This window comes from Arvicola amphibius, chromosome 5 (genome assembly GCF_903992535.2).
Source record: "Arvicola amphibius chromosome 5, mArvAmp1.2, whole genome shotgun sequence".
NCBI lineage: Eukaryota > Metazoa > Chordata > Mammalia > Rodentia > Cricetidae > Arvicola > Arvicola amphibius.
Window position 1 is genome coordinate 96450819 of NC_052051.1, and position 257818 is coordinate 96708636.

Genomic DNA, 257818 nt, shown 5'->3' on the forward strand with positions numbered 1-257818 from the left:
TCCAACACATTTTTTTTTCTGGCCTCAGCAGACACACTGTATGTATATGGTACACAGACATACATACAGGAAAAAACACAGATCTACATAAAAGAAAATATTTAAAAAGAAGTAGCTGTCCCACTGTGAGTCTACACACTGCCTACAAGTGCACAGCATTACTGAGTCATAACCCTGCAGAGCCAGTCTGTGTAACTGAGAACTGAGGTCAGATGTCATACATGTGACTACCTGCTGATGGCTGGAAGCATGAAGGAACTTCCAGCACATGCCAAGGCCACTGCTGAGGATTTCTTCATCTGAAAACCCATGTAGTTTGAAGCATCTGCCTTGCAATCAAGCAATTCAGCCCGAGAGCCAACAGGGCACCCTTAAAGATGGAGAGCCAGCAGGACACCCCTAAAGATCACCACTAGGCTCCCGGTAAGCACCTGCTGTAGTGAGAAACTGGCTGCCTCTGCAGAACACTCCAGAGTGTTCAGCTGAGGTTGGTGGAAAGCACACTCATAGGACTGAGTTGCAAAGAACACAAAGGAACAAGTAAGTCACTGTCAGAAGTAGAGAACACGTAGCCCTAAGGGTGCCGTTATAGGAGTGTTATACCCAAGTTTCCTTATTATAGCCAATGTGGTGGCTTGAAAGAAGATGGCCCCCAAAGGAAGTTTACTATTAGGAGGTATGAGCTTGATGGAGTGGGTGTGATCTTATTGGAGGAAGAGTGTCACTGTGGGAGCAGGCTTTGAGATGTTTTTCTCAAGCTTCAGTCAGTGTGACAATTCAGTTGACTCCTTGTTGCCTGCAAGATGTAGGACTCTCAGATACCCCAGCACCACATCTTCCTACATGACGCCATGCTCCCTGTCATGATGATAATTGACTGAACCTCTGAAACTGTAAGTGAGCCCCCTCAGTGAAATATTTTCCTTATACGAGTTGCTGTGATCATGGTGTCTCTTCACAGCAACAGAAACCCTAACTAAGACAGTCAATGTTTCTTTTTTTCCTAACAAAGAGTAAAAGATTAAGAAATATTCATAGTCTTCGTTAACACAAGAGGGTAATATGCTGGTCTGTTGTATCATGCATTATTTCTCCTTCTTGTTGGCCCTGTTGTTATCAAGTGGGCTAGACAGCTTGGTGGATATGCATGAGGATCTGAGTTCAGATCCCCAGCACCTGTTACAGCTAGGTGCGTGTCTGTAACCCTAGCACTGTGGGGGAGATGGGAGGATCCCGGGGAGGTTTGCTGGGCGTTCAAGCCCAGTCAAAATGTTGAGCTCTGGTTTCAGTGAGGAACCTCCATATCTGCACACAAAGATACACAACACTTCAACTGTAGCATGTTCATCTTAGCACCTCTACTAGATGGTTTGTGTTCTCAATAAATTAATAACCATAATTTAGACTTGCTTGGTAGAAGATTAGGGAAGGCAAGGATTGGGAAGTAGTGAGTTTCATTAATCAGTGGTTTCAGTAGTTCAGTGTGTTAGCTCCTGTGTTATGAATGACATATGTCTCTTCACTGAAGTACCCTTACTAACTTCACTGTAGTTCACACACTGAGCACACAGATAACCTCTTAGCATGTGCTCAATAATTTTCTGTAGAAAATCCTGTTGCAGACTACACCGTGAGCAGTGATCAAAGCCCTTGGTTTTCCTTGCTTGTAAAACATAATTTGAAGATTGCATTGCGTTTATTTAATCCCATGAACTGTATCGATTTAGCATATTTTAAAGTTTTGTATTCATAAAGTGCTCTAAACAAGATTTTCTTCTTACCAATTGGGAAAAAGTGTTTCTCTAAAATGCATTTAATTCTTAGTGGAAAAAATAATATTAACAAAAGCATTGTGTGCATTTTAACAATGTGTTCATTTTCTTCAAGAAATGGGATTTTTATATAAAGTACATGTGTAGCAATGAATAGCAAAATGATGTGTCTGTATGCTTGGAATTAAAAATGAGATTGGTTTTTGAATGTGTGCTGATGGTGTCCTGATTTTGAATGGAGAAGGGAGATACGCTGGGTTCTCTGTGCTTTCAAAGGTTCATTCTCTTGCTATGCAAGGTTAGTAGTCAGGGCAACCATTCAGGCTGACGGATCCCTGAACTTTTGTGGCTTCAGTGATGGGGACAGGGATGTGGTTGACTTGAATATTCTTCAAACAGCCAAAAAATGAGTTCCACACAGGGAGCGTAAGCATTTTCAATTTGTCTGAAAGAGCAAAGGGAGAGACAGTCAATGGAGAGCTCAAGAATATTATTAGAGTCAAAGAGACACCACGGCTCTGCCCACCTGCCTGCTCCCTGACTCCGCCCACATAGCTGCTCCCTGACTCCGCCCACCTGGGTGTTCCCTGACTCCGGACTCTGCCCACCTGGCTGTTCCCTGTGGTACACACCACAAAGCTGTCTTTTGCCTCTAGGGAAGGAACTTCACAGCCTGAATCAATAGATAATAACTCTCAACCTTGCTCCCTTTCATGGGTTATAAAAGGACTATAAAATTAACAAGCAGACTACCTGAAGGGTCATAAAACAGGAAAGAATGCAAAGGCCCCTTCCGGCAATGTTTTGGTCTTTGAAGTGATCCCATTTCAACCTGCCCCATTCCCCCTTTGGTCTCCACAGTCAGCTCACTGTCTGGGTAAGAAAGGCCATTATTTTTTGTCAACTTTCTTGATTTTTTGTTGACATAGGCTTCTGAGTTAATGGAGCCTCTTAATGGAGGAGTGTAAATTACAGGCTTGGGACCAGAGAAAGCAGTAGTCACATGACTGCACTACCCTGAGATGTGCCCAGATCCCGTTCTTCTCTCTCTCTCTCTCTCTCTTTTTTTTTTTTTAGTTTTTTGAGACAGGGTTTCTCTTCAGATTTTTTTAGAGCCTGTCCTGGAACTAGCTCTTGTAGACCAGGCTGGCCTCGAACTCACAGAGATCCGCCTGCCTCTGCCTCCCGAGTGCTGGGATTAAAGGCGTGCGCCACCACCGCCCGGCCCGTTCTTCTCTTTAATGTATGTATTGGGGCGCCTTAGTTGTTGGGTTAAGAAGAAAATGAAGAAGAAGAAACAGAAGCAGAAGAAGCAGAAGAAGCAGAAGCAGAAGCAGCAGCAGCAGAAGCAGAAGAAGCAGAAGAAGAAGCAGAAGAAGAAGCAGAAGAAGCAGAAGAAGAAGCAGAAGCAGAAGCAGAAGCAGAAGCAGAAGCAGAAGAAGAAGAAGAAGAAGAAGAAGAAGAAGAAGAAGAAGAAGAAGAAGAAGAAGAAGAAGAAGAAAAGGAAGAAAGTCAAGAGTTGCTGGGGTGTAACATGGGTGTTACTGACCTGGGACACCCCCGATGTGCAGTGCCCCTTGGGTGCTGTTGGGTGGGAAGGAAAGCTGTCCAACTGTGTAGCTGCTGTCTGTGTCCAGTTTCAGGTGCAGGACGTGCTGTTTAATGGAGACTGGAAGAGAGGAAGCTGGTTAGGTCTGTCACCTGAGGAGGGGCCTCCCACCGTCTAATGTCCCCACCCTTGTGTCACCGTTGTCTTTGAACTCGCTCCCACTGAACCCTGGACCTGTCTGAAGGCACTTGGTCAGCCTTGGGTAGAGTGGTATATTATTTGTGTTTTAATAAGTAAAGCTTGCCTGAAGATCAGAGTGCAAAGCAGCCACACTAGTCAGCCATACAGGCCATGCCTTTAATCCCAGCACTAAAGAGGAATATGAAATGGGAGAAGACAGTGTCAATCTGAGGATTCCTGGAGGCAGGGTCACCCATTTTGGTCTGAGATAGAGGTAAGACCCAGTGGCTGGCTGCTTTGCTTTTCTGATCTTCAGCTTGAACACCAATATCTGCCTCTGGGCTTTTATTATTTATACCACACTTGGGTAGAAATTCAACACATCACTCAATCACAGCCAGGGTTTGGTGTTCTATAAACATTGCTAAATTGAAGCCCTAAACTGAAACTGTGAGATTGAAGAGCCAGCGAAGTTGGTAAACTGCCTGGCTTGCAAGCACCAGGGCCCGGGTTCAAGTGCTCAGCCTCTACCTAGAAACAAAAGGGCTGAGTGTAGTTCTACTTTCGCAGCCCCAGTGTCAGAGAGGCAGAGCCAGGCAGATCCTGGGGCTCGCTCACCAGTCAGCTGAGACTACCTAGCAAACTCCACACCAGTGGGGCCTGGTCTCAAAGACCAAAGTGGTTAGCGCCTGAGGAATGAAAGCCACTCTTGGCATCTGGCCTCCACAGGCGTATGCATGCATGTAACCTGCACACACAAGAACACAAATGTACACACACACACATCATTACACTACTCATCAAGACACTCACTGAGGGCTGAGCAGGGATGAAACCCAAGCTCTGGTCTTCTCTTGTCTCCAGAAGCCATACGTGATATGGCGTCAGCTACTGTCTCAGAAGCCAGGGTTAGTCTATACAAATGCTGACCTGTAGGGCCGGGGTCTGCCCTTGTCCCTGGGGCTCATTTTGAGGACAGTTTCTGGACAGATGACTAAGCATCCTGTTTGTTCTTGTGCTCCCTCTGCCCCGCCTGGTGATTTGTTTGTAGGGCATTGTTGACTCTGTTGTTGGTATGGTAATTTCCCACCTGCCTACGTGGAAGTCCTTGTGCAGCAGTTAGATAAGGTAATTTCCCACCTGCCTGGGTGGAATTCCTTGGGCAGGAGTGGGGTATATAAGATTTTCCCCAAGGCTAAATAAACGGCATTCGGCTGATCTCCCAGGTCTCTTTGTGTGTTCTTTCAATCTCCAGGCCCCTGTCCGACTCGCGTAAGGTACAGTGGCGCGCGAACTGTACCGAGGGGGTAACACAGAATCGGGTGTTACACTGACCCTCAACACTTAAGTTCTCTAACTGAAAGACAGCTTTCAATTTAGTCAAGAAAGGACTGCTTTTTACAAAAAGGTGTTTTAGCCAGTCCAGGCTCAGATATTTCTATTCTTGATTTTAGCCAAAAGGGCAAGAAGAGATAAAAATTTGTTTATTATTTACTTACTTGTTTATGGAGTCTCATACTGGCCTCAAACGTACTATGCATCTCAAGATGACCTTGAACTCTGACCCCTAACTCTCTTCCTTTCCAATGCTGTGTCACAGGTGTTCACTGCCATGGCTTATGGGGATGAACCCAGGGCTTTATGCATGCTAGGCAAGCATTCTACCAGCGCCAGGCACATACACTTCTACGATAATACCCACAAGTTATTACTAAATAACAGATTCTGAGAGGATGTGTTCACTTTCCATCATTGTTTAGTTCAAATACTTTGGATTAATATTGAATAATTGTTAAAATATAACAATGATCCTTAAAATACCAACAGCAAAATTGGATGCTCATTGCATGTTCACTACAGATCAGGGGCAAAGATGCTGACTGCATGTTCACTACAGATGAGGTACAAAGATGCTCACTGCATGCTCACTACAGATCAAGTGCAAACCATGACTTTATACACACTCCTTCATTTACCCTCACAAGCCTGATGCTCACTGACTGCTCACTATAGGTCAGATGTAAACCATGCACTTTATACACACTCCTTCATTTACCTTCAGAAGCCTACATCATTTGTATCTTCATTTTATAAATGAGAAAACAGCATTAAGGAGTATATAACTAACTTGCCCATAGTAAGGGATGGAATTTAAAGCTAGTTTCTCTTTTTTAAATTTGTGGGTGGTGGTGGAGGTGGTGGTGTGGTGGAGGTGGTGGTGGTGGTGGTAGTGGTGGTGGTGGTGGTGGTGGTGGTGGTGGTGTGTGTGTGTGAATATGTGTTTGTAAGTACAGTGCCAGAGAAGGCAGAAGAGGACATAAATCACTAGGATCTAGAAATGCAGGTTGTTGTAGCCCACTCATGTGTGTTCTGGGGAATCACACTCAGGTCCTCTAGAAGAGCACGAAGTGCTCTCACCCACTAAGTCATATTGCTATCCCAAGAAACTTGACTTTTTGTTGTTATTATTCCCAAGGAATTCAGAGCCAAAACCTAAACCACAAAGCTGTTACCACCCTAAACACTAAACTCTAAAGCAGCTTATCAGTTTTCTGGGCAGGGCTGGGCTGACCAGAATCCTCCACAAGCTTCCATACCCCAAACACAGCACACGGGGAACCAGAGGAAACAGCCATAAAAATAATCTAAGCACAGCTGGGGTTGGAAACAGATACGGAAACTGGGGGTGAAGACTTGCTATAGTACCCGGTCCAGCACAACCCTTGCAGCAGATGGACTGCAGCAAAGGCTACCAGTGCCATACCTGTCACTGAGTGCCACTGTCCGTCACACAGAGACTGCTTTGGTGTGATTGATGTCGAGGTCCCGCCTGCCTCACTGTTCATAGAGGCTGTGACCTGAAACACAGATGCATTTGGCTAGTTCCTTCAGAAGGGCCCGTGGGGCCAGCTTTCCCTGTCCTCTTCCCCAGGAGCATGTTGGATGTTGGCTCCCAACTCCTGTACTGGGTGACCACACAATGCCCAGAGCTTCCAAAAAATTCCTTGCTCACACTCATTCCAGGCAAACAAACCAAACTACAATCCCAGGTCCTGCTTAGACAGCTGGCAACAGCCATGCTTGCCTGGCCCCTCCCCAAGTCCTCAGAGGTTCCCGAAGACATACATCTCTCCTCAGCGTTCGTGTGCAACAGTGACTCTGTTGACAAAAACACCTCAGCTTTGGAAGGCGGAAATGTGGCAGAGGTCCACACCTTGCTGCAAGGACCAGCCAACCACAGTAATCCCCCAAGAGCACGGCGCATCACAGGGCTCTCATCCAGGACATTAAGCTACAGACTGTACTGGACAGGACGTGTGTCAGGTGCCAGTTGCTTGGCACATTGTAGGCAGAATCCCACCTTCCCACTCTGCAGGCTGGAGACTCCTCCAGGAATTCCAAGGGTTGAGTCAAGGTGAATAAAATGAGAAGGCTAAAATAAGCGTATTTATAAATAATTTACCTCTGATTTGCCTATAGCCGCATGGGGCAGGCCACTCACAAGCAGGTTTTGAGCTAACCAATGTCCCTGCAGTTATGAAGGTCACCAAGTCTTGATTTTGTCTTCTTGGTGTCACTTCCTTTCTGGAGGCGGTCACTGAAGACCCTCCCTAAAATGCCCTCCTATGAAAAGCCAGCCACCACATGCCCACCACCCATGCAGGCATTGCTTCTTCCTCTGCACAGCTGGAGACTCACGCTGACTTAACATCTATAGATTCAGCGTGAGTAAGATCTACGGGCAGCTGTTGGTTGCTGGGGAAGGAGTGTCATTTTCTTCAGAGGGCTATACACTGGCAGATTGCCTATGCCCTGGCAAATGCCCCTTACCCATGTGCCTGTGAACAAAACCAGCTCAACTCCCTGGGTCCCACAAACCAAAAAGATAAGAAAGTAGAAGAGGGAAGTAGGAGGGACCCAGAGAGAATCATGGGTAAATATGATCTGAATTCATTATGCTCACTTATAGTAACGTCATTAGGAAACCCATTATTGTGTATAATTATCATATGCTGAATAAAAATTTCAAAAACACGACATAGTGGGTGGGGTCAGGGTATGGTTCTGAAATAGACTCCTTGCATAGAGTGTCAGAGATTCTGCATTTGATCCCTAGAAATAGAAAAAAAAGTATTCTAGGAGTTTGAGCCATTTTATTGTCATCGGGGACATTCTCCCCATTTTTAATAAACTGTAGAAAGCTAAATGAAAGAAAATGGTACAATATTCATCTTTAACTCAAGGCCTTAGCTACAGAGATTTCTGAAAGAATTTCCTTTCAAAGATATAAAATGTGGTTCTTGAAAATAGGATATTGACTTGGGCCTGTGAGGGATAGGAACGCAAGGTGGCAAAGAATTGCTGGAGGAAAAATCCATGAAAAGCCACGGGAGAGATGGTGTGGTAGTCAGTGAGCGGCTTAGCCACAGAGACCAGAGCACAAAAATGCAGAGAGGGAGAGAGAGAGAGAGAGAGAGAGAGAGAGAGAGAGAGAGAGAGAGAGAGAGAGAGAGAGAGAGAGCGCGAAAAGGGTCCAGAGCAGATTCCATGGGCTCAGGGCCCTAGTAGAGGATGTGACCTGATGTAGCTTTGGAGGTGCAGAAAAGGAGGGACACAGACATGGGTGGAGGACACAGCATTTCCTCTGTCCTTGACAAAAGCCCAAGGATCGAGAGTTCGCCACAGTTGTCTGCAGCCACACCAACGTACCCACTCTTGTCTGTCTGACCTCAGAAGCGAAGCAATGTCTGACTTGATTAGTACCCAGATGGTAGAGTTATATCTATATTTTATAGACACTGGAACTGGGTTTGAAGGAATTTGAGCAGTTTCCCCAGGAACCTATAACTAAGGGTTGTCTCCAGAATTCATCTCAATTTGTTTGATGTTTCTCAATTTTAAAGATGAAGCAGAGGAATTATGATGATATGACTCACTAATAAAAAAATAGTCTCCAAAGCAGGTATACTATTGGATTCCAGGTATTGGTATAATAGAATTCCAGGTTTCTTAGGTATAATATTGGATTCCACCTGTACTCTAACTTCAGACTTGCTGAGTCTGTTAGTGAGATCTGGCTCCCTCTCCCTTCACAGGTAAGCATACCTTTCCCGCGTCCATGTAAACACTTAAGCGCTGTCCAGACTGACTTCCAATGTGTATTAAGGTCCCAGTGAGACTTCTCGGGCGAATGCTGACGATGAGCTGAAACTCTGGGCCCAAGGACACAGAATTGTCTTCCAAAAGAAAGAACAAGAAACAGTTAACACCCCATAATTAAAGAAAGAAGACAGAGTTCTTCAGACTTACAGATGTGAACTCTGCCAACTGTTCCTTACCCAGGACCACATGACCTCCTCCTTGGGAGAAATAAATGCCTTTCTCCAAAGAGCCACCTGAGCAGGGAGATACTCCAAACCTCGCAGCGGGGGAGCCCAGGGGTTTTGAGTTCAACTGGAAGTTCTTAAGGCACCCAACAAAGCTGTGCTGGGGGAGGCTCTGTAACGAAGCAGAGGATAAAAATTTCATGGCATGTGCCTTCCAGAAAAGTCGAGGGGAAGGAGTCAACCAGAGACTTGTGGGTGTTGAAGTTTGAAGTGTCATTCAACCTGCTGGGGGGATGGGGGTGGAAGTTGCTAGTCTGTGCTCACATAGAAGAAGGAGGGTCAACATGACTGATTCACACAGACGGAGCTTCAATGCAGGGAAATTCCACCTCACAGTTTAAATATCTCACTACTCTCTGTAGGCATGAACCATTTCTTACGGCGTTGTGAGCCAGCGGGATAGCTTAATGCCAGGCAGCTGACTGAAAAGTGGGGCCAAAGTGTTCCTAAAATAATCAAGTGCAAGATGGCTCTCCATGTTGTTAGGCATGGTGTACTACCAAGGATGCCGTGGAGTGCAAAGGAGATACTGTGCATTACCAATAAACCACAGATGCTTTGGAGTCCAGAGGAGACACTGTGTGCTACCAATAAACCACGGATGCTGTGGGGTCCAAAAAAGATACTGTGCACCTCATCAATGCCTTTGTGGAGCACCCCCAACTGTCTGAAGAGGGCCTGGAGCAAGAGTTTCCAATCTGGATCCAGGTTTCCGAGGTTCACAAACCTTGTTGTATATAGCCGATGATCACTGCGTGCACACCCACCGTCCAGGGAAAGAACATAGTATATTTGCCAAATCCACAAAACATTTCCAAAATCCCCAATTTTTTCACAGGTTACTTCAAGGAGCATGGCGCCCTTAGAGATGCACATGGTGCTGGTGGCAAGTGGCTGGAAAGCCCTCTTCATCAATTTTTTTGACAGCTAATGTTGTCACCGTGACAAGGTCTGGAATCATCTAATAGATAAGCCATTGGGCATACCTGTGAGGGAGCTTCTAGATGGTTAACTGAGGTTGGATATCCGCCCCAAGTGTAGGTTACACAATCCTATGGGCTGAAGTCTTCACCCACAGAAACGCAGACGTTTCACCGTTTCACTCGCCGCTAGCTGTGACTGCCATGGACCAGTTAGCTCACACACAGTGACTGCACCTCAGAACTGTGAACCCAAACAAACCCTCCCTTCCCTCAGCGGCTCTTGTCATATCGTCAGGCACTTCCACAGCAACGGGCAGTGGCTAGCACCTTTCCTCACTGTATCATGCTAGACAGCCGAATCCTTACCTGAAACCAAGTGCAGACACTGCAGGCCAGGTGGTCACCCGACCGCGAAACGCAAGGCTGGCTGCGATTCTGCTGGTCAGCACATCTACTGATTTTATATTCTTACAGAGAATCTTAAAGGTCCCAAAGGCCATGCTAAAAGCCTGCCTATGGAATTACTAGACGGTTGTTCACCCTTTAGGAGGCAATGGGGTCACTGCTGGCATGCTCATCCAAGACATCTTGGTCCTCACCTCACTTTTTTTGCCTCCTGGTTACCAGAAGACAAGTAGCTTTGCCGGGTTAGATATTCCCTGCTGTGATGTCCTGCCTTGCCACAGGCCCAAAGCAACAGGGCCAAGCAATCATGTCATAGTAAAATTAACCACTTTGTATGTCAACTAAACCTTCTTTTTTTTTTTTTTTTTTTTTTTGGTTTTTCGAGACAGGGTTTCTCTGCAGCTTTAGAGCCTGTCCTGGAGCTAGCTCTTGTAGACCAGGCTGGTCTCGAACTCACAGAGATCTGCCTGCCTCTGCCTCCCGAGTGCTGGGATTAAAGGCGTGCGCCACCACTGCCCGGCCTAAACGTTCTTTAAATAGAATATTGTCAATAGGTGCTGCCTGTCTGTCCCGCTTAGGAAGCTAGGTGTTATTAGTGAGGTTTATAGGACCTACCAAGGTCAAAAGAATACTCTCATCACCCCTGAAAACCTGTGATTTTTCCTGAGAGGAAAGCGGGTTTAGACGTTGGAGAAAAGTCAGTGTTAACAGTAAGGACCTCTTATCATATCCCATAGATACCATATTACATAGTATATAAATATGGCATTCAGCATTTATATGTTTATGATAAACATATAAAAGTTATTACATATAAATGTAGTATAAAGTGTCATTTTATTCTATGCTGTGACTTTGGCACAAAGAATGGGCCAGGTTGTACCCCATGGAACTACCCCAGCTCTGGCTGGGTCACCCTGAAGCACTAAAATCTAAGCTGGTGGACAAAGCCTGCTTGACTTACATCTTTCCAGGCCCTTCTCTAGCTCATTGCAAGCAAACATCACACCAGAACACATACCCAACTCTTGAGGAAGGAGATAAAACTGCATTTGCGTAAAGGATAACCCCTAGACCTGAGCTGCTCACAGACCCGGTGACCGTAAGTGGCATGGACAAGGTCAGGTACATAGGACACCCCAGAGGCAGTCAGCACTATGGCAGGGTGAGAGAGACAGAGGGAGAGAGCAAGCAGGAGGGCTATGGCCCTTTTGAACTCGACAAGGACAGTGACTGTAACTCGTCTTTGGTGTCAGGGCATTCTCAGCTGTCCATAGCTTAGTTCGAGTCTTGGGCTAACACTGTCATTTCAGGGAAGAACAGTACGATGCATGTGGTCTGCAGATGTCCTTGTGTTTTCCATCTGGGGCTAGAGATCGAGCACAGACCCCTGCCCCACCAGGCACAGTGTCTGCTGCAATCACGCCTCCCACTTCTTCAAGTCTCTTTGGGGCTCTTTGGTTAGAAAGGGAACACGCTTGGCTCTGCACCAATGATAGTATGTCTTCACGCCAATGCTAGTATGTTTTCTTAAATCTGTCTTGACTTCCTTGCATGCTCCTCTCTCACAGGAGCAAGGATGGGCCATGTTGTCTAGCTGACTTCAATGATGCTGCTTCCTCTCCATGAACTCATGTTTGTGGCTATTTACTATTTACGATCACGGACATTGGGCTTCCATTTATGAGAGAAAATAAAAGGCTCTTTAAAGTACATTTTGATTCAACAGTGAGTTGGTAGGCAGCGAAGGAGGAAGTGTATGCTGTTGGTACAATTTTGCAAAGGCAGCAGAGACTGCCAAAGCTTGGGACACATCATCTTCCCCCAAACCTCTGCCTCAGGCTGGAGACATGGCTCAGTGATTAAGAGCACTATCTGATCTTCCAGAGGACTAGATTTAATTCCCAGCATCCACATGGCAGCTCATAGTCTTCTATAGCTCCAGTTGCTGGAGAACCAGATATACTCTTCAGGCCTCTACAGGTACCAGGTGCACATGTGATACATAGACATACATACAAATATAACATCCACACATGAAATAATAAATCAATAAGCACACACCCTGTCTCCTTTCCCCGGAAGAGAAACTGAGAATCATGTTTCTAATGCCATAGAGAACCCCACAGTCACTTCTTAAAAGCCTGTGTCTCAGCCTGGACCTTATACATAAGCCTGGGAGTGTAGAGCGGGCACATTATGGCCTTCAGAACACTGGCTATGTCAAACAGTTATTCAAAGAATTTTGAAGTCTTCAGTGCCTCACGGAATAACAACGATAATGAGAATTACTTTTTTTCTAGCTTTACCTTCAACTTCCTTGATGGTGACAACCCCAGGTAAACCTGTGCTCTGGGGATGATGGTAGAATTTCCAGGCCAACTGCCTTCCTGGGCCCTTAGCCCATCCACAACCAGGTGCACCCTTCCTCCACTTTGTCCAAACACCACCTTTAGAATGAAGAAAAGAGTCAAAGGTTTACCCGTGTTAACTAGCACCACATTGTTTTTGTTTTTATTTTTTCAAGACAGGGTTTCTCTGTAGCTTTGGAGCCTGGCCTGGCCTGGCCTCGCTCTATAGACCAGGCTGGCCTCAAACTCACAGAGATTCACCTGCCTCTGTCTCCCGAGTGCTGGGATTAAAGACATGTGCCACCACTGCCTGACTTAGTACCATATTTTAAAAGTGGTCATTGGAAATGTAAAAACCCATTTCTCTATCCTTCAGTAGCTTTACAAAGAGGAAAAAGTTTTTTTTGTTTATCATGTGACCGTTGTTTTGTGAGAACATGTCAGATATTTAACAGCTGCCATGAAAGCTGAGTTAAAGTCAGATCCAAGGGGTCTAGAGAGTAAACAGAGGTGGAAAGAACCAAGGTACAAGCTGACTGAGGTCAGAGCAGTCTGCATGGAGCTGAAGGCAGGGCAAGCCAGGGCAAGGCTCCGGAGCAAGCAGAAACTGGACATTCCTCCTGCGTCACCAGGGGCAAGCATTCTCTTGGCTACGACTTTGAATCCTTGTCTGATCTCTCAGTGGTAGTGGGACTCGCAGTTCCAATGCCATCCGTAGAGGTCTAAATTATCCCCAAACAATTCTCTGTATCTCTGTCTCTGTCTCTCTCTCCCCGTCCCTGCCTTGCTATTAGCCCAGCTACCGTCCAAATCACAGAAAGCAGCATTGACTTCCTCCCTTGGGGTCACTTCACATGCAGCCGTTCAGCTGTCCGTCTTGCTCTTCTTTCTGCATACGTCCTGGACCCCACTGCTCCCCACTCCCACCGTGGCCCCCAGATAAGGGCAACAATATCTCCCTGCCTTCCCTACTTCTCTTCTTCCCCAGTCTAGTCAAAGGGTGTTTGTAAAAGTCACTACGTTCCTGTCTGTGCTTTACCAGTTCAAGATGATTCAAAAGCTTTAGAGACCCTCCTTGTAATAGAATCCCAACGCCCAGTCGGGCATAGTGAAACATGCCTGCTATTCCTAGCCACTTGAGCGGATGCAGGAAGATCTCAAGTTCTAGGTCAGTCTGGAATACCTAGTAAGTTCCAGGACAGCCTGGGCTGTACAGCAAGATCCCATCTCATAAATAAATGAATTAGCTATGCCTGAAGGCACAGCTTAGTGATCCCAGCTATCTGGAGGCTGGTAGGAGGGTTACAGAGTCAAGGTCAGCATAAGCAGCTGATGATATAGCTTAATGATAGAGTGCTTACCTAGATTCAAGTTTTAGCACCGCTAAATAATACATTTATAAATGCATACATACATACAGCCAACAATATCCTAAGTCCTTAGTTTGGCCTTTGAAGCTTAAGTTATCAGAGCCCTGCCCACCCCAGGCCCCCAGTCCTGTCCCTTATAATGCTGTGGTCTGCTCACTGAGTTAACCCCAGCTCCAATCCCATGAATCCACATGGTGGCTGCCTCCTCCAAGAGCCTTTTCCTGACTACTTTAACTAAAATAGTACCCCCACTCTGACTTCCTGTGGTCCAGCCAGACTAACATTTCCCCAAAAGACTAGTATTTAACATTACAGTCAAGATGTTTATGTGATCCAAGAGAGCAGCCCACCCAATATTTGTTGAATATTAATGAGTAGAACTCATCGGGTCACTTGGGTTTTCTAATTAATTGTTCCATCATCAGAAAAGCATGGCTTCCTTTTCTAGTGTATGCTTTTAACTCAGCCTAGAGCTGGAATACTAGGGATGTAGTGAGAGAAGGCTTTCTGCTTGTCTATGAAAGAATACCAGGTTCCAGAGAAAGGCCCAAGAAGAGGAGTGGTCCAGTGTGCGGGGAAGGGAAATAAGCTGGGGGCACCGTGAAGTCCAGGTAGTCGGGGAAGGGATCACAGAAGTAATGGTCTGAGTCTGTCTTGACATTCAGGCTGCCATCCAACATGGTTCATGTGTGTATGGCATCCAGTGTCCCTACCTACATAGACTCTCCCTCTACATATGCCAGGGTTCCTGGGAATAATTCTAGACTCTTCATTTTGGCTACTGAGACAGTAGATTCTGCACCAGCTGGAAGTACAGACTGGGGATCCCTTATCTGAAACGTTTGGGACCATAAGTGTTATAATCTGTTTTCTGCTTTTGGAATGTTCGTATATACATAATGAGACATCTTAGGATGGAACTCAAGTCTAAACACAAAATTCACTCATGTTCAATATAGTTACACACAGAGAGGGAAAGAGAGGATATATATATATTCTATATATTTAGTATTTTGATATAATCTGTCAAAGAGGCTAGGAATGACATTTTCTGTTTAAGGTACTACGTTTTTTCTCAGAATGTTTGGGACATTGGGCCATTTTGGATTTTGGATTATTTCAAGATGCTCAACCCATTTTCACACAGTCCCAGCTCTCACCATGTGCCACTTCCCATCATGGTATTTCTCCTTGCTTCTGAGCCTCAGTTTCTTTCCTTCTGCCCCCAAAGCAAAGATGACATGTCCTTCTGAGAGATAAAGAGCCACGAAGGAGTTCTTGGTGCCTGTGTAAAACACCAGCCCTTTGGAAGATGTTGTCTTTATGTCCATAGAAAATTGTGACCTGTGGATAAAGAGAGAGATGGAGAGAACTGGGCATGCTGGCCTATAACCCCAGGTCCCAGGAGCCAGGAGCAGGAGGATTACAAGTTTGAGGCCAACCTGGGCTGCCAAGATGTTTTCAGCTATACAGCAGTAAGATGTTTTCTTTTGTAAATAAATAAACAGAAAAAAAAACAAAAAAGGATGATGGAGGACTCTCATTGGTTAATAAAGAAACTGCCTTGGCTTTTTGATAGGGCAGGATTTAGATTGGTAAAGTAGACAGGACAGAATGCTGGGAAGAACGGAAGTTAGCCAGATGCCAGGCCTCTCCTCTCAGAGACGGACGCCATGGAGCCAGCCACCAGGTCAGACATGCTGAATCTTTCCCGGTAAGCCACCACCTTGTGGTGCTACAGATATTACTAAATATGGGTTAAAGAAAGATGTGAGAATTAGCTAATAAGAGGCTGAAACTAATGGGCCAGGCAGTGTTTAAATGAATACAGTTTGTGTGTTGTTATTTCAGGGCATAAGCTAGCCAGGCGCCCAAGAGCCGGGCGGCGGATACACAGCCCACTGCTCATCACTACAAAAGGAAAGAAATGGACAATGGAGGGAAATAGGTGCCTTCAGTTTCCTACACCTCAGAAGATGAGTAGAGATGAGCCTACTTCCCCAATGATGCAGGGATTTCCACAAGTCAGAGCACACTGGCTGTTAATACAATTAGTATAGTTTTCTGATCACCTCTGGAGGATTCACACAGATTTCCTATGGCAAGTTTAGCTAGTGGGGTAAGTCCTAGCACATGGCAAGAAGGAACATGCTGGAACTTTAAAAATCAACATTAAAATTATGGTAAAATTCACATGTTCTAAAATTTATCATCTTCATCACTTCTGAGTGTCCAGTTCATTAGGGTTGAGCTAATCCATAATGATGCACAAATCATTTATATAGCTCCTCTTGGTGTGAAACAGAAACTTTACCCTGTAACCAATTCTTCATTTGCTTAGAGGCTGACTACCACCCTGTCTCAACCGACCTGACTGCTCTTGGTACTTCATGCAAGCGGAGCCACACCCTCACTAATACAAACTGTTTATACCCAATGAATGTGCTTTCTATTTGTGTATCTTCATGGGAAGGGAGGTGGTAGCAGGAACGGGGGCAGCTCAAATAATGAGAATGTGATTTGGGCATCAGATGAGTATATTCTCTGGGACATATTTAACTCAAAAGCACAGGAGTGGTCTCCCCATTTCTCTGCCTTCCCCCCACCCCAAGACCTCAACTGTCCTGGAAGAGGAATTACAACATATTATGTAGCCAGTAATTGAAAGCTAGTATTAATTTACTTGATGGTTTCATATCATTTCCATATCAAGCCAAGCAAACTTCCTATTCATCCATTCATCAAACCAGCTAACCGTTTACTGGGAGTTCAGTATGTAGAAGGCACTGTGCTGGGCCCTGGGAATACAGCCATAGAATTATCTATGGTGCATGGGACCACCAACAGGTTCATTTAGGATAATATGAAAAGACAGTTGAGACGCAGGTATCAACAGACGTCTGTGCCAGCTTTATATCTAATACCCAGTAGAGGATCTACTGCATAGTACACATTCAACAAACAGTGACTAAATTAAGGGGAAAATGAATAATTCAGAAGTAGAATCTGATGACAACATTATGCTGTTAGTTCTTTGCTTTTCAACATTGTGAGTCTAAGATTCACATTTGTTCATCAGATGAGCAGGTTTCCTAAAGGGCAATGTTCTTCAAGATGAGGAAGAACCCATATTTGTTAAATGAAATTGCCCAGATGGTCCACAGCTCCATGTTTTCCTGACATGTCTGATCGCCTGTGCCAACTTAAAAGAACACACAGCACATCACATACGTGGGCTCAGTGATCAGGGTTGACTTTTGCCTTGCAGAACTATTTCTTAAGGCAGTCTCCTTGCAGAAAAGACTAACATTTCAAAAAGGCAGCAGTAGATTCACCTCCTGGAATCCGGCAGAGCAGGGCAGAGCAGCTATGAGTCCCCGCTGCCAGAGGAAAGAGGAGGGAGGGCAAGAGCACACGCTCACATATTCACTGCAGGGTCCAAGTGACGGCACCAGCTTTGTGGGACAGTGGGAACACAGCTAGGACACAAACTGGATGAGGGCAACAGCTCACGCCAGAGCTGGCAACTTCTGAAGGCGTGATTGTTAAAACATTTGGGTCTGGGATAGTTTATGAGTGCATATGCCAGTGTGATTTAGAGACACACCCTTGGCATGTCAGCAAGGGTGTCTTCCAGAGAGGTTTAACTGGCTGAACGTTGGCAGCACGATTCCATGGGCTGGGATCCCTGACTAAATGAGAAGAAGAAGGTGAGCTGCCCATCAGCCACCCATCTCTCTGCTTCCCGACTGTGGGTGTAATGTGACCTCATGTTTCTGCTGCTTTCTCTGTCACATGGACTGTGCCTTCAAACCATGAGTCAAATGACTTTTCGTTCTTGCTTTTATCATAGAGATGAGAAAAATAACTAATACTGTAATGACCAGCTTTCTCCCCCTTACCCCACCCCTATCCCACTTCACCTTTCAAAATGTTACCTGCATGAGAAGGTATCAGGGTTGACTGTGAGCAGGTCACCATGCTAAATGATGAAGGGAGAAAATGCTGGGAGCTGCAGTGGGGGAGCTGGGGGAGCTGCAGGGGAGGAGCTCCAGTGGGGAAGCTGCAGTGGGAGAGCTGGGGGTGGGAGGTGGTAGGGGAGCTGGGGTGGGAGATGGTGGGAGGAGGGCATGGGAGGAGCTGCAGTGGGGGGAGTTGGGTGGGAGGCAGTGGGGAACCTGGGGTGGGAAGCGGTGGGGGACCTAGGGGTGGGAGGTGGTGGGGGAGCTGTAGTGGGAGAGCTGCAGTGGGGGGAACTGCAGTGGGGGAGCTGGGGGTGGGAGGCAGTTGGGAGCTGGGGGTGGGAGGTGGTGGGGGAGCTGTAGTGGGGGAACTGCAGTGGGCGAGCTAGGGGTGGGAGGCAGTTGGGGAGCTGGGTTGTGGGGGAAGCTGGGGTGGGAAGCAGTTGGGGAGCTGGGTTGTAGGGGGAGCTGGGGACAGGGAGCTGCTGAGGAGGCTGGGATAGTCAGGGCAGCATCTGCAGATGCCACTTCTTTAAGATGAGGGATTGTTGTCATTAAGGTCAGTTTGGCCAAGAGAGCAGGGCTAAACAATGGAGCCTCCCTTCCCAGAAGTAATGACATCATCAGGAGAAGGACCAACTAAAGGACATCCAGTCTCTTCCTGCTCTCTTCTTCTATAAGCCGAATTTCGGCAAATGAGAAGTTCTGAGACTTTCCGTGGGGTCACCGCTTGCTCAGGCTTTTCCTTGGGATTATTCTGACTCTCATGTCTATGAGTCATTCTATGGCTGAGTGGACTTCCAAGGGCCAGTCTCCTTTTGAAGTATTAACCTGCCACCATTGTCAGCAAATCAATATTAACCCCTTTTAACCAATGAGCAGACGGAGGCTAGAGAGTGATGAAGCATTCACTGAAATGTCAGGCAGACCCAGAAGGGAGCAGAGACTTAGAAAAGACACACTGTGTATGAAGGTCACAAAGGTACACAGAAGGCTTGCTACAGAGGCACAGGACAGTCTTCAGTTGTCAGTGTTTGGATCTGCTGAACATGGCAAGCATGATAAAAATAGACACTGTGCCCAGCGCTGACCCTTCTGAGATGCTCTCCCCTTCAGGGGACCCTGCAGGACTAGATGGCTTTCTCAGGGCGGTGCTGTAGTGCAGCATGAAGCCCACTCCATTCTCCACAGTGATAGGGTCACTATGGCCCTAGGGGGCCGGTCTCAGACTCTCCCAGCCTGTGCCTGCTTGCCCCCTCCCCATACAAACGCCTGCCTCTCCAGACCCACCTTGACATGTGTACCACAGAGAAGCCAAACTGGCATATGACACAGCCAGTGTGTAGCTATTAAGCACAAGCCAAGAACCAAGAGTTCAAGCCGGGTCTTTGGCTTCCTTTCCTTCCTGGTTCCTGCAAGACACCTGGAGAGGGCAAACCTTGTCTTCCTCCTTCCAACATCCTTAGCATTTTCATTTGGTCCCTCCTCCCCGACAGGAATGCATCTGGTTAGCATAAGAAAGTCTGAAAGCATTCTCTGCGAATGTTCTCTCCTAGGAGAATGATTTCCCTTTCAATACAGAGCACAAGAGAAGAAAGGTGCTTTATCACGTAAATAATAACTAGCTTGGGGGTGGGACTGCAGCCTTATTTTTAGAATGCCATCAATTCTCAGCCAGAGCTAAGCTGATTATTTGGGCCCTGAGCAGCAGAGGCGGTGGCAGGCAGCAGTCACATTTCCATTCCAGATGTAGTGGGGGGCAGAGCACATGAAGGCCCCAACACCCCCTGTCTTATGCAGGCTATTGTCTTATGACACCTCCTTCATGAGCATGGTGTCATCGGGATTAGATGTCTCTTGGGGAGACTGGAAAGTGGGCTCTGACTTGGCACCGAATAGAACCAGAATCTATCTATCTATCTATCTATCTATCTATCTATCTATCTATCTATCTATCTCTGTCTGTCTGTCTGTCTGTCTATCTATCTATCTATCTATCTATCTATCTATCTATCTATCTCTAGATATAGATATAGATGATATAGATATAGATATAGATATATTAAAGGGAAAGAAAAAGAGAAATACCTGGATTTCAGTAGCTCCTGAGGAAGCTTGAATAGCAAGTGGCTGGTGGGACTGTCCCCAAACTGGAAGGCTCTGTGAGTGGCCTGGGTATTGAGAGGTGGCAGGCAGGACTTCCCATCTTGCCATGCCTCCATGCTCCCCGGAGAGGCCTGAGGTGCATCCTGCAACAGCTGTAAGGGAGAGGAAAGAAAATGAGAACCCAATGGGGAGCGGCAACTGGATGGCAGCATTGCTCGCCTGGCCCAAGCGCTCAGTTTTCACTCCACACTCTAAGTGGTAAGACCAGAAGAGAAACAGAAAACTTAGCACAAAACCCCAATGGGTCTCCCTACCGAAAGTCCTTCCAATGTGCCACTTATGTGGAGACAGAGGGAAGGTGGAAACTTCTCAACTTCTTTACTCTCCTGTACACCCATCCAGTGTCTCAGTGTGGCTGTGGCTTGGGGGACTTTTACCTTCAAGAAGTTATGAATAGGGCTGGAAGACATGACTTTGGAGAATCCAAATATTCCTTTTTTCTTATTTCATTTTTGGGAAGAATACACGCTACTCATGTCTCATTTAAGTCTAGCCTCTTTAGGGGAAACTGCCACATCTGGGACCACCAGGGATCCAGCCCTCCATCCCATCATGGACCACCAGGGATCCAGCCCTCCATCCCATCATGGACCACCAGGGATCCAGCATTCCATCCCATCATGGACCACCAGGGATCCAGCCCTCCATCCCATCATGGACCACCAGGGATCCAGCCCTCCATCCCATCATGGACCACCAGGGATCCAGCCCTCCATCCCATCATGGACCACCAGGGATCCAGCCCTCCATCCTATCATGGACCACCAGAAGAACCAGTGTTCTCAGCAGACACCCAGCATGAGGCATCTACAGGCAGAGTAGGACATAGAGCCAAAAACCTGCCATCTCCCATTCTAGGCAATTCTCTTGGGCTTTTGTAAGAAGGAAAGTGAAAGACTGAGAGAGGGACAGAAGGACAAGGGCACTGAATCTGTCCTCAGTACTAACAGCATTGACTAGGGCATAAAAAAAATCTGCCCTGCATTGGGCCACGCTTTCAACATTTGAGTATTAGTTGTGTCCAGAGAAGCTGATGAAAGAAACTGAGTCTCCAGATGGCCCTCTTTCTTAACATCAGGGTCCAGATTCTGATGTTTAGGTCTGGACCACCGGGATCAGAGCTCAATGGGGATTTCCACAGTTCAAGTGAAGGCTGAGGATTTGCCTTGCTAGGTCTTGGGTCAGGACTGAACATGTGACTCTTGATCCTGGGCAATGACTCTTGAGAGGAAGCTGTTGGGAAGAGCTGCTGAGTAAAGATTTGTCCTAGCAGAGAGAAACCAAGGTAGGATCTGTTGTTTTCCTGCTGGACATTGTTCAGCGATCAAGCTTTTCCTCAGAACCAGTCAAGATGAAGCAGAGAGAACTGGGGGTCAAGCTTCATGTCCCACCTGGTACAGTACTGCGCCATAGGTGGAACCCTAGCTTCACTTCAGTCACTCTGAGAAAATACGCTGACAAAAGCAACTTAGAAGAGAAAGGGGACATCAAGACAGGCACCCAAAACAGCTAATCATATCACAGCCATTGTCGGGAACAGAGAGAATTGTATGCACACATGCTGACTGCTCAGCTAGCTTCCTCCACTCTCACCATGCATGCATGCTGACTGCTCATCTAGCTTCCACATGCACGCATGCTGACTGCTCAGCTTCCTCCACTCTCACCATGCGTGCATGCTGACTGCTCAGCTAGCTTCCTCCACTCTAATAGTCCAGGCTCCTGACCAGGCAATGGTGCCCCTATTTTCAGGCTGGTTCTCCCCACACCAGTTGAGGCAATCAAGACAACGCCCACAGACACATCCCCACACACATGACAAGTCAACCTGACCTGAGACTTTCTTCTCAGGTGGTTCTAAGTTGTGTTAAGTTGACAAACAAGCCATCACAGGTAAAATTGTTGTCCTGGTGAAAGCCATTTTGCAAGGAATCTTCTGAAACCTCCTTCATAATTGGGTGTTCCTCTCTAACCCAATCAAAGACAGATATGGTGCCCAGGGTGAACACTTGATAGCAGCTGTCTGTACAACCAAAGCCAGGCCTGGTTGTATAGGCCTGCAAGTCCTCACTTACTCAAGAGGCTGAGACAGGAGAATAGCAAGTTCAAAGCCAGCCTAGGCAACTAAGTTAGACATGGTCTCTAAATGAAAGTAAAGAGGGGATAGGATGTTTGTCTAACAGTACACATACACACACACACATACACACACACATACACACACACACATACACACACACAGACACACACACACACACACACACACACACACACCCCCCACACCACACACACAGACACACCCCCCACACCCATCAGACACACCCACACACCACAGACACACCCACACAGACACACACACCGACACACAGCACAAGACACACAGCCCCCACCCACACCACACCGACACACACCACACACCACCACACGACACCACAACACAAAGACACCACACACACAGAGACACACCCACAGTACACACAGCCCACACCACACACACACAGACACACCACCCCAACACCACACAGACACAGACCACACAGACACACACCCCCACCACCACACAGACACACAACTACACCATACACCACCACACATACACACAGCCCACACCACACACACACAGACCACCCACCCCACACCACCAAAACACAGACACACAGACCATCACCACACACATAACACATGCCCCCACCACACACACATACACACATCCCCACACCACACATACACACACACACACACACACACACACATACACACACATACACACACACAGACACACACAGACACACACATACACACACATACACACATCCCACACCACACACACACATACACACACCCCACACCACACATACACACACACATACACACACACATACACACACACACATACACACATCCCCCACCACACACACATACACACACCCCACACCACATCCCCCCACACCACACACACACACACATCCCCTACACAACACACACACACCACAACATCCCTGCACACCACACACACATTCCCGCACATCACACACACACCCCCCCACACCACACACATACACACACACATATCCCCTACATAACACACACACCCCACACCACACACACACATCCCTTACACCACACACACACATACACACATTTCCCCACCACACACACACACATCACCTGCACCCCCCCACCCCACATCAGCCACCACACACACATATACACACATTCCCCCCACCACACACACACATCACCTGCAACCCCCACCCCACATCACCCACCACATACACACACACACACACACACACACACAGAGTCAGGGCCACAGAGAGGGACAGGCTACTAAACAGAAACAACCCAAGTGTGCACACTGTGGAATGGAGATGTTCACTCATACCCATCAGAAATCTATGTGAGCTGCTTGTCAGGGCTATGCTGGGTCCTCTTGAGAACAGGATCACTCCAGCAGGCCCACTCCCTTTTAGAAAACTTTCCTTGTCTGTCAGCAATAAGGGCAACATCAAAATGCGACAGTTTAAACCAACACCCTCTGACACGGGTAACACCTTCTCTTGACGACATCATTGTCCTTGAAGGAACCGTGGCTCAGATGTGTGACCCCCTCCTCCTTCAGGGCATCACCTTTGTATCCTACGATGCTCTCTAGGATGGACTTTGTTTCTTTCATCACATCTGGTACCTCGGCTCTGAGAGTCAGCTGTGCTTTTGCCCAGATGACTGGTAATCATCCAAGTTACATACGCCACCAGTCTGACCTGGCTTCAGTGTGTGAATCATGCCCCTCCCCTCAGCACCCTTTCTCTACCAAATTTCCCAATGTTTATCAAGTTTTTCAAGCCAGCAGAGGCCTGAAGAGCACATCTATTGGGTTGATACTATGCTTACTGTGAATTCTGGGTCCATCATTTACTGACCAGGTATTCTTGGAAAAGCTTTTTAAAAAACGAAACAAAAAAAAACCAAACAAACAAAAAAAAAAACACTAATCTGAAACTTAGCATCTGGACCTGCCCAGTTTTCCCTTTCTCCTGCTTTCCAAGGAGTGTGGTGAGAGCAGATCACCAAAGCCGAGCATTCTCTCCATTGTCAAGCTTCACGGCAGAAATAAGATAACCGATCCAATCTGGAGCGTGCTCAGAAGAGGGAAATGTTAGATGACACATTTGCCAATATCTCTCAGAACAATGGCCGCCATTACTCCCTTCCTGCCTAGGCCCCCTAGGAGATACCAACAATTTCCCACCAATTCTCTCCTCCTGCATCACCCGTCACTCAAAATGCCACAAACTCCTCTGTTCCTTCTCTTTCTCTCCAAATGCTTGTCCCCTATCTCCGTGAAATTCTCTAGAGCATCACCATGTAGTCCACAATCCACACTGGACACCCCAGGATTCTGCTGCCTCTCCCCGCTCTCCCGAATCTAATTACTGTCTGAGTTAAGTGCTTGGTACCTTCTGGGAGTTCATTCCTCCTCACCAGCTCTGTGGCCATCCTATTGACTTAGTCCCCATCCTTACCAGCTCCACCTACAGCAGCTATCAGCTTAGAACAAACAAAAGGCAGGGCAGGACTTTATCTTGACTGTGAGGTGATGTGACTAGCTGTTTCAAGCTCCCGCTTCAACTTTCCAGCAACGATGGGACTGAAATCGTAACTGAAATGCATCCCTTTCTCCCTTGAGCGGCTTCTTATCAGGGTGTTTTATCACAGCGACAGAAGCAAACTAGGTCATCCTTGCAAAGCAAACTGTAAGGAGCTGGCTTGATACAGTCAAGACTACACTGCCTCTCTTCTAAGTGACCCACCGTCCATGTTGCTCAGGATAATCTCATTATAATGCAAATTCCTTGCAGAGGGAATTTCTGTTCTACCACTTTTGGACAAAGGATATATGAAGAAGTAGCATGATGCCCAACTGAGCATGCTCAAGATTGTACCTCCCCTAATGTGATGGGAATATTTTCTATATGAATGTTCATCAATTTCCCCAGTGATGGCCCCATAATTTCTTTAGAAGAAGCACTCTTGAGTTTGGGTATTCTTATTAGACACAAGTAACAATGCTTCCTTTCCTCTTCTTTTCCCCTAGTTGGGCTTACTGGTGTCACACTTACAGAGTGAACTCATTGCATTTAGCTTTAGCCCCATGTTTTTGGAGACTCTAAAAATTGACAAATTTTTATCAAGATAAAAAATAAATGTTGAAGAGAAGTCACTTTGTCATATTTTCAGTGTGTGTGTGTGTGTGTGTGTGTGTGTGTGTGTGTGTGTGTGCATTTGTGTGTACGTGAGCCTGTGTGAGCATGCGGAAGTTGGATGCCATCAGATGCCTTCCTCCATCACCTTCCACCTCAGCCTTTGAGACAGGTTTTCTCACTGAACCTGAACTGATCCAGATGGACTGACTGGCCAGTGAATTCCAAGGATCTTTGCTTCCTCTGTGCTGGTCACAGACGCAAGCTACCACACACTGCTTTTTTACATGGGTGCTGGCAGTCCGAATTTGGGTCCTCATGCTTCTGTGTGACTGTACAACACCGCTGACTGAGCCATCTCCCCAGCCTTGGCTTTGTCAACCTTTTGGTGCCTGTCAACTGCTGGCGATCTTTTGGTGCACTTCATAGAGACACTAACCATCAGAGACACGCTATCCTTTCCCATCATCCCCACGCCCCCCTCCCCTCCCCCCCCCCCGCCCTAGGCAGGGTCAGGAGAAGTAAGACCCAAGGTAAGGCTTTGACACTTGCCTGATTGACATCCAAAGTCCTGGCCTTGTGAAGTCTCTTGGGACCTTTAAACAGCATAAGGAAAGGAGGCTTGTTTAGACTGCAGCCTCCCAGGGATGCTTTTCTCTTGGTGGATTTACTGGCCAAATCCAGGACTTCGGGTCTCTGTGACAACCTGAAATGAGGGCAAAATGAAAGCTACAACCAAACTCTTGCCTAGGGAGGGAGACCCACCGTAGGCAGGGAGAGTGTGTGGCAAAGGACCTTCTTACTGCCACGATTCCTATAGGAACTTTCACACACTGTGCAGAAAGGTGGGCTCTTACTGGTAACCACAGAGAAAAGCTCACTGTGCAGAAAGGTGGGCTCTTACTGGTAACCACAGAGCAAAGCTCACTGTGCAGAAAGGTGGGCTCTTACTGGTAACCACAGAGAAAAGCTCACCCACCTTTGCACAAAAACATTAGTGATACAACCCTCGAAATAACCACCTCCCAGGCTGAGGGACTGCTGGGAACTCGAGAAGCCAGGGAGCCTTTGGTTCCTTCTCATGACCTGGTCATCAATGAGGAATCGGAGGCTGAAAAAGGAGAGAAGCAAGACAAGGGTGAGACCCCTCACAAACCAAATGAAACAACCCAAACACTGTGGGAACTGTCTGCTGTCTGACCCAGACTCAAATCTGTCACCCAAGAGGACTGGTCAATTCAGAAATATTTTTTAAAGTGCAAAGTATTTTCACAATAACACTTCAGTTAAATAATATATATGTACTGAAAGTATGCATCATAGACATCTGCTCAAGCAAGTTTTTTTTTAAAGAAAGGTTTATTTGTTTTTATTTTATGTGTATGTGTGCATTGCTTGAATGCATGTCTTTGTACCACATATGTGCCTAGTGTCTGAGGAGCCAGAAGCGGGAATCAGATTCCCTGGAATTGAAGTTAACCGTGGTTGGGGGCTTCCATGTAGGTGCTAGGAACTGAACTTGGGTCCTCGGAAAGAAAAGTCAATGCTCTTAACTACTGAGCCATCTCTCTAGCCCCTTGGATTTTTGCAACATAAATAATCAATATGGTTTGCATCCATTAAAGGTATCAACTGGCCCGGTACCTCAGAAACCCCTCTTTGTGTTAATTTTAATTCCCAGTTTCCTCCCCTCTCCAGGAATAACTACTACCCCAAATTCTGATACAATTGATTTGCCCTACTTTTAAACTCCTGGACACAAAGTCCCAGGAGAGCACTCTTAGGTATACCTTCTCTTACCCACACTTTTGGAGGCTCATCCACATCCTGTATGAAGGCTTCTGATAGTGCCTCCCACATTCAGAGTGGGTAGTCCATTTTAAATTTCTATCTATCCACACGCATCCAACCATCGACTTTATGTTTCAGTCAGGACGGGGGACAAAACTAGAAAGGGGCTAACACACAGCCAGCTAGCACCAGCACCAGGAAGATACCCTCTGAAAAGCTATGCTGGACTCTGGCAACAGAAAGAACCCACTCACCCTGAGGTGTCACTTATTACAGACACGTGATGTAGGAGGCCGTCCATGTAGGTCTGAGGAGACTTGAAAATCGGGCTACTGCTGTCCCTGGTGCTCAGCTCAATGTGACCATCTTCCAGGGTGACCTGCAGGCTACTTGTCTGAAACCATCAAAGAACATACCATGAACAATTAATGTGCATTTAGAAATGACAAATGAATGATCAAAACTAGGCATAAAGCAGTCAGGACGTTTTGACCCAAATATGTGGACTTTACCACCTGATCAAAAGATAATTTTTAAATAGTTTGTCTCCTTGTTGATGAAGATAAAGATGTCATGCCGATTACTTTCAACACTGATGAATTTGTCAGTCTTTTTCTAGATCTACTTTTATTAGGCCCATTTAATTCTCTACTCAGCTGTATAGAACATTTAACTCATATCTAATTTCCCCCTATCTTTACTCTTATTTTGATGAAGTTATTTCTATCAGAATCCATTCTCTTCTGCATGAATTTTATAGCAAGGAGTTGATTCATCACCATTCAGGATTCTTTTCCCATGTAAGATTACAACAATGACTCCTTCTCTATGATTTTCATAAACGTTTTATGTTCTGGTCATTAATTCTAGGAAGCCCAATTTTCTGTGTCAAGCTGTGCTCTTCCAGACATTGGCAAGATGACTGGCTCTTCCTGTGGATGAGTAACTTCAAGGCTATTTTAGAGCAGCTGCCGGTTGCATCCAGTTTTTACCATCAAATCTAATTTCTAAAGTTTTCTTTAAGATGTGCTCTCTGTGAGTTTTTCTGCTGCAGCAATTTGGCAGTGCACACTTGCAGCCAGTGAAGGCTTTAGTTGCTGTTGCAGTACTTGCTGCCAATGGGGTCAATTGTATTTCTTAAATAATTTCCTTTGAACTTGAAAGCAATGTCCCTAAGACATTTCTAGAATTCCTGTGCTGCATAGGATTGTTCTAACTTGTTGCTAATCTAATCCTTCCATCTACTTTCAACCATTTTGTAGAATGTGTACTAACTGCACTTACATGTGGCAGAGAAACAAGGCTTAGGAATAAAGTGTTAGATCAGGGCTGGGGACATGGCTCAGTCAGGAAAATGCTTGCCACAGGATGAAAATCTGAGTTTGGTTCCCAGAACCCACATAGGAAAAACTGGGTGCAGTGGTGTGTGCTCATAATCCCAAGGCTGGGGGGATGGAGAAAGGATGATCTCCAGACTTGCTGGCTAGGGAGCTTAGCCTACTTGGGGAGCCCTAGGCTAGTGAAAGACCTGTCTCAAACAAGGTGATGGCTCCTGAGAAATGATATAAGAAGTTATCCTTTATCATACACATATATGTTACATACACAAATCACATGACCACATATACAAGCACACACACACACACACACACACACACACACACAGAGAGAGAGAGAGAGAGAGAGAGAGAGAGAGAGAGAGAGAGAGAGAGAGAGAGAGAGACAGAAGAAATGGTGTGGGAAGTCTTTCTGTATATGTATTGCTTTTATTGGTTAATGAATAAAACTATTTCAACCAGTGGCTTAGCAGAATAGAGCTAGGCAGGAAAACTAAACTGAATGCTGTGAGAAAGAAGGCAGATTCATTGATAAGCCATGTAGCTATCATAGGAGACAGATGCTTCTACTGGAGTCTGCTGAAACTTTGCCAGTAGACCATGACCTTGTGATGATGCACAGATTAATGGAGATGGATTAGTTTAGGATATAAGAGCTATCTAGAAAATATGCTTAAGCTATTGGCCAAACAGTATTGCAAATAATATAGTTTCTGCATGATTATTTTGGGTCTGAGTGCCAGGAATGAAAGAACAGCCTCTGCCAACAAAATGGCGCCCAAAGTGGGACTAATGGGTGTATTGTGGGACTGGGTAGGACAGAAATTTCTGCCAACAGAGAGAGACAGAGAGAGACAGAGAGGAGAGTGCGCATTAGGTCAAACTGTTGTGCTGTCAAGCTTGGATAGCTGGCCTCCTCTAATATCTAATGGCATGTCTCTTTAGGGATCATTTTAAAAGGCTACAAAGAGTGGTAAACAAGATACCAAAAGGTGAGTGACCTTCCTAATGGACATAGCCACAGAGGCAGCCACTGCCATCTTTTAGATCCGATACAAAATATCCACTGTGACTGGCAACACTAAAGAAACAAGTCAAAAAGCATTATTTGAAAATCTCATTCTTCCTCTGAGTGGATTTCTAAGCTGACTTTTCTCTCTGGAGCTGTAGAGGGCATCTTCTGTGGACCAGAGTCTCATTCTCTCCACCCTCGCTCTCTCGCTCTCTATGTGTTCTTTTCTCATGTATGGTGCACATGTATGGTGTGCATGTGTGTGGAGACACAAAGTTGACTTTAGGTGTCTTTCTTGATTGCTGTTTACCTTACATATTCAGACAGGGTGTCTTACTGAACCTGGAGCTCACCATTTCGGCTGGTCTAGCTCAGGAGATCAAGCCCTAGACTGCTAAGGGGATGCCTTATCTGCTTCCCTCAAGCTGAGATTAGAGATGGCCTGCTGTGCCCAGCTGGCCTTCACATGGGTGCTGGGGAGTTGTGGGTCCAAACGCCAACCCTCAGATTTGCATAGTAAGCACTTTACCTGCCAAACCACTTCCCCAGTCCCCAAAGAGAATTTCTGTGGCTCACTAAACCCGACTTCATCTAATTCTTCAGGGGTAAATATTTTCTGAGGAGTAACTAGTGTAATAAGGGAATGTGAAGTGCATCTTTTGAAGTTGTGATCAAGAAAAAATAGTAAGTATAAATGTTAATGTTTTCCTAAACCACATTATTGCTTATACTAGCTATAATTCATTTTAACCCACATCTGTAAAGAATGGAACGATTACTCAATGCACACAAATCCAGCTCTACAGATTATGCGGCACCATTTAGCTGGATTTCCTTCAGGATCTGCCCAGGAGGAGACTTGCTTATGCCAGAACTGTGATGGCAGATAAAAGGCCTAAACCCTCTACCTTCAGAATCTTTCTGTTGCTTTGGAGAGAAAATGTGCGCCAGGCTTGCATCTTAATTTGAACATGCTACCTCTTACCCGTGTCTGATGATTTAGTAGTGTACCACTGGGCTGAAAGGTCTGAAATCCAAAAGACAGCTGGAAGCGGTCAGGCAAGGGCACATCCAAGTTTGTGAAACTCATCTGTCCTCCTCTGGAGAACGAGGCAGTTCGCACAAGCTGAAATGCAAACATGGAAATGAATGGCATTATGATCGCCTCCTGGGTGCTCAGATATGGGCTCTCACACTGTACCACTTCCCTAGAAACGGCAGGCACCATTAGTGCAGTTCAGACAGCTTTGCTCTGCCACACCATCAGGTTCTGTGTGTATAGCTGGGATCACAGGCAGGGCATGAAGCCGGCTAGCTGCAGCGCCACGGGCCTCCTGGGATACAATGTGTCACGTGGTTCTGAATCCCGCACTTACCTTCCAGTCTTCGGAGCACTTTTTGGTGACGCCCACAGTATCATTCAACCTAACAACACCACTGGTTTTCTTCAGATTCTTCATGCAGCCTTGGAAAGCGGGAGTGGAGATGTTAAACCTGGGGAAGGAATGTAGAACAAGAGACCGTTAAGCCTGGGCTCCCCAGAATGCTGGCTGCCTGGTGCTTCTCGAGGGATGGAAAGTCTAGATGTGCTGTAAACTGCAGGTATTATAGAAACACGTACTTGGAAGTTCAAGAGCCAGAAATGTGTTTAAGAAAAAAAACTTTAGGCTATATTTTTCCCACTTGCTCTGTGAACTCTGATGAAACTGTTACTTTTTAGTTCTATGAAATTACGGAAAGCACAGCTGATCTAATCAATGCCAAGCTGGGTTTGAGTCTATCTGCTACCTCTGACGCACGCTCCATGAGCAAGCGGCTGTTATGAAGATTAAACACACGGACGTTCAGAGCCTGGAATGATGGTGAATGCAACACCTTGTATGAGAGGCTCGGGAGCAGGGGAGGGCTGTGGGCTAAGGAGCTGGGCTGTCATTCAAGGTCGGTGCCTGCTTGACCAGACAACTTTACTCCTCCAACCTTCCAATCCAAAATGAAAAATCTGCTATTCTGCTTTATAGGTCTGTCATATGCTTAATTTAATATGTGCAATACACTCGCATAGCACTGGAAACTGAGGACTCGTTGAAAACAGAGCTATCTATATACCACCTGGCTAAGTCACTATTTACCCGACATATGACACCCTACATCACCCTCTCATAATTATGGCATCACTTCTTCCGGCTGTGCGGTGTATGTGTTGTATGCGCGGGTGTGGATTTGTGTGTATGCGCACACTGAAGCCGAGGTTAACAAGATGCCTTTCTCTATTGTGCTTCACCTTATTTGTTGAGACAAGGTCTCTCACTGAAGCTGGAGCTCAACAACTCAGCTAGACTGGCAGGCCAGGATGTCGGAGGGATCCCCAGCCTCTGCTGCCTAGCACTAGAATTAAAGGCACACACTACCATGCCTGGCTTTTTTTTATATGGGTACTAGAGAGCTGAACTCAGGTCTCATGCTTGTTCAGGGAGCCCTTTATGGAATGTTACATCTTTCCAGGCCTACACAAGCAATTTCTGCAGCAGACTTTCCTATGTTGCACTCTGACATTCCCCTTTGATTGGACTTTCTGACCTGCATGGAGCTGAATTCATGGACAATATTAACACACACGAACTGACTGAGGTCCAGACAAATATTAATGTTTCTTAACCAAATGATGCACTAAGAAAACCCAGCGCTGATTTCATTGTAAATCCCTAAGGCAGCTCTGCTAATCCAAGTGGAAAGGCATCCTGCCTTCAGTATAGTCTGAATCATTATAAAGAGCAGAGCTATGAAGAGCATACATAAAATCAAATTTCATAAAAAGAAAAGTGCATCCTTGTTGGCACTGTGGCTTAGTTATTTAATAAAGACAGCCTTCACCTTGGAGAAGAGGGATGTCTGTTTCAATTTCTGGGGCTGGCGTCTCTACAAATTTGTTTATTTCCATTCTCTTGGGCCAGCTGAGAGCCCAGCCTTCCATAGTCCCTCCAGGATGCAAGGTCTGAATATACTTGCTAGAGGAACTGATTGTGTCGGGGCACGTGCTGTTCGGACAGTGACTTCCTATATCAGAGTGAGTGTGTGTACTCTGGGCCCTCTGCCCACCGAAGCTCACCCAGCTCACTGGTTGGAGTCGGCAGATGTGAGTGAACAAGAGAAGCCCAAAGTAAAGCTGCACCCGGTATGGGTCGGACCCCTGGGGGACGGTCACTCTCCAGTGACCTTTGTTTCTGTGTTTATGATTATCTCAAACCCAAGGGAAAATGGCCTGGTTGGTGCCAGGTCTTCTGACCTTATTGGGAAGGACTTGTCGACTGGATCGACAGACACGTGATTACCGATTATAATCTCAAGTCATCCAAAGATCTGGGTGCTCATTCCCAGAAGACTGAGAGGGAGGAGAGCCACGGACTCTGCAGAGCGAAGCTTCAGGACACAGCCTGGCTCCTGTCAGGAGTGCGCTCTCAGACTCTCCTCAGTGGCTGCCCCTGCAGGGTCCTGCTGGGGCTCTCTAGGCCACCGCTCTACAGTGACCCTGCAGGGACAGTTGCAGAGGCTTATCAAGATGGATAAGACAGGCCAGAAACAGATTAATACTGCTCAGCATTTTATTTCTGAATAAAAAAAAGGCCAGGTAAATATTTTCGTGGACCTCCATACACTTCATTTATTTCTCTGTTCTTGTGATTTTAATTAAAACAAGAAAGTAAAATGTAAGCTTACTTAGGAAAGAGGGGAGAGCCTCTTGTTTGGAAGCATAAATCAACCTGTCAGGAAAAGTGTCTCTCTCCTTCCCACCTCCTCTCCCTCTCAACTTCCCCATGTGTGTATTAGTCTACATTTGCCCACTAATGTCTTTAGTGGGTAAATCAGTAGACTCCTCCAGTTGTCCTCAGAGTTAGCATCCCACTGGCTTCTTTGTGTTTCTGTCCTCCCAAGAGTGACAACAAGGGACAATGGGGGTGACACACAATTCACTCAAATCCTCCCATTTTGGATGACCAGTCCCATTTTTCAATTTTTACAATCTGGTTTTCTTTCTGGACTACTTCATCAGTATTGCAAAGTTAGCTGTTTGTGGCTGAAATTCAACTAGAGAGGCTAGAATTATTGGTAGCAATCGCTGCCTGGATGAGAAATGATCTGCTCTAATAAAACACATCACATTGGGGTGGCGAGAAGGCTCAGTGGGTAAGGGCACTTGCTGTCAAACCTGATACCCAGGACACACAGGGTAGGACAGAACCAACTCCCACAAGTGGTCCTCTGTCCTTCACATGTATGCAGTGGTTCCCCTCCCCCCAAAACCCCACAGCATCATCTTACCTCTCTCTGATTGCAATTGGAATTCCTCCCAGATAATATGTGCCAAAATCAAATATTTCCCCTTCAATTTTTATATTATGGTCATGCATATATATCCACATGAGTTTTCTTGATTTTCCAATTGCAATTGAAATCTGAAATGAATAGTAAGCAATGAGACACAAACCTGTCTGTAGTGGCTCAAAGTAACTGCGGCTTTGTTTTCCTTTGGATTTGTTTACATGCATGGTAGAAGACTGCCCAGTGGAAGTATGAGGTAAAAATTTGATACTAAGGCATTTGTTTGTATGCATGCCTGTGTGTGTTGTTCAAGTGCATGTGTGTGTCTGTGTACATGTTCACGTTTCTACATGTTCATCCTCGCATGTGCAGAGGTGCCGCTCCTCAGGCATTGGTCACCTTTGCTTTGAGACCGTGTCTCACTGGCTGGTACTCAACTCACTCTAGCCTGCTGGCTCACAAGCACAGGGACCTGCCTGCCTTTACATCTCCAGGGCTGGGATGACCAGCCCACCACACACAGCTTTTTCTACTTAGCTTTGAGAAGCTCAGCTTGGTTCCTCGTACAGTCTGAGTCATCTCCCCAGGTCCCTAAATCAGTGGTTCTCAGCCTGTGGGTTGTGACCCCTTTAGGAAGGTTGAAATTCACTGTCCTAAAACATTTTAGTAGAAACGCTCTCACTTAAAATTTATCTAGGTTTACATAATTTACATATGCTATATATATATTATAGTCCATGCCTAAATGCCCAAATTTTAAAGGGCATCCGCAGTTAATAAGTTCACCTTTTAACAGGTTTGTATGTTGTTTTGCCTATCTTTTTTTGGCGGTGGACACTAATTTCATTTTAAAGGTTCACTGACTTCTAGAAATTCAAATCACCAGGCTCCAAGGACATACCGTATGATCTCGCCCGTTGTTGACAGTGTCTTGAATTCCTTTCTCTTTGGGTGGCTCTGAATTCAGTTTGTATCTCACCATGAGATTGCCGTCTTCTATGTCCAGGGATATGAAGTTATCCTGGAGTACAGAAACAAGGCAGATTACCAGAGGGCCTGGTTGAGGAGTCAGAAGTTCCAATTGGCCCGTTCAGACCTTGGGATATGCCCCTTAGATCTCATGTCTCCAGCCTGGTCTCAGCCACAGCATCCTACTCCCATGGTCCTCCCCGTCCCCAGATCACCTTCCGCAGCACAGCCAGAACAGCCTTCTGCAATGGCAAGCGAGCATGCTAACTTTCTTTGATCCCAGCACACAGCTCAGACTCTGTGGCAGAGACTGCGAGGCACTGTCGGCCTCTGCACATTCTCACTGTGTCCTGCTGGCAGGTCACCTTTTGTCCCTGCAGGTTCTCATTGCCAGGCCTTTTCTGTGCCCCCGTCCCTGTGGGATCCCCTTCCAATGTCGCTTTCTGCTTGTCCATCAGGCTCCAAAGGAGGCATCTTTTCTAAAGACTGATTTCATACTTCATCACTTTCCGCTCCACGATTTAAAATCGTGATGAAGCAGCAACTCACTGACCAGGACTGCACCTTTGTGCAATACCAGCCTTCCCCTCTAGAGGGGAGGATATGGTTCATACTGCTGAGCTTTGCCTCTTGGCCATGGACCTTACCCTGGAGAACCATCAGCTTGAGCCAGGTGTCAGCGACTCCATGACAGTAATAACCACTTTCTTAGCAGAGGCCCTAAGGATTCTTACCAATGGCATTATGTAAGTTTCCAGACTAAACACTACTTCTGGTTCTTAGTCTCCAAGAACTTCAAAATGTAAAACAAGTTGAGCAACCCCAATCCCTAAATTCATAATGGGAAATGCCTCAAAATGGAAGCATTCTGTTTGATTATGAACAGAACACCACAGTTCTGATAAACTTTGCTCTATGCACATTAAAAATATATTACCTTCAGTCTATGCACATACAATGGGTGTTTATGAAGCTCACATGCAGTTCATGTCACATTTAGATCCTGTAATGTTTAGTTATAATTCAACTTAACACAGCCCAGAATCTCCTCGGAAAAGCACCTCAAGGAGGAACTGACTGTCTGCATCAGGTTGGTCTTTGGATGTGTCTGTGAAGTTGTCTTAATTGCCTTAATTAGTGTGCAAAGAACCAGCCCTGCACCTGGGCAGCACCATTTCCTGGTGTGGGACCCTGGAGCATGTAAGAGCAGAGAGAGCTAATGGAGCACTAGCCGTCCTCAAGATTTCTCATCATGCATATGCAAATAGTCTAAAATTAAAAACAATCCAAAATGGGGAACCCTACTCGTCCTAAGCATTCTGGATAAAAAGAGATCCTCCACTAGAAGAACAAAGAAGAGCTTGTTTTGGAATGCAAGTGCCTGGAGATGCAAGAACCGCCTAGCTCTCTCCAGCCTTTAGAGTGATTGGGACCCTCTCAAACCTCAGAGCTAAGGAGCTAGACAAACCTCAGAAGGAAGAGTGGAGACAGGTCTTTGTTCCTACCTGGCAGGCAGCATAGTTTGGGAAAATCTCAAGCTGTATATCGGTGATATAAATTCTCAGACTGGTACCCTAACACACATTCTTCTGAGAGCAGCCATACAAGATTTGTTCTGGAGGTCAACCCAATAGAAGAGCCAGTACAGCAGAGCCAGAGCAAAGGCCATGCCCACTCTTCTAGAACCAGGAGAGGACTACTGCCTTGTATGCATCTAGCCTAAGAAGTGCAAGGGTGGCCCTCTGGTTTAGCTGGGTTGTAGGACAGTTCAATGTTTAGTTTAATTTTTTTTGTATGTGAAACCTCCACAGCGGTTTTCAAAACTGGCTGCACTAGCTGACACTCCCACACACAGTACATAAGGGTTCCCTATTGCCACATCCACGGCAGCATCTGTTGTCATCTGGAGTCCCAGTGACGGCCATTCTGACTGGAAGGAGTTGGAAAGTTGTAGTAATAATATGTATTTCCCTGATGACTAATAATAATCCTGATCAACAGTCCACGGCTTAGGAGGTCAACTTTCTTACCTATTTTTTCTTAGAGTTTTATTATCTAATTTTCAACAGAATATATTATTTTGCTAGATGGTGATACAGTCAAACTGCCTCCTAAATATCTATGTTTTTACCCATAGACCCAAGTCTCAGTCCTGGTCAGAGATAGTTCTTTTTGCCAATGCTGAGACATATAACTGGCCAAAGTATTAAGAAGAAGAGGTAAGTGATGTGGGAGTCACCTCTGTGTGCTGTGATTACTGTTAATGAATAAAGAAACTGCTTTGGACCTATAGCAGGGCTGAACTTAGCTAGGCAGAGAAAACTAAACCTAATGCTGGGAGAAAGGAGGCGGAGTCAGAGAGAAGCCATGGAGCCACCAGAGTCAGACATGCCGAAACTTTGCCGGTAAGCCACTGCCATGTGGCAATACAGATTCATAGAAATGGTTTAAATTAATATGTAAGAGTTAGTCAATAAGAAGCTAGAGCTAATGGGCCAAGCAGTGATTTAATTAATACAGTTTCTGTGTGATTATTTTGGGGCTAAGTGGCCTGGAACAAACTAGCGGCCCCTCCTCCAATAGATAAGTGCTCGGCTCTGAGTGGACTATCACCTCTGCCCACTACTGTGGAGGCTTAGGGACCATCTACGCCAAATTTACAGCATGGATGGGGGATGCACTCTCCAACCTCATTCCTTAATGAGTAGATATTGGCAGCTGATGGCTGCTAGGGGAAGAAAAAATCATTCTTTTTTTTAATGTGACCACTGGTAGATTTTCCACAATACACAAGACCCCACACATATAGACAGCACTAGTTGGACTTAGTGAGATATCAAGAAAAAAAAAAACATGAAGTTGGGAGGGGACCATGTTGGGGGATTTGAGAAAGTTGGAGAGGGAAATGGGGGCATAAACAAGATTTTATTTTATTATACACAGTATAAAGTCCTCAATAACAAAGAAAAAATATTTTTTAAAAAAAGACTGGGCTTCTTCCCCAGGCTGCTTCAAAGGACAGAAACTTCCAGACCTTGGGAAGTCAAGCTGCAGGCTCATAAAGACAATCCCCAGACTCCATGAGCCAGACCAAGGTCATAGCTTCAGGAAGTCCAGCCACCAAGACTGGGGGGACTCCAGGAGGTCTTTGTTTTAAAGCAGAGTGAGACATTAGTAGGCAAACCACCATGTAAAAATCTGAAACTGACATGAAAATAGGCTAGGAGGAAAATCATGCCTCATTTTGGTGGAAATTGCTCAATTCCTGATCCTTTGTCCTTGTTAAAATTTACCCCAACAGAAAAAAGACATGACTGGCCAAGGTCATATTGCCAAGCTGGGTGGGCTATTTACTATCGCCCAGTTTCCTGATTGCTAGACACAGTGGATATTCAAGTCCTGTCTGGATGCTTGGTGTGAATTACCTGGTGTTCTGCAAAGAACAGCAGACCTCGGTCCACGGTCGTCTGGATGGTCTGTATGAAGCTTGGGAAGGGAGCATTTGCTTGAGTGGGAATGCGGGCGTAGCCTGTTCCTTCAAAGTAGTTTCTGTCAGACTCTTCCTTGCGCCTGTCAACACCGACTGGAAGTTAGATGTCAGCCATAAAAGACCATCTTAAGATGAGATGCTGCTAGTTAAACAATGGACTGAGGAATGCACAGGCTGGGGGGGTCTCAATTGTGTATGTAGGAAAAGGGGAAATGTTGTTAGCATGTCAGCCAGCTTTCTTTCCTAACATGCTCTTAATCCCTGCACTGAAGAGGCAGCTCTGTAGGTAAAGTGCTTACGCTGTAACCACAAAGACCCCAGTTTTGATGCTCAGAACCCATACGAAAGCTGAGAATGGCAGTACATATCTGTAACCCTAGTATGTGTGTGTGTGTCAGGGGCAGAGGCAGTGGACATAGGGGCTTTCTGCTAGTCAGAAGGTGAGCTCTAGGTTCAGAGAGAGAGCCTGTCCCAAAAATAAGGTGGGGAGTTAGGAAAAGACTGATGTCCACCTCTGCTCTCCAACCTGTGCACACACGGAAGAATAAAGCAGACACACATACACATATCATGTAAACTCAGGGGGAGGAAGGGGGGAGAAAAGGAGGGGGAATGGAGAAAGGGAAAAAAGGAGGGAGGGAGGGAGAGAACATCTTCTAGAGATGTCTATTTAGGAGAAAGTGGCCAACTAGCTGAAAATACTTAAATGTAAGAAATTATTAATTTTCAGTGTTAGTTTATAAATAATAAATGTTTGCTCTTCTCAGATAGGAATATCTCAAATCCTTTAAGTTGTAGGGATGGATAGGAACTCAAAAGAGCAGATGCTGGTTTGAATAAGAATGGCTTCTATAGGCTCAAATGTTTGACTACTTAGTCATTAGGGAGTGGCACTGTTAGAAGGTGTGGCCTTGTTGAAGGAAGTGTGTCGCTGTGGGTGGACTTTGGGGTTTTGAAAACCCAAGCCAGGCCTAGTGTCTGTCTGTCTCTGTCTGTCTGTCTGTCTGTCTGTCTGTCTGTCTGTCTGTCTGTCTCTTTTTCTGCTGCCTGCAGATCTGGATGTAGAACTTTCAGCTACCTCTCCAGCGAGCCACCATGTCTGCCCGTGTGCCACCATACTCCCCATCATGACAATAATAGCTAACCCTCTGAGTGTAAGCCAACAGCCCCTGTTAAATGTTCCTTTTATAAGTGTTGCCGTGGTCATGGTGCTTCTACACAGCAATAGAACACTGACTGAGACAGAATAACTTTCAAATAGGTTCAGAAGGCAAAGTACACAGAAAATCACTCAGTTTGTAGACTATTGTTTAAAATTTAATTACATAATTATGTATCTAAATAATCTAAAATTGAGTATTTCTTGTAGTAGGATGCACCAAAGATTCATGTTTTTTAAAATTGTGTTCCTTAGCAAATACGTGTGTTACATATGTGGATGCGTGTGCCCCAGTGGAACATGTGGCTCAGAGGACAACTTATGGAGTTCATCTCCTCCTTTCACCTTTATATGGACGGGGCTCAAACCCCAGTCCTGAGGCTTGTGCAGCAAAAGCTGCTACCCCTGGAGCCACCTCATAGTCCCCAAACAGACCTGCTTCCAGAACCTGAGGAAACTAATCTTATGTAAACTAGGGCAGGATGGGTGTCCTCTGATCTTAGAGGCTTAACACGGTGGGTGCTGTCTGCAAACAGGATGGAAGCAGTTCTGGCCCCAGGCAATGCATTGCAACACCAGCAACCTTGCCTGCCCATCACTGGTCGATGTGCAGCACTTCCCATCCCTAGCCCGGTGCTAGGAACAAGGGCCTCCAGGCTTCATTTACCTCCTACAAGGCTCCACTTCAGTTGTGTTGAGATTGAAAGTTGCCTTGAAGTTGTACAAGCTCAGAACGTTCTCATTGAGGTCATCTAGTTCGATACAGCCCTTGTATGGAGGGAACCTCAGTCTGCTAGGCAGCTGTGAGAGAAACAGGGTCATGCAGCGCTAAGACTTAACAGGGAAGGTAACTTAGGGTGAGAATGTGGTCCAGGCTTTGCCATTTAAGAGCTCTCTAAACCCAAGCTAAGTGTTAATCTGCCTGCCCGAGTGTCATCATCTGTAAAATAGGAGTGATGTTAATAAGTACAGACATTAAATTAGTGCTCTTAAGCTTAAAACGGTGGACAAGGGAAGTGCATGTTAGCAGTTCTCACCACGTGTGCTTTACGAGCACATGGTTGATTCCCTTTGCCTAGAATGAGTTAAAATAGAGACGTGAAGTCATTGTAAGCGCTTCACTCAGTGAGTCAGCATTGACACTTACTTGAAAGTCAGGGGGGTAGCCTCCGACATAGAACACAGCAGTCTCTGGATCCAAGTTAAGGAGTGTGTTGCTGCTGTCGCCCTCCATGTCGTAGACCTCTGGGGCTCTGGGTTTATTGGATGTGGCTTCCTTGGTGTAATTAAGTTTTGCAAGCTGATATATTCTGTTGAAAATTAGATAATGAAGTTGTAAGAAAAATGAAAGAATTCAAAGCTGACACGCTAAAAGCAGGGCCGAGTGACATCGACCGAAGAGTTTGGTGAGGTTGGCCAGCTTCACAAACAGCAAGAGTCGGTCAAACACCGTACCTCTGGAACTTCACTCGGTCCATAACCGCCTCCTGAGTCTCGCTCTCCGTCAGCACCTGGTCTACCTGGACCTCAGCTTCTCGATTCCCCAGACTGTAGACACACGTCAAACGACCGTCTACAACTGCCATGCCGATGTAGTCCTTGGAGGCCTGGGGACATAGAGGTCACCTCAGAGCTCTTTGTTTAAAACAAAACAGCACTGGGGGTTAAACATGAGGGTTAAGACAGCGAGGCATTCATAAAACATCCCAGAACACACATGTGGCAAGAACTCAGAACTCTTCAAACATTACAAATCTTCATTCTTCATATCAAGAGGTTCCTAAATGTTTTATTGCATAAATAATGGGTTTTATGGCATGGACTATGGGAGAACAGAGTACATAAGGTGTACCTCTTACAGACCACTACAGAACCCTTGAGTGGTAATGCCTGAGCTGTCATTTCAGTGGACTGGGTTACTGACTCCCCCACTGTTCAATCTCTAATAATCTACGAGCACCTACTACAGAACAAGCAGACTTAACTGCTCATTAGAGTTCATCAGGAAGGGAGGCAAGCCACCTCTCTTCTCTGGGTGCCATGCAGTGTTCTCTGCTATGACATTCCCCATTGTCACACACAGTATGTGTGTCTCTCTCTTCTCTATTAGAACAGGAAAACCAAAGGAAGAAACATCTATCTATCGATCAATATATAGGCTAAAACTGACAATTTTGACCTTTTTAAGTGTGTGTTGGCATCCAGGACAATTAAGAAGTAAATTTTAGTTTATCATAAATATCAACATGGCACATAATTAGGACAGTTTCCACCTGCATCAACTAGGGGACTAGCTCAGAACCCATGGGGACACTCAGTCTTGCAGTCATTTATGTGAAATGGCTAAGTACTTGCATGTAACCTGTGCACACACTCTTGCAGACTCTAAAACATTTGTAGGCTATTTACACACCCAGTTAATGTGGATGTAATATAAATAGAGGTAAGACTTTTCTCATTTTGTTTGAGACAGGGTCTCATGTAGCCCAGACTGGCCTACAAACCCCTGTGTAGCTTGCGGAGGACCTTAGAACTTTTGATCCTCCTGCTTCTGCTCACAGAGTGCTGGGATTAATTACCTTCAGGTCCGGTTTATGCTGTGTTCAGGCTCTGCTCATGCTAGGCAAGCACTCTATGAGCTGAGCTACCAGACGCTTCTCTGAATATCTTTAATCCATACTTAGAGTCCACAGTGTGGACGCTGAGACTATAGATGTCTGATTGAATGTGGCACCAACCATGTTTTTATTACATTTATATATTTATTTATGAGTGTGCGTGCACGTGTGTGATCAACCCCAGAACCATATTTTAGATATTTTTATTTCAACACAGTCAGTATTTAACTTTCCCCTTCATTGAAGAAACTTATTTAGAAGGAGAGAGCTACACACTAAAGTCACCTGCTGAAAATGCCTTTGATGGTGGCAGTTTAATGAGTGTAGGGAGAGGAATGGGCAATAGAGTGGTCAGGCTTTGTGTTGCTTCAGGTCTCACTTACATAGGGTCCCTACCCCTCTGCTCTGGGGAGTCATCTGTGGCTGGGCCTCTCCAGCAAGCAGAAAGATAAGGTTTGATGAGGAGCAGCCACGGTTAGTTTCCGTGGGGCCTTGATACTGTTCCCTGGGGAGAAAGCACTAACCTGTAACTGTGAGCATGCATGTGCTCACATGTACACACGTGTGCCTACATTTTAAGCACACTGGATAAGGCTTCTCATTGGTGGCTTACATCCATGATGAACAGGAGGTCCCTCATAGGCAGCACCACAGCACTTAGGAGGTGATAGCCGAGGGATCCCAAATTCAGAAGGGAAGGTGGGCTAGTGGAATCTGCTGTCTTTGGGGGATTTCTAACGACAAGCAAATAAGTAGCAGTGACAGTTATGACACAAGTCTCGAGGTGGCACCGCCAAAACCATTCTGTTAGTAAAATACGAGAAATATCCGAACACTACTTACATCCTTATTCCCGAGGTACATCACAAACATGTCCTCTGTGCCCCCGTTCTCTCTTAAGTCCGGTCTTTGGAGAAACAACGACAGAGATGTGTATCCCTTTAAATCTTCTAGGTCATTTGGCAGCCGGACTTGGACACCAGATTTACCATTGAACCTCATGGGAACTGCCACCTGTGAGGAAGAAGAGGATGGGAGAACAAGGTGTCAAACAACTATGACAAAGAGGATGCACTCAATGACAGATTTCTGTCGCCGGCCTCCAGTTACACATCAATGTGAGAAGCTGTTGTGAGAAGCATCAGGGAGGGGTAATGTCTCTTGGACCCAGGTTATTTATTTATTTATTTATTTATTTATTTATTTTGGTTTCTCGAGACAGGGTTTCTCTGCAGCTTTGGAGCCTGTCCTCTGAAACTAGCTCTTGCAGACCAGGCACAGTGGAGGAGCCCTTGGATTTGCTGGCTAGGCAATCTAAACAAGTTAGCAAGCTCCAGCTTCAGTGAGACACTGTCTCCAGACATAGGTAGAGAGCACACACTCGTGAGCACACACACACACACTGGCACACACCAGAGAGCACACACACAGTGGCATATACTCGTGAGCACACACACCGGCATTAGGATTCTAGGCTGTAAACCTCAGATACTCTGTGATAGATGCCCTGTCCTGCTCTCCCCCTCCAATCTGTCATGAATCAATATGTCTATAACATTAAAATTACTAGAAAAGTAAAATAAGGGAGTGATATGAAACAGAGGTCCACCAACCACATACGGTTCAAAGAATTAAAACTTTACAGACTACTGTTTAATATCATATAGATGTTATGAACTGTCAGGAAGAGTCATCCAGTTAGCACAGGTCCGTGGACCACCACTGGTCAGGTCCAGTCTAAAACACAGAAAACAAATATCCCCTAGCAATCAAAAGAATAACTATCTTGGGGTGATACTCCAATGACACTAACATATGCTTTATCTGTCCAGCATTGGAGTGTTTCCTGACACCTTTGACATGTGATGAGTGGCCAGGGTCCTCTCACCCACTTTGTGAGCTCACAAGAGGGCTCTTTCTTCTGCACCACCTGCCCGCCAGTAGACCTACCCACACTGTCGAGTCTCCTCCTGGCAAGCTGGCTGGCTTCTTGGCCCCTGGGAACCCATCTTTGTTTTTAAATTAAGAAGACACTTTGTGTAGACAGCAGAAGATGGAGGCTGTGTTTATGTCCCCACCTTAAGAAAGGAAGCCTACCTGATAGCATTTTCCTGCGGACTCCTCTCCCTTCACAGCCTCCACCACCCTGGAGCTGGGATCTTAAACACAATGCTCATGCAGGCTTTACTGTTTTCACTACCTAGACCTCATCTTCGACTCTAGATGTGTCTACTTCCTGTCTAGACCTCATCTACGACTCTAGATGTGTCTACTTCCTGTCTAGACCTCATCTACGACTCTAGATGTGTCTACTTCCTGTCTAGACCTCATCTACGACTCTAGATGTGTCTACTTCCTGTCTAGACCTCAACTATGATCTAGATGTGTCTACTTCCTGTCTAGACCTCATCTAGGACTCTAGATGTGTCTACTTCCTATCTAGACCTCATCTACGACTCTAGATGTGTCTACTTCCTGTCTAGACCTCATCTACGACTCTAGATGTGTCTACTTCCTGTCTAGACCTCATCTACGACTCTAGATGTGTCTACCTCCTGTCTAGACCTCAACTATGATCTAGATGTATCTACTTCCTGTCTAGACCTCACCTATGATCTAGATGTGACTACTCACGTGTCAGCTACAGCTACTCTATTTTTCACATTTAAATATTTTCATGTAAATGATGTATGACCATACTTTTACAATTTGCTTTCTTGATACTATATTTGTAGGTTGATCAGGGTGATATACATGAATCCAGCTTATTAGAATTTAGTACTGAAAACAGTTGGCTTTTTCTTTAAAAACATGATTACATAAAGTATATTGCAACAAGCATCCCTTGTATAGAGTATGTGTGTGTGCCTGTGACTGTATGGATTGTGTGTGTGTGTGTGTGTGTGTGTGTGTGTGTGTGTGTGTGTGTGTGTGTGTGTGTGTGTGTGTGTGTGTGCAGGTACACATGCCTGATTGTGAGCAGAGACCAGAGGAGGAGGTAAGGTGTCCTGCTCTATAGAGCTTGACTTATTCCTTGAGAAATGGTCTTTCTCTGAGCTTGGGGCTAGGCTGGCAACCATCAGGTCCCAGTGACCCTCCTGTCCCCACCCAGACAGTGCTGGGTCTGTGTCCTCCAACTCCACAAAGATGGGTTTTCAAACTGAAAGAGTCTAGGTCCTGACCACAGAACCTTCACTCGACCTCGCAATTACAGGTTGAAAAGTGAGGCCTGAGAGAAACTCCTTCCTGTCTGTGAACTTAAACTTTATCAGTTTGTGTCTGATAAAACACAAAATTTAGGTCACTGGGGCCATGTACATTTTGAAAGGTGACAAAAGGAAGTTAAACTTCATTTAAAATCAGAACTCAGAGAAGACAGACAACCAACTCTTGTATAGATAAAAGCCTCCCTGTCTGGGTGATTGCAGCAGCTATAGCAGCATGGAAACACCCACCTTATTGGCAGCATCTCTGGCCTGATGAATGAGTTCTCGAATTCGGTCCACATTGTCAGAGATATTTCCCAGGGGCAGCAATTGTTGGTTGATACTTTCAATCTTGATAAAAAGATCAGGCAACTTCTTGGTTAATTTCTTTACTGTTGATGAAATGAGAAAATGGAAATTTTATATAGTACATTGAGAAAAAGGTTAAATGCAGGTGTTCTTATGGGAATATTTGTTCTGGAAATCTTGGGAACAAGAAGGACTATAGTCAGGCAAGACTCATCTAAATTCATTACAGATTTCTGTAATGATGTAGGTATCATTTTTTTCCCTTGGTTAATATGAGAAATTATTTCTTTTCTTATCCTTTAATAGCAATCATACGAATACATCATGTTAAGAACTCCCACAGTACAGGAAGGAGGAAGAGGTGGAGGAGGAGGTGGAGGAGGAGGAGGAGGAGGAGGAGGAGGAGGAGGAGGAGAAGAAGAAGAAGAAGAAGAAGAAGAAGAAGAAGAAGAAGAAGAAGAAGAAGAAGAAGAAGAAGAAGAAGAAGAAGAAATAAAATAAAATCTCTAGGTCATGCTGGGACTGCGAAGGTGGCTGCGTTGGTAAAGAAACTGGCTGTGCAAACACAAGTACTTGAGTTCAGACCCTGAGAGCCATGTAAGGAGCTGGGCACACACTGCTGTGCCCAGCACTGAAAGGTGGAGAGAGAAGAATTGGTGAGATTGCTGCCAGCTAATCCGCATCATCTCCAGGTATGAACTCTAGCTTCCATGAGAGACCCTGCTTCAGAAAATAAAGTGGATGGGGTTGGGGAGATGGCCCAGCTCTGTTGTTCAAAAATGAGGACCTGAGTGTAAATTCCCAGAACCGCGTAAACACCAAATGTGGTGGATGTGGGGCTCCTAGAAGGTGGGGACACACGGGACTCCTCAGAAGTTTACAGGCCAGTTAGTGTGGCACACGCAGAGTGAACAACAAGGGACCCTGCCTCGAAACAAAGTGGAAGACTAGACCAGCACTCAGAACTGTCCTCTGCTGGGCGTGGTGGCGCACGCCTTTATCCCCAGCACTGGGGGGGGGGGGGCAGGTGGATCTGTGAGTTCAAGGTCAGCCTGGTCTACAGAGTGACTTCTAGGACAGCCAGGGGTACAAAACATCTCACATCTCTCTCTCTCTCTCTCTCTCTCTCTCTCACACACACACACACACACACATACACACACACACACACACACATTGTAAGAGACAGGAAGGACATAGGGCATGTGGTACATGTCTTTAATCCTATCACTCAGAAATCAGAGACAGGAAGATCTTTAATTTCAAGGGCAGCTTACTATATAAATCAAGTTTCAGGGCACTCAGGAATGTATGGGAAATACTATATACTGAGACCTTGTCTCTGCGGGGAGAGGGAGAGGAAAATGACCGAAGAATAAACATGAACTTCTGGCATCTGTTCACCTGCACACACTCATGAACACACAAGCAAGCTCATACATCAGATACACACCACCCATGCACAGGGAAAAGGAGATATTCTTCCTGTCTCTCTAATATAACATCTTGATATTTGAATAGATCTCATGATTCTAATTTGAGGTTAGACTTTACCAGAAAAGAGCTGTAATGGATCGAGGCCTTAGCAATGGAGAACGTCAGGAAGACATCCTGATACCTGAATTGTTGGCATCGGCCAGAGCGTTGCTGAAGTCTTCATGTCGGGTGCTTCCGTAGCTATCCTTAATCCGTCCCAAATCTGTCTGGATGGGGTTGAGTCCATCCAGAACCTCGCTTGTTATACCATTGGCCTTCCTGACCATGCTCCTCGCACCACGGATCACACTCTCAATATCACCTAGAACACACACAAATAGGGAGGGAGGCATAAGGACCTGAACATTCTTCCCAAGAACCGGCGAAACTATGGTCTAGGGTGACAATTACCTCTCTGTAACCCATGAAGACTGTCACGGACAGCAGTGAGGTTGGCATCCAGCAGGTTCTTCTGAACTGAGACAGTATTCAGGGTTTGGTGTAGGCTGTTGAGAGCTGGACTGATTTCTAAATGAAGGAATGAAGAAAGAAAACACCAAGAGGCAATGACTTCATGGAGTTGGATCTTCTGTGGGTATTTGTGGCCTCTGAAGTGGGCAATGTCTTCAGACCATTGAATATGCATGTGTACCTTAGCCTTCACCCCACCAATGCCACTGCAGGACCTATCCCCACAGCTGTGGGGTCTCTGGATACAGAGGCTGGAAGAGCAGTGGACCAGTGCCTTGTGGTAACTGGCTTCTAAAAAGGACACACAAAGATGCAAAATAACTCAGGGGACATCTGGACTTCTACTCTGACCTGAGCAGAGGAGGCTTGCTGAAGGGCTGTCCCAATATACAGTGTGTGCCTGGCACTGACTGGGACTTAAGGTTACTGAACATCCATTCAATGAATGGATACTTGGAAAAGCAAATGAACGAGCAGAAGGAATGGCTTGCAGCCAAGATGAGGCTGTTCTTGAGAGAGCCTCATGCAGAGGACTCAAAGTGAGTGTTTGTTTCTGTTCCTGCAGAACAATGCAAGGACCTATCCCTAGGTTTCCCTGAGAGATGTTCAACGTGACACATCAAAAACAAACTGATCAAGAAAATGGTACAAATAGTCATCCCTAGCTAGCAATACAGCCATCTTTGAGCTGTAGAAAGTGACCAGCCAGTGTATTAACACCATGTTGGTGACACATGGCTTCTTATGATTTCAGCAACACAGTCGATATCCCAACCTACTTAGAACACCCATCTTGGCCACAGCCACACGTCACCCTAATACTGAAGAGGTAGAGATAGGAGGATTGATAGAGGGTGTGCTTAGTATGTTCAAGGCCCAAGTCTGATTAACAGTGCCATGAAAAATAAATATACAAGCAAGCAGAAGCTCCATACCAATCCAACTCTAATCCCAGTGTTATAAAGAAGGCAGACATAATTCCATAAAATCTTAATGTTGATTGCATATCATAGCATACTTTTGTGCATTTGATTTTCAAAAATATTTAGTAACTAAATAAGAGTCTTCATCCAGTCCTCAGAATGGACTCAGTAGCTGAGCAAGAACTGAGAGTCCAGACGCCCACCTGGCCATGGCTTCCTGCGAGAGACCAAAAAATTTCGAGAGGCAGCATTTTCAAAGCTTGGGGATTGCTAGCTGTAGCTTCTGTGTTTCAAAGCCTCCACCCCTGAACTACGCCCCCTTGTTAGGACAATTTAATTGTTTTTAAGTATATGAGATGAAAAATTACCAAAGATAAAATAAATGGTTAAAATTTTTCTTATGGCCCATATTGGCAGTGATTATTTTTTGATACTTTGAGTTGCTAAGCTTTTAGGATTAAGGTAACTTGAAGCAGTTGCTGTAATGATCTAGAATGAACGGCTTTCATATGTGGCTTCCCACTGCCAGGATTACCAGTGTATTAATTAAGTGTATCTCCAAAGTCAGGCCCAGGAAGGCTAGCATTCTCAACTTCTTCATCTACATAAGGCCCACGTCAAGTCCTTGCAGGATGGATAGGGGCTGCTTAGGACTCTTGGTAAATGTATGACACCACATAACATAAATCACGAGTGCAGAAGTGCCCTTTGCATTGACAGTGGGATTAGAAGACACTTTTGCATCAGACCGTCCCATATTCCCACAGGTTGATTAGCATCCTTGATTGTCCCTGCCATCCACCCTCCTAATACCTTGCTGGAGCCTTTTCTGTGTGACTTTGGCTTCGTTTAACAGTTCATCGCTGTCGGAGCTCAGGGTCTTAGCTCTTCTTGGAAGATCTTCCTTTATCAGTGTCTGAAAGCAAAATATTTATCAGCCTTGAGCAGACACTGTACCTTAGCAAAGGCAGAGTGAGATTTTTCACTTTAGCCCCAAATCCCTTATCTTTACTCTTTAAAGAACAAGATTTGAAAGAGATGAACGGCACACTGTTGACTAACGATGTGGTTAGGACGCTATGCAGACGTGTGCCTGTGGCTCTGGAGCTGGACTGATCTCCGGTGACAGATGTCTAAGCTTGCACAAAGCCCCTGCAATCATTTAGTTGCCTTGAGGCTTTCAAGCTTTGGAACCTGAAAGTCTTCGATCTTTCAAAGCTCAACTTCCCAACTCTATTATTTAGTGTTCTATCCTTTATATCTTGGCTATAGGGACATAATACAGCATAGTAAAGATTCTGTAGGCTTCTGTAGTCATGCCCAGATTTAAGACCAAATTTCTAAAAAAAAAAAAAAATGGCAAACCAGGTAATTCCAAAAATCTTCAAAAAAAAAAAAATCAGCCATTAAGGCATAAAAACACCTACTTTAAAGGAGGATAAACTATGTTTAGTTTCAAAATAACATTGGTATGTTTTTCTATCTGATTGTACAAACACATTTCATATTACACTCCTGATATCAAATAGTCAGTAAATGCAGAAATGATCCAAACCAAGAACAAACTCAAGTCAATTACATATAACAAACTCTGATTTTGAATAAATAATATTTTTAACACTGTCCTATGCACGGGAGAGTAAGCAAACAAACTGCCTCAAGAGCCAGTCCAGCAAGCCAGGGCAGCTCCAGGTACCCACTTGGAGGGCAGACTCCGAGGCGCTGGTGGCCTTGTTGGCTGCATCCTCCGCTGCTCTGATGGCACTGAGGATGTTCTCATAGGCAGTGGCAGCATCCACAGCACAGCGCACCAGCTCATCCCCACTGGTATTTCTCTTTATCCTGGAAGATGATACAGGGTGAGTACACAGCATCCTTCCTCTGCCTGGGGCTGATATTCTCCCCGGGACTGTTCTATGCTGTGCACTTGCCATTCTGTCCACAGGACACAAGTGGGGGGACAGATCTAATTGCAAGTCTGGATTTGACTTGGACTACGGGTTCTGGATGGGGCTTTGGCCTTGATCCAGCCCTCTACCCTGCTCCCAGGTCCTAACTAGCCCAGTGAAGACCTTGCTTGGTGCTCAATCGACCCATGATGTCTGGACCTCTGCAGCCAGGCACTCACTCTTCCAGCTGCTTGGCCAGCTCCAGTAGAGACTGCGCATGCTTCTCGGCCTCCACCACCACAGATGCTTTGCTGGCCGACCTGGAGAGTTCTTGTACTTTGTCGCTTAGTTCCCGTCTTGCTCCATTTAAAGCCACAGCTAAGCTTTCGTACTCCTATTTTTTTTTCAAAATAAACAACATAAATTCAAGCGGTGAGCATGTGTGCCATTTTCTCAAACTCCCTCATAAATTATGTTTCTCATGAGAATTTATATTTTCTAAGTCATTTTTATCATATCAGCTTATCCTGAGTTCAGACAGTGGCATTGACTATAATCCAAGTTTTGCCACCATCTTGAATATCTTTCTTCTGATGGGCACCATCTTTATAAGGTTTATGGAGTTCCAATGTCATCCTCAAGGTGAGGCTCTGCTAAGTGAAGGGCTTCTAATGGTATAGAAACAGACACCGGAAAGATTCTTTCAAAATGCCCATAGGGCTGCTGAGAAGCCTGTTGGGCTTTTATCACGTCTCTGATGCCTTCCACTAAGAAAGGCATGTTTGGTATTTTTAAGACAGCATTGCAAAGCTTTTTTTTTTACTTGCTCATTGCAGACAAATGAGGTAATGTAGGTAGGCTTAAGGCACCCCAGCACTCATACCCCCTCCCAGCAGAGAGCTGCTGTTATTATTTGGGGGTGCACAGTTCTGCCTAAAAGGGCTAAGCTCAAATTAAAAGTCAGTAGGCTTGCCTACTGCATCATCTCCTGACAATAGCATTTGACTAGTTTGGATGTTTCTAGAAAACCAGTGTCTGCTACCTTCTGGCTTTTGTCCATTTGCTGCAGTAGATTGTTGGTCTGCAGCAGAGAAGAGTCTGCTGTGGCCAGGTACTTGGCGAAGTCGTTCTTCAGAGAATTCATTTCTCTCATCTGTCTCTGGAGAGAATAAAGGAGCCCGTGTGCACACACTCCATGACACATTAGCAGAAAGCACACACAAACTTACAGGACAGCAGCAAATAAGACAAAGTCAAATGTTTTCTTGAAGCTGACAATAGCCTAGCTTGCCGCAAGTGATTGATGGGGCCTGGATTCCCACTGTGTGTTGCTGTGTTACTCTGCTACCATGGCCGAAGAAGTCTCATACACTGGGCAACTCCACCCGTGAGGTGGGGCATGTTACTAAGATCTGCTTTGGAGAACAGAACATAAGATTTCAACTAAATAAATGAACTAGGACCAATCACCTCATCACATCAGTCCTAGTAAGTGTGCAGCGGGCACTTGAATGAGAGACGGCACAGGGCAGAAGTATGCCAGGTTGGAAGGCTTAGAGGCTGGGACTCACACTGCTGGAGCCTGCCCCTTCCTTGGCATAAGCAGAGATACAAACAGAGGCACTGCTCTCCAGGACTGCACTGCACTGAGCATGTCACCCACTAAGGCAATACTGGTTGTCTTTTTCCTCTTTGCGTGCCAATCCACATTATTCAACTCTGGTCTGTCGTTTGACAATCCTTCATGTTTGTTTTGTTTTGTTTGTTTGTTTTTTGCTGTTGCTTTGATGTAGGATATTTACCACCATTAAAAATATAAACTATAGGGCCGGGGTGTTGACTTGATATTAAAACAATTGCCTGACATGGGACCCCAAGGCTGATTCCAAATGCGGCCAAAAAGAAAGTCTCTGCCTGCCTGCCATCCTGCCATCCATCCACCCACCCACCCTTCCTCCCACCCACCCACCTACCCTCCCTCCCTCTAACCCAACCACCCATCCATCCATCCATCCATCCATCCATCCATCCATCCATCCATTCATCTATGTATCTATCTATGTATCTATGTATCTATCTATGTATCTATGTATCTATCTATGTATCTATGTATCTATGTATCTATGGATCTATGGATCTATTGTGTGTGTATATGTGTGACTGTGTGTGACTGTGTATGAGTGGCTGTGTGTCGCTGTGCATGTATGTGTCTGTCTGTGTGCATCTCTCTTGTATGTATTTGTGTGTGCTGAAACCATAATCTCTAAATTCTGCCATTATAATGTCATGTGACCATATATATTTCTGCCTCTTTCCTATACACAGGTAAATAAATATTTCAGTCCCCTGTGTTGGTGATTATTATAATATCTAACACAATGTTAAGGAAACACATTGGATGTGACATGATGAATCTCTCATCCAATCAGCAACGTCATTCCTCTGATGCCCTCCAGCTGCAGGAAGGCTCTCTCTGTCAGTGGACTCAGAATCCTCTGGTAGCAGGGAAGCAAAATGACTACTCTTTCTCGCTCCTGTTTGATCAGAGTCTGAAGTAGGTAACCTGGACCGGTGCCCACTCCTGCCTCCCTGTTCCCTTCTTCTGCCTGTGGCTCACCTGGATGGCTCCCAGAGCCCCCTCATTTTCATGGTTGAGGCCAGTGGCCTGCTTTGCCTGGGCAGCTGCATCCTGGAGAACAGCACGAAGCTCCTGAAGTTTGGATTCATAATCACTTAACGAATCCCGAATGTTCTTTAGCAGTCCATTGTTTTCCACCTGGTGGGTTTCCAGCCAGGCCCTGATCCGGTTCAGCACTGCAACACATAATTTATGATTTCATCTGAGAGATGAGTTTATTGAAGCTCGGTGCCAGAACTACAGGAAGAGAGGAAGCTCCTGCTCGCTCCATGATTCCCACAGCCTTGGAGGGAACAGGAAGGCAAAGCAGGACTTATGTAGATCTATCATGTGTGCTCACTTCATGATGGTTCCCACAGCCTTGGAGGGAACAGGAAGGCAAAGCAGGACTTGTGTAGACCTATCATGTGCACTCACGCACTGCCTTGTGTGGTTGCTATGACAAGCACATGGGAACAGCAGCTGTTCTGAGAACATCAGCTGCTGCTGAGAAGACAGACTCATGGATGAATGGCCTTAGATGTGTGACTTGAACAGAATAGAAAGCCATGATCTTCCACTGCTAAAAACAAATATTAATGCTGATTAGCACAAATGATGCATGCCAACTACAACCTGTACATGTGCCCTAGATACAACATTTTATCAGAGAATACATATCCATTCTGAAAGATAAGTGTTAAATTAATTTGGTTATTTTGACCCAGTGAGGCATTTTCTCTACTTAAAACCTTTACATATACCTCAAATTCTTGGATATTTGGCTTGGGGCTTTGTTTTATAATGATAGTGCCAATGTAAATTAAAAAATTCAGCAGTGGTAAAATAATAATTCTTAAAAATGGTTTCATGAAGCTATGCTTGTTGGCTCATGCGAGTAATCCCAACTCTTGTGAGGCTGAGATAACAGCCTGAGTTAAGAGTGAGACTTTGCCTCAAAGAGAAAAACGTGGGGGAGGGCAAGACACAAATATTTGCATTTTAGAATCATTTTTGAGGTCGTTTGCACTGTGGTAGGGAGCCATGCCTCTCAGAAACCTGGAGAAAAGATTCTGCTCCAGGGGCAGAAGGGGCAGCCCCATTCCCACTGCCACCTATAGCAGCAAGGTTTGTTGAACTGAGACCTTCCTCCTCCCACCCAGAGCTCTAGTCTGCGCTTAGAAAACTGCATTTCAAGCTGACTAGAGGAGACACAGGAATCGGGGCTGGCCTTACAGCGCTGGGCTTCTGTTTTCTCGGCCTCTGCTTCTCTGAGGTGTTTTCTGAAGTCTCGCCCCCGAAGCTCCCGCATCATGCGTTGGGCTTCTGCCATCTGCCTGGACCAGTCACCCGCTGGCACGTCCATTCCTTCCCCGTCTGGCCTAGCGATCTGCTTCAGGAGAACTGGAAAACACCAAGCAGCTTATTAAACTGGGGGTTCTAGAAGGTTTGCGGAGAGTCCTGCTCATCTTTAAGTATCACTGTGGGCTCTTCTTTCATAATTCCAAGCTCTCAGAAATAAACTCTTTATTCAGTATACAGCAAAGGCTATGCAGTGAGCTTTCATCGGGCTGGGTTGCTTCTTACTGTGAACATTCTGGATGACGTTTTTAATCTTCGTGTCTAGTTCTTTCGCACTTTGGATCGTCTGATCAAGGTTGTTGTATAATGTTTGTGCTTTTCTGGAATTGACTTGTGCCTACATGGAAAAAAAACTCATCATGAGCGAGTTAGAGAACACGGGGAAATGAAACTGAAAACGCCCCAAGGAGGAAAAGGTTAAGGTAATTGGCTCAGTACACCACCTTTTTTTGCAAAGTTTCGAATTCACTGTTCAGATTGCTCAGTTCTTTCTCCAGGCCGTCCATTTTGGACCCATGACTTGAGATGGCTGAGCGGAAGTCAAGCAGCTGGCTCTGGAAAAAGACACAAAGCTAGACTCCAATCCGGAGCAGACACTGCCCAGTGGGCTCAGGTTCCTTCAACACAGTGCTGGCTCTATTGGGGCGGGGTGGGGGCTGGGACATTTTGAAATAACTTACAAGATGAATCTACTTTCTGTTGTAAATTATAATAAGGTTATGAAATAAAGTTAATGTGTTTGCCCTCTCTCCACCATTACAATCCATTTAGCAAGTTATTTTTTTAACAAGTTATTATAAATAAAAGATAATCAACTGACAGAAAGTTGCTTTTGGCTCAGTTTTAGAGGTTTTCGCCCCATTGCTTTGGGCCCTGGGGAGGCAGCACTTCATGGTTGAAGCACAATGGGAACTTTTCATTCCCTTGAATGAAACTGAGAAAAAGGAGGTGCTGGGGGCCAACAAAGCCCCCTTGAAAGCATGTACCCAATTCTACAAACCTACCACCATCTCTTACATTTGGTATACCCCTTCAGAGACGAGGCATTGTGTGTGTGTGTGTGGGGGGGGGGGATATTGTGGCATTAAAGACCCAAACTACAGCAAATCCAAAAGACAAGAGTTTTTTTTTACTTGAATTAATGACCTTGCCTTATAAAAGCGGCACATATAGCTATCTGTCCTGAAAGAAGCCTTGTATCCAAACTCTTCTGTTACTGGAGGGGATTCTGAGTGAATATACGGATATCCCCAAATTCACATGAAAAATTGGACGATGTGGCTGATGCAGCACAACTGACCGCTGCGCTGGGTCCCGGTCCAGACCCCTACTCATTTTATTGTTATATCATTACTGAAGAGGTGACATTGCCACACATATTTAGGATAGGGATTACCTTTAATTTTTGGAGGAAGGATGTAATGCCTTGAAACAGAGATTAAGAAAAATAATTCTATTGATTGCCTTCATTTGTACGTCGGAGACAAATACAGAGTAAAGAAAACCTTAGGTTTGCAGCTTAGCAGGTGAGCCTGATACTGTGAAGATATTCTAAACTACAGGGTATTCTACACACACACACACACACACACACACACACACACACACACTCAAGAGCATGCAAAAATGTTAGTTCATTTTTATTGAGCTGTTATGAAGTTTGTGTGACAGAGGAATAATACAGTGGGAATAATACAGAGGAATAAACTTACAGTGGGAAAGCTAAGGACCACTGAGCGGCCATGAGTGAAGGTGGGGAGCAAACCATGGTCTTTTTGACTTTGGTCTTGATTTGAATTCCAGCCATGTGAATACACTGTTGTTCTTGCTTAGTTTCTATGCGCCAGTTAAATGAAGATGCTTTTTCTCCTAGAGACCTTGTGGTATGTGAGTGAGACACTAAGAACGGAGCCTGGCATACAGCTTCTGTGCAAAGCACTAAGTAATCAAAACAGCTAACTCAAGGAGCTTCCTTTTCTCTCACAACATAAAGGATTTTTTTCCTTCTCTATATTAAACCTATAAAGCATGGAGTTGAATTCCCCGAGCGATGAAAAGGATCCATTCTTCGAGAATTATTTTCAGATGGAGCCACTGGCATCAGCTCTCATTCCAAAAGCACTCATTAAACTTCACCCAAAGCTCCTTTCACTGTGTCTAGTTTTGGTTTTACTTCATAAATTCTTGTAGTTCAATTAATTTATTTTTTCGTATCCACGATTTTCAGTTGGGCCTTTTCATTTCTACTTCTTTCATGAGATGCTCGCCTCATCTCGGTTCTCCTTAATGGATACTATTCTTTAAGAAGTTTCAGACTGTCCTACTATTTTCATTTCTCTAAGGTGCCCTCGTCTCTTATCTGCTGTGTTTCTGGTTAATGCGCCTGTTGAATATTTGCAGATTTAACCAGTCATTGGGAGTTTTTATCCTTCCCCAACACTTCCTTTATCATCTCTAGTGATCTCATAGTTATCACAGTCCCCCACCAAGAAACCTTGTTCCCCGATTCTAAGGCCAGACAAAACATTAGCAGTTCAGAACTCGCACACTATGATGATGCTGAGGATGTCACTTCCCAGCAGGGATCCAGGCTTTGCTATAATGGTGCTGAGGATGTCACTTCCCAGCAGGGATCCAGGCTTCACTATGATGAGGATGTCATTTTCCAGCAAGGATCCAGGCTTTGCTATGATGATGTCGCTTTCCAGCAGAGATCCAAGCTTCTAGGTTTGTTTAGGTGCTGGTCAGAAGACTAACTCCTATGGCTGCCTCTTTTCTCCTTTTGCCAACAAGCAGCATTAGGCAGTTTCAAGGTTGTGTGTTCAGCCTTCATTAATGGGCAGAGTACCCCTCAGTATTACTTGAGAGAGCTTGACTCCAGCCCTGTGGCCCACCACTTGTCATAATACTCTCCAAACCCCCTATTTCCGAGGACACTGAGATCACTGACCCAGACACACTATACCCAGCTTTGAAACAAACCTCAACACATCAAAGGCATTGAAATCTTACATAGTTTGCTTCTGACCACAAAAGGATCAAATTATAAATCAACACTAGAAAGTCATCAAAAATATCTGATGTAGGATTAAACAATATAATTCTAAATTACTCATGGGTTATTCATACATCACAGGGAAATAAAAAATGTTTTGAGTTGGATGAGAATTAAAACAGAATACAATGAAGTCTGGGAGATATAGCAAACGTAGTATTTAAGAGAAGCATTTCCTCATAACTTTAAACTATTAAGTTAGTAACAAGAAAGTTTTAAATCAGCAAAACAAGCTTTGATCATAAGAAACTAGAAAGGGAAGAGCAACTCATTACACAGAATGTAGAAAGAAGAAACAAAATATATGTGTAAGAGCAGAAATCAGTTAAGTTTGATATTATGCCCATTTAGCAGAATAACAGTAGTACTCTCAAGGGCTAATGGTAGTAGCATCCTTGAAATCTCCAATCTTTACCACATTTCCCATACCAGCTACATGCTTCCTCCTAGTTGGTCACCCGCATGACATTTGTGCCACTATTGCACCCACAGACATATATTGCCATGCTGGTCATTACTGTAGTTTCTAAGATTCAGAGCTGGCTAAGATTGCTGATGACTTTTTCTCCACAGTAGCTGCAGAGAACCTCCCAGTACTAAGAGAGCCACTCAATAAGGAGGAAACCTCCTGGTCAGTAATGACTTGATTTCTCCATGACCTGAGCAAACATTGTATCTCTCAATGCAAATATTAGTGCAGGTCTCAGCTCATCAGAGAAGTTTCTTTGTGCAATGGTTGGTGGGTAACACAGAAAACTCAGAACTGGTCCCAGTACAGAGAAGGGGTATCAGCTGACACTCCCTTCCTCCTAAGTCTCGGGGACCATTGTGGAAGAGTGGAAATTCTGTAAGAGCCAGAGCCAGGAAAGATCAGACTGAAACAGTCTTCAGGTCCTGCTGGAGCCATCACTCTCATGACCTCACCACAGACATGGCTGTCTGTACAAGACCTGTACAAGATCAATCTAGTTAGCATTCCAGCATGGAGCATAAAGTGGTTCATGACTGATTCCCCAAGAGAGAGAAAGTCACAGCACGCTCACAGGCAACCCATCTGGATCCCCACAGAAGGCTTACCCTCAGGTCCTTGGCCTGCATCTCCATGTGCCGGATCTGTTCTAGGGCACCAGTGCTCACACTCAGGCCCTGCAGCTTTGACTTCACCAGACGGAGCTCCTCACCCATGGTGGCCAAGTCATTCAAGAGCGTCACCACACAGCTGTCACAGTCTGCAGGGCCACGGGAATGTGCTGTAGGCTGGAGCTCAGAAAAGGCACCGAGGACACCAGGGCTCTGTGGCCTGTCCCCTCGGACACCAATTATCACAGGCAGAGTCTCAGCTCCAGCCGGCTCGGGGAGGGATGTGCGCTCTGACGGCATATGAACCGATGCTTGAGAGCATTTATTTCTTACCAGACATGGTGACTCTTAGCAGCTTGTTGCTTGTGTGTGTGGGAATAATAGTGACTACCCTTTTTTTGTTTATTGGGTGTCTGCTAGTGACTGTTTTGTTTATGGGGTGTCTACTAGTGACTGTTTATGGGGTATCTGCTGGTGACTATTTTTGTTGATTGTCTCTGAGAATGGGTCTCACTAAGTAGCCCAAGCTACCTCAAATTAGTGATCCTCATGCCTCAGCACCCTACCTGATGATATTACAGACATGTGCCATGGCACACAGATAATTGGATGCTATGTTAAGTGATGTGACATCCTCAGAAAGTCCCCAGAATTTGTTGGGGTTGGGCATCCTGTGTCCACTCTATAGGAAAAACTGAGACTTGGGAGGTAAGGTGGCCTCATGGTGGAAGACAGAAGCGAGTGGCAGGGGCAGGAGTGGATCCGACACCGTCCTTCCCTGTCCTCTTACCTTTGTTTTCCTATCTAGAAAGTGCCTGTCCCGTACAACACACACCTCGTAAATGAAACCCAGGTTGGAAAGGAGGGGTTCCCCTTTTCTCACCATCGCATTCTTCTGCAGGGCTGCCATCTTTGGGCTCCTGGCCGACACAGTCTAAAATAGGGTGAAAAGGGACATTTTTATTTAACTTGTTCTTCATCTGCCCTTTGGCTTAGACTCAGAAAGCCCACTTTGGAAGGTTTTAGTTGTCCAATCCCAAAAGCAGCACTGGCCCCTCCTTGCCACTTCCACCATGCCATCACCATGAGCATGAACTTCCTAGTGGCCTCCTTCATTAGCTATTACTGTCTCTTTTCTAAGAGGGCATTTCTCGAGCATGGCATATCTTACTTTCCCTTTTCCCTCTTGGTAGAGGTTCAGCTGGGGACCAGGTAAACACGCTCCCAGAAAGCACATCTTCAGTCCTCTTGCTAGTGCCGTCACTTTGTTTGTAAGGGTTTGTTTTTATTTTGTGTGTGTGTGTGTACATGCGCACACGTGCATATATGCCTCATACATGTAGATACCTGTGAAGGCCAGAAGAGGGCACTAGATCCCCTGAAGCTGGCCTTGCAGGTATGAGCTTCCTTATGCGCAGCATGGGAACTGAACCCAAGTCCTTTGGCGGAGCAGCAAGTACTCTTAACCACTGAAGCATCTTGAGTCCCTTGCTACTTTTTCAAAAGAGGGTCTCACTAAGTTGCCTAGGCCAGACTTGAACCTCTGAGTGCCTGCCCCAATCTCTTAAACAACTGTTCTAGATTGGTGTTAACTCATTTGTTCATCATTGCTTAGGGACAGCTGCTTGATTGGCTACAATCTGCATATTCCTGGCTTAGGTCCGCTTGCCCACAACTGTAAGATGGGAGAGTTCACCGAAGTGTGTCTATGCTACTTTCCTAAGACATTTTTTTCAGCTTTTCTATGAAAGAGGTGAACATTTTTTCTGTTTTGTTCCAAGCTTTCCAAATGAATCCATACAAGCTGTGACAAATTGTTTCACACAGTATATAACATCCACACCTCTGACGTGACACATGCCATAACATGTAAAGATAAGAGAGAAGGAGGCCGGGCGGTGGTGGCGCACGCCTTTAATCCCAGCACTTGGGAGGCAGAGGCAGGCGGATCTCTGCGAGTTCGAGGCCAGCCTGGTCTACAAGAGCTAGTTCCAGGACAGGCTCTAGAAACTACAGTGAAACCCTGTCTTGAAAAACCAAAAAAAAAAAAAAAAAAAAAAAAAGAAAAGAGAGAGAGAAGGAACACTTGAGTTTTATCAGGTTCACAAAAAAAAGAGCTGATATAAAAATAACCGTAGAGTGGGCTAGAGAGAGAGCTCAGTGGTCAAGAGTTACATTTGCCAAGGACCTGAGTTCAAGTCCCAGCACCTACACCAGGTGGCCTAGCTGCAATTCCAGTTCTAAGAAGCTTCTAAACCTCCCACCCCACTGACAGTGGCATTCTCGTGTGCTTACTCTCAGACACATACATAGAACTTTAAAAGAAAGCTGTTTTTTTTTTTAAATGCAGTGTCCCAGGAACAGCTCAGGAAAATCACCAATGTGTGTCTGAAGTTATCCAAGCTACAACTCATTGGAGTTTTAAAACAAAGTCTTAAAAAACAAGAAAACTAATGAAGTAATTGCTCCTTGAAGCTGCCAATACTACTCAAGCATCCCCAGGACTGTCAAGGGAGGGCAACTTGTGAACCAGAGGTCTATGTCATGCTTGTTAGACCATGGTCTCATAGAAACCTTAAGATTCGGGTCACTGGGGATGTGCATTGAACTTACCTCCAGTTAGGGGGTCACAAGTGCCCAAATGGCCATTGCTGTTACAATTGCATGGTTGGCAGCTACCTCCAAATTTCTGGGGATTCCCAAAATATCCTGGTGCACACCTTCACAAAACATAGAAAGGCTAAGAAAAACGCAAATAACTATCACTTATCCACCTTATTTTCCCTATTTGAGACCCTGTAGTTGGGTAATAGGAAAGGTGACCCAGGCTGGTGAGAATGGACATTTCTCATGTTTATTTTGCCCCACAATGAGGCTCCTAAGGGTAGGAGGAAGGTAGAGATCAACCCTTTTACATAACACTTGCCCTTCTACTGACTGCCCAGTAGTTGAATGATAGAGAAATAAATGGTTTGATCAACACAGATGTCGGGGTGGGCTGGGTTTTATTGAGTTATGCTCCTGAAGACATCATATAAATATTGTTTTATTTGAGGCCAACATATTCATAAAAATAAATCCATGAGTTTCAATCCTTTCCATGGAGTAGAATTTCTGTATTTCCTAATGTGTGATTTCAAGGCTGTGCAATCTATACTTGTGTTAAGTTCGGCAGCAGGGCATATAAGACAGTGACAGTACTAGCAGGAGCCACAGCTGCTGCCTCTGGCCATGGGCCATTGTCACTGTAGATGGCACAGTAAGACGTCAAGCCCAAACCTTCAAGTTTAAAGGTCATATGCCCTTGGTGCTTAAATTTAGTTAGTAAGGAAAATAAAATGTGTTAAACTTTTAATATTTGGAAGTCAATGAAAAAATTTCTATTTATCAGTATTTCCCTATATGAGGAAGCCTAAATTTTCAGTAAATTGGCATATACTATGTTAACATAATGGAGATGATAGGCTTGAGGAAATACAGTAACCCTTTTCCCAAGGTTTAAGTCAGTAATAATAATAATAACAATAACCCAGCCATTTTCAGCATATGTTCCCGAAGGTACCCTGGTGATATCTTCAGAGAATGTAGGTCCTGGGTCAGAAACAACGGGATGCCCTGCCTGTGCCACCTGTGCTGTGCTTCTGGGCTTCAATCAGATCCCCTCAGGAAACACTGAGGGTTTGCTCATTGCTGTGTCTCTAGGACTCACACCTGTGCTGTGCTCCTGGGCTTCAATCAGATCCCTCAGGAAACACTGAGGGTTTGCTCATTGCTGTGTCTCTAGGACTCACACCTGTGCTGTGCTCCTGGGCTGTCAATCAGATCCCCTCAGGAAACACTGAGGGTTTGCTCATTGCTGTGTCTCTAGGACTCACACCTGTGCTGTGCTCCTGGGCTTCAATCAGATCCCTCAGGAAGCACTGAGGGTTTGCTCATTGCTGTGTCTCTAGGACTCACACCTGTGCTGTGCTCCTGGGCTGTCAATCAGATCCCTTCAGGAAACATTGAGGGTTTGCTCATTGCTGTGTCTCTAGGACTCACACCTGTGCTGTGCTCCTGGGCTTCAATCAGATCCCTCAGGAAACATTGAGGGTTTGCTCATTGCTGTGTCTCTAGGACTCACACCTGTGCTGTGCTCCTGGGCTGTCAATCAGATCCCCTCAGGAAACACTGAGGGTTTGCTCATTGCTGTGTCTCTAGGACTCACACCTGTGCTGTGCTCCTGGGCTTCAATCAGATCCCTCAGGAAACATTGAGGGTTTGCTCATTGCTGTGTCTCTAGGACTCACACTTGTGCTGTGCTCCTGGGCTTCAATCAGATCCCTTCAGGAAACACTGAGGGTTTGCTCATTGCTGTGTCTCTAGGACTCACAGAGCTGCCTGGCACACACCAGGAGCCCAGTAGGTCTGCGAAGGCTGGAGGGATAGTGAACCAATGAATGACACCCATCTTGACTAGTGGATATAAGTATGGTATGAGAGACTACGCGCCTTCACATGCAGACACTCAACAAAATGTACCATGATTATAAGGTGGGGTGCAACGCTCATTTCAGAAAGTAGACAGGAAGGCAGACACCCACATACTCTTCCCTATTAACAAGGCAGAGGCAGTTTGTCCAAATCTACTAAGCAGGTGGTAAGGTGCTAGTACTGAGGCCTCACACTGACCAGCCCCGTGTTCTGTCCTGCGGAAGATGTATGCTCTAAAATACTTTATTTTCACTTCACACTTATGTCTAAGTTTCTAGAGAAAAGATCAACATATCCTTTACGAGGTCATACAAAGAATCGGGGCGTTTAATTCTTCCTCCTTATTCTTACAAAGCAGCATTTTACTCAGTGCTCCTCTTGTTTTCCTTTCACAGTTAAACACAGTGGATTGGAGCAGTGCTCCCTGTTTCCCAGATGACATTAGCACGGGAATAGAGAGCAGAGAACACACCTATCTGTAGCTCTGTGTGGCTGAGGAAGAGAGAGGGGAGTATGGGAGGAGCTAGAAGCCTTTCCTCACCTACCCTAGGCAGGCTGCCCCTCCCAAGTTCAACCAGGCTTCTCTATATAGTATACTCCTACTTCTCACCCTTAACCTCCTTATCGTTCCAGACTTAACATCAGGGCCATGAATGACGCCTGTGCAGTCATGTTTAATAAATAAAAATGGTGCCTCTGCCTGGCACTTGTGAAAAGATGTTTTTAATTAAGAAACAATAACTTGTTTGGGGATGTCAAGTGTAGCATATGCTAAGAGAAGAATTGTTAATTAAAAAATGTCTCTTCAAATCAGTTGCCAAATAAACAGATGCCTCATGAAGCCTGTTGCTGTTTTGACTTTGCTATTTCTACAGAACCATAAAGAGGCTAAAATCAGGAGAGCCTCTCCCAGATGTGCACCCCAAACTTTAAAGTCACAAAACCTCGAATGCCTTCCAAGCCCTGCTTCTCTGGCCTGTACAGCATCCTATATCCACAGAGATGACTCTTGCATCCCTTGCTTTCCAAGGCTGGTTGGTTGACTCTTCAGATGCAACCCAACTCTGCCCAGTTGGCTGTGTGACTAGAGTCCCGCGCATCCCCTAGCATCAACATTTTATATTGGATAGAGGTCTGGAGGGAACCAAATACTTTGTGTGTTTCATGCAATGCAGCCCTTTGGATTATTGAGAGGGGGAATGTTAGGCTATGAGAACCTGGGTCAACTTTTGCCTTACTCATCCTACACGGCACCCAGTGCACAGAAGCTACTTAAGACAACCTGTCCATGAATAACTAAAGTGTATCTCTGGGGCACATGCCCTCCACTACACTCATTATTAGTAGTATTTTTGTTTCATTAGTATTATTAAACACATCTAATATGAGCGGCATTATGATAAACAGCAGGAATTGGGAAATGGGTATTGGCCAAGGCTAGGGGTACGCCGGGAGGAGAGATGTGTAGAGATGGAGAAGGGCATGTAGGAATAAGGATGGGGCCTGGGGCACATGGTGGCATGTATTGGGAGAATATAAGTCCGTGTGTATGTGTGTGTGTGTTTGTGTGGTGTGTGCTCATCCTCAGACTTCTAAAGATGAGCAAGAGAGAGAAGGATGTTAATAATTTGTTGAGTGAGAAGTCTTGTATTTTTTTCAGGATCTTTCTAGCCCTCAGCGGAATAGCAGCCACAAACCAACCTGTCCAACACACCCCACCTGCAGATTTGGGGGAATGGGGGCTACAGGCAAGCAGCAGACGGGCAGGGAGGAGCCTACCTCTCACACTGTGCTCCTGTGTATCCGGGCTTGCAGGCACACCTCACATTTCCTCCATCCACAGTACAGCCGGTGGCAAAACTTAAAGGAAGATAGGAAAAAGGCCTCAGCGGAAAGAATCCCATTGGCTCATTGTTTTCTTTCATAAAAGACCAGCTTCCATGAAGTGAATATTAAAACCCATTGTGAGGAAGATTTGGAGTGAAGAAAGTTGTGTGGGGAGAAAGTTTTGCCCCTGGAGACTCGCCAGAGTGCATGATGAATGAGTTCAGCTGACACTGGACAGATGGGGTGGGTGCAGACATGCATTTTCCTTCTGGGTTGGAAAATGCATTCCTTCCCTGGAGACAGACTCATTCTGGAAGAGATGATTACAACACTGATTCCCCAGGAATAACAAGGAAGGGATGCGAGTCCAGGCAGGAAAGAGAATAGCAAGTTCTGATTCTCTTAACACCTTGTCTCCTTGTTTATGCCAGAATCTTCTGCACAGAGCCCATGCCTGGGAGGCTGGCCAGGCCTTGGGAGCCCAGAGAGGTGCAGATCTCCCCCGTGACCTTGCCGATGCTTCACACTGTTCTCTAATCAGGTCCTGAAATTTCCTTTTCTTCTAGCTCTAAACTGATATATACTTGAGAAGTCTTCCAAAGAGAGAAGCTATAAAACAGCCATGTGGACTTGCATAGTGTCTATGCTTGTGGAACGTTACCCTGACACAATCAGAGGAAGCTGTCTAACAGGAGAGGCTTCCCACGCCTCCTCAGGGATCATATGAAGTTTCTCAGGCGCATTTCGATAGATGGAGGAAGAGACATCAAACAGCTGTAATGATAAACCCTATGATCTGTGTGCAACCCAGCCCCACTGAGTCTGGGAGTTGGCTTTGCTGAGAGATATATGCTTTAACCCAAAATGAAAATCTCCTGAGCATACTGATAGAAATTTTGCTGTTTTCTTCTTCTGTCAGCCTCTGTCTGTGCGAGTCTGGGCAGGCACGAAGTGATAGATCACTAGACAAATAACACTGCAGGACAGGGCAAGCCAAACAGGAAACCAAACACATAGTTAGGAAAGCAAGGTAGACATTTCAGACTTGGGGATCTCCAGGGAAGCAGCCCCCAGGCACGTGACTTGGGGAGAAGGAAGATGTGGTTAGTCCAGCTGACCTCAGCTGGAATCAGAGTGCTTTGCATCTGACCTTACCTCTGAGCCTGTGTAGCATAGGTAGAGTTTCTCGCTTTTCAAGCCCATCATTACTTTACTTAGTTAACTGCTGTGTCACGTTTTCCTTGTAGCCCATGGTGAGCCCATCATAAAGAACAAGGTTAGAACAATGTGCCATGTCCAAAGCACACGAGAATCAGTGGTGACTGCTCTACCTGCGGTCTCTCAGTCACACAGGCCTGAATGACAGCTACGATTGGGCTCAAGGGTTCAGACTCCCCCAAGGCTTCCATCACAACAAGGAGTAAACCCAGATGCTTGGCTATTGTCTTCAAGGTTTAAATGTAGAATCTGAGTCCTGGTTGGACCCATATCTGCACCTGCAGCCCTCTTGGTTCTGAGAGAAAACTTAAAGAATCCTCTTGTTTCACTTGCTTTTGTTTCCTTAATTACACTGGGCAAGGCGGTGCACGCCTTTAAACCCAGAACTTGGGAGGCAGGGACAGGTGGATCTCCATGAGCTCAATGCCAGCACCATCTACAGAGCAGCCCTGTCTCGAAAATCCCATCTCGGAAATGACTCCTGTGGAGCCCCTGCAGGCGAGTGGCATCGTTAGACTCCTGTGAACTTAGCTGCAGGTAACACCCTGACCTATGGGTTTTCATGATTATCCAGGCGAATTTTCAAGACTTGAAAGCTACTTCTATTGGAACCACTGACTGTCCTCTTGGGCATGTGCAAGTATCCTGTGGGTAACATGGCTGACAGGAAGGGACAGAAAATCCAGCCTTCAGATGCGGTCAAAGCTGTCTTTCCCTAAACGAGCACCCTATGAAGTTCACACACACACACACACACACACACACACACACACACACACACAGATGACGGGCCAATGTTTCCTCATCTCATCTTGCCTTGCTGCATGCCTGAAGTGCCCGTCTTCCTTACTCCATGAATAGTCCTGAGCCCTGCTCTCGGGGAGGTGGTCAGGCTTGTTCCTGTCCCTGTGCTGCTGCCACCTCATGAATCAACCCTGTCTTTCTCTTTAGCTAGACTTGCCGTTTCAGTGACTGGAAGATCGTACATCCAAAATAAGGAGGCCCTTGGGTCACTTCCACCCCTCCTGTCTCTGCATGAACATATCTCTTTAGCACACCTTCTTCTGGACAACTCTCCAGTCACAAACTGATGTCTGTGAGAGTCTACTGTACCTGTTGGTGTTGGGGCAGGGCACACCCTGCAAGGCTGTCCCTTCTGGGACCAACATGCACCTCGGCTTTCTCCATTCATCACTCATGTCCCTGCCAACCAACCACGGCTTCTCGGCAATTCTCTCTAACACAGCCACTCACCGTCAGTCACACAGCCCCATGTCTATCTGATATTCTACTTCATATTTATCTCTGCATGTACTTACTGAGCTGTGAATCTTCCTTTCCCTACCCTGCTCCAGTGTAGCCCAGGGACATCAGATTCCAACATCCTTACTGCATGTCAGTTTCCCTAGTACACGCTGAGCCCCATAGTGGGTGCCCAGAAAGTCTGTTAAATCACGGAGTGAGCAGCAAAAAAAGGGGGGGGGAGACAAAAGGGAACAATTTTAAAAGATGTTTCTTCTGCTTGATGATCGATATTTCCTTGCATTTGTGTTTGTTCATTAAAAAATGGCTTTACCATTAAAGGCTAGGCTCATAACCAAAAGGACAAATACATATATGTATATGTATATCAGTATTATTGAAGTATTATTCCCATTCTGTACAATTCACCCACAAATAGTGTCAGTTCAATGGCTTAATGTAGTCCAGAAGCTTACAACCACCACTACAGTGAATTTTGGAACACTGTTATCACTTCGAAAGACTCACAGCCCTTGGCAGTTACTTCTCTTTAAGCTGCTCTCTCCTCATCCACTCTCAGGTTCGTGTGACTGCCGACTGCTGTTACCTGTGATCGTCTACTGTACCTGTTGGTATGAGGGCAGGGACACACCCTACAGGATCCGCGGATGGCGTTTCCATAGTGACCGTCCTTGCAGTGCTCACAGTGATCCCCAGCGGTGTTGTGCTGGCAGTTCTGGGATCAAATGAACAGGACAGTTAGCTGTCTCCTGCATGGATCACTTTAAAGGCCACTATGGTCTTCAGTGCTGACGATTCCACCCAGAGTTCCCAGTACGCTCAGTGAGCTTGGCACAAAGGAACCACACCTCTACCCCCATCGCACCCAAATACAACTCAGGTCCTCTGGCTGCATGATGATATTGGTTCTGCTGGCTATATATTCCTATTTAATTCCAATTAATTAATTTAATTAATTGGTGCCGCGTATAATAGTGGTACTGAGCTGGAATAATAGCTCAGCCTGCGTAAATTACTTGCCTTGCATGCACAAGGACCTGAGTTTGCTCCCTAGAAGCCATAGTTTAAAAGCTGGTTAGGATGGTACATGCTTGGAATCCCAGGACTGTAGGATGAGGGTGAATGGGTAGATCTCTGGGGCTTACTAACTAAATTACTTAGCAAGCTCCAGGACAGTGAGAGATCCTGAGTCTAAAATAAACAAACAAACAAACAAAATGGAGGGTTCTTAGGAAGGACACTAGTGTTTTCCTTTAGCCTTGCACACATACACCACACACACACACCATACACCCCCCACCATACACCCCCCACCATACACCATACACCCCCCACCATACACCCCCACCATACACCCCCCACTATACACCCCCCACCACACTACCATCCCCCACAGTACAAGGGTCCCTTCATTAAGCTACAGTAGAGAAAGACTATGCCACAGCATCATTCATAGCTGTGGCATCTTTGGAAAGTTCCTTTATTTCTCTAAGTTTCATTCTTTCCTGTACCAGGTTCATTGACATGACTGCATATAAGCAGTTTCCCTAAAAGGTGCCATTGGCAGAGCACCACTCTGAGGCAGGCAGGATGTGGTGGTGCATGGCTTTAACCGGGCACTTGGGAAGCAGAGGCAAGCAGATCTCTGGGGGTTCCAGGGCAGGCAGGGACACATAATGAGACCCTGTCTTAATCACACAGGCAAGCAAGCACAAATCAAAATGTGCTGGGTCCTTGGGAAGTGTGCATTCTCTCTTCTTCCTCCCATTAGAAAGGGTCGTATCTGGAGGCTAGCCTCATTCTCTTCACAGCTCACTGTGGTATACTGAAGGGCAATACATTTTAAATAGATTTACTATGTGGAATCTGTGAAAGAGAATAGAAAGTTACATAATTTTAGAAGATGTCCCTTAGAACTCAAGTTCCAGAGAATTAAGAAATTGTGTCTAGCCAGGCAATGGTGGAGGTGTCACACACCTTTAATCCCAGAACTTGGGAGGTAAAGGCAGACAGATCTCTGTGAGTTCAAGGCCAACCTGGTCTACAGAGTGAGCAAGTTCCAGGATAGGCTCCAAAGCTACAGAGAAACTCTGTCTCAAAAAACAAGACAGGAAGGAAGGAAGGAAGGAAGGAAGAAAGAAAGAAATAGAAGGGGAGGAAGAGAGGGAAGGAGAGAAGGAAGGAGGAAGAAATTGTGTCTAAGCATTTTATTTCTGTAAATCCAATCATCTTCATGTCAAATCAGTGTCTAATGGAAGGCACTCCACAGCTTTACCACCGAGCAGCCTGAGGGCAGGCTGAACAGATTATGGAGAGCATGTTTTTCTGTGGGATTTTTAATCTGCTATAGCCTTTCTTGACTTCACCCTTGTCACAAAGCTTCAAACATTTCCACATACACACACGCTGAGGAAAATTGCCTGTGCTACAGACATTTGGTAACTCAAAGATACCATGTGTCTGTGAAATGACCTGGAAAGAGACTGAGCACTGGGAGTTGCATATGTTTTTACCTCTATGGCCCCACAGTGCTTGAACAGGGAAAGATAATGGGTGTGAAGATTTAAATAGATTCTGAAGCTAAATTAGGAAAAGTAAAACACAAGAGGATGGGGCTTGTCTCCAACGGAAAAGACTCCTAATTAGACAAACCCATGCTTTATGAATTTTTAAGGAACTAAAAATGATACAAAGCATAGTTAAGCAGTGCAGAGGTTTGGATGAGAATGCCCCATAGGCTCATATGTTTGAGTCCTTGGTTCCCAGCTAGCAGAACTGTTTGGGAAGGATTAGGAGGTGTGGCCTTGTTGGAGGATGTGTCACTAGGGGTGGACTTAAGGGTTTCAGTAGCCCATACCATGTTCAGTTAGCTCTCTACTCATGGTTGTTGCCCCAGAATGTGAGTGGGTAGGGTGGGTGTGGATGTGTATGCGTGTGTGGTAGGGTGGGTGTGGGTGTGTATGCAAGTGTGGTAGGGTGGGTGTATATACATGTGCGGTAGAGTGGGAGTGGGTATGTATGCTAGGGTAGGGTGTGCGTGTACTCATGTGTGCTAGGGTAGGGTGTATGTGTACACATGTGTGGTAGGGTGGATGTGGGTGTGTATATATATGTGGTAGGGTAGGTGTGGGTGTGTACATACGTGTGGTAGGATGAGTATGGGTGTGTACATACGTGTGGTGGGGGCTGTGGGTGGGTGCACATGTGTGATAGGGTGGGTTTGGGTGTTTACATATGTGTGGTAGGGTAGGTGTGGGTGTGTACATACATGTGGTAGGGTAGGTGTGGGTGTGTACATACATGTGGTAGGGGGTGGAGGTGGGTGCACATGTGTGATAAGGTGGGTGTGTACATGTACACACGTGTAAAGTGGGTTCTTGAGAGGATGGGTTGTGTCTGGTGGTTTTGAGCTCAGCACGGATCTCAGGACCACAGCAATTTCTCAGGATTTCCTGATTTCTGAGGATTTCCTCTGCCTTGAGGAGCCATAGTGGCCTTAGAGACAAGCAAAGACAGAACTACAGAAACAGCAAATGGAATCAAATATTTTTCACTGTTAGACTGAAAAATGGAGTATGCCTCCCACAAGTTATCCTTCCATGGAGTGTACAGAATCTAAAGAAAACTCCCTTTGTTCTTGGGTGGCGTTGAGAGACAGACTTGACATCCAGCGATGGCTCTGTGGTAAGACAAGCGTTCAGACTCGATGAGAGCATCACTGTGTTACACACACCAGGCGGTCTCCAACACAGACCTTTGTTCAGGAAGACACGTGGGCTGGAAAACAACCCATTGGTGTCTTTTAGTCTTTTTGAACTTATTAGGTTAGAACCCAACAAAGTATTCTGTCGGGCGGCGCCTTTGGCACTCTCCTGTTCTGGCCTGCCCCAGCGTGCAGAGGAAGATCCCCAGGACACACAGAGCAGGCTCAGCATAGACCAGGACTCCACAGATGCTAGTCACAACACACAAAGCAAGCCCATGGCGGCAGAGTGAATTTCCAAAGGTCTTTGTCTTAACTGGGGGAGGCCCTGGCTATGAAATCTCTGATGGAACAGAAGAATGAAGCTAGAAATAAACAATGAGTAAATACATGAAAATGTTAAAAGGCTCTTTGGGACAAAAGTTACTTAAACTTTTTAAAGCCTTTTCTTTGTCATTTATTTTATTTATTTTTTATTTTGAGAGGGGGTCTCACTGTATCGACTTCTTAACCAGGACTCTGCTATGATGACCAGGCCAGCCTTCAACTCAGAGCTCCGCCTGCCCCTGCTCCCCAAGTGCTAAAATTAAAAGTCCAGAAGCAAGCTAATTTTATTGGAGAGAATCTGAACAATATTCCAGAGTAAGACCCTGATCTACCATGTAAATTATACATAATAATAACTGCCAAAAAAAGAAAAAAGAAAAAGTAACTGGAGGGCCTGGGGCTGCTGTGAGGAAGGAGAGATGAGGCCCCACTTCGCCACCATGCTTTGGTCCCTTCTTCTGCCTCTTCTGGATTCCCACCTTATCAAGGCAGCCATGAGGTGTCTGAGTGCAAATGAGTAGGAGTCATGGCATTTCGTTTGTATTTTAATAAATAAAGCTTACCTGAAGTTCAGAGAGGAAAACAGTCCCACTGGTCAGCCTTACAGACCAGTGGTAACGCACACCTTTAATCTCAGTAGATAAAGAAACTGGGTGGTGCATGCCTTTAATCCCAGCCCTAGAAAATGGGAGGAGACAGCTTCCAGTAAGCCTCATTCAGAGATTCCTGAAGGCAGGATTTTGGACTGAGGTCGAGGCAAGAGCCAGTGACTGTTTTGCTTTTCTGGTTTTCAGGTTGAACCCCAATTTCTCTCTCTGAGTTTTTATTAATCACGCTTCAACTAGGCGTGAGCCATATGCCATTCTTAGTATTCCCTCACTCGTTTTTCTTTCTTTACCCTCTTTTTTCCCTTCCATCACTAATGCCCTGCCTCTCTCCCTTCCCGTTTTTTTTTTTTTTTTCAGGTAAGGTCTCCTGTGTCTCAAGATGTCCTCAATCTGGTGGTTTGGATTAGAATGGCCCCATAGGCCCATGTATTTGAATTCTTGGTCATCAGGGAGTGGCACCATTGAGAAGGATTAGGAGGTGTGGCCTTGGTGGAGGACGGACGTTGTGACTGTGAGCGGGTTTTGAGGTTTCAGAAGCCCGCATCAGGCCCAGCGATGCTCTCTGCCTGCCTATGGATCAGGATGAAGAACTGTGAGGCACTGCTCCAGCACCTGCCTGCACATGGCCATGCTCCCCACCATGGTGATAATGGGCTAAATATCTGAAACCGTAAGCCAGCCCCAGTGAACCGCTTTCTCTTAAAGAGTTGCCATGGTCACGGTGTCTCTTCACAGCACTAGAACTGTGACTAAGACAACTTCGGATCTTCCTGCCTCCAACACCAGAGTCTGCCATCACAGCCTGGTTTATAGTGCTGGGGTCACACAGGCGAGGGCTCTGCCCACCCATCCCATCCTCAACACCCTGTAATAGACTCGCTGCTCCTCTGACAGCCACAGTGGCCCTATTGAAACCTGTCTCACCCCCCCACAAAATTGAGCCAAAGTAACACCTCAGACTTATTTTATATATCCAGGCAAACTTTAAGCTTCACCTACGATTCACTTATTAATACTACTTAATGAGGCAGAGGTAATAGGAATCCCATAACTGTAGGCAGGTGCTGTCTTCTGAGGGTGCATGTTACAATGAAAGCAAAGGGAAGTGTAAGCCCCTAATCCAGCCTGGTAGGTCAGAAGCCTCCTCCACGCCATAGCAATCTGCTTAGGTTTATGAGAGACAGGGGAAAGGTAAAGAAGTCTCCCTGCCAACCCCACAAACTACTCACAATGCACTTCCCCGAGCCGTCCTGGCAGCGATTTGAATGTCCATTGCAATTGCATGGGACACATCTTCCCGAGGGCAAGCTTTTGTTGTCCCGATAGTATCCAGGGCGACAACCCTATTTTTCAAACAAAAATGTTTCATCAATGCAAAGAAAAGAGAATTATTATTTCCTAAAGTTCGTCGCAATTCTGACTGTGGAGAAGTCAGGGTTTCAAAACCTCTCCCCAGGTGCTGTGTAGATTTCTGATACCAACCACCAGCCAGCTGGTTTGCTTTGTGGTAAGACTGTGCTGTGTCTTGGTGATGGTGGGAATGAGAGCTAACAGAGGAAGGAGAAGTGGGCCATGGGCCCCTCTCACACACCAGTTTTTTTTGAAGGGGTTGAGCATGTGGAAGGCTGGGAGTAAAGAGGAGTAGGCTTCCAGTCCCTTCTGGGGTTAAGCCAGACAATCCAAGTCCAGCTAATATCTCACCCCTCCCCATGTACGGGTTCAGACTCATGGGGGGGGGGGGGGCGGGATGGACATAAAAATTCTTCAATGGAGTCCACTTAATGATGGTACAATTACTGAAATCATTTCAGTGACACTCACTCCCCAGTGGTCAGCAGGGAGCCTGGATAGAAGTCAAGTGTTGAGTTCTCACACTTGAGTTGTCCACAAGAATTTGGTCCATTTTGAACACAGAGACCCTGCCCAAGAGTGTCTCTGGGTTTGGTGTTGTTTATATATATTTCGGTTTTGAGACAGGATTTCTTTGGGTAGCTCTGGCTGTCCTGGAACTCACTCTGTAGACCAGGTTGGCCTTGAACTCACATATCCACTTGCCTCGGCCTCTACCTCTGCATGCTGGGATTAAAGGTGTGTGTCACCACTACCCAGCAAAAGTTAATATTTTTTTCCATGGACTTACGTCTTGTTTAAAAGATTTTGTTAAGAACTTTCCATCAGGCCTTTAATCTCAGCACTTGAAAGACAGAAGCAGGAGGATCTCTATGAGTTTCAGGCAAGCCAGTGCTACAGAGTAAAATCCTATCTCCCCCCCCCCCAAAATCCAGCAGATGGCTATAAACCAGTGATTGGATTCTTACACACTCACTAGAATCATGTGGAGTTCTGCCTGCCTTTAAAAAGGATTATAGGCAAATATCTTGGCAGAGTCAATCCATGCACAGCCCAACACTGGACATTTCTCCTTGTTTGTGGTTCTGACCCCCCAGATCCTCGTCTTAAAGGACAAGGAAAAATTAATATTCCAACCCCTCTGAGGGATGGCCACAAGCAGCATATACATCCAATAGGACTCAGAAATGGCAGTCAAAGCAAAACTGAAATAAACAGGCCAGTCTCACTGCCCGTGTCCACAAAGGGAAAAAGTGTGGGATCATGTGCTGCCCAGGGTGGGGGCCTCTCGGCTCCTGCCTTCCCAAACAACTGATGGCCAACAGCTCATATAAACTGCAGAACATAATTCCCAATGCAACGCTCCTTTACATGATTAGGAATCATGTTTAAGCAAAGGGATATATTGCAATTTTTTTTTTTACTTCAAGGCTCTATATGAACAGGCTTGTTTAAAGGAGAATTAAATTATGAAAGGAATGTTCTGGGCTGATAGTTCAGCTGAGAGACATGCCTGAATGAAATCTCGTTGGGGACCACATGACCATATCTACAATAAATCAACTGAAGTATCAACTGGTGGCTGCCTTACCTACATCATGTCACTTGCTCAAAGTAATTATATTTGGTAAGGAACAGATTATTCAAATGAGCGAATAGGTCTCGTGAGTTGAAGTCACCATATTTGGACAAAAGCTTTAATTATACCTGCTTTGGCAAAGAACAGTCTATCATGATCAGAAGCAAAATGAGCCACCTTAATGTGCTTTTAATTACAAGCGGGAAAAATGCTCTGCCCAAGTTCCAGGTCATGTGACTCGGAGAACTTGCGAGTCAACTGTAACCATTTCATGCCTCCACAAAGTGAGCAACGGCATTTCCCAGAAGCACACAAGTTCTATGCAGAGCTCCTCTAGACGGGAATGCCTGTGTCCTGAACTGTAACAAAGACACTTAGACATGACAAAGCCGTGCTTTTAAGGATAAAATCTCCAGTGACATTTTATATTATAGATGATATAATGCCCCGTCCACTTTCTGGGTTAATTCCGTGAGCCACAGGCTCTGTCTCTCTGTAAGTATACATGCAGGGCAAGTAAGGAGTGAGCAGAATTCATGAATGTTTTGTGCCTGGCAAATCACAGCATGTCCGTGAGGCACTGCACAAACTGATCGCTTTTCTCAGCCTTGGCTCTTTTTGTTCCTCATGTTTTACTTTGTGGGTAGATTTTCCTCAAGTGAAACTTGCAAGCCTCCAGCAATAGACCCTTGTCCCAGGCTTGAGCTAGCTCCTAAAGGGAGCTAATTAATGGTACACCAATATTCCACAGCATCCAAGCTCTCAGCTGTCCAGGCATTGCATGGTGGGCTGATGTTTATGGAGCTTGTGGTTAATAACTCAGGAGAGCAATCAGTACAGCCCGGCAATAAACCCTGCCACTCACCCGGGAGGCTGCCTGCCCTTCCCCCCCAGCCCTCCCATCTACTCTGCAACACCCTATCACAAAATGTCACCAAGCTGGACACACTTTTCCCCACCCCGACCCGAAATTTAAAGGGGCATTACCTGACTGGGTCTGAGCTCCACATAACTTGCTTGCAGATGGTTTTGACCTGGACGCTGAAGAAAGGCTACCCTTTGCTGCTCTGAACCATACCCCAGGCACTGGTCTAGAGCCGCCCCAAAGATCCACAGCCATGCTGTGCTCCAGGCTGACCACCTCACTGCAGGGGACATCCTGATGCCTGGGTGCCCTGCCTGGCTGCGTGCAAAGATCTGTACTCTTCCTCTTATACTGCCCTTCCTGCTCAGTGCCCGGGCCTGTCTGACTCAGGAAAAGAAGGCTGTCTGCAGCAGGGGCCCCACCTTTAAACTTCACACATGACTCAGCCTACACAGAGAGAAAAACACATAACCGTTCCACAGGTAAGTACAGCCCTTGGTAATTCCTGTGAGACGGGGCAGACGTCACCTTCTACCCACCTGGCCCTGCAGACAGCCCCAGGTGATTAGAAGCAGCTGTAAAGCCCAGGCTGAGTTGATGCAAAGCCACACCCTGACCACAGGGTGCTAATCTACAGCTCCTCTTTGCCTTGGGTTGTTTTATATTTTAAATCACTTACAAAAGAGATGGAAGGCATCAGGCTGACTGGAGGCAACCTGTGAGGCAACTCACAAGAAAAGGAGTCTCCAGGATGCTATGTAAGGGAGAAAGTTTCTGCTTTAAGCAGGGAAGTGAGGACATTTGCTAGTTCATGTACATTTGGGGCCTGAGCTACACAGAGCATCAATGCAGTCTCCCACTAATTTTGCCAACACTGATTCTTGTTAGGAAAAGAACACATGGATGTATGGGTGGAGAGAGAAACAGTTTCATTTTGCAGTGCATTCTAATAAACTGAGGGTAACTTTAAACATCTCAGACCTGCTAAGAGGTGGAAAACGGGAGGAGATTTTCCCTTTTGCATTCAGGGAATCCTTGGGATTTTCCTGCACTAGGGTAAGAGGGAGACAGAAGGAGACTCTGGCCCAGCTTACAGGAAAGGAGAGACAAACACTGAGCCTTCCTTCCTCTGATTTCTACATCTATGGAGTGCCCATGGTCTCCTTTGAATGTCAAGACACGGTGTTGTCTTTGACACGTTTTGACTCCCTAAAGATCACCCAGGGGAAGATACACTTGGATGATGGGTAGAGAGCCCCAGCTGTGCCTGCTGAATTGCTGGACAGCAGCCAGAAAAAGTCAGACACAGACTGGGGGCCCCAGGCAATGAGGAAATGAGGAATACCATACTGGGAAAGTTTCCTACCTGACATGAGTCACCTGTGTAGTCAGGGGGACAGGCACACAGCTCCACAAGATGGGCTCTGGGTCCACTTCCTGTGTCGGAGGCCTCCTCCATCCCTACCTCGCCCAGAGTGAGCCTCTGTGTCTCAGTGAAGTGGAGACCCCGGATGTACAGTCCTTCCAAGTGGGACAGCACCATCATCAGCTCTTCCCGGGACACCGGGGCACCATTGCCAGCATGCCTGAAGTTCCCCTGCACAGCAAACGGAGAGGTTTCCTTAGGCAAGGTCACTTTCAGAGAGACAGGCCCCGGGAATGGGTTAAATCAAAGCCATTCAGACTGTGTAAGGAAAAAAGAGCCAAAGAAAGAAAGATGGGCAGTCACACCACGCTACTGCAGGGAAGGCGGTCTCCAAGACCAGTGCCACGCCTTTGTAAATGTACTTTAATCTGGGAAAATATAAAGTCAGTGACAAAGATGCAAAAGAAAAAGCAGCTCCACCAGGTAATAATAGCTCGACATGCACACTTAGGACAGCAAACAATCTTTTCTTGCACACGTATTTGTTTTATTAATTTGCTGCTTTGTTTGTGCGCTTGGGTTTTTTGTTGTTGTTTTGTTTTCTGTGAGACAGAGTCCAGCTAAGTAGCCTTGGCTGGCCTGGCACTCAGGATCCTTCTACCTTAACCTCCCAAGTGCCAAGATGACCAGTGTGAGAAACTCCATGACTCTTCATATCATCATTGCCTGTCCTGGTACTCATTCTGTAGACCAGGCTGGCCTCAAACTCACAGAGATTCATCTGTCTCTGTCTCCTGAGTGCTGGGATTAAAGGTGTGCACCACCATCCACCTGCTTGTAATTTTATTGTTTAAAAAAAATCCGACATGAAATGTACCATCATTTCCATTCCATTTACAGATTCTGCAGCGCAGTGGCCTGGGCTATGAGCGCAACATTGCACAAGGCTGGAAAACTTGCTCATGATTGAAGCTCCAGGCAGACCCTTCTAGCCATGAAAAAACACCCTACTTTCCAAGAGCTGGATTGTTTTAGAGACCTCATATCAGTGGACTCATACCCTGTGTGTTTTTTGTGACTGGGTACTTCTTATCAAGAAGTTATTTAGCGCCGGGCGGTGGTGGCGCACGCCTTTAATCCCAGCACTCGGGAGGCAGAGGCAGGCGGATCTCTGTGAGTTCGAGACCAGCCTGGTCTACAAGAGCTAGTTCCAGGACAGGCTCCAAAGCCACAGAGAAACCCTGTCTCAAAAAACCAAAAAAAAAAAAAAAAAAAGAAGTTATTTAGCAATGAATTTTCATCATTCAGATCACTGCACTAATTTTTTTGCATGTAATTTATCCTGTGTTTCTTTGCTTTGTAATTTTTCCACTGCATATGGTGTATATGTATAAGTGTATATATGTCAGAGCACACGTGGAGCTCCGGGGACAGCTTGCAGGCACCAGTCCTCTCCACCGTGTCGATTCCTGGTATCGAACTCTGGTTTTCAGGCTTGCTAGCAGATGTCTTCTCAGCATTCGTGTTACTGAGGGTCACTCGCATGTTCTCTGCATTTTTCTTTCTGCATGCGAGTCACAGTGCACGTGTGTGGTTCTCTTCCATCTATTAGAGCTTGGGGATCTGGCACTGATATCTTAGTGACTCTCATCATGTTTGGGAAGTAATTGCTTCTTCAAATAGTTGCCTTTCTCTTTCTCATATTTCTATTATATATATTGGTACACTTGAGCTCCTCCAAGCTCTCATCTGCCTACAAAACCATGTAAACACCATACATCTTGCGGTACGTTATATTCTAGATTATGCAGTGGGGGTTTTGAGCTTTGGTCATGACAAAATGCCATATAGTAACTGGTTTACGCTATGTAGTTTGTCATGGCCCTGAAGCTCCAAGTTCACATCCAGGTGCTGGCTGCATGAGCTCCTGGCGAGGCTCTCTTCCTGATTTGCAGATGACCATCATCATTGCATCTGCACAGGAAGCAAGAAGGCAGCGTTCTGATGGGCTTTGTGTGCTGGCTTATTTGAAGTATTTATGTGTGGCAGTCTACATGTGCATGCATATGCAGGAACGTGTCTCTAGAGAACAGAGGGGGGCACTGAACGCGCTACAGCAGGAGTTTCGGGAGGCTGTGAGCCACCCAGTCTTAGTGCTGGGAGCCAAACTCAGAGCCTCTGCACACGAAGCGATTCTCTTAAACATTGAACTTCTCTATCTCTCCAGCACTAGAGAACATGAGCTCTCTGTTGTTCTGGGCATGAGAGATGACTCAGAGGGTGAGTGATGGAGATGGGTAGATTCCTTAGGCGTGCTGGCCAGCCTACCTGGCAAGTTTCATGCCAAGAGAAAGCTTGTCTTAGACAAAGGCAAAACAGCAGCTCAGGAACTATAGCTGAGGTTGTCCTCTGGTTCCTTGCCTCCCCCCACCCCCCAACATGCATGTGCATGTACACACACACACAGGATAGGGGAAATATTTATAAAAGAGATATAAACAAAAATAAATGCATCAAACACTCAATGGTGTATTATATTCTAGATTATGTGGTGGGGGTTTCTCACTGTGTGTGTGCATATGCATGTGTGATGGTGTTATATGTAGATTATGTGGTGGGGGTTTCTCACTGTGTGTGTGCATATGCATGTGTGATGGTGTTATATGGAGGTCAGAGGACAAATTTTGGAAGTCAGTTCTCTCCTTTTACCACCTAAGTTCTAGGGATCAAACTCAGGTCAGGTTGGCATCAAGCATCTTTACCCATTGGCTTTGTTTTATTTGCTTGTTTTTTTAAACCATACCACCCCACCCTCTGTGTGTGTGTGTGTGTGTATGATTTTTTTCTCTCTCATTATATTTATACGTCTCTGTATAAATGCAATCTTAAGTATTCTTAAAATATTCTTAAGTGAAAATCTTGACTTAACTAAAACACAGAACAAAAAGATCATCAAAGACCTTTTCTGGTATTTTACCTCAACCATTTGTACCCTTCCATGATGCAGCCTGTCTGGCCGTGGGTCACTGGAATCCGTGTGGATGATGGACATGTGCCGACCCTGTTTAAAAGGAAGCAGGCATGCATTAGTGCCTTAGCTTGGATGTTTTGAATGTTATATTGATGTTAAAACAGATTTCTATGTGTATCCACATTATATGAGACACCTGGCCCTAAACAGTTCAGAACTGGCTGGGTTAGTGACCTGCACACAAGTGAATAGTGGCTGGTATGGTATGCTTTCACACATATGAAAACTACCTTGACCAGAACGGGTTTTAAAATATGAAGGAAGAATAAGAGCAGGTGAGATAGGTCGGTGGTTAGGATCACTGGCTGTTCTTCCAGAGGACCCAAGTGCAGTTCCCAGTATCCTCTCAGAGTTTCACAACATCTATTATCCAGGCCCAGGGGATGTGCTGCACAGATCCTGTGCATAGACAAACATGCAGATGAAACACTCACACACATTAAATAAAATTCTTTTAAAAATGGAGAAAAGTATTCATCTTAACCATCCTTTGTAATAAATGTGGGAAGTGCATTTCATTGCTGCCAATATGATGTGCTTTGGTGGCAGCTTCCTGGAGCGCGCAGTGGTGAAGGGTTAACAGAACCTTGCTTTGCAGCTAGTACGCTCAGCACACTGAAGAAGAGGAGCTTATAGATGAAGGCATGGGCCCATGGTTCCGGCCCTGCCTATGGGTCACCTTCTCTCAGGTGCCTCTTGGGGGCTTTCATAGGACTGCATGGGCATGTCCGTGCCCTGTATTAACATTTCCACCCAAGGCATACATCACAGCCCAACTGTTTTGTGTCAGCTCCAAACCTGGAGGCAGCCCATTCGTGAGAGCAGAACATTATCTAGGATCAAACCTTAATCTAAGGAACATGCCCCAAAGGCTCTTAATTACAGTGGTTTAAAATACAACAACAAAGAAAAATTCTTGTGAGCCTAAATGATTTCCATGTCTGAAGTTAAAATCAAGGGGAGATTTTGATCATTACCTCCCAGAGCATTCCAAGAGTGTGCAATTAAGTCCGCTGCAGTAGAGATTACATGCAGCAGTAGCTGCAGCTAGGAGATGTGCTGCAGAAAGCAAAGCTGAAACCCTGCAGCCCTGCGGGGACAGGACTTTTATCGCATGACAGCTTTCCTTATGCAACTCTCAAGTCTTTGTTGCATCATTTGCACCACGCTCTGCTTAAGTTCCTTTGAGTTTTTACCACAATTCAATACATTTGTTTACCGGTCAAAGCAAAAGATGGATGATCAGGGCTTGCACACAAAGATCTACCGGGCACACGGGGCCTTTGCCATGAAGATGTGTGTGAGGCTTGCTGGCCCATTTGCAGTATATGATACAAAGAAACCTTCCCAGAAGCTGGAGTTGCCAGCACCCATAGCATCTAAGGCAGAAATGGAGGTGGGGATGGAGCTCATAGCAGGTGTGAGTTCTTGGATTACATCTCCAGCAGCCCCCTTCCAAGGCAAGCAAAGGCAGACTTAGCTTCAGGCTAGGGCTCCTGAACTCATATTCCAAGGATTTGTCCTGTATTGCAGGGGTGCCATGAAGCGTGAACTCAAAATCATTTTTGAGACTAACTTGAAAGATAAAACCGTAATAAAACGCAAGCTGGTTTCAAAGATGAAATACAGCTACATTGGGATGAAAGAGGGAAAGCCTAACATTCTGCACAACCCTGGTTATGGGCACAGCCTTGGTTATGGCACAGCTTCCTGCCGCTCGGCCCACACCCTAGTACCTACAGTGAGCTGTACGTTCGGCTGCTTTTCCAAGAGAACCATGTCGCCAGGTAAGCCAAAGGACTTGGCTTGGTAGGTGAGGTAGCCGCCATATGAGGAAACCTGAAATTGAAAGAACAGCATCAATAGCCTGAAAATGACCAGGCTGACACTAACCCAGATGTTTGGAAAGACGAACATCTGCAAAGACACTCTTGGGAGGACGGGGCTAATTATGCTGCCTTCATGGGCTGCTTATGCCATTTTCAGATTCCTGAAGACCATTAACACAAACGTGTTTTATAAGTGGGAATGTACTTTTATTAAAAAGAAAAGGTAACAACCATACTATAACAAACAAGATATTTTTCCTTCCATGATGACTAAATAAAAAGCTTGCTTAATACAAAGACAGTCCAAGAAATCTATCTAGAAGAAATTGGTTTACCAGTTGCAAAATAAACCTCTAAAAATAAATTTAAAAAATCCCTGAAGCAGATGGTGACTATTCCCTATGCTGCTATAAATTTTGCTGGAGAGAGAAGCCATGAAGTCCGCTACCTCAGAGACACGGACTGGACCAGCACAGTGTGACCTTGGTGGCAATGTGGCAGTGAATGGCCATAGTTTTCTGTTAACTGGGTCCCCTCTGCTCCTGGTCTACCCCCTTTGAAATCAGCTAGGAACGAGGGACTGAGGAGAGTCTGTTCATAGCAGCATCTCAGCTGAGAACAAAACACTGCTCCAGGGGAGAGACAGAGAGTGGCCCTGGGGCCCTAGCCTTGGAGGCTTCTGCTAGGACCTGCTTTCTGACAAAGCTTCCCAGAGCTGTGTTCTCAGGGTCTGGAAGCATTTCCATGAGACTCATAGGCTCGTCTAATTGATTTTAATCACTGTCCTTTTGATAGGCTAGGGTGGCTTTTAAAATATGTACATAAATTTTGATAAAGTTGTAGTGGCTTGAGTTAGGAATGTTCCCCACGGGCTCAGGTATTTGGATAACTGGTTCTCTACTGTGGTGTTGTTGGGGGTTGTGGAACTTTTAGGAGGTGTTGCTTTGCTGCAGAAAACACATTACTTGGGATGGCTTTGAGAACGCATCCCTTCCCTACCTATAGCCCTCTCTCTATTTCTCTGTATGGTTGGAGACACGATCTCTCAGCTTCCTGCTGCCATGCCTCCACCAAAACAAATCCTTTCTTGTAGATGCTGCTTTTGGTCATGGTGTTTTATTACAGTAACGGAAAGGAAACTAACACAGGAGAGTTTCATTGTCCTTGCTTTGACTGTGGGCTCAATTTAGTGACTCATTTCTAATAAGTTAATGAGCAGAATAAAGCAGAAATGAGATTTCTCCTTTTCCATAGTTGAGTTTTAAGATTTCATGACTCTGTCTTGAGTTCTTTCATTAATTATTGCTATCATTCTTCTTCCTCAGTTTGCAGAAACCAGGCGCCATGTCATGAGGCTCCATGAACAGCCCAGGACAATTTCATGCCATGAGGCTCTGTGAGCAGTCCAGGACGGTCTCACGTGATGAGTATCCGAAGCTTCCAGCCAGATTTAGCAAGGCACAGAACCCTTCTAGCACCATGGTAGTGGCCTTAGCAATTGACTCTTCTAGTTCCAAGATGACTAGGCCTGACTAATATCTTGACCACAACCCCAGAGGAAACTCTGGGCCATTGTCTCCTGGATCCCCAGTCTACAGAAACTGCAGTTACTTGTCCCCTTAAGCTGCTGTGCAGTACAGATGTCAAACACATAATAGGAACGAAGGTTTAGTGGCTGATGGAGGCGTGGGTCAGGTGGAAGAGCAATTCTGGGCACATGAAAATGTCAAAGTCCACAGTTCTTCATCCAGAATTAGAGATCTGGAGCCAACAGTGAGTTAACAACTACTGAGCTAACTCACAGACATTGAGTTAATTCCTCAATGACTGATAATTTCATCAATTTTGCCTACATAATGGAACCTCTGTAAACACCTTGTTGTTTATTTAAGCCATGCACAATATGAAATTATGACATCCTGTGAGCTGCGCCCTATGAAATCCTCCCTTTCTACCAGCTTCTCTTATGACAGACTTGAAGCCTATGCCACCTGATCGTGTTTCTACACAGGGACTGGACTGGGCTCATCGTGGCCAGGCTCTGTCTTACAGTGTGTGTTGCTCACTGATAAGATCCTGGAGGAGTGTCATTATATTCACTTGGTCCTGCTCATGAGAGTCTAACTGCCATGGGGCCTCTGCTTCTTTTAATAACTCTGTGAGTCACTTCTCATTCTCCTGACAAGGAGCCTTTCTGCTTTAAAACAAAGACTCCTCGGCAGAGTGTTTAAAGTCACCTGGCTCATTTGCAACAGCTATTATTTAAATGGTTTTATATTTCCCTAGAGGAGAGTTCCTTGGCATGGCTTCCTTTTCTGGGAACTTGTGTAAGTGGGACACACACATGAGGTACTTTTGCCACCCTCTGTGTGATGGGAGGCAGGACATCTCCTTCGATGTTGCCTAACTTGTAAATGTTAACTACCTGACCTTGCAGATGCTCCTCCCTGATCTCTAAGAAATGATAATTATATAGTGATAGCTGAGACCACAGAGGGCTCAGAAGGACATCAGACCATCGTTACCTTGTCACCTAGGTAGGATGGAGGTGACACCCAGGATGCACTGTGGACTGATGATGGCAGCTCCTGCAGATCTGCAACCATGCTGTTGCTGCCGGGGTTGAAGGACACAGGGACATCAACTCCATCTGCTGTCTCGAGACGCCAGCCCATCATGTCTACAAACTAGAGCACAGTAATTGTGGCTTTTAGAGTGGTGGCTACATCATCATCACTGAAAGACTCACACAATGACCACCTAGCTTCAAAACTTTCCTTTCTGTATCTTTTTAAAATGCTAGCTATTAAACTCATGTAGTGTGGAGTTTATCAGTGAGTCACACCCCAGCCCCAACCATCTCACCTTGAGTCTGCCCTCTCTGGGCATGGCAGAGCTGTCACCTAACTCTGCTTCCCTTCTGACCCAGGGAGCATGGGACCACATATATGTGGGCTCTATCTGTGTATTACCACATACCTTGGTTTCTGACATGTGGTGGTTATTTACTGGATGTTCAAATAATCAAAAAGTAGGTGGATGAATAATAATAACTTGGTTGTGGGCATCTTTTAAAGTGAAGTCAAAGGCTGGAGAGATGGCTCAGTGTCTCCTAGCACCTGGTGACTCACAACCACCTGAAACTCCAGTTCTGGGTATCAAATGCCCTTTCTGGCCTCTGAGGGCACCTCCACTCATATGGTATACATACATACATGCAGGTACATGCACATATACATAGATGATAAATAAATCTTTAAAAGATGAGATCCACATACAGAAGGATATAGGAGGAATTCAGGGGACACTCCCCATTACAGATGGGCAATTTCTTATGGATAGAGTCATGGAAAGGGGGAAAGGGAAGGGTGGACATCTTCAGTTGTGTAAGCACTGGTGGCTCCGTCAGGCTCCAATGAGGAATTACAATTCAGTGATCACATAGATGACCCTAGCAAACTAAATGGGTAACAGAATAAAACCAAGGGCCATTGACCCTGGAAAGAGACAGGAAGGAAGGAGAAGGGGTTGGCAGGGGCAGGAGGGAGGTAAGAGTGGGAGGGGAGGGAATAACCAGAATACATTCTGTACATGAAGAATTAATTTAGATTTTTAAAAGGTTTTTGACAACATTTTTTTTTTTTTTTTTTGGTTTTTCGAGACAGGGTTTCTCTGTGGCTTTGGAGCCTGTCCTGGAACTAGCTCTTGTAGACCAGGCTGGTCTCGAACTCGGACAACATTTTAAAAAATTAATTGTGTTTTGAAATACAGTAGCCCAAGTAAAATATTTCCTTTGTCACTGAGGAAGCCAGCTCCATTTAGAGGGGAGGGAAAACAAAGAATTGACTAGGAACACTTAGAAGTATGCTGTGAGGGGTAAAAGGGGAGACTACAGAGCAGATTTACAAACTATGTTTCCTTCCACAAACCAGTCCAGCCTCCACTCAGTAAGCAGTAAAATATGTAAAGCAATATTACACAGAAACAGTACGCACGATGCTACTGGCTTATGGACTAATGAAGTTGATAAAATCTTAGTTTTATAAAGTTAATTTCAGAATAGACGGAGAGGGAGACAGCTCAGCGGGAAAGTACTTGTCTCACAAGCACGAGAACCTGAGTTTGATCTCCAAGAAGCCACAGGAAAAAAAGCTAGGTGGGGTGACACACACATGCAGTCTCAATGCTTGGGAAGTGAAGGCAGGGGGATGCCAGTCAGTATAGCCAAGGTAAGATCCAAGCTCACTTAGGGGTTACCTCAGAGGTAGAAGTGGATAACAATGTAAGAAGACACTTAACATTGACCTCTAGCTTCAACATGCATAGGCACACACCCTTCCATGTGGTAAAACATTTGAGAAAGAAATTTTAAAAGGAAGAATATAGAAGAGAGTGAAGACTGTGTTATTACAACCATAAAATATTTTGTAGGGCTGGAGGGATAGCAGAGACTAAAATGCACATACACAAGGTCCAGACTTTGCATCCCCAGAACCCATGTAAAGGCTGGGCCAGCAGGGCAGCTCACCTCAGGAGGTAGACATAACTGTCCCAGAGCAAGCTGGCTGGAGCAGCAGAACTGGCAAGCTCTGGTGTCAGAGAGAGCCCACCTCAGAATGCATGGCGAACCATGACAAGGGAAGCCATCCAACAGGAGCATCTGCCTGCACATAACACATGTCCAAGCACATCTACACATCCACACGAACCCAGGCATGTGCAAACACACTCCCTACATGTTTGTGAGGTGTAGATTATTGGGCCCCCTAGCTAGCCTCAGAGTGGGAACTGGTGACCACAAAGACCAGCAGATGTGTAGAAGGGCAGAACTTTCAGTCCATCGCTAGCCTTTCCATAGGTCAATTATCAGTTATGTTAATAACCAATAGCTATTGGCTTAATCAATCGTATCTACATAATGGGAGCTCTATGAAGACAATGAATGATATTTTTGGAGAGCTCCTCAGTGCTGGGAGGGCTCAGGGGAGTGGAATATCAGAACTTCGCGGAGATGGAAAGTTAGTATGTTCGTGAACTTTCTGATGCTCGGCCTGTAGATTTCTCTATCCAAGTGTCTGTCTGGATATCTGTCATATCCTTTACAATACAACAAATCTATTCATTGACTGAGTATTTTCTAGGCATCTTCTATGTCCCAAATCCTGTCCTAAGCCCTGTCCTAAGCCCTAAATATGTTAAGGACTTCATATTCCACTTATGGAGAAAGGAAAGACAGTAATTTTTAAAGTTAAAGGTATAATATGTTACAAAGTGTTAAACGCTATGGAGAAGTCAAGGGCAATGATACAGATACTGACCAGGATTATCTGTTTCCAGGGAGAGGTAGGAGAAAGCGTTCTGAGCATGTGACATCTGATCAAAGACCTGAATAATCTGAAACACATTCATGATGGCCTCCACAGAGACAGTGCTGCAGGCCAAGGAGCTGCCAGGTTAGGAATACTGACCAAGAACCCAAACACACCTTAGATCTTTGCTTGTGTGAGCTTTGGCAGTCAGTAGTCACTCCAAAACAGAAGCACATGGTGCAACCCTTTGGGCTGGCAGGGTTTAAGTAGAACGATCCTTTGCGACACACTTGGCATTCTGGGCCTTCCACGTTTTCCTGTTGAAACAAAACATGAAGAGTGAGTCCTGTAAGACACTCGAGCATCGGGAGACACAGACAGCACTGTGAACTATGGGGCTGTAGGACACTCTAGCATCGGGAGACACAGAGACAGCACTGTGAACTGTGGAGCTGTAGGACACTCTTTGGTACCTGTGGCAGAAAAGACAGCCTTGGATCCTCATCCATGAACAAATTACAAGGAAGAGATGAACCTCCTGATGCTATAGAAAACAGTTCATGTTGATTTTTCTAAAAGGATTTGTGCTTATTAACAGACTGTCATAGGGAAAGGGATGGGGGCTGTAGCCTTTCTAAAAGATTAAGAAAGATCTTTCCTTCATTAGGCCTGTGAAGGGAGAGGGTAAGTACAAAATGCTGCATACATTACAGAAATCATCGCAGGTCAGTTCCCTGGAAGAACCCCCAAGCATCAAAGGACTTGCTTTACCTTGCACATGCAAGCCCCAGTCCCTGGGTCACACACATTTGGCTCAGTCCCATCTCTGTGACAACTGCAGGGGACACACTCAGGGAAGTGGTGGAAGCCAGGAGCACATCTGTCACACTGCTGCCCTGTGATTCTAGGCTTACACCTGCACAGGAATAAAGGAAACAGAACTCCCATCACTGCTCCTCGTACGACTCTGAAAGATCTCCTGCCTCACGATAGGGCAGCTGCTGAAAGACACCAATCACACAGGCACAGGGGCTGAGTGTGGCTGCTGACACCCACAGAAAGCAAGTGAAGATTCCACCATGGAAGACCTGTGACCCCTGGATCAGAGTCCTTGCTAAGGGTTGGAGGTGCAGAGATGTGTAACACCACTCCCCCAAAGCCCACAAGTAGAAATGGGAACAGTACACATGGGTCCAGCCTAGAAGAGCTACCAGTTTCCCCAGGGGAGGTAATGCCTGGGCTGATCTTAAATGCTGTAGTGCTGGTGTTTCAGATGAAAGGAACACAGTATGAACACCACCGAGTGTGTTCATGAAGCACACGCCTGGTGTCACTAGAACTGAAGCCCAAGAGGAGATTGTCAAACCTCAGGTCTGTCAAGTTAGATGAGAGTTCAGTTGTGCCAAGGAAGGACTGGTTTCTGTCCCATTTACCACAGCACAGTGGTTAAGAACTGTGCACCAAAGGCAAACTGCTTGGGGTTCTAACCCAGGCCTCGGATATGAAACGTGTTATCTTTACAAGTTGCAGGATGCTCGCTACTCTGCAACAATCAAATCCCAATGCTGCATCTCCTTCAAGGCTACTCCTAAGTCAGGATGGAGAGGGACAGTGAGCTTGATGGAGCCTAAGGAGGAGAGGATGTGGCCAGACCGTGGGCACGGTAGAGACGAGGAAAAGAGTTCCAACTGAAGGCTGCCAGGTCAGGAGCTAGCTTCGGGAAGAGGGTTTAGGGCGGGCATAAGAATGGTTTCTAAAGTGTTTTGAGTGGAGGTTTCTGGGACTTCATTCTGGAACTTCCATGAGGTTGGGGAAGAAGAAGAGATTAAGAGTCCCAGGTTTCCAGCTCAGTATATGATGGATCCCAGACCCCGCGGAGGCTAAGGAGAAAAGGAATCAGTGAGTAGGAGCCTCTGGGCAGGAAGTAGCTAAGGGAAGCAGATGGCAAGAGGAGCCATTTAGGGCAAGTCCAGAAGAGAGGGACCATGAGAGCCTGAGCCCACGGACACTGACTTGTCAGTCACCAGCAAATGCAGCTGACGCATGGGGTGAGCGAGAAAAGGTCGATCAGAGGGACAGGACCCTGAGGCTCACGATATAGGGGACAGGAGAAGGGGGGACTCACCATGTAGGGGACAGGAGAAGGGGGACTCATCATGTAGGGGACAGGAGAAGTGGGACTCACCATGTAGGGGACAGAGGAAGAGGGTGAGCGAGCTGTGTGCTCTGTTCCTTGTCCCATACCTAAGTGAGAGCAGCTGCTTTTTAATCAAACATCTGCTTGTAACCACAGAAAGGGTTTTTGTTAATAGTGAGAATGGAGGCAAGCAGCTTAAATTGCAGTGCTATGTATGCTGCAGCTCACTGTAACTCATCCCCTTTACAACCAGTTTTCGCACATCTACGAAAATGGATTTTTGCACCGAATAAGACACTGTGTGAGACCCTCAGGCTTGAGCCTTGCACACACTGGCATGTCTCTGTGATGAATCCTGTTTACCCCTGGCCTCGAGGAGCACACGGCCCAGTCCATACCCAGCACACCTGAAAAGGTGAAGTCAGCATCACCAGTACGGCCTGCTGACAACTCCAGTATCTGGCCAGCTCTTCAGGCCCAGCCAGCTCACATCCTCATTGTCTGACACTGCAGACACTATCCTTAAAACTACACCTGGTCAATTTAGATGGGAAGTGTGAGGTCATCTAGAACCACACAGGAGGAATTCATAAGCGTTCTGCTAGAAGCAATCACACTAGTGCAGGCATCAGAAATTTTCAAAGGGGATCAGGGATATACCAAAGAAGCTGGATAAGTTATGAACCACCTCACCCTCCCCTTACCTCCACACAACCCTATATACACATACATACAACCTACGCACACACACCCTATACACTCATATCCTATATACACACACCCTACAATACACCCTACACACACACACACACATATACACACACACACACACACACACACACACACACATACACACACACACACACCTGCCTTTCACTATCAGAAAGCTTCTGGAACCAGGTTAATAACTTCCAATCTATTCTCATGAAATTCAAACTAAATTCAATCAGATAGCCAAGAAAAAAATCTAGAACCTGGTGGCCCAGAGAGGCAAAGAACAAAAAATTCCATGTAGCAGTTACCACTGCATAACTGTGTCCAAAATACCTGACAGAGATGACTTATAAGAGTAAACCCCTGTTTGACTCATGGTTCCAGAGGGTTCACCTGTCGTGGCAGAGAAGACACGGCGCAGCAACTTAGTGCATGGAGGTCGGGGGCACTGTTCGCACTGTGGCAGGCAAGAAGCAGAAAGCAAGACAGGGACAGGGCCTAAGAACACCCTTTGCAGTCTCTCCCTGTGTCCCAGTTCCTAGAGGTTCCACTAGCTGAGGACCAAGAGCTCAAAATGCCGACCTGTGGGATCATTTCAGATTCAAACCATAGCATGCAAATACGGAAGATCAGAAAGAGGACTTTGGAGAGGATCTGACTTAGGTGCCGTGGGGCCTTCCTCCCTTGGTGCAGTAGAGAAGAAAAAGACACTGGGGAGAGGAACAGTGCTACTGTTTAAAATAATACCCTGTCCTAAGGTTCAGAATGTTTCTTTCAGAAAACATGCAGGGCTTTGGCCCAAGGCTGCATTAGCTGAATGATGGTGTGCCAATTGTCCAGCAAATGCCTTCAGTCTCAGAGTAGATGTAGTTGAATATTTCTGAACAAGAAAGCAGTGAACTTGTGGCCAAACATTATTCAGCAGAACATGTGCCTGTGTGGACACTTGCAGCATCTAGAAACCACACCCAGGATGCTGGATTGAATTCCATCCTCTTGGTTGCCATCATCGTTTCTTCTCCCATTGCTAAGATAGACACCTCCATAAAAGCAACTTACAGGACACAGCATTTACTATGGCTTGTGAGAAGGGAATCACTACCTCATAGAAGACATGGCCTCAGACATGGTGTCATGGCGGGAGGAGGGGAAGGCTGACCGGACATATTGCATCTTCACTCAGGAAGCCTCAAGAGACATGGGGTTGGATAATGAAGCCTACTTCCAACAACCCACTTCTTTCAGTGAAGCTCAGTCTCCTAAAGAATTAACACCTTCCCAAACAAGTGTGCAAACATGTGAGCCTACAGGGGATACTTCACATTCAAACAACAATTTCAGGTACTGCAGGGACATTCGCGTTCCTACAACAGGGTCCTATGGAAGAAGGCATGCTGTTGGAAGCACAGCTGCTGTAGTCTCAGTCTGTTGACAAAGGAAGGCATGGATGCCTGTCACAGCTAGGGCAGTCAGACAAGACAGAAGAGGAGCTAAAGTGGTCTCTTTCCCTCCCTCCCTCTCTCTCTCCCTCTCTCCCTCCCTCCGTCCCCCCCTCTCTCTTTCTCTCTCTCTTTCTCTTTCTTTCTCTCTCTGTTGTCTCCAGAGCCCTTGTGACTGATGGCATGGGAGGGGATGATGGGAGACCATGCCTATCACCCTGGACCTAGCTCTGAGCTGAAAAGACACAAGGCAGCTGAGAGCACAAGAATGGAGAAGAAAATACAAATAGGGAGCAATGGACTTGGAACTGTTCTCAGCCCAGCCCAGCTGGGGATGATAAGTCAGGTTAAGCAGAACCTGAAGAATATAGAATCTATACTCCAGAGGAATTCAGTGTTTGGATCCTGTGTAGCATCAAGTAATCACAGGAATCTGGTGATGTCATGACAACCAGGAAGGAAAAAGAAACACCCACTCCAAGATCTGGCTGAACATCTTCTAAAGCAACCCAAGTCAGCCTGACCTTACACCTGTCTCCGAGGAGACCAGAGACAGGAGGGCTGTTCTGGCTGCTGCCACCTGGAGAAATGGCAGAGCTGCTTTCGGGATGCTGGTCTATGAAGTCATCTCTGAAACACTCAGCTGGGGGCCCAACATTATGTAATAATATCTGCCCATGTTTGTGCGTGGGTGCCTGCAAGCATCTCATAGGAACTAGTCCAGATGCACTGGAAAGAACATTGTCTTTCTGTTATTAAATAATGCAGTTCCTATCATCTGATGGTCACATCAAATGCCAGTTTCAACCAGCAATCCAAGGTCTACGATGTCATTCATTCCCTCACTCAAGAATTACTGATGGCTTCTACATGTCACATCTCTGTGGCAGGAGACCTGGAGGGAACAAGGCTAAACAAGCCAGTCTTGACATCAGTACAGTTTCACTGAAGATATGGAGATGTAAGAAATTAAGTAATAGTGTAAGAGATAGGATGACTAAATATTAAGTTTGCTTGTATTAAAAAAATGGTGGCACTATCTCTGTGACTTGTGGATCTCATTCTTTCTGTGAGTTTTCAGTTTGCAACACAAACTCTTTGAAGGACACGAATAATCTGAAGGTAGCAGAAGAGGGACAGAGGCCTTTCATGGCTGGAGAAGGGAATGTATACAGAGCTCATTAAGGAGGAGGAAACTCAGAAGGGAAGTAACTTAGAGTAGGTGTAAGCCAGACCGCTATGGAAGACTGACCTTGATGCTTGAGACAATGGGAAACTGAGGAAGGTTTTGATGAAGGACTAATATGATGGCAGTGACTCTGTGTAGAGTCTCATGTCACGGAAAGATTCCCCATACAACATGGCTGGACTTACCATGCCAGCTGTCATGATGAATTAGTATACGTTTCCTCATTACAACATAAGCATGATTGAATCACTGTATCCAAATGAAGCATCAGATAAAGTCTGAGCAATGAAACAAACACGCATGCACACAGCAAACAATGGTCATTGTGATAACCAAACATGCATATGCATCAAAAACCACAGGTTTGTGTGCAAAGGAAAGACACTGGTGTGTCACAGGAATAGCTCCATGCCCACCTTCAATGTAGTGCTGTTTACAATGGCCAAACAGCCAGAATCAAGCTACATGCCCATCAGTGGATGAATGGACAGAGAAAATGTGGCATGTGTATTGAGAGGAATACTACCCAGCTATGAAGCCCTGCTGTCTGTACAAAACCATAGACAGAAGGGAATTGTGCTAGGTGAATCAAGCCATGCATGCAAGTCATATACGGCATGATCTTACTTACAGATGGAACTTAAAATGTAGAGTCCAAAGAAGTTGAATGTGGAATAGTAATTACTAGAGGCTGCAGAGGGCAGGGAGAAGGAAGGGCTGAGAAAAGCATAATCAACAGGCAAAGTGCTAGTTATATAAGGAGAAAAAGATGGTGTTTTGCTCAAAGCAACCAGAAGAGAAAAAAACATGAACGTATTTACTGTAAGTCCTAGTCTCTGGCCTCCATCTTTGGAGGCCCTGCCCCTGTGCCCACCAAACCTTGACCCTTCCCCCCAGGAGGGGCAAGGTAGCCTGCCAAGACCTTGACCACTCACCCAGTCTATTCAAACTGCTCCCTGGAAAGTTCTTTGGTGGTCTGCGTGGTGTCTCCCCTCCTCCCCCCCCCCCCCGTGGTCACTTCACAGCAGATTAGCTTGAAGTCTAAGAGGAGAGGTAGCTTGAAAAGCTTGGAAGACTGGCAGGACAATAACATGGAGTCAGACTGAACGTAGAATCTGGGAGCTAAGGATCCGCTAAGAGGGAGCTTTCACTAAAAGTCCTGGAAAATATTATCTTGCTTGCCCACTTCCATGTAATATGGGCAGGGCAGAAAACACCCAAGGGACCGCCACCTGCCACCATATGGCAAAGGCAAGTGTGTGTTGGGAAGATGGGAAAGAAAGAAGTGGAACCATTTGCACACTGTGAAGAGAGGCAGAACTGGAGATACTAGGGTGAGGAAGAGCCTGTACTGCCACCTGAGGCCATGGTGAGGTTCTGGCCCATGCCGTGACTGAGGACCATGGGTCCATGGCCCTGTGGTAGCAATGTTCGTGGCTCATCTTACCACCAAAGGCCATGCCAACGTCTCTGGTCTGGGCTGCTACCCGAGGCAATGCTAATGTCTGAAGGCTGTGCAGAGTTGGCTCCACCCTTGCCTGGGCAGCACAGTAGAGCTGGCCCTGGTGACTGGAGCGTAGAAGAGCTGGCCTAGAGGGCATGAGCACTGGAAACTGGCCCCACGCCTCACCTGGGCAGTGGGAGAGAACTGGCTCCAAAGGGGTGAGAGCAGGTGAGCTGGTTCCACTCCTTGCTTAGGCAGCACAAGGCCTTGGTGGTGAGGGTGCAGGACAGTGGGAGGGCTGACTAACTCAGCTACCACCCAGACCCAGATCCAGGGCTTTAAATTGGCCCGCCCCAACATGTGAGCACATGGAGGGACTGGTCCTGAGACCCAAAGCTGCAGGACCTCCATGACACAGGCAAGGAGCTAGTATTGATGGCACAGCAGAGGCCAGAGGCCTCTGACCAGGCCGATGACTCATTGCAATGAACACTTGCAAGGAAAACTGGTAAACGGTATACTGTGACATATCGTGACACACCACAGCTACCATGGTGACATTGTTTGTTTTCTTCTGGTGGGGGAGGTTGCAAGGGTAGAGGGTGGAAACAGATAAGGAGAGACAGGGAGATGAATGGGATTGGGGTGCATGATGTGAAATCCACAAAGAATCAATAAAAAGTTAAAAAATATTATTTCATTGGGGGCTGTAGAGCCAGCTCAGTGGTTATGAGCATTTACTGTTCAGTCATAATTACTGGAGTTCTGTTCTCAACACCTACGTCACAAATACCTGTAACTCCAGCTCCAAGGGATCCAACACCCTCTTCTGGCCTCTGAGGGCCCCTGAACACACATATATACAAATACCCATACTGACACAGATATGTGCATCTATACACAAACCAAATAAAATCTTAAAAATTGCTTCCATTATGTATGCGAGAGGACAGGAGCCCCAGGACTCAGGAGGTGTGGTCCTAAGTAAAGCCGGTCAGAGAGTTCACGTGGGCTCATTTGTAGTGAAGTAGTGATGACAGCCAGTGGGGATGAGGGGGGAGTGTGTCTGAGAGGTGCAGAAGGGGTGGGCCTCAGGGAAACAGAGAGGCAGACAACCCTGGCCCTCACCAACACTAACAACAGCTAATAGTCACTAGGCGTTGAGTGTGTGTCAGGCCCTGTCTGAAGGGTGTGCACACAAATACCGAATCGTCCAAAGAATATTTTTTATTTTATAGAAGAATGAAGGCCAAAAGAGAGCAAGAGTTTGCTTAAGGTCACCCGGTAAGAGACTGAGGCAGGACACAACCTGCTGTAAGCTCAGGACTGGGGATAAGGAAACAGCCCGAGAAAGGTCATTCTGGGGTGCGAGACAGACATCACAGGACATAAAGGACAACAGGGGAGTGTGTGAGACCCCACATTCCTGTTGACCACATTACCTGGTGCCCCATTCCTAGTATTTGTTCAATCACCAAAGGAATTGCATTTCCTAGTAGCTAAGTCTGGCTGGAAACACTTCCATCCCACGAACACCAAGTTTTTTCTGGGTTCTACTCCTCCATCTTACATGGCTGCTCATCTGTGAGAGGCAGCTGAGATGGAAGTCCTTCCAACAGGCTTCTCTGAAAAAGCACGTGGGACACCTAGCTCCATTGGATATCCATGGTGAGGCACATCTCCTTCATCTCCTTACTCTACCTTAAACCAGCCTGAGAGTGAGTCCCATAAAACAAACTGCCTGAGGGTGAGTCCCAACAGGCAGTTTCTCTGAGCAGTGGTCCCAGCTTCCTTGTTTGTGCCACAGATTAAGAATCCTCCTAAGGCTATTATAACCTTTGGAAGCATTTCAAGAGTCAAATAGTATTCATTTTCCATTACTGAAAGCAGGTAATTCTTATTTCTCCTACTATTCTATTTCATTAAATCCACACAGAAACTGGAACTGTGTTCTAGTGGCCCACAGTCAGAACTTTAGTCTCTGGGGTTGGCCAGATAGACACCTAGAGTTGACACAGTGTTGTCTGGATGCCATCAGAGACGGAGCACGAAAATAAGATTAGAGGTTTAAACTTAGAAGCAAAGTCAGTGATGATTTTGCTAAGTTTCTTAACGCACTGGAAACTGGCATCCAGGATGGCAGGGCGAGCTTTCCTGTGTCTGCTCACTAGTTACTCTATCAGAATTCAAGTCTCAAGTCCAAATGGATCAAAGACCTCAACATAAAGCCAGCCACACTGAACATCACAGAAGAGAAAGTGGGAAGTACACTTGAATGCATTAGTACAGGAGACCACTTCCTAAATATAATCCCAGTAGAATAGACACTGAGAGAAACAATAAATGCGACCTCCTGAAACTGAAAAGCTTCTGTAAAGCAAAGGACAAGGTCAACAAGACAAAACGACAGCCTACAGAATGGGAAAAGATCTTCGCCAACGCAACATCAGACAGAGGGGCCGATCTCCAAAATATACAAAGAACTCAAGAAATTGGTCATCAAGAGATCACATAATCCAATTAAAAAAATGGAGTACAGACCTAGACAGAGAACTCTCAACTAAGGACTCTAAAATGACTGAAAGACACTTAAGGAAATGTCCAACATCCTTAGTCATCAGAGAAATGTAAATCAACTCTGAGATTCCATCTTACACCTAAAAGTATAGCCAAGATCAAAAACATTGATAACAACTTATGCCGGAGAGGTTGTGGGGAAAAAGGAACACTTCTGCATTGCTGGTAGGAATGCAAGCTGGTACAGCCCCTTTGGATGTCAGTGTGTCAATTTCTCAGAAAATTAGGAAACAGCCTTCCTGAAGACCCAGTAATACCACTTTTGGGTGTATACCCAAAGGATGCTCAATCGTACCAGAAGGGCTTGTGCTCAACCATGATCATAACAGCATTGTTTGTCATAGCCAGAACCTGGAAACAACCTAAATGCCCCTCGACCCAAGAATGGATAAGGAAAATATGGTACATTTACACAATGGAGTACTACACAGCAGAAAAAATAATGACATCTTGAAAGTTGCAGGCAAATGAATGGATCTAGAAAACATCATATTGAGTGAGGTAACCCAGACCAGAAAGACAAATATCATATGTAGTCACTCATTAGTGGCTTTTAGACATAAAGCAAAGAAAAACCAGCCTACAATTCCAGAGAACCTAGACAACAATGAGGTCCCTAAGAGAGACATACATAAATCTAATCTACATGGGAAGTAGAAAAAGACAAGATCTCCTGAGTAAACTGGGAGCATAGGGACCTTGGGAGAGGGTTGAAGGAGAGGGGAGAGGAAGAGAGGGGAGCAGTGAAAAATAAGTAGCTCAATAAAATCAATTTCAAAAAGAAAGTGGGCTGAAAATTCAGCTTTGTGCTTTAAATGAGTTATTCCTAAATTTCCTAAAATTATAACACCATTTGTCTGGAGTAAAGACTGAGCATTGTGGAGGGTTACAATCATTTACACTGGTGCATTTTAAAACCGAGTAACATCTGTAATGGCTTGGCTTGGCAAGAAGGACAAACTTTACAGTGACGGAAGGAAATACAACAGAAAATGCTAATCTTTAAGTGTTAATTTTTAATTTTCAAGTGCTGTGGTTTGTGTTTATGCACTGGTTCAGCTCTCAGCAAGCCCGGGTTGCTGAGAAAGGCTGTGTCTCCCCTTCGGCTGCAAGCACCAGGGTCACTAACGACTCTCTCACTCAGGCACCTGGTGCCATCATACACCATTGTCCCTGCTGCCATCCGGAAATCTCCAGTGCTCAGAGAAGCAGCTTTCACACAAGTCTTTTACGAGAGTAGGGAGATGGTTCAGTGGGTAAAGTTAGCAAGAAATCCTGAGTTCAGATCCCCAGTACCCTCAAAAGCCAGGAGTGGAGACAAATTGACCTCAGGACACACTGGTGGCCAGCCCAGCCCAATGACTAAGCTTCAGGCTCAGTAAGAGATGAGATCTCCAAAACTAATATGGACGGTGACCACAGAAAGAATCTGAGGTTGAGTTTTGATCACACACACACACACACAATTTGCCCACATTTATCAGAAAACATCATATAAACACCATACACACAAATACATACAAAAATTTCATGAAGAAAATTTTTGTAAATAATTTACTATTTTAAGCAATTAAATGGTTTTTCTGTATAAACATTGGTATTTGTGCAATTTATAGTATATAGGGAACTGCTAAAGTTGTTTTGTTTTTTAATGCTAGCTCTAAGGACTCTGCTAGGACAAAGCCATTTGATCATACATTGTAATGTTTCCATCACGTGATGCAGCCTTCTCGGCAATTTGTCAAAGTGAGCAGCTTCATATTTTATTTAAGCATGACACCCGTCAGTGAGGTCCCTTTGCCAGCCAGAGCTGTGAGACATCCCTTGCTCCCAAGAAATTTCTAGTCAGTTACATTACCATTGCTGGCAGTGGGTTGTTAAAATTCCTCAGGATATTTTCCTAAAATGCTGTGCTTCAGCAAACCCATCTATCATCTCCCACTGCTTTAATTGGTGTTAAGGGTTCTCAAACCCCTCTTTCCTGGTTGTGTCAGCAATCCTGGGAAACCCTGGGGTTCTTCTCGCCAGCGGGGAGGTTTTCGACTGAGCTGTCTGAACATCAGTTTTCCTGCCACTTCTCAGCTCCTTTGCTCTTCACTTCCTGTGATTAAGCCTAGACATCACTAGAAAGCCCATGCCTGATCGCTGACTGGCTAGTTGACTCAGGCAGGACTAATTGTGGTTTCAAAGCCTTAGGATGGTCCATGACTCGCTTTTCTCTCAACTTCCATACAATGTCTCCCTACCCAAAGGAGCTGGCAGGCACCAGGCAACTGCTGAAGGTATGGGGAAGGGTTCTTCCGTGGAGAGCGAACCATTGCTATAATGGAGAGTTGAGCTGTGTTCACCCAAGGTGTGAACATGAAAATACGTCTTAGTAGATATAATTAAGATGGAGCTATCATAGGATTTGCTGGCCTGATTGGTGTCCTTATAATAAACATACAGGTTGAAATCCTTAGTACTGCATAAAAAGGAGAGAGCAGGCTGAGTGCTGGAATTCATCAACCCTGCTTCCTGGCTACAGATGTGTGGGATTAGGTCATTTAAGAGCCTTCCCCAGCATAATGGACCAGATTCTCAAACTTTCTCTTTTACTTACTCTTGCTAGGGCATTGTAACACCGCAACAGGAACAAATAACTAATACAGTCACAATTTCTCAGCCATCGTGCGCTGAACCGCAGTGGTTCCTGAAGATCCCAACCCTGCCTGGTTCCCCACAACCAATAAACCCTGCTTTGAAGGCCTGTGATGGTTAATTGTGTTAACTTGACACAGTCGAGAGTCGCATGGGAAGGGACTGTCTAGATCAAGTGGAGACTCTTTCCAGACAACTCTACATTATGCCAAAGGGCAATCAAAGCCAACCATCAAGACAGGGGGATCCTGGCACAATCCTATTGTGGCAACGTGGTGGGGGAAGTGGGCAAGGCCGCTCGGCTTTGAGGTAAGTGGTAGCCTACCACCTGGGGCTCTGCCTGGCTGCCCTAAATCTGGATGAACCAAGCAATTTACCCACCAAAGTCCATGCTTTCTGGGAGGCTCCATCCTGATGCCGTCACTGTGCACAGGTGGGAAGTGAAGAATGGGAATGACCAGGCTGTGCCCAGGTGACAGGATCCGGCACACTAGTGGGCCATGGCTCACCTGCACTGCCCGCTGTCCCTGTCACACTCAGAAATGGCCGCCTCGACAGTGCCTTTCCTGGAGCAGTTGCAGGCTTCACACCCAGCCAGGGGGTGGAAGTTGAAGGCATTCACCTCACAGACTTCACACTGGGGCCTGACTGTGCGGGGTGGACAGAGGCACTTCCCCGTCTCCTCTTCACAAAGGCGTCTGCCACAGTTGCAAGCTGCCGAGGGATTAAGAGACACTGCATAAGAGTTGGACTATACAGACCACTGGGATTTCCTGGAGTTCCCATGGAGTTTGGAGACATGTTTTCCTTCCCCTTCTCTATGGGCATCATTGTCCATGCTGATCTGAGCCAGCCATACCAAGGCTCCCAGGGGATAACAGTGTGCGGCCTCCAAGTGAGGAACAGCTGAACTAACTGGCTCTAGGCTACGTACTCCACAAACCTACCAGGCTGCTGGTATCCCATTCCAACATGGGCCTACTGTTCAACAGAAAGCTCTAGAAGGCATCAAGTAGGGAACGTTCAAGACATTCTAGAGCAGCTCCGCAGCTTCCCAAAGCCCTGCAGGTCCAGGGCCCATGGTCAGCACAGTCTGCAGCAGTGACATTCTTGTTTGTTCAGACAAAGATTGTCCCGTGGCGCTCTGCACACCTGTCTCTCACTGCCACTTATGGCATGGGCTGACCCAGGGCATCGGACCACAGGGTAGTTCTTAAGTAAAAACACAAGGGTTCCTAATTTAATGAGTATACACCCATGAGACTTTGAATGTCCTTTCTGAACCAAGTTTTCATTGAATTACACAACCTGAAAAGGACTTTTGAGAGGAAAGGGACCAAGCTATCCATGTGATAAGTATACATTCACATTTATGTTTATGCCCTCAAGCCTTGCCGCTCAGACCAGTTTGTAGACACAGGGCATGAGCTAGCCTGCATGTTTATAAGGACTACAGTGACCAGACTAGGTCTCTTGAATCAGGACCTCATCATAGGCCCCAAGATGTGTGTCCAAAATGAAGGCATCTGAGAAGTCCTGCCATGCATGAGTATCGTCGTCGGGACTAGAGAAGGCTTCAGAAGCCGGGCAGTGGGCAGGGTCACTTACGCTTGCAGTGTGGAAATCCGTAGTGGCCTGTTGCACAGTGCGTGCACTGCCTCCCGATGACGTTGGGCCGGCAAGGGCACTGTCCACCCTCAGGATTGCAGTGCTGGCCGGCAGCCCCAGCAGGGTGACACTCACAAGGCAGAGCACCGTTATGGTAAAAGGCTACCAGGGACCTTGCAGCATTCTTACAGAATCCAGAGGCTGCCTGGGGGCTGTGAAAACAGAACCACTCATGGTGATAATCTAGAATATGCATCCTTCCTCAACTTCCCTTTCCAACTGGGTCCACCTGGCAGCATCTCTGCGGGTGGGGGCGCTGAGCACTAGAGTTTGGGAAGAAGTGAAAATTGACCCCAGTGTGGTTTCAGCCAATGACAGCCACCCTGTCCCCAATGTCTGCTCCAGGAGAGGGCATCACAGGAATGGCCGGGGGGGGGGGGGACCAGTGGAACGGGTGCTGAAGCAGCTGCAGGACAAGCTGCGGTGTGGAAAGATAATGACGGGCTGAGAACTGTCAATTATTGGAGCCTCACAGTCGTCCTGCCAGGCGAGTCATCTCCCAGATTAGGGACCTTAACTGTGGTCATTCCTGAGGATGAGCAGTATGGAGCAGATGAGATGTCACTTAAATCTACTGTGGTTGGACTGTGGGGCCTGAGCTTTTACTATCACTGTACAAGAAGACACCGTCTTCAGGGTCTCTGGAGCTCCTGGCTCCTTCTAGAAGCTTCTAGGGGCACTGGATTCCACAGCAGAGCAGGTATTGGGGCTGTTGTGCTCTTAGCACCTAGGGATGAGAGAAGACAGGGCACAAAGGGCACAGCTCTGGACAGTCCCCATCACAGAGGTGATTGCCAGGGAAGATGCCCTGGGCGGGATCTTTTAGTATATACAGCAGCCAGTGGGAATTAGCAAGGTGCAAAAGATTCTCCTAATTGGTCCCTAATCCTGAGGTGAGGGTAGGCCTCTGCTGAGTTCAAGGTTGCACAGATGGTACATGTCGAGGTCTCCCACAGAGTGGTGGGCACAGTGAACGGCATCACCTTCCTGAGACGCCAGCCCCACTGCTCTCCTGGGTGGTGAGGAGAGGCCAACTCCAGACCTCCAGTTGGGAATACGATCATGCCAGAGCCCTCCCACAAAACAACACTCACTCAATATAAAAGCTGTCTCCTCCACAATTGCTGATGAACTCAAAGGACTTGTCCACTGATGTTCTGTGAAGTATTTGGTAGTCATAATTCTCTGCCGGCACCACTAGAACACGGACCTAAAGGAAAGCCAAGGCCAGAGAAGGAGGAAGAGAATGACCCCACATCCTTTCCTGTGGATCCAAATGCCAGCAAGACGGGATTTACAGAGCAAGCACAGCAGCAAACCCGAGGTGGGGTAAAGACTCAGTGCAGTTGCTAAGGAACAGTGGGCACAAGCAGGACTCTGGAAGCATCTGCTCCAAGGAACAAGGAATCCCAGTGCTGAGTGGTGGTTAGTTCAAGGAGCCTAGCAGAGCCTGTCGGGGTGACTGGGACAACACGTAACACATGTGTGGGACTCCTGGGGGTCACTGCTTTATATTTTAAAGATAAGCAAACTGGAGCTGCGGAGCCAACAGGGAACCTATTATCGTGGCCTTCCTCTGAAGTTTATTTAGTATTTGTGGTATAAATGAGAATGTCCTGCATAGCTCATGTATTTGAACATTTGATTTCTAGCTGGTAGCACTGTCTGGGGAGGCTTAGGAGGCGTGGCCTTGTGGGGTTTGTAAATCACTGAGCCAGGCTTAAAGAGCAGAAACAAGTGGGCTCTTCCCAGCTTTCTAGGTATCCTTAAGGAAATGCTGAATTAAGAGAGAGGGGGAGGGGGAGAGAAAGAGGGAGAGGGGGAGAGGTAGAAGGAGGAGGAAGAAGAGGATGAGGAAGAGGAGGAGGAGGAGGAGGAGGAGGAGGCACAGGCACAGACTGGAGGGCCACAGAGTAGCCTTAAGGAATGCTGAATTAACTCAAAGCCAGGATCACTGGTCAACAGGATTTTGTCAGGTACAAATGTAGGTAGAAGATTCTAGAAAAGAGCACAAGAAATGTGCTGGCATTGTCAAAAATGTCAAGTCTGTGAGCTTTTGAATAATGACTATGACCAGAGAATGAAAGGGGTGTGGTGATACTGTGTTTCTACTTTAACAAATAAAGCTTGCCTGAAGATCAGAGTGTGGAGCTAGCCACACTAGTCAGCCATAGAGCCAGGCAGTGGTGGCACACAGCTTTAAACCCAGCACTCAGAAGACAGAGGCAGATGGATCTCTGTGAGTTCAAGGCTATGCTGGGCTACACAAAATAGAATCTGTCTAAAAGAAAAACAAAGCAGAGCAGTGGTGGCTCACACCTTTAACCCCAGCACTTAGGAGCAGAGACAGGAAGTGATATGGCTGGGCAGAGAGAGGAATGTAAGGTGGAGGAGTCATAGAGACAGCATTCAGTCTGAGGAATTGTAGAGACCGGATACCCTTTTTCAGCTGAGGCTTTAGCAAGGCAAGAGTTGGCTGTGACTTGCCCCTTTCTCTCTCTGATCTTTCAGTGATTACGCCAATATCTGGTTCCGGATTTTTTTTTAATGAAGACCAAGTAGAACAACAATTAGTGCAGCAAAGGGGACATGGGACAGAGGAGGCATGGATGGAAGATGAACTAGAAGTGGGGAGGACGGGCCATTAATTCCAGAGTGAGGTGAGGGAACCAGAACGAAGTGGATGGACCAAAGAGATGCAGGTTCAACAATAGGAACAGCGTGAGAGACCCTGGAGAAAGCTCAGGCAAAGTCAGAGGAGACCCTGATGGTCAGTTGTTGGGGTTGGAGTTCAGGCAAGATCAAGAGTGAGTTCAGAGACATGGGTGCTATTCCCACAAAGCAGGAACAGACACACTAGGCACAGATGATGTTCACAGAGATATGTCACAGGGTCTCAGAGTGGATCCTGGGCACATCAACATATGGAAATCAGGGTAAGGAAAATCACCAAAGGGGAACATGAGAAAGTGACAGTAACCAGGAGAGTAAAAGTTTCAGAAAGAGGCCAGTAGGGCCAAGGAGTAAGTGAAGGCTGGACCTAGGCCAGTCATTTACTCTCTGTCATTCCTATTCTCCTGGCTGTGATTGTCACATGGTTTTATTTTTATGGGTTTACAAAGCATACTTTTCTACAAATAACCAACTTTTCCACTAAACGGAATTAATTCCTAGGAGAAAGTACTGGCAGGAGCCTAACATACGATGACTGACCATGGAGCACGCTGAAGGCTAAGCAGAACGCACCAGTGTCAAGGACTTTCCTTCTGGAACCTTCACCGTCACAGCTACCTCTGCTTCTGAGATGTCGAACTCCACCTGGCCACTGGAGATCACTTGGTTCCGGCATCCGAGTAAATGAGGGCAAAAGGAGGCAAGGAAGGAACCTGGAAAGGGAGCGAGACATGCTGTCACACGGCTGCAAGGACATCATCAAGCACATGTCATGGAGCCCGCTCGTGGCATAGGGAACATGTCACGGAGCCCACGGAGCCTGCTCGTGCCATCGGGTACATGTCGTGGAACACACTCATGACATCGGGAACATGTCATGGAGCCTGCTCGTGACATCGGGAACATGTCACGGAGCCTAATCAAGGCTGCTCACCTGACCGTGGTCTTCCTCCATCCACAAACACCTCTGTTGGGAACGTTGGATGTTCTTTTTGATAAAAATGGATGACAAAGACATGTTGGCCCAGGTGTGGTATGAATCCTCTCAGGGTTACTTGATTCTAAGAGGACAAAAAAAAGGGGGAAGGAGGGACTCTCAAACTGAAGAACTTTGAATGATTAGGACATGAGATGTTACTATTGTTAGCTCCTACAAAAACTCATGGTGAGACTTAATTCTTCAATGCAGTATTGAGGGGCGGAGTTTAAGGGACACAGTTAGATTATGGGGCCAGAGCTTTGTAAACAGATTAAAGACATGTACAGAAGTGAGTCCTTCCCCACAGGGTGGGTCAGAGTGAACTGTTAGGAAGCACCAGCTGCCTTGGCCCCTTTTCTCTTGAACAATTGCTACTGGAACCCAAGTTCAGCCATGTGGCACCTTCAGCCATGTCATGATATGCCAGGGATCCTCGCCAGGTACCTGGTCTTGTACTTGCCAGCCTCTAGAGCCATGACCTAAGTAAAACCCTTCTCTCTGTAAGTTGCCCAGCCTTGGCATCCTGCTATAGCAGCTCTAGAAACAGGCTAAACCACTGAAGCAAGCTCGGTGTTGAGAAGGACAGCTGCCGGATTCCTACAGATGCCTTCAGACAAGTGTTGATAGGAGCTTTGTTTGCAACCACACACAGCGAGAATTAGATGCAAACCAAATGTTTCTCACCTACAGAATAGAGAAACTGAGGCACGAGCAGACATTTGGGGGTGATTAGGGAAGGAGGCTTGGTTAATCACGCTAGAAAACTGGCGGTTGTTATGGTTTCCATCATCCAGCACTCTGGCCGGCACTTCTGGGCTCCAGTGCCGTGCATGCACCAACAAGAGCTCAGGCAACTTCTATAGCCACCTCAAGCCCTGATGGAGGAGTGTCTATGTCTTACTTTCATTATTAATAAAGATACTGCCTTGTCCCTTTAAGAGAACAGAAAATTAGGTAGGCGGAATAGACAGAACAGAATTCTGGGAGAGTTGGGGAGACGCTTCAGGCAGTCGCCATAGTGAGTCTCCATGATTCTCCTCTCTGAGATGGACGCAGGTTAAGATCTCTCCTGGTAAGCCACACCTTGTGGTACTACATGGATTACTAAATATGGGTTAAAGGAAGATGTGAGAATTAGCCAATAAGAGGCTGAAACTATGGGCCAGGCAGTGTTTTAAAAGAATACAGTTTCCGTGTAATTATTTCGGGTGTAAAGCTAGCCGGCGGCTGGGTGGCGGGACGCAGCCCCGCTGCTTCCTTCTACAGATTGGCGCTCCAACGTGGTGACTAAATCCACTTAAAAACCTGAGAGGGCTTTAAATAAAGGAGAGAGAGAGTTTAACACAGCTTTTTGCTGTTTGCCTGGACGTGCTGTAGAGAGATTTCCTGTTTTGGCAATAGCGGCAGAGAAAAAGCTGAGTCATTTTAAAACGCGGCTTCCTGGTGCTGTGCAGCCAGCGCGAACTCTGGCTATAAAGCATTTCAGTGGCTTTTATGGGCCTGGATATTTGTGTTCCCGCTTGGGATAGGAAGGAGAGTGCTCTGAGACCGTGCCAATGGCTCAGAGCTCCCCGCCTGCACCTGGGCAGATGGCGAAATCAGGCTTAGGCGAGCGGGAGAGCATGGCGGATTCCTGCAGCCACAGAGAGAGATGTTTTCAGACTGCGCAGTGCTCTGCGTGTCAGATTTGGCTGTAACTTGGATGAAAAGAGTTTCTGTGCTGTACGCTCAGTCTCAGAATTAAACTGCTGAGTGCGGCTGCAATGTGTACTGCTGTGTGCCTGGAACTGTGTGCGGCTCAGGGGCACCAAATGACTGAGGCAGGAGCGGCTCTGGCTCTGCTCCGCCATGCTGAACTGTGCTGATCTCAGGCAGGATCTATCGTAATTACCATGATAACAGTGCAGTTAAGGTTTAGACTTGGCTGGAAACAGGCGATAGAGTAAAAATAAGCCACGTAAAAATGGAAAATTCACAGAGAGTCTGGATTATGTATTTTATTGTGTTTTCTTTGAAATTTTTGACTGTAAAGGAGCTAAATACAGAGAGACATTTCATTATATGGGCTGCCAGTCTAGACCAGAATGGACATCTTAACGGTATGACTTCAGGATCTAAGAACATGATGCTTTGGAAAAGAGTTTCTTCTTTTGTTTTCACAGAGGACGAGACTCTGTGGATTGCTTCTATCCCAATATGGTATGATAGACCACGCCCTCCTGAAAGGTTGCTGTGAACATCTTCAAAAAATTACTTCACTCAACTGCCAACTGAGAGGAACCTAGCACACAGGTTAGGCCATAAAAGACCTAAATAACAGCGCCCCCATTCAGCAGGAAGCAGTTTGGAGAGAAATAACTGCGCCCATTTTCCCAAATATTGTTTATAAATGTTCTTTTACATTTAAAGGGGGAGATGATATAGATATGAATAATTTGCATTGGTATGGATTTTAAGGTCAATTTTGTTATATGTATGTCTTTCTGATCTTGATTAAACTATTGTGATTGTGTAGTTCATTTTAAAAACTGTAATGTATAATTAGGAAATAAAGGTTGTTAATGGATAATCATCGATAATAGTCAAGCTTGTAGTCATGTTAGTTAGATTTTCTAGATATATAGAGATATACTTTAGTTAAATAGGCATTCTTCATATCTTTCAATAGTCAAACTTGTAGTCATGTTAGTTAGATTTTCTAGATGTGCATAGATATATTTCAGATAGGCATTCTTCATATCTTTCAAAGACTGCAGAATATGGCATTTAATGTTTTAATAACTTAGGGTTTTTCATGACAATGAGACACGTCTGCTCCTGGCAGCACCAATCTACTTCGAGAGGAAGATGGGCATCGAAGAGGCTACTTATGGAGTTTGTTAGCCATTTGGGCAAGAAACTGCTCTTGCCTGGACTGTTGCATAAACTGGACACAAGGAACCCACAGAAAGAGGACTGCTGAACTTGCCTAAAGGTGAGATGGCCTTTTGGGGTTCCTGATTCATTAAAGAGTCTGCGAGACGTTCTGCAGGACACAGCAGAAAGTGACTGAACTGTCTTTGGAATTTCCTGCTTCATGGAAATGTCTGCTGGATACTTATGGGCCTATAGGCTGAAGATGGATGCCCCAACGGTACAGAGGAACTTTGGGTGACTGTCCAGGCAGCGAGTTGTCTCTGTCATTTCTAGAGTTTTATAAGTTACTTATTTCTTGTTTACTTAGGTAGCATTATATCCTTCTGGAGTCTTTGATGGAGTTGAAGAATAAATAGGTAGTTATAGTTTTCCTTAGTTATGATAAAAGATAAAAAATAGATATAAATATTGTAACTGTAATTCTTGCTTGTTATATGTAATTTTACTATGTTAAAGTTAAAACCTTTCTTTTTTGTTTAAACAGAAAAAGGGGAAATGATGGAGGAGTGTCTATGTGTTACTTTCATTATTAATAAAGATACTGCCTTGTCCCTTTAAGAGAACAGAAAATTAGGTAGGCGGAATAGACAGAACAGAATTCTGGGAGAGTTGGGGAGACGCTTCAGGCAGTCACCATAGTGAGTCTCCATGATTCTCCTCTCTGAGATGGACGCAGGTTAAGATCTCTCCTGGTAAGCCACACTTCGTGGTGCTACATGGATTACTAAATATGGGTTAAAGGAAGATGTGAGAATTAGCCAATAAGAGGCTGAAACTATGGGCCAGGCAGTGTTTTAAAAGAATACAGTTTCCGTGTAATTATTTCGGGTGTAAAGCTAGCCGGCGGCCGGGTGGCGGGACGCAGCCCCGCTGCTTCCTTCTACAAAGCCCTACGTGACCTATGTGCAGCACGGTCATATCACCTATGCATGACACAGTGTAAGCCCCTGTGCGCATGCACTAGGCACCCTCTAAAAGCTGGACGCGCCTGCTCTATGCTCTCTCCCTGCTCCAACTTCCTCAATGTCCTTGTCTCTCTTAATAAACTCCTAAAGTGGGTTTTGTGATCCATCCTCGCTTGTGCCGGGTAATTTCAGTGGTATTTATCAAAGCCAAACGCATGACACAGCAGTTACATGCCTGGGTACGTGCCCAACAGAAATGTGCAGTATGTTTGCCGAAGGACTAGCCAAACACGCTGCCAGCCATGAGGCTCAATACATGAGTTTGTGTAAGAAGTAGGCTCCCATTTTTTGAGGAAACTTTTGATCACATGGCAAATCTACATGATGCTCTCCCTTTCCCAAATCAAGCCATGCCTGGCTTTCTCCGCGTCTCAGACCTCCTGGGAGCCTCCTGGGGGCTAATTGCTGCTGTCCTGAGTTAGAGTCTCCTCAGGGCCTGCCTGAGGTCTACTATGCAGGCTAGGTCACACGGTGCATGTTAAGACAAGCCAGAGCCTCTGGGCAGGCAGGAGGAATTCCAATCAGAACAGATTAAACCAAATTAAATGCCTGTGATTAACAGACGGCTGTCCCGGGTGGCCAGGAGCCTGGCGGGGGAAGAAAGAGGAAGCGCACACTCGAACCTAAAACCACGAGTTTCTTTTTTCCAGTGCGACCCTAAATACCTTGTGGGACTGGTCCTGACCCTCCCTGGGGAGGGGTCAGCGCTTGGCAGGCTGGGAGTTGGAGTCCAAGCACTTGGCAGGATGGGGTGTCACTTCCAACTTAGTATTACATTTAAAATGTTGGTCATAAATATCACCTCAACTCCTTGTCACACCCCTACATCCAAAGAATCCCTGACATGCTCCCAGCTACCCAGGTCAGCTATCTATTAAACACAGGCATTTAATGTGGTTTAATCTGGTCTGATTGGAATCCTTTGCACCAGCAGAGAGGCTCTGTTAGAAAATATTCCTAGCAGTACAGAACTTACCCACACCCCAGAACTATTTGTGGAGAGCACTTATCCTTACCCTTTGCTCTTTGAAATTGAAAACGTTTTCCTTCAAGACCCTAGCTTGCTGCCTGTTGAATGGTGTAACTCTTCCAGCATTTAGTTAACTGAAGGTCCCGACCCTTCGGTCAGCCCTCCCTTTATATTATCCCTGATGGCTGTCTCTCCTGAGGAAGCTCAACCCACAGCCTGAAGGCTTGCCTTCTACCTCAAGCTGTGATGTTTTAAAACCCCTCTGCAGGTAACTTACCTCAGCTTGTTTTCTGGGAACCTGTAATATTGTTACTATTCATAGGGATTACCTCTTTTGACTCACACATGGACAAGCTGTTGAGGACACCTTGGTGTGGGTAGAAAGTTGACCCCACACAAGCTCTATTTGGTGGGGAAGGGCACCTCATTCTGGGTACACCCTCTGCCACTCCCCACCCGCCCCCAAGCACAACCGAGCCCAGAGTTGTTGGCCTAAGAGAATATGTCCTGCTCTTTTAACTCAAAAACTTCAGCAGTAACACCACTGCCCCCGCTGGGAAAGTTTAACATCTTTCAAACTATTTTTATCACACGTATTTGCACATTGGAGTGGAGCCACCATAGCAAACATTCGGTGGCAAAGGGGCGACTTTCAGGAATCTGATCTCTCCTTCCACCAACATCCCAGGGATGGGACTCCGGTCATCAGTGTGGTCATCAATGCCTTTTTCCCCCCTTGGGAGCTGTCTTAGAGGCCTCTATCCATCTTTCCAGTGAGGGCAAAACCAGGACTTCATTTCAGCCCCCTCACTGAGCTACAAGATCTCCTATGAGAATGTCTGGTCCCCACAATTTCCTTTACCAAGTCTGGCGGTTAGATAAAAGACAGCATTCCCACAGGGACTTGAGAAAATAGTTCCTACCTCTAAAAGGAGTCAGTCTCCTTATGTCTGGCAAAAAGAACTTTAGGCTCCTCCATTAACCTGCACCTATGAGCAGATCAAGGTCTATACTAGCCTCTAGGATCCTTCAATCCCTACTCACAAGCACGTGGTATACACTTCAAAGCCTTCACCTCAGTTTACCGGCTCCCCTCCTGCCACGTACCCCTTTAAAACTCTGGAAAACCCGACCTCCCTCCCCCTCCCACTTTTCTCTACTGTCCTGAGAGAGCCTCATTGGTTTAAAACTAACTTTCTCTTTTCACCTGCAGGGCAGCTGTTTTGGCTTCTTTACTGCGTCCATTTCATTTAGACAACTTCCTCCATTCTTCTGCTGTCACCGCTAGGGGACCGAGAAGAGCCCTCTTGGGTTTATGCAATAATTCCTGTGATTTTTTTTTCAATGACTTATGGTAAAAGCACATCATGACCTTACCAAATTTAACCCCCCAGGACTAGATGATAATTGGTGAATGTTTATTGAGAATTCCCCACCTAAACAGGGGATGCCTAACAATTTACTGGCTGCACCAGCTCTTCTCAAAATTCTACACTCCATCAGGGGAAGAGAATTAATACTCCACCATGTCAAACAGCCACCGCCTATGAAAACAATAGACTCTTCAATGTGCTAATTTACTGAGTGTTCACGGGGATGGATGGGGAGCGCTGGAGTAGCCCTGAGTCGGGGCTACCTAGGCTCCACTCCCACACTGCTCAATGAACCACAGCTGAGAGAGGACGTTCCCAAGTTTTAAGGGGTTAGGATGGGTAAAAACAGATTACTGGCCCCACTCCAGAGCCTGGGATGAAGGAGGGTGGGGGTACCCCAAACAAGCCCCCAGAGTGAGGTGGATGCTGCTTGGTGGAGGTAGGGACCAGGGGGTGTCTCACTCTGAGAACCACGGGTCTAGAAACAACACTGGAGGGTGCTCCTACCTGTGGTGCCTTGAGGGTGACTCCATCTGTAAGAGGGGAAGGCTCCTGAGGCAGAAGAGGGAGAGGGCCCCCACTCCGAGCATCCAAAATTAAGGCTGTTGGAGGAGTTTCGTGGGCCAGGGGGACACAGGTGACACTAAGGAATAGAACACTTTAAAATATGGTTGTGTTATAACAAACAAACAAAACACATCGCATAATGATCATTGGCCAAGAAACGGAGGCCAACTGCTGCTCGCCAGGGGAACCAGAAGAACCCATGGAAGGTGGAGGTCTAGAGACCCTCGTGTGGCAGCACAGGTGTGGCTGCTGGCCATAGCACAGGCACCTGCTCAACAGGAAGTTAACACAGAAAGAAGATCTGCATTTTAAAGTCATGCAAACCAGAAATTTATTGACATTTCCTTCTCCTGAGCAAACTTTAGCTAATAAAATGAGATCAACATAAAGACACCATTCCTCTAGCCGCTGCGAGAGTCAGCTGTGCACCATTTGCCTCACGGCTAAAATGGCCATACGCTGGTGGTTTTGAGAGTCCTAATGTGCACGTGAGTTTCCATGGCTGAACCTTTTAATTATTCTTGGATCTACAGCAAAACAGCAGCCTAAAACCCACAACAAGCTCTAATTAGCTGGTTCTGATAGCACAGCTCTGAGATGGACCATTATTTCTGTGGTTTTTTTTTTTTTTCAAAAGAAGAGCCTAGACACCGAGATTAAAGGATTGGAACAAAGTGAGGGTCAGAGCAGAGCTTGGCAGACCTGCACTTGAGGAGCAGGCCTGGCTGTTTCCCCTGGCAGCTCCTCAGCCTACGCCATGATGTATGTGATGGGACTGACAACTGGGAAACCTACTTAGCTGGATCATCTCTTTTTCCTAAATTAAAAAAAAAAATTAGTTGTGTGAATATGTGTCCCTGTGTATGAATGCATGTGTACATGTATGTGAAAGAGTGACCCAGTGGGACCTGAGGTGTGTGCAGGATGCCTAGCGGGGCTCACAGGTGTGTGCGGGATGCCCAATGGGACCTGAGGTGTGTGCAGAATGCCCAGCGTGGCTCACAGGTGTGTGTGGGATGCAAAGCAGGGTTTGAGGTGTGTGCAGGATGCCCAGTGTGCAGGATGCCCAGTGGGGCCTGAGGTGTGTGCGGGATGCACAGAGGGGCTTGAGGAGTGTGCAAGATGCCCAACCAGGCTTGAGGTGTGTGCAGAAGCAAGAAGAGGGCATGGGGTAACCTTCTCTACCTAGTCTGTGTTTGAGGCAAGGTCTCGCGCTGAGCTCGGGGCTTGTGTGTTGGTTAGCCTGGAAGCCAGCAAGCCCTAGTGATCCTCCTATCGACACTCACCTTGGAGCGGGGCTCACATGTGTGTGTGTGGTGACCAGCGGGGCCTGAGGTATGTGCAGGATGCCAAGGGGGGCTGAGGTGTGTGCAGGATGCCCAGCAGGGCCTGAGGTGTGTGTGGGATGCCCAGTGGGACCTGAGGTGTGTGCAGGATGCCTAGCGGGGCTCACAGGTGTGTGCAGGATGCCTAGCGGGGCTCACAGGTGTGTGCGGGATGCCCAATGGGACCTGAGGTGTGTGCAGAATGCCCAGCGTGGCTCACAGGTGTGTGTGGGATGCAAAGCAGGGTTTGAGGTGTGTGCAGGATGCCCAGTGTGCAGGATGCCCAGTGGGGCCTGAGGTGTGTGCGGGATGCACAGAGGGGCTTGAGGAGTGTGCAAGATGCCCAACCAGGCTTGAGGTGTGTGCGGGATGCCCAGTGGGGCTTGAGGAGTGTGCAGGATGCCCAGCAGGGCTTGAAGTGTGTGCGGGATGCCTAGCCAGGCTTGAGGTGTGTGCGGGATACCTAATTCAGCTTGTTACATGGATGCTGTAATCAAAACTCCAGTCGTTGTGATTGCATAACAAGTTCTTTTAACTGCTAAGTCAATTCTCCAGCCCCATGGCTCTTCTCTTTCTAACATCCTATACTAAACATCAGCCTTATATTGCAGTTAGACAGATGCTGAGCACCCCAAATCCCAAACTCCAAGTGATCTAAAATCTGAAACTTCTTGAGCACCAACATGATGCTCCAAGAGAAAATTCTACTGGTGACCTCACGGGACAGATCACAGTCCAAACAGAGGCACACCAGATACACTGTCTGCATTCAGCTGCAGGTGGTGTGTGAGGTCGCGTGTGGTGCACAATTCATTCCGTGTTTAACCTTGGGTCTTATCCCCAAGACATCTTATTATGTATTTGCAAATGCTCTAAATTCAAGATAGTTAAGGTCCTGAGCATTTCAGGGAAGGAATCGCCAACTTGCATAGTTTCATACTGACATATATGACACTGTTGTTCAGAGTATCGGCAAGAAAGAAAGAAAGGAGGGAAATGAAGGGTCCAAGAAAAAATATAAAAATGTAGAAATAAAGAAATACAAAGTTGTAAGCCTAGGAGAATGAGAGCAGGCTGTCAGCAGCTTTCTCAGCAGCTTAGGGATCAATTCTTTTTTGTGTGTGTGATTCTTTTTCTCTTTTATTTTCAATACAACCCTACTGAAGTTTCCCTTTTTCCACTCCTTCCAGGTTTTTCCTCTCTTCTCCAGATCCACTCCTCCTCTGTTTCCCTTCAAAAAGATCAGTCCTCCCAGAGGTATCAACTGAGAATGGCATAGAGAGTTACGGTAAGTATCTCATATTAAGGTAGGGATAGGCAATCTAGTGGAAAAAGAAGGGTCACAAGAAGAGCCAAAAGAGTCAGAGACATGCCAGTTCCCACTGTCAGGAGTCCTAAAAAAAACACCAAACTAATAACCATCACATATGCATGGAGGACCTAGCTCAGATTCATACAGGCTCCACGATTGTCACTTCTGTCGCTATGAGCCCCAGTGAGCCATACTTAATTGATTCTGTGGGACTTGTTCTCCTGGATTTCTCAACCCATTTTTCTCTTAGAATTCTTTTTTTTTCCTTTTTATTAAAAATTTCCACCTCCTCCCATTTCCCTCCCCCTCCCCCCATACCCCCTCTTCCTCCCTCTCAAGTCCAAAAAGAAGTCAGGGTTCCCTGCCCTCTCGGAAGTCCAAGTTCCTTCCCTCTCCATCCAGGTCTAGGAAGGTGAGCATGCAAACAGACTAGGCTCCCACAAAGCCAGTACACGCAGTAGAATCAAAACCCAGCACCATTGTCCTTGGCTTCTCAGTCAGCCCTCATGGGAGCTCACCAAGGCCAACTGGACTGGGACTGATGGAGAATGTGATCAAACCAGACTCTCTGAATGCAGCTGACAATGAGGGCAGACTGAGGATCAATTCTTAATAGTGGGTTACACTGCTTTACAACCCATAGCTCTATTTACAAGGCCAAAGGATCTCTCTGTAAACTGAGAGATAGTCTAAGATAGTTTCCAAGCCGTCCGTGATTAATGACAGATATGAGCTGAGTTAACCTTTAGGAGGTGGATATACATGACCTCTGGGTTATGCATTATCCCTGCTACATGAAACTGGCAGCATCAAAGGGGAGAGCACAGAACTTCAGTAAATACTACCTGGAAATGCCAGGGAAGACAATAGATTTAAGTACAAACATTAGTTTAACTGAAAAATTCTGTTAATGAAGATTGTAAAGGAAATCAATCTGTACCTGAGTTTTACCTTGAGATTATAAAAACTCCTTTTTTCAGACCGAATGCTTGGTGCCCCTATTATAAAAAGGTGGGTCCAGAAACTGGCCTTGGCCACAGCCTTACAAAATCCATCTCTGGCAGTGATCTCAGATAGCTGATAAGCTTTTTGTGCCCCATGGAGATTTTTTAATTTTTTCTTGAATAAAGTTTGCTTCCAGTTTATTAGACTTTGGTGGTCTGTCCCCATCTTTGTGAGACCTCCATGGACCCAACAGGAAACACATTACCTTGGATTAGCAAGCGGTCCATAGCTGGCAATACAGTGGACTTGAGGTCTCAAATATTCAGTTGAGAATTCTTCAGTGGGTATAATACAGACGTGATACTGCCGGGTAAGTGAGTAAAAACACACAACAGTTACTGGCAAAAAGCTGCAGTCTCTTAAAAGTGGTTATTAATAAAGAACACATCCAGAAAATGTCTATTATTTAAAGTGGCAAAACTGCAGGATGGCAAGCATGCAGCTTCCCCGCAGAGAGCAGCAGGATGGCAAGCATGCAACATTTCTGCAGGCAATGGCAGGATGGTAAGCATGCAGCCTCCCACAGGCCGCAAGAAAAATCTCGTTTTTTATTAGACAGGATCACTGACTACATTGTTGTTGGAATAATTTCACAAGTAAGTCAAAGAACAAAATCATGGGAAGGTTCAAGACCAGCTCTGTCCAGGACCTTTGATGCCTCTTTCTTCTCTCTGACTTAGGGCCAGTGCTGAGACCTGAAATGCTTCCGGAGGGAGAGAGGCAGTGGACGGCCAAAGAACCTGCTGTTCGAAGACATGGCCATGTCTGGGGAAGCACCCTCTTAATAAAAGATGTCTTAGATGTCAGCTCAAAATTGGACTTTGAAGGATTTGTCTCTACTGCCAATTTCTGGGTCACATAAGAAATTCAGTCATTAAAGTATCTCTTATTATTACAATATCTCTTATTGTATTACCAACTCAAAGTAGTTGGCAAAGTAGTTCAGTCGTAACAACAAAAATGTATGGAGTAACACCAACACTGGGTGTCCCTAGGGCAATGCCCCTGCCTTCATGGAACATCCATGCTAGTCACCTTGATCTTCAGTGACCTCAGGCTACTTTTCAAAGGGTAAATCCATACTTAAAAGGCTGAGGCAGTCCCGGGACAATTTCCAAAGATGAGACGGTTAGACTCACAGAAGGTAAACCACCATTTCATAATAATTTTTAAAGTCTAGTTCCAAACTAGCCCTTAAATTCCAAGTTTTTACTTACTCCTGCTAGGCTAGGCACAAATATTTAAAGCACATTCCCCCTGGCATTTCCTGGGTGTGATGCATGCTTGCTGTCAGCAGTAACAGGAAGCTGTTTCACACTTAGGTAATCATAAATTCTCTGAGACAGTTCCTGTAAATCTTACAATTCCTTTTTCAGGGAGATGCCACTGTTGGTCACAGTTTTCCCCATCACATGGGTGGGTATGAATGCCATTTAATCTGTCCCAGCTGGCATTTAAATTTTAAAGGTATATATCCACCTAGCTGAAATATAGGGTACTACTATATAAGCAGTTATTAAAATTTAAATAGCTGATGGAACGTTCCAAAAAACTACACAGAATGGTAAAATGGAAAAGAAATTAAATGACAACAAGTGTAATTTATGTACCAGGACATAATAATAATAAAGTAGAAATGTAATGATAAAAGGTATTTCACTTATATTAATGATAAAAATTAATGAAATGTGATTTTTTTGTGTGGGAAGCATTCAAATTTGATGACTGACTTTATGAGGTGACATGAGGAAGACTCACGCAGAGAAGAACAGTTAACTGTCAAATGTTGAATTTACAGATAAGATGAAATTGCAGCCCAAATTTTACTAAGCTTTTAAGAAATACAGACGAGAGCAGAAGACTTGTCGAGTTCGTGGGCTAGATGAAGGCATACCAGAAGGAACTTGGCCGTGTGCACCTTGAGCTGAACGTCTGCATCTGCTAAGAGCTCGTACACAGCCGTACGACTCCGGCTGTCAATCACCACGCTCCTACAAAGAGTACTGCAAAAGGGAACAGAGTTGTCTTAGCCTGGCACCAGACAACTGTCTCCCTTGCTGTGTACCTCATGAGCTTCGACTTTCTCTGCTTGTAACTGGGTGAACCAGGGGCAATTTTCCCGCATGACGAGTCGAAGAGAGACGCAGTCTGCTATGGTTTGAATGATCACCCAAAATTCATTTTGAAATCCAATTGCCACAGTGACTTTTCAATGGTGGCTAGGGGACGAAGCCTCAGCTCTGTGGGTGGAGAGTGGGTTAAGCTGTCACAGGGACAAGCCCTTATGTAAACAGACCCTGTGCCCTCCTGCCCTCTGGCCCTTCCAGCTCCTATGGCAGAATGACTCAGCACAAGAGCCTCCCGGCAGATGCTGACTCCCAGCTTCCCAACAGTGAGACGCAAACCTCTTCTATTTATAAAGTACCAGGTCCATGTTATTCTGTACTAGCAGCACGAAGAGACTTAGATTCTGACCACCATCTCTGCGGACAAGAGACTTTCTACTTCAGGCATGCCGTACCTCCGAGGCCTGCAGGCCTCTGCTCCCCGTTTCCTCCTGGGTGACAGAAGGCGTGGCTAGTCATCAGGAGAAGGGACCCTGGGCAGGGATGGCCAAGCTTTGGGAAATTTGCCAATACTGTTTGGACTACTCATAACTCAAGTTACCCAGCAGTAAGCATGGCTGGCTTTACCAGCACAGGGAAGGGCAAGTCAGATGGCCTTCAGGGCTGCCAGTTTTCTTCCCTAGTCCCTTTGCACGTCTTCCGCTGGTCCCCACCCTTCCTCTCCATATGGGTGAGAGACAATTTGAGACCGTTTTTTAAAAGTTACCATTTTACAACATGAAATCTGAGTCTGATGGTGAGACCACTAGGAAACATATTTAAGGCCATTTCCCTTTGGACACATAAATATGGAGCTAAGAATGGGATAAAACAATATGGCCACCCCTAAGAAACACCTGAAATAATTTGGTCAAGGATGTTTCAAAAATGACTAAAAGGAGATAAAACATGCAAAGACTCTAGCAGAAGTTGGGCACATGTGCAGAAACCTACAGCCGGTGTGTAAGTGCAATTGCAGCTCTTTCCGACTACAGTGCCATCATGGGAGCTAAGTACATTGATTGACTTGCATTTAGTTTTATCACACCCTTTAAAAGTCTCACTAAGAAATAGACGGCCGTGGTTTATCATCAGGGGTCGCCGCACTGCGGGGAGAAGACTTGACTTATCGCTGCATCACTCTGGAAAGTGATGCTCCTGTCGCTTTTCCACTGAGATGGTCTGTCTAACAGAGTGGCTAGAAATCACTTGAGACATGCAGGAGACTGCAACGCTGAACAGGCCTGTCATTTAAAACTCCCACCCTTGCAGGCAGTTAGCCTTTACTTGACCCCTGTGACCCCTGAAACATTAAAAAAGAAAAGAAAAAAAATATTTTGGCCCAGTAAAAATGTCCAATGCGACTTTCCTGGGAGTGGATAAGTATGAAGCAGGCCATCTCTAGTCTACTATGATGCTGTGCTATTCTAAGAACGGGTTTGCTAAGCACACTTAGATGCTCTTATGTGCTGAAAGATGTACGGTGTGATACAACCTTCCTCAGCACTCATCAGAAAACCTGAATGGAATCCTGCAAGGACCCTTTCTTTCTTTGGCTTTGTAAACCTGCCTTTCAGGCCAGATATGATGGCACATGACTATCCCAGCACCCAGGACACTGAGGCAGGAGGATCATGGATTCAAGGCTCCCTGGATTGCATAGCAAGACCTTCTCTTTCCAAAACACATTCTCCACCAACTTGGGCATAGATGATCTTGGAGTTCGGAGGTCATCTGGAGAGTTGCTAGAGTAACTATGGATAGTCCTCTCACCTTCTTTTAGATTCTGTGAAAGGAATCATGCCTGTGCTCTGGAAGATGGGAGGAGTCTAAAAGCTGAACTGGAAGCTGGGCTCAGATAGAGAAGCTGAAGAATCCCTGTGGCCAGTACACCCAGGACTCAGGCATGTGAAGTCCTACCCATCGGGGAGTACACATTACAATGGTACTGATGCCAACTGTGTGTGAAACTCATATATTCAGATAGTGAGAGGCAGTTCTGAGAAACTGCTTCAGGCCCATCTCAGGCTGTTACAGCTCACCTACAGAACTGAGGAGATGGGTTTGGTGGTGAAGTTCTTGTCTGCCATGCATATATATGGTCCTGGGTCTGAGCCTCCATACCACACACATATCCAAGTATGAGTCTTCATTTATGGCATCTTCATCCCATAAACAGAGCCCTCAGGATTTACTTAGGATCACTAGGAGCGTAACATTAGTTCAGCAGACATTTGCTCAGGCCTCACAAAATGCCTATGTTAAGTTACTCTTCTCATCCATTCTTTTCATTTCACATCCAGGAAGAGGGGCAGCTACTTCAAGTTTTCTCAGGCTTGCCATAAAACTTGAACAAAGGCCAACAACATGTTGAAGGCCTTGACCAAGAACTGGTGAGCTCACTGCTGCTAGTGTGTCCAGGGACTAGAACTTCGGGTGAGCTCACTGCCGCTCTCCACGAGTGTGTCAAGAGACTAAAACTTTGGGTGAGCTCACCGCAGCTCTCCACGAGTGTGTCAAGGGAGCACGACTTCGGATGTCATAAATCACACTTTTAGCCTCATCGGCAAATACCCTCTGTGCTTTAATTAAAGAATGTTCGTGGAACATTATGCAAAGAAAATCACTTTTAGCAAGCCCTTGTCCATTAACACTGTTGGGCAAAAATTTCATTAGGGTGAACTTGAGAGTCCTTCGCAATTCCTTTTGCACTCTGCAGGCATCGACCACTAATGATGGCAGGTTCTGAAGGTGGGCTGTGAAGGGAGATGGGCACCTTTTCCATTATTCACAATGCTGCCCACGGAGAGGCTCCCAGTCCATGCTGGGGAAAATGTTATTCCCTAGAACCAGTTTCCTCCTAGTTTTCAAAGGTTGCCTCAAAAGGAAGCAACTCTAGTTTGCTATCACCGAAGTCCTAGCAGTCTTCCCTACTGGAGGAATTCCAGGGCGGGCCTTATTACCTGTGCTGGCAGCTGTAGATGTTCACCTGACCTGCCAAGGCAGACCCTGGGCTCTTTAGGCTGACATCCACCACACAAAGCTGGTCCACCTCCGTGACATACTCCAGCATGATCACGTAGTGGCCGATCTGTGGGACCCGTAAGCGCAGATGCAGTTCCACCTGCCAGAGAGGTCAAGCTGACAGTCATCCCAATGTGTGATGCACTGGGTATGTTTTTCCAATGGCAAAAGCAGAGAGGATGCCCCAGAGTCTGGTCATGTCTACATAGTAAACTCGTGATCTTCCAGAGAGGATGTGGGGGAAACAGATGCCCTGTTAAAATTCTGAGCTCAGAGAAACATTGCATAATCACTTGTCTGGAACTTCCAAGAGTATCATGTATTTCTATTTTCTAACTCTGGTGACTCTGTATCTAAGGACTTCTGTTCTCAGGGATGGCTCAGCTGCTTGTTTCTTAACAACAAACAAACATTCCCAACTGGAAGGGGAATGGATACCTGCCTCTTAAATGCTACTTCAAGAGAGAAATGTCAGATTAGCCAAATAAAAACCATGTAAAAGCAGTACACACATCCTCCCTTCTGCAGGAACGAAGACACTTGGCTTCTATTCTTTCAAACCAGTTTTAAGAAAACTGGTTATGAGTCAGAAACCAGGGTTTTTCCAGGCTGCAATGATCCAGAAAACTGGAAATGTTTACTCTCTGGCCCTTGTAGGAGAAAATGTAATTTTCTCTTATGTTAATCATGAGGCAGAAGTTTGTGGTTCAAAATCAAGCTGACACTAGCTGTGTAACCTAGAACAAAATGGGGATAGTCTCAGTGCCCCTACAAAATGGGGATGGCATCAGTCCCCCCTCAACAGAGTTGAGGTTGGATGAATGGATGGAGAACGTAGCTCTGTGTGACATACAACACACACTACAGAAACATTGGTGATTATTGAAAGGAGAAATAAAAAGAAAGGGGATAGTGGGTACCTTTTGGTGGGTCCTGCCAAGGTATACCACTAGGGAAACAGACCACACACAATAGAGTTAGCACAAGAGGGTTATGGGGGGGACTTGAGAGAGGCAGACAGACAGGAGGAAGAAGAGAAACAGGAGAGAAAGGAAGAGACAAGAGGTGGAGAGCGAGCTGTGCCTCACTGGCGCTTTTAAGGGACACACATGCCGCACAGCTGGTCGTGGGAAGGCACTGGCGACAGGTGGCGGAGGCAGGTTGCTGCTGTGGCTGCCGAGACCAGCAGTTGTAATTGGGTTGTCTTTGTCATGATTTGTTCCTTTTGCTCAACCGCGTTTCCTGGTGTGCCGTTTATTTTTACACCTTTATTGGTGTGTAAAGACACACCTTGTCACACACAAATGGAGACTCGAGGTCACCCTTGGTATCAGTCCTTAAAGGTTTACCTACCTGTCTGCCTGGAGTTCACTGAGTGAGCTAGGCTGGCTGGCTTCTGAGCCCATATCTGCCTGTCTGTGCATACGCAGTACTGATTTTACGAGCAACTCCCTTCACATGGGTTCTGGAGGTTTGAACTCAGGTTCTCATTATTTCACAGAAAAACACTTTATCAACCGAGCTACCATTCCAGCCCTTGTCTTTCATGTCTTTCATGACACACACACCAAACACATTTGCACACACACATACACCTTAGGATAGAGACAAGAATCTTAACATGTGTTATGAGATTGTTTTCCTACCTACAATTGTATCATTTAATTCAGCCAAGTTCAGCTATGCTTTACCCCCACTTAATTAAATGGCCTTCTCTTAGCCTTCAGCAAATGGATTATTTATTCCTTCAGGACAGCACTGAGCCATGTAACTCCCACAACACGCTGATTTTTCTATCACTTATATATATAAAAAATGGTTCTTCAAAGGGAAAATGTGCACTCGTCACCCAGTTCTGACTCTGTCACATAGGAGAGTCCAGCCTTGGCCTGCCAGCTTCTCTCCTCAGACAACTCCAAATGGAAGCTTGTCTGTCTCAGCTCACCACACAGCACGCATGGGCCAGTGACAAGATATGACTTCCATCATAGCACGCCTCTAAGCTCCTATTGCCATCCCAATGTGAGTCCCACAGACTGGTATCTGTTTACATCTGATGGTAACACAGATGGACTTGGGTGAAATGGAAAGGGGATGTCGCTTTGGGGCTATTTGTCTGAAGGGGACTTGAAAGGGCCCAGGGTCAGACTCTGCAGCACAGAGCTTCCCTTTGCTGGTTCAAGTGGAGGGTAAAGACATGGAGGGTGGGTTATCAAACCTTCCACCTGTGCCAAGCCAAGAAGGATAAACTACTGTCTCTGATGTCAGCAAGTGTTACTGAAGGCCTGCCGTGACTGGCTAGTGAGCATCCAATAGATTATAAGACATGTGAGTTCTGCTCTTAGGCTTTAATCAGATAATTAGATAACTAGACAGGTACAGTGTAAGTTTCAAGTGTGGCAAAGTCTCTCAGAAAGTAGCATAGAAACATGTAAGATGGGGAACTGAGTTAGTCAGAGAGGTGTGGAGGAGAAGGCTCCCCTGAAGAAGCCATGTCAGAGCTGAGCATGGGAGACAAGGGGTAGAAACTTACCTGGAAAGAAGGGGAGAGCATCAGGAAGGGGACAGCCTGTGCAGACTATGGGGACCTGACAACATGAAGTACTTTTAGGCCACATGGAATGCAGGTCCAAGAATCTGAAGGTGACCAAGGAACAGGGGACAAGAGGTGGGGTGATACAATTGCATGTACGAAGGACATCGGAACACCTTAAAACTTTTGTCTCTATCCTAAGATGTATTGGGGGGGGGCAAAAATGTGAGCTTAATTCCACCTTGTCTGCCAGTCAGAGAGTTGGAGGTTGCTCTAAGTGACTGGCAAGCGTAGTTTTACATCCCAACTCAGAATGTGATTGCTTGGTTCTTTTAACATTAAAATAGCTCATTTAAGTAGATTCTTGCCATCCTGGCAGGTAGTCAGGATATGAAAATGTACTTCTGTCCCTTCTTTTGTAACTATGAGGTCACCTGGGGAGTGGCTACCTTCAGCATTCATGCTCTAGAGCAGCTCTATTGCTTAAACAACAGAATGCTAATGATTTGATGTCTCAGAGTGTTAAAGCGATTGACTGTATAAAAGCATATGGAAAAATAAACATGGGCAATTTCAGTAATTACTGAAACGCCCTCCTGGAACTATTCGATAGTTTCTGATCTGTTATTTTTCACAAGTCTCCGTATTCTTTACTTATATTTCTAAATTCCCATGCCCCTACCCTGGTAAGAGGTGATTTTATAGAGGCTGGTCCTGGACAGTGTATATGTATGTGCACATATATGTGTGTGTGCACATGTGTGTACAGGTCAGGAAACAATCTCAGGTGTTGGGCTTTGCCTTCTACTGTGTTTGAGACAGTGTCTCTGGTTGTTTGCAGCTGTATGCCCGGGCTCGTTGCCCTGGAAGATTTGGGAGTCTCCTGTCTCTACTCCTATATCACTACAGGAGGACCAGGATGGCAAATGTGTGCTACCACATCTGCCTTTATGTGGCTGCTGAGATCTGAGCTCAGATCCTTGTGTTTATTCAGCAAGTGCTTTATGAGCCATCTCTCTGGCCCAGCGATCAAAAATTTCTGCAGATGCAGGCAATTTAATCAGGAGGCCTCCACAGAGACGTCATGCAAAATGATAGTACATGAGACTTCCTTACCCAGTCTGGGGACCAGAAATGGCTTCCATTTTGGATTTTTCTGGTTTTCTGATACTTGCACATACAGAATAAGAACTGTTACTAGTTAGATGTAGAATGACATCACTCTATGAGCCATGCCCACTGGTAGCACCGTTTTGGAAAGTTGTGGAATCTGTACACACTGAGGCCTAGCCAGAGGAGGTAAATTTCTGGAGGGCAGGCCTCAAGGTTTCCAGCATGACCTTACTCTCTGTCCCATCTCTGCGGCCACAGTCACCAGTCACCCATGCTGCCCAAGCTTTCCTTACCTTAGCGGACTACACCCCAAACCAAAACCCAAAATAAATCCTTTCTTACCTTAGCGGACTACACCCCAAATCAAAACCCAGAATAAGTCCTTTCTTACTTAGGCTGCTGTATTTGGTCACACCAAGAAGCAAAGTAATTAATACAGGTAAATAACCCTGGGATGAGATTAAAGCTTAAATAAAAATTCCTTAGTTTGATATACAAGGCCAGTGAGTCTAGCAATAATAACATAAAAAGGATTCTTGTATAAGAAAGGAGCTAGAATAGCTACAATACTGCTTCTAATGCCACGGATCTGAGTTTCATCACAACAGCCTTCATGTAGGGACAAAAATAATCTATGATCCATGTTGTCCCTGAACATGGGTGATTGTTGAGACACTGAGGTAGCTGAGAGACAGCTTAGATATACTTAAGCTTAATTAATATAAGTTTATATATTCCCGAGGGGCTGGTCCACCTCAGCTGGACTTCCCTATTATCAAAACATACATGCGTATATGTTCATTCTCACATGTTAAATATATGTACAAGTGAGTACAGACGTGTACATGCAGTATGGACAGAAAGGAATGTGGTTAAGTTAATTTTAGAATGGAGTAGAGAGAATATTCAGTTTTTCATTATAGCTAATTGTTTACTTAGTACACTAACTATACTTTTATCAATTAAAAATCTAATAAAATAAAATGAGGAACCTAAGAAGTAACCTTAATATCTTTAGCTGTTGCCTTTAAAATGTAAGAACATAGTTTATAAAATGTGTGCCCCTAAATATTTAGGAATAATTAAGGCCACAGATATTTTAACTTCATACACTTTACCTCAAAAGAAGTGTTTTCTCAAAAATTCAGAATAGACAATATTAACAAAAGAATGAGAACAGAGGGGAGCAGGCTGTTGTTCAGCATCTTCGTTTGGGGTGCTGAGATGTGTGTTCTCACTGCTGGCATACTACACAATCTGTTACCAGTACATTTGTTACCAGGTTTGCCCGTGTAGCTCCAAGGACTCCAGGAAGAGACACAAAGCCCTGGCGTGTACTAACGTGTCCTCTCAGACACAGGACAGATGCCTGGGTAGAGCAGTTTCAGATTCTGAGTTCCACAAATTCAGCTGCTACAAATTGCTAGGCCTATGGGGTTGAGCAGAGGGGACCCATTGTGTCCTCTTAAGGTAAACCACGGGGCTACTGGAGGCCTATAAGATTGAGTTGACTTCACTATGAGTCAGGTGGAGCAGGTAACCAAATGACCCTGAGATCGTTTATGGTTGTTGCTATATGTAGAAGGTGCTCAAAACAAAACAAAACAAAACAAAACAAAACAAAAAAAAAAAAAACCCTCAACACAACACAGCTCCGTGTGGAGGGCGCGTTTGCCCCGGGTCAAATCAGATCCCTCAGCTCCTGTTCATCAACACCTCTGAGAAACCCTTCTGGCTCTCTGGGATTTGGGAAGCAACCGTGGCTAAGCATTCAGCAGACACAAATGCAGAGGTCGTTTGACAGAAAGTGGAAGGATGCCCCACCTCTCTCCCACTGAGGTCCACCATGGCTGGGTGTGCGGGAGTGGGCTGCCTCACGGCCACAGGTCTCGGCTCACCATCAAGCAGGAAGTGTCTGGCCTCACAAGCCAGGGTGCAGGAGAATCGGGTCACTGGTAAATGCTGGTAAAGCAAACAACTTCAACGAGAACAAATACAATCGTTACCACATGAATACGATACGGAATCCTACAGAGCTACAAGGCCGCAGTGATGCAAATCACCACGGCGTCCTTGCATCATTTCCTCTACAAAGTCTTAGCGAGTGGACATCGAAGGCATGGAACAGCAAGTTTCCCACACCAGGAGGGGACGGAACCAAGGTCCAAGAACCCGCTCTCCTTTGAGCTCTTGCCCTCAACCAATGAATGACTCTGAGGTGACTTTGCGGGCTGCAGCGTTCCAAACGCACAAGGCAGTGGCTGGTCCTCATTCAGCTGTGGCATGCCATGTGCTTTTGGATTCTTACTCAAGTAAGGCTCAGAGCAACAATTCACAATGAAACTGCCAGCGGGGCTATACCGTAACCACTGCGATTGTGAGGTCACCATCATGAGCCTTGTATTCAAGGCTAATTCAGAGGAGTTTGCTGGCATTGAGGCTGCACCCCACCCCCATACTAACTTGTCCTGGGGCGATCCTGTGTGGGCGCATGGTTCCGTGACTGGCACTTGCAGGGCGAGAGCTTCATAGTAGTCCCGGGGAAGCAGCACCAGGTAATCCTAGCAAGTGAAGACCACAGGCAGTGTTGGTAATAAAATGACAAATGTGTTTGCTAAGAGAATAAAGTCCCAGGGAAGTCGATGGTGAACTTCAACTTCAGATCACCTCTTCCATTCTTCACCCTGGCCCTGCAGAGCCCACAGCTCTTCACGCACTGGAGGTCAGGGACGCAGAGTGTACATTTGGGATTCTAGACCCACAGGAAATGTTACTTTATCTTCCGGCTGTTTATAATAAATCCCCTCCTCCCAGTGATCAAAGACATTGAACCAAATTATTAAGATGCTCTGCTGAGGGGCTGGAGAGATGGCTCAGAGGTTAAGAACACTGGTCGCTCTTCCAGAGGACCCCGGTTCAATTCCCAGCACTGACATGGCAGCTCACAACTCTCTGTAACTCCAGTTCCAAGGGATCCAAGACCCTCACGCAGGTAAACCAATGTACATGAAATAGAAATAAATCATTAAAAAAAGACGCTGGCTGCCCTCATCGCTACAGAGCGCCATCTACTGACCACTGATGTGGCCTTCAGCTCCAACCCTGCTTACAGAGCATAGTGGTAGGGAAAGGGGTTTTGTGATGTTGCTATCTCAGACAGGAACAGCCTTCCTGCCTGTCCTAGCAAATGAAAGAGCAGCTATCCCACCAACCATGCCAGATGAAGCCTGCAGCAAATGCAGCTAAGCATTCAGGAAAGAGCGGTGCTCCTGGCTCTCAGACACAGGTGTCTTGCAGTGTCCCAGAGATCTCAGGATCTGTGGCCCCATTGGATGTGTGCAGAGGGGAGGAGATGGGGGATTCGCTTCTAGAGGGAGATTCCTATGTGGCCCATAAGGCATTTTCTTTCCTCAGGAAGAAATGTTTAGCAGGGGGGAAAAAAGCAGATTGGTAGTCAGGGAAGTTGGTGGCTTTATTACAGGGTGGGTTTTCACTGTTCCGGAAGTCATTTCCCTGAGCAGGCACATAGCTGCTATTGTCCCGAAGACCAGTAAGCATAAATAGCAAGTGCCCAGTGAGGACAAAGTCACGCTGGGGACATCAGCACAAGGCTGTTCCGCATCTCCCAGGCATAGGTAGGAAGTTATGACAACCTTTCCACCCTTCCAGCTTCACACCCGTACTGGTAGCAAAGGAACTTCCTCTTCTTCACTTCTAATATCTGCAAATATCCTTTCTGACTTACTCATCTCTTCAGACATAAAATTTCTTTGCCAAGAAGGCACAAGGGCCAACGGATGTTATATAACTTCGCATTGTTTGTATTTGGAAAAGACACCCAATGTTAAGTTCGATCTCTGTCATTCAGGAGAAGCAATGGAGACAGCTTCAGAGCTGAGTGACCAGCTTAAGACTTCCTAATGTTCCAAAAGGACAACTTTATGTTTCCTGCTTCAAGCACATGATATCAAATGTGTGCCGAAGACTTTATCTATGGCCTTGCTAAAAGTTATAACAAACCTGAGGTGTGACTAAGAGCAGGGCCTCAGAGAAGCCCCTTGTGGCTCCTCTGGCTTTCCTTGGATGAGGAGCCCTTTGCCAGACCAGCTTTAGGATTCTTGACTAGGTGAGGGAAAGGCAGGAGGAAGTTGGGGGTTCGGGGGTAGAGTGGTTGGGGGAGGGCTCCTGGCTCCTGGAGCCTCTCCCTTCCCTTCACACATCCCTAAATCTTGCTGCTATTTATCCTCTTTATTAATTAGATTCTCCTACTTATTCTGTGTGGTTGGGTTTGTGTGTGCATCTTTAGGTGCCTTTCTGTTTCATAACAGAAATATCAAAATTTGAAAGGTAGAGTCATGTCTTTATAAGAACTTTGCATTTGTTCTAATAATTTTGAGTTATAGTTCATTTATATAGAGATATATAGATTATTTTGTCCAAGAGTAATTGCCAAAGGGACATAATGTTTCTCTGTCATCATGTCCCCTGAGGGCAAAAGCCAGTTTCCTTTGCAGCAGAAGGGAAATGCATGTGATTCTGACAACTTCCCGTGGGTCACTGCAATGAGTGAAACTATCTCAGGGAGAGGACAGTCCACAGACCTGGGCACTCAGATCTAGCTTACCAGGAGGATTCCTTCCACCTGGATGCAAGCGATCCATGTTCCTGGTGTGATGGAGAACGGGTCTGCAGAGCCATCTCTGGGGACGGTGACAAAGGCTGGCTCCTTACTTGGGGGAAAATTCATCTCTTTGCTTTGAGAAGCACCTACCAGGAAATAACCAGCAGTTGAAGGTGTTAGCAGTGGTATCTATTCGGGTTTAGATTTTTCAAGTGTATTAAATACGTTCCATATACTAATATCTATGTGTATATACTTGATGCAGACTCACCTGACCTGGAACTCACTAGAGAACACACTGATCTCAACTGGTTATCCCCCTGCCTTTTTCCCTCAAGTGTCGGATGACAGAGGCAAACTACCACATCTGGCTAAGATCTAGCTTTAAGAATGTACCTTCCAGATGTGTGTATTCAATATGTAATATGGTTTTTTATTTATTTCTTTTTTGTCTGTAGGAGATTGTCATTTTTTAATTTTTATTCATGAACATACTTTCACTTTCCAATTAGGAAATATCCCAACTTTCTATTTACTTGTTTCCAGGATGTAGCATGCATTTCTTCTGCCAAAAAACAAGCACCTGGCCCCTGAGTCTGAGGTGTCTTCTGCACCTGGGCCCTGAGTCTGAGGGGTCTTCTGCACCTGGCCCTGAGTCTGAGGTCTTCTGGAGAGGACATGTTTGCACCAGATCTCTGCATAGCTCTCCTTCTATAGACATTTACAAAGGCCCACTGTGTCAGGCTTGGGGCTGTTTGCAGGCAATGCAGTGAACACAGCAAGCATGGCCAAGCTCCCTGGGGACATGAAGAGGGAGAGTCAGGGATCAGATTACAGAATGAGATGAAGAGCAGACAGTGGTAGTGGGGACTGGGTTCCTGATTCAGACTTAGAGGAGACTGTCTTAGAAAGCAGGGGAACAAGCCAAAACGTATTCTAGTTATATGGACAGACAGAGGGCAGACAGCTGAGGCCACCCGGGCACAGAGGGGTCTGTGTGGACAGACAGAGGGCACACTGCTGGTGACACCCAGGAGAAGAGGGGTGTGTGGACAGAAGGCAGACCCCAGACACCATCCAGAAATGAACAGAGAGGTCTGTGGGGATGGAGTTAGAGTCTATAGCCTCTGTCTACAAAGACCAGCTATGCACTTGGGCGGCTTGTTTTTTTTAGTCCACAAGGCTCATAGGGCACGAGGCTCCTCGCCTTAAAGAGAGCCAGCTAGAGCTCTCTAGTGGCTGTGAGCTGCTTAGCCTCCAGCCCCATATGCTTGACCCAGTTCCTCCTCTTACTTCCCACTTTGCCATGGACATGAAATAAGGCTACCTAACATCCCAGTGCTGGGTCAGGCTTCCCTTAGCACTGTTCTGAGTCCTTCTGGGATTCCACGTGATTTCTTAAGTCCATTTCTGGGATTGCTTGACGCTCTAACTCCATGTGTTCTAGGCCCTGCCCCCAGCTGCTGTGACTGGTACCCTCTTCTGCTTAGGAAGTCCTCACGGTTGAAGGAAGATCCAAGGTCCTTGAGCCTTCCTTGAACTTCCCTATTTTCTGGCCTTTATTTTAAAATTCCAACCCTCCTCTATTTCTTCTTGTTTGAAACCATGGGAGAATTAAAGGCAATAAACCAACAAGTTCTAAATAATACTCCCCTCCCCCAAAAGGCGGTACTCACTTCCCCATAAGTGAGCTACACAGATCTGTTTTTACCACTAAAGGGATCCATGGCCCCTGGGGTTGGAGGATAGCCAACATTTGAGCATTGCTATGCTGATTTTTAAAATGACGGTGATAATTTAACACCAAAAGTAAAGAAGCACAAAGTAAAGAGAAAGCAATGGTAACAGAGAGCATGCAAGAGAGCCGTCCAATCAGATGGTGAGGAAGGAGGAGATGTAAGCGAGCCAGCCAATCAGATGGTAAGGAAGACCATGCAAAAGGACTGGCCAATCAGATGATAAGGAAGGATGCAGCAAGCTGGCCAATCAGATGGCAAGGAAGGTTGCAAGATAGCCAGCCAATCAGATGGTAAGGAAGGATGCAAGCGAGCCAGCCAATCAGATGGTGAGGAAGAGCATGCAAAATAACTGGCCAATCAGATGGTAAGGAAGGATGCAAGTGAGCCGGCCAATCAGATCTTGCCATGGGCTTAATGTCATCTAAGGATGATAGGCTTTGTGAAAACCAAAGGAATGCTATTTTGATCCTTTCTCAACTGAAAAGAGGTGAAACCAGTTTAGAGACTCAATTGTGCGTCCTTTCAGCACTGGGGGGAAGAGTCACTCTGGACTAGTTGTGGGACTCTGTCTCTAAAGAGGGAAACAAGTAACAAGGCTTGACATTGTACCTACCAGACTTCGCCTGGGATGGATGAACAGTGATACGGCCAGACACTCCTTCAGTCCCGGGGTTGATGTATCTCAGAATAATGTGGAACAAGGAGAGATTTGACTTCCTCGCAGTCAGCCTTATCCTTACTTCATTCTGAAAAGTAACCCCCAAAATCACGAAGTGTAGATGAGAAAAATGACTGCCAAGAAATGCCAGCCAACCGCTGACTTCATTTGTTTCCCCGTTAGATTTATAAGGCACAGCCACACAAATGCGCATGTGCACACACTCAGTAAGCACCAAGTAACAGGTAGAAACAGGCAGGCCTGACAAGAACGCCAAGGCACTTACACTTCCAGTTGCAGAAGAACGCACTCCCTCAGCAACTAGGGTTTGTGTGTGTGTGTGTGTGTGTGTGTCTGTGTGTGTGTGTATGTGTGTGTGTGTGTGTGCAGACAGAACCGAGTGTTATCTGGACTAGTGTGAGAGGGTCGCAGTGACGGGCAAGCACCACTGGCTGGGAAAACTCAAAGGCAGAAGAACAGAGCAAAGGAAAGTGTGCCGTCTCACACCACCGCTCTAGTGAGGCCCCCAAGCCCCACTTTACATGAAGGACTTCACATCTAAATGGCTACAGACAGGAATGGTGGGGGCCCTCAAACACATCCGTGATAAGATCCCAGATGCTGTTAAATGTGCCTGTTTGCCTTGGGAAATTGTATCTCAAGCTTCCATCAATAAACAGTGTTAGCTTTTGAACAGGAGGAGAGGGCTTGTGTGACCCCGGAGCTCGAATCAATAACACAAGTCAATTATCATTTATTTAAACTTATATACGATAATATATATATATATATGCATTTTGTCTGCATATATGATGTGCACTGAGGTTAAAAGAGGGTACTGGATCCCTTGGAACTGGAGTTAGGGATGCTTGTGAGCCATGGTGTGCTCTTAACTGCTGAGCCATCCCTCCAGTGTAAAGAATAAGTTACTTTTGTTCAGAGCACAAACCACATGTTCAGATCCAGCTGTGGTCCAAGGGAAGTTCACAAAGTGTGGGAGTTCCTACATCATGGTTCTTCTCATCCCTTTCCCAGTTAAGCAGCTTTCACTGGAGAGGACGTGTACTGAGTGAGACACAAGAGACAGCAAAGGGTAACTTCCAGACGATCACCAGCTCCAACTCAGAAGCTGAGGACGGTGCCCACGTGGGAATTCCCACCAGCCCTACGAGTTTGACTGAACTCATTTTTCAGGTTTGATATCAATGAAAAGTCCAGGAAATAGAATATAAAAATAAAGGGTATGGTCCAGGAATATAGAAATATAAAGTTGTAAGCCCAAACACATTTGGAAGAAAAAAAGCTGGCAGCCACTGTGTACAGAGGTAAACTTTTAAGAGTTGTCTTCTGCCTCCCAGCTTCCCAGCTAGGCAGGTACTGCAGACAAAGCTATGCTTCTAGCTGCTGCCTCTATCGGACCCTCTGCTTGTATTCCCTTAATCTCTAACTGTGTCCCTATGTGACTCCACTCTCTGCCTTGCATTCTTTCAGGGACGGTGAAAAGTAGCTGTGTCAGCCAAGGATTTGGCAAACATCCTAAGTTAACCCTAACATTCTATAACTAAAAGTTGTAAAACTTAAAACGGTCTGTGAGGTTCAGCCTGCCCTCAAGGTTGTAAAAGCTCTCTGACTCACACCTGGTGCTTGACTTCACAATAAGAAGAGGCCAAAACCAGCCCCCATTGCCACAACTATAGAAGTTGGATCTCTGGCTATGGTCACAGCTACAACTAATAAGCTTTGTGTGACCCATGGTGATTTTTTTTCTTTTTCTGGAATAAAGCTTGTTTCTGGTTTAATGGACTCTGGTGGTCTGTCCCCCACCATTGTGCAACCTCAGACCCAACACCAATTGGTAAGTGCAATAAATGTGAAAGGATACATTAAAAAAGTAAGGAGAGTGGTTATATTAGGGACCACGGGGCCTCTGAAACAAAGACTTCCTTACGAAGAACAGTTAGAAGTGCATGGCTTTGTGGTGTAGGATAATTATCTGTATTCTGTCAATCATGTTTTAAATAAACGCTGATTGGCCAGGCAGGAAGTATAGGCGGGTCAACCAGGTAGGAAGTAGAGGTGGGGCGGGGAGAAAAGGAGAATTCTGGGAAGAAGGAAGCCCATTCCTCCCAGTCCAGCCCAGAGTACCAAAGAAGCAAGATGTGACCTGCCCCGCTGAGAAAGGTACTGAGCCACATAGCTAACATAGACTAGAATAATGGGTTAATATAAGTGATAAGAGCTAATAAGAAACCTGAGCTAATGGGCCAATCAGTTTTATAACTTATGGAGATCTCTGTGTGATTTTCTCTGTGACTAAATGACTAGGGGACCAGGCGGGACAGAAACCCCAACGAGCCGGCCCTCATGTTACAGCTTTGGGTCAACCAAATATTCTGTCAAGCTTCAAACACCTGTGGAACACCTAGACCAGGCTGTGTCAGTCACCTCCTTCATGGACTCCACCATAATTCTATGAATAATGAAGATGGTCACTAAAGGAGTAGAGTTGGGGACAGACACAGGAGTTTGTGGAGAATGTAGTTTGGTTCTCTGTAGCTGATCCTGAGCTTACAACTCTCCTGCAGCTCCAGATGCAGAGGCTCCCACACCCTCCTCTGCACCCTGCAGGGACTGCACTCACATGTGTGCACAGCTTCCCGCACGCCCGGGCCCTTGCATGTGTGCACAGCTTCCTAGTGGACTCAGAATTTAAACTACATTAAATCTCTTTAAAACCCTCGCGTTCTGGTGCTTGGCTTTAACCCAAGCACTTAGGAGGCAGAGGCAAGGGGAGCTCTAGAAGTTAAAGGTCAACCTATTCTTCATGGTGAGTTTCAGGTTAACCAGGGCTACATTGCAAGACCCTTTCGCAAAAAGAAAGAAATCGAATTTGGTATGTATGGAAGGAAGAGGGTAAATGTGGGGTGTCTTACAGTCCTGTTTGGTAAAGTCAGCTTTAGTTGGGGAGATTTGACCAGGAAAACATCGTTAGGGCCAATGGAGGCTACAGGAGAGCTATGGGCCAACCCAGGTTCTCTGTGAATTAGTCCTGACCTGGCAAGGACAAACACCGGGTGACCATGGCTATCAATCCTGTCTCTTATTCTTATTTTATCTGCCTCAAAGTAACTTGAGGAAACCAGCCTTGAAGAGAAGTTCTGAAGATAAAAACTACTCAATGACTCTACGTGTTTAGCTACAAATATCGCATAAGTCCTCCAGGTAAACAAATACCATACACACCCCTTACTCCACCATGAAGGCGAGAAAGATGGGTGCAGCAGAGAAGAGGGAAAGAGGAAGAAAAGAACAGCTGAGCACCAGCAAGACACGTTGTTTACCACCTCCACTCATGAGTAACTCCAGTGTTTGAAAAGCACCACCCCAATCAACAAGGCCAAGCACGCGCGCGCACACACACACACACACACACACACACACACATACACACACATACACACGACACAACGGGACAGGACAGGACAGGACAGGACAGGACAGCTGGGATTAGAGCATCTAGGAGGCTGAAGCAGGGGACTGAGAGCCTGGACCAGCCTGAGCCTTGCAGCATCTCTGTCAGATGGAGGAGGATGAGGAGGCTGCTGGCTTTTTTAGAAGTCTTCAAGTCGACTCATTTTTATTTTCCAAAATGGCACTAAAGAAAAATGGCCTCTATGTTTTAATATAGTCTAGCACCACTTAAAAAATTTTCTTCTATCTATATAAAAGCCTCCAGAGACAAATACTTGCTTTAATTTCTTCATTTTTCTGATTTAGCGGCCAAATTAAAGTACCAATGAACTGTGAAATCCAAGTACATTCTTATGAGTTAAAAACCTTTCCCTAGCCTAAATCCCAAGCCCACCCCTTCAAACTGACCCTGGCCAGTCCTCTGAAGAAAATGAATCCTGGGCTAAGGTCTCGGAGGTGGTGTAGCTCTAGGCTGGGGTGGGGCGGGTTGGGGTGGGGGTGAGGTAGGTGTGGGGACTGTGGGGGGATGTGGTAAGATGAGGGTGTTTATGTGGGTCCCCTGCAGTGAGCTGTGACCCTCTGGCTATATACCTGTGCTGAGGTCATCATGGCATATCCTCTCCAGCTAAACTCAGGGAATACTAGGGGATCAAATCCAAAGCGCAGGTCTCTTCCGTTAGGTCCAGTGCCATCTTCAGCCTCGTGCTTCATGTGGTGCAAATCCGGGAAGTAGTGGTTGTTTTCAGGCCTTTGTAAGTCACAAGTAAGGATGGACATAAGTTAGGTTTGTCGGAGATCTGATGTCCGTTCCTAACAGACACTGCCGAAGGAACACTGCCAGCTGACTAAGGTGTTAAATTAAACAAGACCAGAGGAAGGCTTCCCCTCTCTCACCAAAGGATTCTCTTATTCAGGGAAACGTTGGCACAGAGCACACCCAATACCCATTCATTCCAAGCACTAAATTGAAGTCATTTAACACGAGTCATGAGCTCCTCAGTGTACCTCTGCTGTGCTCTAATGGTGGCCCACAATTAACAGAGCAAATCTCTGACTTACATTTCCTCACCCAGTACTTACCGCAGTCATAGTTATATATTTGCAGCATCAGTAACTATGTGCCAGGCATGTTGCTAATATAATAATCTATATATTAAACATATATACATTTTATTATAGTCTTAAGTGTTCTTTGTGTGCTTGTGTGTGTGAGAGAGTGTGCACACATAAGCATGTGCATACGTGCTGTGTACACAGATAAGCACATTTGGAGATCAAAGGGCAGCTTGCTGGGGTTGGGTCTCTCCTTCCACTGTGTGGGTCCTGAGGATTGAACTTGGGTGGCTGGGTTAGCAACAGCTCCCTTTCTCCTCTGAGCCATCTGTAGGCCAATGGGTGGCTTCCTTTGACAGGTCCAGCTGTGACAGTCACAAAGGCAGCTCAGAAACATCCCATCTCATGTGACCGCCACACTGAAACTTCTCAAGTTCTTCAAACTGATGTACATGTTAATGGGAATAAAAGCCATCCCCGTACTGTGAGCACTAAGACGCAAGCTCGCAACCTCTCAGAAGATTTACAAGAACCCAGCATCTTAGTAACTCATCCAGGAGTCCCTTCTAAAGAAGGAACGCAAATGCGCTGAGCCAGTGACAGCATGCCAGCAATGCAACAGAACCAAAATATAAGCTAAATAAATTATAAATATTCTGTAAGCATTAATATTTTGAAGATTTTTTAAAAATATAAGAAATATTTATGATATGTCCAATTCAAAAATTCAATTTTAAAATTTGCATGAAAGGTGCTAAATTTTAATCCTAAACAAAATTATACCAGAAAATAATTTTTACAATGTTATCTTAGAGTGGTGAAGTGAAGACTTTTCTTTGCCTTTTGATTTTTATGAGTTTATTGAAATTTCTAAAATAAATATATATCTTTATGATCACAAAAATTAGTTAGAAAACACAGTGAATGCTTCTAAACTTATAAGGGAATCCAAAGAAGCTCAGATACATGAATGAGCTAATGTTTGGAAGATTTAGCACTGAGGAAGGCCACGAGGTTTGCCCATCTGGCAACGCCACTCTGGCAACACACATCACTGATCTATCAGACTTTAGTGGAGTTTTCATTTACTGTCATATCAAAGACTGTATCCTAAATCCCATGTGCTAACATGTGAGAGGCAATGGTCTTATCTGTGGGCAAGCAACCCTTGGGTTGTAGTATTTTCTCCTGTGCTTCTACATGTAGCTTCTACTGGAATGCCAGGTGGCGAGAGACGTTCCCAGCAACTGCTAAGGAAGCATGTAGAGGGGAGCCTGAGGTTTTGAAAACCTTGCCTTTCTTGTTCCAGCATATGACCGAGAGTCAAAGAGTTTATATTTCAATTTCTCCAACTTCCACTGAAGAAAATCTTACAGTAGAATTATCACACCCAGAGACTCATCTGCATACACTCCCCACCTCTGGGTCCTTATCCCTCTTGGGTTTGACTTTAGCACTCCTTCCCCATTCTTCCTGTTTCACGTCTTTCCCCACCACCTTATTCTAGTCTCCCGACTTCACTCTCTACTCAAGGGAGACAGTTACTGATGTCAATGGTCCAGAAACCAGGCCCTCTGTGTCTGTCACTGTGACTTGTAGAGCAGTTTCAGCTTCCCTGGGCACAGTGCACACTGTTCACTTCAAGCCTGGACTTCGGGATGCATGGACTTCATGGCTTATGCCGCAGAACTGGTTACAATGGGCATCCTGATCTCCTATTCTAATTAGCTCACGGTCACATGTCCAGGCTCCAGTTATATCAACAGCTTCATCGGCCTCCTTGGGATTGTTTCTCTCCCCTCTACCACAGGATCAGCACAGGCAGGGAAGTGTGCGCTGGCCCTAGCAATGTGAGTGTGTGAAGAAACTCCCCCAGACTCACCTCTGGCACCTTCTCCCCATGACATGCTCTCGGCACTGGCATTCTCCTGAGGGCCCACTACACATGGTGGTGAGCGATCCACCAATGTCACACTGGCACCCTGAAAGTCAAGAAACAGCTGGGTTACTACTAAACTATGTCCCTGCCAGAAGTTTCCCTTCCCATGAAGACAGCTCTGATGTTCTCAGCCCTGTGGTGGCTGTTTTCTTTCCTCTGCCACACCTTATATCAGGCAGGCATGTCCCAAAGAAAAATGGCCTGCCCCCTCAAAGGCCTATCTTTAATTTCAAGATGTGTGACTATAGGCCAGCAGGTGGGTGTGCTGTTGTCCCGTGGAAGATGAGCCCAGGACTACACATGGTTAAGTAGCCTGGGAAAGGGATCAGTCAGTGAAGTGCTTCTCACACAGACGTGGAAAGGAAGAGGGATAAGTGAAGTGCTTCCCCCACAGACATGGAAAGGAAGAGGGATCAGTCAGTGAAGCGCTTCCCACACAGACGTGGAAAGAGTGGCAGTGCTGAGGGTCCAGAGACAGGAGAATCCCTGGGATCAGGGTTAGCCATGCTAGCAAGCGCCAGGTGTGGTAGAGACCCTCTCTTAAAAACTAAGGTAGAGATAACTGAGGGGATGCCAAACATGGACCTCAGGCCTCCACACACAGAGGCACACACATCCAGGAACACGAACACACACGTAAAGGAGCAGCACTGCCAGGTGGTGGTGGTGCATGCATTTAATTCCAGCACTCGGGAGGCAGAGGCAGGTGGATCTCTGTGAGTTCGAAGCCAGCCTGATCTACAAGAGCCAGTTTGTAATAAAGTCCATGAGGAGCAGTGTGGAAGTCGGGAGCAGGCTCGCAAGGTCAGCCACTTCTAGAATTTCATTATCTGGTTTTTAGATAATATGAAACATAGTCTCAAGGTGACTAGCTCTTGGTGTCAGTTAATATTAGCATGTGCCCTCCATCCCACGTGGGTATTTTAGAATTGAATCTACACTGTTCTGATAACAGAGAAGTGGGAACTGCACTGTTTGAGGCTCACTGCAAGTGTCAACTGAATATTTGATCAAGTTCTCAAAACAGAATGTCTAGTACCATCCCTGAAGTCAGGGGCAGGGGCAGGCATTTGTCCTTCTGTACGTCGCCTTGCCCATACCTTGTACTATGTATTTACCTTGACAACCAAAGTAATTGCTCTTCTCCAAAGCAAAATATCCATCTTCGCAGGTGTCACAGGCATCACCAGTTACATGAGCTTTGCAGCTGCAGTCACCATCTTCCTGCAGAACAAATGAGCCAGGTGGCAGCCTTTGGTGCTAGGACTTACTAACCTTCAGGTTGGGAAACAGCTTCAGCATACAATAGAGAGCAATGTAACCAGGACTGGAAAAGTATGACAATGGCCAGTATGACTGGTGAGGGACTGGTACCCTCCTCCAGGAACCCCACAGTCAACCCCAGCATCCTCCAGGAACCCCACAGTCAACCCCAGCATCCTCCAGGAATCCCACAGTCAACCCCAGCATTCTCCTCCAGGAATCCCACAGTCAACCCCAGCATCTTCCATGAATCCCACAGTCAACCCCAGCATCGTCCTCCAAGAATCCAACAGTCAACCTTAGCATTCTCCTCCAGGAACCCCACAGTCAACCCCAGCATCCTCCAGGAACCCCATAGTTAACCCCAGCATCCTCCTCCAGGAATCCCACAGTCAACCCCAGCATCCTCCAGGAATCCCACAGTCAACCCCAGCATCCTCCTCCACGAATCCCACAGTCAACCCCAGCATCCTCCAGGAATCCCACAGTCAACCCCAGCATCCTCCAGGAAGCCCACAGTCAACCTCAGCATCCTCTAGGAACCCCACAGTCAACCCCAGCATCCTCCAGGAGTCCCACAGTCAACCTCAGCATCCTCCAGGAACCCCACAGTCAACCTCAGCAGCATCCTACAGACATCTCATGACAAACTGGTCACGTTACCTGCCCACACTCTCCGATTCCGCTCACGGTCCCTGCCTCGTGGCACTGGCATTCTGTGAAGGTAAGAGAGTGTCTATGAGCTGGGGGTCTTACAGGAACAGTTCCCTGACTCTAGGGATGCCACGTGCCTACAATACATCTCAGGGGCTTGGGCTTCCCTGTGGACCTAAGCAGCATCCAACCTGCTGTGCTGGAGTCTAAGACAGGATTTCTTTCCGAGGTTAATATGACAGTCAAACAATATAGTCCATCCAGAGTTACAGTTGGCTTCTGGTTACTCCAGCACACAGAGTTTATAAAGGTTTCCAATGTCAAGGTCATTATTGGCACGCCTACATAAAAACATACTCTACCCTAAAATAGTCATTTCACTAAGACCTTTTATTACGTGTTTTAATCTTGGTATCCTGGCTTTAATAAACTGTACAAAATGAAGGTTCAGTATGTATATGCTGTGTGTGTAAAATTAAACCAGAAAGAGTGTTTTTACAAAGAGTTCACAGGCATTTATCAAATGGCTGCCTTCACCAATGACAAAACACATATGGAAACAGAATAGCAAATCTCTGTTTGAAAATGACAGAGTTCTGCTCTGAATGGAGATGGGCACTAAAGCTTAGTCAGCATGTTGAACAAATCAGTTTAACAAAGCACTCTTTTGCCAACGTGGGCACAAGAAGGCAGGCAGAAATAAAGAGGCAATGGCATGGCAGAACAGGGTGGTATATAAGACAGCTCACCTGAGCATCCGCTGGGGTTTTCTTTGGCCAGATTCCAATATAATGGCTTGCAGACACTACACGTAGGACTTGCAACGTGAGGCTTGCACTGGCAATGACCCTTGAAATGAAGATCAAACTGACATTTGGCATCTTGAAATTAAGACCTGTTTCAAATGTGTGTTTTTGAGCAAAGCTTTGTCACCAAAATCAATTTGGACTATGAAAGATAAGTCAAGGGATTCACAAAAGCACAAGGTTGCTGTAGTCTTCTGAACTTAAAAAAAAGGCTTGTTTTTATTTGATACACTCGAATGGTTTGCCTGCATGTATGTATATGAACTGTGTGTGTGCCTGGTGCCCAAGGAGGCCAGAAGGAGGCACCTTGTGAAACTGGAGCTAAGGATGGCTGTAAGTCACCATGTGGGTGCTGGGAATTGAAGAATCCCCTTTGTAAGAGCAATAAATATTCTTAACTCAGAGTGATCTCTCCAGCCTCTGAACTTTTTCAGTACACAGTTGACATTTTACATGAGTAACCAACAAATGTGGTTAAAAGCAGTCAGAAAACACGGAGAAGGGAACATCTGAAGTTCTCCCTTGTCTAAAACATTGTTATATCTGAGAACAAGGCTCAGTCACTAAAATGCTTTTCTTGTAGGTGTGAGGGCCCAAGATTAATCCCCAGAACCCACATTTAGAAAGCCAAACATAACTGCAAGTAGTTCTGGTGCTGAAGATAGGCAGATCTTTGGAACCCACTGGCCAACAGTCTAGGCTGCTTGGTGAACTATGAGCTGGTGAGATGTTGGCGAGCGGTCGATAGAATTAACCAGACCAGCTTTAATATAAAATATTCAGCTTTAATAAGGGGAAGAAAGGGAGCTTACAAAGCCAGGGTTCCAGCTGAGCGCAGGAAAACAAAGAGGAAAAACAAACGCACACACGGGTGTTTTATAGACTATTTGTGGCCGGTGGCGGGGGGACACACACCCCACAGACAAGGGGGGACACACCCCACAGACAAGGTGATTGGCTGAGCTTCCCCATCAGTGAGAGACCTGCCTCAAAGAAGGTGGTGGATGATCCCTGAGGACCGACATCTGAGGTTGCCCTCTAACCCGTACCCATACCTAACACGGACACATACACACGCATGTGCACGCACACACAAATGTGCTGCTGCGCTCTAGGGATGTCTCACAGGAAGACTGATGCTGTGACTGCTTTTGTGAGGGTGGCTTCAGCGCCAGCAGAGGCACAGCAGACGCAGCAGCCCTTGAGTCCCTTGCAGTCCATAGTGAGGCCACAAAGGCAGGAAAGTCCCAGGATCTTAGGAAACTGTTCACAGTACCACAATATGTGCTTAGAATAAAACAGAGACTAGGTGACAGTTTACGAGATGGCCAGCTTTACGTCACAAGTTCTTGGTCAATGTTTGAGTCTGGGTGCTCTTCCTGATGGTACCCTCACAGAAACCTCCAGAAGAGCTAACTCTTGGACTCTAGGATACAAAATCTAAGTAAACTTTATTCCTTTGTTTAAAAAAATACCTCATGGGCAGGCAGATCTCTGTGAGGTCGAGGCCAGCCTGGTCTACAAGAGTTAGTTCTAGGACAGGCCCCAAAGCTACACAGAAACCCTTTCTTGAAAAAAACAAAAACAAAAACAAAAACAAACAAACAAGCAAAAACCTCACAAACTACATATGCATCTTGAAAAAGAACCATGGTCTCTTTAGGCAATGGGAATCTGTGTCTTATATTAATTCCAAGAAGTTTCCACGTGGTAAGTCTTGACCTTTCACATAGATCCCCCTACTTACCAAGTTGGAATCAACGGTCCCAGCTGGATCACAAATACTGCCAGGCCCTGTATATGATTCAGAAATGTTATACATGTCTGGCTGATGGTTTTGACATTATACTTCAAGAAAACCTTAATTTTTCTTTTTTAAAAGTGCACCTACATTTAAGTTTTTATTGCAGAAGTGGCAAAACTTGATGTGACTCTCACTGAGGCACAGCCAGGGTCTCTATAGTTGTCTGCAGTGACCCCATCTGCCACTCAACAACTCTGCCCTGCCAGGGAACACAACTTCCTTCCTTTCTATAATGTTTCCTATACTTTGTTTTTAAGATATACTAACTTGTTTTTGAAAACTGCATGCAATATTTTGATCATACTCTTTCCCCTCACCCAGCTCCTCCCAGCTCCTCCCCCACTTCTGTACAAAGCTTCCTTCCTAGGGTTAGGAAAGACTGAGATTTTCAGCATATCTAGAATTGTCCAGAAGAGGGCGATATTGCACCTCTTTTTAAAATTAAAAATAAAATGGCCATCAAAAGAAGTTACAGGATTTCTAACTTCATTTTGTAACCGAGAGAGGATTGATTATCATTACCCTCCCATTCCCATTGTTATGGTCTATTGGCATCTCCTGTCTCATGGGTACCCTGTCCCTTTACGAGACAAACCCCGCCCACTCCCAACCCTCCCCCTTCTGCCAGACAAGCTGATCTCCCACCTCCTCCAGCCTGCACTCCCTCCCTTTTGTCCCTCTCCTGAAGCGGTGGCTGCTGCCTTCCTCCCACCCCATCCCCAGCTCCCCCTTTCCCTTTCCCCTCTATAACCCACTAAATAAACTATACCCAAACTCTCTCTCGGCATGGTGTATCTGTCCGAGGCCTCAGGTGGTTTGAGGGGCTGCCCTTCATGGGCATGGCTGCCCCTCAGGGGACCGTTGCCCCTCTGGTAACCCACTGTGGCTTCTGGGTCACCGGCAGCTTTAAGAGGATAACACCCCTGTATACTGAAGTTCTTGGTGACGCCTGCAGAGGCTCTAGCTGAGCACTTGCAACATCTCTCTATTACACTGGCAGCAGCTTGGTAGTTCCTGCTTCTGAGGCTGGTTATCGCCATTGGAGCATGTCGGTAACAGGATCCTATAGCCTTCCTTACAAACGGCCCTTAGCTTCTTGTTGTTGTTGTTGTTTTACTCCTTTGCCCTTTGATCTTTGGGCCCACCACCCAGCTCCCAAATAAACCACACACAGAGAGACCTATCAATACTCATGAATACCCAGTCTTAGCTTGGCTTGTTTCTAGCTGGCTTTTCTTAAGTTCCTCCATCTACCCCTCGCCTCTGGGCCTTTTCCTTTTCTCACTTTCCTTCTTACTCCATGGCCGCTGGGTGGCTGGCCCCTGATGACCTCCTTGCCTTGTTCCCCTTCCTTCTCTCTTCTCCCAGAATTCTCCCATTTATCCTCTCTGCCTGCCAGCCCCACCTATCCCGTTCAGCTCCTTATTAGCCCATAAGTGTTTTAGACAAAGAATCACAGCTTCACAGAGTTAAACAAATGCAGCATAAACAAAAGTAATACATCTTTACATCATTAAACAAATGCTCTTCAGCATAAACAAAAGTAACTAACCTTAAAATAATATTCTACAACATGTCCCCTCCACCTCCTCGCTCTTCGAGCCATATTTTTCTCTAGTAGCCCACACCTTGTTTTTCTCTCCTTTTGTTTTCCATGCTGACCATGCCTGGCCCTGGGCTCATCCCAGGATGGCCTCTCTCCAGCTCTGGTATAGTCATGGCAACTCTGCCTCTGCCACATGGGACCCACAGGCCCCCTGCAGCTTCTACCCTCAAAAGTATCTGGTCTGGAGAATTCTGATTGAAAAGTCCTGGAAAATATCATGTGCTCTTCTACCAAGTTCCACCCAGCTCTGGATGCTATACCCTCAGTGTCACCAGGAGCAGGAGGGATCTTCTGATGGTTAGTCTTAGCACAACAGACTTCTGCAATCCCCAGGCGGAACTCCTGGTACACCCTGGGGCTGCCCACATGAAGAAACGTGTAGGGAATGCGGACGGTTCATTTCTGTGTTGGAGGAAGGGCAGAACACAGCACTCTCAGCCCACAGCAAAGATCCTGTGCAGCGCACATCAGCTCTGAAAGTCACTAGGGAGAGAAAGCTCCATGCCTTGGCATGTCCAGTGTGGAGGTGGGGCATGCCAAACAAAGGCAAGGGCAGACTCCGTGGGTCATTTTCATCATGCTGAAGCTGAGAAGTGACATGTGAACTAAGAAACCCAGGTTGTTTATGAACGGGGATTTAAATCGTTCTCACTAGCCACCAATAGCCTCTGAGGTTGAACATGTGATATACATGATCAGTGAAGTTGGCCAGGGGCAAACTGAACCAGACATCTAGGGTGGCTACAGTCAGTCTGGAAAAGATTGAAGGCTTCTTGGAGAGGCTGGCTCTACCTACTCAGATGAGACTCACGCCGGCAACATGCTGCTGGCTTCCTTACCTTGGCAGTAAGGAAAGTCATAGGCTCCCGAGAGACACCTGTCACATTGCTTTCCTGTTATTCCAGGCAGGCATTCACACTGGCCGGTCACTGGGTCACAGGGGACCGGATAGGATCCAATAGTCGAACACTGGCAGGCTGTGGGAAATAGCTTGATCAGACTTAGGCATGAGGTATAGAGAGCACAGGGCAGTGTCCTGGACATGATCCCTCAGATAGAGCCAGGGGAACTGAATCCAGGCCCCCTCCAACTCCCTAAGTTTTTCTGGCCATCCAGCAGGGTGTGTTCCCTGTTGCTGGTTTTCTTTACCCCATTCTACCCTGGCCGCAAGCACTCCTTTTCGTCTGCAAGGTCCTTGGATTCCCCCAACAAACACGGCCTACTTCAGGGCGGAGGGGATCTGATTGCCTGCTCCAATGCTGAGGGGATCTAAGAAAGGGCAGACCAAGAAAAACTACCAACTATACAATCAGCCACAGCAAAGATTGGACCAAGATGCCAAGACTCTGCTGGCCTCATTTGAAGGAAGAGATGGATAGGCGCCAATGCAAGAATTCCTCCTCAGGATTGAAAAGCAACATGATAACACCAAAATCCAGCGAACACGCAACAGAAGACTTGAACATCTTAACCCAGAAGAAGTAGAAGAAATACTCCAGGATCTCAGCACCAGACAGGGACTGCTGAGACATCCAGCCTGGTGGTGCTCTGTTCTCACTGCCTCCTGTCGCGGGCAGGTTCCTAAACTCACAACTCCACTCTTAAGAGCCAGAACTTGAACCCAGTGAGCTGACTGCACAGCCCAGCTCCTGGCTTCCAGAGAGGAGAAAGGATAGGGTGAGAATAAGAGACAGTCTCAGAGGACAGAGAAATGTCACATCCATAGAAGGCGGGGTAGCTGCTTAACCCACGCGCTATGCTGGTCTTCCAGAAAGCTTGTCTGTGCTTCCTCGGGAGAAATCCAACCTGGGAAACTGGTGACCAGTGTTTCTGTTTTACCCACTCACCTTGGCATATAGGGAATGAATATGAGCCTGCGCGGCAGGAATCACACCGGGGCCCCTCAACCCCAGGGCGGCACAGGCACCTGCCATGGTCGTCACATATTTCTGGGAGAACACCTTCCAGATTACAGTCACAACCTACAAAGAAAGAGAATGTCAGAGAGGCCGCCCTGCTGTTTGGAATTCCTGCTTCCCCTACCACAGTGGCCTGTGGGCAAGCCTGGGGTGTATCTTCTTAATTAGCAATTGTTGCCTATTCCAGGTAGAGCCACCCCAGGCAGGTGGTCCTGGGGTGTATAAGAGAGCAGGCTGAGCAAGCAGCAACCCTCCATGGCCTCTGCATCCGCTCCCGACTCCAGGTTCCCGCCCTGACTTCCTTCAATGCTGCATTGTACCTAGAAGACAGTATGAAATGAATCCTTTCCTCCCCAAGTTGCCTATGGTCGTGGCAGTGAGGAACCCTACTAAGACAGCTCTGCACCATTGCACCCAGCTTTTTATGTGGGTTAGGGGGTTATGAATGTAGATCCTCAAGTGTTCAAGGAAGACACTTGACTGACAGCCATCTTTCCACCTCCTCCTTCTGTTTTTGAGATGAGAAAGCAACATAATTCAACCCTAGAGTGTATCAAACTTGGCTTTCAGGGTTTCTGGGGGATTGTCTCACAAAATCTGCCAGGGTCATAGCCTTCCAGAAACCAGGTTGCTGGCAATACACCAATCAAATACATACCCACCTCAGACCTGTGCTCAGACCACAGCGACCTGTCCTGGCATGAAAGCTTTTCGTCTTATATGTGTCTATGCATGTCCCTGCTCCTCAGAAGGCCTGCAGGTCGCGAACCTGTCTGTATAAGTAGGCTCTGCCTTCTGCTCTCCTTATTCTCCATCTTAGCTGAGTTTGTCTTTCACTCCGGTTTTGAGACCACTCATTGGTTACTGTGCCTGGAGTAATGTTACACGCGAGCAAAGAGCTTGGACCCTAGTTCCATTCTCATGGTACTTCGCAGTAAATAGTGTTTCTCAAAAACAAGCCTCTTGTTTGACTCCATTACAATGCATGAATAACAAAGTTAAACACGAGCCCTATATGACAGGCATACATTTTAGAGAAAGGGGCACGGAGTATGTCAAGAGTCACATCTGTCTAGGTCCTTCTGCAGCCCACCTGCTGGGCAGGGGGGAATTAGTCAGACCATGCAGTTCTATGACATCATTGCCCACCCTCCCATGGTCAGCAACAATGGTTCAGGAGTGATCAAGGCTAGTCTTGCAGGAGACAGATTCTAAGTACTGTTTGCACACTAGGCTCATGGCTGAAGCCCTGGAGGGGGTCCTCCTCATCGGACCAAAAGGAGAGGAGCACCAAGGCTTCTGGCCATGTGCTCACATGGAACACACTGGGATTTAGGACTGGAACAAAGCACCTGGCAGTACGGCTTCTCTAAGGAGCTTCTGTTCTAACAGAGCCCTGCTAAACCCAGTAGGAACAGGAGAAGACAGCAGAGGTACTGAGACTTTCAATGTTCCTGCGCTGTTTATCTCCATGCGGGCTGTGCTCAGCCTGGATACAACAAGACACAAAACAGCAGTGGCTTTAGACTCCAGGGGATAGGGTCACTCATGCTGTCCCCATCTATGAGAGCATTGCCATGGCTAACTCCACGATGCAGGTGGACATTGCAGGCCGTGACATCTCATGCTATCTGTGGCTGCTGCTACACAAGGAAGGGGCTGACTCCCACGCCTCGGCCGAGTTTGAGGTTGTCCAGACCATCAAAGAGCAAACCTGCTATCTACCCATCAGCTCACAGAATGTTCCAGGTAGTCGTTCTCAACCTTCTGTAACCTACTAACCTACAGTTCCTCATGTTGTGGTGACCCCAACCATCACATTGCTTTTGTTGCTTCTTCATAACTAATTTTGATACTGCTCTGAATCATAAAGCAAATATCTATGTTTTTCAATGGTCTTAAACAACCCCTGTGATAGGGCCATTCACTTGTCCTAAAGGGGTCGTGACCCACAGGTTGAGAACCACTGCTTTAGAGACTGAGAAGATATAATATACACCGTCCACTTGCAGTGCTCTTGATGTGGGACCTGTGCACGTTCCAGTCAGACTTGATGGGTGATGAGGATCTACAAAGTGCTGGATGGATCTTACCAGATGCTGTCCTCCAATATTGCGCTTCCAGGGTCTCAACACTTAAAGGCTTTGGAGACCAGTTACTAAGTAGATTAAGGAAGTTTGCCTCAAAGGGCAAGATCTCAGCTCCTCTAGAATGGTCGTAGTCCATCCGCATGGACTGGTAGCTCCATCCCCACCTTACGGGACTCCTTTAGGAAGATGTGGGCAGCCAAGAAGGATGACGAAGATGGCACCTGTGTGATTCATCAAAAGCCTTCGAATGTCCATGGAGGGTTGATGTACTGGGACAGAAGGAGGAAAGGGGCACCAGAGCCCTTGACCCCTTATGGTCTGGGTTCATGCTTTAGATTTAGGGTCCCCTGTATGCTCTGAACCTAGAGAGGCCCCCTCCCCTCACCACACACAGCAACATTTAGCTGTATGGATGGCAGTCCCTAGCTGGAACATAGGAATTGAGGGGCCCAGCAGTGAGTGGTTATGAACGACCCTCTCAGCAGGCCACTTTGGCCTGTGGTTCCTTGCTCCAGTATTGAATCACGAAGACCATAACTTACATGCCCCATCTGCTCTGACAGACGCCCACTGGGGCTGGAGTTTCTGGATCACTGGAGCAGATTGAAGAAAGGGTGGTCAGTGGGGGCAAAGAGGCATGTTGGTGACTCTTCTTCCTGACCCAAAAGGGCTGCCTGGACCCTTGTACACCCAACCTTGCTGGACAAATGCCCTAGACAGGACTGACCAGGAAACAGTCCTCCATCCTCAGGGAGAGAATGTGGCTAAAGGTTGGAGCATCAGAGCCATGGGCAGTCACAACTCATGGTTTGCCCACTGCCTTTCAAAGCACTACATTGATTTGCTATCTCCCTTCCCTCAGTGCCATGGACAGGAAAGGGTTAATGGTCTTAATTAACTATGGACAAAAAATAAGAAAAGAAATCATACTCAGAAATGCTAAGGTCACAAGCCAGGAAGACAGAGGCAGTATGTGTGCCCAAGTCTGTCTAATTTAAAACCAAACACATTTAATTTTATTATACTAGGAATGCAAACTTAAACCAATTTTGCAAGTAAGTTTCAAGGTCGATTCTAGATTAAGATACATCATCAAACTAATTACATACAGCAATCATTTGCAGTCTTATCCCTTATATTAACTTCTGAATCTTGCTGTACTGGAGGGAGACCCAGAGGTTTAGCCCAATCCAATCGCTCCCCTCCCAAAGGAAGGACTTGTGAGGGCTGGAAACAGTCTCTACAAGGGTTAAGATTAGATAATGATTTTAAAATTTTCTAAATCCTTCCTCTTCCCCTTTGCCTTAAACCCTGACCTTTCAGATAAAAAGTCAACGGCAAACTTGTAGCGTCATTTTCTCTAACGTAATAACTAAGAATAAAATATTATGAGAGGAAGCCAGAGCATCCCAGCATTTGCATGAGATTTGGTTTGACAAGCAGGGCTTTGGGAGCGGAGGGATCAGAACCTTCAGCCTCACACACCGGCCCTGTACCCACAGGTTCCTATGGTTGAGACCACTCAGGAAAACAACTGTGTCTGCAGTGAGTATGCCCAGGCTTACTCTTACCACTGTTTCCTAAGTGATACCTTGTAACACCTTAAACAGACTTTGTATTAGATACTCAGTGATGTGGGGTGATTTAAAGTACATGAATGATGTGCATAGGTTACATGAATACCATGCTATTTTACACCAGCAACTGAGCATCTGAAGATTTTGGTATCTGAGGGGGTGGGTTTTTGAAACTCATTCCCTGCAGACACTGACTAGTGTGGGACCACGGTCTGTACTCTGTCAATTATATTTTAAATAAATGCTGATTGGCCAGTAGCCAGGCAGGAAGTATGGGTGGGACAACCAGAGAGAAAGTACAGATGGGTCAATGAGAACAGGAGAATTCTGGGAAGAGGGAAGCTCCCTCTGCAGTCCTGTCCAGACACAGAAGAAGCAAGATGTGACTATGCCTCTGAAAAAGGTATTGAGCCATGTGGCTAACACAGATAAGAATAATGGGCTAATGTAAGTTATAAGAGTTAATAAGAAGCCTGAGCTAATGGGCCAATTAGTTTATGATGAATGTAGACCTCTGTGTGATTTCTTTGGGACTTAACGACTGCGGGAACCAGGCAAGACACAAACCTCAGATAACACTGAATGGTAAATAATGCCACTTTGGCACACTGATTATTTTGAGCCAAAGGCACTGGAAAGATAGTTCCAAGAAGGACTATCCTCCTCATTTACCTAAGGTAGTCAGCCAACTTCCCATGAGGAAGGTGCTCTTCAGAGCCAAGAGAACAGTCTTAGTGCATGAGACCAGAAGCAGACTGAGATCCATACTCACAAACACGTCTCCTTATACTTCTCCTGAGGATCCCTAAGCACAGTCTCACTCTGCCCTGCCCTGAGCAAGCTCTCTGGTCATATCTCCAGTTTATAGTTCTTTCTATAGCATCTCTACTAGTTTTGGTACCAGACAGCTTCATTGGGCCTTCATTTTCTTTTTGAAAATGGCTATGCACACATGTGAAATGCACATTTTCCCTGCTAATCTTCCTACATTGGTTTAACTCTGAGGTTTAGCCACACAATCCAAGAGGGCAGAATGAAGTTTTCCTTCCTCTATAGAAGTGACCCAAGGAGCATCCATGACAAGAGAAGCTTGGAGCTGAGGCTGTAATGAGTGCCACCCTGTCATCTTCTCACGGGAGTCACACAGGAGCCCAAGGACCCAGCTCTAAGGGGTGAGGTCAGAAGGGAACATTTCACTGTGAACTGCAGTCTTGAGACTAAACTAGGCATTGGAGTCCATGAGGAACTTGGAGTTCTCCTAGCATCCAAGTTCAAGGAATCACAATTTACAACTGAAACTGAAAAATAAAATCCCCATTTCTTCACTAGGTCATGGCCACTTCCTCTCAGAAAAGCCCCTGGAACCCTCATCCCCTTCTCATCACTAGGTCATGGCCACTTCCTCTCAGAAAAGCCCCTGGAACCCTCATCTCTGCCTAGGTTTTGGTGTTCAGAGCCTCATCTTTCTTTGTTGTAATTTGAGGGCTCTGGGTACCATCTGAATTCTGTCTTCTTGCTGCATTTATTTATTATTTATGCGTGTGTACATCACAAGCATGTGTGAAATATAGCACATGTGTCAGAGGATGGGCAACTAATGGGAGCCAGTTCTCTCCTTCTGCCTTGTGGGGTCAGATATCTGACTCATGTTATCAGGTTTGGAGCAAGTGTCTTCATGCACGGAGTCCCCTCAAAGGCTGACACTCTGTCTCACCCTCCTGACCTCTCTCCTTGCTGGTGTCACCAGGGATCTTGTCAAATTTCCTACTTTTCAGTTCCTCCCTAGTGTCAAGTCCCTCAGTGGTGACACAATGCCTCAGGACACAACCCAACGTCCTTCCAGACCACAGCAGGCCACATGATCCTTCATGCAAATTAGATAAAGATGCACACTCCTCAAGTGAGATTATTATAGATATGCAGATCATGGTGAGGGTACCACTCTGTGAGGCCTGGCTGTGTACTGAAAACTTGCATGTTTGAACCAGGCTGTCCAATCAGATCTTTTCCTCACCCTCTCAGAGTCAATCCCATCCCATCCCCTGGAATTTCCTCCCTCTCCACAGTTCAGTTCAACAACCTTCCTGCCATCCCCTCTCCTACTCGCCATACTTTTCTTCAATGTTTCTTCTTCTCTGCTTAGCTAATTGCTCTTTATTCTCCAAGACTCATCCCAAATGCCTTCGTTCCTGTTCTGGGGAAGCCAGACTTCCTACCCACCTGCCTCCTTCCTTCCCTGCCTCCTCTCACCCTTTCTACCATCAGGGATACCTTTACCCTTGCTCCCTTAGCTCTGGGTTCTTCCCTGCTCCTCTAACTGTCCATCTCCCATGGACTGGGAGCTCCCGGAAGCAGGGACTGAAATGGGCAGCATGTAGCACAGCATAGGCACTTCATCAAAGACGAGTCAAGACTGAACCAAGCCTCAGTTCCCCTCAGTAAACACCATTCTTAGTTCTATTTTATCAGCAGAGCCTCCCGAAGGAGCTATCATAACCTGCTTGCCGTCTTTAAGCCACATTGGCCAAGCTCCATGCCCTCAGTGATGGCCCAACTCACCTGCCAGGTGAATCCCATCCTAAAGAGCCCCCACCCAAAAAAGCACGCACCAAAGATCATTACCCAGACCTTTTGGGGCATTCCCGCTTTAACACATCTGCTGGCCCCCAGTCCCTGGCTTGAGCTAGGACTTTGACAAAAGCAAGCAGTTCTTCCTTACAAAGTGGGTGGGAGATTGCAAACCTTTCCATAATCTTTTCAGGAGCTCTCATCCTGTATTGAATCAGGGCTGGCCTGTCTGCAGGCCTGATGAGCTGCTCTAGAGAATCATCTCAGATCGCCTCAGCGTCCCTGATAAATTAGACACCTGGGTGCTGCATGCTGCGGGTTTTCCTTCTCACTGCAATTTGAACCTGGAGGACTAGAGGGACCCACACATGGTATTCTTATAACATTTGCATGAGAACTTGATGGAGGAGAGTCATCTGTCTATGTGTTACTTTCATTGGTTAATAAAGAAACTGCCTTGGCCCTTTAATAGGACAGAAAATTAGGTAGGCGGAGTAGACAGAACAGAATTCTGGGAGAGAGAAGGCAGATGCTTCAGACAGTCACCATAGTCAGTCGCCATGCTTCTTCTCTCCAAGACAGATGCAGGTTAAGATCTCTCCTGGTAAGTGACCACCTCGTGGTGCTATATAGATTACTAAATATGGGTTAAAGCAAGATGTGAGAAGTTAGCCAATAAGAGGCTGAAACTAATGGGCCAGGCAGTGTTTAAATGAATACAGCTTCCGTGTAATTATTTCGGCTGTAAAGCTAGCTGGGTAGCGGGACACAGCCCCACCGCTCCATCTACAAGAACTTGTGTGTATAACATGTATGCATGTTGTGTGGGATGGTTTATATATGCTACTCTATGTGTAGAATCAAAGGAAAATCTCATGTTGGGGTTTGCCTTCCACCTTCTTGGGGACAGAGCCACATCTCTGTGTATGCCACACTGGCCTATGAGCTTCGTGAGATTCTATTTCTCCACCTCCTGTCTCACCATAGGAACACTGGGATGTTAACTGCTGGACCCAGCTCTACACATAGTCTGGGGAGCCAAACGCAGATGTTCCCACATAGGTGGCAAGCATTTTATCCACTGAGACTTCCCTCAAGATGCCTTTTTTAAAAATATATTTTTGATCTTCAGTGCTCTGCAGAGGAGGTAGAATACCCATGGACAGGAAGGGCTGATTTTTGAGACTGATTAATTGCCTCAATCTTGGCTGGCTATGTGAGTCTCTAGTACAATACTTTAGCTTGGCTATAGAATTGTACAGTGGAGACTCTGATGTGGTCCTGGGAGTCTGTAAACTTTTGTATGAGAGCCAAATACATCTGTTTATGGGAAAATAGATTATATTGGAATATGCTCAATGCTTTCATTTGCATATTACTTATGGTTCCCTCAACAGCAGTTGAGGACATGTGACAGAATCCATCAAGCCCCAAAGCCCAGAAGTCATTCCTATCTGATCCTTCACAGTGAAGCTTGACACCCGCTAGACAGGAGCTCCTCCCGGCTGAGGCAGTGCTCCCTAATGAGAAGCATGAAGTGATCCTTCACAGTGAAGCTTGACACCCACTAGACAGGAGCTCCTCCCAGCTGAGGCAGTGCTCCCTAAACTGTCCAGAGTCAGGACAGTCTCCATTAAGACTATGTTAAGACCTTGGGTGACAGGCAGGAATGAAAAATAAACTGCTTTTTGTTTGTTTGTTTTTTAAGCACAGGCCAGTTAAGAGACACTATACTTGAGAACACAAAATCTTCTACAGGTCTCAGGGTGGGAGGGAGGCCAGCTTCCTCTGGTGCTCTGTATCTGCTGGTAGTTTATAAATTTGCACTTCTAAGATGCTCTGGCAATAATTAAGTCCCAGGCTCAGTGTTTTTAGGATGTATTAATAGGCAAGGCAGATCAGATGGGAAAGTATGTGCTGCACACCCATGAGGACCTGACTTTGACCCCCAGTACCCATGTAAAACTCAGGGCACAGAAGCATCTACGTAACTCCCGGTGCTGGGGAGATGGAGATAAGGGGATCCAGGCTCCTGCTGGCCAGTGAGTCTGGCCAAACTGTAACCTCCAGCTTCAGATGACCTTGTCTCACAAACAAGGTGAAGATGCATATCTCTGATTTCTAGATGTGCATGCACAAATGCACATGTGAACGCATGTATACATGCATGCGTGCACACACCCACACACCCATGTGCACAGATTGGCACAGACATATATACACACAAAAATAAGTAATTAAAATGAATTAATAAGCCAGCAAACTGAGGTGGATCACTGTATCTTTGAATTCTTAAACTTATCTGTGTTAACGTTTATTTTTTCACCAGGCTGTGATCCAAGATTTTCCTAGCATGTTGTGGCAGTTATCTGAACTTCTCTCCAAGTTCAGTTACCTTTCCTTTCCTGAGATCACCACAAGCCTCTTTTGAATAACAAGAGGTTGCTATAGACGGGCTGTAGATGGGAGATCTAAACATTCTTGTGAGAGAAATCGGAGTTGTGTATTGCCAAGGCTCTAGCTCTAAGTTCCATTCCAGTTAATTTCCAAATGTTTAAGAAAATGCTGGCTGATCCCTGCTATGGGCACCCTCGAAGACGATGTTGGATCTCACCTTTCTTCCTATTTGCTTCCTGGCTGCCATGAAGTGAATACCCTCCCCAACCATGCACTTCCGTCATGCAGAGCTGTGTCTCTACATGCCCAAAGCAATAGAGCCAACAAAGCATGGATTTTCCTTCTCAGAAACTGATTTTGCAAACAACTTGGTCCAGCAACAGGAAGCCAACTAGCACAGCAATTAGAACATAATTTTATGTGTATGTGTGTGTGTGTGTGTGTGTGCAGATACATACACACAAATATTGTCTTGATACATGTGTTATTGTTTGAGCTCTGAGTCCCCATCCCAACACACCCCACAGAAACAGAAGTTCCAGAGACACCAGGAATGTTTCTCTGTGCACTATTAAGCCTTTAGCACCCTGACTGGTATTTTTTAGTAGCAGGGAAACTTGTGGAACAAATGGTTGTTATGTAGGTGCAGCACCAAATCCTCCAGTTACTACTCACCTCCCCACCCCAAAGGATGCTTCCAAAACACATCTGCTGCCTTCAACCCAGGGCTCGTGCTCCTGGCTGTGGTGCTCCCAGACTTCCCGCGGCCACTCTGTGGAAGCAGCTTTCCACAAAGTCCTGATCACTAGGTCATTCCTTCCCTGCCTTCATTCCCAAGGAGTCCTGCTTGTTTCCTGATAACGTCCAGGGAGACACAGCCCAGAAACCATAGTGTGCCTCGCTAACATCCCTTTGCAGCTGCTCCCTCAACGCCCTTCCCACCCCTGCCCTGCTGTTTCTTGGCATCACCTCCCAGATACAGTGCTTGAACTGAGTTCACGTGGGTGGAACAGGTGGCCAGTGGACAGGAAGGCTACTGTGAAAGGTTTTTGAGCAAACTAGTAATCTATAACCCAAGCTCTATCCAGCACCCTGAATGGGCAGAGCCCTTTCAAATGATAGACTATGCCCAACAATGGCCAGGAAACATCACCTGGACTTGGAGACATGTCCAGAAACCAAAACGGGAATGGAACATAATATTTTCATTGACATTAAATTCCACCCCCCAAAAAAAGGCTACTTACCTTTTATATTGCCAGCTACTGGGTCTTCTGGACTCAGAGTGTAAACAGGAGAGATTGGAATTCCTATAAAATAATTTATTTAAAAACACGGATTAAGGAGATAGTAGCATGAACAGCCAAGCTGGACTGAGCAGGAAGAAGGCCCCCCTCAGTGAAAAGCAACACATGAGACTGATTGAGAGAAAGGCCCTGCACTCTCTGTGACCAACACACCTCATTACTGAAGCCAGGCTGCTTAGCAGATTAGCAAAAGGAAATGGGTGGCGTTTTATGCTCACGGTTGCTAAATCATTCATAACAGCTATGCCCAAAGAACAGCTGTGTCTAAGCATGAATAGAATTTAGGATTGCTTCCTTTTAAACAGAAATTTTACTCTTTATTTTTTAAGTAAAATTGAGAGTAGTTTTTAAAACATGTTTTCATCTAAGTTTTTTCCCTGAATTTTTGTTTATTACATTAAAAAATTATTAAAGCATCCTCTTATTTTTTTCCCACTAAAAAGGCAAGGGCAATTTCTGGCAAGCCTATCCCAGGCACAGATTCTAAATGGGTAAGCACCTGAAACACAGTCATTTGCTTCAGACATTGTTTCTTGTAAATGCATTTGATTATCCAAAGTAGAAAGGTCTCCTTAGTGAAGCAGTCACTGCTTAAATCATCACTCTAGGACAGCAGGGGCACACTGCAGTGTGGAACCCTGAACAGGTCGGTCCCAGCTCCCCACTGCTCCCAGCACACTTCTGAGATAAAACATATATACACACATGTCCTATTTTCCCTCATGAATATGTTAATATATTCATTCAGATCATTGTGTAGGGAGGCGGGAGGAGAGGCCCTGACAGCTTGCCTTCCTGTACACTGAAAGAGAGAACACACACTCCTTCTTGCCCCACCCTGAAAAGCATGATGCAATAGGTCTATCAGAGTCACACTCTACTATCGAGTTGAATTTCGCAATATTTGAGCCTAAGTCCATTGACCTAAAAATGGCAATGTCTATTGCACAACACCAAACTAAACATAATTCTAAGATTTGCCTTCGCAACTTGGGGAATGCTTTCATGTGAACAAAACCTGCCTGGGCCTTTTTCTAGTCCCTCACATACCCTCCCTGTCCGTCATTGCTCACACACAGGTTGGCTATGGGCCAGAAAGGGGATTCTCATCCATACTGGATACTTACTCGAGCAAAATGGAAAATTATAGTACCCATCTGCACATAGCTCACAGTTGTCTCCTTGGAAATTTGGCTTACAGTAACAGCGGCCTGATCCCTGCTCACACTCATATGCACGCTCCAGACCACAGCTGCAAGCTAAGAGAAGAAAGAATCACTACGTGACCCACACCCGTGCCCACACTTTTCAGCAGTGCCGTGGTCTCAATCCCCTGTGCATAGCAAACACTCGACTAAAGTTAAACGCTATGGTGATTACTAAATCTTTGTGGACTTGTTACTATGCTGTTTTGATGTTAATTATGACAAAGTTAAAATGATTGGAGATCACAGAAACATGACAAACCAGTAGAAAACTGAAGAAGCAACATTTATTGCAGGCTTGATAAGTGACTGATTCAATGAATTTAGGGCTTGACTGGGTACTTTTGATAGCTTTTCACCTACTGTTATGAAATATATTTATTATCATTATTATTTACATGTGAGAATTCTTGGGCTCAGAGAAAATATCAAGTTACCTGAGATAACTCAGTTAGAAAGAAATGGAACCAATAATACGAAGGCAAGGGAACAAAGACTGTCAAGGCCCCTGAGCCTGTGACACCCTCGGGGTAATACACACAGCCTGTCATATGCACAATATTGACATGAGACTTACGGATGCAGCCATGGAGCGCCTCCACTGGAACGCCGTAGGGCCGGTAGTAACCCTGTGCACACTTCTCACAGTTCACACCCGCTGTGTTGTGCTGGGGGAACAAGGACAGACCCTTCAAAGGATGCCAGAGAAGCCCAGCACTCTTTGCTCTGTGCTAATCCGCCACTGAAATAATTCTGTCACACAAGCCCGAAATCCAAAGTCCCCAAGACCATCCATCTTGACCCTGTATCATAGGACCCTGATTTCACCTTGTCCCTGAAATCCCCGCCACACACGTGGAAAGGTTCATTAAACTAACAGTTCTGGCTTCTCTCTCTAAAAACAAACAATCAAACAAATAAGTAAATAAAAATTTAAAAATTAAAAAAATGTGAGCCTGAGGCAGGTGAATCTCTGTGAGGTTGAGGCCAGCCTCAACCTATAAAGAGAGTCTATAAAGAGAGTTCCATGACAGTCAGTGCTCTTATGTGGAGAAATCCTACCTCAACAAACAAACAATGCAAAAAAATTAAAATGCTTCAATGAACTTGACACTTGATTAGGAAAAAATAATAGCCCTTAGTGTCCCTCTAGCTTTGAGCAGTCCCTAGAGTTCCTGCAGCTCAGATGCCCCAAGGGATGGATACGCACAGTCCTGCTTTAGCTCACAGGATGAGATGGCGTAGGGGAAGATCTTTCCCAGTTTGGGAAGGAAAGCATATAAGTCTCTGTCTCTGGTCTTTCTGACTGCATCTGTGTTTCCAACGTGAATTGTTGTGTGAATGGGCAATAAGAGCACGAGGCTCATACACAGAGCTAAGTTTTGAGCGGGGTGGCTTTTTCTAGTCCGCGGTTAATTCTTACAGTTGCCACAAACCCAATTACCCAGCACACATGATCAGTTTCCAAGAAATGCATGCCACAGCTCAGTTCTGTCTCCTTCTCACCCGAAAAGCACTGAGCAGTGTCACTACGGAAAAAGCAGCAAAAGCAGTTCAACAAGAATGAACAACATGAACCACACGGAACCTTCACAGAAACCTGGGGAGAACAAAGGCCACTCTGTGTCCTCTCCCTGCGGGGTTTTATTAACCACAGACTCTTGGTTTTTACCACTCTTGTTCTGTGGGCTAATTTAGCACCAAAGTCAAAAACCATGCTGGCCAGCCTGCCAGCACTCACAGGAAGCTTCTAAGCAAATAAGAAAGAGCTGTAGCCCACCCAGTCTTCCCATCAAGTGCCATTCCCCTTTCATCCCACTGCTTGCAACTATGGCTAACCTTGGCTAGCAATCCAGTTAGAGCAGGACATGAGAACTGTTCTGTGAGGTGGGCAGCCTTGGCTCTCTGCCTCAACGCATGCTTAAATAGCAGCGAAGAACCGAGGAAACGCTGCAGATAGGATAACGCCTCTGTTTTGGATGGCTTTCTCTAGGACCTCCACAGTCTGAGGGCAACTCACACCATTGCATTTATGGACAGCAGGGTTCTGGCTGAACCAAGTACAGGCAGGTCAAGGCACAAGAGTCGGGGTGGCTTCCCAGGCTTACAGTGGGGGTCTAGAGATCCTGCTGGGAGGAGTGGATGTTTGAAGTTGTGCTTGCACAAGGCTTAACATCAAATGAGAATCAGAGACCCAAGCTGAGTAAGGGCAGAAGCATCCTCTGCAGGCAAAAAGCCTGTCTTCTACCTACTGGCTGCTTTGACTCCCCCCAGAGAAAGGGTGTGTGTGCAGCACGGTGGGTGCACATACAGGACAACTTTCAGAAGTTGGTTCTTTCCTTCTACCGTGGACTCCAGGATTGAACCCAGCTCCTCAAGCTTAAATTCGCAAGAGCCTTTATCCAGTATCCAGAAAGCCATCTTGCTAGCAGAGTCTGCCTGCTTCATGTGGGTTTGCAGCGTAACTCCACGTCCTCATACTCATCCAGCAAATTCTATACACTGAACTGTTCCTCAGTCCGGGTGGCACGCTGTGGAGCGCTCACCTAGAAGTCAGGCCCTGGTCTGGTTGTCTGGGGTCTGAATTCCACCACAGAGAGCTTTTCAAACATGTTTTGACCTTTAGGCAAACCCTAACTCTCCGCCTCTGGCACTCGGTTCCTCGGCCGCACCTCCTCCTTTATCTTCTGTCTCTGAGAGCCCTAAGCACATGGAGACTGTCCACTCCATGTGATCTCCATCACTAGTCACCTCATCTTCAAAGAACCCAGGAAGAATTTTACTCATCAAGGTTCCACATGAACTAGGCTTTGCGCCTCTCTAGAATTATCTGCTCTTCTCCTGACTCACTTCTCCTCCAGCTACCCTGGGATCTTGCTCCTTACTAACACCTCTTGTTCTTCCGTTACTTCAATATCCACAAAGGATGCCTAGCTTATCTACTCAGATACCACATCTCAGGAAACTGCCCACCTTAGAATATCTCATACCCTAACCCAATAGTTAAAACGGGAAGCCCAAGGAATAAAATAAACTAATACCAACGGGATCTATATGTGCCTCTGGTAACTGCTTTCTCTTCAGGACAAGAATCTAACTCTGTCACCATTACTGTCTGCTGTAGAATAATCCTTTTGTACACAGCGAAGATGTGTTGGTTTATTAAAGATCCAATTGGCCAATAACTAGGCAGAAAGAGGTTACGAGGAAGAGCCAGACTGAGAAAACACTGGAGAGAAGGAGGGCAGAGTCACCAGTAGACGGAGCAAGACATGAACATGCCATGCTGAAAAAGGATTAATTTAATATGGATTAATTTAATGTGTGGATTAATTAAATATGGATTAATTTAAGTTGTAAGAACTAGTAACAGCCCTAAGCTATTGGCAGAGCATTCATAAATAGTAAATCTCTGTGTGGGTATTTGGGAGCTGGTGGTCCTAACTACAAGCTCCGCTTACAACTATCTGCTGCAGCTCAAGTAGGTCTTCTTCAAAATCCAGGCTTAGATTCAATGGTCAGGGTAATAGTGCTAAGAGACACTGGCTTTGAGAAGTGATTTAGTCATAAAGGATTATCCTTCACAAGTGGATTAAAGCCCTTAGAAAGGAGACCACAGAATTCAGCCCTTTTATCCTTCTGCCTCCCACCATGTAAAGATGGAGCCTTCTTTATGAGTTACCCCATTTCACCGAGACTGTCTGTGACAGTGTCTAGGGACAGCCTGTCTGTGTGTACTTTGAGATAATAATTCATTGTTTTCCACTTATGGGCACTGAACAGAAATAGCAGGAAGCAGCCCAATTACTGAATTTCTAGGGGACATAATTTGCTGTAGGATACGTGTTCTTTACCAGCAAACTCAAACCTGATCACCAAGCTGGCCGGCCCTGTGGCCCTTCTCTCTTTTTCTACCAGTGAAGACTCCCATGTTATTGTATGCATGGCATAAAATGCAGTTGGTTTTCCACCGAAGAACCAAGTGTCCCAGCAACACTTACAAAATGTCCACCTTTTCTACTATGGATGACTTGACATTTCAATCAAATTGTGCCATTCCTATGCCCTGGTTTAGGTTGTTGGTTTCTGGAAGACTGTAATCCCCATTCCAAGTCCACATCCAACTACAGATTCACAGTGGTTCTGATCCTCTGAAGATGGGTCCCACATTTACTTATTTCTAATTATCCATTCTTGTGTTCTCTGCTAGTAAGTCTAGAATCTGCCTGTCTGTCTCCACAAAAGTATTAAAATTGCACTGAATGTATAGGCTGACTTCAGAAAATTAAAACGTTTCTTGTATTTCAAGTCTGAAAACACCATGCTCAGCACAGGTTATGTTTGATAAATTTTGGTGTAGTGTTAGGAGTTTGACTCCAGCCCCACAATCAACTCCTTTTGTGACCTCTTGGACCTGCATGCCATTGATATTCAAAGCCGTGTACCCCGTATTACCATACTAATAGGTATGTTTCATGTTTCCTCTCTTCTTGAATTTTTTGGAATTGCTAGTCTTTTCAGATGGCACATCGTCCCCATTTTCACTTTATAATGAGCTCTGGAGGAAGAGTGCCTTTTGCTTTTTAAATATCTTTTCTGTGCGTGGTTGGGTTTGGGGCAGAACTAAACCATATGTTCCGTGTCTGGATCCCATATGTTTTTATGTGTTTCATGTGAAACACAGATGGTTTGGAAACCGTGAGACAAACACTTCATTGACCTCTGTATGTATGTGAATGACTAGGGAGCAAGCCCTGTCTTCATAGGAGAGGTTCAACGTCATTTGGTTAACAGGGATAGGGTACCTCTGAGCAATACCCACCAAAACCCGGGGAACCGACAGTCTTCATTAAGTATGTCAGTGTTACCACAAGAAACAGAGGCCAAGAGGAGCCGACGCAGACAAGCCATACAGTCTCCTGCCTCCTCTTTCCCTCAGTATTTGTTTTGGACGTCTTCACACAGAATGGTCATAGAAGCCCCACCTAAAGATTCCCATAAACAATAAACATCCCACTTGAGTTCTTGTCTCCACATAAGCACTCCCCGGCCTCTCCTCTGTCTGTTCACCAACACCTGACTTCTTGTGCCTTCCCACGTGCTACAGTGCCAACCACCTTCCACCAAGTATTTAAGCACAGACTTAATTAACTGGAGTCTAACACGTGCTTATGATTTTTGTTCTTATTATAAAATATATTTCATACATGCAAACTCTTAATCATAATTTGCCAATGTTAGACAATGCACATGAATAACAGCCCAGTTTCTTACCGTAGTATAGAAGACACTCAGAACATCCCTGTGTTCCTGCCCAGTCAGCCTCCCACCATTGCACCTCCTTAGAGCTAATCACACTTTGACATTTTCCTCTACTAACTTGTGTTGAAGAATTCTGTGAATGGCTGCCACACAACAGGAGCCCTTTATGAAGCTGATTTTCTGTTGCTGCGCTGCCCCTAAGATTCTCGGTGCTGTAATGTAGCATCAGACAAGGTCTCCTTTGCTCCTTAGTATTTCGTTATGAAATGATGAGCAAGGATGCGTCCATCGATCCTATGACTGCTGACTTTTACCACTGATGCTGACGGCGATTTGGAAACGAGCATTTCTGGGACTGGAGAGATGGCTCCACCATTAAAGGCTTGGCTCACAGCCAAAGCATTTCTGTTTCTTGTAGATAAACTGGGAGTGGGTAGATCACAGGTTAGGAAGGTGCATGTTTCACTGCATTTTATAGGTTTTGGCCTTTGCTGCAGCCACAGTACACCATTTCTGTTGAGGGGATGGCATTGTATAGTTGTTTCACGTCTCACTGAAATTGAATTTCTAGGCTTTTTTAATAACTGCTGCTTGGGTGAGAGGTAGAGGGGATTTGGTGATTTTGATTGGTATTTCCCTCCTGACTGAAGCAGCTCAGCCCTTGATTGTCAGCTTATTAATCATTCACGTACTTACATTTATAAGAGGCTGTTTTGTTATGGTATGTATGTGTGTGGGGGGGTTACCTGCCTTCATTTAAGAGCTTAGGACCATTGGGAAGCTCCACCCAACTCCACCGCTCCCATTCCATCATGGGCAGTTCTGCCAGGACACTATTCAACACTGTTAGAGACACCTACAGGCCATTTAAGCCCCGCCCCAGCAGATCTGCCACTTACTCTGGTGTTCTCTCTCCTGCCTTCCTGAGAGTCACCTGGGAGTTGCTTTGCTCTGTTCTACTTATTAAATCTGGATTTACTAATTTGGTTTGATTTGGTTTATTACTTCAGTGGAGAAAACCAATAACTGGGCTCCAATGACTATCAAGGACTCACTGTTTGAGAGTTTGCTCTCCCTGTCTGCAGCTCACCCATGAGTGATCTTCAGTGCGAGCAGTCAGAAGTTTCTAATTTCAGTGAAATCCGATTTCCTCATCTCTTATGACTGCAGCTTCCTCGGAGGAAAGTCTCCTAACCTTCTGAGTCATATGGGACCCAGTGTTTTTCTCTAAAGTTTACAACTTTACCTTCATTCAGGTCCATGTTTAATATCAGATCAATTTTATAGATTTGAGTAGGGATTAAAGCTTAGCTTTCCATATAAAATCTAGCCATTTAAGAGCCATCTGTGAAAGACCTTACTGTCCCAGTTGGGTTGCTTTTGTCCTTTCTTCAAGGTCACCCAACGTGTGACACAGTTTGGGTCTGTCCCTGCCCCTACTCTGTTCTGGTGACAGCTTTGCCCACATGAATCTATTTGAACCAACATAAGGCCAACAACAGGGTTGATACAGGGTGATGGCTGTAGGCGTGTCTCACCTGGCAATCGATGCAGACTCCCCCACCTGTGTAGGTGCCTTTACTGTTCAAGCTCGCCTGCTGTAGCTCCACATCTGGGTCATAGTAACAGTCCACGGCATGCCCATGGCAGTTGCAAGCTGGAAGAAAGCATCCTTGGTCAGATTACTGTGCCACTTTTAGTAAGTTCCCAGACAGGATCTCTGTTCTGTGGCTTACAATAAAGTCTGTTCTGAAACACTAGAGACACTCTGTGAACAATTACAGGGAATTTTTTACGCAGAGACTATTATAGAAAAGACTGTACTTCATAGACTCCTTCTGTTTGATAGTAAATGAAACATTTCTCTTTTCTTAAACGATATAACAATGAGTTATATCTACTAGAGTTATGTACACAGACTATAGTCACTGAAAACTATTGCCCGGCTCTTTATTCATTATAAAACACATTTATATGCTTTGTAGTATTTAATCTGCTTTCTAAGGTAGATGCACTACCCCCATACCACAGATAGGAAACTGAGATGGAACAAGCTTACAAGATGATTCACAGCTGCATAACCCATAAATAAGAGAGCCAGAAGCTGGTCAGTCTTTGCTTGATTTCAAATCCTATATTTCAAAAGTCTAAACTTTTGATCTTAGGACTATGTGTAATAGTGAAAAACAGGAATTAGGTTAATGTCTACCTGTAGACAAATAACAACCCATCTGGCTGACTATAAATCCTATGGAGATGGAGCTGCACGTATTTTGTTTGTGATGGAGCATGGTCCTAGGCTCAGAGTGGCACGCAGTTAACCCTGCCATATTAACTTGGATTCCTACTATGATAATTCTATATGTCACCAAGAGTGACACCAAAAAATCCATAATGACTGGGAAAGAATATCAAAACTATCTTTTTAAAAATAAAAAAGAGATTAAAAACAATAAAAAATCAGGACATAAAATTAAACAGATATTAATCTCTTACTAGTATGCCTAACACAGCCACTAAAGTATCTGATTAAAACTATCTAATTAAAATGCTCATACTAGCTCCATGTTATGGTCTGAATGCTTGTTTCTCAGAAACTGACATGGGAGAACCCAGTTACCAATATGAAGATGTAAGGATGAGGTTTAAAAAGATGTAACTTTGTAAGTAACTGTACCTCAGAAACAGGAAAAATAACTCATGCAGATGTTGAGAAGCAGATCCATCACTCCCTTACTTTCTAACACGCCTGTGATCAAGGTGGCTTTGCATTATCTCCTAATTCTCTCTGACCCCTTCTACCTCCCACAGGAAATGGTCCACGGCAGCACCTACTCTCAACACAGCCAACACTAGCATCTCTCTCTCCAGCCCTTGGCCCTCAATCTGCTATCACACCCCACAAATGCTGAAAAGAGAGACCAGCATGTCAAAACACTCAGCCTTACCCATACATGAATGTACCATGTATATATACTTAATAATTCTTTGTTCTTCTTATACTTTCCTCTTAAGTCTGACGTTTCCTTAATCTGGTTCCCTCTTGTCAATGGTTACATTTCCCATAGTTAAGTTACCTGTAGTCTACAAATATTAAATTTAGAGTCACAAAAATTAACAATTCATGTTTCAAATTGTGTGCCATGCTGTCAGAACAGCACGGTGCAGGCTGTCTTTGCATGGCTGTTACTCCCCACTCAAGAGTCACTCTGATTCATGCTGGGGATGAGATTGGCTTGCAGGGTCAGGTTCCTATAACCCTGTCTTACTTAATAAAGGCTCACAAGAGCAAACATGGTGATACTGGCCAGTTCATCACAATCTGGTATCTTTTATTATTAGTTGCTGTTCATCTCTTACTGTGCCCAGTGTACAAATTCAACTTTCTCATAACCGTGGATAGAGAGGAGGAGCATATAGGACATTTGGGGTCTCCACCATCCTTAATCTCACCAGCAATCACTCACCTTCACACTCGTTGTGCTGCCCCAGAGCAGCCGGCTGCCAGCGCCTCTGATTGAAGCCAGCGCAGCAGCGATTGCAAGTCTCCCCACAGGTGTGGTGCTGGCATTTGCATCGGAACCTGAACATGAAAGCAAAGCATGTTTTGGTAATTGAAAAGAGTGGTTGTAGGTATAGCATCAAACTCAGGGCAATCCTCATCCCTTGGCATCCTGAGTTTGAAACATTGTTTGCTTGGATTGATTTGATGTCTTCTTTTGTTGGAGATTGGTTCTCATTTATCCCAGACTGACCTTGAACTCACTATGTAGCTCAGGAAGACCTTGAACTTTTATTGCGCTTCTACTGCGCAAGTGTCGGGATTATAGGTATGTGCTACATGCCTGGTTTATGTGGTGTTAGAGACCGAAGACAGCACTTCTTGCCTGGTAGATAAGATCCCCACCAACTGAGCTGAACCCCTTACTCCCTAACCCCAATGAAAGGTTTACATTCAGATCAGCCCCAAAGCCAAACAGAAACCGCTGCTCCTGTAAACAAACATGATATACTACACACACACAATTGTTGAGTCATCCACAGCACATTCACTGTGCCATTACCAGAACAAACCAATTTGCATACATTATGTCAACCCCTCTCCCACTGTCTCCATTGCACAGACGGTGAAACTAAGATGCAGATAATAAGATATTCGCCAAAGGTCAAGCGGTGATAACAGAGAACCAAACATCAAGCTGAAGTTTGACTCTGAAGCTCCAGCTCTTTCTCCTCCATCACATGTGTCACATAAACTGAACAGCACTGGGCATGGTGGCTCACACCTATAATCACCCCTCCATGGAGGCTGAAGGATAGCAGTATCCAGGCTAGCCTGGGCTACAGAAAACAATAAATATAAATGAGTAAGAAATAAGAATAAGTGAGCAAGCAGATGCCGAGTTTCCTGGGATGTGTTTAGCATCCCAGCTTCATTGAAACCTAGAATTGTACTTGCAGCCTCCCTGCCAACACAGAGGTGACCAGGAGACAGTCACTGGAAAGCTCTCTGAGCACTAGGTTCCCGCAGGCTGCCCCAGCGCTCTTACAGGACACATAGCTGAGAGCACTTGACATCGAGTTTAGCTCTGGGCATTGGATTGGAGGGCTGTTCCTGAGTTACCACTCATCTGTGTTTGAAAGAAGACTCAAAACCACTGTGAATCAGGCTCCTGTCAGGCTCCAGGCACTCCCACAGCCCTTCTGTAAGAGGTCGTGGGGAGGATGGCCGGACTGAAGAGTCACACTCCAAAAAGAAGATTCCAACCATCACCCTGCCCGCTGCCTGAGAAGTCACACTGACGTGGACTTAATGGGCATGTGCGACAGCCAGAGATCACACAGGCTCTCCTCAGAGAGGTAGTTTCAGCTCAGTACCAGTGAAATACTTGCCATGGGTGGGCCTGAAAGAATATTTAAGGGACATTGCTTGAGGAACACAGGGTCCAACTACATTTGTAGTAAAGTTTTGAGCATAACACGGAATGGAGTCTGGTGCCCGCCTGGAAGGTGCCCTCCTGGATGGTGCCTGCCTGGACGGTGCCCTCCTGGACGGTGCCCTCCTGGACGGTGCCCTCCTGGATGGTGCCCTCCTGGACGGTGCCCTCCTGGATGGTGCCTGCCTGGACGGTGCCCTCCTGGACGGTGCCCTCCTGGATGGTGCCCTCCTGGACGGTGCCCGCCTGGATGGTGCACGCCTTGACAGTGCCCTCCTGAATGGTGCCCGCCTGGACGGTGCCCTCCTAGATGGTGCCCTCCTGGACGGTGCCCACCAGGACGGTGCCCTCCTGGACGGTGCCCGCCTGGACGATGCTCTCCTGGACGGCACTGACATTATCAAGCCTCTGCTGTACTGATTCTCAGTCTAAGCTAAAGCTAAGGTAGCACTTTGGCTTTGCATCTTCTGCAGAAATGCTTCCAGCCCAGTCTATTAGAGAATCCTTTCCAGGATGGCCTCTCCATCTTATCTAGCCTAATATCGACTGTCATTTTTCTCCTAAGCAGCTTACGTTTTAGTTTGTGACACAGCAAAAGATGAGCCTGAGCAGACTCCTCCTGTTCAGCAGGCTGCTTGGAAGCCCAGAATCAAAAGTGAGATCCTGCTACTATCCGTGCAGTCAGGTCAGGTGGTAAACCTTGCCAGTTAAAACTGTATTCTGTCTAGAACCAACTTCACTGATTGTCCAAAACGGGCCTCCTCCATGAAGTCTCTGGACCATCTCAAGAAGAGGCTTGTTTCCTGCTTATTCATAGAGATGTCACAAGCATTCCACACTAGATTGTCCTTGCTGAACTCTTCCCTATCATTTAAATGAGACTGAAGGGTATTTGAGAACATGGCAACCATGAAAGATCCTAACACGTATTCCCACCTTTGGTGCCAATTCCATCTTTAGGTAGGAACTGTCAAATGTGGTAGAAACCTCAAATGAAATAAATTTGAAGTCAGGAGCAGGAGAGATAGCTCAGCAGTTAAGAGCACGGGCTGCTCTTCTAGAGGACCTGGGCCCAGTTCCCAGTCTAGAACCTAAAATTCTCTGGCTGGGTGCACATCTCTACTGCAACAGCTAGTCTTATTCCTAGCAAGGTGAGGAGGGAGCTGGCCGTACTTACTGGTTTTCAGGGTTGTCAGCAGTGCACTCGTCCGCGTGGCCATTGCAAACACACCGGCCACCGATGCTGATGTCCTTTATGCTGTAGTAGTACTGCACGACAGAGAACAGGATTACCATCTTCCGGGGACTGTGACACAGACGTTCTCTCCCTGGCCTTTACCCACATAAGGGTTGACATGGCTTTTCCTTTATTCTGTACCCTTGTGCCATTTCTCCTTGCTGACTTGAGCCCAAATGAGAACCATGCTTGCTTGTAACTTGTCTTACAAAATGAATGCATTCCTCGATCAAATTTAATTTTTTAAAAAGCCTTCAGAATTTGTCCATTAAAACATCAAATGCTTTAAATGCAGGGAGGAAAGTACCCATGGGGAGAAGAATCGTACATATAGCCTACTGGAATGAGATGATGTGTTTTAAGCTTGTTTATACACTGAGCATATGGATCTACCAAAAATGAATTATTCGCCTACTATGTGCAATCTGCCCCTCCAGGGTGTGGGAAGGGAGAAAATATTTGCAAAGATGGATCAGATCCCTCTGTAGAGGGAGTTAACAGCTGTTGGCTGTTGTTGGAACCTTCCTGATTCATGTTCCAAAAGACTAAAGCTAAGAGTTCAAACTCCCAAAGACCAGACAATGTCAGCAACAGACACAGGGGAGGCTAAGCCCTAAACTAGACCAAACATACATTCACACATACACACATACACACACACACACACACAAATCTTGCAACACTCATGATAAGCCAAATTATTTCAAAGATAATTGGAAATTACCTTTGAATGTTTTTTAAATTATCTTTGATGAAATTCCAAAGATAATTGGAAGTGCAGAGAAGTGGTGAGCTGGGACCGTGCAGTTTTCCAGAGTGCTCAGCTCATGCTTATCACTGTTCCCATCTCCCCATCTCTGCTACCCAGCAGTTCAGAAAGAGCTAAGAGCATAGGAAATGCAGATGAGCCACCTTCAGACAAGGTGCCTGACTTTTCTGGAAAATGTTCAAAACTGTCATGACTATTTCCCAGGCTGCCCACCTCCAGCCTCTCTGTTATTAACTACATAAAATGCCACAGTGAACATCTTCCACTTAGCCTTCTAGGTGATCTTGCCCTTTCCCCTTGGGCTGATACCTATATCGGCAGCAGCCATAGACTTTCTGGCTCTCTAGTTTCGTATTGGGCTAGACCATGCAGGAGAAGGGCAGACTCAGGTCATCTCTTCTACTGTCCCTCCCCCGCTGAAGCCAGGGTACGATCCTAACTCCTGAGAATGGGAGATGTTCCTGTAGATCTCCCTCAGAGTACAGAGTTCACCGCGCCACCTAGGGTTCTCCCCCACTAGGTCACGTTTTGAAGTCCCTTTCCCTAGGAGGGTTTACACTAGAACCAGATCTTCTGAGTGGAATTTCTAGCTCTGCTTCTTCCTCTAGATCGATGGTGCATTGGTCCATGAGGGAGGAGGGAGAAGAAGCAGGGAACACCGTTCGGACCACTGTAGGTATGATGGAGATAGCCCTCCGGGAGATGACCAGTGAATTGATTCAGCTTTATTCCAGAGTATAGGGAATACATAGGACTGAGGAGCCTGAGACAAACATAATTTACAGTAAGTGGCACAGTCCTATCATAAGGCTGGGTTAGTAACAGCGGGGTCCTAGAGCGAAGCTCCTAGTACAAGTCTTAGTTATCATATGTGTAGCAGGAGCGGCTTCTAGCAGGGGACTGTGCAGGGTCTTTCTAAAGATAAACCAGGCATCCCGGTTTAGAGGCAGCTTTCAGAAAAGGTCAGTCCTCCAGGCCCGGGGACATTCTCCAGATGAAGGCAGGTAGAGACTAGGAAGTTTCGCTGGGGAGGGAGTCCCCATGTCACTGAGTTTTGGAGAAAGCTGCCAGGCCATGATGGAGTGAAACCTCTGACCAGCAAGACCTTCCAACAGAAGTGACCTCTGTAGCTTAGGGCATGTGGGTTTCCTCTTTCCTCCCTCGTTCATCTGCTGCTGATGCAGAGATTCTGAAGGAGGACACTAAGACATTGTGAGAAACAAGGAGCCTGGTACCCAGAGTGACTGCATAGAGCTGAGTTCACCTGTTGATGCACGCTAGAGAGTGATATGAGCAAGAGACAAACATTTCTGTTCTTTAGCCTCTGACATTGGAGGTAGTTGACTATGAGACTTAGCCCGTCTGCACCAATACCAGACTGACTATAATCATTTTTGGGGTATAACAATTTTTCTTATCTTGGGGATTGAACCCAGGGTTCTACCACTGAGTAGATTGACAGCTACCCTGCCTAGGCTGTCCTAAGGCTCATTCAACAGTACAATCAGGCCTTACACTTAAAGTCTTCCTGCATCAGCTTCCCTAGCAGCTGATTACAGACCTGCATCACCAGGCCTGGTTCATTTGCAGCTGGATTACAGACCTGCATCACCAGGCCTGGCTCATTTGCAGCTGGATTACAGACCTGCACCACCAGACCTGGCTCATTTGCAGCTGGATTACAGACCTGCACCACAGGGCCTGGCTCATTTGCAGCTGGATTACAGACCTGAACCACAGGGTCTGGTTCATTTGCAGCTGGATTACAGACCTGCACCACAGGGCCTGGTTCATTAGCATCTGGATTACAGACCTGCAGCACCAGGCCTGGTTCATTTGCAGCTGGATTACAGACCTGCAGCACCAGGCCTGGTTCATTCGCAGCTAGATTACAGACCTGCACCACAGGGCCTGGTTCATTAGCAGCTGGATTACAGACCTGCACCACAGGGTCTGGTTCATTAGCAGCTGGATTACAGACCTGCATCACCAGGCCTGGCTCATTTGCAGCTGGATTACAGACCTGAACCACAGGGCCTGGCTCATTTGCAGCTGGATTACAGACCTGAACCACAGGGCCTGGCTCATTTGCAGCTGGATTACAGACCTGCACCACAGGGTCTGGTTCATTAGCAGCTGGATTACAGACCTGAACCACAGGGTCTGGTTCATTAGCAGCTGGATTACACACCTGCACCACAGGGCCTGGCTCATTAGCAGCTGTATTACACACCTGCACCACAGGGTCTGGTTCATTAGCAGCTGGATTACACACCTGCACCACAGGGTCTGGTTCATTTGCAGCTGGATTACAGACCTGCATCACCAGGCCTGGTTCATTTGCAGCTGGAATACAGACCTGAACCATAGGGCCTGGTTCATTAGCAGCTGGATTACAGACCTGCACCACCAGGCCTGGTTCATTTTTCTTCAAATAGTCATACTTATTATAAACAGGAACCACCCTCTGCCTAAGATCACAGGCTTGGAAAAGTACTCAGAAGAATTGAACTTATTTGACAAGCAAAACAAGCAACAAAACACAGCTGATTAGGTGCTTATAAAATGCTACTCACCCGCCGGGTGACAGTGGGGTCTCTCTCTGCTTTGGAGATAAGATGCCCAAGTAGGGTGTTAGTCCGGAGAAATCGCAAGCGGATGTTTGTTGCTTTAGTAAACTCCCTCAGGGTGTTGGAGAAAGCAAAATTTTTTGCACCTGGACGACCATTTATCAATGATACAACCACCTTAAAAAAGAAAGAAAGAAAGAAAGAAAGAAAGAAAGAAAGAAAGAAAGAAAAGGAAAAAAAGAAAAAGGACACACCAGACCAAAGTCCTTTTCTCAAAATGCAGTAACAAGACACTAAAAATAATATGCCCCCAAAAGTACCTGGTTCTCTAAGGAGCCCCTGATGTACTGACGTGGTCTAGCAGCTAGTTCCTAGTTCTACGTTTAAACCTGATCTCTATGATGATGTTCTCTGATCTGCTGGGTGCCTGTGGAGGGGAAGGGCTATGAATGCCGGAGAGAGACTGGCATGTCTCTAAGCACGGAGAAGAGAGTTTGTCAAGCTGCATCAGGCAAACGAAGCTGAAATAATCTAAAGAAGTGGCTTTCAAACTTCCTAACACCCTAATACAGCTCCTCATGCCATGGTGACCCCAACCACAAAATTATTTCCGTTACTACTTCATAACTGTAATTTTCTACTGTTATAAATTGTAATGTAAATATCTGATATGCAGGATATCTGATATTCAACCCCCGTGAAAGGGTCATTTGACCCCCGACCCCCAAAGGAGTTGCAGCCCATAGGTTGAGAACCTCTGATTTAAACACTGAAGAGATATGGACCGGAACAAGGACTCAGGTTTTCATGCCTCAGCTGATGACGTCCAAGCCTCAGTAGTTTGAAACATAAGCTGCTTACCAGATGGAAAATACTAGATAGAGCCTCGTAAGTAAAATCTCACACTCCTAACGGAGTTGATTTCAAAGTCCATTTACATTCCTCACAGCCTCGCCATTTCCATGGAACTCTTCCCTGACTGTCCCCATCTCTATCTGTCCCCCTGCATAGCAACAGCCAGGCTGATTTCATATCAGGGTCAGATGCAACTCCAAGAGGACAACAATTGTTCTCTCCCTCAAAGATGACATCTACTGTGTCAAGTGGGACCAGGTAAAAAGACTCTGACCAGCCAGAGCATGGCAAATATGGCTCTGATGGGCTTTGTCCTCTCTCATTCTCTTTGCCTTGCTATAAACCATTAGACTACATTCCTAAAACTAGCCCCCAAGGTCTAGTCCACTTCCTCCTCCTGAGGCTGACTACCAAAGTCTGACTATCAAAGTACTGAAGTCCAGCAAACAAAAGCCCCCTTTGGCTCACCAAATTAATATGTCCAATAAAAATTAAACATCTCTCATCCTACCATGGGTCTCCCCAGTTCCCTTAATAAACCACTATTTTCCTATGGGGCCACTTCTGTCTCCTCTTTATCCGGAGACCGTCTTTGTCCCTCCAGGACAAATGCCTGTTGTTCCTTTCCCCTTCTCCCTCATCCTCTCTCTCCTGTCTTTGTCTCTTATTCCCTGCCCTTTATTTCTCTGGGGTAAATAAGCCACCTTTTTGCCAAGAACTTGGTCTTAGGGTGTCTTGTACCAACAATGGTCCCTTCACTAGGGCTTAGCTTAGCACTGCCATCTGCCCCACCTCCTCAGTCCTGGAAATAGTGTGTGAGAAGGTGGGGGGATCGTCACCAGTTACCTGTGACCCACCACCTTCTTTCACTGGGAGAATTCTGAAGCCTGTGGGCCTTGGATCCCAAACTCTAACTTCCAAGGAAGAATTCAGCCCCCAAAAGAACTTCTAACCCAACTCATTCTGTCTTTGGTGTGATTCCTTTTCTATTTCCTCCAAAGCACTGCTTCCCACCTTGATCTGCACTGTCTCCCGGGAAATGCAATGTCATAGCCTCCTGGCCCCTTCCGAGTCCTACCCCTGACTGCCTCCCAAAACCACTCACTTCGCCATTTTCCAGAGGCACAATGCGGGAATACTCTGTGACACAGAGCAGCTGGTCATCCCGGGTGACAGCCATGTTTGCTTCTTGCCCAAACTGTTCTAAACAGTCTCTTCGAGAATCTAGGAAGGACACAGTTGAACATTAACAAATGATGCATCTTTTCTCCTAGATCTCTTCCCTTGCCTTGTGTTTCCTTAAGAGGAAGAACCAAGTCTTTTGGATTTCTAGATGGGAACTTAGGATAAAATTTTTAGTTCATGAAAAAGAAATGTCTGGCTATTTCAGCTCAAATGCTGTCAGCAACCATGTTTGAAGATATGCTATTAACTCCTCATGCCTCGAGTAGGAAACTTTACCCTCTAAGGAAATTGGCTGTCACTTTGATTGATCATGAGGTCCAGAGACACTTACATACTTCGTTAGCTCCAGTAGCTCCATGTTACTCTAAATGAGTAACATGGAGCCCAGGATCCATAAAGAGCCAACCTTGTTCCTCTTGAAACATGAGGTCCAGAGACACTTACATACTTCGTTAGCTTCAGTTAGAGTAACATGGAGCCCAGGATCCATAAAGAGCCAACCTTGTTCCTCTTGAAATAGGAAGAACATGAGCGGCAGCTCACTTGCAAGTGCCTCCACCAGTACCAGCAAAGCTGTTACAAAAGGGGGTGCAACCTCCATTCTGCATGAGGGTCCTTAGAATCAACACATGCATGACTAAGAAACGCTATGTTCTGAGGACTACTTAGGAGTCCCACTGAGACACTCTTTTCTAAACTAAATCCATAGTCTTAAACTGTTTCAGATAATCAAAGCCCCGCATAGCACAGAAGACAAGATTACTTACGGGCAAAATACTGCCACGGTGAGTAGGTGCTTCCAAAGTCGACAGATCTTTCCAAGACCCAAAGATCAGGGCGCGGAGAATTTGCAAATTTGATTAAAACATAGGCCACATGGAAAAGCTGAAAAAGCAAGAGAGATGTGGTTTGTTTGGACTGAGGGTATAGCTCAGTGGTAGAGTACTTGCTTAGTATGCAAAGGCTCTGAGTTCAATCCCCAGGCCCACCATAAAGGAAAGGTTAAAGTCGGTTTGTCTATAGCTTTGACTATTTCTACAGGTTGGTGATTCCCAAGGCTACAAGATACAGATCCAAGCTCTATCTGCCTGGTAGACATCTCTACTCAGCTTTCCAGCTTCTTATCCTCAAAACCACGTCGTCTTCCCTTTCAGTACGTGTGTTGCCATCATTATCTTGAGTTCCAGCCTCTTTCCCTGTGCCATCTACTCTGGTCTCTTTTTCTTCTTACGTTTCTCATCATTCTTTGGCCTGTATCCAGAATGACACCAACATAGGAAGAAAAAAATGGGGCTCTGGTCTTGCTCACTTCATCTCCAATTCCTAAACACCCAGATGTTTATTCCTCATTCTCCTTCCTCAAAAAAGTCTGCTTTGAAATTTGAACTCTGCAATGATGCAGTCAGGCCTCCACATTGTGATACTACATCCTGTAGCATGATTAATAGAAATTAATAAAAATCCAGATATTGGGGTTCAGTCAGAAAAACAAAACAGACAGCCACTTGTTTCAATCAACCAAGGATCAAAAACTTTGGGGTGGAGGATATCACAATGGCACCATGTACATTTTTCTTGTCTGTAGTCTTTGGCAATGTAGTGTGTAACAAGTACTTATACCATATTAGATTACATAAGAGGCTGTGTGTAGGCTCAAGCACACCATTCTACACAGAGACTGGGGTATCCCTGAGGGACACGGAGAACAGAGGGAAAGAAGTGGAACCAACCCCAGGGACACTGAGGGATGACAGACAGCAGAGCACAGGTTTAAACAATTCTGTATTATCACGTTAATGAGCAAAGACCTTCCCTGTTCCCCAAATCCCTGGCCCCACCACACCACAAGTAACAGGTTCTACAGTGGCTTTCTGAGCAGGATGCCTCACTGCCATCAGCTAGCCCACTAGAGCCAGAACAATGAACTCGTCTACTTAGAGAGGGTGGGAGGAAAAGAGGAGTCAGACCCTGCGGGGCTCTCTTTCCTGGGGAAATACTACAAGAGAAGGTTTGGTGTGTAACTCAATAGTAAAATGCATGCAAGATCTTGGCTCAATCCCTGCCATTGCTCTCTGATTGGATGTCAAAAGTGCTATGCAAAACAAACAAACAAACAACTTAACAAAAGCAATTAAGTAAATCTTTGTCTTGTCTTGTGGAGGCTGGTGTGTTCTGGGTTATCCTGCAGAATATTTGGGTCAGGACACCGCCTACATTTTACTTGGACAAGGGCAGTGCTGGGAGGCAGCCAGAACTTAAGGAATGTGCTGGAATATGCTTATTTGGCATAAAATAAGTCATTTCTACTGTAAGAAAGGCATGCAGGGAACTATTGGACAGCAGAGCTTGCCTGTGTCTCAGATGTTCCCACCTGGCTGTCCTGGATGTCGTGAAGACCCCAGCAGGTATTCTCCCTGACAGGACAGTGTGTGGGATGTGGCTGGGAAGCTCTGGGGTAGGAAGGGTCGTAGCAAAATGGGAGGCAAGAAGATGGCTTGGCATGAACTCCATACCTGACGGATTTCAGTAGTGGGTCTATGCCCTGCTGAGCCTTGATTAGAAGTTGAGTTCAGTTGCTGGATTCCATCTGTGAGGTGTTATATTTAGGCATGAGGGTGGACCAGAGAGGAGACATAAGGTAGAAAGGAACTGAGAAGGTGGGCAGGGTGTTCAAACAGACCCACCAGATAGGATGTGGGATAAATGAGCAACTAGAGCCAGAGAGGGTGCACCAAAGGGGGACATAAAGTAGAAAAGAGCCAAGGAGGTGGGCAGAACGGCCAGAGAGACCCACCACATAGAGTGTAGGATCAACGGGAAACTGGAGCCAGTGGCCTGAGGAGAATTGGCTCCAAGCATCCTGGTGGCTATGGGAGCAGGTTTTAATCTCCCTGCATACTGGCTGAGAAGGGGACTTTGGGGAGAAACCTGGTCCGTGCCAGCAAGTAGCACAGAGCAAACTCAATCCAGACTCACCACCCACGGGATGAGGTCTGCATCTGGAGAAGACTAAGCCTTCATGAGCAGCTAAGAATTCTATGAAAGAGAGACAGGCTATTGTGGGTTGAACCCCAAAATCCCATCCCTCAGGCCTCCATACTAGGACTTGCTCCACTCACTTTCCTTGAACTTAACCTAGCCCCTTGCCTTACCTCTCATTTTTCTACCTTCGTCCCATGAGCATCTTCCTAATTCCGGGTGCTATCTTTGCTTCCTATACCCCAAATACTACATAAGAAGGAAGGATTTTCTCTTGATAGTCAGGGTTGGTTTATTCCATTCACCTGGAAAAGACGATATATAAAAGCTTCCACAGATGAAGCAGATGCCCCTGTGCTTTTGAGGCATAGGGGAAATTCTTATTTAGTAGGTATTGTCTTAGAAAAATATAATGCTGATTCTAAGTATGTCACAGGACTCCGCATGCAACACTTGGACCTGATATGTTTACACCTTGCATGCAACACTTGGACCTGATATGTTTAAAACATGCATACAACACTTGGACTTGATATGTTGGTTTATACCATACATACAACACTTAACCTGATATGTTTGTTTATACCATGCATATAATACTTGGACCTGATATGTTTCTACCATGACAATATTATGTCTGATAGTAGAACATGAGAATGTGGAAATTCAATCTTACTAATAACCATTTAAATACCAACCCTGGAACCATCAAAACAAGAAAATATGGATCAACATGGATGGGTTTCATAACCTAAGGTGTGTGCTCACATAACATCAAACTAGATGCAAGAGCACATTCATGCACATAAAAAGCGATACATTAGACAACATTCTGTGTTTTATGGTCAGTGTGTCATACGAGTTGTCATCTGTAGTGGCAGCTTTCGGCATCTGCTGAGGATGCACTCTCTTCCCTGTCTGGGTATGAATACAATCAGAAACAAAGGAGCTGGACAGATGGGGAAGGTTTCTATAACTCTTGATGAGGCTGACCTCAGAGGGTGGGAACTGTGGCCGCTATTGGCAGAGTCCCCAGATGTGTGCCTGTGGCTGGGGTCCAGTGTAACTGTGACAGCCCAGTGTGGCTGTGACCAGGCGTGCACACTACAGACAGCTGTGAATTCTGAAGGCAAATCCTCAGCTTCTTAGACAAAAGCCTTCTCCTGGCTATCAGCACACATAGATATCCTGCTGCTGCTGGAATCATTTTAGAGCAAAAGAAAGTACTTTTGAAACAGTGCTAAAGATAACATAAGCATCATAAGATATTTTTGTTCTAAGGGGGAAAAGTGACATCACCTTAAAAAGGGAGCTGGGCTGGGGTTGCTCAGTAAATAAGAGAGTTGGCCGCTAAGTCTGACAAACCTTAGTTTGATCCCTGGAACCTATGCAGTATAGAAAGAGAACTGACTCACACATGGTATCTTCTGACCTCCACACATGCACTATGGTACATGTATACCCATGTGGACGCACACACGTGTACATATAAACACATGCTAACCAGTGGTTCTGACTTTCCTAAGCTATGACCCTTTAATAGAGTCCCTCATGCTGTGGTGACCCCAACTATAAAATTATCTCATTCTACTTCACAGCTCGAATTCTGCTACTTTTATGAACTGAAATGTAAATATCTGATATATCAAAGGGTCTCAAGCCACAGGCTGAGAACCACTGCTAAACGAACATGTAAACAACATTTTACAAAAGGAAAAGAGAAAGCTAAATAAACGTAGCCTCTTCATCCCTTGCAGACTGTACAGGAAAACGTATAACCTGGCACATTCCCAAAGCCAACTTCAGTGCTTGCTCATCCCAGCAACGCTGGCTTCTCTGTGACAATCCACTTGGACAGAAGCAACTGAAAAACAAGCTCCAGCCAGCACACAGAGCCCAAGTGTTTGCCAGGGAATTGCACCATGCTTCTTGAAATGATGTAGAAATGCTTCATGCTGCACAAAAAGTATTGATATACAGAGATATGACTAAGAGAAAACAATAAATATACTTTACGATTTCATCAATATACCCATTTTGTTAAAAGGAGACAACAGAGTGGGGAGGAGTTTGAGGCAGCTTATAAGGGTGGGAAGAAAACAGTAGGAACTTGCCAAGAGTAAAGGAGAAAAGGGAGGAGGAGAGGGAGGAGAGGGCAAAGGGAAAACGGTCCATCGGGATGAAACATACACACTCATTCGTACACACACTTGCATGCATCAGTCACCTCAATAACTGCTTTTTCTCCTTCCAGAGATGTCCTGGGGATCCAGGAAACTTTCATCTAGCAGAAAAGCATTCTCTTAGTCAGGGGCCAACTGTCACCACACAGTGTCACAACAGGAGACAGGGAACTTACTAGAAATAAGTAACTGAAGCATGTTTGATTAAAAAACAAACAAGAAAAACCATTTAGAAAGCAGTAGGAGAGGCAAGGAGGCCTTCCCGTGATGGAAAAGAATTTTGGACCTCAGAAGACCTAAGGACCATCCCTACTCTGGGCTGGAAAGTACTGATGTTGCCAGGACAAAGCTGGGGTCAGGACCTTCCTTGGGAAGCACTGAGAAGGTACGACCCACAACCAGCAGGAGGAGTGAATGACACAAACGGCTCCATATGCCTTGTCCTCATTACTTTCTGTGCACCCACCATGGGCCAGATCCCCCTATGTGGAGGAGCCTGTTGTCACTGTAAGTAAGTAAGCTGTGTCTGGAACAGAGTGACTTGCTAACTTGGAGAGTAACAAGTTTAAACCTGGTCTTACACTGTTGCCATAGTGACCAACTAATAGGAGTAAGCTGGGCAGCCCAGGCAAGATGCCAGACCAGCCTATTCCAAATGTGCTTGGCTTTCTGTGCCCATGGTTCCACATCTGCAGAGTCAATCAGCCATTATTAAATCTATTGGATGTGAGGGAAGACTACCTCTTCACTGAGAATGTGCAAACAGTGCAATCCACAACTGTTTGTGCATCTGCTGCACTGGGCACTGCAGAGACAGTCCCAGGAGGACCATGCATAGGTGATAGGCAACAGCACTCCATTTTCAGAAGGGACTTGAACATCCATGGATTTAGGTATCCATAGGGCTGCTGGAACCCTTCTTTCACCAAAGCTAAGGGATAGCTGAACCAGACACCTTTAATCCAGTTCTGCCCAGGCCCTAAGCTAGAGACAGTCAGACCTTTCAATGTGGGCTCACGCTTTCCTCTATAACACAGGTGTTCACAAAACAGCTGTCTCCCAGCTCCATGCCCACTTCTCCCTCAACAGCAACAGGGCTGAACTTTGCCCTGTGTGTGCTTTACTTCACCTCAGCCAGGCTTTCAGCTTGCCTTTCCTGCTACTCTGCTACCCTCCCCTACCTCACCAACCTCACACCCCTTGCTACAGCCACGGTCTGAATTTCAACTGCCCATGGCCCCTGGGTCTGACCATTTAGATGGATCCCGAAGGGAGATGAGCAGGCGTCTCCACGCTCTGACTCCAGTTGCCTTCTCTACCCATCTCTCTGAGAGCTCCTGAGACAGACAGGGTGGTAGCGGTGTGAGAGGGTGGTGGGAACCTGCTCAGCAAGCAGGATTGTGAGAGGCAAGGGAAGAAGTGCACACCCCAGCTGGCTGCCTTGATGCTGCAGGTCGATGAGGTAGCTGTGTCCTCTCAGTCACATAGAGTGTGTCTGTCACATGGGACGCTCCATCGAGAACTCCTGAAGTGTGGAGCATTTGCACTACTGGTAGCTTGGGGGCCCACTCTTCAGTTAGAGAGAAGAGGAACAGAAAACACCCTGCACTCAAGGAGCCCAGGGAACAAAGGGGGCTCACACTAAGGAAGAAACAAGGTTTTGGGTTTGGTTTGTTTTTTTTCTGGAAGAGGAAAATGCAATAGAGTGGGAAGTGGAAGCCAAAGAAAAGAGGATGACAGAGGTGTCATGAAGGAGAGAACAAACGGAGGCAGTTGGGAGGCAGAGGAAGGCCCCGGGGTCACCAGTAGGTCAGGAATAAGAGAGCAGGAACCGTGGGACACAGCTGGTAGAGGAGGTGCCAGGGCCCAGCTGCCCCCCGACACGTCAGACTTGACTCAAACTTTCGCTAGACCCATCCTGAAGAGTTCTTGAACTTCACTCTTTCCTTATCTATGCTTGTAGTGAATACTAGTGAGAAAACAGCCATGATTTAAAGCCAAAATGTAGTTAAAACCTTGAGAGTTTCACACGGGAAAAGATAGAAGCCAGTTTTCAAGATTTGCTAAGGGATAAAAATGCTCTTTTAAAAAACTCAATTTCCATTTACGAGATATTTTCTGGCTTTGTTGCCATTTAAAGATCTCAGAAGGCCAAGCTCACTCTGAGATGAAAAAGATCCAGACACGGGGGATATATCAAAGGGCTCTCAAGGGACAGGTTGACAACCACTGCTAAACGAACAAGTAAACTACATTTTACAAAAGGAAAAGAGAAAGCTAAATAAACGTAGCCTCTTCATCCCTTGCAGACTGTACAGGAAAACGTATAATGTGGCACATTCCCCAAGACGACTCTGTGCTTGCTCATTGCACGCAGTGCTGGCTTCTCTGTGACAATCCACTAGGACAGAAACAGCCGAAAAACAAGCTCCAGCCAGCACACAGAGCTCAAGTGTTTGCCAGGGAGCTGCACTGTGTCTCTTGAGGTGACTCAGAAATGCCTTCTACCTTTTGTTTGAGAGAACATTTCCACAGGCCTAGGGCCTTGCCTTATAGACTGAGCTAAAGGGTCTGTCAGCTTCCAGAGCCCCTCATGTCCTTGCTTCCCATTTCTCCCATGGGTTCCCTGGCAGACACAGCTGCTGTGCCTGTGGGTGCTGGGGATCTGGACTCAGCTCCTCACACTTAAATACAAGCACTGTCCTCACTAACAGCCCCTGGATGCTTCCCTTCTCCCAAAAGGAAACTAAACTTACTGCTTCCTTACCTCTCAAAGCAAGAGCTGTGTCTGGAGGATGCCGGTAACGTGGAGGTCAGCACGAGGTCTCCCTCCTCACACCCACCAGCAAAGATCTGGTCCATTTGTTATGCTACAGATATGACTTCACCTGTGTGAAGATCTGGTCCATTTGTTCAATTAATTATATAAAGATCTGGTCCATTTGTTATGCTACAGATATGACTTCACCTGTGTGAAGATCTGGTCCATTTGTTCAATTAATTATATAAAGATCTGGTCCATTTGTTCAATTAATTATATAAAGATCTGGTCCATTTGTTCAAGTATATAAAGATCTGGTCCATTTGTTCAAGTATATAAAGATCTGTTGCATTTGTTTCGCCTTGCCTGCCTAAGGCACCTGATTGGTCTAATAAAGAGCTGAACCGTCAATAGCTAGGCTGAGAAAGGATAGATGGGGCTGATGGGCAGAGAGAGTAAGTAGGAAGCAAAATCTAGAAATGAAAGAACAAGAGAGAAGAGAATGAGGAGAAAGAGGGGGCACGCCCAGGGCCAGACGCAAGAAGCAGTGACTGTAAGCTATATGAAAGGAAAAGTAAAAAGACCAGAAACAAAAGGTAGATAAAGAGAAATAGGTTAATTTAAGTTAAAAGAGTGAGCCAGAAATGAGCCTGAGCTAGGCTGAGCATTCATAACTAACTCTGTGTCGTGATTTGAGAGATGGTTGGTGGTTCAGAAGAAAAAACCTGGTAAGCAGCTTATGATCTAAGTGAGAGTTATGGAAAAAAGTCAAAATCACAAATATAACTGCAGTCAGAAAGGTGTCAAACATTTTCTCCTAACTCTGCCCTTGGTTTATATACAGATTATTTTTACAATATGACATCTTATGTGTATATATCATGTATGTGTATAAATGTATTTTATACATACATACATACATATAGCAGTGTATTATATCTTTTCATATTTATGCATATGACATATATACACAGTTTTTTCTTCACAATAATACATGGACCTATTTAGAGCTTGGCTCCAACCCTATGGCATCACTTGAATGTCTGCGTGTGGATGGCCCTTTATTACACATCGAGATTGTTCTCTGTTTTCTACAACCATAAACAAAGTTCGGGTAAATATCCTGGATTGAACACTTTGTGAAATACCCAAAAGTAGTCATTTCCGTACTAAGCATTGTAAGTTTCTTAAAGAATAAATCTTCTGGAAGATGTTCCGTCAGCATAGCGTGGCATGAGTGTGTTTACAGCCACTTCACTCACTTGGAAGAGATAACCTTCTAAGCCAGGGGTTCTCAACCTGTGATCCCTTTGGGGGTTGAGTAACCTTTTCACAAGGGTCACCTATAACTACCGGAAAACACAGCTATTATGTATGTTACAATTCATCATAGCAGTGAATTTAGCTATGAAGTAGCAAGAAAAATAGTTTTATGGATGGGGAGTCACAACAACATGAGGGTTGCAGCATTAGAAAGGATGAGAACCACTGTTCTAAGCTGAAGCCAGGAGGGGGACCAGACATCAGTGATATTTCCCCTAGAGAAAGATGACGGTGTTCTGTGTTGTTAGTGCCTTACACAAGAGTCTACCCATAGACTGTGAGTCCCCCCACCAGGCCAGGAACATCACTAGCCCCCAAGACACCCTGGCTCCTTCCAGGCCTGACTGCTCCTGTCATCCGACCACAGGTGAGTGCTGTCGACCGGATTCCTCCCAAGAACATGGTAAGTTTCCCTCTCTCATCCCTGCACTGGTGAGGCTGAGGGAAAGAGGATTGGAGTTCAAGGCCAGCCTGAGCTATACTGTGGGTTCTAGGCCAGCCTACATAGGACCCAGTCTCAAAAGGAGGGGCAAGCCGGCAAGGTGACTCGGTGGGTAACAGTGGCTCCAGTCCTAATGACCTGAATCTGATCCCCAGGATCCATGTGGGAGAGTGAAGTTGTCTTCTGACTGCCACACTTGTGCTCACACAAGACACACACACAAAAGTAGAAGTATGATTAAAAATATTTTTAAAGAAGAGAGATGGTAAGGGGAAGGAAGAAAGAAAAGGGAGGAGGGGAGGGGAGAGAAGAAAAGGAGAGGGAAAGGAGGGGAGAGAGGAGAGCAGTAACTTCTTCATAGGTGAGGAATAAGGCCACCCTGCAGAAAAGGGATAGAATGTAGGCAAAACATCATGTGAGTCATGGAAGAGGATATAGAACTATTGATTTTGCTACTTTCAACTCTATCATAGTTTTTTTCTATTGCCAAGGCAGAAAATTGAATAAAAATGTAATTAATAATGAATGTGTAAAACCCTTCAGCCAAAGCTTCGCAGCTCCAGCATGGCCATTCGACAGCATGGAAATTTACTGAGATTTGGAACTGGGAAGATGTTTACGTGGCTTCCTTAAGTCTGCTCTGTGATGTTGTAATTAGAACAGAGTGATTTTATTTGCAAAACTTAAAACAATCTACATTTCCTCCCTTGCCAGTTCCTGCTGCTTGTGTGCTCTTCTCAGCTGCATAGAATTAGGATTAACAAAGTCTCAGCATGAACCAGGATCCTAGGTATCTGCTGCCAAGCTCTGTACGAGCCTGCAAGATGTGAGCTGGCTCAGCATCCAGGAAGCTTCCTTCCTGCTTCCGCACCCTGGACTGCCGGCTTTCCCTGTGTGCTACCACACCCTGGCTCTCACCTTCCTGGACAGAAACTCCTCTGACTTTACAATGGCCTTGTCCTGGAAGGTGACCAAACACTAGAGTCCTAATTGTGGGTGAGCCAGGGCTTCCTGGTAAGTCACCAAGTAGGTCACAGTGGCCTCCTGTCACTTTACCATATAAAGTTCCCTATGTACAGCCTGAGAGAACTCTCCAGAAGGAAGTGCTGCGCTCCCTGGTATTGCTACTTCCTAGTCCAGCTTTCATCCCTATCTTGTTTCTGAGGCATATGCTATCTGCTCACAGCCCCTGGCTATTTGGACAGGAAACATATTTATGTAGTTTCTGTTGTATCTGGTGTGTTTGCAGTGCAAGTTAGAAGGAAAGTAAAATAAAAATATACTAGAGACCTTTCCAATCAAATAATCTGCAATTGTAGAAAAACATGTCAAATAGAAATGGAAAATAGGAAAAGAAGTGTTGAAATTTACTGTTGCATGGAATTCAGCGTTTGTTGGCAAAATGACACAACCCAGGACTTCTCAGTCCTATGGATTAAAAAAGAACATTGCTTGCACAGCCCCTGGTATTATAAGGAGAGCTGCTTGGTTGTTTCCCAGCTGCCCAGACTCCAGAAATAACCAATAGAAACTATATTAATTAAATCACTGCTTGGCCAATTACTTAAGCATATTGCTAGCTAACTCTTACATCTAGAATTAACCCATCTCCATTATTTTATATATTACCACGAGGCTCGTGGCCTACCAGCAAGGTTTCAGTGTGTCTGTCTCTGGCTCCATGGCTTCTCCTCTGACTCCACCTCCTTTCTCCCAGCATTTAGTTTAGGTTTCCCTGCCTAGCTAAGTTCTGCCCTGCTTTAGGTCCAAAGCAGTCCTTTATTAACCAGTGGTATTCATAGCATATAGAAGGGACTTCTACATCACCTCCCCTTTTTTGTTTAAATAAAAAGGAAGGTTTTAACTTTAACATAGTAAAATTACATATAACAAAACAAGTATCAAGTAAGAATTACAGTTACAATATGTATATATACTTTATATTTTATCATAACTAAAAAAAACTATAACTATATCTATTCTTCAACTCCATCAAAGACTCCAGAAGGATATAATATTACCTAAGTAAACAGGAAGTACAATTGTAAGCAACTTCCAAAACTCAAGCATTGACAGAGACATCTCTCTGCCTGGACAGTCATTCAAAGTTCTTCTGTACCATTGAAGCATCCATCTTCAGGCTACAGGCCCATAGTGTCCAGAAGACTTTTCCATGAAGCAGGAAATTTCAAAGATAGTTCCTCCTTTATTTGCAGTTTTCAGTTACTTTCTTCTGTGTCCTACATAATGTCTGGCAGACTCTTTCATGAAACAGGAACCCTAAATGATCATCTCACCTTTAAGCAAGTTCGGCAGTCATTTTTCTGTGGGTCCTGCATGTCCAGTTCATATAGCATAGCATCAAGAAGTCCAGGCAAGAGCAGTTTATTGCCCAAATGGCTAGCAGACTCCATAAGGAGCCTCTTTGATATCCATTTCCCTCTTGAAGTAATTGGTGCTGCCAGGAGCAGATGTGTCTCATATCAACAGAACCCTAAGTTATTTAAATGACATATTCTGAAGGTATTTGAAAGATTTGAAGAATCTCCATCCATCTGTAATATATCTCTGTACATCTAGTAAATGTAACTAACATGATTACAGTTTGACTGTTATACATGACTATTAACCTATATTTCTTAATTATACATTACATTTTTAAATGAGCTACACAAACACCTTAATCAAGATTAAAAAACATACATATAACAAAACTAATGTCAAATTTGTATCAACAGACCAAGATCCATACAAATGCAAATCTGTATAGCATATCCCCCATTAAATGTAAAGAAACATTTATAAATAATATTTGGAAATATGGGCATAGTACTCTCCAAACTACTTCCTGCTGTCTTTGGGTAAAGTATTTTGGGGGGTGTTCAGAGTGACCTTTCAGGTCCATCAAACCACATTAATCTAGAATAAATCCACAGGTTCTCATCCTCTGTGGGAAAAAAAAGGAGAACCTCTTTTCCAAAGCAACACATCCTTAGACACAAATTCTGAAGACAAGATACCTTTAAATTATATATGCTGGTTACTTAGCTCCTTCAGAGTCAAAAAATTCAAAGAAAACACAATAATATACATAATCTATATCCTCTGTGCATATTTCATCTTTACATGGCTTATCTATTTTTACTCTATTACTTTTTAATATTTATTTGATTATCTTTATTCCTTTAATCTATGACTGTCTGTACTCTTTTATATACATTTACTGTCTCTTTACTCTTTTTCTTCTCTCTCCCAAGCCTATGTACATTTTTTAAACACACTGTGTCTCTTTTAGAGGTCTTTTATGTCTGAATCTGACCTATTGTATATCTGTAATCCTTTTCTGTCCTAGAGAGCTTTTAAAATGGTAAGCAGCTTGGTCACAGCAACCCTGGGTGCTGGCTCTGCCTCTTTCTGCTTTTCAAAATGGCTCATGTACCATTACCACCAGTTCTGGGACCACCAGGTAGGAGCCACTTTAACTCTGAGAAGGAGCATACAACACATAAACCCTTTTTTTCTGAGTAATAGCTAAATCTACCATGCAGTGCACTGCATGACCTGGAAATCTCTGTGTATGGTGGCAGGAATCCACCATGCTCTCCTGCCTGTGCATGTCTAGTAGACCTGATTCTGTTGTCTGCCCAGGCAGGGAGCACTGAGCCATGGGCATGGTCTCTGCTATTTCCCTCCCGACCCCTGAGTGGGCCCACAAAGCCCGCAAATACCATTCAAGTGTTTGGAAAAGAGCCAGGGCGTTTTGTGTTGCCATCTTGAAATCGCATAGTTTTGTTTTGTTTTTGTTTTTGTTTTGTTTTGTTTTCTTGCTATTACCGCTGAATCAGGAAGACCTCTCTTAAAGGAGCTACAGCATGCGTCCAGTAAGCAGAGTCCATCTGGGGAAGAGAATGAGGCTAAACTTTATTTTTTAGTGTCTAGAATTCCTTTTCAAGCCCTCTCAGGTTTTATGTGGATTTAGTCAGTCCCATGTTGGTATGCCAATTTGTTGTAAGGAAAGCTGCTTGTTTGTTTCCCAGCTGCCGAGACTCCAGAAATAACCAACAGACACTGTATTAATTAAATCACTGCTTGGCCAATTACTTAAGCATATTGCTAGCTAGCTCTTACATCTAGAATTAACCCATCTCCATATTTTACCACGATGCTCGTGGCCTACCAGCAAGGTTTCAGTGTGTCTGCCTCTGGCTCCATGGCTTCTCTTCTGACTCTACCTCCTTTCTCCCAACATTCAGTTTAGTTTTCCCTGCCTAGCTAAGTTCTGCTTTAGGTCCAAAGCAGTCCTTTATTAACCAATGGTATTCACAGCATACAGAGGGGACGCCCACATCACCCTGGCCTTAAGCTCAGAGTTCACGTGACCTTTATAACACAGCACTAAATGAAGGCAGCAGCCAAAGACAGTGCCGAGCAGTGACACTGGGTTATCCTGGGAAGAAGGCAGACAGACCAGGCAGGAAGGGAGGGTATCCTTAGAACCATGAACTGTACTAGAAAATGGCTCATAGGCGAGAAACACAGGGTACTTGAGGACCATGGCTAAGCCTCTACTGGCGTGGCACAGAGTTCGCAGGAGAAGGTGCCTCCAAGAAGTTGACAGGCAGACATTGTGGCTTGCACCTATGATGCAAGCATTTAGGAGGCCGAGGCAGGGGAACTGTACAACCTGAGCTGTACTATCTCTATGAAAGCAAGCGGAGGAGAAAGAAGGAAGGGGAGGTAGAGAAGAGGAGTTGGTAAGCAACTAGGCTCTGACAGGCTCAGAAATCCTGCCAGGAAACTGACCTTTACTCTGAAACCAGAGGACAGGGACTAGAAGATGCTCATCAAGGCATGCCTGACTGGCTTGCTCCTATCCCTCCGTCCCCTTGGAAGCCATGGGAATATGGTAGACCGACCCTTGAAAGATGGCCGATTCTCATCTCACCACTAGGGATTCTGTTCTACAGCCAACTGCAAAAATAAGGTGAGTTGAGAGGAGAAGCTGGAAATCAGCTAAGACTGGTGAACCCACCGTGAAAGAGTTATCAGTAGCTGAATCAGGAGAGCACAGCAAAATGGAGAGAAGCCAGGCTCCAGAGACCTTAAGAAGTAAGACACAGGCAGAGGTTGGGGATCTCTGATAGAGTACTTCTCTACCACACACAAAGCTCTGGCTCAATCCCTGTGCCTCCCTGTGACCCCAGCACTTGGAAGGTGGAGGCAACTAGACCAGAGAAGTTCCAACTCATTCCCAGCTACATTAAAAAGTCCAAGGTCAGCCTGGGAGGAAGGTACCAGGAGGTGCTAAATGGTAAGAAGTAAGTGGTGGGGCATTTGGCTAGCATGTATGAGGTCCTACCTTCCCTTCCCAGAACCACAAAAGTAGCAATACCAACAAGTGGGCTAAGGAGAGGGAACCAGAGAAATGCCAAATGCACACTGTGTGTGCGGGTAAACCGGCCCTCGGATGAAGCATTTGCTCATCTCCACGCTAGAACGGCCCCCTCTGAGGCTGACTTTATGGCATATTTATTAATAGCATGTTATTCCAAATATAATCTATGTTTTCTAATTTTGTAATTTCTATAAAATAGTTAAAACACGTTACATATGACTTCTAATTGCGGAGTAAAACAGGCCTGTTCCATCTAGAAATTCGGACCCACAGCAACCTCTTCCTCCCATTGTTTCTGACCCTGACAAACCGCAACTGATCCAGGGACACCCTTTGCTCACTCTGTACAAACTCAGTGGAACCTTTATTGAACATCTGTTGTAGGCTAAACATTTTCAAGATGTTGAGAGAGAAAAGAACATCTCAGAGTGGGACTAAGAGACAAAGGCAAAACAGTTCCATGGAGACAGTCTGCACAGTTTCTAAGAAATCCTTCTCGTTAGGTACTGCCCGCCTTCAGGATGGCGCTGCATCCATGCAGCGGTCTGGTTGGGGCAGACTTCTGATTGACAGCATCTCCCAGCGCAATTGTGTCTCCCGAATCTTCAAGCCCAAGGTTGATTCTGAAACTTGCCCAGGCTTCTTTCTCTCACACCTTACTCCAAACTGATGTGCATGACAAAGAATGGTTTGGATTCATTTGCCAAAGTCTCACAAAAGTTGAAAAGAACAGCAACAACAACAAACCCTAGAAGGTATCTCCACATGAAGTCCACCCTCCGTGGGTTGGACCTGACTTGAGTCTGGTGCTTGTGGCCTGTGGTGAGTTCACAGAAGCAGAGTGTAAAACGATACGCTATTTACCCTGTGACCTAGCTTTCCTTAAACATTGCAGTACTATTTCTTTTGTATTTTTTATATAGTATTATTAATTCTAATGGATTTTGATCATTTCTCTCACTCTCCCCAACCCTCCCTTCACTATGCATCCGACTTTGTGCCCTCTTATTTTAACCATCAAGTATAATTCATGCTGCCCGTACACTCCTGAGCATGGGGCCATCTACTTGGAGCACAGCTGACTTACCAGGTGCCTTGCTGTTAGGAGCTACAGACCCTCAGACCCCGAATTTTCTATGACCCCTTGTCTGCTGGAGTAAACAACTTGTTTTCCTATGCTTGCAGCTGCTCTCAGCATGAGACCCTCATGAGTTCCTGATCAAAAGGAAGTGGTTTCTGGTAGACTTGCAGTAGAAAATCCTAAGAGCTAGGGTGTGGCCATTAGTCAAGGAGAGCACTAGATAAGCTGCCCTGAAACACAATAAAATTGGCATTCTTGCTTTAAGATTGACAATGTCTCTGTGTTCTTTAGTCCCCAGACCCTTGTCCTAGCCCTTCCAGATGGTGCAGGCACAACACCTTGTCTTAAAGAAAACGGACTCTCCCAGCCCAAGTATGTATCAATTACAACTAGCTCTCCTCAGCTAGGGTGCGGGATTCCCCTTTATCTTGACTTTTTAGACATCCTCTGTGGGTGTTCACATGCAGAGGCCATTGGGTGGCTTCCTGTATCTCTCTAGCTTCTTACCTTGAGACAAGGTCCTTTACCGAAGTGCAAGCCCACCATTTTCACTAGGCTAGCAAACCCATATTTTCCCAGGACCTGCCTGACTCCGCCCATAGCTCCAGGGTCACAGGCTCTTACCGCCAGGCCTAGATGGCTTTTGTTTCATTTTGAATGCTAGTTCTGAGGCTCAGGTTCTCATTCTTGCAAAGCAAGCACTCTATCCACTGAGCCACCTCCCAGGCCCACATTCATGGCCTTGTAAAGAACTTTGTGGTTACATTGTCTTGTGTGAACATCTGGGAAAGGTTCAGGGGCCACCTCTATTCTGAATCAGCTTGGGTCCTCTCTGAAGTATGAGACAGGCTTGGAAAGAGATGGTTTATTATTGGGTTGGTCTCAAGAAGCACAAATAGAGAGTCAGTGGGACCTAGGAGACAGAGAAAAGCCAATGGCTGATATGCCATAAAAGGTCCCAAACTTTAAGTCATATAAACTGTGCTTCAAAAATGGTCCATGGAGAGGCAGGAAAATGGGGCTTTTCCCATCAACTTCTACCCATGATGGGACGAAGGATGTTGCTAGGGACACTAAGTGTCTGGTTTTCCTGGTACTGAAAAAGCTCTTGGGGCTATGGCAAGAGCCTTGAGGTAAAAAGAAAGGAACCAAATAAGACTTTCAAGATGGGCAGGGCAAAGCCAGGCAGGTGAGCAAGGTGGCCGGCACTGCATCCTCAGAGTCACAAGGCCCATTGGTCTGTCTCAACTGGCTAGCTGCTGTGGGCTGGCAGGCCACCTCCCCAGGCCACTTCCCCAGGCCAGCTTTAGAGCAGGGCCCAACTGTCTTGGGTTGGCACTCCCAACCTGTGAAGCAGTCACCAGTCCTTCCTAGGGCAGGGACAGGGTTTATTTTGTTCTGTTCTCTCTTCACAGTTTCGGTACAAACAGATTACATGACAGGCACAGAAAAGCCTTAAAGGTCTTCTGTGGGTGACTTTCCAGACAACAGGTCCAGCTGCTCCCTGTGGTCGCTAGACCTCTCTCCACCCTGATGGAGAACCCCACATGCGTTCTCCATATTTCATTAGACCCCAGCCAAAGAGAGCAGGCGAGTGGGTGTCAGGAGTTCATAGTACGACTCACGTGCAGGAGGCTCACGTGTATAACACCAAGACTTCTTCTTATCTCCCACAGGCATGCCCACCAGGGCACCCGGAAGAAACAAAAGTCCCCGAGCCTCCAAGCCTCTGCTTGCAACAGTCAAACACCACAATTTACTCGAAATGTAAAAACAAACTGGCCAGATGACATAATGCTTTCCATAACATGCAGTGTTCTCACTGGATTTAAACCTGAAACTCAGGAATAACGCATGATGAGATGAACCTGAGGAAACACCATGGTTTCAGCAGATCACAGAACTGTCCAGGAAGGGCAGGCAAAACTGCTCTCCACCCTTGAGCTGAAGATACTAACTTAGAAAAAACACGGTGCAAAATTACCAACTGGCAGGGAGAGTGGGAGGGGAGACGAGTTGGATATAATCAAGATATGTTCTATACATATGTGAAAGTGTCAAAAGAATTTAAAATATTGCTTTTTAAAAAAAATGCATATATACATGGTGGGGAGGGAGAGAATGGATCACAACCAGCTCAGAAGGAGACAGAGTAATCTACCCCTCCTAATCTGTCAAATTGACTCAGTTCTTCACAGGCAAATCTCACTTCTCAGCAAGCTAAGAAAAGGCAATTTGGCCGGGGCAAGTCAGTGATCCATTTTATTTCCCAATCATGCATGAAAATTCACACTTCCTGAATCCTAAGATATTCATATGACTTTTAAATGTTGAAATCTAGCCTCTTGATGACATTTTTATGGTTAAGAAAATAGATCGTATCAATGAGGCATAAAATAGGACTTGTGCATGATAGCACATGCTTCTGGATGTATCATACTGCTCCAGCATAAGAGAGAAAAGAAATGTGTTCAGCCTGCTATAATTTATATTACTTTTCCAGATCTTAAACAAAGAGAACTTTTCTACAATACCATATGTAACTTTATAAAGGTACAAAAGTTGTGAGTCTATTTCTTTTTAATAATGTGTTCATAGAAATTCACTTCATGTTGTCAAATATTTATTAAAAAAAAACATTATCACTACCCCCAAAGAGGTCTGTAAATGGATCCATTACCTCACTGAGCCTCAGCAGTCCTATAGTCGCCTTGGTTTATAAACGAGGGAACTGAGGCACAGAATAGCAGCTCATGTGTTGTAAAGGGTCACATAGCAAGTCAGCAGGATGCCAGAAACAGGCCGGGGCAGGCTGACTGTAGACCACAAAGCCACCCACTGTACAAAGCTGCTCCTGGCCAACCAAGAGGTGGGTGGGCATACAGCCTCCATAAACACGTATGTCATGACTGACATTCGTCAGACACCAACAGATTACTAACTCGTTCCTATGTTGGTGTTTTCTTAATTTTAGTGTCTTCCTTAGGGCTCTTTGGCACATCAGAGGGGAGCCCTGCAAAACAAGTATGTAAAACGGCCTTTAAAAAGCTGTAAGTACAGCCAGTATGGTTATGTTCGGTGATAATCATTTTGGTGGGCTGTAAACACTGTTATAGAAAGCCTCAGGTAAGAGGTGACATAATACAGGCTAGGCATGCAGCCCAGTGGTACAGCATCTGCCCAGCATGGGTCAAGCCTGACTTTTAAAAAACGTGACATGGGGGGCTGGAGAGATGGCTCAGCGGTTAAGATCATTGCTTGCTATTCCAAAGGTCCTGAGTTCAATTCCCAGCAACCACATGGTGGCTCACAACCATCTGTAATGAGGTATGGTGCCCTCTTCTGGCCTGCAGGCATATATTGTATACATAATAAATAAATAAATATTTCTAAAAAGTGACATGATAATGGTTTGTTGTGGTGTGTGCCTATAATCCTAGCCGTTGGGACGTAAGGCGAGAGGATTGTGAGTTCTAGGCTATCTGGACTACATAATTAGACCTTTTCTCACACACAAAAAAGTGACAATAGGTACATTTTGGTTATTATTGAAAAGACCTGAATTAATAATTCAGGTTAGCTCTTTGGAAAAGAAAACTAATTCATAACAGAATCAGCATTCTACAGCCTTTGACCCATGACAGATCTCTGAATTAAACCACATACCAATCTCCAGGGAGATACTGTCAGGAGCGACCCTGCTCATCCCAAAAGAGTAAGGAGGCTGAGAGCCTTTCTCCCCTAAATCTAGGCCCACCCTAACTGAAAATGGCCTAAGAAACCTCAGGATCTTTCGGTTTTCAAGGAGCAGTAACATCTTTATTCATTTCTAGCAATGTTTCTTGGACGTGCTGTACTCTGCACACGATAGCAACAAGAACAGCAGGCACAGTAGAGCGTCGCTGGCGATCATTTTTGCATAAGTGTTGACAACATTTAACAGATCCACACTAGCAGCTGAGGTTCTTCCTCTCATTCATGTTGCTCGCTATGCACGAGTCCGTTGTTATATTATGCTTTTATCCACAAATGACATAATGATTTTAGACCTACTAGCTGCCTCCAGAAGCCCCAGCCCAGGCAAGTGCCAGGCTAACTTTTCTCTCTCAAGATCTGCCTATCGACATTTCACACAAACTGGAGCCCTTAGCTGGATTCCCTTATACACCATGATGTTGTTAAGGTTTGCTTATGTGACCTCCATCAAGATTTTACAGCTCCTTTTGCTGGATAACAACTCACTGTTGTTACATACATAGATACACCTATGATGCATCTGGTTTACTATTTGTCAGGTGGTACACCTTCAAGCAGTGTCATGAACAGCGTGACAGTGACGGCTGGTGAGTGGGGTTTCTGTGGGTGCAGTGCTCATTTCTCTTGGGCACAAACTACAAGTGAGACCACTGAGTCACATGGTAACTCTATGCTTAACTTTGTAAGGAATTACAAAAGGTTTCCAAAGCAGCTGTACCATTTTGTATTTCTTCCAGCAATGTCCATGGGTTCCAGTTTCTTCATAGCCTTATCAACACTTCTTACTATCAAAACTTTTATTATAACCATCTACATCAATACAAGGCAGCATCTGATAGAGGGCTCTCATTGGTTAATAAAGAAACTGCCTTGGCTTTTTGATAGGGCAGGATTTAGATAGGTGGAGTAGACAGAACAGAATGCTGGGAAGAAGGGAAGTTAGTCAGATGCCATTCCTCTCCTCAGTGAGACAGACGCCATGGAGCCAGCCACCAGGTCAGACATGCTAAATCTTTCCCGGTAAGACACCACTTTGTGGTGCTACACACATTACTAAATATGGGTTAAAGCAAGATGTGAGAATTAGCTAATAAGAGGCTGAAACTAATGGGCCAGGCAGTGTTTAAATGAATACAGTTTGTGTGTTGTTATTTCGGGGCATAAGCTAGCTATGCGGGAGCCGGGCGGGATGAAAAGCAGGCCTGCCCGCAGCTCCCTACTACAAGCATCTTATTACAGTGGCAGTTATGTTTTTAAGAGTTCCTTCACCTATAATCGTGTGGGAGGAGCAGCACTCTTTGTAACCATTCTCCCATCTCTCCTGCCACTTATGCTGTTTTGATTTGTATTTTCCCAAAACTAATGATGCTAAGCCTGCCTTGTGGACTTGCTGATCATCTGTACTCAAATCTTTTGCCTGTGCTTTGAGTTGCACTCACAGTGTTGACTTGAAAACTCCTCCTTTTGTCACACTTTGTCTTCTAGGACAGCACATTCTTATATTATTAGTTGTTGACCTAGGCCAATCTTCTTGATTCCCCTTCCTCTGACTTCTCAATGTTGGTGAGTCACAGGACTCAGCCCTTGGTTCCTTTCTCTTCTGACTGTCATCCAATTTCATAGTTTAATACCATCTTTATGTTCTCAATTTCTCACCAGCAATATCAGACAATTCTTTGGAAGAAGCGACCTCTGCCCCCAAAAGACCAACCTCTACTAGAAGGATAAAGAGAACTTCATTCTGCTCCTATAGACAGTGGTGCCAAACCAGAGACTTGGGTGCTGAGTGAACAACACAGATCAGAACAGTACTGCAAGAACTCTGAGACCCGCGACTGACACCACAGTTCACAGAGGCAGCAGAACCCACACCACAGTGAAGAGGCCGGCTAAGACAGAAGACTTCGATAGAACCTACCATATGTCTTCTAATATAAGTTTCAAAAGATCTAGAATCCAGCAGAAAGTACTCAACACACCAGGGAAAACCAGCACTTGAAAATACAGTGAGACAAAGATGAGAAATTCTTTATGGCAACGGCCATACAGTGCACCAGTAAACGACCGTAAGAACTCTGAAACAAGAGCGAAGTTCCATGAATAAAGGAAGCACACAACAAAGAACAATTCAAAAGGGCACTGAAAACACAGGAGGCAAAAGTTAGAATCTTCTGTGTGGGCCTGAGAACATATAGAGGCAGAATACAAAATAAACTGTGGTCTTGAACACAGAACAATACCAATTGCCCCATCCAACAAAAGAAAAAAAATCAATCAACTGGAACATAAAGATGAACATAGGGGCAGGGATCTGGGAAACAGTTGTAAAAGAGCCAGTGTTTGGGGCTGGGGAGGCAACTCAGAGCTTAAGAGGACTTGCAGCTCTTCTAGAGGAATCAAGTTTAGTTCCCAGCACTCATGTCCAGGGGCTTACAACAGCCTGTGCCTCCTGCTCCTGAGGGGAAGGGGGTCTGACCTGTGCAGACACCTGTAGGCATGTGGTGAACACTCATACCTGCAGGCATATACACACACAATGGTCTGAAATGTCCAAAGTTGATGGAAAGCTAAATCACAGGTTCAAGAAGCTGCGTGGGAGAAGCCAGAACGGGACAAGACTAAATGAATCTATACACCACTTCTACTTCTTGCCCAGACAGCCCTCCAGACCCATAGCACCAGATGTGCAGACTTCCCATGGCTGTTTCTTTCGAGAGTGGTGCTCGGGAGTCTAGGGAATCATCCTTGAGTCCTTTCTGTCTCTAACTCCACTTCAATTCACTATGAAATCACAGCAGCCTTATTGTCTAAGCTTGGCTGGCACCCGATCGCTCGCTTCCGTGGCTACTACCAGCATCAACCATCTCCCACTCAGCTCCTTATACCCATCTACAGACACCCAAAGAAATGACTTTGAGATACACAGCAGAAAATGTCCATCCTAGACTCAAACCCCCAACTGACTGTTTCATTTTCAAGTCACCCTATGGCTTGTTCTTTGACCTCTTCCTCCACTGCCAACTCCTCGTTCATTCTGGCATCCATGCTGTTCCTTCTGTTTTTTATATAAGCTCTGTCTTAGGGGGTTTGCAGAACTGTTTACTTTGTCTGGGTGACAGGCATCAATGTGTATGACAAAGTCCTCCACATGCTTCAGGACTTGTCTTCAGTCTCCCATTCTCAATAACCTCTGCTCTGAACAGCCGAAGAAAGGCTGCAGCTACAACTGTCCCCATACTCACCACACCCTTAGTCTACTTCAGCCCTCCATTGCCCATTCCAGTGTCAAATACGCTGCATGAGTTTATTACGTATACATTTAGTATCTGTGACACATCCCAGGTTTCTGTCTGGCACATGGAAGAGAGGTAATAAATAAATTCTTAAAGGGATAATATGAACTTCCTTCTCTGAAAGGGATAATAAGTTGTATTCATTTTCTACTGGGCATAGAAGACTTTAAGCTTAACGTCTTGAAATAACACATTTATTATCTCAAAGTATTGGCTAAGAGTGCAGCTCAGCCTGGCCAAGTTCTCTGCCCAACATCAAAAGTGCAATCAAGCTGTCATTCTGGATGCCACTCTGTCGGCTGTTGGCTGGGGCCACTCTCAGCTCCTGGAACCCAGTTTCAGATCCTTGCCCACAGCTTCCTCTAAGGGAAGTTCACAACCTAACAGCATTTGCCTTTCAGGCCAGTGGGAGAATCTCTCACAGGATAAATGTGTCCCCTCAGAGAGGGCAGTCCCATTGGAAGCTTCATTCATCAGAGAAAACCTCCCCATTTGAATCAACTGGCTCATGGGATCATAAACACATTCACAAAAGTTCCTCGTGCTTGTCACATGATGCCACCTAATATGAGAGTCACATCTATGACAGTCAAGGTGTTGCCTTGCTCGGGGGATTGATCATGTGTTATACACACCAGGGGCAGCCATCTTGGGAACTTTGTAGCCTACACAAAAGAATAGACCTCAAGTTGCCAGTTGGCCAAATAAGGCCCCAAATTGTGGTAGTCACTGTTCAGTGTATCAGAATCTCCAGGAAGAAGAATGCAATAAAAACCAAATTACCACCCTCAGATATTTGACGGCACTATCCACAACAGCCCCAGATTGGAAGTAGCCCAAGTAGCATCAAAAGGGACACAGAAGTTGGATAGAAAAACACGGAAAGCTGCTCTTCCAGCCTAGAAGAGGGAGGAAATGCTGACACTGGTACAAAAGCTTGAAAGCTTAAGTTAATAGAAATGTGAACCACAAAAGGGCAAATATTATATTTTATTTATGTGACATTCCTGTAAGTCCGGGTCTCTGGCCTCCATCTTTGGAGGCCCCGCCCCTATGCCCGCCAAACCTTGCCGCCTCTTCGGAGGGGTGTCAAAGTGGCCCACCAAGCCTTGGCCCCTCCCCGGGAGGAGGGACAAGGCAGCCAGCCAAACTTTGACCACTCTCCACCTCAGGTCTATTTAAACTGCTACCCGGACAGTAGCATGGTCTCTGCCCCGCCCTGCCCCCCCCCCACGTGGTGGTTGCATTCACGGCTTCCCAGGACTACCCGAGAGCACAGAAATCCCATTAAACCTGGATATCCTTTAATTTGGCTTGTTGTCATTTAGCTTGATTGGGATTTTTGTCTTGGCAGAGAGCTCACATTAGGAAAATTCCTAACAATTTGTAGAGAGATTAGTCCCCAGAAAATAGCATGATGACTGTGTGCAGTGCAGGAGAGGGGGCCTAGGTGGAGAGTTTCAGCTTTACATGATAAAGACTATGGAAGGTGATGGTGATTGCACAGCAATGTCAAGGTATCACAGTAATATCAGGATGATAATTTACATTTGCATTATGCCACAATTAAAATAACTTATCGTTATTCTTTATAAGAACATTTTTGTAATGTAACTATTCACAGCTATATATTTGTGTGTATGCATGTAGTGTGTGTGAGGGTATGTATACATACACGTGCTCTTGTGTGTGGAGACCAGAGGTCAACACTGGGCTTCTTCCTCAACCATTCTCCAGTTTGTTTTTTGAGGCAGGGTCTCTCACCGAACCTGGGGCTCTCTGATTTGCTGGCCAGCTGGCCAGCATACCCGGGGGTCCTCCAGCACCCCCCTCCCCAGGCTGGGGTTACAGCCTGCCCCCATGCCTGGCTTTTCATTGTGATTCTAAGGGCCTGGACTCAGGTCCTCATATTCATGCAGCAAGCACCTTACCAGCTGTGCTTTCTCTCTGATCCCTACCACTGTGTCTTAAACTTCACTGATAGACAAGGTTAAGGATCTTCCCTGGCTCACGCTGGTCTGGGTTTTAAAGGAAGCAATGTCCATGCCCTCGGTTGAAAACAATGAAGGGATTAAAACTAAAGTTTATTTTTGACAATAATTTTGTGATGTCAGAAATCATCACACAGAAACAGTGATCCAAATCAACAGCCTTGTTCTAACGAAAGACAAAACTCACCTGACCCAGATCCAAGGTGAGGTTGACTTGGTTGTACTGAGTGCCTGAAGAGAGTGGAGGGCTTTGCCACCAGCGCTCGGACCCGTCAATCGCGTGGGTGGCTGGATGCGCCTTCCTGGAATCCTCAGCATTGCAATAATCACAGAACTGGCCCTGGGGAGGAGAACGGCCATTTTTAAAATTTTCAAGGAATGTTTTTGTATCAGCTTAGCAAAAGAAACGGCCAAAGCAAGACTGCCGTCTCCTAGGCCGGAGGATGACCTTAGGCAATTGTTAATCATTCCACCTTCAAGTAGATTTCAGGAATCAGACTCAGGTTGCCAGGCTTGAGCAGCAAGGGCCTTCCTCGTCGGAGAAAGCTTTTGCTATTGATTAAAACTTTCGAGTTTTGGAGTGTTCATTATTACTATTATTATCAAAAGATTCATAATTGAACAGAGAACAGAATATCCTTAAATTTCCAAAGTGTACACCAAATCCTCTTACAGCTTCAAAATAAGTACAACAGTTCAATAGAAAAATGGACAAAAAACACTCCAGGCCACTCACAGAGGAGGCAGTGAACACTCAGAGTGTGTCTACAATCGTTGCCAGCAGACTATCTGCAATAGTATTTTACACACTGTCTACCCAGATCTAAAGTGCGGCACAGTAAGTATTAGAAAGGGCATACGAGGAGCATAAATCACTGTAAGAACTTCAGAAGCCACTTTGGCATCACTGCTAAAGTAAATTCACACCTAGAACATAACAATACAATTCCTGAGCTAAGAACTCAAAAGAGAATGCCTTGAAAATTTTTGATGGCATCAGATGCCATCAAAAATTTTTGGCAGCCTATTGACAATAGCAAAATCCTGAGACTAACCTAACTGTCTGGCTACAGGCAAGCAGGTAATTCAAGAATGGCACGGTCACTCCAAAAGTGGCTATGTGAACAATAATGAATAAATGAATAATAGTGGAATTTTGGAAGTACATTAGCATAAAATTAAAAGCAGCCCATAATAAAAGCATTTATTCTTTAGAAATTATATGGATATAATAAAAGCTATCTCAAAAAAGCAACTGACCATAAATGTGTATGCCTGTAATTATAACACTTGGGAAGCTCTGTGTGGTGGTTTGAATGTAATTGGCTCCCATAATCTCATAGGAAGTGGTACTATTAGGAGCTGTGGCTTTGTTGGAGTGGGTGTGACCTTGTTGGAGGAAGTGTGTCACTGTGGGGGCAGGCTTTGAGGTTTCCTCTGCTCAAGATACCACTAAGTGTCTTTCCATTTCGTATGACTTGCATATCAAGATGTAGCCAGCACCATGTCTGCCTGCACACTGCCATGATCCCTGCCCTGATGATAATGGACTGGACCTCTGAACTGTAAGCCACCACCTCAATTAAATGGCTTCCTTTATAAGAGTTGCTGTGGTCATGGTGTCTATCCACAGTAATAGAAAGCCTAACTAAGACACTGTGGCACAAACCTCACGAGTTTGAGGCCCACCTTGGGCTGTACAGTGAGACCCTGCCTCAAAAAGAAAACAAAACAAAAAGAAAGAAGGAAAAGGAGGGAAACAAAATAATAATTAATAAAGAGTTCAGGATGGTGGTTTCCTCAAGTGACTAGAGACGGTGGAACAGGGAGACACATGCTACCACGTGGGTGAACATTTAGGCTCTACTTTTGGTTTTGGTAGAAAGTTCATGCAAGTTTACTTTAGTGTTAAACTACCACATGCACACACACACACATACACACACACACACACACACACACACACACCATGAAAGGACCATAGGCACATGTCATAAATTGAAGATAATGAGAAATCCTTAATCAAACCCTACATCTGAACCTCAATATTTTTAACAACCATAAATAAATCAAATGGAAGTCAGGATAAAAGGGGCACACAGAGAGAGATGCTTCCATAGACATACAGCAAACGCTCACAGACACTGTACCAGAAGTTTCCAGCGTGCAAAGATGACCAGGACAAAAGACTCGCTCTGAATTGTGCTGAGGCTGTTGCTAGGCTTGTTATGTAGGAAGCAGAAAATGCCTTAGAGGGGGCTAGCAAGGAAGGAAATAAGGGCTGGAGAAATGGTTCAGCAATTAAGAATACTTGCTTCTCGATCATGAGGACAGAGTTCAGATCCCAATACCCACATCAGGCAGCTCACAAATACCTATAACTTCAGCTCCAAGAGATTCAACATGCCTTGTACCCTCTGTGGGCATCTACACATCGATATGCACATACACTCACAAGGCACACACACACATACATAAATAAAACACAATACATTTAAAACAATAGAAAGGACAGGGACTCTTTAAATAAATAGCCTGTGTAATGCTCCAACACGGGCTGTCCACAGGAGCTATGCCAGCATTCGTCCAGTGGCTCAGCAATGGCATCTTCTCCATACGGATGGAAGCCGAGTCTGCTAGCTTCCAACACCCTTGATGACCGTCTTAGGCTAATTAGCCTCCTGTATGTCATACTCTGCATTGAATCCATAGTGCAAACACTGTATGGTTCTAATTACACAGGCACTGATTCCAACAGCATACCCTGACAGAACTTTTGTTTTTCTGTTTGGACACTAATTAATCTGCTTGATTTATCCAAATTGCTCAAATCTTAGAGCATCAGAACGGGGTTGAAATCAGAGAAATAACACTAATGGTTGAGTCTGCCCTTGAACAAAGTTGCTAGGAGACTAGAGCATATTTGACCATCACATATTCCTAGAAAGTGCTAGAATAGAGATGGTGTGGGCATGTGAGAGGTTGGGAGCACCAAGTCACAATGTATCTGACTTAGTATCTACAATACTCTGAGGTTTATAGCAAGGCACATGAAACCTGTTAGTGGAGATATGAAGTCAGAAAGTTAGCCTGAGGCTAAGGCTAAAACATGCTGGAACCAAGACTGCACAGAGGTCTGAAGATGCTACACATAGCCCAAGACTGTAGTGTTCCTCCCTGGCTGTGCCGCCCTGCAAGTTACATCAAAGAGCCCTGTCCCTCATGGGATGGAATGTGAGGCTGAGCTGGAATGGCGAGTCTGCTGTTCTGCAACTACCTGCTACCTCCAGAAGTGCACAGAAGCCTGGCTCAGAACAGAGTCCTGCCTGGCAGCAGCTTGCACGTTTGTCCTCACATCAGTTACAGAAATCCTGGCAAGAGGAACATCAACAGCCCCATCCGTCCATCAAAAGCCCATCATGTGCAATTGCACGTGCATTGCCTGGGGCGCCACTCCTAGCCATTGCTCTCTGAGACTCTAGAGGCCATGCTATCACAGTGCTCAAACCTAAGCCAGCCCTAAAGGGAGGATTTTCTGCAGGGTGCCAATCCCAAACCTAAGGCTGCCTCTTTGCAAAGATCCTGTTCCCTTTGAGGGAACACCACACAGCTGAGGTTACAATCGTTAAAGCAAGCCCTTTTTCATCTTCCTGAAAGTTTACACAGTGGGACTGAGTGGTGACTTCACAGCACACAGAGTCCACGGCTATGTGGCTCCTGCACGCGTCACAGCTCCAGGGGCTGGGGCAAACCTCCCTCCTGGGCACGCTTCTGGGTCTAAGACTTGAATGAGAGAGAAAACAAGGGACTCAAGATTCATTCTAAGTACTTAAGGAAAACTTTAAGAAAAATTAACAACTATATGCAAATGGGTAACTCAAAAACTGTGCACATCTTGTCAAAAATCCAGGCAGACAGAGCGTGGATCTTTATTTCCAGCTCACGTTTAGAGGTGTCTATTCTGGAGTAGAACAGATGTGTCTGTGAGCTCTCCTGTAGCTATGGCAAAACACTTAAGAAAATCCTCTGCAGGAGGCAAAGTTGTGGCTCACGATTTTGTGGTTTCAGTCCATGGTCACCCGGTTCCATCTCTTCGGTCCTGAGACAAGGCAGAATGGAAAGCTAAGCTGTTCACCTCATGGTGACCAAGAAAGAGGCAGGGGAAGAAAAATGGCTGGGAACAAGACGAATCCCTGTTGTGGTGAAGATGGACTTTCGACTTCACAGGATCTAGAATCACCTAGGATACAAACCTCTGGGTGTGTCTGGGATGGTATTTGTAGCTCCCATGAGGGGTTACCCATGCCAGGGAGGGCCTCAGTGATATAGCTGCTCTTGAGTAGTCCCTAATCATGTAACCCTCCACCCATACTCCGGTAAGTAACTCAGGCAAACTTACTGGCTCATCAAATTGAACTTTGGTGAAATGACTGTTTTGGTCTGTCATCAGTTCCTATCTGAGATGAATAGACATTTGTGTCTCATCTCCTCAGAAAAAGTATCATATAACAGCATACACACTCTGCACGTGGATAGCACTGGTCCATGAGCAGGAGTCACATAACAGTATACGTGATCATACACGCTAAGCATGGATAGCACCGGTCCATGAGCTGGAGTCACATTACAGTATACGTGATCATACACTCTAAACATGGATAACACCAGTCCATGAGCTGGAGTATTCCTCCCACTCCTGCCCTGATCACTGAAGCAGCAGGATGTGATCTGCCCCACTGAAAAAGGTACTGAGCCACATGGCTAACATAGATCAGAATAATGGGTTAAGATAAGTCATAACAGCTAATAAGTAGCCTGACCTAATGGGCCAATCAGCTTTATAACTTATAGAGATCTCTGTGTGATTTTCTTTGGGGCTTGCTAGCTGTGGGGAACCAGGCAGGACAGAAACCCCCAATAAGCAGGCCCCTCATGTTACAAGCTGGAGTCACATAACAGTATACATGATCATACACGCCACACGTGGATAGCACCATTCCATGAGCTGGAGTCTTAGAGTGGGCAGAAAGGAGGCCAGCTGAGCACCAGCATCCATCTTTCTCTGCTTCCTGACTACTGATGCAATGTGACGTCACCTCACACTTCTGCCACTCTGCTTTCCCCACCAAAATGATGCGCCTTCATACTGCAAAGCCAAAATTAACTCTTCTTTCTTTCCTTCCTTCCTTCCTTTCCTTCCTTCCTTCCTTCCTTCCTTCCTTCCTTCCTTCCTTTCCTTCCTTCCTTTCTTCCCTAAGAGCACAACCCCAGAGACTTTTCCTTCAGCCGAGTTCCCTCTCAGAAGCATCTTTCACTTCCCAAAATCCATCATGATCCACCCATTCCCCATAAGCCATCAGCTGGCAGCCAAGCCACAACCTGCAGGAGGGATATTAGACCCAAACCATGGCAGGTCATGTTCAAGTCAAGGGTGGCATTGCTTAGACCCTTAAAGCTTTGGTTTCTTTTTACTAAGTGTGCCAGTCCTGCCAGTTTTGTGCTGCACTTACGAGGGTTTGGTGTGGTGTTCTGCATGAAGTGCTCGGCTCTGGTCTACAAGCACATCCCCCTGGAAGGAGATGAGCGAGCGAGCACACAGACACAGGGATCCCGTCCTGGCTTACAGAGCCAGGACCACAGTTCTTCAAAGGCACCCCCCACACACATACACACAATGATTTTTCTGCTTATAACTGTAAAGTACAGAAGCAACACAGGTGTACCACAGAGACACCTGGTGTCCATGGTCACAGAGCCACTGCACTGGCAACAATGAAAGCAAAAGGAAGCATCCACAAGCCAGGTTTGACACCCTGTGCTTTGCATGTATGTGTTTTGTTTTCTAGATAAATCCTGGAGGTAGAGACAATCACTGGGGAGTCAGGGGCACAAAGAGAAGGAATAGTCTGTCCAAGGGGGGAGCTGAGAGAGAAACCCAGGAAGGCATGGCTCAACCTGGGCACTTGAGGAGAGGAAAGAGAAGGAGACCAGATAAAGGCATCTGGGGTTGGTACCTTGTAGTCTGCCTTTGGCTAGAGGATGTCCATTCTGTGATAACGGCCCCACCTCCCTAACATTCTGACTCAGCCAGCTACACAAAGATGTGTTTAGATTTCCCGCCTGTGAACAGTGGTTGCTCCTACACCAAGGCACTTTCTGCCCATCTTCCCTTTCGGTCTCCTTGGAGTTATCACTGTACACATCCTCCTGCTCTTCGATGGCTTCCCCTGCCTCCTTACCCATCCGTGAATCCGCTTAATTTGCTTTGGTCCTAATCCACAACCTCCCTGTGACTATGCGGAGCCCAGTGTGCCTGCCTTCTCTCCTGTGGGGAAGCCATCCACACACCCAGATCCTGTCTCTCTACCTCCCTTACTGCTCTCTCCAGCACTGGCGCGAGTTCTCTAATGGCTATTGCTGCCTGAGGGCCCCATGCACACTATTCTTTCTCCAAGGAACACACTGAAGCCGACTTCAAACTCTTTTCAGAGAGATTTCCCCTCACAAGGAGTAGGTGTGTGGCAGTTTCCTACCTATTTATAGTCTATACAATCACTAACCATTTAGATTTCTAAAACTTATAATTCTTGGATTGTAAACACTCTGAGGTCAGAGATCTCAGATGCATAAACCTACAGTTAGGTACCTGGCACAAGGCAGGCACTCAATATTCATTGATGTGATTAATATGCTAAGGTTACATGCACTATTTGACTGCAAGTTAATTTATGGCTGAGTGACAGTTTCCATCAGGAGATGAACTGGATGTGCTATGTCACTGAGGTCACCTTTCTCTGCCACCATACAAACCTACCCATTCTACCTCCTGGGCCTCCCCAGGGCCAACTCTTCCCTGCCCCTTCTCCGCTGGCTGCTCTGGCCAGGAACTGCCTCTCACACTCACCCCAGATCCCCGTGGTCCCCAAGACCTCTCAAGTACTGACAACCCTTGCTTCTTAAGACCAAACCAGAAAGGAAAGAAAGATAACCATAGTCACCTCCTGGTTACAGTCTCCTTCTTCTGTGTGGTTCTTTTCCTTCCAGAAAGGGTTTCCTAGGCCTGTGCACCCGCTGCCCGAAACCTGGGTCACTCCTCGTTAGAGTTCAGTTGGAGGCCTGGACTAACCTCACGGGCCTGCCTAGTAGACTACTTGTTTGAACATCAACCATCGTCCTGCTGAGATCTATGGTCCTCAGGGGAGACAGACCCTGGCCCAACTCACTTCCTCAAGCCAGACTCCTCCCCCTCAATCTCCAGTTACTAATTTAATCTTATAATTAGACGCTCTTCAGATTTATGTTCCCATTGTCTCGACTCCCCCAGCACTTGCGTTCATTCTGCTTTAGCTTTATCACTTAAATTCTGTCAGAGACAGAAACAGCAGAGGACAAATCACACACAGCCGCGGGGAGAAACAGCAGAGGACAAATCACACACAGCCGCGGGGAGAAACAGCAGAGGAGTACAAATCACACACAGCCGCGGGGAGAAACAGCAGAGGACAAATCACACACAGCCACGGGGAGATGGGTGGAAATCCTGGGGAGGTTCACAAGTCTCACTCAGGATAATGTAAAAATGCACCACATTTGGGGGCTCTGAGGTTTTCTGAGTTTCTAGAAAAATGTAGAACACGTTCTCACTCCAAGGGCCTCTGTTGTTCCTCTACCTGTAACTAATTTGTCATCTTCACACTTGCATTCCCCTTCATGCCTTAGGTTTCTTTATCATGAATGCCTTTGTCCTCTCCCCCCTCAGCGATGCCTGCGGTCATTCCATTTGCTCTCTGCTCACCGTCTCCCATAGTGTGTGAGCAGAGGGACCTTCTCTGCCTTGTTCTGAAATCCCTTACCTGCCCTAATGTCATCCCACATACCTGGCTCACAGAAGATGTCAGTAATAGTTATTAATATGGAAGCAAATGAATATTGTAGCCAAGCACAGCATCTATAAGCATTATCACCAAGTAGTACACATCTTTATAAGTGGTAGGAATCAATGATCATCTCAAAAGACACTTCCCCAACCTCTTCCCCCCTGCAGGTGTTAAACTGGTCGGCCGGAGTAAGGAAGGTAACCATTATGACCTCTCATTGTCTGTAACCACGTGGGCAAAAAGCCAAGAAGAACAGGGGTCCTGGTGCCCTGGAGTTCCACCCCCACCATGGAATGTCACCATACAAAGGTCAGGAGGCAGGAGGAATTGTCCCACTGTCAAAGATGCCCCCAAAAGGCTTTTTATGGGCCTTCTTATGGTCCAGGAGGGAAGTAAGAACAGAAAGCTAATAAGTCAATTTGGTGAAAAGAGGGGAGGGCTCACCTAAGACACTAGGGAACTAAATTGGGTACCAAAATTCATGTGTTTAAGACCTAATATTTAGTAGCTTAGAATATGACTGTATTGAGAGAAAGAGACTTCAAGATAATAATTAAGGTACAATGAGGCCATGTGGGCATCACTAAGGCTTTGTGGGCATCTCCAAGGCTTTGTGGGTGTCCTGAAGGCCATGTGGGCATCCCCAAGGCCATGTGGGAGTCCCTAAGGTCACATGGTGAGGTGAGATTAGAACCCATGCTTGTCCAGAAAGAACAGTGTGTAAAGGCCCAGGGAAAAAGCAGCCCAAAGAGGGAGATACAAGAAGAACTCACCGGGACAACAGTTGATCTCAGACTGCCAGCCTCCAAGGCCACTGGAGCCCTGTAAGAATGTCTCCAAACAGATTGCCCAGGTCAGCATACAAGTGCTTATGTGCGCTGGTCCTGATGGGCCTGAACCCTTACTTTGTGCAATCTGGTGAGCTCCTCATATATAAAGAAGACTCCTAAATCAATGATCCCTGCTCTCTGTTTAGCCACCGTCTCCCCTCATTCTGTTTAAGGAGCACATCTGCAGTAGTCTAGTTCAAACATCTCAAAAAATAAATAAATAACAATAAAAGAAAAAGAAAAGAAAAGGGTGACCTTCGTTCCACTTGCAGGGCCTCATACAATACCCCATCTCCTGTAGTGTGAAGCGGCAGGGCTGTGTCCCACCACCCGGCAGCCGGCTAGCTTTACACCCGAAATAATTACACGGAAACTGTATTCTTTTAAAACACTGCCTGGCCCATTATCTGTAGCCTCTTATTGGCTAATTCTCACATCTTGCTTTAACCCATATTTAGTAATCTGGGTAGCACCACGAGTTGTGGCTTACCAGGAGAGATCTTAACCTGTGTCCATCTCGGAGAGCAGCAGCATGGAGACTCACCACGCGACTCCCTGAAGCGTCTCCCCCACTCTACTTCCTTGTTCCCACAATTCTGTTCTGTCTACTCCACCTACCTAATTTTCTCTTAAAGGGCCAAGGCAGTTTTCTTTATTAATTAACCAATGAAAGAAACATAGACAGATAACTCTCCTCCATCAAAAGACGGATCCCCCACATCCTGACCGAAAGGCACTGTAGGTAACTGATTTGAAGCTGCAGTCGCTGTCTAGAAAGCACTGTAAGCTGACCTAGAACAGCAGTGGGTGCTCTCACTCTGGAGGCAAGAAGCCCAAACCCAAGATGTCTACAGGGCAGTGCTCCCTCTGAAACCTGTCATGAAAACCTCCTTCTGCATCCGCTCCAACTTTCAGAAGCCCAGTCCCGGACATCCATCTTAGCTGACAGATTGGTCACATCAAGGCCACATCTGAGACTTTACTATCTTCAAGAGCCGTTGTGAGAATTAAGGTCAGGTCTGGTGTTGTTCTCAAGGAAGAGGCATGTAAGGAGGTGGGGCATTAGAGCCTAAGATCATATTCCCGCCACCTTTCTACGCGTGGTCTTAGGGGCGGTGTGAGAGTGTAGAGCTGGGAAGTTAATGATGGGAGGATTCATGTGTACAACTATGGGGAGTCGCCATCTCTGCTGGGGTATCTGTCTGGGGGTCACCACCTGTGCTCTGTGGCTCTATATGCAGACCCAGTAAACTCATCACCCCCCAGCTAGACTTGGGGGGGAATCATTACTTTGGTCTAGCATTGGTGACCTATCAGGGGCTAGACTTAGGTGGAATCGTTACTTTGGTCTGTCGTTGGTGACGTATCAGGGGCTGGACTTGTGTGGAATCGTTACTTTGGTCTATTGTCAGCACCATATCTGGAGTGAGCAGATGTTTCAGTCACATCTCTCCAGGGAAAAAACATATTGCACAACACTGGCCTTTTAAAACACAGCTTGCTGACACTCAAGTACTTTCTTTTCCAATGCTCCTGCCGGGGTGTTGGTTGTTCTGGCAGGAAAATCTAAGCTGGTATTACCCTTTGAACATTGCGCCTAAGACAAGCTGCCACAAGAGAGAACATCACAAGCTGGAAGGAGCAGTTCCACCCTCAGGAAACTGGTGAGTTTGGAAGAAGATTTGAACAGAAATATCTCCAAGATGATGTGAACTCTGGAGGGCCGAGGACAGCGTGGTGACCTTCACAGTGATAGCAAGGTGATGTGCACTCAGCTGGGGGCTGAGGACAGTGTGGTGACCTGCACAGTGATAATAAGGTGATGTGCACTCAGCTGGGGGCTGAGGACAGTGTGGTGACCTGCACAGTGGTGAGTCAAAGCGGACTCTTCACCCTTAGGACCAGGGTCTGAATCTTGGCTTTGCCAAACCCTTGCGTCTTAGACATGGCACTTCACTTCCCTGTGCTTCAGAATCCCTTTTTGGTAAGATGAGCATGTCCAAGCAACTCCTTCATGAATTCCTAAATCACCGTGATGATTAAGAGGTCAGAGAGACAGTGGGGTGGCTCAGTACATTAAGGTGCTCATAGTGCAAGGCTGGCAGCCTAAACTCAATCCCACAGGACCCTTGTAAAATTGGAGAGGCCAAACTTTGTTCTTCTACATTATTACATTGTGTGTGTGGCTGGCTTGCATGCACAGTTGGCACTGTACACACATGCACAGTTGTATACACACAATACACACACACACACATATAGACACACAAATTCTTTTTCAAGACAAGAAGTCAACGTATGTAAGTTACGTTCAGACAATGCCTAACATCACTAAGTACACACGAGTGTGTGGTAATTACTGTCTTGTACTAAGTAGGAGCCCTGGTTATTTGCCGACTTCCGCTTTCCCCCATTCTTCCCTTTATCTGGTGCCCTTCTATAGTTAGCACAGAGTCATGACAGCATCAGAGTAACGGGGAACCAGCTTCTCTCCCACGTCCCACGGTGAGGACGGTCACCGAAAGCTGTACTTCTCACATCCATTCATTAATCCCACACGTGTTTTCTGACAGTGTGAAACCTGTGAGACATTATAATGCTTACAAGGCTGAAAACTGGGAGGACATGTGGGACTTAATGAGCTGGCTTCCCCAGGGCATTTCCACCCTTCCGGCATGAGAGCTCTAGCCAGTGCCCAGGCAAAGGCCCAGGACAGACGGAGCCCTGCTGATGACTCTCAACCCTCCTTAGCCTTCAGCCAGGAGTTCCCGCACACGTAAACAGCCCTAGGTAGGCCCTTCCATTTAGACTCCTGGGTTAATATACATAGGGACCATCAATAAGTTCTTTCCTCAGATGGACCCAGGGATACCTAAATGACAACCAGAAACAACTGGTGAGCTGGAAAAATACAGTATTGTCACCCAAATGCCATGCTATCCTATGCAAAATACATCCTTTAGATTTAGGATACAATTAGTGTCTAAACTAGTCACTAACACGTTCCAAAGCAATTCACACAGCTATATTCTAGAAGGCGTCAGAAGTTTTATGGGTGAGCAGGATGGCTCCATGAGTAAAGGCACTTTGTCACCAAACTTGACCATCTGAGTTTAAAGTTTGATCCCCAGGGCACACAAGGTGGAAGAAGAGGCTCCCACATTTGGTCCTATTATTTCTATGTGTGTGTGCACACACACACATACACACACACAATGGAATAAAAATTTGAATTAAAGAAGTAAAAGAGTTTTATATAAAGTTTACATGGCTGCTGTGGCAAATCCTTTCTGTAAGCTTACCCTTTTAGCAGCTTATGGAAGAGTGGCCACCTTGCTTCATGAGAAGCCTCAGTATCTATGTACGTTATTTAAAAAGTTAAACTACAGCTGAAAAGAGGGCTTATCAGCTCAGAGCACTTGCTACTTAAGCATGAGGACCTGCGTTCAAATCCCCAGAATCAACATCCAAAGCCAGCATGGTCAGGCATGGCCATGACCCCAGTGCTGAGGGGAGAGGAGACAGCAGGATCACTGATGCCTGCTGGCTGCCTGCCTAGCTGTCTCTAGGAATAAGAAGGACAGTGACAGAGAAATACAACAGAGATCACATCTGACCTCCTCGGACAGCGGTATATATAGGTATGCCTGTGCCACAAACACACATACAGACACACATGCACTCACACATGCCCGCACATGCACACACGCACTCACACATGTACACACACACGCACACATGCACACACAAGCTACTATTACTAATGTTATTTTATATGTAGGGAAAAATGAAGTGACACAGCTTTCCAGCTGTCAGGGAGCTGGTGGCCTTAGAATAGGACTCAAGGGCTGGAGAGATGGCTCAGCAGTTAAGAGCACTGCCTGCTCTTCCAAAGGTCCTGAGTTCAATTCCCAGAAGCCACATGGTGGCTCACAACCATCTGTAATAAGGTCTGGTGCCCTCTTCTGGCCTGCAGGCATACACACAGATAGAATATTGTATACATAATAAACAAACAAACAAACAAGAATAGAACTCAAGTCTAAATTGCCACGGTCAGAAGTTTCACCCATAAGAACAGCTTTTTCAGAGACTCAAGATGACATCACACTCTGCCAAAGGAGTTTCCCTGCAGTTTTAAGGAAACTGGACCTTACAAGTACAATCAGCTATGCAGCTTTGTATCCAGGTACTCTTTGCATCCTCAGAATGTAGAATAATAAGCATTTAATAATTGTTTGTGAATGGATGGGTGAATTAATTAATTAAAGTTGTAAGGATTGGAAAGAATAAAAAACCTGCATCCAAACATACACCAAGGAATAACAACAAAGAGTCTAAATATAGAGGAGAGCCAGCTAACACATGCATTCCCAAGCACTGGCCTCTGGAAGCAATGGCACATCAGCCGTGACAAGGGAAGAACACTAGACCTTGGTTTCCAAATGTCATGCTCAATAAAACCAGACTCCCTGAAGAACCAAGTCCAGGGCTGAGCTGAGAAAATCAAAATTGTTATCCCTGAAGCTATGCCACCAGAAACTAATGAAGACTAAAACAATGTGGGGAATCGTCAGAATCGGTGAAATGGGGAACTCTCAGGATCTGCTCTCCACCCCTACTGAAATAACAAGCTGACAGCAACGCTAAAGTCAGCTTTCTAAGCACTCATATCTGCTCATAACCCGGCAGCAACCTAGACATGACTGGAGTTTGAGGCTAAGTTATTTATATGATTCCGCCTAAAGAATTGTAATAGATACATTTTATAGAATTTAAATTATACTTCACTAAAACAAGAGGGAAAGACTCATGTTTCAAAACCCAGAAAAAGATATAAAGAAATCACGTGGTTTCCATCTGTGGAGTAAAGAGACACACCAGGAGAGCCGACACCCTGAGACACCACCGTACGAGGCCTGAAATGAACAGCACCTTTGCAGAAGAATCTCTCCTTCTGTGGTTGAAGGTTTCTTTCTGATCCTGACTCTCAGTGGCAACAGTAATTCCAAACACAAAGACAGTCTGCTCGCTCAGGGGCCAGACATTTGTAGCTTCAGCAGCCCCAGAGGTACATGGGTCCGCAGAATTTTCTGGAGAACAAGCTGAAGGAAGCAGCTGCTGCTCTGGCGTGTGGAACGTGCCTTTTCACTGGTGAGGGACAAAGCACTCTGTGTGTCCTCTCCATGCGTGCTCTATACATGGCTTTCACCGCTGAACCTAGGTTGAGGTCCACAGGCACGGACAAATGTGAAGAACATTCTTTTTAAATAAAGGGGAGCTTAAGAGATGGCTCTGCAGTTAAGAGCTGGCTGCTCTTCCAGAGGACAGGGGTTCAATTCCTAGCACCCCCATAGTGTCTCACAATCATCTGTAACTCCAGACCCAGGGAATTTGATGCCCTCTGTGGTTTCTGTGGCTGCCAGGCATACACATGGTGCATATAGATACATGCAGGCAAAATACTCATAAAATAAATTAATTAAGTAAAGATATTAGTCACCCTTAAATGTATAGGACACATAGTCTGAATTCTCAAAATAACTTTTATCATTAGTAATTGTTACAAGTATTTAACGGGCATAGGAACTTCCTTAAATTTCCCAGCCCTCACTCAAGGTTTTTACATGAATTAAAGGAAAATCCTGTTAGCCAATGATTCTCTTTCACAACAGGTCTATAAACAGAGTCCTAGAGTGACTCAGTTTCCTGTTTCTGCCCATTGGTCCCAAGTTACACAAACACACAGCTGAAACTCTGCTATGGTTTACAAGAAATAGCAAACATTCTCACACTTAGTCCATGTGTGTATGAAATAGCAAACATTCTCACACTTAGTCCATGTGTGTATGTGTTCATTGGTGTCATCACGCTTGTCCATGTGTGTATGTGTGTGTTGTTATCATCCAAGTCAAACACAAGCTCTTTCCATGAATCACCGTGGAGTTCAGGGATGAAGGGTGGGCGACCTTGTCACCATACAAATTCAATCTCTGTTGGCAAATATTTGTATTTCATCCCTGATAATTATGGTGTTTATATCAAGCTAGTCCAAACTCTTGGGTTATATTTTCTTTTTCTATGTATAAGGATTTTCTTTTCACTATTTTTATTTATGTCTAGGGTGTATGCCTGAATGTGGTTATATGCATATGCGCGCAGGTGCCCACGGCAGCCAGTGGCATCGTTCACCTGGAGCTGGAGTTACAAACGTTGGTAAAGCACCTAACGTGGGTGCTGGGGACTGACCCACACAGGACCTCCGGGAGAGCATCAAGTGCACCTAACTGCGGAGTTGTCTCATATCTCAGCTTGACCTCAATGCTCTATTTCCAACAAGTCTTCCATTTCCGTGTTATCATTGCTTTTGTCCAGTGTCCTCATACATAGTATCTCCAGATTCCGCAGGTAAGGGAACATTGAAAACCACGCATGAGATATGACATACCCTTCGCTCATCCTTTACCTCTACCTGTCAGGTTAAATGCTTGACAGCCTTTGACTCCTGCCCATCCACCCTCCCAGCAGCCAATGTTTTCTAAGCTCTTTCTGTGTTGCAGGCTTCGCGATAAAACTGAGAACAGGGACAGGACACTTGGATAACAGAAATCTCTCAAAACAAAAACCCAAAAATCTGAGTAATAACAAGAATACAAAACCTTCCTTAAAGGATTTTTAGAGCCATAAATACCACAGTGAATAACGTTCACATGCAAACAAAACTCAGATTTATAAATCGCCCTGTCTGTTGACACAAGTTACCATTAAAATAAAATATCAGTATTGTTTTCATAGATGCACTTCCAAAATTAAACCACTACCATGGAACCAGATTCTATTTTAAGAAATGACCTTTATTAATTTTTGTAACTTTAATCTTTATAGATCCTTTTGGCATGAAATTCTAAATCCTGGCTGGTCTCACGAATATATTTTTAGGAAGTTTGAGGAAACAAAACTGCTTTAGTTAACCCCTCTACTGCCAATCTCTAGCTGTACATGAGCAGAGTCGAGTCCATCCTCACTCAGATACAAACAAGGATTCATCATAATTGCTCCATCCATCTCTGCCTGTGCCCAACCACCTCTCACGTCTCTGAAGGACAAACGCGAGCGAACTCCTGCCCATGCTGGATGAAATCATCCAGTAGGCTAGCCTCCAGAGCCCAGCTTTTTCTTCCTTCCCCAAACACGCAGGTCCTCGCCAGCAACTCGTCTATTTTCTTGAGCCCCTCAACTCAAGGAGCACAAAGCAACTAAGGTTCATTCTTCTTTGCAGAGAAAAATACCAAACCCAGCATATCATCAAACCGAAGAGTTATGCAGTACTGGCCTGACCTAGAGACACAGTCCACTGAGCGAACGTGAGAAGCCGCCTCCCACTCTGTCTGAGAGTGACAGCCCCTGTGTGTGGCCTATTGTACAAACCCGATGACAGGTGAAAACAGGGTCAACCTACCAATCACTAAAGCTGCAACTTGGGGAGCATGTAGTGGCTCTCCATGGGCAAATCTGGGGGGACCACAGATACAGATCTCTGTGAGGCCTTTCTTTGCCTCATGCCTGCTCTACCCATACCTGGGACAACTCTCTCCAACACTGGCTGTGGCAAGCATTCCAGTGCACCCAGAATTAAATATTCAAGCTACAACTGATAGTTAACTTAAATGGAAAAACTCAGTTTTACTAATATTTAATATACAGATTGTCATGGGGCCTTCACCTTGTCTCCAATCACCTGATCACTTGCTTTTAACGGTCTTGAGTTTCTGAGAGAGAAAGTAGGCCACAAACCTAGCATGTGACCATTACACACGGTCAAATAAAATATGGATTCTCTTCCCTTAAATAACATAAAATTCTTGTAACTTTCAGAGCCTTCTGGTCATCTCATGCTGACGCATTCAAAATGACTTTTAAAGGGGAGGAGCCAAAATGGCAGGCTTGAAAACAGTAGCACCTTCCAATTTCTCAATGATTCTGAAGCAGTCAGAAAACTGCTTCTCAGCAGAGCTAGTGACGAAAAGCTGGAGTTTAAATGGGGGCTGTTGAGAGACACGGAGATTGGCTGTTGGGACACAGGGTGAGAAAGAGCACAACAGTGCACAGACCAGAGGGCCTGGCTGCTTTGGGGGGCAAGGTGGACGATACGGTGACAGAAAGAAAACAACAGAAAGGCAGTCTGGAAAACCAGGGCAGAAATGAACCAGAAAGGAAAGTCTGGCTACAGCTGATTTAGAAACGCTTAACTGCTTAGCACTGGCCCATGAGACTCACTCTTTTTCTCAGTGTAAAAGCAGAATGCTGTAACGGGAGCCATCTTGAAACTGCTACTTTGGGAAATGTCAGTGCCTGTGGTGGTTAGATTCAAGCTTCACCTTGACACGGTCTAGTATCATCTGGAAGGCAGTCTCAGTGAGGAATTGCCCAAATCAAGTTGGCCTATGGGTATATCTGGAGGTTGGTATCTTGATTGTGGTAACTGAGGTGGGAAAACATAGCCCACAGTGGGCAGCGTCATCCCCTCAGGTCCATCCTGGACTGTATAGGAATGAAGAAAGTGAGCTAGGTTCTAAGCATGCATGCATCCACTCTTTCTCTGATTGTGGGATGTGACTAACTGCTTCAAATTTCTGCCTTGACTTCCCCCACAGTTATGAACTGTAATCTAATGAGAATTAGGAAAAAATGAAATAGCATAAAAGCAACAAAATGGCCGGGCGGCGGTGGCGCATGCTTTTAATCCCAGCACTCGGGAGGCAGAGGCAGGCGGATCTCTGTGAGTTCGAGACCAGCCTGGTCTACAAGAGCTAGTTCCAGGACAGGCTCCAAAGCTACAGAGAAACCCTGTCTCGAAAAACAAAAAAAAAAAAAAAAAAAGCAACAAAATGACAGAAATTAAGACATACATTTCCATTCTAATTATAAATGGCCTTAATTATCAAACTAAAAGGCATAGACTGGTAAGTGGATTAACAAACAAGATCCAAATCTTTTCCAAGTTATTTTTATTAAACTTATTTGTGTATGTAGGGAGAGGTGCACATGCACAGGTGAAGGTCAGAAGTCAACCAGTGTCAGTTCAGTCCTTACACTATGTGGTACTAAGGGTCAGACGGGGCCATTGGATTGATTCAAGGTCCAACTGTCTGCTGTCTGCAGGAAACACAGCAGCAAAAACACACACAGAGTAAAAGGATGGAAATGATATTCCAAGCAGCCAGTGTGCAGAAGCAAGCAGCAGTAGCTGTACTTAGATCCAACAAAGCAATGTCAAACAATAATAGGAAAGAAAAGAAAGTCACCACATCAGAAAGACATAATCATTGTAAGAATATAGGCACCACATGTGTATATATATATATATATATATATATATATATTTCATTAAACAAACATTATTAGACATAATAGACATAACCATAATAATAATGGTTGTGAGCCAAGATGTGAATTCTGGGACCCAAACCCAGGTCCTCTGGAAGAGCATCAAGTGCTCTTAACAGCTGGGCTATCTTTCCAGTCCCTAAGAAGAATTTTTTAAAAAACTAAAACATATCAAAGACAAGTAATGAGATGGAATCATTAAGTTTCTCACAAAAAAAGGTAATGATCGAGAATATTGACTGCATACTGGGTGTCAGTGGCATACACTTTTAATCCTAGCACTCAGGAGGCAGAGGCAGGTGAATCTTTGTGAGTTCAAGGCCAGCCTGGCCTACAGAGTGAGTCCCAGGGCAGCCAGAGCAATGCAGAGAAATCCCATATCAACCCCCCCCCAAAAAGAATATTCACTGCTGATTGTACAATATCTACAGAAGAACTAACATTATGATCTTCACTCTACTCTATGAACTAGAAAGGAAGAAGTTTTTCTGATGTTAGCCATAAAGTTGCTATCACCCAGATACCTAAGTCAAATAAAGATAACAACTGGCAAAAGAAAATCACAGACCAATGCTCTTGGTAAACATTAATGCAAAAAACAAAAGATTCTGCAAAATATTTGCAGAATAAATTCAACAAACTCTGAAAAGATCATGTACCATGATAATTCTAGTTGCATTCTAGGAATGCAAAGATGATTCAACAATGTAAACTGAGAAAGAAAATACAGCTCCGAACAGAATCAATAACAAACTCACATGACCATCTCAACAGATGTATGAAATCGTTTGACAAAAATTAACATCCTTTCATGATAAAAGGCCCAAAGAAACCACATATAGAAGCACTGGGATTCAACATAATAAATGCTATATATCATTCACTTTTGGGCAACAGCACACTGAAGGGGGAAAACTCAAATCATTTTCTCTAAAATCCGAAACAAGAATGTCCACTGTTGTTGCTTTTATTCAACACAGTACTTAAAATTTAGCTACAACAGTAAGACAAAGAAATTAACGAATAAATAAGAAATATAAATGGAAGAGGAAGATGTCAAATAATTTTTATTTGCAAAGATATAATGCTATACTTAGAGGGACCTAAAGATTCCACCAAAACCTTCTAGACCTGACAAACAAATTTAGCAAAATAACAGTATTTTAAAAATCAACATACAAAACTCAGTAGCTTTTTATATACACCAAAAATGATTCTGCTGAGAAAGTAACTAGGAAAATAATCTCATTCACAAAGGCCTAAAACAGCCCCAAGTTTGAACCGAACCAAAGAGGCAAGAGACCCTTACAGAGAAACTATGCCATATTGAGGAAAGGAACTGAAGAAGAAACTAGAAGAAGTGTTGTTTGGCATTCAATGCAGTGGATGCAACTTGAGCAACTGCTGTCCCAACCGGCAGTTGAAACTCTGCAGCTACCAGTAGCTGGTCTGGACACTGGCCACAGAGCCTGTCAGGAATTCTGTTCCCCCAGGCACTGGCTCAATCACGGCTGCTAAAGAAAACTGGATCTAGATCTCTCTCCTTCTATAGAACTCAGGATTCAAAGATTGACATAAAATACTGCTGGCTCAGAGAAGCTGAATAGCAAGAAGCTAACCTCTTCTTGCTCCTGTCTCCTGAAAAAAGGGACCATCCCTCTGCTCAGCCCCTCACTAAAGAACCCTGGTTACAAAAGCCCCCCACCCTTCCTGACAGCTTCACACCCAAAGGAGTCAGAGCTAGCTTACAGCAGAAATAGCTGCATGTCTGTTGATTTTCACACTGCTCACAACAGCCAGGATATAGACTAGCCTACGTGTCCATCAACAGAGTGGGCTAAGAATTGGGGTGAATCTACACAGCAGAACCAGGGGTTCTTAACCTTTGGGTGGTGACCCCTCGAATCAAACGACCCTTTCACAGGGGTTGCGGAAAACCATCAGAAAACACAGATATTTACATTATGATTCATAACAGTTATGAAGTAACAATGAAAATAATTTTATGGTTGGGGTCATAAATAAAATGAGCCAGAAAGAGAAAGAAGATGTCCTGTATCCTTCCTCGTGTGCAGAATCTAAGTTTTAAGAAAAGTCAGGAAAATAGTTTAGAAAAGAGGCTCAGGGGAGGGGAGAGAAGGAAAGGGAAAGGCCAGTGGCCAATATACGGACGCCACTGGCGGGTGAGAGCATTGAAGCCCATTGTCTTGTAAAATTAATACGCAACAATAAAACACTTTTTGAAGGAAGAGTTACATGGATTTCCCCCAAACATTCCAGATTTGCTGACTCTTTCTGGGATGACAAGGGACTGCCAGCAGAAACCTGTGGGACAGTGACTTGATGTTTACAGACTAATAAAGGCAGACCCTCTATTTTATTAAAGTAGGAGTCAACAATGTGTGGAAAGTAGACACTTCTCTAAGAAAATACAAGCCTCGTGGAGGAGAAAGCATTCTGAATGGCAGATGTTTGGAATGTGGGCCTCTCTGTGGCAAAGCCAGAAATTCATTAACTTTAAAAGTTTCATATGTTCATCTAGTTAAATGTGGAAACAAATTTTTTCTAATGTATTTTAACTTTTTCCAAAAGAAAACTGTCAGTGCTTTTTGAACAGTTTGTCTGAAACATTAAAACACATGATTTTCCTTTGTAGAAAATGACGAGCACAGCATGAAGAGAGAACAATGACGAGCCAAGCTCTGCGGGGAAAAAGACCCGGGTGAACTCTGAGTGAGCCACACAGCCCCGACTTGGTAGGCTGCTCTGTCTCTCACCATTCTATTTTTTTTTTTTACCTGAAATCACATTCCTTTGGCCTGTAATGCAGACTCTAATACAGTGCTTCCAAACATAAGAGAACTTGAGGACGGTGACCCAACCCCACTCCTCACTGCTGTGCATTATTGAGCAAGCTTATGTCACAACCTCATGCCATTTTGCCATGCTGGCTTCTTAGTCTGTGTTCTAAGTAGACTAGGAAGGAGCATATGAGGAGATGCCCTTGAGGTGGCCTGTGAGCTGCTCATGCATCCTGAAACTAGTTCCGGTACCATAAAAATTTCATTTTTTTCCACATAGGTTCCCACTATATAGCTCAGGCTGGTCTTGAACTTGTCATGTAGGCTAGATCAACCTCTATTTCTCAGTCCTCCTGCCCCAGGCCCTCCAGTGCTGGAATTACAGGTATGTACCTCCATGCCTTTCAGCATGAGTGCTGTTTTGGTTTTCTGTTTGTTTTTAGTACTGTGCTAGAACCTGGGGCCTCCTACATGGTAGGCAAGCACTCTACCACTGGGCTATATATAACCTATATACCACTGAGCCTCCATCTTTTCAGAAGTCTTTCAGATCTACTACCTATAAGACCAACTTGGAGCCGTTGAGCAACAAGTACAAAACTAAATGTGTCAGTACGAACTCCACAATTACATTTGTACAAATGTCTAATTATCCACAATAACAAATAATTAAAGCAAAAATAACTGACGGCTGTTGGAGAAAATTAAAAGTGTCTTCATCATCATTATCTTCTACTTCCCTATTGGCATATTTACACTATATGGTTTAAAAAGTGCTTTATCATTGGCTTATCTTTTCAGTTTTTTCTTTCCATGTAGTGAGATATACGTACAGTATGTTAGAACGTTCACACATGCATACAATTTATACATAAATTCGCATCTACCACATGGCACGTTCAACTACCTATCATTTACGGTGATTCCAGTCAAGACTCTTCCAACACTAACCCAGACACTCTAAGCTCCAAAATTACTCCCTCTTCTGGCAATATTTCTCTTCTCAGCAGCCGTTCCAGGAGCAAGGATTTGAACTTAGGACTGAATTCCTGCACTCACATCCAGCCTACGGTAAAATGCTGTTTCTTAGACTCCTCCTTTTTTTTACCTCCCAGTCCAAGATGAGAGCCTGGGGTGATAGCCTAGCACAATACCGGGTGTTGATAAAGCAGCGCCAATCGCATGCACCCTCATCTCCACCAGGTGTCCCCTGCCAGAGTGCCCTGTCTGTTTCTGTCCCCTGAAGGTCTCATTGCCGCCCCCACCCGCCCCCGACCTCTGGTTGGCGCATCAGATGAAGCGAATCTTTGCAGACACTGAAGTAGTGCTACAGATATAACGGGAAGTGCTACCGAAGTTTCCTAGGTATAAGGTTGCAAAACCTAAAAGTCTGACAGACAGCCTCCTCTAAAGCCCAGGGTCAGTCCCGTGCTGGCCCGGCACCGTCTGGGTGATGGACATTTTGCTATGAAGCCTCGAGCTTCATCTACAAGCTGGAACCTGACCATACCTTTCACTCACCCTCGCTTTGCCCACCCCGCCTAGGATGGCATGCGACCAGGGTTGAGCTCCTACTGGCTCATACCAAGAGCTCGGCGCCCAGGTCGCAGGGTCCCCAGCCAGTCTGGCCTTGGAAGAGTCCGGTCCCTGTCACTTGAGGTCATTAGCTCCTGTGAGGAAAGGAAGATCTATCCTTTGGCCACAGTGACTGGCCCATGTAGAGAGCTAGTCACAACTTTCGACCCAATTCCCGCTACCCGTGCGGACCATACCTGGATAGTGTGGCCACTGCCCTGTGCGGTTGGGCCGCCCACCAATTTGCAATAAAGCTCGGGCCTAGGCCTTGCGACCTCCGGACCCCGCTCTCCGCAGGTAGCGGTGGCCCAGATTCTTGCCGCCTGGGCCAGATTGAAGTAGGGTGGGTGCAGGCTGAGCGCGGCCGCCGGAGGGTCCTGAGCCACCGTACTGTTGCAAGGCGACATCCTCAGCAGCAGCAATAGCAATAGCGTGAGCAGCGGCGGTGAGGATCGCGGTGCCCAGGCTGGAGCCACCGCCATCCTGTGGCGCTGGATCTCCTGCCTGTACATGGCGTGGCACCGTAAAGTAGGCTGCTGCCACTCTCCGCGCTCCTGTTCAGCCCCGGGATGTGGGAGGCGCCCAGGGCCGCGCCCCTCTGTCCACGCGCTGAGCCCGCCGCGTAGGCGCGGCTCCGGGGTTGTGGAACCTGCTGCTGCTTCAGGCACCCGAGCGATCAGGAACCAGAAAGTGTGGACTCTGTGGGCTGCAAACTTTCTCCCCAACTCCTCAAAGTCAGAGCACCAGCAAGGGTGCTCCGACTGTCCTAACATCCAGGTAAGAAATCAAAGCAGTCTTCTTTCCAAATATTCAAGGTCTCCAGCTTCTGGGAGGCTTGCAGGACTGTAGAACTTGTGTCAAAGACGTTTCCAGTTCCCAGGCGAGCATTGATCTGAGTCCATTCTTCTACTTCGCCGCTACAGCTACGTGCTGAACCAGGGATTAAAGGATCTCAATGAGTTAGCAGTAGTGGCAAGTACACGTCCAAACCACAATCCTGTGGTGCGCGCTGTGGTTAGCCGAGCTAGAAAGGTACCTCAGGGAATTCCTTTAGAAGTCCAGGTACTACTCGCTCACGGTTGAAACTTGACCACTTTCCAGCACTGTGTCCACAATAGGTCCTCTAAGCTATTAGAGGAGGTGCCATTGCTGGGAAAGTCAGCATGCTCAAGTACTTTAAGTGTCCCAGATGAACAGGACTAAAGCTTTGAAGACTGGAGAGCCGGGAAAGAGGCAAGACGTGAGAACACCGCTCCGTCTGGATACAGAGACGGGGACAAAATGGCACAGGAGAGGTGCTGTGGTCGGAATATCCCTGCCCCTCCCCCACATATTCCTAGGCTGAAACCCTGCCGTCCAGCCGCGATGGTTTTAACTAAAGAATTTTTTGCGTCTATTATAAATAACTCCAGTATGCATATGATTTGCCTCAACCCTTTCAATTGTAGAGCTCTATATCTGGGGAATATTCAGGCAAATACATCGCAGGGGCAGTGCTGGCGAACGGAATCAGAGTCCCAAGCTGGACGTGGTGGCCCACGTTGCAATCCCCCACTATGGAAGGCTGAGGCTGTGGATCGGGCTACATAACAAAACCCCATCACAAAATAATAATAAATAAGACATAAGGGCAGAGTGTGCTGTCTCCAACACTTGTGGTACACTGCCGGAGAGCACAGTGGACAGACTTGTGTAGAAGCCAGGACACAGCCCCACCTCAGGTCATCTGGTTTCACTGTCTACGGTGACTTTGTGTTCGAAAGCTCCTCACTTTGTGTTTCTCAGCTATAAAAGCTCAGATGGACTCAGATGAAGGATTGAGTTCACTGGTATATTTATAAAACGCTGGGATAGTTTTGAGACCAATTTAATACGTTTCTTCTTCAAAAATATGGAGGGAGGGAAAGGAGTTTATGAGCCTGATATAAAGGAGAAGCCATAAGGACATACTGAAAACTCAAATGTGAGACAGCACCTTATTCAACACACAGGGGAAAACAGATGCAGGAGAGACTGTGCTCATAGCTGATAGCTCACTATACCTTCATGACACAACTTTTACAAAAATGAACACAGAAAAGCTAGGAGAATAAACAGGCAATTTAAAAGCAGATAAACATAGCTGGCTTAGAATTTTGATCTTCCTGGGAATCAAGATACAAACAAGACACCAACCAATAAGCCTCTCCTTCCACTTATCAAGTTGATAAAATGAATTAAATATAAAATTGAGAATTGAAGAAAATTCATGAAATCAACACACTCTTGGTAAAAGTGAAGAAACCTTCCATTTGAGGGAGGAATTTCTGCATGGCCTCGCAAATGACTCCAATATATAATTTGCCCTGCAGTTTCTTTTGGGGAGATTTATAGCCCTGAAATAGTCAGGAATGTTTATGAAGATTCAATCCAATGGTTCCTTGAAGCTATTTAATTTGTTTGTTTTAAGTTTATAAGACCCTAAGGCCATAAAAACAACCTTATAGGAATGTATTTTGACATATGTTTGTAATATTTGACAAAAAGGAAATTTAAAATGTACAATTCTATCAATTCTATCTCTAGCACTAGCAAAATGAAATTAAGAAAAAAGTCTATAAGAGCATCAAAAAGAATAAAATTCTTGGGCATGAAGTAAACTAAGAATTCAACTGTAAAGACTAAAGATCGTTCAAAGACATTTTGGAAGAGCTTAGTACAGGTTGCCTAGACTTACAATGAGAAAAAATCTTATAAACTCATGACAAAATTATAAGTCAAAGCCGGGCGGTGGTGGCGCACACCTTTAATCCCAGCACTCGGGAGGCAGAGGCAGGTGGATCTCTGTGAGTTCGAGGCCAGCCTGGTCTACAAGAGCTAGTTCCAGGACAGGCTCTAAAAAAGCTGCAGAGAAACCCTGTCTCGAAAAACAAAAAAAAAATTATAAGTCAAAAAATGAATCTAAGCACTCGGGAGGCAGATGCAGGTGGATCTCTGTGAGTTCAAGACCAGCCTGGTCTACAAGAGCTAGTTCCAGGACAGGCTCCAAAGCCACAGAGAAACCCTGTCTTGAAAAAAACAAAAAAAAAAATGAATCTAGAACACTTAGCCTACTGACCCGCTCAGATTAGCTACATGGGGCACTGTAGAGTTTTGTGTTTTCACCTTTGTGGGTATGTGGGTAACTACAATCTGGGACTTACAACAGCTGCCAAGGCCCAACATCAAAAAATATCTTATTCTTGTTACATATCATTAGCACATGAAATATATTTAAAATTTGTGCTCAGTTTGTATTGTTTTTATTCAGTCAATAAATTGGGAGGGTGGGGAAGGAAGCCAGGTGTCCTAGTCTGCTTTCTGTTGTTAGGAAAGACACCAAAACCAAAAGCATCTTATAAGTCAGCCAGGAACCCAGAGACAGGAACTAAAAACAGGTCCTGGGGGACACTTCCTACTAGCTTGCTTGCAAGCTCACGTCTACCTCCCCTTTGCCACAACTCAAGCCATCTTCTGGGGATGGTCCTGCCCACAGTGTGCTGAGCCCACCTACATCAATTAGCAAAAATAAAAATGCCCCACGGGCATACACATGGGCCAACATGCTTCAGTTGGTTCTTCAACTGAGGCTCTCTTCCCAGGTGTGTCCAGGTGACAACCAAAATAAGCATCACAACAATCCATCATTGATTTGGGTGACTATCTGTAAAGGACCATCTATACTGAGGTTGGTACATAAAGCGTCAGAGTGGCAATACTCCACACAGCAGGCTAAGATTGAATACGATACCTATCAAAATACCATTTTCTTATATTTGTTTTTGTTTCTGTTTTTCTTGCCTTTTTTCAGAAACTGATGTGAAGATCCTAAAATTCTTACAAAAATGCAGGTGACCCAGAATGGTCATAATGATTCAAAAAACAACAAAGTATAGGATTCTCTTCTTGACTTCAGATTTAAAACAAAGTGACAGTGATCAAGACTGTGTTACTGTCCACAGGATAAACACAGAGATCAATTAATACAATTGAGAGTCCATAAATAAATCTTTAAGTCATGGTCACTTGGTTTTCAACAGGATACCAAGATCATTCTGTGAGAAAAGAATCCTATCAATGAAAGGTGCTTGTTGAAACGGATATCCACGTGCGAGAAGATGAACTCCTCCTTCACACCACACACAACTCGAAGGATGTAAGCCACAACTCTGAAAGGAAACGATTCTTAGATATAGCAAAAGTACAAAACAAAGGAACCTTATTAAATTCGAAAACCTCTGCTTTTCACAGGGTAAAGGTGTTTCAGAAACACCTGTCTCACAAAGCAGCCACAGCCAGAACAAAGAACTCTTACCACCCAACCATTATTTTTAAATATGAAGTCAAGTATGCAGACCTTAGTTCAGATCCCCAGCTCCCATGTAAAACCCCAGCATCGCACTGGGGTCAGGGAGGGGTACGGAGGCAGAACCATCTAGGGCTCACTGGCTAGTTAGTCTAGTGGAAATGGGGAGCTCCACATTCAGGGAGAGACCCTGTCTCAATAAATTAAATGAAGGGTGATAAAGGAAGACACCCAAAATCAACCTGTGGTTTCCACATGCACATACAAAAGAGCATACACACACACACACACACACACACACACACACACACGGCACACATACATATACCACACAACAAAACAAAACGTCTTGTCAGTCTGGAGATGTAGTTCAGGTGGTAGGGTTTTTGCCTGGGTTTCTCCCCAGCACTGTATGAAATGGGGTGTGGTGGCACATGTCTATATTACCAACACTCAGGAGGTGGGGCAGGAGATCAGAGGTTCCAAGTCATCTTCAGGTACACAGCAAACTCCATACCAGCATGGGATACAAAAGTCTGTCTCAAATCAAAATAAACACAAAGAAAAAACTGGTGATGTTAAAGTGTGGTGGGTGTTTTCCCAGTGATGGCAGATTTAAATATAATTAGATAAAGCCTTTGTGTCTAAAGGCAGTGCCTGTTACCAAGGCTGTCTCTCTACAGATGATGTATTACAAGCAAGTATCCACTTCTACAAACCTAGACACTGCAGGAGTCATGAAACAAGACTTTGCAGGGGGAGAGAAAGGCAGTTTTCAAGTTTCAGTTTATGAGTTTAAATTAATTCCGAGCAGATGCTTTTTAAATACAAAGGCAGCACACGTGGCCACACTCCTGCAAACCTGCAGTTTTAAGCCAGAGAGATGATACTTCAAGAAATTAAATCACTTGCCAATGAGAGTGTTAATTGCAGGAGAATTGATCGTACAGTCATTCCACTATGCCAATAAAGGCAATTTTAATCAAAGAATGTAGTCAGTGATTGGCGAGCAGGATTAGCGTAGAGTTGTTGAAGGACTGAGGGGGTCTGTTAGAGAGGGACAGGAAGAGAAAAGAGAGTCTTTCGGGTATTTCTTGGGCTAGTAGATCAGGAAATACGCGGAGAAAGGGTTAACCAGTCAGCTCTCTGGTCTTTATCTCAATTTCTCACTCCCGAGTTTTTATTATACTGGAAAATTTGAGGTAATTGATTCATTTGTTCCTCTGAGTTTTGTTTGTTTGTGTTTTGGTTTGGGAACCTTTATTGGTTTCATTTTGGATAGGATTTTATTTTAAATGGAAATAATAAGATGAACCCAGGATTTATTTCTTTCTTTTCCCTCCCTCTCTCCCTTCCTTCCTTTCTCCTTTTCTTTCTTTCTTGTGACAATAATCTCACTATGTTGCCCAAAATGATTCTGAACCTGTGGATTCAAGTGATCCTCCTGCCTCGGCCTGCCCAGTAACCAGACTTAGGGTTGCTTGCCACCACTCTCAGCTGGACTCAGAACTTGGAATTTCTCATTTGTGTTTCTAAGAGATTCTGAAAGGACAAAAGGAAATGATGCCCTGATGTGGGACAAAGATTACAGACATGTCCTGAGGACACAAGGGACTACGGAGTTAGTCCTAAAGGAGTGGGCGGGGCAAAACGGACATCAACAACACAGGTGAATTTGGGACTTGGCTGGTATCTAATGCTTCAGAGATGATTCAGGCCCTTCTGAGTCCTTGGGAACTTAAGATGGAAATTAAATTTGTGTGCCATTGTTTTCAAGCATTTCTCTAGGGTCAAGAACCTAGGTGTGCAAGGAGATCGACCACTGTGTTGAAGGGTGAAGTCGAGTGTCGGGGCAACAGCGTACTTACAGCAGACGCTCTGTTAAATCAAGCCTTGCGTTTTCTGCCTTTGCCTTTTCCTACACCCTCTGCCCTACGGTAGCTTTTCAGATGCCTCCTAGGGGTATGAACTGGGATCAGAACCCTAGGTCCTGTTTGTTATTACTTGTTTTCTGTGCACTATATACTCTCAAACCACAACAACTTGCTACTGGTTTGGTTTCACTGAAGGAACAGGTTATGAAAGCTGCCCCCTTCTCCCCTTTCCCTCACAGAAAAAGCAATGACTCCTCCACAGACGACAGCAGCGTGTGGGTCATATGCAGAAATGAAAAGAATGTAAACAAAACAGAAAGACAAAGGCTAACATCTCCCACCTGTAGCCTCTGGGGGGCAAACTAAACAATGAAAAGCACCACTGGCAATCCTGCCATCCCAGGGTTAGCTACACAGCAAACCTGAAGATGGAAAGAGTCTTTCAGGACTCTTAGAAAAGAAAGCAGTACAGCTGAGCATGGTGGCTTAGACCCACAATCCCAGCACTCGGGAAGGTCGCTGAGTTCAAGGTCAGGTCGGTCTACACGTTGAGACTATACCTCAAAAATAAGAAAATACTACAGGTGGAAGACAAGTGAAAAAATATAGGGGACCCAGAAACAAGATCACACAGCTATAGCCACCTAATCTTTGACAACAGTGTCAACGCATACACTGGGTAAAAGACAAACTCCTCAACAAACGGCACCCAGAAAGCTGGACATCTACATGTAAAAGAATGAAACCAGAGCCATTTCTCTCGCCCTGCACAAAATCAATTCAAAATGGATCAGACCTTAATTGAAAAAAAGCTGAAATTGTAAAAGTGCTAGAGGAGAGCAGACAGCACAGCGAGGACTTCGGAACAGACCCTAAGACAGCATCTCTGAGCCTGGAGATGCAGCTCTGTGGTAGAACAAGGCCACACATGCACGAGACTGTAGGTTCAATCCCTAGCAATGCAATCCATGCCCCCAAAGAGAAAGATACTTCAAGATCAGAAAAAAAAAAAGCTTCTGCACAGCACAGGAACCATATGAGAGAGAATCTTGTCAGCCACATATTCAATACAGACTGATCCTAGAATTTATAAGGAACTCTAAAGCCAAACACCTGAGGAATGCTAGCAAGTTAGCAAGTGACCAAATGTGCTGAAAAGACAGCTCTCAAGAGAAGAAATGCAAATGGCTAATAAATAGTTGACGAGGTTTTCAACATCTTTAGCTATCAGGGAGTGCTAAATTATAATGACTTTTGATTTCCTCTCAACTCAGCCAGAATGGCTATAGTCAAGAAACTAGGACTGAGCGAAAGGCTTACCCAACGAAGTGTTTGCGCGTAGAGTTCGAGGACTGGAGTTTGACCCTCCAAGAACCCATGTAAAGCAAGCCAGGCATAATGGCATGCACTTGTAATTCCAGCACCACTGTGGGGAGCAGACTGTTTCTGGGACTTTCTGGCTAGCACGCCTTGCTGAGTTAGTGTTCCCCAGATTAATGAGAGTCCCTGTCTCAGAAAACAATGTGATGATTCCTGAGGAATGGCACCTGCAGTTGACTCTGACCTGAACACCCCCATCCCCACCCCCACGCAGAATCGAGCAACAACGAATGTTGCTGAGGATGCAGAGGAAGAAGAGAACTAAATCACCAGTCACGGAAACGTCAGCTGATGCAGACACGATGGAGATCAATTGCCCTGTGATCAGCTTCGTACAGCATTCCTGAGATGTTCATCCAAAAGGTTCTCAGTTGCATACCACAAAGAACCCGTACATCCACATTCATCCAAGTTATGGAGCACCTCTGTAAACTGCAAGTGCAGACTTTTCTTTAGTGTGAAATGATCGGCATGCACATCCTGGTCATTCCTGATCAAGTGAAGAAGGCGAACATCCCTTGGCTTGTGTGGCCATACTCTAAATAAAGGCAGTGTTGTTACTGGCCATTTTGAAAACTGAGGACCGCCCCCCCCCCCTTAGGTACTGGATATCGAGAAACATAAATCCAGCATCACTTTTTATTCATAGATATGGAAGTGGAAGTCAAGGTGCCTCAAAACAGTGCCCAGAACCCAGGCTCAGGCTGCCTCCCTCCACTCCCTCTCTAGTGTGGGCTTCTCTGCTCCAGGACTCTGGTCTAAGGGTTTCTTATGAAGCAGAGACCCTGACTTGGTGACCTGTGACCTGTGAGTACCGAAGTCTTCTCAGCTCAGAATCATCAGTGCTAACCATACCAAGTGGAATTCTTGGCCAGGTGGGATCCCATGTTCTTACTCACTGTAGGCAGATCCCACTTGGCAGTGGTGCCTCTCACTAGGGCTCTCCCTGGTAAGTTCTGCCAAAAACCCTGCGAAGAATTCGCATTCCAATCATGTGAGTTTCCTCCCAGTGCTTGCTTTACGCACTCTAGTTCTGCCTTCACTTAAAATATGTGCTTGGGCAGAACAAGTAATTTCCGCCCTTCGTGTGTGTTACTGCAAGCAGCCATTTGAAGATAAAAGAAAGCCTACACCTTTACTTCTTCCTCCCAGCCGAGAACTACCCTGCTAGGCAAGTGGGTGGAAGCCATTATCCTCATCGTACAGAGGAGGGAAAGCAAGACAATGGGTAATGACGCATCCTGCTCAGGCTTACTGGAGATGGTAAGGAATGGAGCCTGCCTTTGCCTGACAAGATGTTGGTAATTAATCTGGCAAAGTTTTTAAGTGAAAATTCGAAAACAGCTTCAAAAATAAACTTGTTACAGCTTTCTCACTTTTCTCCTTCTGCTGACCCTGGATGTGAGGATTTGCTTCCTCCTGAACAGTTCTACCACCACAGAGTGAAAACACTTGCCATCTCTCACTCAGCCACACTATACTTGTTTCTGGGGCTGAGATACATCATTTCAGAAGCAGGAATTTTGGTAAGAATATTTCAAACAGGCCCAAATAAAGAGATCTTGCTACAGTTTGTATCTGAAGTGCTCCCAGCATCTCTTGTGGAAAAGGTTTGAACCCTGGCCAAACATTTAACTACTTAGTACAATATTGGAGCCTTCCAAAGGTAGGGCCAGTGAAAGGAATTCGGGGGCAGGGTGGGGGGATGGGTGTTGAAAGGGTTGCGCTGCTGGCCCCCAATGAGCAGAGCCTCAGAATTTATGTTCGTGTGTTGCTCCTCTACCGAGGGTAAACCAAAGAGACACGAGCAAGCTCAGAGCCAACAGAAGTTTAAGAGTCTCTTGTCTTCTAGAAGCTCTCCCTTTGGGAACTCAGATCCCAAAGTGTAAGTCTAAATGCGGCTGGAGAAGAGGGATTCTGGAGAATGTGAGGTCACATGACCTGTGGTGGAGCACAGCCTGTGGGAGAGACCTCGGCCAAGGCAGCAGGACTCTCAACTAATCTCATCCCAGATCAGTGGGTTCTGGGGATCCTCATACTTGCAACTCTTTAACCTCTAAACCATTTTCCCATCCCTTAGAGCTTTTGATGGGGACTTGCATCAGAGATAACCCACACACATGAAATCTTATCTTTCTCCTAACCACCAACATGAATCAACCAAAACCACCTGCTATCGTTGTAGCTTTTGCTCTTAAATGTCCAAGTTCTAAAGTATCAGAGGTGGCAGGACACTTTCTGGAGATTTTCCTCCCTGAGCTTCTCTGGGAAACTGAAAATCTCAGACTCTGATGCCTACATGTATAAATTCTGCATACAGGGCACGTGAAAAGATTAAAATTAAGTCTCTCTGTCCCTATTTCTCTTTGTTTCTTTGGCCTTTGTTTCTGGGTAAGTGTCTAGGGGAAAAGAAAATTCGATCTCTTGGGTCTCATGCCCTGTGTTTTGCTCTTGTCTAAATGTTCCATTAATTCCATTCCAAGTTTTGGTTTTTTTTAATCTTCTTGGGGCAGTGTTTTCTGCCAAGCAATCAAGAGCAGTGCCAGAAAGGACAGTTCTTCAAAAATAGACATCTTTAGTTGCTTCTATAACTTCTCCAAGGCAAATACAGCATTCAAGCAATCTTTGAGACTCGTGGCTTGTCTCTGAAGTTGTTCTTCCTTGAATGGCTTGCTTCTTGCCATGGACCTCTATGGCTTCCATCTCAGATCTTTTGACGTTCTATTGGTTGTGAAGAACGCGCATTTCCATTGCATTTACACCGAGCAAGGGAGGTGAGTTTGGATGAAAACTCCACTAACACAATAAGCAATGCATAGACAAGAGGCCAGAAGAGAACCTAGGAGCTCAGTTACAGAGATGTCCAGCATCGCCCTTCCTCATGTTAGTAAGTACAGTCCCAGCCGGGGTCTGTCAAACTGCCAGACTGCGACTGAGCGTGTCATGTAGCTATTACAATGAGCAAAGTACAAAGCTTAACTGTAAACATTCTGAGCAGATTGATGTTGCTATGCCATCCAACTACGTGGTCACTTTTCTCATAACCAGTTTTATATCGTGTGTTATAAAATATTGGCCACCAGCAACTTGGAACTTATTTTATTGGGTTTTTCTTCCCAGGGAGTTAAAGATACACTAATTTAAATGACCTTAGTAGATGATCACCTTCTAGCTTCAGGACTAAGGCAGTGTGGGAACAGCACAGGCAGTTAAAACCATCTGTCAATGATTGGGTAGTATTGGCAAATAATATCTAATTTAAACCTTTCCTATTCACTCACCTGTAGATACGACAAATATTTAAAGACTGGAGTTTTGTGATTTTTTTTTTAAAGCATGAAACAGCCTGTCTCGTTCTCTTGGCTCAGGGTGAGTAATTGAACCCAAGTTTAGACACTCAAAAGAAATGACACATTTGCTAAAGGTAACCCTGTTTCCCTACTCCACTATAGCATTTACTGATTAAGCTGGCTCCACACAGAGACATGAGAGAAGGAGGTTTTCATAATACGAATTTGATAGCGCCAAAGCCATGACTCATTCATATGAAGAACAAATGTGTCACCGGGGGATCTCAGGTGACATCCACACCCTACATTTAGCACAGTAAGTCATACTCCTTGAAGCTCTGTGTCTACAAACTTACGTTCAGGTCAGTGGGAAAGCGCTTCATAGCAGGACCAAGACCCTGAGTAAAAATGTCCTCTAATTCAGGGCATCTTACTGAGGAGGTCTCGGGGAGCAGTGTGAGCTACAGCTGTGGGCAGTTTCCTCTCTTTAGCACATTGGCCTTGGCACAGTCTTGCTTCTGAGTTTTCGCCACTGTGTGCTCTACCATAAACTGGCTTGTTGCCCCAGTCCTGTGTGGCTTTTGGCAGCCATCCAGGCCCAATGTGCTTCAGGTGTCTGCTGAACTAGATAATAAGGACAGGGGTATTGGGAGGTTAAACGACCCAACGTTTGTGATCACTGTTATGTTTCCCCTTCAACTTGCCCTCACCCCCTTGACCAAGCTTCCATCCTACAGTGGAATAATAAAGCCCACAGGCTGAAGAGTTCCAAGTGTGAGCCACAGTGCAAGCTTCCCTGTGTCCTAGAACAAGTGTGAGCTACAGTGCAAGCTTCCCTGTGTCCTAGCACCATTCCCTGGGACTTTGGGAAGTTATGAGTCCTCTCTAAGTTTCAGTCCCTGCAAACTGAGCACTTGTTCATGGATGGATGAATAAAGAAGATGTAATGAATGTTAAGGCAAATACATACATATTTACATGATGGTTTATTATTAAGCAACTAAAACAGAATTGAAACAACATGGATAATCCTGGAAGACATTATTTCAGTGAAATAAATAAGACACAGCCTCACCTGTATAAGTGAGATTATTACTACGTCAAATATACGAAATGGGAAAACAGTGGTTGGTGGTTGTCACGAGTGGGGAGGCAGGAGCTGCTGGTTCCCATACTCATGGCTTTTCTGTCTAGAGAAGTCTTGACGTCTAGAAGGCATCAGAAAAGTCCCATGAGCTTTGCTGATGTTGCTCATTCCAAAGAAATCTCTGTTTCTCACCTACACCCTCCCACTATTTATGGCTGCCTCCTGAGCCACATTCTCACAAAAGACATTAAAGTCGGTTGTTCCCCATAAATGGCTGTGTCTGAGTTTAACTCAGTTAGTACCTCTTTGAGAAGGAAGAGTAAGAAGGTCAGGTGTCTTAAATGATGTTGTTCTGCTTAAGAATTCCAGAGCCCATGCTCACCCACACACACATACAAAGATAAAGCCATGACCCCTTAACAATTCTAGACCCCTCTTCCTGTTCCACAGTGTTGTCTGTGGTAATACTTTGATTGTGATCTAACTAACAAAACTTGCCTGAAGATGAGGGTGTGGAGCTAGCCACACTAGTTAGCCATAGAGACAAGGCAGTGGTGACACACACCTTTAATCCAGCACTAGGGAGGTGAAGACAGGAAGTGACAGAATTCAGGATTCAGTCCTAGGTTTTGTAGCGATGGGGTTCAGTCAGAGGATTCTTGGAGACAGGATCTTGTCCACTTCAGTCTGAGGATTTGGTAGGGTTCAAAAGTCTCCCTAGTGGCTGACTCCTTTACTTTTCTGATCTTTCAACATTTACCTTGATATTTGACTCTGGGTTTTTATTATTAATACCAATTAGAACTCATACTTCATCTGGCATCCAACTTTGGGGCAGAAATTCACACAAAAAAGCCACTTGCCTGTGGCCTTGCAGCCACCAGCACAGGCCAGAGCTACACACTGCCAGAGTCACTGCCCCACCTGCTAGGTTTTCCTTTTTTCTTTTCTTCAAGCTCTCTGAGTGGGTCTGAGTTTTTCTGGTACAGCCTCTCTGGAGCAAACTTCATAGACATTTGGGTTCCAAATGCCACAGGAGTTAGATAGACACTTTCTCATGTTCCCTGGTGCAGACCACTAACTCTTTGGCTTCTTTTGTCCTGGTGTGTTGTGGGACTTCCCTTGAACCCCTTTTTGGTTTCTGCCCCAAAAGATAGCTGCCTTGAAACTCACTTGGGCTTCTATTGTTCTATGCAGCAGCAATTAGATTCACACTTTATAGTCATTGGCCGCAGATTTGGTGAAAAAATTGGGAATTCTTAAAGGGGAAATTAGTTAAAAGAGAGAGTTTTTTTTCCATGTTAAAAAATGGCAAGCACTATTACAAAGGAGACAGGTCTCTGTATGATTATACAATGCATGATTTTAAATCAGAACAATTAAGTCAATTAAATGAGAGAATAATCAATTTAACTGGTATTGACATAATGCTAATTATCATCTTGGTAATTCTTGGTTTATCTCTAAAATAGTTGGTTGCTATGAGTGCCAAGATACAGACTTTAGAAAAACTTATTAAAATAGATCAGAGCTATTCAAACCCAGACAGAGGAATTTTAAAGAAGAACCAATTCCAACACTGCATTATAAGGTTAGAGAGAAACAGCCTAAGGTTTTCAAACAAATTAACTTAATATATTCAGTCACCTTATGGTAATTTCCAAATGATAGATATTCCCAAAGCTATTTAAGCATTCATTGGAATCCTGTGGAAATGCTAGATTTAAGGAGGTTCAAGGAAGTGATAATATCATATGGCATGCATTCACCTTTTGTGAAGCAGATATTAAACTAATGGTCAACTTGTAATGGAATTATCCCTAAAGACTGAAGAGACTTGGTTACAGCAGCCTTTGAGCCTGGTCCACAATTAAATGGAGGACTTGGTGGCAAGAAGAGGTTAAGACCACTGAAAAATGAAGTAGAGCTAGCAGAATGGAAATCTCCCAAGACCAACTTCTTGGAGAAGGAGATTATGCTAATGTAGAAAAGCACTCTCTATAATGTTGGCCACACTCTGGTTTTATGCCACACAGAAGCTTTGAATGCTTGGGATGGAATTGAAGAAGTAGGAAAGAAAATTGAGTCATTTTCTGAAATCATACAGGGTCTGAAAGAAACCTTCACTGATTTCTTATAAAAATTAACATCAGCAGTAAATAGAATGATACCAAATTCAGAAGCTAGACAAATAATAATTGAATCTCTGACTTTTGAAAATGTAAATTCACAATTCAAAAAGACAATTAGGCCATTAAAGGCCAGATCAGCACCCTTAGAGGAATGGATCTGAGATAAAATCAGTATTGAATCTCATAACCATGATGATGCTTAGATAGGAGAAGTGATTTCCTGAGGTTTGAAGAAAAAGTGTCAAGTGTTTCAGTTGTGGTAAACAAGATCACTTTAAAAGGACTGTAGATAGGGTGTTCCTAGAAACAATGTTTTTTCTAAGCATAATCCATTTGGAATGTTCCTCCCTTCTGGATTATGCAGAAGGTGTAGCAAAGGCAGGCATTTAGCTAATAAATGTAGATCAACAAGAGACAGTTGAGGTAACCCATTGTCATTGAGAAACTCCTTGAGGGGCCTTTTGCAGGCCCCCATGTAAAATTCGGTTCAGTCATGTCCTGCTGTTGTAGAGAAAATTCCTTCCCAGAGCAATTAAAGAACCTAGTGCCTATTGTCAGAAACCATACAACTCTGAATGATATAACAACACAGAAGAGAGAGGATAAACCATAAATCAAAATTGATAAGAATTAGATTTGAGCAAAAGAGACTTCTTGCTTAGACAAGGTGATAGTTCATCAAACAGTGTGATCACTCAATCTAAACTAAGTTATAAAACTAACAAATGCTTTTCATTTGATCAGCTGTAACTTGCCGAAAGGGAACCTCCCTAAATTAGAGTTGGGAAATAGTTTTGTTTCTGTCTTTTCAGAAAAATAAAAACAATCATATTGAAAAATTTAAGGTCTTTTGGGCAAATAAGCATCCAAAGAAGAAGCAAAAACTACCAGGAAAAAATTACTAAGAAAAGGAATAATCTGACCTAATGATATCTCTGAAGTCTCCAAAGAGATTAGGATCCTACAATGACAATTTCACCTGGGCTATAATAGCATCACTAAGCTGAAAAAACCAACTAAAGATCGGTTTTGGACTACAAACTGCTCAGAACAATTTTGAGGTGGCTAGCTGAGATGGTCCAGCCTCACAGACTATACTAGCAAGGACTTGAGATAAACCCTGCACTTTCCCATTATACAAAGACTGAACAACAGATTATACAGCTACCTCTTCCAGGACTTAACAATTAGCCCAAATTTGTCTTAACTAATTTGTCACCTAAAAATGTCATCACCCCAGACAGCAGGAAATAAATTTAAGAACATGACACCCATATTCCCAAGAAGTGGGGTGGGTAGTTTTTGGTCATTCAATGGGTTATAGATATTTGTCATTGTTTAAGGAGATTAGTTAAAAGTTGTTATTGATAATAGTCTAAGGAAAAAGTTAAACAAAGGAGTTTAGATTCAGGGTTCATGTTTTGAGAAGAGAAAACAGTAATATGGGTGTTATGGTAAAACTAAAACAGTGCCATTCCTGTATGATGGCAGTGGGCAGCGGGCTCGAGGTCCAGCAGGTCCCAGGCAGGCAGCCGCATGGCGGGTGAGAGACAGATGGATAGGCACACCATGCAGAGCGAGGTTGGTTATTTATTTAGTGGGTTATGGAAGGGAAGGGAAAAGGGGAGAAGGAGGAAGAAGGTGGATGAGGAGAGAGAGGCAGAAAAAGAGAGAAATAGAGAGAGAGAAAGAGAGAACCAGAGATGGGGGAAAGAGGGAGAAGGAGAGAGGCAGAGATGCCTCTTCAGGAAAGAGATGGAAAAGAAAGAGCTCAGGCCAGAAGCAGAAGGAAAATCTACTTGTCTCAGTCATGGGGGGAAGGAATGGGTGAGGTTTGTCTCTTAAAGGGACAGGACAGACCATTACAATAGATATGATAGGATATAAGGGTAGATTATTGAATCTACTCTGAAAAGAAAGGGGGAGAATATAAAAATAGGGTAAAAAGGTAGATTATTGAGTCTATTTTTAAACCAAAGAAGAAACTACCAGTTTTAAATAATTTACATTGATATACATTTTTATATATTGACACAAATTTAAGGTTATTTTTATTAGAACATATAGTACATATATTTCTAAACGTGTTCAAAATATTGTACCTATGCAATTCATTTAACAATGTAATGCAGATTTTTGACCCTTGGAAGTTATTATTACAAACAAGTTTGGATAATAAGGAAATGTAGGTTAGAAGTCACCTATTACAATCAAACTTGTCATGTTAGGTATGTTTTCAAGATCAAACAGATATATTTTAAGTAGACAGGTTTATCTTGAAACACTTCAGACATCTACAGAATATGGCTTTAAGATGTTTTAATAACATAGGTTCTTTCTTTTTTTATGATGAGAAATGTCTATTCCAGGCAGCATCAATCCACTTTGAAAAAGATGATGGTCATCAAAGAAACTCCACGTGGAGTTTACTTTCTCTGTGGCAAAATTAGGCTCCTGGGCAAGAAAATGCCCCTGCCTCCACAGTTGACAATATGCTGTTCAAATTGTACAAGCAGGACACAAAAGAGAGTAACTGCCAAATCTTTCCATGACAAGGTGGGACAATCCTTCAAAAATACTGCTTCCTAGAAAAGTCTGTTGAATAGTCTAGTTTTGTAGACCCCAAGGTTGCAGACTAACCTTGGGTGACTGTCCAGGCAGCCAGATGTTTCTATCATTTCTCATATTTTTTTGGAAGTCGCTTGCTTGCACTTCCTGCTTCTTCAGCTAATATTATTTCCTTTTCAGGTCTCTGAGGGAGTTGAAGACTAGATAGTTATAGTTTTCCTTGTTACCAGACTCAGAAAAGAGACTCACTAAAGAGGTATAAAGTATATAAGGTTGAGAGACATCAGAAGAGTTTTAGGTGGAAATGCTAGTTGGGATAAAAAGTAAATTAGGTCCAAGACTTTGGATTCACTAAGATAGGATAGATAATGAAGTATTTTCTCTGAATTTTTCAAATGCAGATGACATATACATTGTTGATGTATTTACTACCCGAGATTGAATTAGTCTAAAAGAGAAACAGAGTCAAGCAGTGCTGGCTCACACCTTTAATTTCAGCACTAGGAAAGTGGAGACAGTAAGTGATACAGCTGAATGGAGACAGGAAAATAAAGTGGGAAGAGACAGGAGTAAGCTTGAGGTTTTATAGAGACAGCATTCAGTCTGAAGATTCATGGAGAAAGGATCTTGCCCACTTTCATCTGAGGATTTCATAAAGATAAGAACTAGTGGCTGGCTGCTCTGCTTCTCTGATCTTTCATCCCCTAAATCTGACTCTGGGTTTTTATTATTAAGACCAATTAGAATTTGCACTACAGTTGACTACTGTTGAGAGCTGAAGGCAAAGGGCTCTGCCTCTTGTGAAGTTTTGATCACTGTCACACAGAAATAAGATGATATTCAGACCAGTCATGGTGGTGCACACCTTTAATCACAGCACTCAGGAGGCAGAGACAGGCAGATCTCTGAGTTCTGAGTTCAAGGCCAGCCTGGTCTATGATTAATAGAAGTAGGGCTAATTTAAGTTATAAGAGCAAGTTGGGGACAAGTCTAAGTCCAAAGGCCAACCTTTCATAATTAATAAGAAGTCTCCATGTTGTCATTTTGGGTCTGGCGATCCAAAGATAGCCCAACAAGAAAGCTTGCTATGTGCTTAGGTTCATAAAAATTAATGAACACACACAGTGTTTTAAGCATGTTTACAATTTTGTTTACATTTGCTGCTACTGCCAGTCACACGCAGCTTCATGCTTGCAGTTAGACGTGTCTGGTTATAGAAAACCCACCAAGGAGCCATCACCGACAGAATGACTATCCTCTCCACCTGAGATTTATTCTATCTTCAAGACAGTTCAGTGCATTGATATGTAACTATCAAGCAAAGGCCCCCAGTAAGAGTTTTATATTCTGCATTCTTACCATAGGATGAGATCTATTTTCCCACAAACAAAATTAAGTTTAAATTCCATTGTCACTCCCATGTAAAACTGTGAGAGAAAAACTTCAAAGCATGGAGCCCCCCAGTCCTTTGTTCCACAGGACAGACCTCAGCCTTTTCAACTCCTCTTAAATCATTTTTTTTCAACTCAAGATTAAACAAAACAAGTACTAACTTCTTACGTTACTTAAAACCAATCTGCTGTGCATGTCTGCTAGATTTTTACCCCTTATGAGTTTAGCAGTGTGGTAAAATCTAGGGGCCAAGATTTTCTGTTGGAGAACATCCAGGGTTTCCAGCGCATAGTAAGACATGCAATTCTGTGGATGCTTTGAGGTCTCAGCAGGATGCTGAAGACAGCTTCTTCACTTAGGAGCACCTCTGGGCACATTCGTAATGGATGCTTTCATTCCCAAGGGCAAGGTTAGTCAAGGGCACTTTCCACCTCTTGACCCAGATTCAGATTAAACAGCAGTTAGAAGACGAGCGACCTGAGAGCTACGCAATAATGCCAAGCATCCGGATGAAAATCAAACATTCCAGGCACCATCTAGATGTCTGACAGCCTCCCAAGGTTCCTCTGGCTGGCACCACTTCTCAGTCCACTGGGCCACAGAAGGTTCTTGTAGGTTCTTGCTGTGTATAGCCCATGACTCGTCACTTCATATTTAAACTCCCAAGGCATATGACAGAGCAGGGAAGGTCGTTCATCTCATCACTGAAGCTAGGGGAATTAAGCATAGCACTGAATCAAAATTAACAGAATACTAAAAATAGACTATATCAACATGCAAAGGGACAAAGGGACTTGGGGATGGGGCAGGGCCATATATGGAGCCCATCTGTGGGATGGTGGTTTTCTTTTTTCCTGGGGGGCAAATGCCAATCTGGTGAGATTTTCAGAGACAGTCAAGCCAGGATTACTTATTGGTAGAGACATTCTGATGTCCCACTCAAATAAGACAAACTGCTTCAAAAAGTCGCAAAACTTTATAAATTGTTATTAACTAATCTAGACCAATAGGAGAGTCTCAAGAGAAGCACTTTTGTTTTCAATACTATAGGATTGGGGAGACACTCCATAAAGTGTCAGCCACACAGACATGAGGACCTGAGCAGATTCCCAGCACCCATATGCAAGCTGGATGGGACCTTTGTAATCTCAGCATTGGTACCTGGATAGGAATCAGGCAGATCTCTGGAGTTCATTGACTGGCCAGCCAATCAATAGGCTCCAGGTTCAGTGAGAAACCCTGTCTCAAAAGTAAGGTGGAGACCAACCGAGAACAACAGTCAACACCAACCTCTGACCTCCACATCTATGTGTGCACACCCATGTGCATATGTGCACACATCCACATAAACATGCACACATACCCAACACACAAAATCTATAATTATATGATGGAGAAGAAAAGATTGCTAAAGGACAAACCTATCAAGAGATTGATTTAGTAATCGGAGGGAAAATAGCTAAATCACAAGTGGTATTTCCAATGCACAAAAATTCCCCTTAAAAGATCCCAAGACTTTCCTTGCCATCCCTTAATACAGTACCCCAATTTCCAAATGTTATTTTCATCATAGTAAGAATGGACATTAATATTAAATTATTGTCCCATTCATGCATACACTGATCTACTGATTGGTATTGTTGGCATAATAATAATGGCAATAACAATAGCCTAATATTAGGCAAAATGTAAGCCATGTGTTTTATATGCATTTATTAATCATCATAACAATCCAATAAGCAACATCATTAAGGAGAAGGAAACAAAAATTTCAAGGAGGAGAAACACCAACTTAAATCATGAAGTTGCTGATCAACAGCCAAGTCATATCATTTTGACCTGGAAAATTGGCAGTTTCCCCTCACCCCAACTAAAACATTGCTGAATATTGAAATGTTTATAAGTAATAGAAAGGATCCAAACTCAGTGGCTCCACATGGTATGTGGCAGGAACTGGGAGAGTTCTAACAGGACAACATTTGCATTTTATTCTGATGACTGTTACCCATCTGTGTGTCAAACTTTAGGGCGTGCCTGAGAACATTTCACAGTGTGTCCTGCTTGTTCCCCTGTCCCCACCTCTGTGTGAACTGAGTCAGTGGGTTCTGTTGGAGCTGCTGTTCAGTTAAGAACATGACACCCTGAAGTGTTCCAACACTGTTTGCTTGTTCAGCTTGCCTTTAGGTGTTTTGATGTGGTGGTGGTGTTTTGTGGTGGTCATGATGTTTGGTGGTAGTAGCAGTGGTGGTGTTTGGTGGTAGTAGCGGTGGTGGTGTTTGGTGGTAGTAGTCATGGTGGTGTTTGGTGGTAGTAGTGGTGGTGGTGTTTGGTGGTAATAGTCATGGTGGTGTTTGGTGGTAGTAGTGGTGGTGGTGGTTGGTGGTAGCAGTGGTGGTGGTGTTTGGTGGTGGTAGTTACTGCTCTTGTTGCTGCTTCTAAGGCTGATTTGGTACAGTTTTCCTCTCCTCCTCCTTCTCCTCCTCCTCCTCCTTCTTCTTGTTTTGAGGCACTGTTTCTCTGTGTAATAGCCCTGGCTGTTCTGGAACTCTCTTTATAAGCCAAGTTGGACTTAAACTCACAGAGATCCACCTGACTCTGCCTCCCGAGTGCTGGAATTAAAGGTGTGTGCCACCACCGCCAGGCTTCCTCAGTTCTTCCTGATAAACACTGAGCTCCAGTCCAGCACAAACACCACGGTCATGGATGCTGCCTGGATCAGATTATGAGACCAAACATGTGTGCTGGGAACGATAATGCTTTATCTTCCTGGACTTAACATCAATTGCTGAATTTGCATGATGTTTCATTTCTGTTCTCTCAAAAAAACATAGACAATACACTGTTTCTACGGGAATTGGCTCATGCCATTGTGGAAGGTGGCAAATGGGAAGGGAATTGTTTGTTTGCTGGGTGGCAAGCTGGAGACCCTGGGAAGGGTCCATGTCTTAGTTCAAGTCCAAAATCTCCTGATGGCAGAATCCTCTGTTCTCCTGGGAAGGCCAAGCTTTTTCTGTTTAGATGTTTGTTAGTTGATGGAGACCACCATTATGGAGGGTCATTTGCATTATTCAAAGTACACTTAGACTTTCACAGAAATATCTAGAATTTTGATTGACCAAATAGCTGGATATCTTTACTGAGCCAAGTTTGTGGAATATTCCCTTGAACTGTGTGAATATATGTTACTGTGATTGGTTTAATAAAGAAGTTGACTGACAGCAGCAGGATAGGATAAGGTTAGGTGGGAGAGCCAAACCGACAATGCTGGGAGGAAGAAGGGAAGAGTTGGAGGAATCGCCAGCCAGACACAGAGGAAGCAGGACATGGACAAAATGAGGTAACAAGCCATGAGTCACGTGATAGAACTTAGATAAGAAACATGGGTTGATTTAAGTTGTAAGAGCTAGCTAGAGCTTTTACAGTTAGTATTAAGACTCTGGGTGGTAATTTGGAAGCTGTCTGGTGGGATAGAAAATCTCTGCCTGTACAAGTTGACACATAAAATTCAGCACCATAGCCTACTACCAGTCCAGATTTGCTATTTGCTGCAACTGCAGTGTCATAGTCTGCATTTACATCAGAAGCACTCAAGACAAGTGGCAGGCCTGCAGCCACGTCTAGGAGTGACCACACACAGACATCAGCTTCCTCTGCCTGGGACACCTCACAAAAGACATAGGTTTGGGTTAGTAAAGAAAAATAAAATTTCTAAATTATTTTAAGGATCTCTTTAAGACTTAAGATATGTTCTGGAGTATAAGAATTATTTTGTTTGAACATTTAGAACCCAATAGTCATTTCTGTTTGAAATAAAACTTAAAGCACATGGGTCTAGTACACAGGCCTACACTTGAGATGTTTATCACCTCATGGTTAGTGCAATGGCACAAGTGTGTGTATGTGTGTGAGTGAGAGAAAGTGTGTGTGTCTGTGTGAGAGAGAGAGAGAGGAGAGAGAGAGAGAGAGAGAGAGAGAGAGAGAGAGAGAGAGAGTCTTAGAGAGTCTTAGAGAGTCTGAGAGAGTCTCTCTGTGTGTTCTGGTCTCTTCCTCCTCTTTTAAAGTCACCAAGATTCAATCACAGGGATTGTACACTAATGACCTCATATAATCCTAATCATAGCTCCAGATTAAGTTTCCACCCTTGGAGTACCTCACAAAGGAGACTGAACTCCAGCATGACTTTGGGTGTGGCAAGGAATCACATTTAAACCATCGTATTTTCTTACCTGCTATCTCTGATCACAAATAAACAGACAGACAGACAGACAGACAGACAGACAGACAGACAGACAGACAACTGCACAGAAAAACTATTGCTGGATCCAGGTAGACCTGAACCTCCTTTGACAGCCAAGACTTCTACATGGGCAGCTCCCTAGGGTGTAGTGTCAGAAAGCACAAGAGGGTCACTGATAGCAATGATGGGTGCAGCCACTCCTGCTTGTGGCCCTTGGTCTTCAGACCCACTTATTATTCTTCTGTTGTCACAAAACCCCTAAGATTCCTGTCTTAAGCTCTGTGTGGGGTCCTGGAAGATGGTCCCACATCTGTACAAAACCATCTCTATATGATGCTTTAGCTACAGCTCGAACAGGCTGTTCTGACACTTCAGAGATTATCAGCTTTGATGATGAGATATGACATGTGACTGTTGGGTGCCAGGGACATGAGAACATGGAACCTCCTCTGCTATAAAGTGTATCTCTTTGCGGGAGCATATGTGTGGGCATGCAGGCACATGTGTGCACCTGAGTGTGAAGACCCAAGGTCAACCCCCAGTATTATTCCTCAGGTACTGTACACCTCAGTTTTTTAAGACTGTCTTTCCTTGGCCTAGAGCTCACTGGATCAGCTAGGCTAGCTTGTCAGGGAGCCCCAGGGATCAGAACAGATAGGATTTGTTCTGAGATTATAAGCATGTGCCTCCATGAGTAGCTTTTTTATGTGAATTCTGGTCACTGCTTATACAGTGATCGCCTAACCAATGTAGCCATTGCCTCCACTCTACAGTGGTTCTCTTGATCTGACATAAGCTCTGGGCTCTATGCTACTGAAGCAAAATCTCTATTAACTTCGGGAAAATAGTATTGCCTGAGGGCCCCCTATGCAAGAATAGCAAACTCACACAGGAATATGTATCTATTCCCGTCAAATTAAATTGCCAGCCTGGTACTTTCTAGGAGAGTATGTAATATAGTCAACTTGGCACCAGTGAACAGGTCATATCCTTGAGTGGGGGCATCATACTAGAGACTTGGTACTGGTACCATTGTGCATGTTAGACGTTTAGTGTCCACAGTACCTATATAAAGCTTGGTTAGTAGGACCACGCGATTGGACCAATCATAACCATCAGCATAGCACGAGTAAGTCCATGACAGAAGCTGGTTGGTGTCAGCAGGTTAAGTCACTTTGTCTGGTAGTTAGGCTCATCTCTTGTGGTAAGTGGTTTTTACTCAATGCTAATGTGCAACACAGGTCTCTGCCCTGCGTGCGCATCCCGTAAGCTTACCACTAGGACTCTGCCCTGGAGCTGTTCTCCCCAGTCTCCAGACTCTTTCATTCTTGGAATATGACCACAAATCAAGCCACTGTCCTCTCCCCACTAGTCATACATAGCCCTATCTTGAACTATTTCTTTTCCATACAAAATAGATGACCTTTAATCAAAGTTCTGCTTTTCAATCCACCACCCTTAAGGAGGAATTACAAAGTATCCACTATCCAGCCAGCCTCAGCTTACACTCACCTCTAGTCTAATAGGTGATGCATGAGCCAAATTTTTTTTATCTCATCCTAAAGGATTCCCTATACAACATACATGAGCTAAGGGCAGATTGTTGGTGGGTGGAAAGCAACATGCTTGTGCAAGCTGGCTTGTGCTCTCTGATCCTGCTCCAACTTGATCCCAGACTGACCCTTCCATCATGTGATGGCTTGCTGCTGAGCCACATAACCCATGACAGAACCTGTTCAGATATGTTCTGGCCACATGATCACTTGACGTCCTATATTCAGACAGGGCTCATTAGCATATGCCTTGGGTTCTTTCTGGGTTCTGCTCCTTGGCTAAAATGGTAGCTCCCTTTAAGCTAAAACATCTTAATTTCCTTTAAGACAGGAGTTTCGATTTCCATTTCCTTCTATTTCTGGTTTGTATGTATAAATGTGTATATACAGTGTAACCACACACAAACCAAATATAATGAGTAAATGCCTTGAAGGAGACTTAAAAAAAAACCCTGTATTTAGGTTATAGAAAGCTCACAGTTAAGGTGCCAACAAGATCAGCTTCCGGTGAATTCTAGACCACGGATGAAACCTTGTTACTGTGTTCTCTTTTATGAGATTCCTAATCCCACTCAAGAGTACTCCACCCTCTAGCCTAAGCAGTGGCAGTGTGGTCAAAGACACAGTCCAGTGCTGCCACCAGCCTCTTGAGTATTATCTTTCCATTTGGGGACCTCCGCAGAGCATCCTTGACAAAGCCAGGAAAATGAATTTCAGAATGAGGGAGAGCAAAGGAAAATTAGAGAATTTATTAAGATTAGGAGAGAGGGCTGGAGGGATGGCTCAGCAGTTCAGGATGATGCCTGCTCTTCCAGAGGATCCAAGTTCAGTTTCCGGAACCCACACTGAGTAGTTCACAACCTGTAACTCAAGGTTCCAGACATCTGAGGCCTTCTTCTGGCCTTCAAGGGTATCTACACACATGTAACATACCACACACACACACACACACACACACACATACACACACACACACGTAAAACTACATGCGTTAGTTTGCTTATTTTTCTTTACTTTTCTGTGATAAATGCGTCTGTAAGGTGGGTTCATACAGTGCAGTGCAGCTTTAGCGATGAGAAAGAGGTGGTGTTGCTAAAGCAAACACAAGGCTGCAAACCTCCCAGCCCTATTGTAGCGTCTTTGCGTTGTCAGTGGGAAACAGGAATTCCCTGTGAAGACGTTTGTGGCATTACCAGTTGTGCTGATTTCTGTCATTGGGAAAGTCAAAGTGGATTTCAGAGTTGGGGCTTCTTTCCCTTTTACACCTTTGATTTCTTCTGTCTTTCTACCCCACCTTAGTATCTCTTTATTTTTATGCATGTGTGTTTATGTGTGTGTGTGTGTGTGTGTGTGTGTGTGTGTGATGTATGCACACATGTGCCTGTATGCGGATCTATGTGTCACATGTCACAGATAAATATTACATGTGCAGGCCAGAAGGGGATTCTGATGTCACTCTCTACCATATCCCCTTGAGATAGCCTCTTACTGAAGCTGGAGCGAGGGAGACAAACAGAACATCCAGCAGCTGTTCTATCTCTGCCTCGCAAAGCCTGGAGTTACACACATCTGTGGCCGCATCTAGCTTTTTTTGCATGTGGGTGCTGAGGATTCAAACTCAGGTCCTCATGTTTGTGTAGCCAGCTTTGTCCTGTCAACCCAGCTCCACCTTTAAAACAATCACCCTGAGGATCTGATTGCAAAGTAGGAATGGTAGAGAAGCAAAGGCATTCAGACTATAGCAGGAAGCTATACCTAAGAATCAATGGTCCACCCCTCCACTCATCTCGAATAGTGGTTCTCAACCTGTGGGCAGCAAACCCTTTGAGATTGAAGGACCCTTTCACAGGGGTCACTTAAGGTCACAGGAAAATATAGATATTTACACTACAATTCCTAACAATAGCAAAATTACAGTTATGAAGTAGCAACAAAATAAGTTTATGACTGGGGGTCACCGCATCGTGAGGAGCTGTATTGAAGGGTCGCAGCAGTAGGCAAGTTGAGAGCCACTGCTCTAGAGGCTTGACTGTAGTGATGAGGTGCTGAGCTGCTTTACATCCCACCCGGCTCCCGGCCACCGGCTAGCTTATGCCCCAAAATAATTACATGGAAACTGTATTCTTTTAAACACTGCCTGGCTCATTTGTTTCAGTCTCTTACTCACATCTTGATTAACCCATATCTAATAATCTGTGTAGCACCACGAAGTGGTGCCTTACCGGGAAGTTTCTAGTTTACATCCATCTTGGGCTGGAGCTTCATCACATCTCTCTCTGAGCAGAGGCACGGCAGTCTGTCTAACTTAGGAGAGGTGTAGCATCTGACTGAGCCATCTACCTCACTTCCTTCTTCCTGTTCTGTCTACTCCGCCCACCTAAGGGCTGGCCAATCAAATGGGCCAGGCAGTTTCTTTATTAGCCAATGGGAGTCCTCCATCACTTGACCAATAGATATTGTACCTCAACTGCACTATTTTGAGTTTTCCTAATATTTAATATTTCTTTGAGGTTAGTCTCTTGACTAATACACAGAAATGTTCCAAAAACCAAGTTTTGTGAAACTGACCTTTACCAAAAAGAGATAAGGAAGTTTTGCATTATTTGAAGCAGCTCCATTCTGTCTGCAGTGGTTGAATCCTTTGTATGCCGCTGGAGAATGCTTGGTGTTTCCTTGTTCTGACTGCTGCTCCCGCAGAGCTCAAAGTCATGCTGAGCCACCTACCTCCATTTTCTGCTCTCCCTCACACCTGCTTGTATATTATTAGATTTTTCTGTTTTCAATTTCTCTTTATCCCATTTTCTCTACCTCTTACTTTGTTTTTACCCATTTTTTCCTATGTGTTTCTATAAAAGGGCATTCAGTACTGTCTGGCAAGGATTAAAAAGCAAGTATCAGTAGAATGCAATGTAAGATGTCACTGGAGGTGCTCAGAAAAGTCCTAAGCAGCAACTTAACCAGAGGAAAGAAAGCAGGAAACTGGCATGCTGTCTGCTCAGTTGGTACTTTTCAGCTCTGGTGTGTGAAGCAATTACTTATATTGGTCTATTATTAAATAAACTCAGGAGTCAAACAATTGCTAAAACTATAGAAATGACAAAGATATCTGGCTACCTAGACAAAGAAGACCAAGGTTCTTCTGCAACACTGGGGCATCCACCTTTGGCCTACAGACCTAGAATATCTGAAAGACTATTTTGTTTAGCAGGATTTTGAAGGACTGTCCTATCTTGTCTGGACAAAGTTCAACAGTTGCCTTCTATGTCCTGCTTGTCCAATTTGGACAGCATGCTGTCAGCAGTCGAAGCAAGGGCAGTTTCTTACCCAGTGACTAACATTGCCACAGTGAAAACAAACTCCATATGGATGTTCTTTGATGCCCATCATCCTTTTTTTTTTTAAAGTAAATTGGTGCTGCCAGGAGCAGATGTGTCTCATTGTCATGAAAAACATTATGTTATTACAGCATCTTAAATGGCATATTCTGTAGGTCTCTAAAGTGTTTGAAGACCTTTGTTTGCCTTTGAAAACATACCTAACATGGCCACAAATCTTATTGTTAGATGACTAACTACTAATCTGAGTTTCTTAGTTATCTTAAATAATTTGCAATAATAACTTTCAAGGACTAGAAATTACAGTAAATTTTTAAATGAACTGATGCAGCCACTTAAGAATAAGTATTGACTCTGCCACATGACTATTCTGTCTCTTTCAAAGGTGTGCCAGACCAACTACCAGGGCCCAGAGGCTGCCATCAACTGAGAGATAACCTGGACCTCTACGTCTCCTTTGTCTATCCATCCATGTCTTGCTATTTTGATTGGAATGACAAGACTCTTGAAAAATTTTGCCAAATACTTTCTCCATCGATCTCATGAGGAGAGGAAACATACTAAGAAACTGATTTAAACTGCATTACCAATGAGGTTGCCAAATCTTCCTGGAGGATATCAAGAATTCAAACCAAAGCCAGGTAGTGGTGGTATATGCCTTTGATTCTTTCACTTGGGAAGCAGAGGTAGATGGATTTCTCAATTCAAGGCAATTCTAGTCTACAGAGTGAGTTCTAGGATAACCAGAGCTACACAAAGAAACCCTGTCTCAAAAAACAAAACAAAGAATCCAGATGACTGGGAAAACACACTGCTCCTGCTCTGTCTGTGCGTGTAACATGACGTTCCACACAGAGACTGATTATATGGTTTTTCTAAGATGACGTGGTAGGTATTCAGTGACCCCAGATGACAGGCAGCAGGTGACATTTGCTGATCAGGTATTATCTGCAGTCTTCAAATTGTGAAGTGGAGAGCAAGTGAGTTCCTTCTGACTCTGAGCAAACACTTGCATATGAACTGGTGAGTTAGTACAGTGGGTAAGCTGGAGCTTTACTATTCTAGGTTCAAATCCTTGCGATGGTCACCATTTTTTTTTAGCAGCATTAGAGGGAGGTATATAGAAAATGTCGGCACATGGTGGACTTTGGTTAGCGTGGGCTAGTTCCTGATCCTTTGTTTCACCATCTATCAGGAGTCTTCCAATGGAAACAAAGACAAGAACCAACTGTAAGTGATTTAACAAGAAATCCAAAGGCAAGAAAGTTATGATTGGATAACACTGTCTTAGTGATACTGTCATCTGGTCTGTCGCTGCAATTTTCTCCCTAAGGCATAAAGTGGTTGCACCAGTCTCGGGCATCATATCCATATAGGACCATCTCTTCCTGCACACATCTCCAAATCAAGAAAACTCAGAAGCACATCCACACTGGCCCACACCACCACCACCACCACCACTAGAACACCTTCCCTTGTGTCTCAGAACTCAGAATCTTTTACATGATCACAATTAAAACATGTGATTACAAGACCAGAAAAGGCTTTGAGCAGAACAAGAGGCATAGACCCTGCCTTTCTTAAGGTTTTTATTGTTGTCAAGAGACCCCATGACGATGGCAACTCTTATAAGGAAAACATTTAAGTGCAGTAGCTCAATTACAGTTTAAAAGTTTCAGTCCACTATCATCATAACAGAAATCATGGGTGTGATGTTGGAGCTGAGAGTCCTTCCTATATCTTGTAGGCAACAGGGAGTTGAATGAGACACTGGGCAGTATCCTGAGCATAGGAAACCTCAAAACTGCCCTTACAGTGACACACTTCCTCCAATAAGGTTATGCCTACTTTAACAAAGCCACACCTCCTAATAGTGCCATTCCCTATGAGATTATGGGACCCAATTACAGTCAAACTACAATGTTCCACTCCCTGGCCCACATAAGCTTGTAACAATATCATAATTCAAAATTCATTTAGTCTAACTTCAGAAATCCCCATTGTAAATAACAGTCCCAAACTTGCTTCAAAGTCCAAAATCTCTTCTGAGACTCATGCAATCTCTTAACTACAATCCCCTGTAAAATCAAAATCAAAAATCAGATCACATATATCCAACATATAATGACACAATATATGCATTACCATTCAAAAACATAGGGAAGGGAGCACAGTGAGGAAATACTGGGCCAAAGCAAGACTGAAAACCAGCTGGGCAAACTCCAAGCTTTGCATCTCCATGTCTAATGTGAAAATGCTCTTCAGATTGCTAACTCTGCTCAGGTTTGACTGAAAGATGCTTCTTTCTCTTGGGCCGGTTCCATACCTGGTAGCAGCTCTCCTCATCAGGTGTCTGACAACTCTGGCATCTCTAACAGTTGGGTTCTCCAAGGAAATCCAGGCTTCATCTTCACAGCATCATGCAATGGCCTCTCTACTAGGCCTTCATTCAGGGACACCCCTGACACACGCCTGGCCTCTGTGACTTTCTTTAGGAATTCCATAACACATTTCTTCTATCCTTAACTCTAAAGTCAGGACCACTGGCTGAAACTACCAAGTTCTGCTGCTTACTGGGGCTGCAGCATGGCTCCCTCGCTCAGTTACATCTTTAGTCTTCTGTCCTTCACTGCCTAAGCTTGACTGGCCTGAAACTTGCTCTGTAGACCAGGCTGGCCTCAAACTCAGAGATCCACTAGCCTCTGCCTTCCCAATGCTGGGATTAAATGTGTGCTAACTGCACAAAACTACCACACTGCCTTTGCCTGTTTACCGTTGCTATAACAAAGCACCTAAGATTGAGTACTTTATAAAGAGCTGAGAGTTATTTGGTTCACAGTTTTGGAGTCGGGGAAGTTCAAGAGCAGAGTGCTTCCATTTGCCCCAAATCCTGTGGTAAGGACCTTCCTGCTTCACCATATCATGGCAGAGGGCATCTGTTGTGTAGCATACCCCTCCACTCACATGCCATCCCTCCCTTGATTTGAAACATTCCACCCTAGAGGTGAGTTCCACAGGCTCATGAAATTTCAAAACATTCTCTCCAAGAAGAAGGTTTACTGAGATTTGGTAAGATAACAAACCTATGAAGAAACTCAAACAAACAAGATTCACAAAGCCTCTGAGCAAGGATCTAAATCTAGTAAATGATTTCTGGGGTCAAGAAGGGAAGAGGCTTCATGTGGATAAGGAAGTGGGGAGGTATGGACTTCCTCCCACATTAGGCTCAGCATGAGTCACTGATAAATTTTAGGGTGAGCTATTTTAAGAAATTTTGTCTGACGGTAACCCTGACAGTTTTATTTTCTCTAGGAACTGTTTTATGAAGATAAACTTAGCCAGGTATGTCAGATGGTGCAGTAAACACCCACAGAGACCCAAAAGAATCCCGTCAGAGACTGTCAAGGATCCCATCAGCACCCTAGCCAGAGGCTGCCAGAACGCATTTTAACAGGCAGCCTGTGGTGGTAGAAAAGATATTTATAGCCAAACAGGATTAATTGCAGGTCCAGCCCTATCAGTTATTAGCAAGTCAGTCAATTTCTCTGGGCCCCAGTCTTCTTTATGGAGTGGGACGTGACCCATCTCCCAGGATTTTCACCAGGAAACCAGCTCGTTCCTAAGTACAAACACGAAAAGACTCTTCTTTCTCCAGCTCTGTTGCTTTTTGTGTATAAAAGTGCACCACAGAAACTTGAAAATTTATTTTGTCTACATAGATATCTAAGACAATGGAAAATGTTTGAGTCTTTCTTGAATTTAAGAAAAGATTAAAATGTTGTCAATGCAAAATGGGTCAAAGACCTGAAACTTTGAAATTGCTAGAAGGAAACACCAGACCCAGGCAAGGACTTTCTGGAAGGGCTCCATGAGTCTAATAACTAGTAGCAAACTAGGAGTTCACCAATAAACTGACATTTCCAGTTTCAGGATTGCTTTTATTTGTACTTGTATTTTTAACATCATTAAAATGAAATGTTCATCACAAATGCAGTTGAGAAGAAGGAGGGAGATGCAGAGATGGCAATGAGAGAAAGAACGAATGTTTCCTACTGTACTGAGGGGTGAGAATCCACCTTTTAACCTTCACATTGGACTCTATTTTTTTACTTTTACATATTAAAAACAATATATTTTTTATTTAAAAATGACCCTCCCACTGCTAATTGTCCCAAGCCCACACCAAGAGGCAATGGTCTGTGTGAAGGAGTGGACAGGTGTGCAGTATAAGGACAGGAAAAGGATATTATTAAAATAAAATAAAAGGTGACATTTCTACTCCAAAAGGAAAACTCACTACTCATGAAATTGAAAGGTTCCTTTCAAAAAACTTTCCCACCAACACTACTAAAAAAGGGGGGAAGATACCCATAACTTCTCGGAAAAGGACAAAAGAGAAAAAGAATAAGAAAGACAGAAATAAAAAGTAGTTATTTGAAACAGTGGTGGGATGGTAGGCCAATTCTTCCTAAAATGTCACTTTAAAATTGATAAGAATATTTTCTAACAGAGCCTCTCTGCCGATGCAAAGAATTCCAATCAGATCAGATTAAGCCAAATTAAATGCCCGAGTTTGATAGACGGCAGACTCCTGAGTGGCCAGGAACAGGGCAGGGGAAAGACAGAGGAACCTCACGTGCAACCCCAAAACCACGTGTTCCTTATACTCTGTGGAAGGGGTCAGCACTTGACAGGCTGGGAGTTGGAGTCTGGACCAACAAAAATACCATATTTGTTCTGTAGTGAAGGCTGAGCATCAGGTATACTGAGCATCATCAGGTATACTGAGCATCAGGTATACTGAGCATCAGGTATACTGAGCATCAGGTATACTGAGCATCAGGTATACTGAGCATCAGGTATACTGAGCATCAGGTATACTGAGCACAAGGCTCCTCCTATGTCTGAGGATTAAACGTGTGGACATGGGTGAGGATAACGGCACAGTGTAGCTGGAATTTGGAAAGTGTGTGTGAGATGGATGTCTGAGCTGAGTGTGGAGAACCGCGTGTGGAAGCTACGTGTGTGGTGTACGTAGGACACCAGGGTGGAGAACTTCTTGGGTGCAGACTGTGTGGAGAACTGTCGACAAAAACCTTTGCCAGGGTAGGGGCATGGGGATTTAGAAATATAAGTAAAGAATACAAAGACATGTAAAAAATAATAATACAGAAACCATAGAATAGTATCCGGAGGGCGTTCCAGTGAATACTGAAATCGTCCGTGTTTAATTTTCCACACACTTTTATACCCCAATGCAAAAGGGGAAGAAGGCAATAAAAGCTTTAACATGATAGAAAGGACAACTCTAACAGTTAATTGCTTTAACACTTGGAGGCATCAAGTCATTAGCATTCTGTTGTTTAAGCCAGTGAAGCTATCCTAGACCAAGCGTCCTGAAGACAGCCACTCCCCAGGTAACCTCCTAATACAAAAGAGGGAGCAGAAGTATGCTTGCATATCCTGACCATCTGTCAGGATGGAATGGATCTACTTGTGTGAGCCATCTTAAGGTCAAAAAACCCAAGTAACCACTTCCTGAGGTAGGCTGTGTAGCTGCAATTGTCAACCATTTTGAGCAACCATCAGACAAGGTGGCAATAGGCTCACATTTTGGGGCCTCAGAGAGAACCTATGTGAAAGGTGTGTGCCATGACACGGACGATGTCTTTGGTACAGTGTGGAGACCTTTGTATGTGTGTATGGAGCATAATTTGAATGTGAAACTCTGAAACTTAAGTAAAGTGTGACACAAGTGTGAAGGGCGTCCTGGGTGGGCGTGGACATTGTGTAGACGCTAGACGCTGTGTGTGGGCACTGTGTGGTGTAGGATATCAGCGTGGAGGGCGTCCTGAGTGACTGTGGACACACTGTGTGGACACTATATGTGGTGTAGGACATCAGCATGGAGGGCGTCCTGGGTGGGTGTGAACACTGTGTGTGGTGTAGGTCATCAGTGAGGAGGGCGTCCTGGGTGACTGTGGACACTGTGTGCAGACTCTGTGTGGGGTATAGGATACCAGTGTGGAGGTCGTCCTGAGTGTGGGGTATGGAGAACTGTGTGTGTGGAAGTTGTCTGTGAAGCGTGATGTGAGTGTGGAGAGCTCAGAGTGCACGCGAAATTCGGGGCTGTGCTTGTGTGCCCGCGCGGGGTGAGGCGTGTCAGCTCGGGACAGGGCCGAGTGCGCGCACCCGCTCCCGGCTGCCTCTGCGCGCGCCCGGCGCCGCCGTGTCAGTCAGCGGGAGCGCGCGGGGCGGCCCCTCTGCGGCAGGCGGCGGGCGGGAGAGCAGAGAGCCCGAGAGGCGGGCGGCGGCGCGGCGCGGGGGACAGGCAAAGGATGTCCTTCAAGGTGAGCGGCACGGCCGGGGTAGGAGGACTCGGGCGGCTCCAGTTCTGCGCACTTTCAGGGAGGGTCGGGTAAACCCGGCGGGGCGGCTGGGACTGTTGCCATGGTAACAGGCCACTGTTGGTTGCGAAGAAGACAGAGGAGGTCAGGGCTTCCTGCAGCATCCCCAACCAGGCCCTCCCGGTCCTCCCGCGTCGCCTCCTCCTCACAGCACTTTATCTGCAAGGCGGAAGTGCTTTTGATCGCCAGGCTTCGGAATCCAAAGGACTTTTTGTCTTTTTAAAAAGAGTTCATTCATTAAAGTCGTTCCATTTTAATCCCCACACTTGAGGGTGAAAGTGGGAGCAATTGATTTGCCCTGGCTTGAAGGTTTAAAAAAAAAGTCAAATGGATTGGATATTTAAACTGTGCTCCTATGAGCCAATCTTCTGGAGAGATGGTCTCTTCTTCTTCTTCTTCTTCTTCTTCTTCTTCTTCTTCTTCTTCTTCTTCTTCTTCTTCTTCTTTCTCCTCCTCCTCTTCCTTCCTTTTCTCTTCCTTCTTCCTCCTCCTTCTTCCTACCTTCTTCCTTCTTTCTTCTTTTTGCGTCGATAAAGACAGAAAAGTTTTCCCAACTGTAAAGCTAATAATGGTCTTAAGACTGAAATGTGAGTACAACAAACTACAAAGGCCCTACTGCCCAATCTCTTGATAACTCATTTGGGCAGAGGAATGGCAGGACAAGATTTGCATGTCAGAAAGATACTAACTACTGCTGGAGATAAGCCAGGTAAGAGGACTATCACAACAACACTATGGTTAGTTAGTGGGTTTGGAGGCAATTGTGGATCTGGAAGGACAAGTTGGGGTATGTATTATATGATCAAAATGCATTTTATGAAATTCTTAAATATTAATCAAAATATAACTTAAACTTTTTAAAATTAAAAATGGATTTGGGCTGGATGTAGGCAGGGAGAATGGAAGGACAAATGACAAGATTTGTTTCAAGTGGTAGGATTTATTAACAGGTGTTATTCATGAGTAGGGAGGAAAGAGAGAAAGGTGAAATGCTTGGTTTGGAATAGTTTGAGCATGAATGGAAATCCATGCAAAAGTGCTAAGGAGACAGACACCCAGGACAGACACCCAGCTGGAACTTAGTGCTGAGGACACAGACATCCAGGACAGACACCCAGCTGCAACTTAGTGCTAAGGAGACAGACACCCAGACTGCAACTTAGTGCTAAGGAGACAGACAGACACCCAGACTGGAACTTAGTGCTAAGGAGACAGACAGATACCCAGACTGGAACTTAGTGCTAAGGAGACAGACAGATACCCAGACTGGAACTTAGTGCTAAGGAGACAGACACCAGCTGGAACTTAGTGCTAAGGAGACAGACAGACACCCAGACTGCAACTTAGTGCTAAGGAGACAGACAGACACCCAGACTGGAACTTAGTGCTAAGGAGACAGACAGATACCCAGACTGGAACTTAGTGCTAAGGAGACAGACACCCAGCTGGAACTTAGCAGGTGGGGAGGAGATTTTGCAGTGAGCAGAATTACGTGCTAACGGAACCCAAGAAGATCAAGATTTAAAATGAGGAACTCGGGACATGGAAGTACTGGTACAAACGACTTGTTTAGGCTGTGACTTCAGTGTTCAGGATGGAGGTCAAAGATAGGCAGAGTCCATGGCTCACTGGCTAGGCGGTCTAGTTTCATTGAGTCTGTGGCTCATTGGCTAGGCGGTCTGGTTTCATTGAGTCTGTGGCTCACTGGCTAGGAGGTCTGGTTTCATTGAGTCTGTGGCTCACTGGCTAGCCCATCTGGTTTTGTCTCAGCTAATGAAATGGAAAGCAATAGAAAAAGACATCTGATATTGACCTTTGGCCTCTGACGACACACAAGAAGCACACCTGTGTGAATGCACATCTTGTGTGTCCTGGGTTTCAAACTCAGATCATCCAACTTGCCAGCAGACATGTACCACACATACATACAAGTTCAAAAAAAAAAAGGATCTAGAATGAACAGAATTAGAGAAACCCAGTGAGAAAACTGAGAGAGAACAGCCAGAGATGGATGGGAAAATAAAAACAGAACAGAAACATGGGCTATCTCAAGTCAAGGATATCTCGTCTTTCAGTAAAAAGGGAGAAGGCCTTAGTGTTAAATACCACAGGGAAATTGAGCTCAGATGGAAAAGACTACCAGGTTTCATATCAAAGCAGCTGCTGGTGGCTTGCCAAGGGCAGTTTCCGAAAAGGGTTACCTTCAGGAGCCAGATTACAGTAGCAAGAAGAGAGATTCTGAAAGCAGTGTTTTTGTTTTTGTTTTGTTTTGCCTTGGGCCTTGGCTGCTGCTGGAATCCAGAGCTGACAAAGGTTTAATGCTATATGATGGTAGAAACTTGAGCAGCCTTAAACAATGATAACTGGGAAATCACTAAGTTGCAGGGATGGTCAGTAAGGAGATGCTCAACCTCCTTTACTGTCAGGGACACGCAGGTCCAAAACACATGAGATACTTCTTCACACCCCCCCCCACTAGGCTAATTAGCAAGACAATGGCAAATGTGCCGGCAACGATGTGCAGAACTGGAAACCCCATACATCGCTGGAGGATTTATACTTTATTTTTCCATTGTTTTTGTTTGCTTGTACATATATGTGTGTGATTGTTTTGAGGGGGCAGATATATGGATGTGAGTGCACATGAGTGTTGGCATATATGGAAGCCTGAGGTCAATGTCAAAATTATATTTGCTTGCATGTCTGTCCTATCCCATGAGGCAAAGCCTCGCTGTCTGACAGAGCTAGTCTTCCAGCCGGCTTGCGCGGGGATCACCTCTCTGAGGCTGTAATCATTGATGGGCATAAGAAGCACTTTAAACTCCAAGCCATCTTCCCAGCACAGGTGTGACTTCAAAAGTCTTGTCTGTCTTCAAAAACCTTAAAACATAGAATTACATGGTCCAGTGAATGCTCTCCTAGATATGTGCCTGCCAGAAATAAAAATATGCCCATACAAACACATGTATGTCCATTCATAGCAATGGTGTTTAAAATAGGCAAGAAATGGAACCACTCCAAATGTCCGTCAGCTGATGATATGGTTTGTATTGTGAATTACAGACTGGGAGAATTAAGCCGCAGACTTAATTCTGAAATCGCAGTGCTGGTGCTGGTGCACTTGTGTCTAGTGAGGTTCTTTCCTGGTTTGCAGCTTGTCACTTGCTATCTGGTTCCTTGAAGGATGGACAGAAAAAACTTTGTGTCTCTTCCCTTTTTATGTTTTAATGTTTATTGGTTTTTGTGTTAGGGACACATGCATGCCTGTGGTGTTTGTGAAGAGATCAGAGGACAGCATGCAGCTGGA

The 257818-nt window shown here is 45.3% G+C and overlaps 1 protein-coding gene and 1 pseudogene across 3 annotated transcripts; one reads left to right on the forward strand and one right to left on the reverse strand.

Annotated features, from left to right (window-relative positions):
- Positions 1-1977: 1977 nt before the first annotated feature.
- Positions 1978-221414, reverse strand: Lama3 (laminin subunit alpha 3). 3 transcript variants are annotated; one of them, XM_038330296.1, is made up of 75 exons: positions 221130-221414; positions 198650-198802; positions 174026-174143; positions 173179-173297; positions 171225-171395; positions 167820-167911; positions 165173-165288; positions 163244-163362; positions 157021-157111; positions 156366-156497; positions 155179-155241; positions 145228-145362; positions 144220-144357; positions 141718-141764; positions 139914-140013; positions 139174-139226; positions 138366-138471; positions 137191-137290; positions 134847-135003; positions 130740-130872; positions 128391-128533; positions 126230-126327; positions 125591-125744; positions 120060-120220; positions 116886-116994; positions 115197-115294; positions 111290-111425; positions 104514-104640; positions 104153-104292; positions 102001-102116; positions 100847-101058; positions 99748-99952; positions 87870-88014; positions 87275-87415; positions 84315-84476; positions 81701-81799; positions 79907-79990; positions 76930-77160; positions 72999-73112; positions 67737-67846; positions 64603-64683; positions 60964-61070; positions 59234-59284; positions 58348-58499; positions 54659-54769; positions 54441-54552; positions 54090-54257; positions 52854-53050; positions 51279-51395; positions 50476-50630; positions 50048-50189; positions 49161-49263; positions 47365-47481; positions 47096-47275; positions 45418-45560; positions 42806-42976; positions 40800-40951; positions 40492-40654; positions 40012-40145; positions 38121-38265; positions 34628-34747; positions 33727-33860; positions 30786-30903; positions 30395-30535; positions 27315-27454; positions 26249-26380; positions 25822-25975; positions 19988-20157; positions 15098-15281; positions 12526-12666; positions 8841-9000; positions 8608-8738; positions 6266-6359; positions 3322-3441; positions 1978-2217 (listed from the first exon to the last, which is right to left on the reverse strand). In XM_038330296.1, the coding sequence occupies exons 1-75, from the start codon at positions 221412-221414 to the stop codon at positions 2072-2074; spliced, it is 9999 nt and encodes a 3332-aa protein (XP_038186224.1). In that variant the 3' UTR covers positions 1978-2071. The 3 variants fall into 3 exon arrangements, with proteins under 3 accessions (XP_038186224.1, XP_038186225.1, XP_038186226.1); XM_038330297.1 differs by lacking the exons at positions 76930-77160; positions 79907-79990; positions 81701-81799; ... (33 more) ...; positions 198650-198802; positions 221130-221414 and adding an exon at positions 75686-75856; XM_038330298.1 differs by lacking the exons at positions 54090-54257; positions 76930-77160; positions 79907-79990; ... (34 more) ...; positions 198650-198802; positions 221130-221414 and adding an exon at positions 75686-75856.
- On the forward strand, positions 146422-147360 carry LOC119814275 (annotated as a pseudogene).
- Positions 221415-257818: the final 36404 nt, after the last annotated feature.

Coding starts and splice junctions, on each gene's coding strand:
- Lama3 (XM_038330296.1), bottom strand. CDS start 221,414: ATGGCGGTGGCTCCAGCCTGGGCACCGCGATCCTCACCGCCGCTGCTC. Junction 49,264..50,047: donor CCTCGGAGTCTGCCCTCCAA/GTGGGTACCTGG, acceptor TTTTGCTTTCAG/ACACTGATAAAGGAAGATCT. Junction 33,861..34,627: donor ACAACGGGCGAGATCATACG/GTATGTCCTTGG, acceptor TATTCATTTCAG/ATTTCAATTGCAATTGGAAA.